The sequence below is a fragment of the Mesoplodon densirostris genome, chromosome 6 (assembly GCF_025265405.1).
Source record: "Mesoplodon densirostris isolate mMesDen1 chromosome 6, mMesDen1 primary haplotype, whole genome shotgun sequence".
Lineage (NCBI taxonomy): Eukaryota > Metazoa > Chordata > Mammalia > Artiodactyla > Ziphiidae > Mesoplodon > Mesoplodon densirostris.
The window spans coordinates 46,894,823-47,183,180 of NC_082666.1; the positions used below are offsets into that span (position 1 = coordinate 46,894,823).

General features: G+C 40.4%; 5 protein-coding genes across 5 annotated transcripts; 3 read left to right on the forward strand and 2 right to left on the reverse strand.

Moving 5' to 3' along the window:
• The first annotated feature begins 15,052 nt into the window (after window positions 1-15,052).
• NDUFB6 (NADH:ubiquinone oxidoreductase subunit B6) lies at window positions 15,053-26,533 on the forward strand. The gene is made up of 4 exons (XM_060101605.1): window positions 15,053-15,351; window positions 17,687-17,779; window positions 22,654-22,698; window positions 26,357-26,533. Exons 1-4 carry the CDS (start codon window positions 15,172-15,174, stop codon window positions 26,423-26,425), a joined length of 387 nt encoding a protein of 128 aa, XP_059957588.1. The 5' UTR covers window positions 15,053-15,171; the 3' UTR covers window positions 26,426-26,533.
• Window positions 26,534-26,981: 448 nt separating this feature from the next.
• Window positions 26,982-27,650, reverse strand: SMIM27 (small integral membrane protein 27). The gene is given in 3 exon segments (XM_060101956.1): window positions 26,982-27,107; window positions 27,109-27,188; window positions 27,498-27,650. Coding segments are annotated over 3 exon segments (159 nt in total). The 5' UTR covers window positions 27,543-27,650; the 3' UTR covers window positions 26,982-27,073.
• TOPORS (TOP1 binding arginine/serine rich protein, E3 ubiquitin ligase) lies at window positions 27,365-37,532 on the forward strand. The gene is made up of 3 exons (XM_060101955.1): window positions 27,365-27,543; window positions 29,041-29,235; window positions 34,261-37,532. Exons 1-3 carry the CDS (start codon window positions 27,541-27,543, stop codon window positions 37,195-37,197), a joined length of 3,135 nt encoding a protein of 1,044 aa, XP_059957938.1. The 5' UTR covers window positions 27,365-27,540; the 3' UTR covers window positions 37,198-37,532.
• A 21,618-nt stretch (window positions 37,533-59,150) lies between these two features.
• On the forward strand, window positions 59,151-90,914 carry RIGI (RNA sensor RIG-I). The gene is given in 20 exon segments (XM_060100481.1): window positions 59,151-59,232; window positions 60,852-60,996; window positions 62,036-62,158; window positions 63,641-63,742; window positions 64,509-64,662; window positions 65,240-65,498; window positions 67,799-67,907; window positions 67,910-67,957; window positions 69,621-69,693; window positions 69,695-69,723; window positions 71,858-71,953; window positions 71,956-72,011; window positions 72,949-73,084; window positions 73,830-73,978; window positions 76,526-76,616; window positions 79,208-79,375; window positions 81,097-81,248; window positions 88,786-88,927; window positions 89,944-90,011; window positions 90,493-90,914. Coding segments are annotated over 19 exon segments (2,418 nt in total). The 5' UTR covers window positions 59,151-59,232; window positions 60,852-60,872; the 3' UTR covers window positions 90,832-90,914.
• Window positions 90,915-97,175: 6,261 nt separating this feature from the next.
• ACO1 (aconitase 1) lies at window positions 97,176-156,879 on the reverse strand. Its single transcript, XM_060101886.1, has 21 exons — window positions 156,771-156,879; window positions 135,792-135,910; window positions 134,578-134,746; window positions 133,413-133,550; window positions 124,983-125,052; window positions 124,669-124,852; window positions 124,001-124,140; window positions 122,176-122,347; window positions 121,127-121,227; window positions 119,673-119,789; window positions 118,414-118,573; window positions 117,000-117,135; window positions 114,509-114,593; window positions 113,570-113,726; window positions 112,276-112,400; window positions 110,549-110,653; window positions 109,697-109,839; window positions 107,074-107,221; window positions 102,499-102,621; window positions 99,077-99,262; window positions 97,176-97,493 (listed from the first exon to the last, which is right to left on the reverse strand). The coding sequence occupies exons 2-21, from the start codon at window positions 135,886-135,888 to the stop codon at window positions 97,380-97,382; spliced, it is 2,670 nt and encodes an 889-aa protein (XP_059957869.1). The 5' UTR covers window positions 135,889-135,910; window positions 156,771-156,879; the 3' UTR covers window positions 97,176-97,379.
• Window positions 156,880-288,358: the final 131,479 nt, after the last annotated feature.

Consider the following 288,358-nt stretch of genomic DNA (forward strand, 5'->3'; position numbering starts at 1 on the left):
CCCAGCCTAGACATACTCCTTCTTCATTTAAATTTGCCAGATAAATAAATCGATGACAGTGGTTGTGGTGTTATTTGAAGTAGGCAGAATCTATCCGTGTGTGTGCGTGTGTGCGTGTGTATGTAACAAGGAAGTGAGGAGAACAACAATAACTCTTGCAGACTATGAACATGGCATCTTCATGCTCATGAAATGCATAAGTACAGAGCAGAGAACAAAGAAGCTATTCAAATATTCCCATCACTCATCTCATTACAGAAACCCATGAATACACCAAAGCAGGTGTGTGGTGACCAAAGATAACTTATGATCATCAAAGCAATAAAATGTTATTTCAAAAACTCGAGAGCTCGAGGAGAAGATCGTGGAAGAGTAAGACGCGGAGATCACCTTCCTCCCCACAGATACATCAGAAATACTTCTACACATGGAACTGCTCCTATAGAACACCCACTGAACGCTGGCAGAAGACCTCAGACCTCCCAAAAGGCAAGAAACTCCCCATGTACGTGGGTAGGGTAAAAGAAAAAAGAAAAAACAGAGACAAAAGAATAGGGACAAGACCTGCACCAGTGGGAGGGAGCTGTGAAGGAGGAAAGCTTTCCACACACTAGGAAGCCCCTTCGCGGGCGGAGACTGTGGGTGGCGGAGGCGGGAAGCTTCAGAGCCGCGGAGGAGAGCGCAGCAACAGGGGTGCGGAGGGCAAAGCGGAGAGATTCCCGCACAGAGGATCGGTGCTAACCAGCACTCACCAGCCCGAGAGGCCTGTCTGCTCACCCACAGGGGCGGGCGGGGCTGGGAGCTGAGGCTCCGGCTTCGTTCGGAGCACAGGGAGATCACTGGGGTTGGCTGCGTGAACATAGCCTGAAGGGGGCTAGTGTGCCACGGCTAGCCGGGAGGGAGTCTGGGAAAAGGTCTGGAGCTGCCGAAGAGGCAAGAGACTTTTTCTTCCCTCTTTGTTTCCTGGTGCGCGAGTAGAGGGGATTAAGAGCGCCGCTTAAAGGAGCTCCAGAGACGGGCGCGAGCCGCGTCTATCAGCGCGGACCGCAGAGAAGGGCATGAGACGCTAAGGCTGCTTCTGTTGCCACCAAGAAGCCGTTGTGCGAGCACAGGGCACTCTCCACACCTCCCCTCCTGGGAGCCTGTACAGCCCGCCACTGCCAGGGTCCCGTGATCCAGGGACAACTTCGCCAGGACAACGCACTGCGCGCCTCAGGCTGGTGCAACATCACGCTGGCCTCTGCCGCTGCAGGCTCACCCAGCATCCGTACCCCTACCTCCCCCCGGCCTGAGTGAGCCAGAGCCCCTGAATCAGCTGCTCCTTTAACCCCATCCTGTCTGAGCAAAGAACAGACGCCCTCCTGCGACCTACACGCAGAGGCGGGTCAAATCCAAAGCTGAACCCCGGGAGCTGTGCGAACAAAGAAGAGAAAGGGAAATCTCTCCCAGCAGCCTCAGAAGCAGCGGATTAAAGCTCCATAAACAACTTGATGTACCCTGCATCTGTGGAATACCTGAATAGACAACAAATCCTCCCAAATTGAGGAGGTGAACTTTGGGAGCAAGATATATTATTTTTTCCCCTTTTCCTCTTTTTGTGACTGTGTATGTGTATGCTTCTGTGTAAGATTTTGTCTTTATAGCTTTGCTTTCACCATTTGTCCTAGGATTCTGTCCGTACTTTTTTTTTTTTACTTAAAAATTTTTTTTTCATAATAATTAGTTTTTATTTTTTATTTTAATTATTTTATTTTATTTTATCTTATCTTCTTTCTTTCTTTCCTTCTTTCCTTCCTCCTTTCTTTCTTTCTTTCTTTCTTTCTATTTTTTCTCCCCTTTATTCTGAGCCATTTGGATGAAAGGCTCTTGGTGCTCCAGCCAGGCATCAGGGCTGTGCCACTGAGGTGGGAGAGCCAACATCAGGACACTGGTCCACAAGAGACCTCCCAGCTTCACGTAATATCAAATAGCAAAAATCTCCCAGAGATCTCCATCTCAACACCAAGACCCAGCTTCACTCAATGACCATCAAGCTACAATGCTGGACACCCTATGCCAAACAACTAGCAAGACAGGACCACAGCCCCATCCATTAGCACAGAGGCTGCCTCAAATCATAATAAGGCCACAGACATGCCAAAACACACCACCAGATGTGGACCTGCCCACCAGAAAGACAAGATCCAGCCTCATCTACCAGAACACAGGCACTAGTCCCCTCCACCAGTAAGCCTACACAACCCACTGAACCAACCTTAGCCATTGGGGACAGACACCAAAAACAACGGGAACTATGAACCTACAGCCTGTGAAAAGGAGACCCCAAACACAGTAAGATAAGCAAAATGAGAAGATAGAAAAACACATGGCAGATGAAGGAGCAAGGCAAAAACCCACCAGACCTAACAAATGAAGAGGAAATAGGCAGTCTACCTGAAAAAGAATTCAGAATAATTATGATCCAAAATCTTGGAAATAGAATGGAGAAAATACAAGAAACGTTTAACAAGGACCGAGAAGAACTAAACAGCAAACAAACAGAGATGAACAACACAATAAATGAAATTAAAAATTCTCTAGAAGGGATCAGTAGCAGAATAACTGAGGCAGAAGAACGGATAAGTGACCTGGAAGATAAAATAGTGGAAATAACTACTGCAGAGCAGAATAAAGAAAAAAGAATGAAAAGAACTGAGGACAGTCTCAGAGACCTCTGGGACAATATGAAATGCACCAACATTCGAATTATAGGGGTCCCAGAAGAAGAAGAGAAAAAGAAAGTAACTGAGAAAATATTTGAAGAGATTATAGTTGAAAACTTCCCTAATATGGGAAAGGAAATAGTTAATCAAGTCCAGGAAGCACGGAGAGTCCCATACAGGATAAATCCAAGGAGAAACACGCCAAGACACATATTAATGAAACTATCAAAAATTAAATACAAGGAAAACATATTAAAAGCAGCAAGGGAAAAACAACAAATAACACACAAGGGAATCCCCATAAGGTTAACAGCTGATCTTTCAGCAGAAACTCTGCACCCAGAAGGGAATGGCAGGACATATTTAAAGTGATTAAGGAGAAAAACCTACAACCAAGATTACTCTACCCAGCAAGGATCTCATTCAGATTTGATGGAGAAATTAAAACCTTTACAGACAAGCAAAAGCTGAGAGAGTTCAGCACCACCAAACCAGCTTTACAACAAATGCTAAAGGAACTTCTCTAGGCAAGAAACACAAGAGAAGGAAAAGACCTACAATAACAAACCCAAAACAATTAAGAAAATAGGAATAGGAACATACATATCAATAATTACCTTAAATGTAAATGGATTAAATGCTCCCACCAAAAGACACAGACTGGCTGAATGGATACAAAAACAAGACCTGCATATGTGCTGTCTACAAGAGACCCACTTCAGACCTAGGGACACATACAGACTGAAAATGAGGGGTTGGAAAAAGATATTCCATGCAAATGGAAATCAATAGAAAGCTGGAGTAGCTATACAAATATCAGACAAAATAGACTTTAAAATAAAGACTATTACAAGAGACAAAGAAGGACACTACATAATGATCAAGGGATCAATCCAAGAAAAAGATATAACAATTGTAAATATTTATGCACCCAACATAGGAGCACCTCCATACATAAGGCAAATACTAACAGCCATAAGAGGGGAAACTGACAGTAACACAATAATAGTAGAGAACTTTAACACCCCACTTTCAGCAATGGACAGATCATCCAAAATGAAAATAAATAAGGAAACACAAGCTTTAAATGGCATATTAGAAAAAATGGACTTAATTGATATTTATAGGACATTCCATCCAAAAACAACAGAATACACTTTCTTCTCAAGTGCTCATGGAACATTCTCCAGGATAGATCATATCTTGGGTCATAAATCAAGCCTTGGTAAATTTAAGAAAATTGAAATCATATCAAGTGTCTTTTCTGACCACAATGCTATGTGACTAGATATCAATTACAGGAAAAGATCTGTAAAAAATACAAACACATGGAGACTAAACAATACACTACTAAATAACCAAGAGATCACTGAAGAAATCAAGGAGGAAATCAAAAAATACCTAGAAACAAATGACAATGAAAACACGACGACCCAAAACCTATGGGATGCAGCAAAAGAAGTTCTAAGAGGGAAGTTTATAGCAATGTAATCCTACCTTAAGAAACAGGAAACATCTCAAATAAACAACGTAACCTTACACATAAAGCAATTAGAGAAAGAACAAAAAACCCCCAAAGTTAGCAGATGGAAAGAAATCATAAATATCAGATCAGAAATAAATGAAAAAGAAATGAAGGAAACAATAGCTAAGATCAATAAAACTAAAAGCTGGTTCTTTGAGAAGGTAAACAAAATTGATAAACCATTAGCCAGACTCATCAAGAAAAAAAGGGAGAAGACTCAAATCTATAGAATTAGAAATGAAAAAGGAGAAGTAACAACTGAGACTGCAGAAATACAAAAGATCATGAGAGATTACTCCAAGCAACTTTATGCCAAGAAAATGGACAACCTGGAAGAAATGGACAAATTCTTAGAAAACAACAGCTTTCTGAGACTGAACTGGGAAGAAATAGAAAATATGAACAGATCAATCACAAGCACTGAAATTGAAACTGTGATTAAAAATCTTCCAACAAACAAAAGCCCAGGACCAGATGGCTTCACAAGTGAATTCTATCAAACATTTAGAGAAGAGCTAACACCTATCCTTCTCAAACTCTTCCAAAATATAGCAGAGGGAGGAACACTCCCAAACTCATTCTACGAGGCCACCATCACCCTGATACCAAAACCAGACAAAGATGTCATAAAGAAAGAAAACTATAGGCCAATATCAGTGATGAACATAGATGCAAAAATCCTCAACAAAATACCAGCAAACAGAATCCAACAGCACATTAAAAGGATCATACACCATGATCAAGTGGGGTTTATTCCAGGAATGCAAGGATTCTTCAATATACGCAAATCAATCAACGTGATACACCATATTAACAAATTGAAGGAGAAAAACCGTATGATCATCTCAATAGATGCAGAGAAAGCTTTCGACAAAATTCAACACCTATTTATGATAAAAACCCTGCAGAAAGTAGGCATAGAGGGAACTTTCCTCAACATAATAAAGGCCATATATGACAAACCCACAGCCAACATCATCCTCAGTGGTGAAATCAGGAACAAGAAAAGGTTGCCCACTCTCACCAGTATTATTCAACATAGTTTTGGAAGTTTTAGCCACAGCAATCAGAGAAGAAAAGGAAATAAAAGGAATCCAAATCAGAAAAGAAGAAGTAAAGCTATCACTGTTTGCAGATGACATGATACTATACATAGAGAATACTAAAGATGCTACCAGAAAACTACTAGAGCTAATCAATGAATTTGGTAAAGTAGTAGGATACAAAATTAATGCATAGAAATCTCTGACATTCCTATACACTAATGATGAAAAATCTGAAAATGAAATTAAAACACTCCCATTTACCACTGCAACAACAACAACAAAAATATCTAGGAATAAACCTACCTAAGGAGACAAAAGACCTGTATGCAGAAAATTATAAGACACTGATGAAAGAAATTAAAGGTGATACAAAGAGATGGAGAGATATACCATGTTCTTGGATCGGAAGAATCAACATTATGAAAATGACTCTACTACCCAAAGCAATCTACAGATTCAAATGCAATCCCTATCAAACTACCACTGGCATTTTTCAGAGAACTAGAACAAAAAATGTAACAATTTGTATGGAAACACAAAAGACCCCGAATAGCCAAAGAAATCTTGAAAAGAAAAATGGAGCTGGAGGAATCAGGCTCCCTGACTGCAGACTATACTACAAAGCTACAATAATCAAGACAGTATGGTACTGGCACAAAAACAGAAATATAGATCAATGGAACAGGATAGAAAGCCCAGAGGTAAACCCACGCACGTATGGCCACCTTACCTTTGATAAAGGTGGCAAGAATATACAGTGGAGAAAAGACAGCCTCTTCAATAAGTGGTGCTGGGAAAACTGGACAGGTACATATAAAAGTATGAAATTAGAACACTCCCTAAGACCGTACACAATAATAAACTCAAAATGGATGAAAGACCTAAATGTAAAGCCAGACTCTATCAAAATCTTAGAGGAAAACATAGGCAGAACACTCTATGACATAAATCACAGCAAGATCCTTTTGGACCCACCTCCTAGAGAAATGGAAATAAAAACAAAAATAAACAAATGGGACCTAATGAAACTTCAAAGCTTTTGCACAGCAAAGGAAACCATAAACAAGACCAAAAGACAACCCTCAGAATGGGGGAAAATATTTGCAAATGAAGCAACTGACAAAGGATTAATCTCCAAAATTTACAAGCAGCTCATGCAGCTCAATAACAAAAAAACAAACAACTCAATCCAAAAATGGGCAGAAGACCTAAATAGACATTTCTCCACAGAAGATATACAGATTGCCAACAAACACATGAAGGAATGCTCAACATCATTAATCATTAGAAAAATGCAAATCAAAACTATAATGAGATATCATCTCATACCGGTCAGAATGGCCATCATAATAAAATCTAGAAACAATAAATGCTGGAGAGGGTGTGGAGAAAAGGGAACCGTCTTGCACTGTTGGTGCAAATGTAATTTGATACAGCCACTATGGAGAACAGTATGAAGGTTCCTTAAAAAACTAAAAATAGAATTACCATACAACCCAGCAATGCCACTACTGGGCATATACCCTGAGAAAACCATAATTCAAAAAGAGTCATGTACCAAAATGTTCATTGCAGCTCTATTTACATTAGCCAGGACATGGAAGCAACCTAAGTGTCCATCATCGGATGAATGGATAAAGAAGATGTGGCACATATATACAATGGAATATTACTCAGCCATAGAAAGAAATGAAATTGAGTTATTTGTAGTGAGGTGGATGGACCTAGAGTCTGTCGTACAGGGTGAAGTAAGTCAGAAAGAGAAAAATACCATATGCTAACACATATATATATGGAATCTAAGAGGAAAAAAAAGTCATGAAGAACCTAGGGGTAAGACGGGAATAAAGACACAGACCTACTAGAGAATGGACTTGAGGATATGGGGAGGGGGAAGGGTAAGCTTTGACAAAGTGAGAGAGTGGCATGGACATACATACACTACCAAATGTAAAATAGATAGCTAGTGGGAAGCAGCCGCATAGCACAGGGAGATCAGCTTGGTGGTTTGTGACCACCTAGAGGGGTGGGATAGGGAGACTGGGAGGGAGGGAGACACAGGAGGGAAGAGATGGGAACAGATGTATATGTATAACTGATTCACTTTGTTATAAAGCAGAAACTAACACACCATTGTAAAGCAATTATACTCCAATAAAGATGTTTTAAATAAAAAACTCGAACAGAAGACAGCTGCATTTTCATAATGATGAACGGTTTTAATGTTAATTAAAAATTTTAAACAATACTTTTGCTTTTTAATAATAAGAAGAATCTTATGTCAGATCTAGTAAGTAAAAAGTGAAGACAAAGTTTACCAATTATTATGTAAATTTGTGTTATAATCCATTGGGATGATTCACATTCCACCTCCCTCCCTTTCTCCAAAGCCATCTCTTTCATCCAAGAAACCCAACTAAAGTTATGGAGGAAAAAGACAAAATTAGTTGGGAAAAAAGAAAAAGAAAGGAAGAAAGAAAAGAAAAATTGTCCTGGCAGACCTCAGAAAATCTTGGGCTTAAACAATTTGCCCTGATATTCCGTAAGATATATCATTTATGAAATGTAATTTACTAGGTTGAAATTAAGGAATGATCTCTTATATAATAATACTAGATCTTACAAAAAGCTAGTTGTCACTCTAGTCCCCAAAAAGCACAACTGTTCTTATGACTACATGCTTACTCTGTTTTTTTCCTTAGTTTATTCCCTGTTGGTCATTATTAACTTTATAGTTTATATATATTAATAATATATTTTTATATATTTTATAATTTATATATGTTAATAATATACAGTTATTTATTATTTTTAAGAAATAAACCCGTGGGACTTCCCTGGTGGTCCAGTGATTGAGAGTCCACGCTTCCACTGCAGGGGACACGGGTTCCATCCCTGGTCGGGGAACTAAGAAAAAAAGCAGGGTGGGGGAGGGAAGAAATAAACCCGCATGATGTTACAACAGTGTTTTTCAATTTTTTTTTTCACATTTTTTTGGACCTGCTCCGTGGCTTGTGGGATCTTAGTTCCCCAACCAGGGATTGAACCCAGGCCCTCAGCAGAGAGGCCTAACCACTGGACCGCTAGGGAATTCCTGTTTTTCAAATTTGAGTAATGTAATAATACCTTTTAAAGGAGAGAAAACAAATTCTTGCATATTCCTAGAATAAAATAATTTTCATTATAACTTTACTTAAATATTCACAAACACAAATTACATATAACCTCACTGTCTATATTCTGCTTCAACTATGAAACAGAAATTAACTTACAAATTAAATGAGAACAAAAATATAACATGAATAAGATTCAAATAATGGATTTGTTTTAATAAAACAAAAACAATGATGTTGGGTTGAAAAATGGAAAGATGTGTTTTGGGGTTTTCTGCTTCATTGTATATTGCCTTGATTTTGAACATGCTGGAACACTGAGTTATTGAGTGTTGCTTTTTATTTTTCCTTTCAAACAATGATATTAATTTTAACCAATTTGTTGTTTTGTTGGGCTGATCTGCTTAATAGCACCCTTCAAATTGCAATAGTAACATAATATTCCAACAATAAGAAGGCATAATGAAAACTTTTTCATTTCGTCTATTTATTACCTTATTTACTGAATGAACTGTTGCTAGTCAATATATACAAAGATGGGATCTGTGAGGTGGCCCCATTTACTACCTCTCTACACATGGTTGACTGCGAAGCCTTTATTTACATAGTGTGTCATAATATCACATGGCCTCCACTTGGCAATTGTAAACACACATGCAAATTTAGGTATTTGGTTATAAGGTGGTTATTGAAACGATCTAGATAGAGTATGCTCACACTACGTTTTAAAAATTATCATTAAAATGAAAACAAAATTTGGAAACTCTTGTAGAGAACTGGAGGATACCTTCTTTGTTACAGACATAATGATTTTCATTAATCACTCTTTCTAGGGTGATTTCTGATTGGCATCACTTGCCACTGAAAGTGCAGGCATCCAAATAGAAGTACAAACTTGAGCAATGGACATTGTTGTGGACTACTAAATGCTTAAGATGTCAAACAACTTAGTCTGCTCTACCAGTCTCAGAAGGAAATTAAGACGCTGTAGTAATGCCAACCATGCTCCATAGATGGAAACTATAATGTTAAACTAAGGTTTCAGCTCAAAGCTTTATCTGTGGCACACTGTGTGTGATATTCTGCCTCTGTTAGTAATGAACTTCACCATGAAGTTGCTCATTATATTAGTTTCTGTACACCCCTAAAACATTGGTTTAAAAAAAAAAAAGCTTCAGAATAGGGATTTGTAGGAGAATGCCCCCTCTTAAGCAGCTTCACAGATTTTTCTGATCAACATAAGCAAGCATCCTTTTCCCCTTTGCTCTTTTGGAAATAATGATGCCTTGCATGGTAGGATGATACAGTGTTTTTCTTTAAAGCAGAAGTACAAGATGAAAGAATCTTACTGGGAGATAAAGGAATTTGTAGGGAAATTAAATATTTTTTCAACAGTAGCCTTAAGCAGTACTTAAAATGAAGACAGCACAAGGGTTTTTTAATTTTGACTGAAGGAAGGAAAGGGAACTTTGATGTGGAATGCTCATCTCAATTCCTGCTGGCAGACTCAGACTCGTGTGTGTGTGTGTGTGTGTGTGTGTGTGTGTGTGTGTGTGTGTGTGTGTGTGTGTGTGTGTGTGTGTGTTGGGAGGGAGGGGAGGTCCTGCACACAGTTCAGCCTTCTGTCCCACACCACCTGAAGTCCATGGCCTCAATCTCATGTCTGCCCCAACTAGTGCACTCTTGCAGGGGTCAAACTGAACTGGCTTATAAAAACACAGCTGGAAGTATACACCCTTATTAGGCAGATCCAAAGTTGAAGAGGTAAGTTTACTGACAGAAGACAACTTCTCGTTTTATCCCCTGGCCCCTTCTTTTCCCTGTCCACCACACCTTAGCTCTTTCCAAGTTTTATGCGCTGGTTAATTAGACCTTATATAAAACCCAATTTAATTGATTTTATGATTTTTCAGAAAGTTAGAGTGGCCTCTTGTGGGAATATCAAGTAGTTAATTCAGGTGCTGCCAACCGTCTGATTTAGTGAGTCCATTTCCCAGGTGTGCTGAGCTGGACATGCTCCCCAGTTGTGCTTTATTTTTCTTCAACTCATCTTGATGGATTTCACAGCCATAGGTAAATGGGAAGGGGTGGAAATATGGTAGGCAGTAGCCAGTGGTATAAGAATATATTTTCAAAAACAATGTTGATTTCATTTCTTTGTTTTCCTTTTTAAATGTGGTGATGGTGGGAAGTGGGGGAAAGTGTGGTAGGGCTCCAGAGCAAGTCAGCATGAAGGCCCCAGATTCAAGAAACTGCCAGGGGTCTTTAACTCTACTCACAAAGGAAACGCTTATTTGGGCTCTCAAATGCCTCACTGCGGACCTAAACACAGCCCTTCTGGGGATAATTAGCACTCAGGGACTTACACTTGTTTTTTGCTGTTGTTGTTTGTGGCTTTAATTCTCTCTTAAAAAACTTTTTTATTGGGGTACAGTTGATTTACAGTGTTGTGTTAGTTTCAGGTGTACAGCAAAGTGGATCTGTTATACATGTACATATATCCACTCTTTTTTAGATTCTTTTCCCATATAGGCCATTACAGTGTATTCAGTAGGGATCTCATCATGACAGAGTTGAGAGCCTAACCTAAGTCGGCTGCATAAAGGCATAAATCTTTAAAATTCTTTTATTTGGAAGAATTTCAAACATATACAAAATAGTATATGAGAGGAGAATAATCAACCCCTACTTACCTATCAGTAGGCTTCAAGAATTACCACTCATTACTAATCTTATTTCCGCCATACTTCTTTCCTCCCTCTTCCATTATTTAGAAATAAATCTCAGGCATCATATCCTCTCATTCATAAGTATTTTAGAAGGTATCTCTAACAGATAAGAACTCCCCTTTAAAAATATAACCACAATATCACCACCCATAAAAATGAACAGAAATTTCTTAATATCATAAAAGATTGAGGTAGTGTTCAAATTTCTCTCATTGTCTCCATTTAAAAAAAAATTTTTTAGAGCAGTTTTAGGTTTACAATAAAATTGAGAGAAATGTATAGAGATTCCCCACATATCCCCTGTTCTCACACATGCGTAGCCTTCCCCATTACCAACACCACTCACCAGAACAGTACTTTTTTTTAAAACAAGGATAAACCTACGTCGACACATCATAATCACCCAAAGTCACCCAGTGTTTACTCTTGGTGTTGTGAATTCAATGGGTTTGGACAAATGTATAATAACATATCCATCGTTATAATAGTATCATACAGAATATTTTCACTGCCCTAAGAATCCTCTGTGCTCTCACTGTTCATGTCCCCACCACCCCCTTGGCAACCACTAATCTTTTATTGTCTCCATAGTTTTGTTTTTTAGAGAATGTCATAGAGTTGGAATCATAGAGTTGTAGCCTTCTCAGCTTTGCTTCTTTCACTTAGCTGTATGAAATTAATAGTCCTCCGTGTATTTTCAAGGCTTGAGAGCTCAGTTCTTTTTGACACTGAATAATATGCCATTGTCTGGATGTACCACAGTTTATTTAACCACTCACCTACTGGAGGACATCTTCGTTGCTTTCAAGTTTGGCAATTATGAATAAAGTTACTGTAAATATTTGTGTGCAGGTTTTTGTGTTGACGTAAGTTTTCAACTCCTTTGGGTAAATACCAAAGCACAAAATTGTTGGCTTTTATGATAAGGGAATGTTTCATTTTGTAAGAAGCCTCCAAACAGTCTTCCAAAGTAGCTGTGCCATTTTGCATTCCCACCAGCAGTGAATGAGAGTTCCTGTTCCTTCACATCCCTCTCCCACAGCATTTGATGTTGTCAGTGTTCCAAATTTTGGCCATTCTAATAGGTGTGTAGTGGTATTTCATTGTTTTAATTTGCATTTCTCTGATGACGTATGACGTGGAGCATCTTTTCATATGCTTACTTGCCATCTGTATATCTCCTTTGGTGAGGTGTCTGTTAAGGTCTTCGGCCAATTTTTAAATTGGGTTGTTTGTTTTCTTATTAAGTTGTTTCTCTTAATCTATAGGTTCTCTCTCTTTCTCTTTCCCCTCCATATATTTTTGTTTAAGAAACTGAGTTGGCGTGTCTGAAGTTTCTACAGTCTAGATTTGTCTGAATGTATCATTTTGGTGTCATATAAGGAGTTTCTCTCTCCCCTATATTTCCTTTAAATGAGTGGTTAGATTGAGAAACTTGATCAGATTCAAGTTCAATTTTTTGTTTGGCAAGGCTACTTCACAGGCAGTGAGGCAGTCTTCCACCAGGAGGCGCAGTTGCTCTCTTTTTGGGATGTCAACTGCCTGATAATCAGGGGCATTGATTCATTAATAAACCAACGGTTGCAAAACAGTGATATTCTAACTGCATCCATTCTTCTTTTATTAGGTTTTTATGTTCCTTTGAATAAATTTCCCCTCATCAATTATTTTGTTACTTTAAGATGTTACTTTAAGATATAAAGAGGACTGAAAAATGCTTGATTTTTCCTGTACATATCAGTTTTCAAAATAATGAGTTGGTTCCCTAACACTATCAAGAAGTGACCAATAAGTTTTTAAAAAATCATGAACTTATGTATGTGAATGTATTTGATATTTTTCATTCCACTGAAGTCACTATACTTATTGACCAACGTAAGTCTATTGAAGTTCTCTCCTGAATCTTTTTGACATGACCCTACTAGTCTTTAAAAACTTCCCTGCTTCCTGCTAAGACAAGCTGTTCCAGGCTTATTTTATATTTCTTAACTAGAACCTGAAATTAGCTATTTCTCCAAGGTGATAGTTCTCACAGTGTGATCTGGGAGCCCCTGGGAGTCCCTGTGATCCTTTCATGGGGTTTGTGAGGTCAAAATTATTTTCATATTAATACTAAGGGCTATTTGCCCTTTTTAACTTTCATTCTCTCACAGATATATACAGAGTTTCCCAAAGGTTACATGATGTGCAATATTATGATTGAATGCAGAAGCAGTTCTAAGAATTCTGCTGTCATTTATTAAGCCAGACATTAAATAGATTTACAAAAATGTAAAACAATTGTACTCTTCTCACTAAGTAATTTTTGTTAATAGATACTTTGTTATTTTTAAATGTTTTAATTTCTAATTCAGTCAACATCAATAGATATAACCCACATAAATAAAAACTCTTTGGGGCCCTCAACAATTTTAAGAATTTAAAGAGATTTGGGGAGCAAAATGTTTTGAGAACTGCTGCTCCAAAGAGTCTTGGTTCCTTTTAATGGAAAATGGTATTTAGAGATCACAATCTAGGAGCTAAAGATGTTCATGGTTACTGGGTTGGCCATAGTTTTTAGGCCATTTCATAGGCAGAGTTAAGATAAAATTATATATTTATTTAAAGATAAAATACATCATGAGTTAATACTGTTTATTCCTGTCCAAATTTAGGACTACAGAGTTTTTACTTAAACTCATACAATTTACATTTGTATCTCCTTTCTCCCATAACAAAAATCCCGGCATAAATGTTTATTTTCAGTGTCAGATTAACAATAGCACCACTACCATCACTAGCAACAATATGATCACTTAAAACAGTTTGACTTCTTTCTTTTCTTTCTTTTTTTTTAGTTCTTTTTTCTTTGAGTTATATCTCTCTATGGATGTACAGTAATTTGATGGTTTAAAGTTACCTGAAATGGTGTGTGTTTTTGAAATTATGCCAACAAGCAGATCAGTTAGACCCATGTATTTTTTCTTTTGATTTTTAAAGGCTGCTTTTTATAAATTCAGAGAAGTTTAGGTTCTATCTCTGTCTCTTGTAGCCTACTGCCTTCCTCTCCCTACAAGTAACATTTTAAAAAGTCAGTAATTTTCCTTTCTGTTATTTTTAAACTTTAAGCAAATATATATATATATATATATAGTATTATTAGATATATTTAGTTTATGTATATATATATATATACTTTAGTATTATTACCACCCTCCCCTTTTTGGATGAAAGGTAGTATACTATACACTTCTTTCCACAGCTTTTTTCAATTAACAATATATGTATTCAGGAGCTCACTCCAGTTGTATATAGGGCTCTTCATTGCATTATTTTACCATAATTTATTCAAGTAGCCATTTACTGAGGAACTTTGCGGGCAATTTCCAATTTTTTATTACATATGGTGCTGCAGTGAATAGTCTTGCACATACTTTTACCACGATATCTTTAGGATAGAGTTTTAGAAGTGGGATTGCTGGCTCAAAGTGTGAATGTGTATAATTCTGCTAGATATTGAGATTATTTTTACTTCTGCAGTACAGATGAAGGAACAGACTGAGACAGCTGCTCAAGGTCACCTTACCAGTCACTGACAAGTCTGGGGTTTAAACTTAGATGTAACGGGTCTCCACAGACTCTGTAGGTCACGGGAAGAGGATTTGCAAAGTGGGAGAGGCAAATGAATTTTGCATTTGGACGTCACATTCATTGAATCACATATTCTCACGCTTCCAACTCCCAGCACACCAGTTCTTCCTTATCAGAACCTCTAGTCTCTGAGCTCTCATACTTTCTCTCATTCATCACTTCCCTCCTCATCCGGTAACTGAGGCGTCACTGCCGCCACTGGTAATCTGGGCCAGTAAACCCGTAAGGCGTGTGGAGGGCTTTGCGCATGCCCAGCCACTACGCGCAGATTGAAGCCGCTCGGAGGCAGGACCGGAGTGACGTCACAATGGCGCGCCGCTCCCTGGCGTCCTAGCAAGGTCGCTTTGCAGAGCGGGAGCGCGCGTAAGTGACAAGACCCTGGTTCGGGGGCGCGCCGTATCCTGCTGCCTTGGTATCAGCGGCGACATGTCAGGGTATACGTCCGACGAGAAACTGCGGCTGCAGCAGCTGCGAGAGCTGAGAAGGCGATGGCTGAAGGATCAGGAGCTGAGCCCCCGGGAACCGGTGCTGCCCCCGCGGAGGGTGTGGCCTATGGAGCAATTCTGGAATAAGTTTTTGCAGGACGGGGCCTCCTGGAAGAATGTGGTGAGTGACGGCCCTCCCCCACACCCACCCTGACTCCCGCCCCGTCGCGGTCCCCGGCCTGGCTGCTGGGACGCCTGCTCACTGTAGCCACATTAGGGACTGACTCGCTCTACCCCCGAAAGTTCCGGTAGTTCCCCAAGGGAGAATCAGATTCTACCGAGACTTAGGTTTAGCTGGGACGCTCTCTGGTCCCAGGAATCATAGGCTGGGAGTCAGGAGTCAGGAGTCCGGAGCTTGTATGGCTTCGGGATGGTCTTGCCCTTTGGCTGTCAAGTGTGATGAGAAGGAGGCGAATCTTCGCGTGGGTTTTACAGGACACTGCAGGCTTGGTTCTCTTTTGACTGTGGAGACCTTCCCTCAGAATGATGGCCAAGGATTCACTAGAGTTAAAATTCAATGATTTTAGTATTTGAAGACACTTGTCTGATTTTTGAGGTTGAGATTATAGAGACCAACTAACACTGCACTCGACTACCAGAAGGCACAATGAGCCTCTAGCTGGTAATACAGCTCTATGTAATGACCATAATAGAAGGGGTCCTATTGGTATGCTGAGTGAGTCATATTCAAGAGCCCCCTTTCTTAACCGCTACTACGTACGTTGAACACACGCTTTCATTTAAGAATGCCATTCCTGGACTTTGCAGAAAATCACTCACTCAAGTGCTGTCTTTATTTTCAGGGTCTCCTGACATTTTCTTGAGGTCGTTAATTAAATCACATCAATTATGAATGATGAATGCTGTATCTCAGAATTCCTTGCAACTTTGGCTAATAGTAATGGTAATAATATAAGTAACACTTCGGTGCTTACTTTGTGCCTGGCACTTTGCTGAGGGTTTTACATGTGTTACTTTATTTATTTTTTTTTACTTCCATAAGGTAGAAACCATTCCTAATCCTTGTTTTAAATGTGTGGAAACCGAGACCTGCAAGAATTCAGTGATTTACCTGTGGTCCCAGGGCTAGGAATTGAAGAAGTTCACTTTGAAATCCATGTGTATCTTATTGTGCTACAAAGTCTGGTGCAAATTTTTCTAAGAAAGTGGTATTAGATACTTATTTATGATGGTAAAATTCAACTCTAATTCAGCTCTTCTCTCTTCTCACCCTTTGTATCTCTGGCATTACTTAACTGATTTGGCAACCACTGGTTGAAAGTTGACATCCCACCCGTCAGCCAGTGATGTAAGGAAGTAAATAATCATTTGTTGGGCTTCCCTGGTGGCGCAGTGGTTGAGAGTCCGCCTGCCGATGCAGGGGACACAGGTTCGTGCCCCGGAGCGGCTGGGCCCGTGAGCCATGGCCGCTGAGCCTGTGCGTCCGGAGCCTGTGCTCCGCAACGGGAAAGACCACAACAGTAAGAGGCCCGCGTACCGCAAAAAAAAAAAAAATTATTATTATTATTAGTTGAAATCTCTCTTACCTTACTTTGAGTTCACTTTTTTTTTTTTTTTTTTTTTTTTTGCGGTACGCGGGCCTCTTACTGTTGTGGTCTTTCCCGTTGCGGAGCACAGGCTCAGCGGCCATGGCTCACGGGCCCAGCCGCTCCGGGGCACGTGGGATCTTCCCGGACCGGGGCACGAACCCGTGTCCCCTGCATCGGCAGGCGGACTCTCAACCACTGCGCCACCAGGGAAGCTTTTCTTTCGTAATCATATCTGTTACAACACTTAGAATCTAGATTGTCTTTTCCCTGACAGGATAGGTCTGTTTCAGTCAAATTGGCTGCCATGGAAAAGTTCCATTTTTAGCTGTCTTTTGCCTTTCTTTTTAAAAATACTGTGTCTGAAGGCACCTCAAAGTGAGCTTGGAACACCCTTATCCCAGTATGTAAAATATTCTTTTTCCAGCATTAAGGCACTCAAGGTTGTCTGCCCTACAGCTAGAATAATACAAGTGTTGTTGATTATGGGTATCTGAAATTGATAAATTAGGGAAATGACTTTACCTGAAAATTCTGTAGTTCTGATTACTCTGGTTAAATTGATTAGAATTATTTCATTATTTATGCCATGTTTTATCTTAAACAAACTTATAATAAGGGTATTTTTAGAAGTCTTTTTAAAGACATTTATAAATACAGTACTATAGTTTTGCAAAATGCTGCTTCTCTTAAGCCTCCTTTGCTTTGAACTCTGTAGGTGTCACCTAGCAGGCACTATGTTTAGTAAGAATATTCGGTGTATGAGGTTAGCTACAGACTACATGGAAATACGTAGCATTTAGAGATTTTACAATAATAGTGATATTTTTATATCACTGATGCTTTTTTTCCTGCTACAAATGTATAAAAAATAAGATATCTATTTTGTGTATGTTTTTTTCCCCCCAGATCTATAAGACGTACCGACACAGTATCTTTGCTTTTACTCATGTACTGATCCCTGCCTGGATTATTCATTATTATCTCAAATATCATGTGAATGTAAGTGTGCTTTAAGTATGTATTTTTCAGAATTTATTTTTAATATTGTACAAAATTATTTCCTATGTGGCTATGCCTTACCCGGCTCTACTTAGTGGAAATAATCTGCCACTTATAACTGATTTTGAATTACTTTGAATCCTTTTAGGTAAAAGGTTTAATGAAACTTAGGTAATGTATGGTTTTTCAAAAAGTTGATCTTTATATTAGTTGTTTACAACTTGAATTGCATTTCCTCATGAAACAATGTTTAAATGATCAGAAATGTAGTTGACCTAATAATACTGGTGCAAACTCGGAGTCCTGAGTTGGAAGGGAGAAAATAATTTCTGCTCCTTTTTTTTTGAGCACAGATCTGGTATAAGATAAAATTCACAATAGATAAAGGTTATCCTTGTCAACATTTCCTTTTCCTATGCTCTGTCTGGTTTTTCACAACTTACTTTCTTTAGAATTCAGCATGTCCAAAAGCTTGAATTTTTTTCACTGAAAGATCTTGCATTGAATTGAGTCTGTTGCCATATTTTAAAGGCTAGGGATACCCTGGTGTAGGGTGTTAAATCCCAGGCAGGCTGAGGAAGGAGTGCATTTTGGGGAGTGGCATGGAAGGGAGAGTGGTGGTAGTTGCCCAGCATGGAGTTTTGTAACCCAAAGAGTGAGGAGGGCATTCTTGTACCCAGTGAGGAGGCTTAGATCCTGAGTGGGTTGCTGAGTGGGTAAGGGGACAGGGGATTGGTGAGTGTACCTGTTTGGAGGGTAGCAGTGTCAGCAACCTGGTGTAGGGTATTGGAACCTGAGCGAGGGGAGGAAGACATCAGGAAGGAGTGTGGTTTGGGGCAATGATGGAGTTGGCAACCCAAAGTAAAGTGTCAGAATCTGAATGAGGTAAGGAGGTTATTTATACTGGAGTGTGGTGGTGGAGATGACAGGAGATTGGTTATATACAGGAAGGTTGATCAAATGAGAACATATGTTGATGATACTGGAACCCTGAATTCTCATTGTCAGAAAAGGGAGTTATGCATATGGAATACAGGGAGAAAACCTTGTACTGGAATGGAAGAATTGAAAGTGTTGGTGTGACTCATGATTTTTAGTATGTATTGATAAATACAGAAATAAATATAGCTGTAAATGCAGATTTACCTAGCTCTTTCCATTGATAGGGCCTGTGAGCATTGCTACCCCGTGGTATCAATAACTAGCACATCTAGCAGCTGGGCTTACTTTCTAAATACAGTTTTCCACTGAAAGGATCCAGAGCTCCTTGGAGAAATGGCTGATTCCAGGGCTGGGGCAGGGAAAGTACAAGATGAGCTTGTGCCAGAAAGTAAAGAAGTGTGTTCAAAGAATGATGGAGATGAATCAAAAGGACAGAGTCAGCTTGAAAAGACTCCCATTGGAACAAATTTGAGCAGCAAAATAAATGATAGTAATAGATGAGAGCCAGCTGGATAAATAAAATGCAAATCCATGAGTCCATGCTCATATAAATTAATTAATAGATGGATAGAAGAGAAAGCTTTTTTTTTTTGTACAGTAGAGTAAATAAGAAATGGACAAGAAAAGTCACCATTTGAGAATCATCATAGTAATATTTTATTCAGCCAGGGAACATCAAAAGTTGCTAAAATTAATCCCCAAATTCCTACCTTCAACATACTTATTTGCTACAAAGGGAAAAAGAGTAACTTTGTAATGGAGGAAACCTGGCAGACATCATCTTAATCAAGGAATCTAAATTACATTACCAATAATGGGACAGACTGAAATTGTGTACTACTTGATAGGATGCAATAAGAAGAAAACAATATGTTTTGCGATGTTCCTGCCAAAAATGTATAAGCTGAATCTAATTGATGGACTTTTCTGCATAATAATTGGCTTGTTACCTTCAAAAATGTCAAGATCATGAAAGTTAAAGAACCATGGAAGATTTGTTCCAGATTGAAGAAGACTAAAGGGACTTGTCAACTAAATGTGAACTTGATTCATGGGCACAATCTGCTTCGTCAAAAAAAAAAAAAAGAGATGGCATTGGCAGTCAGAACTTTAAACAGCCTACACGATGGATGGAGAACTGGTTATATAAGGGGCGATTTTTTGATAACTCCAAACAGTTATGGAGACAAGTGATAAAATTTGAATGGGTTCTTCAGACTAGATTGAAGGTATTAATATATCAATGTTAATTTCCTGATCCTGATGGCTGTATTGTGATTATTTTAAGAATATTGTCCTTATTTGTAGGAAGTACACACTAAAGTAATAAACCAGTCAGCAATTCACTATGAAGTGATTCAGTAAAAAAAAGTTTGGGACTGCCTAACAAATTGTAGCTAATCCAGTTGAGGTTTGCTTTCCTGTAGCCTGATGAAAGGAGAGTGAAACAAATAACTGGGGTTCTCAGAAAATTCACTCTTATGTCACTTGTTCTCTGTTGACTGTGTGGGTTCTTTAAATTTCTGACTGCTGACAACACCTTTGTTTTCTTCACTAAGATTACCTCTGTTGATCATCAACTATGGAATGCCTAGTATGTCTTCCTTTATTGCTGTGGAAAGAATATATAAGACGAAATTCCTGACCTCAAGGAGTTTATAATAAAGTTGGAAGATAGGTATGATTTGGGTAAAAGTATGGAGGAGAAAATCTGTTCCAGTTAGAAAAACAAGGAGTTAGTAGTTAGCATGGTCTTGTTTACCGAAGATAGGATTGCCTAGAACTGCGAGTCTCTTGGCTTAGTAGGGTGGAACAAATAAATGGAAGGTCCTGAAAGCTAGGCAGAGGAGGTTGAACTTTACGTGGTAGGCAGTGGGAAGCTTTCCTTTTTTTTAGCTTTCCATTTTTAAATAGGAGAGTGAGTTGATAAAGTGATATATTTAAACATAAAAAACATTGATATGTAGGGTGAATTGGAGGGAGGAAAGTATTGACATCAGGCAAATCAGCTGGAGGCTGTTGCAGTTTAGTAGATATTAGTTGATGAGAATCTGGTAGGGCAGAGATAACAGGAATGAAAAAGTAAAGTGAAGCCAGAAGATACTTTTTCAGGAAGAAATAACTCAAATTAAGTCGAGTTTTATTTTTAAGTATTTATAGGACTTATTAATGACCCTAAAAAGGAAAATCTTTTTAAACTTAAAAATCATACATCTAAATCAATTATGCATTTTAACTAGAATCCTAAAACTAATCTTTTAGAATCTCTAATAGCCTGATGATCTTAAACATTACAAATACTCTATATCAGAATATATGGATTGTCCCAGTGTTTTCAGAACTTACTAAATTTGACATTCATCTGTTTATACCCTGGGTTAATTTACCTTGTCATATCTGTATTTGACTAAATATTTCTAGGATTGAAAAAACACTTATCTCCTAAGAGAAGAAAATTTAACAAGCTGCAGTTACTGGGTTGACAATTCAAGACATTAATATGGCTGCTTATCTGAGGGATTCATACTTCCAGGTGATTTTTCCTGAGCCACAGATGGATGTAGTTAAAGGTTTTATGTCAGTAGATGTCCCAAAGTCTCTCTTTTACCTTATTCTTTGTCTTGGTTTGGTTAGGCCTGCATCCTCTACTGTTGCACCCAGTTTACTTCAGCTAATACCTTTATGCTTAATTGAATTTAACATTCTCTCTGAAGACATTTCAGTATCTTCTTGCCTCTGGCCACAGTTTTTAGAGACATTTGAATGTCCTCACATTGTATTCTGAGTTTCTCTCCTGCTTTTGGCTCCAATTTGCCTGAGCCTTACATCATGCCAATAATCTTTTAAATTTTTTGGTGTTATCTTGTACAGATGTGTATGCTTAATAAGTACATTTATTTAGCACCTCCTATGTGCAAGGCACTGTTCTTAACACAGGGATATAGCACTGAACAAGGCAGATTGAGTTCCTGTCTTCATGAAATGTTTAGGGAGACTGGCAATAAGTAGATAAGCAAAGAGGTATATAATGTTATAGGAGGTGATAAGTCTATAGAAGAAAAACTAAGGGTAAAAGACTAGAGAATGACAGGGGCTGCTATTTTTATTAAGCTTCTTTGAGGAAGTGCTATTTGAAAAACACAAATGAAATGAGGATCTGGACCAAGCAGGTATTTAGGAGAAGAGCACTTCACGTAGAGGAATCATTAAGCATAAGGGCTCTGAGGCACAAGCAGGCCTAACTGATTGTATTAATACAAAGGAGCCACTGCAGCTACAGTTCAGAGAGAGAGAGAGAGAGAGAATCAGAGAGGTAGCCAAGGGCCAGATCGTGTTCTTAGAGATCACAGCAAGGACTTTGGCTTTTTTTCTTTTTTTGTAAGAATTATGAAACTTTGAGCAGAGGAGTAACAGGAGTGATGCATCTTGAAAGAATCCCTCTACTCTGCCTGCAGTGTGGAGAATAGACTGTAGGGAGGGCATGAGCGGAAGCTGGGAGACTAGTAGGTGAAAAAATGATAAAGGCCTGGACAAGGGTAGTAGTACTAGAGGTGGTGAGAAGCAATTAGATTCAGGATAAAATCTCCTCCTGCTGAGGAGTCAGGGTTTTGGGCCTTCGTAACTAGGAGAGTGAAAGTGCCATTTACAGAGATAGGGAAGAGTTTGGCACTGAGGGACATTAAGTGTTGGACCTGATTAAGTTTGCAATGCCTGTTTGATCAAGTAGAGATCTTAAGTAAATAATCGGATGTATGAGTCTGGAGCTTAGTGAAAGTTTGGGGCTTAAGTTAAAAATTTGGGATATGAGGGGAAAAAAAAAGGCAAAAAAATTGGTGCCAGCGTTTCTACTGAAAAAAAAATCGGGATATGATCTATTTTATTTTAGAAGAAACTCTAAAACTATAATTAACAGAGCATTACTTTTATTGCAGACAAAACCGTATGCCATCGTTGAAAGGAAGCCCAGAATATTCCCAGTAAGTCTTAAAACATCTCTGGTTTTTCTTCTGTTTATTATATTTCTCTTTCCTTTCCCAAGTGATCATTAGACTAAAATTCTCCTTTCTTCTCACTGAAAGTTTAAGTGCCTGTTTTGTATATTCTTAAAAAAAAAATAGGAGGAAATAATGTGAGGTAGCAATTACAGTTGAACCTGGGATATGGGCACATTTCTTTTCACCCTGGCTGTAAAGCTTGTGTGACCTTTGTAGTCCTAAAGTGAATTGAAGGTACCAACAGTTTTTCACTGGTGCCATTTCACGTAGGGTTAAGGACTTAGGGCACTAGCCTGTGCAGATACCTGAGCATTGTAACAGCAACTGAATTCCTCTGTTATTATTTCCGAACTATCATTTCCTATGGCAGTTTGACCATAACCTCTCCATCTGTGAATTTATAATGTCAATGTGTGCTTTAAATTTTATGTTATGAATATGTAGGCTATTATCCTAATTTAAAATAAGTCTTCATCATTAAAAGATTACTTATTAGTCCGTTGGTATTTTACTAGCTGTTTGTGAGGTTATTGGTTAGCAGAGTCAAATACATGTTATGTTCTTGTTCCATTTCTAGTCACAGATAATGAACTACCATCAATCTCTAAGTCATATAATTTTAGAAAACAAAACTCGATGTGGATTCTTTCTTCTATCACATGACATGGTCACAATAATCCATTGACGACTGCAACAGAAGGGAATTTTAGGGAGAACTACCAAAATTGGCTAACTCTTCCAGTTGGAATTCTGCTTTAGGAAATAGTAGGGGATTTCTTCTATATTTCATTGTGTATAATTGATGTGTGTCAGGGCCTAGGTAGGCTCAATTATCTTGTTGGTTTCAACAAGTTAGGTAATTTATTTATTCTCCCATTTATACATTTGTTTATTGTTTATTTTGCCATTACTGTTCAAAGGAAAAGAAGGAGGACCCTCTTTAGAAGACCATATAGTGATTCCATAGTATCTCTCCTACTTCCATATTTTTTGCCACTGTGGTTCTTTCCTGTTTCTGTACCATTGAGAAGCTGCCCCTTTGAAGACCTGAAGAATGCTCATCTGTACATACCTTAGAATAGGATAGACAGTAACAAATAAACCCCCAAATCTCAGTGGCTTAACAAAAGTTTATTTTCTATTGACATCACAGACTAGCATAGGTCAGACAATTATAGTGAGGCCATTGGGACTATGAGGCTCCAAGATCATAGGGAAAGAGAGGGCTGGATGTCTCAGGGGATGATTTTAAAGTCTAAGCTTGGAAGTAGCTTACATCACTTCTTTTCATGTCCTGTCGGCCAGAACTCAGTCTCATGATCCCACATGTCTTCCTGCTTTTTTATGTTTCTCAGCCTCCCATACCTGGAGTCTCTGCCACAGTGTATCCTTCTAGTCAACAAATAGCTCTTTGCTTCCTTCTTCCCACACATGTAACACAAGTCCCTTTCCTAGGGAGAAACCCCAAGGTCCCATTACATCACTGCAACCTAAGATCTTCAGATGATGTATAGTAATATCCATCAGGATTATTCTTGGAGATTCTTCTCTTGGAGATTTGAGGATCAATGGCAAGTGAACTGTATCCCTTGCCTCCCAACCACGCCCATTATTCAGCGATGGAATTTGGACAGCATAGCAGTCACTTGGCTCTGAAACCCCAGTGGTCAAACACTGTAAAGCCTCCTAACCCCTGTGTGTGGGAAGTTACTTGAACAGGAACTGATTTTGCTTCTGGAAAGAACACCTTTGTTCATTGTTCTTCCTGGCCCCTGGCTCAGTCTAGGGGGATTCTTTCTTTTCCACCATCAACCTAGACCACATCTAAAATGAGTACTGGGAAGTATGCCCTCCTTAGGGTTGTACAGCCTTTAAAGTCTACCTCCTGCTCACAGAAGTTTGAGGGCCAGAGGTTGTTTTAATCAGAAGCAGTCATAGGCTTTTATTGTCTGTATGTTTGGTTTCTTTGACCATCTAGTTCTCACATTTGGCAGGCATGGAAAGGAAAATACTTGGTAGGAGTCTAATCTTTTTGCTTCTAGTCAGTCCCACATGCCAGTATCTGTGGTTTCTATACATAGTTATCAAGTTGTTTCATTTCTTTGTCCTTATTCTACTGCCTCTCTCAACTCAGTTGAGAGGCAGCTATGTGGAGGCCACCAGAAACACACTCTAGTTAAAGGCTACCTTTGTTTCAGTCTGATCTTTGCCACGGTGCTGGGTCTCTCTGTTTACTGAGTTTTATTGGGCTTCTGTTTCTCAGAATCTTTTCAGTGTTGTTACTATTTAGAGGTTCAGAAACAATCGATCTGATTTTCTAATATTGCAAGGTCCCGAAATTTTAGATTCTTATTTTTATTTCTCCTCTCAAATCAGCCACTTCTTACCTGAGCTTATGTTTCTTTTTTTTTTTTTTTTGCGGTATGCGGGCCTCTCACTGTTGTGGCCTCCCCCTTTGCGGAGCACAGGCTCCGGACGCGCAGGCTCCGGACGCGCAGGCTCAGCGGCCATGGCTCACGGGCCCAGCCGCTCCGCGGCATATGGGGTCCTCCCAGACCGGGGCACGAACCCGTATCCCCTGCATCGGCAGGCGGACTCTCAACCACTTGCGCCACCAGGGAGGCCCGAGCTTATGTTTCTTAAAATACATTACTAAGGCAGCCACTAGTAGTTAAACACATACTATAACGTTTTTTTCCAGGTACTTCTAGAACCTCAAGTTCATTAGACAGTCTGCTTCTAAGTTATTAGTGCCTTTTGTTTCCATCTTATAGCCTCCAATGCCAGTGTCCTTGTAGCCCCACTGCTAAGCCAGTGCCATGTGGTTCAATTTTTATTACAGCAGCATTAGTACCACTTCAAGTTATCAATTTCTATGTTAGGGTAATGCTAGCTGTGGTAACAAGTTTTCCCCCAAGTATATAATGGCTTAAACATAATACAAGTTTATACAGTCCTGAGCCGTACCAGGTCAGGGAATGGTAGGTGGTGATGGGGATAATTCTACTCTACTAAGTCAATTCATGGACTATCAGGCTGATGGAACCTGCTGTCTGAAACAGCTGAAATTAAAGCTAGGTACTTTGCCTAAAATTATACAGCTTGTCAGTGGAGGGTTCCAGGATTCACACTACTTGGTTCTGGCTTTAAAGTCCATGCCCATTCTGCCATACACACTGCATCTAGGTTTGGAGAGACACCTGAACCAGCTGCCCAAGGAAAGTTTGCATTCTGTTTCTAATATCCATTCTGAGCCAAATGGTAAACTGGTGACTGCCTAACACATTCAGTTGCTGGGAATACATTACCACCTTATATTGAAGTGAAGATGTTTACCTGCAGCTTTCTAGGGCTTCTATTTCTTGGGGCCAAGCAAATAAAGATTATCCTTTTATCACTTTGTAAAGACAACTTTCATGTCCTTTCTAGTCATTTTTGAGTGCAACTTCCCCTATTCTCTCCCTTATACCTTAAGATTTTGAATACTGGTTGCTCATCTTTAGACAGCTTCTATTTTGCCTGTGTCCCTTTTAAAGTGTGAATGCCAGAAGTGACCTCGATTTTCCAGATGAGGTCTGACCAAATGGAACTATCACCTCTGTAGACAAGATTTTTCACTAATGCATCTTTGTTTTTCTAGGGTGATACAATTCTGGAAACTGGAGAAGTAATCCCACCAATGAAAGAATTTCCTGATCAACATCACTGAAGATTACTTTTAAAATTTCAAAGGTGTTTGAGCCCAAGTTTGTTGCTACATTACCACTTATTGAATCTATTTTCTGGAAAAGTAACTTTAATAAAGTTTACTCAGATATGTGTTGTCTGTTTCTTCCCAAACTGTACGATTCTCTCTGTACAATTTGAGACTCTTTGACTTATCTAACAATAAGTAAAAACTGGACATGCTAAAAAAATGGTATGGGCAATCACCTACTTTTTCTGGCCATTTTTAATTTGGAAAACAGCATGTAGAAAATTCTTTAGTCATATGAGTTTTTTCTTAAACAGTACTTAATCTACTGTGATGTGAAGGTATACAATGTAATGAAATGTTGCAATAAACAAAAGAACAAGTTCCACACACTTTTAAAGAAGGCTTTCTGAAGCATTTCAAAAGAAGTATTTTAGAAACTCTAGATTAAAAAGCCTAGATGTAGGTTGCTTTGTTATGTGAGAACGTAAAAGACAAATCTCTAAGTATATGAAAAAGTAGCATATTAGTGTTTATTATAAAGAACGGTATACAAAAATGAATTTCGAAGCTTTTTATTAAAGATTTTACTTTAAATCGAGACACGTGTCAGATAAGCATGAGGTAAAGAATTGTATATGCATGGAATCAAATCCAGAGGAATTACAAATTTTCATTCATCCCGAAGATTTTGTATATTCCTTAGCTGTCGTCGTGCAGCTACAGTTGATGCATAGATGACGTATCCCCAGGAGAGCAATACGACCGCGAGGAGCAACTAAGAAATGCAAGAGGAGGAGTAAAAGCAAAAACAAGTGAGTGGCACTTCCTCCTCCCCCCATCAAGTTGGTGGGAATTTTAGTGACAAACTCGTATAAATGTGGTTCCGGAAGCGAGTACACCAAGCCGCTATTACGTAAGGAGCGGAAGAGCGTGTCCTCCCGGAAGAGGCGGAGTCGAGGTGAGGGAGTGAAAGGCTTAATTCAGCAATGGATTTTGGAGTTTCTGGGCGCTGAAGAAATAGCGGGCTTTCACCCGCGGGCCTCAGGAGTCGACCCCGTGGAGCCCCTCCAGGCCCGAGACCTACCGCTGAATAAATCCGGTCCAGGGTGCGGCGACTCATTGGCTTCATGGTAAGGAGACGGCGGTAGTCCGCGGGCACGGGCGGAAGCCGCAGGCCCTAGAGTAACCTCCGGGGCGGTGGCTGCCGGGCGGCGGCGGCGGCCATCTTTCAGCCGGGCGCGAGCGCCCGCCCACTCGCCTTCCGGCGCGTTTCCCCTCGGCTGGCCCGGCCTCTTCCGCCCGGAGCTGTGGGCGGTGTCACGTGACCCGGGGCCAAGCACGCGTTTCGGGAAGGCGGTTAGAGAAACGACAAAGTACGTTCGAAGTGCTTTTTGCCAGTTAGAAGGATAGGCTTGACTCGTCAGCCGGTCTGCCTTCAGTTCCAGAGCAGTATTAATACGAGATAAGGTAGCGTCGTGTGCATTTAAAAGTTTATTTGGAAAAATAATCCACGTTTTAAATACTACGCCGACCTCTCGCGCTCAAAGAATTAATGTTTCCTCCCGGTTCTGTTCCCACAACGTAGGTAGTTCGTGTATTCATCTTTGATGTAAACAAGAATACCACCCGCTTTTGTATAACTGACGAATCGTTGTGGGCATCCCTGTTAATTGAGCTTTTCTTCAAGAAATAAGTCTTTGAGAACGCAATGGCTTGTTGATGTCAGTGATACTCTTAAGAAAAAATAACGTGGCATGAATTACTCGGCAGAATGTAGCTGCCAATAAACAAGTGTTTATTGAACGTTTGTATGCTTAGGACGGTAGCACGAGCAAATATTAAACCGAAGGACAGAGTTTGGCACGCGGAGCCAAGTTCAGCCCTAGAATGTTCGGGACACTCACATTTGAGGCGAAGAATGGGGCAGAGCGCCGCTTTAGGCACCAGACGTTATATCTCTGTAGTCTCAGCTGTCGCCTAAACAGAGTTTTAATGCAGATTTCGGAGAGTGGGGAAGGGTAAAAACGTTATCTGTTTTGGGAAGATTTCGAGGCCCTATTCTCTTAGGTTGAATCCCTGTTTATCCCTATACTGGAGTTGATCTCTCTCTCTGAAAACTGTAGGCCTCTGATTTGGGTATTCCATGTGAATTCCGGTGTTGTTTCCTAACTCTGCAGCCGGAGGTAGTCCCTTAACCTTCGGGTAACTCAGTTCCTTTAACTATACACCAGATACAGTTTTAGTAACTTCTCACAGAGTTTGGTGAGGTTTAAATGAGACCAAGCTAGTTATCGTGTCTTCCGGGTAAATTAGAAGCGAACTTTAAACTAGTGCCCCCGTAATCCCCAGAGATTGGCAGCAACCAGAGTAACGGCATAATAGCGATTATGCCTCGGTGGGTCAGGTCGCTCTCAGTCCAGGAGCGGAGGGGGTTGGGAGAAGGGCCGGGCTCGGGCCGAGCGCGCTAAGCCCCGCCTTCAGTGCCGGCGTCCTCTACCGCGCATGCGTTACGCAGGCGGGTGCTGTGTTTTGACTTGCTGGGGGTCGCGGAGTGGGTTTCGCTTTCTGCCACCGCTTTCTGCCGCCGCCCCCAAGCAGCCATTGGTAATGAGCGCTTTTCGTCACAGGGGTCGCAGCAGCCGCCGGGGTCTCCGCTGTCTCGCGAGGAGGGTGAAGCGCCCCTGCCTACTCCCGCTCCTGAGGGCCGGCGGAGAAGTCGCCGGGTTCGCCTTCGCGGGTCCTGCCGTCACCGACCCAGCTTTCTGGGCCGTCGGGAGCTTGCCACGAGCTCCCCAGCCGGGCCTACGCCGGTATCCTCCGAGGTGAGTGAGATCGGGAACAATGGGGCGCCGGGGTCGGAAGGGCTGGGCGATCTGGAGCTCCCGCCTGCAGCTAGGCCCAGGGTCGAGGGAGCTGCGGTCCGGGCCTGAGGCGCCGTGGCTGCCCGGCAGGCCGGCGTCCCGGCGGCTCCCGCCGCGCACCTGTGGATCCGTGCCGGTGGGCGGGGGAGGGCTGCTTTCCGAGAAGCGCTCCCGAGGGCGCGAGCCCAGCCGTGTACTGGAAGGAGATTGGTCTCCGGGGGAAAAAGCCGACACAAAACACACAACGTTTGAGTCTGAGTCGTGGCATCGCCGCTGTCAGAGATGTGACCTTGGGCGGGCCCTTAACCTCTCTGAGTATGTCTGTAAAACGGGAGTAACGGTATTTTAGTTCGTTGTGATTATGTAAGACACGCGGTGCTTACCTTAGATCCTGGCAGGTGGCAGTTCTCAACCAAAGGACTGTCGCCGTGACTGTTGGAGTTTGTACACTGTTTACACCCTGTGAGCCTGTGACTTCTTCATCCATCAAGTCAGCGCCGCTTTCCTCACGGCCTGCTGATTGGTAGACTGGAAGGGGGCAGTACTGAGATGAGGCAAATAGTGATTTGAGAGGAAAAGTGAATAGAATTTTTGGTAGGTTATTGCTGCAACTGGAATTAAATTTCGTAGGGTCTGGTCAGTATTTAAGTTTTCTAGGGTCTGGTTAGTAGATCCTATAACTTCTGTTTGATTTCTTGGAATTGGTGATTAGATTGCAGTTCAGAGACGTACATGATTTCTTTAAGGTCACAAGAGCTTGGGCCCAGATTGTTTTTAATACTTGGTATATTTCTAGTACATCCACTTGTGAATCCTTTTTAGCCACTTTGCTTAGATATATTAAGTACAATATTGATATTAATATGAAAATCATTTAGTTGTTATAGAATGTCATCTTTCTGGGCATTTTATAATCAGTTATGGATGATGGAAATGATCAAAATTAACTTTATTTTCACATAACATAGGAAAACAGTATTAAGTTCTTACTGCCCACCACGCACTTTGCTACTGGTTTACGTGGAATATATCCCTTCACACAGCCACTTTTTCAGGTGGGTACTGTTACTCAGCCTGTTTTAGAATTGAGAAAATGTAAGATTTTGTGAAATTAAATAACTTCCTCAAGATCACGCCACTAGTAAGTAAGTGGTTTTGATTCTCAGCCCTGGCTCTACATTAGAATTAACATCACTCCGTCAATGTAATCAGCCAGTGATTAAATTGTATATACAGTGATAATTTAAGGAATGCCATAGAAGAAGTCTGGTTTTATTAAATATTTAATTATGCAGAGCATTCCTACTTTGTATCCCTGTGCAGTTTTTTAAATGTCCGGTTTGTGGTCTAATTTAGATTCTAGCCTCCCGACACTTTATCACCCTCCACCTGTCCACCCCCACCCCCATCCATTTTCCCTAGATATTTTTGCTCGTTGATTATCTGAAATTTCCCCCAACATGTGATATGGAGGGTTCTTATCCCTGTTAAAGCCAACACATTTGAAGATTTGGGGAAGGGAAGGTTTTGCTTAATCAATTTATTCTAAAGATGGCAAACTTTATTTAGAATTTGGAAGACAGTTAAGGAAAAGGGTTCAGAAGAACTGATTAACTTATCCCCTATGGGGAAATTAGTTTGAAGTCCTAATTCCTAGAGTGCTCGGATAGAGAAACTTTTTTTTTTTTTTTTGCGGTACGCGGGCCTCTCACTGTTGTGGCCTCTCCCGTTGCGGAGCACAGGCTCCGGACGCGCAGGCTCAGCGGCCATGGCTCACAGGACCCAGCCGCTCCGCGGCATATGGGATCTTCCCGGACCGGGGCACGAACCCGTGTCCCCTGCATCGGCAGGCGGACTCCCAACCACTGTGCCACCAGGGAAGCCCGGGATAGAGAAACTTTTATCACAGGCTTCTTCTAGAACCTGAAGCACTAAATCTATCATCAGGTCCACCTTTGCTACCTGACCCGGAACTGTCCCGCAGACCTACAAATCTTAAATCTGTCTGCTAGCCATCCCTGTTCTATGCCTTAATTTGTATTTTTGAAACAGTTTTGTTGAGATATAATTTATATTTAATCCATAAAGTTCACTTCTTTAAAATATAAAATACAGTGGTGTTTAGTGTATTTATGGAGTATATTTGTGCAACTCTAATTGAACATTTTCATCATCCTAGAAAGAAACCTCAACACTCCCCCCCACCCCGCAACCACCAGTCTGCTTTCTATCCATTTGCCTATTCTGTAAGTTTCCTATAAAATACATACAACATGTGATCTTTTGTGATTGGTATTTTTTCATTTAGCATAATGAAAAAACTCATCCATATTGTAGCATGTGTCAGTACTTTATTCCTTTTTATTGTCAAATATTCCATTGTATGGAGATTCCATATTCATCAGTTGATGAGCATTTGGATTATTTCCACTTCTAAGCTCTTAGGACAAACACTGCTATGACTCTTCACTTACAAGTTTTTGTGTGGGCATGTTTTTGTTTCTTTTGCATGGATAGGTGTGGAATTGCTGGGTCATGTGGTAATTCTACTTCATTTGAATTAGCAAATATTTTAATTTTAGTAGTTAGTGATGATTTTGAAAGAGTAAATCCTTTATATGATGATTTATATTCATTGACATTATTTGGTGTTTCCGATGAATACCATTCTTTGTACCGAAAGATATTCCTGTATAGAAATATAAAACAGGACTAATAATTTGATCTTTTTTACCTACTGTGGATGATGTTACTCATCATTCTTTAGACTGGTGCTGTCAATTTGGTTAACAGACTTATAAAACTAGGGAAGGGAGGACTAAAGTTCCATTTAAAAAATTATAATTAGTTGAGATTTTGTTTTATTTGCACTTCAAGTTATTACCAAATAATTTTTTAATGGAATGCATTCTGGGTTGTAATTTTTATGTGAACTGGAAATATTCAGTAAACACTAAAATTCTGTATTCCAAAGAAACAAATTAAGATTAAATGTATTAACTTGAATTTCACCAGTCTTTTTAAAATTCTAATTACCCCTTTCTTATATAGAAGGGCAAACTAAAGTCCAGAATTAATGTGGATTTCTCCAGTTGACAGAGTTAGTTTTAGGTGAAACCTGGTCTTCAATCCAGATCTGATAATCTCTCCAGTGCCCTGTTCACTCTTCACTCCTTCCCCTAATGCACATGCACAGTCTCTTATCCTAATGGTTTTTATTTTAAAGATTTTTTTCTCCTGAGTAGGAGAATTTAAAAATATTAGAAGTAGGGGGAAATGCTGAGAAATTTATGTAATATTAAGGTTCCAGACTTTAAATATATTAGCAAAAATGCAATTAGTATTAATGTATTTATAATTCTCTTCTATTTAAGAACAATGGTAATTTTTACATTTCCACTCTAGAAACAGGACTGGAAGTATTTGGAACCCCCTGAAGAAACTTGTTCAGTGTTAATTGGTTTCCTATTAAGTTATAGCTCTGAGAAAGCTAAGATGCCCTAGATGAGCAAGTTTAATTTGAAGTCTGTGGTGAAGTACTTATATTTTACAATAATATTGATAGGTTTTTATCGTGGGCTTTATTTGTTTTTGTTAGACCTAGGTATGGCCAATGAGTTTCTTGTTTAGAAAATTGCAATTCTATTATTTGACTAGATGCAGTTGACTCATGATGGGCCTTTCTGTGATGGTGGAGAAAGATCAGTAATAGGCCCAGGAAAACATAAAGGAAGAAACTAATATTTAACATCTATAAAATGTTTAGTATAGAAAGCAGCTAAAGAGGGATTTTTAAGATAACAAGGCCAAAATGTAATGCAACTAGATTTCAGCTCTGGAAAATTCATTTTGTAAGTTATGGGTCGATATAAACTGACAAATCTAAAGCAAACTAATCTTTAAGATTCTAGTGATTCTTGTGAGAAAAGGTAAGGAAGGAGACTGAAAACATGATTTCAAGGTACTTAGTGACTGACTGGATTAAATAAAAAGGCGAAGAAAAGCTTCTTAGGGATGCTGAAAGGAGTCAGTGATGAACTGAATATAATAGTGTAGTAAGAATAGTGTAGTATAACAGCAGTGTAGTAATAATAACAGCAACTAACATTTACTCAGCAGTTGCTATAAGCCAGGCACTGCCCATGAGTGCTTTTATATTTTGTTATTTAATCTTCACTAACAGATCCTTTTTTGTGTGTGAAAGAATCTTCCACTAAAAACCACAGAATTGGTTCAAATAGGTGAACTTTCTAGTATGCAAATTTTCTCCCTAAAGCTATTTTTAAAGATACATGTATAATACTTACTCAAACAAAACAATTGAGTAGTCCATAGTGTTTGGGGCATATGTATGCAAGATATAAAACCATGTGTAGAAATAACTCCAACTGAGAATTATGATATTTTTGGGTTTTGTTTTCTAGAGAAGGATGGCAGGGGCAGCGGGGAAGCACATAAATGGACATTTAAAAAAATCTGGAAAAACCATGAGAAAATGTTAGCTGCTAACTCTTGAGTGGAGGATACATGGGTACTTGGTATATTTTCTTTTGCACTTTTTTGTACATATCAAATTATTTTTTAAAAAAGAATAATAGAATATTATATAATATTTGAGAGCTTACTGTGGACCAGGCACTTTTTCTAAGGGCTTTTTTTTTTTTTTTTTAACATCTTCACAAATCCTGTGAGGCAGGTTCTAGTATCAGTGAGCTACAGATGAAATTGAAGCATAAGGACGATAACTAGTAACTAATCCATAGTCACACTGGTAATGTGGCAGCAGGATTCAAACCCAGGAAATCTGACTTTAGAGCTTGTGCTTTAAGTACTGTATTACTATGCTATACTGCCCCTTTATGTTACAAAGACAATAAACTACTTAACTATTTTTACCAAAGTATGTTTCACAGTCATTTGCATTTTTTTCAGATTTAGTCATTTCTTTTTTATCAGGTTACTGATGTATTTTTTTCCCTTTTACAGATAATGGCATCAGCCGCTAAGGAATTTAAAATGGACAACTTTTCACCTAAAGCTGGCACTAGCAAATTGCAACAGACAGTACCAGCTGATGCATCTCCTGATTCTAAGTGTCCTATATGCTTGGATAGGTTTGATAATGTGTCTTACTTAGATCGCTGTTTACATAAGTTCTGTTTTCGCTGTGTACAAGAGTGGTCAAAAAACAAAGCTGAATGTCCACTATGTAAACAGCCCTTTGATTCTATTTTCCATTCTGTGAGGGCAGAAGACGACTTCAAGGAGTATGTCCTAAGGCCTTCATACACTGGTTCTTTTGCTACCCCTGATGGTCAGCGATTCCGCTATCGTACAACTATGACAAGGGAACGAAGTGCTTCTATTTATTTACCTAATAGTACCATGAATAGAAGAACAACAACTCCACCAGATAGTGGAGTAATATTTGAAGGGTTAGGCATTTCAGCAAGACCTAGAGATGGTGAAATTCCTCCATTTATGAGACAGATTGCAATAAGGAGGCCAGCTACTGCAGATGAAAGATCTTTGCGGAAAATTCAAGAACAGGATATTATTAATTTTAGGCGAACTCTCTATCGTGCTGGTGCTCGAGTTAGAAATATTGAAGATGGTGGCCGCTATAGGGATATTTCAGCTGAATTTTTCCGTAGAAATCCGGCTTGCCTTCACAGGTTAGTCCCCTGGTTAAAACGTGAACTCACAGTTCTCTTTGGAGCTCATGGATCATTAGTGAATATTGTCCAGCATATCATCATGAGTAATGTTACTCGCTATGACTTGGAGAGTCAGGCATTTGTGTCTGATTTAAGGCCATTTTTACTTAATCGGACTGAGCATTTTATACACGAATTTATCAGTTTTGCCCGATCTCCATTTAACATGGCAGCCTTTGACCAGCATGCAAATTATGATTGTCCTGCGCCTTCATATGAAGAAGGTAGCCATTCTGATTCTTCGGTCATAACAATATCTCCCGATGAAGCAGAGACCCACGAGCTGGATGTTACTGTAGGTACTGTTAGTCAGGCACCATGGGATGATGAAACTCCAGGGCCATCTTATTCAAGCTCAGAGCAGGTACATGCTGCCATGTCTTCCCTTTTAAATACTTCTGACAGTTCAGATGAAGAACTTGTAACAAGAAGAGCCACATCTCAGATGCAGGGAGTACAAACCAATGATGACATAAATAATGACAGTGATTCTTCTTCAGATAATTGTGTCATTGTTGGGTTTGTTAAACCACTAGCTGAGAGGACCCCAGAACTTGTTGAACTGTCCTCTGATTCTGAGGACTTAGGTTCCTACGAGAAAATGGAGACTGTGAAGGCACAAGAACAAGAGCAGTCTTACAGTTCTGGTGATAGTGATGTTAGTAGATGTTCATCTCCACACTCTGTCCTTGGAAAGGATGAACAAATAAATAAAGGTCATTGTGATTCTGGTACAAGAATCAAATCAAAGAAGGAAGAGAAACAGTCTGTATCATTGTCCTCTCCCAGAGACCTGAGCTCATCCATCAGAGGAGACAGAGTATATTCCCCATATACCCGCAGACACAGAAGGAGGGGAAGATCCAGAAGTTCAGATTCATGTTCCCAGAGTAGGAGTGGGCATGATCAGAAGAATCGTAGGAAGCATCATGAGAAGAAAAGAATGAAAAGCAAACGATCCAGAAGCAGGGAGAATAGCAGACCTAGAGGTAGAAGAGACAAAAAGAGATCAAGAACTAGAGATAGCAGCTGGTCAAGAAGAAGCCAAACTCTATCTCTAAGTAGTGAAAGCACAAGCAGATCAAGATCTCGTAGCAGTGATCGTGGTAAAAGAAGATCACGGAGCAGAAATCGAGATCGTTACTATTTAAGAAATAATTATGGAAGCAGATACAAGTGGGAGTATACTTACTATAGTAGAAACAAGGACAGGGATGGCTACGAATCATCTTACAGGAGGAGGACTCTGTCCAGAGCTCATTATTCCAGACAATCTTCAAGTCCAGAATTTAGAATTCAGTCTTTTTCTGAAAGAACAAATGCTAGAAAAAAAAATAATCACAGTGAAAGGAAATATTACTACTATGAAAGGCATAGATCAAGGAGCCTATCTAGTACTAGATCAAAGACTGCATCTACAGGGCCTGACCGGGTGAGAAATGAAAAGCCTGGCGGGAAACGAAAATACAAAACACGGCATTTGGAGGGTTCTAACGATGTGGCTCAACCATCTCGGGAATTTGCTTCTAAAGTAAAGGAAGGTCATTACTCAAAATCTTCATCAAAATTGGATGGAAGCTACAAAAATGAGAGTGACAGCTTTTCAGATAGCCCATCATCAGACAGAGAGACAAAGCACAAGAGAAGAAGAAGGACCCGGAGCCTAAGTGTAGAGATAGTTTATGAAGGGAAAGCTACCGATACAACTAGACACCATAAAAAGAAAAAGAAAAAACATAAGAGGAAGCATAAGAAACACCATGGCGATAATGCTTCATGTTCCCCAGTTGTGATTACCATTGACAGTGACAGTGATAAGGATTCTGAAGTAAAGGAGGATACAGAATGTGACCTTAGTGGTCCTCAAGACCCTCTACGAAACGAATTTTTGTTTCCTTCCTTGGGACCATTTGAAACTAAAGATGTAGTTACAATAGAAGATGAATTTGGTGTCCTGGGCAAGGAGTGTGATATTACCACACTTAATAACAACTTGAATAATGCCAACAAAACTGTAGATAATATTTCACCCCAGGCAACTTCAATTGAACAGACTCTTGATGTAAGAGAAGAGAGCACCTTTGCCTCTGATTTGGAGAGCCAGCCCAGTAATGTCTCTTACCAAACTGAGTCATCAAGGCGATTGCCATCTCCACGGATATCATTAATGTCAGTGTCTCTTGGTAGAGACCATGATATGTCTTAAAACTGCCAAAGCGTCTCATTGAGAATTCCGGTGGTATAAAAAGTAAAAAAAAAAAAACAAAAAACAATGTCATCTACTGCAGCCTGTTTAAAGATGACACTTGGTGAAAACGCTTTTCCCCCTTAAAAATATTTTGTGATTTTTTTGTGTGTGTGTGTTAAAAATTTGTAAAAATCATTATTTGTTCAAAAAATATGTATGTCCCACCCTCTGAGATAATGCACTTTTAAGTGAAGAAAATGATACTGCTAGCAGTTTATTTAAAACTTGGGATCCTTTTTAAATAAAAAATATAAAATTTAGAAGTAATTTCATAAAGCCATACGGTATTGACATATTTTTAAAGTAGTCGATGAGTATTTTTGAATTTTTTGTTGAGAGTTATTCTGGAAATGTGCTATAAGCTAGGAGAATCCCTTTGGACAGTCTTTATTTTTCTTCTTAAAAATTTGTATGATTCAAAACCATTTCTTCAGGTTAAATTGAGGAATTTTATCTGCACAGTTTATCTTGACATCTGCCAAAAGAAAACTTTAAATATTTCCTTTATATACTTGTTTATCTGGACTGCCAGTAAAGCAAATGTGTATTCAACAAAAGAAAAAATAAAACAGTAACACTTTAAAACAATCCAAAAATTTTCCTTTGCAGTATTGATTGTTTTTTAAATCAAATTATTTTAGTGGAGCTAAACTGTTGTAAATAGTTAAGGATATCCTTGTGTTATAAATACTGAATTTCACAGTTTTAATGGGAACTACATTTAACCTCACAGTTTTAATGATTATTTTAGTTCTTTAATCTGATTATGAAGAGTATCTTAATTTGCTGTCTTCAGCAAAATGCAGTTATGTAGTGCGTAGTATGTAGCTTACTAAAAACAAAAAACCCCTTGCCTGACTTCTTTTATATTGGTAGTTCTTTTACACAAAGTGGCTGTGTTTGTTTATGTTTTATTCTGGTTTAGAGATGATAAAAACTGCTGTACCTCTATAGCCTGACGTAGGATTGCCAGTGAACAGCAGAGCATGGATGAGATCTAAATTTAGCCGTCACTTTGCTTTGCTCCCATGTTCATTCATTGTTGAACAGAAATTGGAATGTCTGCTGTGTGTCTGCAGGTTTTTAGGGATTCAGTGATAGAACAAAGCAGGTATGTTCCCTTTCCTCATGGGAGATATATATATATATATATATATATATATATATATACACACATATATATATATATATATAAACATTACAAACTAAGCTCTCTGGAGACAAAGTATAATTTCCTGTAAGAGCATACAGTGGGGGCCTAATCTCAGGTGGAAGTAGTGGTTGAACTGAAATCCAGAGAACAAGTAGATATTAACTAGGAGTAGAGTTGTCAGCAAAGGAGATGTGCAGAGATCCAAAGGCAGAAAGGGAGTCTGGCATATTCTAAGGACTAAAAGAAGCAGGCTTAGCTAAAGGACAGAGAGTGAGGGACCAAGCTTTGTAGGCCCCACTAAGAGTTTGTGTTTATCCTAAGGGCAGTAGGAAACTGGTTTGTAAAGTAATGAGAATCTAAAGTTGACACAATTTTAGTAAGCCCAGATGTTGAGAAACTGTGGGATGATTATAGCTGATCAAAGAATATACTTTGAAATTATGAAATGACTGTAGTTTTTCTTAAGTACTAAAAATGTAAGAATGCTGTTGTATTCCACATTCTGCTTTTGCATGATATTTTAGTGAACACCCATCTTAATACATGGCACCATCGCATCATCCTCTTAGGTGTTCAAGCCCCAAATTTCCAAGTCTTTGATTCTTCGTTCTCCTTCAGCCCTCTCATCCAGTCACTAAATCTTGGTCACTAGATATTTTTCTAATATTTCTAATGTGTCTGTACCATCATCCAGTCTAGGCAGCCATGATCTCTCACCTGTACTACCATAATGGGTCTGCCTGCATCCACTGTTTACCTCCATCCATTCTTGATGTAGCTTTCAAAAGACCTTTAAAAACATTTTTTTCCCCTTTCATTCTACTTAAAATCCTTCAGTAGCTTCCTATTATTCTTAGGATATTTATTAAAAGGAAACAAAAGTCCAACATAATATGGATTACAGATCTCTGCTTAATTAGACTCTAGTCCATCTTTAGCTTTTCTCTCACTTCATTTGTGCTCTGGCCACACTCGCCAGCTTCAGGTCTGTGGAGGTGCTGCTCCCTACTAATTCAGAGCCTTCATGCATAGCGTTTTCTTCTGCTGGGAACTGAATTCTCTGGCTAAACTAGGTTAATGTTAAAGTGTTCCCCTCCACTCCATGATTTCCTCTCAATTACTTCCTCTTAACAACCCTGGACTCCTTTAGGGTATGCATCACAAGTTGCAGTTGATTACTAATGTCTTCTCTCTCACCAGTCTGAAAGTTCTTTGGCAACTGTATGTGTTCTACTATATCCCTTCTCTATTTTCTTTCACATAGGATATGCTTAAAGCGCTTATTGGGTGGACGTATAGGTGCTAGAGATTTTTAAAATTGGCTAAGACCTGCTTTCTGCTTTCACAGAGCTATACTTTCTATAAACTTTCAACCTAACTCTGCATTCGTTTAGCCTATTCATCCAAGTTTGTTGTCCATGAGACATTTTATTTTACCTCAGGTTTTCAGTGTTTTTGCGACTTATTTCTGTAAAGTAAATGCAACTAGGCATTTGCACTTGCTCATTCATTGGGCGAGCACTTGCTCAATCTCATACTCGGATTCACAACAGGAAAACTTGTTATTATTACTTCTTTGTCTAAATAGTCAAATTTGGCCTTAGTTCTTAGGGGAGGCAACCCAAGGGAAGCCCTAACCCATCTAGTCTGTAGTAACAATAGGTGGTGTGTACAGAGGAGCAGAATTTATGCAAGGTCAGCTGATGGCCTGTACTTGCTGGGGATTATTTTTACATCATGGGGAATAATTGCAGTCCCCTCTACCGTAGGCTGTGGACACCTGAGCCAGTCGGTAGTGCATCTCTGGACTTGGAAAATTTTTTCATAAGGTGCTTTGGGGTACTGGAAACCACCAGCAGCCATTGTCCCCATGAATTGGGGCAGGGGATGAGAAATGGAAAGGGGTTCCTCCACACAAACCAGATTTCATCAGGATTCAGAGCATGGATCCATTTCTGTTGTTTGTTTGTTTTTAAATTTATTCATTTATTTATTTTTGGCCACACTGCACGTCATGTGGGATTTTAGTTCCCCGACAGGAATCAAACCCGGGCCAAGACAGTGGCAGCATGGAGCCCTAATCATTGGACCACCAGGGAATTCCTGAGCATGGATCCATTTGTAACATTAAGCTCATTAGACCTGTGTACTATCGAAATGGTGACATTTTAAATTACTATGATAATGTAGAGACCAGAAATTGTATAGACACGTCTGGTGATTGGTGCTTTTAGGAAAACCCACACGGACATGTAAATCATAATCATTATGTAACCTACTCTCAGATGGTTCAGAAGATGCGTATATAGTTGGAGAGGAGTAATGATAAGTTGTGGTACAATTTAAAAATTGGTGAACCAGGGTAAAACATACAGAAATCCTTTGTACTCCTTGTAATTTTCATGTAAGTTTGAAATAGTTTCTTTTTTTTTTTTTTTTTTTGCATTACGCGGGCCTCTCACTGTTGTGGCCTCTCCCGTTGCGGAGCACAGGCTCCGGACGCGCAGGCTCAGCGGCCATGCCTCACGGGCCCAGCCGCTCTGCGGCATGTGGGATCCTCCGGGACCGGGGCACGAACCCATGTCCCCCGCATCGGCAGGCGGACTAGCAACCACTGCGCCACCAGGGAAGCCCGCTATGGGTCATTCTTGTGCGCATTAACGTTTGAGAAGCACCGCCCGTGGATAGTTCTCATCAGCAAGCAAGCGAGCATGTTCTTGATTTCTTCCTCCAAGCTTGCCTCTCTTCCAGTGTCCCTGTTAATAGTTGGTACCACCATTCGTGCAGCGCCTCAGGTTAAACAAATGGGAGCTCTCCTTGACTCCTCTCTCGCATATCCTTCATCCAGTTCAACAGCAAATTGTGTGGGATTTTAAGGTTATATATCCAGCAACTTCACCACTTCCACTGCTTTGATCCTAGTCCGATATGCCATGTCTCGCACTGGGACTAGTGCTGTAGCTTCTTACCAGGTCACTGCTTCCCCCTTCCCACTTGCAGTTTGTTTTCTGTTCTCCCTCTCAAAGTCCTGCAGTGGTACTCCAGCATATTTAGGATCAAAACCGTTGTCCTTATCTTGATAAGTCTGTCAGGCTTTATGTGAACGGCCTTGGCCACCTCTGTCTTCCCTCTCCCCAACCCATTCCACCCCACAACCCTGCACACCTTTTCTTTTGTGGACCCAGTTCACTACTGCCTTCCTGCCTTGGCACCTTCTCTTGTTTTTTAGTGGAATGCTCTTCACCCAGTTGGCATGCCCTCACTTCGTTTGTGTCTTCCCTGATCAACTCATGTAGTATAAGTAGCCCCCGTTACTCTTTATTCCCTTATTCTGCTTTATTTCTCCTCATTGCCCTTACTACTACCTGGCATCTACCAAGACTTTCTTATCCAACTCCCACACTAGAATGTCACAAGCTCTAAACTTAACTTTTCCATTTTAGTCATGGTGCTACCATTTTCACAGTCATTCAAACCAGATACCTGGACTGTAGCCTTGATTCTTTTTCCTCTTCTTTCCTGCCGCCGTTCACACAATCCTATCACTAAAATATATCTCTTCTTCTACTCCCACTGCCACTGTCCTTATCTAAGCCCTCCTCGTCTCCTACTTGAGTCACCTCCCAACCGAACTACTCGTTTTGTGTAGGAGCCAGAGAGTTCTTTCAAAAAATGTGATGAGACTATGTTATTCTTTGCTTAAAACCCTGCAAGGTGTTCCCAGTGCACTTCATTCCTTGTATTACAAGGCCCCGTTTACCTCTTCAGCAGCACTGCCTACCATTTACCCCTTGTTCTTGAAGTTCCAGCTACAAGTGTCTTTCACTTTTTCTTTTCGACCTATTTCTGTTTCTGTCCCCCTGCATGGAATCCCCTGTCCCGGCTTTTTTTGAATAGTTGATTCCTTCTCATTCTTAAAGATTCAGCTGAAATGTGACCTACTCAGAAAAATATTCTCTTACCATTGTATTAAAATAGTTTTTTCCAGTGTCCATTATTTTCCATGTCATGACTCTGCTTGCTTTCTTTGTATTATTTCACATTTGGCAATTTCTTTATTGTTTACACTTTTACATCTTTATTGTCTGCTCCCTCCTCCAATCAGACTCTAAGCTTCTGAGGGAGACTGTTTTTCACATATCTCCAGATACCCAGTTCTTTTCACAATACCTGACATACAGTAGATACTCTGTAAATGCGTTGGATGAAGTAATGCCCAGGTGAGGTAGAGAGTCTGCTGAATCCTTTCTTCTCACCATTCTGTGACACTTCCCTTCTTCCCCGACCTTGGTCAGATTTTACGTACAGATCTATCACATGACTCTATCTCTGGGACTTCAGTTCTTTGAGATTCTACACTATAATTGTTGATGTTTAATAAATCCACTGTTATTCAAAGCTCTGTTGTTTCCTACTGGTAACATAAAAGGGAGCGTGTCTTTTTTTTTTTTTTTTAGGAATTTTGGATCTGATTTCTTTTTCTCAGTTAAAAGTCTAAACCCAACTAGTGGCAGAATAGCTTGTATAAGTGATAAAAATGGACGAAATAGGACAAGTACTTGAAGGCACTGAAAAAAAAATCAAAAGGCAGAAACTAGAGGGAATTAGACTACTGAAAGACAGGAACTGTACTGCATGAGAACTGCATTTATTTGGCTTTTCTTCTAAATGTTCCCCCACCAGTCCACATGGAGGTTTGCAGACAAGCAGAAAATCACAGGCATTGAATTAGAAGATGAACCCTGGGGCTGCCAAAGTGACGATACTGAAGGGGAAAATTCTGAAAGAAAGGAAACACAAAGGGGGACCCCTAGAATTTGTATATAACCTTCACTCAAATCCTTAGCTCTCCTTGCGATGTATACATGGAGGGGAGAATCCAAGGGGCCCAGGTAAGCAATAGCTGGAAGGCTGGAAAAGCTCAACGGATATCTCAGCTGGGAAGGGAAGGCAGAATTTGGAATCTGAGTCCCACCAACTTGGAAAGGCAGTGGAAACATGTAGGGCTTTTCACTTGAAACTGCTCAGGGCCCTGCCTTAGCAGAAAAGACTATACCCCTGAATAGGGGAGTCACCTTTCATTAAAGGCAAAACTTTAATAGATGTGTGAAACCCAGCACAATGTGTGAAACGAGGCCTCTGTAATTTCAAAATGAATAGCTGGTAAGTTAGCATGCTAGAACAAAAAGCAACACCCTCCAGAGAAAATAATAGAATCCAGAGATTCTACAGCATATCTGTAATGTCCAGTGTAAAATAAAAAATTACTAGACATGTGAAGGAATCCATAGGCAAGAGAAAAAAACAGTTACAAAAACATGCCGTGAGATAATCCACATGATGGAATTAGCAGGCAAAGACTTTAAAGACACTATTAGAAATATATACATGAACTTAAAGAGAAGATAGCTATAATGAACACAGTTTCTCAGCTGAGAAATTGAAAGTAGAAAAAAACAGTAGAACTCTTAGAACTTTTCAAAATAATACTTCAAATAAAAAATTCACTGGAAGCCTAAACAACGTATTGGAGGAGCCAGAGGGAAGTGACATCAGATGGAAAGAAACCAGTATCTACAAATGGGAATGAATAGCATCAGAAATGGTAAAAAAGCACAGGAAAATAGAAAAGACTCTCATTTTCTTATTTTATTTAAAAGACAACTGACTTTTTATAATAAAGCTTATAACATTTTATTATGTGGTTTATAATAAATAGAAGAGTAAAAGTTAGGACAATAGCACAAATGATGGGCTGGGGTGGATGGAATTACATGGTTGCAAGGATCTTTTACTTTATATTTACTTGATCTTATCATATTGATTATAAGTAGACTGATATAGGGGCTTCCCTGGTGGCGCAGGGGTTAAGGATCCGCCTGCCAATGCAGGGGACACAGGTTCGAGCCCTGGTCCGGGAAGATCCCACATGCCACGGAGCAACTAAGCCCGTGTGCCACAACTACTGAGCCTGCACTCTAGAGCCCGCGAGCCGCAACTACTGAAACCCGCACGCTTAGAGCCTGTGCTCTGCAACAAGAGAAGCCACTGCAATGAGAAGCCCGCACACCGCAACCAAGAGTAGCCCCCGCTCACCGCAACTAGAGAAAGCCCGTGCACAGCAATGAAGACCCAATGCAAAAATAAAATAAGTAAATAAATTTATTAAAAAAATTTTTTTAAAAGTAGACTGATATAAATTAAAGATGCATGTTGTAAACAACAGAGCAACCACTATGTGTACACATATATGGGTGGGGGGAGGAAGAGAAAGCTAAAAGAAAAAGAATTTATAGCTAAGAAAGATAAAAGTAAAATATATATATTTGATTAACCCAAAGGAGTAGAGCAGAGGAACAAAATCAGATGCAACAAACAGCAAAATTGCAGTTTTAAACCCATATAATAATTAAATGGAAATAATTTAATGCTTCAATTAAAAGGCAGAGATTGTCAGACTGGATAAAAAAGGAACACCTAACTATAAGCTATATACTAGAGGTGCACTTTAAATATTAACAGAGAGGTTGAAAGCAATAGGATGGAAAAAGATGTACCATGCAAACAGTAAGCATAAGAAAGGTGTTACGGGTTTTGTAATAACACATGATGTAGACTTTGATATAACAAGTATCAAAAAGACATTTCATAATGATAAAGACATAATTATCAGGAAAACAACAATCCTAAATGTGTATGCATCTAATAACAGCTACAAAATTTATGAAGGAAAGGGCTTCCCTGGTGGCACAGTGGTTGAGAGTCCGCCTGCCGATGCAGGGGACACGGGTTCGTGCCCCGGTCCAGGAAGATCCCACATGCCACGGAGCGGCTGGGCCCGTGAGCCATGGCCACTGAGCCTGTGCGTCCGGAGCCTGTGCTCCGCAACGGGAGAGGCCACAGCGGTGAGAGGCCCGCATATCGCAAAAAAAAAAAAAATTTATGAAGGAAAAACTGATAGAACAAAAGGGACACATGGACAAATCAATAATCATAGTTGGAGATTTTAACACCCCCTCTCACTACTTGATATAACAAGTAGACAAAATTAGTAAGGGTATAGAATACTAGAACCACACTAATAAACCAACCTGACGTAATTGAAATTTATCAGACATTATACTCAAAAACTGCAGAATACACATTCTTAAGTGTATCTAGAAGATACTTGATATATCAAGATAGTCATTATATGCTGGGCCATAAGGCAAGTTTCATTACATTTCAAAAGACTGAAATCTTACAACGTATGCTTTTGGATCACAACAGTTTAAAATCAAGTCAATAACATCAAGCTGTTTAGGAAATTCCCAATATTTGAAAAATAAACACACTTCTAATTATCTCATAGGTTAAAGAAGAAATCACAGGGATATTAGAAACTATTTTAGATGGAATGACATTGAAAATACAATGTATCAAAACTGATGGGATGTGAGAACTTAGATGAGAAAAGGGAAATTTATAACTTTAAATGCTTATATTAGGAAAGAAAGATGTATAAAATTAGTGATCTAAACTTCTACCTTAACAAGCTAGTAAAAGAAGAGCAAATTAAACCCAAAGGAAGTAGGAGAAAAGAATAATTTTAAAAAGGGTGCGACATCATGACCAGATGGGATTTATCCCAAGAGTTCTAGGTTGGTTTAATATTCAAAAATCAATCAATGAGGCTTCCCTCGTGGCTCAGTGGTTAAGAATCCACCTGCCAATGCAGGGGACATGGGTTTGAGCCCTGCTACGGGAAGAAACCACATGCTGCGTAGCAACTAAGCCTGTGCGTCACAACTACTGAGCCTGTGCTCTAGAGCCCACGTGCCACAACTACTGAAGCCCGCGTGCCTAGAGCCCATGCTCCGCAACAAGAGAGGCCACCACAATGAGAAGCCCACACACCACCATGAAGAGTAGCCCCTGCTCGCCACAACTAGAAAGAAAGCAGGCACATAGCAACAAAGACCCAACATATAGCAACAAAGACCCAACACAACCAAAATAAATAAATAAATAAATAAATAAATATCAATGTTTAGTATGTTAACAGAATATATGATCACCTCAATAGATACAGAAAAAAACATCTGAGAAATTCAACACCGATTCATGATAAAAACTCTGAGCAAACTAGGAATACAAGAAAACATTAATCTGATAAAGGGCATCTAAGAAAAAACAACAGCCAACTTGTTTACCAAGTGCAAGCTTGTACTGCTTACCAAACCACAGACCAATAAATCAAGAGATGAGGTGTTGGGGCAAGGAATAGCGACTTTATTCGGAAAGACAGTGGACTGTGAAGATGGTGGACTAGTGTACTAAAGAACCATCTTGCCTGAGTCAGAATTCAGGCTTCTTTTATACTAAAAGGGGAAGTGGGGCGTGGCTGGTTGCTGCAGACTTCTTGGTGCAGGAATCCTTTCTTCTTGCAGCTGTCAAGGTAGGTCTGGTTACATGTTCCTATAAACCTCCAACAAGACAAATGTTATTCTCTGTTCTGCAACTTTTAATCTCTATATGAATGGGAAAGTGTTGTACCTTTAAAGGTCAGAGCCTTGAGAATGGGCTATCCTGTGTATTTCAGGCTGGAGGCAATATTCTTTTGAGTTTGAGGAGCCCTTGGTGCAGAGCCAGCATGACTAAGCACAGGCAACAGAGCACAAAGGTTAGAGCTAAAGGAATAGATTCAATATGGAGTCAGGTTTGTTCTTCTCTGTTACAAACTTTGTAATTAAAGTGAAACATTGTTTCCCTGCTAAGACAGGTAATAAGGGTGTCAGTTCTCACCAGTTTTATTCAACTTTCTGTTGGAAGCCATAGGAGGTGCCATAAGGAAAGGAAGCAGAATGAAAGGCATAAGGATTGGAAAAGAAGAAGTAAAAAACATGTATTCAAAAATGACATGATTGTTTACCTAGAGATTTTTAAGAAATCTATAGAATAATCACTAGAACTAATAAGTGAATTAGTGAATTCTATATACTAGCAACAAACAATTTGAAAATGAAATTTTAAAAATTCAATTTACAGTAGCATCAAAGAACATAAAATAGTTAAGAATAAATTTAACAGATATGTAGAAGATCTGTACTCTTAAAACTATAAAATATTGCTGAGGGAAATTAAAGACCTAAATAAATGAAATTTTACGTCCATGGGTTCAAAGGCTTGACATTGTTAAAAATGTCACTTCTCAAGTTCATCTGTAGGTTCAACGTAATTCTGATCAAAATCCTAATATAGGGCTTCCCTGGTGGCGCAGTGGTTGAGAGTCCGCCTGCCGATGCAGGGGACACGGGTTTGTGCCCCGGTCCGGGAAGATCCCACGCGCCGCGGAGCGGCTGGGCCCGTGAGCCATGGCCGCTGAGCCTGCGCGTCCGGAGCCTGTGCTCCGCAGAGGAAGAGGCCACAACAGTGAGAGGCCTGAGTACTGCAAAAAAAAAAAAAAAAAAAAAAAAAATCCCAATATAGTCAAAATCCCAGAATAGTCAATATAATCTTTACAAAGAAGAATAAAGCAGTATCAGCAACTAGATAAGTGTATCAGAATAGAGTTAGAAATAGACCTGCACACATACAGTCAACGTTTTTTTTGACAAAGGTGCCAGAGGCCATTCAATGGGAGAAGGAAGAGTTTTCAACAAATGAAACAGTTTGTGCGGAACAATTGGAAGTGCAGGAATAAAATGAAACCTTGACCTCTGCTTCACACCACAACAAAATTAATTTGAGATGGTCATAACCTAAACGTAAAAGCTAAAAGCACAAAGACTCTTAAAGAAAAGACAGAATATATTTATGACCTTGGAGTAGGCAAAGATTTACTAAAGAGGACACAAAAGGCAGTAAACAAAAATTTTAAAAACCCTATAAATTAGATTGCACCAAAATAGATTTGTGCTGAAAAGACACCTTGAAGAAAATGAAATGATAAGTCACAGACTGGGAGAAGATATCTGGAGTATACATATATTTGACAATAATGCACCATTTCACACCTGGCAAAAAACCAAACCAAACCAAGCAAGCGAACAAAAAAACTGACCGACGCGTGTATTTCCTGGATGTGCATCACCTGGAGCTGTCTCACACTCCAGGAGGGAAGGGACCATGGGACGGCCATTTTGGAAGACAGGTGACAGTTCCCTGTAAAGTTAAGACACTTGGCCACAGGACCCACACAACCTGGAGAAGGTGGTTACACACGCATTCATTTTCCAAAACTCAGAATTGTACATTAAAATCTGTGCATTTTATTTTAACTAAATTTTACCTATGTAAAAGCAAAATAGAAAGTAAGATGAATAAAATGAACATCAGAAAGCAATTCGCAGGGGTCCTCTTGGGTCCCTCTGGATCAGCGTGCGCCCGCGGGTGGGCGGACCCGGCAGCCAGAGAGGAAACGAAACCGCGCAGGGAACCTGCGCGAGCGGAGACTGGACGGCCGCCGCCTCCCACCCCTGATTGCAGTTTCGATTTTTCCTTGGCAGTCCTGGTTTCCCTGCAGCTCCGCCTCTCGGCGCTGGGTGCTTTTCTTGGACAATCCCTCCCGGCTCGCGGGGCTTTCTTGGGAGCTGAGCGCAGGGAGCGGAGCGCAGGTGAGGCGAGGACCTCGCGGGGAGCGGAGCCGCTGGCAGGACCGCCGAGCAGCGGCAGAATCTGCACACCTTCCGGGACCATGTCAGGAACATCGTGGACTCTACCTACATCCTGAGCTACGTGACCCCCTGGTTTAGGGACGGTGAGTGGTTCCCAGCGGCGCTTGCCCCTTGGGGCAAGAAAACAGTTCAGGACTTATTTCCGCCTTGCTTTTCCCCGGTTTTTCAATCAATACATGTAGCTTGCTGGGAACACCGGGTTTGTGGCAAGATCTCCACAGCATTTTAGACTAGAGATTGTCAGAGTTTGAGGAGCACTTGGAGGCCCAGATGGGGAAACTGAGTCCCAGCGAGGTGAAATGACTTGCTTAGGGGGGCACATCTATTTAGATTTAAAGCTCGGGAAACAAGTCGCTGTCCATTTCATTTATTTCTACTAATACCTAGCGTCTCCTGTGTTTGTCTTTGGGCTGACATCAGAGATTCAGAATAAGATACAAGCCCTTCCTTAAAATACTTTAAAGTCCAAGGGTTTGGAGATGGAAGACGGTTGAGGACGAAGTACACAAATGATTGCAAAGTGCTGTCAGAACTCGAAGTTGAGACTTACTCTGCCGGATCTGGATCTTATTTGCACTACCAAATAACTGGAAACTTAAAAAATTTTTAATTTATATTTTATATTGGGGTATAGTTGATTTACAGTGTTGTATTAGTTTCAGGTGTACAGCAAAGTGATTCAGTTATACATATACATATATCCATTTTTTTTCAGATTCTTTTCCCATATAGGTTATTACAGAATATTGAGTAGAGTTCCCTGTGCTATACAGTAGGTGCTTGTTGATTATCTATTTTACATGTAGTAGTGTGTATACGTTAATCCCAGACTCCTAATTTATCCCTCTCCCCTAGGGTTCCCTGTTGGTAACCATAAGCTTCTTTTCGAAGTCTGTGAGTCTGTTTCTGTTTTGTCAATAAGTTCATTTGTAGCACTTTTTAAGATTCCACATATAAGTGATATCATATGGTATTTGTCTCTGTCTGATTTACTTCACTTAGTGTGATAATGTCTAGGTCCATCCATGTTGCTGCAAATGGCATTATTTCATTCTTTTTTATGGCTGAGTAATATTCCATTGTATATATGTACCACATCTTCTTTATCCATTCCTCCGTCAGTGGACATTTAGGTTTCTTCCATGTCTTGGCTATTGTAAATAGTGCTGCTATGAACACTGGGGTGCATGAATCTTTTTGAATTATGAGAGGAACAAGACTCCCTGGAGTGAATGGCTTTAGGCTTCAATTCAGGTGTTTCCATGTGGTTTATAAGTCCCTTGATGATGGATAATGGCCATTTTACAAATTTGTAATGAAGTGCTTTGTGGCAGAGGTGAGCAGAGGCTTGGGGAGAAGAGAAGGGAGGTGGTGCCTGGAAGGGTTGAGATGAGAGAAGGAATCTGCTGTAAGTGCCTACGTAGCTTTCCTGATGTGAGGTGGTTTTTGGAAATTGCATTAAAGCAGACAGGTAACTTGAGTGCTAATTGCTGTGCAAAGCCAAAGCACAAGTTGTGGAGTGAGGAGTGAAAGAATGCCACCAACACAAATAGACCCCTACTTTCTAGTTGTACTCAGAGAAAAGTAACAAGAGTAGCTTGGGCCCTTGGAGAATGGTAGCCATGCAAGACATCTGTCTCTTCTAGAAATCCTTGGGATGAGTGAAACCCTAACAGTGCTAGGAATCCCATTCTTTCATGCACTCATATATTGATTCAATTACCAGCAACTTAACCCCAGTTAAGGTGTGTGTTAGGCATTAGGCTAGCATTGGAGATAATTAACACATATTACTACACATATTATTTAATAGGAAGCATCCTGTTAGGAAATGAGGGTTCACTGGTGAGCTCGATAGAAATGGTTCCTGCCCTAAGGGATTAGAGTACACATGTGAAGGCAAGTAACAGAACAATGGTAATAAAGTGTGGTGAGTGGTTTGATGGAAAACCGTAGTGTGCTAAGGGAGCACATAAGTGGGATAGCTTTTAATATATATTAGTTTTAATTTATAGTTACAATACAATCACAATAAAAATACCAAAAGGTAAGTTAGAAAAGCAAGCTGAAGAACACTGTATAATATTTTCTTATTTTTGACTCTTAACGATACCATAGAGTTTTTATTTCAAGCCCTTCCCTGGAGGCAGCTGTTTTCATTTAGTTGGATTACATCTTTCCTGTTCATTTCTTTATATTTTATCACATAAACTCTGCTTTCTCCCCATCTCTTTTGGTTTTCTGTTAGATTGATAAAGTTCTCTATCCCCTATTTTTTTTCTTTTTTTTCTTGGCTGCTTTGGAAGCTCTGGATTCTATTGGTTAACCTTAACTGTGACAAATATATTTTATCATCAGGATTCAGTGAAGGAGCACAGACACTAAAGAGCATTATGGCTGGATAGAAGCTTTTTGACTCATTTTTTTTTTTTTTGCCCTCATTAGAAGGCAGTGGGAGCTTATCCATACTCTCCTTATGCCCATACATTTCCCATACACACACACACAAATACACCAATATGTTTAAATTACACTAGCAACATCCACTATCTCTTACTATAATCCTTCTCTCCACATGTTGGATATTGTGCATGAGTTGCCTCTTGCGAAAGGAGCACTGCAGCCATGTTTCTTCTGGAGAGCTTGCTTGGTTACTGGGGTACCTCAGGGCTTTGCTTATTCACAAGTTATCCAGGATGTTTCAATGTAGACCTGGGTGTGGGCTACAGATTTTTTGCAATATGCCTTTGGAGTCAAGACTAACCCTTATCCTGGAAGGGTGCTGGTGGGCAATATTCTAAGCATTTGTCCATTCCTTCAGTAACATATTCTGGACACATGCATGAGCCGGACACTTTGTTGATGATTAGAAGACAAAGATGCAGATAAAATGAGTACAACATGCTCATGGTCACGGTCTAAGGGAGAAGACAGGCCTACACATGATTACTATATACTATGCAGTGTCAGCACTCCAGTCAGAGGCATGTAAATTAACTGAGAAAGCACAGGGAAAGACCAAGAAATTGGTCTGCCTTGGGGAGCTGAGGATAGCGTCACAGAGTGGCCAGGATGGCAAAAGGAGTGAGAGATACTGCCTGCCAAAAATGCAAGTTTCCATGCATTGAACTCCCAGTGCTTTTGAGGAAAGTAACACTACCTAGTAGCAGCAGACATTGGGGCCAGGCAGCATCACAGTGGGCCCAACCATGTGCAGAGTAAAACTCAACTGCCTAGGATATGGCGAGGCAGTTTACCTGGGAAGGTCTCAGTTGTGACTAGACGAATCTGGACCTCCATGTGGACTATCCATAATGGCTCATAGGTAGCACGTCTAGCAGAAGAACAAACAGCAGCGAAGGCTGGGAACAAGAACCCAGCTGTAAGGACTAGGTTTAGGAAAAGGATTAACTATTGCAAAGGGTTGTGTGCCCAAGGATGCTGGGATAGGTGACAAGATAGGTTACTGTTATGGATTGAATTATCCCCCAAAAAAGATATATTGAGGTCCTAACCCCAGGCTTCAGAATGTGACCTTATTTGGAAATAGGATCTTTACAGAGGCAGTTAGTTAAGATGAGGTCATCCTGGAGTAGGTTGGGCTCCTGATCAAATATGACTGCTGTCCTCCTAAGAAGACAGCCATGTGAAACATAGAGGAACAAAGAGAATGGCATGTGAAGGCAGAGGCAGAGGCTGTAGTGATGCGGCTGCCAGGCAAACAGAGGGGAAGGTAATGTGAAGAAAGAGGCAAAGAGTGGAGTGATGTGGCCCCAAGCCAGGGAATGCCAGCAGCCACCAGAAGCTGGAAGAGGCAAGGAATGCCTTGTCCCTTACAGCCTTCAGGGAGAGTGTGGCCCTGCCAGCACCTTGGTTTCAGACTCTGGCCTCCAGAACTGTGAGAGAATAAGTTTCTATTGTTTTAAGCCACCCAGTTTGTGGTAATTTGTTACTGCAGACACAGGAAACTAATATAGATGGCTAAAATTAAAAAGGTAGTAAAAAGTGTTGGCAAGGATGTATAGAAATTGGAATCCTCATAAATTGCTGGTAGGACTGTAAAATGGTGCAGCTCCTTTGGATAACAGGTTGGCAATTCCTTACAGTGTTAAACATGGAGTTACCATAGGACCCAGCAATCTCATGCCTAGGTGTATACTCAAGAGAGATGAATACATATGTCCACACAAAAACTTGTACATGGATGTTCATAACATTACTATTCATAAAAGACAACATGTAGAAACAACCTAAATGCCTATTAACTGATGAATGGATAGACAAAATGTGGTGTATCCGTACAATGACATATTATTTAGCAAGGAAAAGGATTGAATGATAAATGATACACAATAGATGAACCTTGAAAACATTATGCTAAGTGAAGGACCACAAGGACCACATATTATATGATTCCATTCATATGAAATGTCCAAAACCGGCAAATCCATAGAGACCCAAGAAGATTAGTGGTTACCTGGGGCTAGGGGGAGGGGAAATGGGGATGACTGCTAATGGTACAAGATCTATTTTTACAGTGAGGAAAAGGCACTAAAATTAGATTTAAAATTCTAAAAACTATTGAATTTTACACTTTAAAAGGGTTTGTTTTAGTGTTGCAGAGAAGGAATGCATTCTTTCCTTTCTTCTTTCATTCATTCAGCATACCTTTGTTAAGTGTATATTAAGTACTAGGTCTTCTTCTAAACTCTGAAAATACAGAGGTTAACCAGCCAGACAACTGGCTTACTCCATTGGAATTTACATTCCATTGACAATGGGGAAAAAAATGGAAAATTATAAAATGTCAGGTCATGCAAAGGCAGAGGTTTGGTCACCAGCCCAGACGTGGAGTTAGTGTACAAAATCAGTATGACCACCAGCTGGTTGGTGGATAGTTTTCTGTTACCTGACCTCACTGTGTTTCTCTTTAGCTTCTTTTGCTTTCTCTTTTCTGCTATATTTCCTACTCTCTGTTGACCTGAAATGAATAGACTGACAGATATTTCTCCAGCAAAGATGGGTTTTTTCAGGGTCATCAGAGAATTGCAATCTGGGGTCTGCAACCGTGGCAGCCATGTGCAAGTCCCTGCAGGGCAAAGGGAGGAGAACCCTTTTTTTAAGAGAGGAAAAGGAGGCTGGGAGGACTGTAGTAAACAAAGAGTCCATGGCTTTTCATTGGCTGAGTCGTTGCCAGGAAAGAAGAGTCTGTCTTCTTCCTCTTGGCCTCTGCTATGTTCACAGGGCATGAGAGCGCCCCCTTCTGGTCTCCTGACTCTATTTAATTGAGATTTCTGTTTATTAATTTTTTTACACGTTTTAGCAAAAGCCTGGAAAAAGGACCATGAAAGTATCTCTGTTTATCCTAATTCTGCTTGCTGTGTCCTCTGTAATTGTTACTGATGGCATGAGTGGTCCTATCCTCACACTCTTTTAGTCCTGTAATTAATTTAGACTTTTGAACAAGAAGCTATCAAAATGTTAGAAGAAGCCTTTGTTCTTCACCTAACCCAGTGCTACCCTGACTTCTCCCTTGTTATGGGGAGACTCTTGCAAACATCTTTAAGAAACTCCTTTTCTTAAGGATTGCCCTCCAGCATGTTCCCAAACTTCCACAGCAAACTATTGAGAAGTTTCCAGAGAGGATGGGGGTGGGGGTTGGTCAAGAATGGGCGTGATTGGCCTGGGCAGAGACTTGCTGCCTTCCTGCAGTTGCTTTCGTTGCTGTGATTTGTTATACTCCCCAGTCCCATTTGAGAAGGTTGGTCTGACAGCCAGCCCTTCCAATGATTAATGGTTTTACTTCCAGTGATTCGTTTCTGCAGTTTGATGTCACTCTTGCTTCTGTTTGTAGATGAGGTGCAGCATATTCAGGCTGAGAAAAACAACAAGGGCCCAATGGAGGCTGCCTCACTTTTTCTCCAGTTCCTGTTGGAGCTCCAGGAGGAAAGCTGGTTCTGCGGCTTTTTGGATGCCCTTGACCAAACAGGTTAGTTCATTCTTTTTACTCACAAATCACAGTATATTACTCAACTGTTTCAAAATGCTGTAAAAGTGAAATACTATTAATTTATAAGTATCATAACATTTAGTTCATGTCTGTTAATCTAAGGCAATGTAAAGACTATTTTCAGGCAGATGCTATAATTGTCTACCTGAAATATCCAAAGGAACCTACAGAGAGATTATTATAACTAACGGGACAGTTTAGCAGGTTTATTGGATGTTAGATCAGTATACAAAAATTAGTGGGCTTCCCTGGTGGCACAGTGATTGAGAGCCCACCTGCCGATGCAGGGGATGTGGGTTCGAGCCCTGGTCAGGGAAGATCCCACGTGCCACGGAGCAGCTGGGCCCGTGCGCCACAGCTGCTGAGCCTGCACTCTGGAGCCTGTGAGCCACAACTACTGAGCCCACGTGCCACAACTACAGAGGCCCGCATGCCTAGAGCCCGTGCTCTGCAACAAGAGAAGCCACCACAATGAGAAGCCCGCGCACCACAACGAAGAGTAGCCCCCACTTGCTGCAACTAGAGAAAGCCTGCAAGCAGCAATGAAGACCCAGTGCAGCCAAAAATAAATAAATAAAATAAATAAATTCATTAAAAAAAATTAGCTGTATTTCCACCCACTGGAAAAAATTGAAAATGTTATCCAAAATGAAATACCGTTTATAACAGTAACAAAAGTTATATTTAGGAATAAACCTAGCAAAAGATGTATAGAGTCTGAATGGAGAAAATGATAAAAGTTTATTGAAAAATATTAAAGAAGTCCTAGGGAGTTCCCTGGTGGTCTAGCGGTTAGGTTCTGTTCTTTCACTGCCATGGCCTGGATTCAATCCCTGGCTGGGGAACTGAGATCCTGCAAGCCATGTGGCATGGCCCAAAAAAAAAAAAGAAGTCCTAGCTAAGTGGAGATATAACCTATGCAAGTGGAGAGGAAGACTTGATACCATAAAAGTATCAATGTAGTATACCCTACATTGATCTATATATTCAATACAATTCTAAATAAAAATCCCGCATGCTTTTTCATGAACTTGACAGGCTAATTCTAAAATGTGTGTGGAAGAATTATGACCCAAGAATAGTCAATACACCCCTAAAGAAGAAGAATTAAGTAGGTTGGGGTTTCCCTTCCTAGATATCAAGATTTATTAAAAGCCATAGGCATTGAGACAGTGTAATGCTGGTCCTGGCATTGAACAATTGACCAGTGAAATAGAATAGAGAGCCTTCAATCAGACTCATATATTTATAGAAACCTGATGTATTGAAGATCACTGGGAAAGGAGGATCACTCGGAAAGGAGAGGCTTTTTGATAAATTACAATGGGCCATTTTAAACAGGATAATGTTAAAAACCATGCAAACCCTAACTTTCGTATCCATGTGGGTACAAGTAAATTTGTATTCCTTACCTCATTCCATGCACGCACACCCACTCGCACACACAAAATAAATCAAAAGAATTAAAATAAAGACTTAATTCTTCTTAATGGCAAAATTTTAACAATTGTATTTATTTTCTTTTTAAATAAATAGGCATATGGTGAGATTTGCAAACACAGAAATTATGGTTAGATGGGACCATATAGTAAAAGGATCCAAGTTTCCATTCAGAGAATTATAAACAGCAAAATATTTGTGTGAATTGGGTAGAAATGACTAACCTAGACTTCTAACAGAATTTTTCATAGGCTGTACCAATATCATTCCCAGGCACTCAATCATTTTGATTATTGCAGTCAGGAGGAATGAGTGGATAGACAGATTTGGGCATTGTATAATAAGGGCTTACTGCATGCCAAGTCCTTTAAATGGATTATCTCATTTGATTCTCATAACTCTGGGATGTAGGTACTGTTTTCATTCCCATCTTACAGATAGGGAATTGAGGCTCACAGATTGTGAATTGTTTGTGCTTATAGCCTGTAAGGGCAGAGCTGGGATTTGAATTCAGATTCTGTGCTCATTTTACTACACCACAGTGACTCTCAGTGGTACCTATTAACCTCTGATTATAATAGCCAACATTTATTGTTAACTGTAAGAACAAAAGAATGGAAAAGTGGATATAATCCTTCTGCTTTATAAATAATAGTTACTATTTACTGAGTGCTAGACATGGTGATAGGGGCTTTACAAAATTTTTACAATTTTAAAAAAGAATACGGAAGAGCATTTTTATGACCTTGGGATATGGCAGGATTTATGAGATAAGACACTAAAGCATTAACTATAAAAGATTGATAAATTTGATGACATTAAAATTAAGAACATCTATTTATCAAAAAACACTATACAGAAAGTGAAAAAACAAGTGACAAACTGGTAGAGGGTATTTTCAAAATATATAATCACCAAAGTAGTATCCATAATATATTTAAAAGGCTTCAAAATCAATTAGAAAAAGAAAGAAAACATTTACAAGGCAAAAGATGTGAACTGACACTTCAAAGAATAGGGAGCATGAAAGGTTAATAGACATATGAAAAGAATCTCAGTCCAGTTAACAATTAGGAAATTGTAAATTGGGAACACGATGAGATAGCATTTTATAAGTGCTAGATAGCAAAATTTAAGAAGTCCAACGGTGTGAAGTTTTTTTTTTTTTACAACTTTATTGGAGTATAATTGCTTCACAATGGTGTATTAGTTTCTGCTTTATAACACAAAGCCCCGAGCTGATCTCCCTGTGCTATGCGGCTGCTTCCCACTAGCTGTGACAGAGCGAGAGAGAGGCATGGACATATATACACTACCAAATGTAAGGTAGATAGCTAGTGGTGTGGAGTTTTGAACAGGATCTTTAATAATGGGAAATCTTAAGGATCACAATAGGGAGTGTAAATGCTTCAACTGTTTTGAAAAACAACTGTCATCATCTTGTATGGTTCAACTCTCCTGTATCCTGTCCAGCAGTTTCACTCTTAAGTATTGATATATGCCCTAGAAAAACTCTTAACACATATATTCCAGAATACACATATAAGAATATGCATAGTATAATTGATTTGTAATGCCAAAAACAAGCAAGCAAACAAACAAAACTGGAAGCAACCCCAGTATCCTTCAAGAGGAGAATGGATAAATAAATTTTATGATATTCATTAGAGTCTATTATACTGCAATGAAAATGTACGAGCATAGCTACAGACGACAACACAGGTGAAACTTAGAAATGTAATATTAAACTTCTTAAAAAGTCAGAGAAAATTGCATTTAGTAGGATATAATTATAAAGTTTCAAACAAGCTTAAACTAAACGTGTATTGTATAGGGAACTGAACATAGGCCATGCAACTATTCAAAAAAAAATCAAGAGTGATAAATCAAATACAGGATGGTGGTATCTTTTCAGGAAGATAGAAGGGTGGGAGAGAGGAGGCATACACCCACAAAGGTACTGGAATATTCTAGTTCTTAAGTCTGGTAGTAGGTTCATCTGTGCTCATTTTGTGGTTATAGTCTTTATAGCCTAATGAAAAGCGTGTGGGCCTTATAGTCAGACAAGCCTGGATATTCTGCTAAGAGAATCTTAGGGCCAAGCATTCTTGGATTATTACAGTTGAAAATAATTTTTTCCCCTCAAATTTCCCATTATACTTACTATTCTTTTCTTGGAATAATGTAGGAGGTAAGCCCCTGAGGGGCAGGAATTAAAATTTCTATTTCTTTTTGCCCTTTTTACTACTTTGCACTGAGGAGATACTTAATAGCATGATGGTTTGACTCATTTGAAAGGCAAATCAGAGGTTGAGGTGAAGTCCATGGGGTACCTTGGAAGGAAGATTTCATACTAAGACCAAATGTAAGACTTCAAATTTATCCTTAGTACTTTATCCTAAGAGATGGTAAACGTTGTTAGAGGACCTGAAACGTGGGGTGCCTAAAAGGAATACTGAATTTTCTTTTTGAAAGATCATAAATAATGGAGGTGATTTACAGATATGCTTTCAGTTCTCTCACTGAATATTCAAACATGATTTCTATGATATTAATCTCAAAGTATTTTTTAGTTGGTGTTCTAAAAGCCCCATTTTCTTCCTACTTTTCAGGTTATTCTGGACTTTATGATGCCATTGAAAGCTGGGATTTCCAAAAAATTGAAAGGTTGGAGGAGTATAGATTACTTTTAAAACGTTTACAACCAGAATTTAAAACCACGATCAATCCAAAAGGTATCCTTCCTGAAATATCTGAACGTTTAATTAATCAGGAATGTGAAGAAATTATTCAGGTGTTTTAATTAATATTAAATATTGAATTTTGGGGAAAAATTTAAACATGGGGAATGTCTTCTATTTTCTATGCTATTTTAGACCTGAGCAAGAACACTGAAATCTACAAAAGTCCTCAAATCTAAGGCATAATTACCTAGAAGAGTACTTTTAATTGTGATCTGAGTAATTTTTGTGTCACAAGTTTTTTTCAGGTTTGCCCTATTTTCAGGTAAAGTTATTTTATTACTTTTGAGAATAATATGTTATGCAAACTTAAATACAACCAAACAGTTTAGCAAATAAAAAGAAAAAAGTGGGCTTCCCTGGTGGCACAGTGGTTAAGAATCCATCTGCCAATGCAGGGGACATGGGTTCGAGCCCTGGTCCGGGAAGATCCCACATGCCATGAAGCAACTAAGCCTGTGTGCCACAACTACTGAGCCTGCGCTCTAGAGCCCGCGAACCACAACTACTGAGCCCATGTGCCACAACTACTGAAGCCCACGCGCCTAGAGCCCATGCTCCACGACAAGAGAAGCCACCGCAATGAGAAGCCCGCGCATCTCAAGGAAGAGTAGCCCCCGCTCGCCGCAACTAGAGGAAAGCCCACGTGCTGCTGCACGAAGACCCAACACAGCCAATAAATAAATAAATAAATAAATAAATAAATAAAAGAAAAAAGGCTATGGACTCCAGTGGTTAAGTGTTCAGGCTCTGGACACAAATACATTTTGTTAATCCAAGCTCAACCACTTATTAGTGGTGTGATCTTAGGCAAGTTATTTAGTTTCTCTAAGCCTCTGTTTCTTCCTGTATACAATAGAAATAATAATAGTACCTTATTGGGCTTCCCTGGTGGCGCAGTGGTTGAGAGTCCACCTGCCGGTGCAGGGGACATGGGTTCGTGCCCTGGTCTGGGAAGATCCCACATGCCGCGGAGCGGCTGGGGCCGTAAGCCATGGCCGCTGAGCCTGCGCGTCCAGAGCCTGTGCTCCGCAACGGGAGAGGCCACAACAGTGAGAGGCCTGCGTACCGCAAAAAAAAAAAAAAAAAAAAATAGTACCTTATTAGTACGGTATTTTTATAGGAATTGAATGAGATAATATATGTAAAGTGCTTACATATCCCTGGCACGTAATAATAAGTGCTCAATAAATTTTAATTATTGTGATTAATAATAAAAGTCATGTAAGTCCCACTACCCAGAAAAAAGCATTTGTTAATATTTTGTCATATCCTTCCAAATATACCTATGCCAATATACCCATATTTTGAATGGGTGTCAGATAGGTTCATTGTCTTCCTAATATAGCTGATGATGGTACATCTAACATCTCAGAGGTGGTAAGAACACATGGCTTGACATGTTGATATCACATGTAGAGGACAAGGATGAAGGAAAGGGTATCTTAAAAGACTGAGTTGGATGGGGCAAGAACGGTCATGAAGGAGACCTAGTGAACCAAAGTACACAATGATTTTAAATTAGATAGTAGTTGAATTGGTATTTCTTCAGTAAAAACTCATAAAATGAAAACTTTTGAACTTGATCAATCAACTGCATTTGTCTTGCTTAGATTTGTTCCAACAAGGGGCTGATGGCAGGTGCAGAGAAAATGGTTGAATGCCTTCTCAGATCAGACAAGAACTGGCCCAAAACTTTGAAACTTGCATTGGAGAAAGAAGAGAGCAAGTTCAGTGAACTGTGGATGGTAGAGAAAGGTAGGATACTTGGAAGGGTAGGAGGGTCTGAAAACATGCCCTTCCTCATAGTTCTACTTAGGGCTTCCTTCAGTCCTGCCTATTTTTCTCTCATTGTCAGAGGCATTTTCCCCTGCAAATACTCATGGTTACATCTCTAGTGAGAGACCAGCATGAAATTGAGTTCTGGAAGGCAGGTGGTTTTTTAATCTACAGAATTAGTTAGGTTGTATATAACCCCTAACAAACCACTCTCATCCAGAATTAGCCCATCCCGCCCAAAGCATCTGGGTAAGGCAGAGTCTGAGCTCGCCGTCTGGGTTTAGATTATCAGAGAAATAGCTTGAAAATTCTAGAGTTAAAGGTTCAAACTCCAGGACTCACCCCCTTTTCAGAGTAGAATCATGATGGACATTGCCTGGTTCTCTTTCCTGGAAGCCATCTGGAACTGAACTAGAACAGGATTGGAAAAAAGTATCTGTTGTGATTAAGTATCTGAGCCATCATTTGGCTTCCTGAAGCTAATAACATCTTCTCAGAGCATTATTTTAAAGGCTGAGTTTGGTAAACCATCTGAGCATCTGGTCTTAGCCTTTTTGTAGGCTTCTTTAAGATCACAAATTGTTCCAGAAATTATCTGTCTAAATACACATCTGATTTCTTGGGTCGGGTCAGGAATGGAAGACGTGAGTGTCTGCTAAATCGTGCTTCTCTTTGGTTTGATTGTAAATCACGGGGGAGCTTGCTAAAATGCAGATTCTGATTCATTCGGGGCTCAAGAGTCTGCATTTCTAACAAGCGCCTAAAGAAGTTGCTGGTCCATGTTTCACACTTTGAATAATAAAGTTCTAAATGATACTGGAGTTCAAATTCCAAATTGAGATTTCAATTTGAAATCAAAAAGATTCCTTTGGCTGTTTTAAAAGGTGGAGGGAGTAGTTGTGAGAAATCTTAATGGAAGTTTATAATTTTAGTATTATGATCTCTTTGTAGGGCTTTCACCATCAAGATCGTAATCAGATAATGTAAAGATTCTAAGATGTGTTTTGGTCTCATAAAGGTGCAAAAGATGTCAAAATGAAAGATCTTGAGGATGATGAAATGAAAACTTTGGATGTACAGATTTTCTACAGGGAAGACCCAGAAAACCAGAATCTTAGTCAGAATTCATGCCCTTCTTCAGGTACTCAGCATCATTTGTTCTTTTCCATAATGATGCTCTTTAGGTATTTTGTGTGGGGTCATGTTTTGCAGTGCCAAAAGTCATAGCCTAATGAAAAGGTATTTAAGGAAAAGTAAGAAAGAAAAGAGAATTTATATTAAAATGGATACTTTCTCTGTAATTAGAAATGTCATTCTCTCCCTTCCATAGCTATTGCTAGCTTCTTCCTTTTTTTTCCTTCTTTTTTTGTCTTCTTTTATCACTAAGTATTTGCATGCATACATTGAAAATGCAAATAGAGTCCTCCCAGAAACTCAATGTCTATGAAATCCAAAATCAGCCCTGCTTTCTAAAGAAATACTTCTACTCTTTGTGAGTCACTTGCTCAGTTTCCTCTCAAGATCTCAGGGCTGCAGTGTATGTTGATGAAATGTGTGCCCTGCACAGACGTGTGGAGCTGAGAGGTTGACTGGGGCTGAGATCCAGCCTGTGTTGTTTGGCAAACAATACACTGAGGGGCCGTGTCCTCCAAAAGGGGCTCCTTTCTCTAATTCTCACATAAGTTAGCTACGGCCCTATAAGTCCCACTTTATGTTTCTTGAAGCATATTTTCATGAGGAGACCAGAAAGTTGCATAATAAGCCGTAGTAAAGAGTTATTTAGAAAAGGGCATCAGGGAAACAATTAGGATCAATAATGAATAGTGTTAGAAGAAAGATGTGATTTGGGGATAACAACATAAGGTGACAATTTATAGATTACTTCTGCAACCGAATGATACACATTTTTTTGTTATTCCAGAATAAAATCAATGAATGTAAATTGCTTTCATTTTTTCTGACATGTAAAGGTCCTTAGTGAACTCACTTAGCCTTTTAGAAATTCCCATTTTCTTTAAAATGGGTAGGTTGGACTCAATAGATGATTTCCAAGGTCTTTTCTAGCTCTTAATATTCTGTATGCTTATCTGTTAGTGAGAAAAGCCTCTGATTATTTTTTAAAACTTCTGATTCTATGAAGAGAGAATACCGTGTGAGAGCCTGCAGAATTACAAAGCATGGTTGTTCGTCAATAAGAGATTACTTTGGGAGTTCAGTATTCACAGTTAGGTGTTTTTCAAAGATCTTGGAGGGGTTTGTGGTTGTTTTGTCTCATACAGCATTTCCTTTAACTGGTGGCCATCTGTCTTGCCCTGAATTAGGCCATTCTTGCTTTACTTTCTCCTTATTAGGCTTCCATGATTGTTTCAGAAAGAAATCTTTGTGGGTTTTTTTTTTGTTTGTTTTTTTTTCCTTTTTGCCATTGGTACTTTGTCATTGGGGGAGAATTCTGTACTTCAAATCAGTGCAGAGCTGGAATGGTTAATTAGAGACAAGGATTCTAAACTTTCTTGAATGAGGCCTTTCTTTCTAGAGACAGAATTCTTGTCTGTTGGACAATACCTGTTGCCTTGATTCCTCAGAGCAGTCACTGTTTGGTAACTTAGTTTCTTTTGTTTTACAGAAGTGCCTCATACTTACAGCCCATTGAAGCCAAGAAATTACCAACTAGAGCTTGCTTTACCTGCTCAGAAAGGAAAAAACACAATAATATGTGCTCCTACTGGTAAGCCAATTGCCATTACCGATATAGTTTGTTTCTCTATTTGCTTCCTTTTTTCCCCTTTATTGAACACTGGGACACAATGGGCAAGTTTCAGTTTTTTGATTGTTCCATTTGTCTTTTGAGACAACCATTCTATTAATATAGTCTCAAGGTATTTAAGGAACATGAGGAAGGAAAGAAAAATGCCCTCTTTTATTTTTTTTTTTTAATTAATTAATTTATTTATTTGTTTTTGACTGTGTTGAGTCTTTGTTGCTGTGCGGGCTTTCTCTAGTTGAGGTGAGCAGGGGCTACTCTTCATTGAGGTGTGTGGGCTTCTCATTGTTGTGGCTTCTCTTGTTGCAGAGCACGGGCTCTAGGTGTGCGGGCTTCAGTAGTTGTGGCTCACGGGCTCTAGAGCTCAGGCTCAGTAGTTGTGACGCACGGGCTTAGTTGCTCCACGGCATGTGGGATCTTCCCAGACCAGGGCTCGAACCCATGTCCCCCTCATTGGCAGGTGGATTCTCAACCACTGTGCCACCAGGGAAGCCCCCCCAAAATGCCCTTTTTTAGCTTCCTGCAGGCCCTGACTGTCTGAATGCATATTAACTAGGACACAGCTTGGTTTTTCAGTCATAGTGTAAATTCTGCAGTCGTTAACCTGCCCACATCACCAATTTACTAGTCAGCTCAGTGGGTTTAGGGGAGCCTAAAATAATGTCCTTTCTACAGAAGTAGTTTAGTATACTATTAGTTACATGTTGTCTTTCTCTTTATATGTTAAAAGGTTGTGGAACAACTTTTGTTTCACTTCTTATATGTGAACATCAGCTTAAAAAATTTCCACAAGGACAAAAGGGGAAAGTTGGCTTTTTTGCTATTCAGCTCCCAGTGTATGCGCAGCAGAAATCTGTGTTCTCAAAGCATTTTGGAAGACTTGGGTATGTATAAGTTGGTCCAGCTTCTTTTTCTCTAGCTTCATGTAACTGATGTGTTTTCTGCTTTGTGTTGCTTTTGGAAAACCATGATTCAAAAATTTTATAGTAGATTAAGCTTTTATATAATCTAGATGTAGTTCCTTCAGGGATTCAAGTCTTTTTTGTTAGATAGACCTGAAATCCTAAATTCCTTTGATTAGCTCTTGTCAAATGAGTAAATGACTTAAGATAACTTTTATATTTAAATGGCACATTTAACTTTTTAATGATTTTATAATTTATTTAATATTACTCTTTTCCTTACTATTTTCTTTCTCAGTGGCTTACAAGAATTACAGTCAGCCCTCTGTATCCGCAGGTGCCACATGGAATATATTCTACTAGCAATTCTTCCTAGCTTACATTTATTGATCACTTACTATGTGTCAGGCTTTGTGCTGGCACTTAACTTTTCTCCAGATCTGTTCCTTTTGGACTTAGGGAGAATTTAATCCCTTGATGTTCTGACCTGCTATTTCATATCTTTGTGGTTCCTCATTCACATCATGGTTGGTAATAGGAAATTTCTGTCATTTTCCAGGTACAAAGTTGGAGGCATTTCTGGAGTAACATATGACAATGTCTCAGTGGAACAGACTGTTGAGAATAATGGCATCATCATTTTAACTCCACAGATGCTTGTGAACAGCCTTAAAAATGGGACTATTCCATCACTCTCCATCTTTACTTTGATGATATTTGATGAATGCCACAACACTAGTAAACATCATCCTTATAATATGATCATGTTTAATTATCTAGATCAGAAACTTGGAGGATCTTCAGACTCATTGCCCCAGGTATCTCTAAAGTCAGATGGATTTCTCAGAAGAGTTCTAACCTTCCTAAATCCTGTTTATTTACCCTTGTGGCCATATTGAGGATGTCCTTCTGAGATCCTGAGTGCACATTGTACAACTCATTCGTTAATTTTGATTGATGCATTCATTTATTCACTTAACAAATATGTATTAGGTGCCTCCATGTGTCATGCACTGTGCTAGGCACTAGGGTATAAATATAAAAAGACATAGTCCTTGCCCACAAACAGCTTAAGTTTTGTGGGGAGCAAAATATGTGAGAATTATGTTATAATTTATGGTGATGGCACATGATGGAGTGGTACAGAACAGAAATGACAGAGATCCTAAATGTGCTATGAAAGTAAAGCAAGACCTAACAGAGATCCTAAATGTGCTATGAAAGTAAGGCAAGACCTAACAGAAGTTAGGATAGGCAAAAACTAACAAGAGTTTACAAGGTAGATAGCTAGATGGTTTTCAGTAAAGGCTACTGTATGTCCAGAGGCAGAGAGTTATGGAAGAGCATGGGGTGCTCAAGAAGCTTGAAGTTCTTTTTTTTTCTTTGGCTGCACTGCACGGCTTGCGGGATCTTAGTTCCCTGACTGGGGATTGAACCTGGGCCACAGCAGTGAAAGTGCTGAGTCCTAACCACTGGACCGCCAGGGAATTCCCAAGAACATTGAGGTTCTTGATATTGCCTGAGTGCAGAGCGTGAAGTAGTGAATAGCAGCTGATGAGGCAGGATGGGAGAGAGGGAATGACTGACAGAACAAGATTCCAGAAGAGACCAGAGGGTATGGGATAGTCAGGCAAGTAGATGCATTAGTACGGGAGAGCAGATGAAACACCATTTTTGGTGTCATCAGAGAGGAGTGGCTGAGAAGAGTCAAGACAGAGAATAGATGGAGGCAGGAAGGGTAGGGAATCCCTGGCGTATAACCTCTCTTTTCTCTCGAATGTAGGAGAGAGAGATCGTTCACTGAGGATAATCAAGATGGGAATGGAGGAGGGAGCTCAGGGTGTACAGAGAGGATTTGAAATGGGAGACAGAACTGAGAGGAACACAGAAGAATCGCCTGGTCATACTGGGGCCAAATGAGGTTGGAAACCATGACTATGGTTTACTGATCTCACATTCGAGTTATGTTCTCTAACCTTAATAATAACCCGTTTAGGAAGCACAGGTTAAAAGAAATTCAGTATGGTGCCCACAGACAAAATTCAGTAGAAATCACATTTCTTACAGATTTTTCTTCTAGAACAAAATTGGTAGTTAACTAGATTCCTTGCTTGATTGAATGATTCAGTCATTCAATATTTGAGTGGCTATGAGAGGAAGGAATAAATACTTATTAGGAGACCATTAAACTGAATTCTTTACAAATGTTATCTTACTGAATTCACATAGCTACCGTTTTTTTAAAGTTGAAGTATAGTTGATTTACAATATTGTGTTAATTTCTGCTGTACGGCAAAGTGATTCAGTTATACATAGATGTACATCCTTTTTAATAATCTTTTCCATTATGGCTTATCACAGGATATTGAATATTGTTCCCTGTGCTATATAGTAGGACCTTGTTGTTTATCCATTCTATATATAATAGTTTGCATCTGCTAATCCCAAACTCCCAGTCCATCCCTTTCCCACCCCGCCTCCCCCTTGGCAACCACAAGTCGATTCTCTATGTCACACAGCTATCATTTTTTTTTAAGCTTTTTATATTTTGGCTGCACCACATAGCATGTGGAATCTTAGTTCCCCGACCAGGGATCGAACCCATGCCCCCTTCATTGGAAGCATGGAGTTGTAACCACTGGACCGCCAGGGAAGTCCCACGGCTACCATTTTAAATGGTTGTTGTTTCCCAACTTTACAGACAGCTGAAGATACTTGTCCAAGGACACACAGACAGTGTGACATGGCTGAGATTGGAATGCAAGCGTGTCTGATTTTAGTCCTTTTCCTTTTCAGTATGTTGTTCTACACATCATGGGGGAAACAAGGGTAAAGAAAAGTCCTGCCTTGAAAGGGTTTCCTCTCTTGGCTTCTATGCTGATTTGTGTTTAGCTTCTGAGTAGTGACTCCTGCATTTATTCAGTGCTTTGCCTAATGGGGACCTTTCCATTTTTGATGTCATGGAGAATGTCAGAAAAAAAAAAAGTTCTTGCTCTTTATCTGAAGTTAGTTTAAAAAACAGAACAAAACCTACTTTAGCAGGAAAGAGTTACGTGAAGGGTTGTGGAAACATCATGCTATTTCCCAGACATCTAACGGTTTGGAATGCTTCTCACAGGTCATTGGGCTGACTGCCTCGGTTGGCACTGGGGATGCCAGAAATACAGCTGAAGCCACAGAATATATCTGCAAATTGTGTGCTTCTCTCGACACATCAGTGGCAGCAACAGAGGCAACTTGGAGGAACTGGAGGAGATTGTTTATAAGCCCCAGAAGTGTAAGTGGGATCCAGTAACAAGCCCTTTGGGACTTTGTTACTCGCTGCTATTCTTAGTTCAGGGCCATTTAGATGAACCCTGAATTTTTACCCTTCCTCTGTTTAGTGGAAAATATTTAACCCCAAACTTGGGAAGTAATCACATTTCCAGCTTCTTTCCCCAACGAAGTTCAAGAGTGGCCTGTAGAAAGCAAACATTCTTACTCTTCATCCCTGCAAAACTCTTATAAACCTACTGGCAGTGAGAGAGGGGTGCTTAGAAAATCATGTAGATGGCTCAGTCCTTCCCTGCTTTCCGTGCCTGAGGCAGACACTGAGTTCCCATTCATCATTTGAAATGTATCTGGTAATTTTGGTTGAAGTGAAATTATCTGAACTCATCATATTTTCCCTCAAAAGATCAGAATATGATTTTATTAATAAGATCAACTAACAAATGTTTCTTGAATACGAATGCTATATTAACCCAGCAAGGGAGACAGGTACAGAAGATGCATATGAGTTCATCCCCTTGCTCTCTGAATAGCATATGACTGCATGAGTAAAAGGCAGAACATACATACCTGAACTAGTCAGGGAGCTGCTTGTAATGAGTGTAGAGAAGGTACCCGGTCTACACTTTTTTTTTTTTTTTTTTTTTTTTTTTTTTACAGTACGCGGGCCTCTCACTGTTGTGGCCTCTCCCGTCGTGGAGCACAGGCTCCGGACGCGCAGGCTCAGCGGCCATGGCTCACGGGCCCAGCTGCTCCGCGGCATGTGGGATCTTCCCGGACTGGGGTACGAACCCGTGTCCCCTGCATCGGCAGGCAGACTCTCAACCACTGCGCCACCAGGGAAGCCCTACACCTTTTAATATCACGTACAAATTTCTTTATAGTCCAGTCCCTGCTGCCCCCTGAGTTTCATCTCCTCTCACGTCCCATAAGCCCAACCAAGTCGCATTCCTTGGGCTCCTTAAACGGGTCGTGTGGTGTGTTCTGTCTCTAAGCTTTGTCCATCTGAGCATTTGCACATGACTGTGCTCACTCCTTCTTGCCTCTTTATCCCACGACACTGCCTCCCCGGGAAGAATGAGAGAGTCTTTCCCATGCTCCATGACACCTTGCACATACTGTGTCACAGCACTCTGTGTGGTCATTTGGCTGTGTATCTTTCTCTCCCCTAAGAAGGCAGACCTCTCTGGAGCACAGAGCCTGTTCTTCGCAGCTATCACCAGAACGCAGCATGTGGTAGATGATTAATAAGTTTCTGTGGATACAGTGCAAAAATGAATGTTAGGAACATTGTGAACACTCCTGGGGGTTGGGTGGGAAGGGAGAAGATCAAAGAACAGAGACAGGGTTTAAAATGTGGCATTTTCAGCAACAAGATGCATATCAGCCTTGTCAGAGCAGGGCCTATGTGTTGAGTAACAGGAAAGCCTGAGTAAGAAGTTGAATTAGACCCAGACAGTGAAAGAGATGTTAGAATCAGTGCATTAAACACTAGGGAGCCGCTGCAAGGTTTCTGAGTATTTGTTTTATCATTCAGATGACTTGCCTGCGAGCTTGGGCCTAGGGTTTTACAGAGGAAGTAACAAAGGCAGAGAAAGGTTTGGAGAGGCATGCTTTGAACTATGAAGTGTGCTTCCTGAAAAATACTCATTTGCCTTTGATGGCTCTAGTGTTCAGGAAAGTGGAATCACGGACCACTGACCGATTTAAACGCAACATATCTCAGTTGATGATAGAGACAGAGTCTGGTAAAGAGTATCTTTGAAGAACTTGGTACCATAACTCTCGGCGAGAATAACCTCGTTTTGTACTCTCTCCATATGGGAACAGCCATCTATTGTTCACTGGTGTCTTGCGCTCTCCTTAGTTCAGACAATGTCAAGACCATATCTAGAGGTTGACTTTCTTGATTATAGGTTATTCAGGAGCCTTCTTAGTCCTCCTTTATTTTCTTTTGCTTTTTTTGCCTCTTTTTAAATCCAAAGTAAATCCATCTGGACACGCACACCTGAAAAATACCGTATTTAAATCAATTCATTGCTTTCGTGGCCTTCCAAATTAGCTTTCCATCCTGACCTTCCTATTTATATGAATGAAACCACCATTCCCATGAAGGCTCAGATTCAAACCTAGGGGTGATCTTTGATTCTTTCTTCTTTTGAGGCTCTCATGAAGTCACTAAGTTCTGTTCTCCTTTTTAAACTTAATTAATTAGTTAATTAATTAATTAGTTCACCAGGTGTTGTGCCAGGTACTATGCTAGGTAATGGAAACACCAAGATTAAAGACAGTCTTGCCCTCAAGGAACTCACAGTCAAACAATGAGAATCAGATGCGAATAGTTGCCGTGCCGTAGGGCAGAGTTACACACTGGGCATCATGGGAGCATATGGGAGCTTAGGCGTGGACTGGGCTGCAGCGAAGACTTCCCGGGGGAGGTGATGCCTGAGACAGATCTTGAAATCAACCAAGTTAAGACGGAGAGGTAATCAAGTGAGGTCGAAAAGGCATCAGAGTGACTTCCCTGGTGGCGCAGTGGTTAAGAATCCGCCTGCCAATGCAGGGGACACGGGTTTGAGCCCTGGTCGGGGAAGATCCCACATGCTGCAGAGTAGCTAAGCCCGTGCGCCACAACTACAGAGCCCACGAGCCACAACTACTGAAGCCCGTGTACCTAGAGCCCTTGCTCCACAACAAGAGAAGCTACCACAATGAGAGGCCCGTGCACCCACAACGAAGAGAAGCCCCCGCTCGCCACAACTAGAGAAAGCCCTCACGCAGCAACGAAGACCCAATGCAGCCAAAAATAAATAACTAAAATAAATAAATTTATAACAAAAAGAAAAGAAAAGAAATGGCATCAGATGCAGAAGGAAGGAGAGAGTGCAGTGAATTTTAGGACCTGTAAGATTTCATGATAATTCTAACAAGTGATTAGTAGAAAGGAATGAGGCTAATGGGAGAGGCAAGGGCCAGTGAAGGGCCCAGTAGGCCAAGCTGAGTTTGAATTTTAGCCTAAAAGCAATGGGAAGCAACGGGTGATTTTAAACTGATTAGTCCTGAGATGAGGACACCAGTGAATGAAGAGAGCCAAACAGAGGTGGTGGAGATGGGGTGGTGAAAGGAGGAGGCTTGAGCAGACAGGAAGTGTTCAGCTTTAAGGGCTAGCTGGCTTTGGGTAGGAATGAGAGGGCGGGAGGGCCGGGGTGGCGTGGCACCTGTGTGTGCGCCAGCAGGTGGTACTGGTTCTAGCGCTAGGAGCAGCTTTGGCAGGCACAGGTGAGTTTAGAGTTTTGGAGATGTTGAATTCTTGATGTCTGCAAGGTAACTCCTGGTGTCTCGCCTTCTCTCACACTTAATTTGCTTTTCTCTTTCCTTTTCTTTCACAGCTTGATTTCAGACTTATTCTAACACCTCGTTTGTCCACCTCTGTTTCCCGTTGAACCCCCATTACCTGGCTCGTGTGCCTGAAATTACCAGTTTTATCTCGTCAGTGTCCTGCTGGCATCCTTGTTCTTCCAGGCCGAGCTCTAACCTGCCCATTTGCGCCCTGCTCGTGCAATCTGGTTCTGCTTCTCTTGCCAGGTTTCCCCCTGTATGCTAGCTCTGTGACTTGGCGTAATGATTTTGCTTCTCTGAGCTTCCATTTCCTAATCTGTAAAATGTAATATCTACCTCATGGGATTGTGAAATGAAGTGAAATTTTAAATGTAAGACATGTTGATTCTTGGTACATAGTAGGTATTCTGTAAATAAGCATATATGTACACAGACACTACTGAAAACTGTTTCAAGAGGAATATCTGTGTGCAGAGAGTAAGGAAGAAAATTAGAAAGCAAGGCATGCTTAGGACCTTAAATGACTGGCCAGATGGCACAATGAAAAACTTTTTTTTTTTTTTTTCAGAAAACTTATCTCAAATTCAAAATAGGAATTTTGGAACACAGAGATTTGAACAGTGGATTATCGTAGTTCAGAAAGCCTGCATGGTGTTTCAGATGCCAAAGATGAAGAGAGCAGGATTTGTAAAGCACTGTTTTTCTACACGTCACATTTTTGGGTATGTGGCTTCTCTGGAAAAGCATATTTCAGTCGTGTCACCTACTGAGAGCTGCACTGTGGCAGCTGAGAGAGCATCACTTAGGAACTTGCCAGGTGGTTCTTATGAAGCAAACTCCAAAAGTTATCCCATTCAGCGTCTTCTTTGCTCTCTGAAACCTAGCACTAGAGGCAACGGGACAGAAACAAAGGCCGAGGTAGTATGCTGTGCCTCAGCATTCCCGTAATTGGCATAATTGGAAAACACTGGGTGGTGATGCACATTATTGTAGATACGTGACCAGTGACAGCCATCTTTAAAGTTCGGTAGGTGGGTTGTGTTGCCATATCCTGAAGCAAGTGTCTTCCTGCTTTTGGTCAAGCCACATGCTGAGAAATCCAGAGTCTCTGGTTGTTAGCTGGCTAATCAAGAAGGTAAGCAACAACAACCATCATCACCTCTGCCTGTCGTGCTATTGAAATTATTTTAAAATGCACTCAGTCAGTATGAATTTGTAGAATTTTAATGAATTTAATTGACTATGGTGTAAGTGCTCAGCGCCATCATTCTGAACAGGTGCCATTACAATTCAGTGATGGCTTTGGGTGTATAAAAAGGTTAAGCTGAATGTCTGAATTACATTTTTGTGTGATTTAATCTTTGACATGCATTTTTCTTGGAATTTTCTTTCTCTTCTAAGGTAGAATTCTAGAATCCAAAGTGATCCTAATTAATTAATGAGTCTAGCTAATTGAGGGGTTTTTTTTATAGTGTAGTTCTAAGGTTTTATTATAGTACTGTTAGAGACCATTCATCTTAAAAAAAAACTAAGTTGGAATAGATTTGAGACAAGTTTATTATTAAAATTAATTCTGTGTTAATTACAGCAAATTGAACTTGAGTACAGCGAATGCATTAGACATTAGAAACATACTGAAACTGTTTTCACTTTCAACAGAGATACAATGATGCCCTCATTATCAATGAGCATGCTCGAATGAAAGATGCTCTGGATTACTTAAAAAACTTCTTCAGAAATGTCCAAGCAGCAGGATTTGATGAGATTGAGCAAGCTCTCACTCAGAGATTTGAAGGTGGGTGGCGTTTCCAGGAGAGGAAGCCAGTGGGGCCTGGAGACTCCAATGGCAGCCTACACATATTGTGTCACACTTAGCGACATGTGGTTACACTCAGGGACTTGTCCCGGGCTTAAGAAGGTATTATACATGTCAGGACTATGACGCTTCAGGGAAATCTGGCGCTTATGAAAAGAATCTGCTGCTTATACTATTTCTTGTGTTGAAGAAGGAAAAAATAATAGGATTTGCAAAGGATACATCCCATCGAAATAGTCAATTGATAGTAGCATTTTTTGGTTTAACTTTTAGTAATTTTATAAAGGTTTAAAAAAAATTTTTAAGTGTTTTAATGATATTAAGACTGTAATTATATATACATCTTTATAAAGAAGAAAACCAACATGGCTTATAATCCCACTGCCTTCATATTAAGAAAAATATAGGAAAATATTAAATGAAAAATCTCTCTTCTTCCTCTCTCAAATGCTTTTCCCAAAGGTAATTACTGTTAATGTTTTTTTGCCTACCAAAGTATTAACTATACATATGTGTGCTGCTAAACACTGAACAACCAGCTTTCTGGGGGAAAAATGTATGCATTTATCAGTATATTTAATATATGCATTAAATTGATGGTTATTTCTCATAAAATTCTGGTCAGTATTTGGGAGATAAACTGTTTGAACTATAGCTAAAGGTTACAGTGTGTTCTACATTGCTAGAATTTATAACCCTTTTGTAAAATGTTCTCATTTTGCAGAGAAGCTGTAGGAACTAGAATGTATTTCCATGGATCCCAGCAATGAGAACCCTAAACTCAAAGATCTCTGCTTCATCTTGCAAGAAGAGTACCACTTAAGCCCAGAGACCTGAATCATCCTCTTTGTGAAAACCAGAGCACTCGTGGATGTAAGCTTCTTCCTCTCTGTGGATAACAAATTGGCCCAGTACCATTTTATTGAAAAGATTGTCCTTTCCTCATTGCTTTGCAATCAAGCATCCATATATGTGTGGGTCTGTTTCTGGGCTCTTTATTCTATTTTGATTTTCTGTTTGTTTATCCTTACACTAATACCTCACTGTCTCAATCACTCTGATTTATAGTAAGTTTTAATACCCATAGAGAAAGCACTTCATACTTTTTAATTATTTTCATCAATTTAAAAAATTTTAGCTATTGTATGGGTACCTACTGGTACCTCACTAGGGTTTTAATTTGCATTTCACTAATGACTAATACGGTTGAGCATTTCTTCATACACTTATTAGCCATTTAGATATCTCCTTTGGTGAAGTATCTGTTCACATCTTTTGCCCATTTAAAAATAGAGTTTGATTTGGGTTAATTATCATATTATTGTTGAGTTTTTGAGAGTTCTTTTTTCTGACAAAAATGTCCTCTGTCAGAAATGTGATTTGCAAATATTTTCTTCTGATCTTTTAATTCTCTTAACAGTATCTCTTACAGATTGAAAGTTTTAACTTTTGACAGAGTCCAGTTTATCATTTTTTTCTTTTTGTGGATTGTGCTTTTGCTATTGTGTCTAAGAAACCTTTGCTTACCCAAGAGCACAAAGATTTTTTCTATGTTGTCTTCTAGAAGTTTTATAGATTTATATTTTATATTTAAGTCTACAGTCCATTTTGAGGTGTGGGTTGAGTTTTTTTTTTTCTTTTAGCATGTGGGCATCCAATTGTTTCAGCATATATGGTGAAAAGACTATCCTTTCTCCATTGAATTGCCTTTGTAACTTAAAAAAAATCAGTTGACTGTATTTACGTGGGTCTATTTCTAGATTCTCTATTCTGTTCCATTCATTTATACATCTATCCTTGCACCCATCCTACACTGTCTTGATTACTGTAACTTTATAGTAAGTCTTTAAATCAGGTAGTATGAGTCTTCCAACTTTTTAATTCTTTTCAAAATTGTTTTAGCTATCTTTCTTTACCTTTCCATTTTTATTTTAGAATCAGCTCATCCACATCTACAAGAAAGTCTGCTGGAATTTCATTTGGGATTGCATTGAATCTATAGATAAAACTGGGGAGAAATGACACTGTAACAATATTGAGTCTTCCAGTCCATGACCATAGTATATCTCTTCATTTATAGAGGGCTTCTGTATTAGTTATCTAGTGCTGATAACAGATTACCCCAAAACTTAGTAGCAGGAAACAACAGACATCTGTCATCTTTTAATATGTATGGGTCAGGAATCTGGAAACAACTGGGTATTTCTGTCTCAGGGTGTCTCATGAGGCTGCAGTCAGGGTGCTGGCCATGGCTGCAGTTATCTCAAGGCTTGACTCAGAGGACCAGCTTCCAACCTTACTGTGTGGCTTTTGGCAGAATATGTGCTTAGCTCACTCACGGGCACCTCTCCACAGGCTGGCCTCGCAACATGGCCTCTGGCTTCCTCTAGAGTGAGAGATCAAGAGAGGTTGAGGGAGAGCACCTAATATGGAGGTCACAGTCATTTTATAGCTTCAACTTGGAAGTGATTCCCCTCACGTCTGCCATATTTTATTCATTAGAAGCAAGTCGATAAGACACACTGCTATATTTAAAATAGATAACCAACAAGGGCCCTATATAGCACAGGGAACTCTGCTCAGTATTCTGTAATAACCTAAATGGGAAAAGAATTTGAAAAAGAATAGATACGTGTATATGTATAACCGAATCACTTTGCTGTATACCTGAAAGTGACAACATTGTTAATCAATGATACTCCAATATAAAATAAAAATTAAAAAAAAGAAGCAAGTCAGTAAGTTCAGTTCACACTTGAGGGGAGGGGATTAAACAGGATCTGAATACCAGCAGGTGGAAATCACTCAGGGCTACCTTAGAGGCCACCTGCCACATATTCTTTGGTTTCTTTTATCAGTGTTTTGTCATTTTCAGCATACAGATTCTGCACATATTTTGTTAGACTTACACCTAAGTATTAATGCTATTATAAATGGTACTTCTAATTGTTTGTTGCTGGTATATAGAAATACAACTGATGTCTGTATATGGATCTTGTGTCCTGAGATCTTGCTAAATTCACTTATTAGTTCTACATACCCACTATTCTGAACCTTGCCTTTTTCACTTAAAAAATATCTAAGAGATTAAACCATATCAGATTACAAAGATCTATACCATTATAGTTAATTATTGCATAGACTTCAATTACAAGAAGCTTTTCTCCCTCAGGTTTATTAGTCTGAAAGCTACTTAAGTATACTTGTCTGTATACTTTTTTTTAATTGAAGTATAGTTAATTTACAATGTTGTATTTATTTCTGCTGTACAACAGAGTGATTCATTTATACATATACATGCATTCTTTTTTATATTCTTTTCCATTACGATTTACTTTAAGTTTTTTGCGTATATTCAATATTGAATTAATACAGATAGTATACAAATAGTATCTGACTGATAATTGTTTGTATTTTCAGGCTTTAAAGATATGGATTGAAGAAAATCCTAAGCTCAGCTTTCTAAAGCCCGGCATATTGACTGGACATGGCAGAACAAATCAGAAAACAGGTATTTATATATAGTGGATTAGATATAGTATACTATATATATATAAGAACATATATAATATATTTGAACTCTTTCTTATTGCTTGTATTAGTCAGGGTTCAACCAGAGAAGCAAAACCAGTAGGAGATTATACATACATACATATATACATACATATATATATATTGAAACATATATATGTTGTACACAGACACACACACAGGGATTTATTACAAGGAATTGACATAGACACTTGGACTGGCAAAGCAAGTCTGAAGTCCATAGGGCAGGTGCAGGACCAGGTGGAACCCCACAGCCATGAGCTGTTTGGAGTCTCTGAGCTCAGGGATCACCTAAGCTCTCTTTTAAAGGGCTGACTTGATTAGGTCAGGCCCACCTAGGATGAAGTCCCTTTTGAGTAACAATGTCAACTGATTTAAGAACTTAAATTACATCTGCAAATTCCCTTCACAGAAGCACCTAGGTGAATATCTGGGGACTATGTTTGGCCTAACTAAGTGGACACATCAAAAAGCCATCACAGTGCTCAAATGCCAGAAATTTGTAGACTTTGCCTCCTTCTATAGGTCCTATAGACAAAACCAAAGTTTTTCTTTTAATATTGTTTGAGTATGTTACTCTCTTGCTCAAATTCTCAGCCAATAGATTAAGATTAACTGGAAACAGAAATGTTCTCTTTCTATTTTATTGTTATTCTTTAAACTATAGATACTTTATAAAATATTATATATTTTGTAATTTTTAAAAACGTCCTAGAGATAATCCTGAAATCTAGGTAGGGGGGTTAAAGGATGAAAGGCTGCCTCTGTTGTCACCCAGGAGGATTCTAGGTGGCCGGTCCTCATCCTGACATTCTCACAGCCGTGCTCCCCATGCCTCAGTGACCGGCAATGACAGGTCCTTACTGTAGCTCTTATTTAGTGTTATTTATAATAAGCAGTCCCCTTGCTGCCAGTCCTCGGTCGTCACCCTTGCGCTTTTCCCTTATGCAAAATTTAAACTTCATGAATCTAAAAAGTAAAGTCAGATTTTGAAAAGTTGGCTTACCAAATGAAGTCCAACACCACATTACTGTGGTTGGAATTCAGAGTTCTCTGCCATATGACTCCAGCATGAGTCTAATTTGATTTTCAAACTTCGTTATTCCTCCACACATAAGCACCCAGAAACTATTTTCATACTTGTTTGTTCGTCTGTCCCTCCATTCATCCGTCCGTCCGTCCATCCATCCACCCGCATTCGTTTAGAACTTACTCTGTTCCAGTCACTGTGCATCTGCCAAGCAGCGTTCCCCTCCTCCTAAGACTAGACCACCAGGGAGGGGTATCCCTCCTCCAGACCCCGCAGCACCCAGTTCCGCCCCCATTTCATTGCTCATCACATTGAATTGTAGTTTCCTATTTATATCCTTCTTCCACAAACTAGGAGCTCTTTGTAGATAAAAATGAACCTTTTCACCATTCCAGCCTTATCTGACAGACCATAACTGCTGAATGAATATTTGATGAACAAATGGATAAGTTCAGAAATTAGTGAAGTATGGTATCTGTCTTGGGCATGTTTATTGTTCAGTAGAAATGATGGTGGAAAGAAATTGTTTTGGCCTCAACAAAATATATCTCAAGATTTTGGCTTTCAGTATACTAGGGAAAAAATGGAACTTTTATAAATTCAGGACCTCCCTGGTGGAGCAGTGGTTAAGAATACGCCTGCCAGTGCAGGGGACACAGGTTCGAGCCCTGGTCCGGGAAGATCCCACGTGCCGCGGAGCAACTAAGCCTGTGCGCCACAACTACTGAAGCCTGCGTGCCTGGAGCCCATGCTTTGCAATAAGAGAAGCCCTCACAATGAGAAGACGTACACCACAATGAAGAGTAGCCCCTGCTCACCACAACTAGAGAAAGCCCGCACGCAGCAACGAAGACCCAATGCAGCCAAAAATAAAATATATATATATATATATATATATATATATAAATTCTATTAACTCTGAGGTGGAGACCACTGAAATTCTTTCCTTCTCAGTGTATCAGTGGCTGGGAGCTGCATACTGCTGGATCCTAGACTTAAATTCAAAGCCCGATTCTGCTGCTAGCTAGCTGTCAGTTTACCATACCTCCAAAACGTCAAGATCTTCACCTGTAACAAAGGGGAATCATAACGTTTGCCACATCAACCTAAAAGGGCCTTGTGAAATTCCAGTGAGTAAGTAGATGTGAAACGGTCTTGTTAGCTGAAAACTGCTGTGCGTGTGCAAATGTGCTAAAATTAGCTGTTAATATTTTTGCAGAAAAGTCAATATTTGTTTTGATATACCATGACCAAAGCCACATAGCTAGTAGTTGCCACAGCTGGGATTTTAGGTCAGGCAGACTTGTGGCAGAGTCCAAGTTGTTGGACCGCACCTTAAATATCCTCTCAAAAACAAGGACAAGGATAGGCCCTATTGCTAAGGGTTGTTGTAAGATAATGAATGTAAAGCACTTATCACAGTACCTGGCATGTCATAAGCATTCCATAATTAATAGCTATTTTTTCAAGGGTAAACTTCCCTCTTGGTGAGTTATACCTGCCTTCTGACTCTGACACAGGAATGACCCTCCCAGTACAGAGGTGTGTATTGGATGCATTCAGAACTGACGGAGATAAGATTCTGATTGCCGCCTCGGTTGCTGATGAAGGCATTGACATTGCTCAGTGCAATCTGGTCCTCCTATATGAGTATGTGGGCAATGTCACCAAAATGATCCAAACCAGAGGTAAGAAAAGCTTTCATACCATTACTAAAAGGCTGCCACTTTATCTGATTTGTGAATGTGTCTGTCATTCCAGCCTTTCTCCTTTACTGTGACCAGTGGCACAGTGGACCCTGGTATTATTGGCCCTAAAGGTGGCTTACTTGGTCAGGACTGGGTGGCTACAGTTTTGTCCACTAACATATACTTATTTTGGTTCTTGTTCACAATGAATACTGATTACTTGACCGACACTGGCTGACATATTTATGGAAGGATAATTCCAACTTTGATTGACGCTTTGGCAGTCACATGTGGACCTTTCCTGGTTGTGCTTAGGTGCTGGTGGGCTCCCTGTATTCCAGAAGAGACACTCCAAGGAGTTGTGTCCCACTTGAACTAGACAGTCTCCTAACTGGTCTCTCTTACTTTTTCTAATTTCCATAACAATGGCTGCCACATCTTTTTTCCAGAAAAACAGCTCTGAGCATGTCCCTTGCCTGTTTAGAAACTCCAGTGTTCCCCCAATTTTCTTGATGTTAAAGCATTTTCAAAATCCAGCACCCACTTATCTTTCCAACCTTATTCCCCATTCTTCCATTTTATTCATTAGCCACTTCAGCCTACCTGACTTGATCATTTCTTCCTTTTTGAAGGAATTGTGCATGTACTGCTTCTGCTGACCTTTGTTTTTCCTTTTCTCCTGCCTCCACATCACCTGTCCCTAATTCTCCCAGCCAGCAATAATCTCTAATTTGAATGCCCGTGACCCTTTTATCCATCTTTCTTTTTTTTAAAAAAAAATTATTTATTTATTTATTTAGCTGTGCCAGGTCTTAATTGTGGCATGCGGAATCTAGTTCCTTGACCAGGGATCGAACCCTGGCCACCTGCACTGGGAGCACGGAGTCTTAACCACTGGACCACCAGGGAAGTCCCTATCCATCTTTCTTTTTTTTATAAATTTATTTATTTATTTTTGGGCTGTGTTGGGTCTTCGTTGCTGTGTGTGGGCTTTCTCTAGTTGCGGTGAGCGGGGGCTACTCTTCCTTGTGGTGCGCGGGCTTCTCATTGTCGTGGTTTCTCTTGTTGCAGAGCATGGGCTCTAGGCATGCAGGCTTCAGTAGTCGTGGCACGTGGGCTCAATAGTTGTGGCTTGCGGGCTCTCAGACTCAGTAGTTGTGGCACATAGGCTTAGTTGCTCTGCGGCATGTGGGATCTTCCCGGGCCAGGGCTTGAACCCGTGTCCCTTGCATTAGCAGGCAGATTCTTAACCACTGTGCCACCAGGGAAGCCCTCCCTATCCATCTTATAGCAGTTATCATTTTCCACCTATATTCCGGTGGTTGTGAACATATCTTATTTTCCCATTTCCCCATCTGTTTATTATTCATCTTTGGGCCCCTCACCGTGTCATCCTGAGGGTTCATGCCAGATTGTCTTGAAGCAGTATTTCTTTTTTTTTTTTTTTTAAGCAGTATTTCTAATAATGGGCCTGTCCAGTCACACTGTACCATGGAGACCCCGAGGAAGCCTGCCTAAGGTGGGCTCCTTGTTTATCTGAATGTTTAATGTGCAGGTGCACACCTGAGTTTGACTTCACACCCTACCAGCTCAGCTTTTCTAGAAAGTGGGATTCAGTGAACCAAAGCTGAATTTTAGGAATACCCCTATTTCTCTCATATTCTCAGATTTATCAGAGTTTTAAGTCACAGACACCAAATAAAATATTTATTTTCTAATAGGCAGAGGAAGAGCAAGAGGGAGCAAGTGCTTCCTTTTGACTAGTAATGCCAATGTAATTGAAAAAGAAAAAATAAACATATACAAAGAAAAAATGATGAATGACTCCATTTTAAGCCTGCAGACGTGAGATGAAGCAGTATTTAAAGAAAAGGTAAGTCTTTGTATCTGTGTTACTCTTTCAGAATCTGACTATAAGTCACAAACAGTCCCTGTTTGTGAGCATGGCTGGTACCTGTTATTGTATTGCTCTGAGTGTTATTTTACTTTATTATTCCATTCCATTCCATTCCCCGCACTGTGCGGCTTGTGGGATCTTAGCTCCCTGACCAGGGATTGAACTGCGCCCTTGGCAGTGGAGTCCTAACCACTGGACTGCCAGGGAATTCCCTGAGTGTTATTTTATTTTACTTTTTAAAAATTTTTTTAACATATCTATTTATTTATTTATTTATTTAGGCTGCATTGGGTCTTCATTGCTGCGCATGGGCTTTCCCTAATTGCAGCAAGTGGGGACTACTCTTTGTTGCGGTGCACAGGCTTCTTGTTGCGGTGGCTTCTCTTGTTGTGGAGCATGGGCTCTAGGCACATGGGCTTAAGTAGTTGCAGCACACAGGCTTCAGTAGTTGTCGCGCATGGGTTTCAGTAGTTGTGGCACGTGGCCTCAGTAGTTGTGGCTTGTGGGCTCTAGAGCGCAGGCTCAGTAGTTGGAGCACATGGGCTTAGTTGCTCCGTGGCATGTGGGGTCTCCCCGGACCAGGGCTCGAACCCAAGTCCCCTGCATTGGCAGGCAGATTCTTAACTACTGCGCCACCAGGGAAGTCCCCAGAGTGTTATTTTAGAACCATAAGTTTATGCTTAAAATTTCACCCTGTAGTGAGCATCAGATTCATTCTGCTTTGAGTCTCAGTGAGTTAAAATATATTGTATTAGTGCTAATACCTGAAACTATGTTTTTAGATCTAAAAGGCAAACTGAGCTAGACTTGCCCTTAAGTTGACAGTTCATTATGAGCACTACACCCTAACATTGCAAGACACAGCTCTTCTTAGTCTTTTCCTCAAATCTCTCTCTCTAACATCCAGAGTCCTCAGGGAAAAGCTTCCAGTGCACTGTGCCTGGGTGGTGTGCCCAGTGTTGGAAGTATGTAGGTATGGATAATAGTGTGAACTTCGGAGTAGCACACTGATTCAGTCCAGCATCTTGGTAATGACCTTAGTTTGATTGTAATTTCCTTTATAACACAGAAAAATGGGGGGCAGATTGGGGAAACGCACACATACACACACATACACATACACCCATACTTTCTGCAGACCATTTGCAGAGATTTTATCTCAGACTCTCTGGAAGCATTGAACTCTGCAGGTCTGGGGCAGGAGCTTTAACATTAGAATCAGTGGTTCAAATCCCAGTTCTGCCACTTATAAAATGTGTGACTTCAGGTAGTTCCTCTTTGAAATCATCATTCTCCTTGTTTGTAAAGTTGGGAAAATAACAGTATTTAACTCACAGGGTAGTTTGGGGGATAAAGTGAGACGTATGCATTGCTTCCTACAGTGCGTGGTATAAAATAAGTGCTCAAAAATGGGAGTTGTTACTGGACGGAGGCATGAGGCCTACTTTAAAACTTCATGAGGATGAGTCTTACAATTTAGTAGACCGATTCCATAGGGTTTATAATTTTGAAAAGTCATAATTTGTATGCTCAAAAAAGTATTGAGAAGCAATGAATGATCTAAAGCAAACTAATACTTAGTTTAGGAAAAAATTACAGTGTTATGTCAGCATTGACTCATTTTAAAGAACATTTCTTCCTAAAGTTTGGAGAACAAGATATTTAAAAATACCTCTTCCACACTTTCACTGAACAGAATTGAAGGCCAATTCTTTAGTTCCTCTTAATTTCCCTCCTCAATTTTACTTAGGATAGGGTTTTTTCACTGAGCCACTTCTCCATTTTGTAGAATACAGGGACACTGCTAATAAAGGCTTTAAAACCATGTTAGCTTTGGCATAATTCTTTATCTCCCCCACTGAGTAACAAGGTGCTTACACTCACATGTGGCAGAAGCAATAGAGTAAAAGTCTTGAGGCAGACGGAGGCTGGAACAAACACACAGACATTCTTTTGTAGGCAGTACACCAGGCCATAGAGTGGGGTGAGGAGAAAATGGTTTAAATATCTGTTGAATTAGGCTATTTAATAGCATTTGGGATACCCCTAACACCCACAGATCAAAAACGGGCAGAGGTGGTAAAGAATCAGCAAGGGCCCAGCACAAGTGCGGCCATGAGTCATTGGCAGCTGGCAATGCCATGGCAGCTGGGAGCTCAGAGTCTTGGTGTCGTCCCTGTCTTATCCTGGTGACCAGCCTCCACTGCTCTGTTGAAAGAGGAAGACCTTGCTTTCAAAGGCTTAGGAGAAGTATAATAAGTTAGGGAAAACCTTATGCTTTTAAAACTAAAAGGAATTATGGTTCTTGGGGTAAGCCCCCTTTCTGTGGTGTTTTGTTAAGGGTTGGGCATTGGATCTGAGCACCTGGGCCCTTCATATCAAAGAAACTCTGCAGAAGAGAGGGAACCAGTTCAGAGGTCTTTAGGGTAATCCCTGGGTAGGGGGGAGGGAGACTGTACACTTTCTTCTCTGTATCCACAGCTGCATTGTCCATTGTCTACGTGTGGCTGACCTTCACCAGAGCACTGTGGCCCTTGGAGAATCTCTGGTTACTCTCCAGCCATCTGAACATGTAGAGAGCCCAGAATCATCCAAGAACTTATTTCTATGATGGAAGCTTCAGGATCTGGTAGTATTTCATTCTGGAGGAATAAGGTATAAAGGATATTTTTCACAGTTCTAGTTGCGGAGGGTCATTTGAAACCAAAATGAGGAAGCCTACTTTCCTTTCTTATGAGTAGAGAATAAGATATGGGTTGAAAGTTCAATTTGACGGAAGAACTTCCAACGTGATGTGTACCCATGACTGCACGCAATCGGGGTTTCATAGTTGCGCTCTTTCCACCTCAGTGCAGGGAGTTAGGCTGCTTCTCAACCACAGGTGGGCAATGGGGAAGCAGTATGCTCTAGACTTAATTTGTGACTTTGGTTGAACCTCTTTATCCAGTTACTGAGTTTTACTTAGTTTTCAGTATAGCAGTAATAGTTAATTTTAATTTATTAGGATTTATATTTATTGACTTTATTGACATTTAAAATATTTGAGATTATTAATATTTAATTGAAGTTTAGTATATAATTGAATATCATTAGATATAAGTGAATTTTTAAATTGGATGCCCAAAGGGCAAGTTTATATTTTTACCCTCTTTCCTATCAAATCCCCCCCTACCCTGAGCCTGCATTAAGCAGTGATCAGAACCATGTCTGAGAAAAAGAAATTAAAATTGCTCATAGGGAAATATATATCATGTAACCCAGGAATTTCACTTCTAGAAACTTACCCAAAGGAAATAACAGGATTAAATATACATAATGCAACAGTTTTACGGCAGTGAAAACTTGGATTGAAAATAGGAAGCATTAAGCATCCTTTATTCTTACAAAAACGATGAAGGTAATTTCAAGTGGGATGGGGTGGGGAGTTGGGGGAGAGAAAATCATATTTTGATTGTTTTCCTAACCTATATTCCAGGCCTAAATTTTTAAATATAAATCAAATTTTATTTGAATTTGAAGTGCTTTAGAGATCAATGGATTCTCTTTGGATGATCAGTAACCAATACAAGATATACGGGGGTGGGTCATTCCCATTCACAGTGACAACAATAACTGTGGCTCATACATGCAGAACATGGGCTCTCCACCAAGCCCTGCAAATGCTTGTTTATTTATATCAACGGGCCTCACAGAGTTCCATGTGGTAGAGCCTCTTATTATGTCATGCTCCAGGAGGGAAACTGAGGCATGGAAGTTTTCAGTGTCAGTAGACCACACAGCTGGTTACGGGTGGAGCTGGCAGGGCCCATCTGTTTAACTACTACATCTATTGGCCTAACCAGCAATGTTTGAAGTGTAAATAAGGACAACTAAAAAAATTTTACTTAGAGATAGAAGGTAGATTAAGACAAAAGAAATGCCATGCTCTTGAATGGAACCACTGAATATTTTAAAGATGTGCATTTGCCGAAAATTCTCTTATAGGTTTATCATAACCCATAATCAAAGTATAAATGATTTTTTAAATTTTATTTATTTATTTATTTTTGGCTGCATTGGGTTTTCATTGCTGCCCGCAGGCTTTCTCTAGTTGCGGCGAGTGGGAGCTACTCTTCATTGCGGTGCACGGGCTTCTCACTGCAGTGGCTTCTCTTGTTGCAGAGCATGGGTTCTAGGCGCGCGGGCTTCAGTAGTTGTGGCATGCAGGCTCAGTAGTTGTGGCTCGCAGGCTGTAGAGCGCAGGCTCAGTAGTTGTGGTACATGGGTTTAGTTGCTCCGCGGCATGTGGGATCTTCCTGGACCAGGGCTCAAACCCGTGTCCCCTGCATTGGCAGGCAGATTCTTAACCACTGCGCCACCAGGGAAGCCCTAAATGATATTTTAACTTGATAAAATGGTTCCTGAGTTTATACAGAAGAATAAATAAATGAAAATAGCTATGACATTTCTGAAAAAATAACTCATGAATGGGTATTACCCTACCCAATACTAAAGTACAAATCACCATCATTAACATTTTCATGGTTTTAGCAAAAGACTAGCCTAACAGATGAGGCTAACAAGAAGGAGCATTAAAACTATGCCAGGCAGCCCTGAGCAATTATTAACTCATCTTACCTCCCAACAGCCCACAAAGTAAATGCTATTATTATTCCCATTTTGTATAATAATTGAGGAAACTGAGGCACTTGCCCCAAATCACACAGCTGCTAAGTGGTAGGAACAGGATTTGCACCTAGGCTATCTGGTTCCACCTGGAACACTTGATAAAAGAGAGGCAGCACCACAAACCACTGGGACAGAGCAGATCCTTCTACAGCTGATACTGTGGAAATCACCATGTTCTTTCTTCCTTTATGATGTTTCAAGTTTTCTTCTTTTATCATATCCTTCTGTTTAGAGAACTTCCTTTTGCTCTTCTTTTAGGGAAGGTCTACTGGTGAACAAATTCTTTTAGTTTCCCTTCATCTGAGAATGTCTTGATTTCCTCTTTATTTTTGAAGGATATATTGCTGGACAGAGGCGTCTGCGTTGACAGGTTTTTCTTTCAGCATTTGAAAAGTACTGTGTCACCTTCTTCTGCTCTCCCATAGTGTCTGCTGAGAAATCTGGTGTCATCCAGATTGTTTTTCCCCTATAGGTAAGGTGTCAGTTTTTTTCTGGCTGCTTTCAAGATTCTTTCCTATGTCTTTAGTTTTCTGAAGTTTAATTATAATGTGTCTTGTTGTGGTTTCTTTGGGTTTATCCTATTTGGATTTGTCCAGAATCTTGTATCTGTAGGTTTATGTTACATTATGTTAAATTTGGGAAATGTTCCATCATTATTTCTTCCAGTACTTTTTAAGCTCTGCTCTTTCCCCTCTCCTTCCAGGACCCCAGTGTCATAAATGTTAGATATTTTTAAATGGTCCTAAAGGTCCCTGAGTCTCTGTTTATTTATTTATTTATTCATTTATTTCGGTCTATTTTCTTTCTGTTGTTTACATTGGGTCATTTCTATTGTTCTGTCTTCCAGTTCACTGATTCTTTCCTTTTTCCTCTGCATTCTGCTGTTGAGCCCATCCACTAATCTTTTTATTTTGGTTGTTGTATCTTTTAGTTCTAAAATTTCCATCTTGTTCTTCTTTATGTCTTCCGTTTCTTTGTTGAGCCTCTATATCTGTTCATGTTTCAAGAGTGTTTGGGATGACTCATTGAAGCATTTTTATTATTGCTACTTTAAAATCTTTGTCAGACAATTCTCACATCTCTGTCATCTCCATGTTGGCATCAATTGGTTGTCTTTTTTTTCATTCAGTTTGAGATCTTTCTGGTTTTTGGTGTGAAGAGTGATTTTTAATCAAAACCCAGAGATTTTCATACTATATGATGAGACTTGGGATCTTATTTAACCTTCTGTGTCAGCTGGCTTTCTGATATCATTCTGGCAGGGGAGATGGGGGACATTGTTTCATCACTGTCAGGTAAAGGTAGAAGTCTTGGTTTCCTACTCAGCCTCTGTTGATACCAGCAAGGGGAAGCTCCTTGTTACTGCTGTGTGGGGATGGGAGTTCTGGCCCCCCATGTGGTCTCCAGGGACACCACAGGTGAGGGGGGCTACCATTTGGCAGGACTGAAAATCCTGGCTTTCTCTGACACCAGCAGGTGGGAGTGTTGAGGTGCTTTGTAACAGCCCTGCAGAGTGGAAATCTAGGTTCCACACTTAGCCTCAGGGTTCAGGGTTTTTTTTTGTTGTTGTTATTGTTGTTGCTGTTTTTTCCTGTGGTGTTTGGTAGAACAGCTGTTGTCTGAAAGTTTTCTGTCTTGCTGGCTGCCCCTGTCCTGGTGGCTGCCCCTGTCCTGGTCTTTTGGCTAGAGAGATAGGGTTTTGTTGAGATTTCTTTGTCTGTCCCCATAGTCATTTCTGGTCGCCAGCTTCTTCAGCTCCATGTCTGGGATATAAGAGGCAAAACGAAAACTCAGGAAACTCACTACCATGTTGTTTCTAGGGTCCCAAGGTTCCTAGCTAGTCTGCCCTCCTCTCTTCACCCTACAGAACCTTATGTTTATTTTATATATAATGTCCAGGGTTCTTAGCTGTACTTAGCCAAGGCCTAAATTTTGAGATAGAATGTGGTCATCCTATACAGACATTTAATTTTACTGAAATTCAACAATACTCTCTGTGGTTGGAAAGGAAGAGAGAAAAAAGATTTTAGGCAGTGAGGGACTCTTCTGCCTACTGTTCCATTTAGTGGGTTTATGCCTTGAGAGTGGGTGTAATTATTCCTGAAACAGTTAATGCATATCATATGTCTGTTTGTGAAGGCTTTTTATTTTTTTATTTTTTAAAAGATTTAATTTAATTTTATTTTTGGCTGTGTTGGGTCTTCGCTGCTATGCATGGGCTTTCTCTAGTTGTGGTGAGCGGGGGCTACTCTTTGTTGCAGTGCACAGGCTTCTCATTGCGGTGGCTTCTCTTGTTGTGGAGCGTGGGCTCTAGGCGTGCGGGCTTCAGTAGTTGTAGCACACGGGCTTCAGTAGTTGTGGCACGCGGGCTCAGTAGTTGTGGTGCACGGGCTTAGTTGCTCCGCTGCATGTGGGATCTTCTCGGACCAGGAATCGAACCCGTGTCCCCTGCGTTGCAGGCAGATTATTATCCACTGTGCCGCCAGGGAAGTCCCTGTGAAGGATTTTTAAAGTTTTACCAACTACTAAAGTAGAAAGCATGGTTCACATCACTATTTTATGGACATCTTTAGTGCTTTTATGGGCATCTTTGATGAAGATATTAAAAGACTAATTGGAGACCACAATTAAACATTAACTAACAAAGAATTCTCCTATTAGGAGAATCAATAAAATTACCTATGAGATTTTTATGAACAAAGCCAGGTACTGTATGTTCATGGAAGTTGTATAGGAATGAATGATTATGTACATATATATGTATGTGTATATATATCCTAGTTATACTCAAATTACATATTTGAGGAGGTTCTTTTTTTTGTTTGTTTTGGTTTTTTGCATCTAGGTTTGCCAGATACAGATTCATGAAAAATTCATCAGGGATAATCAAGGAAAAGCAAAACCTGTGCTTGATAAGGAAAATAAAAAACTGCTCTGCAGAAAGTGCAAAACCTTTGCATGTTATACAGCTGATATGAGTGATGGAGGTAGGCAGTCTTTTTAACAAATAGCACTGGGTCATTTTTTAGCACTCATTAAAGCTTATTATCTATCAGTGAGATATTTATAGTAAGAATATTATTATTCTGTTGTTATCATGGCCATGGTCCATGTATTTTTAAAAGGCTAAAAAGTTTAAAAGAAACCCTTGATGTTCAGCAATAAAGAAATAGCTTAAAAATTGCTGCACAGCTACTTAATTATATATTATGTAGCCATTACAAAGAATGGTTATGCTAAATGCACCATGGTATCCTGGATTAGATCCTAGAACAGATGAAGAATATTATTAGAAAAAGTGGTAAAACCTGTAGTTCAGTGTAAATCTGAAATTACTCCAAAATAAAGTTTATTAAACAAAATGATTAGGAAGCTTATATAGTATAATGAAAAACTTCTTACAAACTAATGGTAAAGTGGGAAAATTAATGAGGATAGAAAGTAGTAAATATGCTATGATCATAGCAGTGCAAAATAATAGCAGCAATACCACCATCACCACCACCAAAAAATCACTTATGTTTGTACAAAAAAAGGCTAGAGGAAGTATACTAAAATGTATTAATATTTTGCAGTGAGACACCATGATTTTTTCTCTTTCTACTATTTTATGTTTTCTAAACTTTCTTTTGGGGATATGGATCACTTTTACAATGGAAGCAAAATCTCCTTATTTTAAAAACATGACATCTGCAGGTTAGCTTTCTAAAACTCTTAGATAAGGGTTAGAAAAATCTCCAAAGACAAAAACTGGATGTAACTATTGCTGCCAACTGGGGAGGGTGGAGGGCCTGGGCCGGGTCAGATGATGAGTTATTACTTTAGGGTTCTGTTTAGTCTTCAGAAAGCTGAGTCTCTTAATCAGTCCAACATTGGAGCAAGAAGCGTATTAGGGGTAATACTGGCAAGTTCCCATACCTTTCTGAGTCTTTTTCTTTAGCAGTAAAAGGAAGGTCCTTTCAACTCCAATTTGGGTGATCTTCTGTTGAAATGGCCCTTTTAGACTATGTTTTCCCGAGGGACTGGTATGTAGGGTCTGCGTTTGTTCTGTGCACTGTGGTGTTTGTTCAGGTTTATTCTAACGTTGACTGGGGGCGGGGCCAGTGGACACATTAGTCCCTGAGCCTCTTCAGATACACATTGACCCTTTGTTGTTGTTCTCTGTATCCTTTGGATTCTTCCTGTCAGGGCCTCTGGTGAACTCAGGCTTCACAGATCTTCAATAAATACCCCTTTGTCTCTGAATTAATAAGGAGTATCTATTTTGGGGAGCCGGGTTGCCTGGAAACTTCTTAGTCCTCCCCTTCATGAGGTGTCCCCTGTCCCCTCACTTGCACCTCCACCTCCACCTGTGTCACTGGGGTCAGGCTGCGTGGATTCTACTCTGGCCTTGAGGCAAATCCACATTTCCTTCTTACTCCATCTGTAAAAAAATTGGGATCCCGCCTTCTCGTCATCTCTGATTATTGTGGAGTTTTCTTTTTTTTAAATCACAATTATGTTCTGGTTCTAACGTTCTGTTTTGTATGCTATTCGATCCTTTCATCTGTAGGAATGCCATTTCACTATGGTTGGAGTCGCTTTCAGGGAGCATTTTGTGAGTAAGTTACACCCCAAACCAAAGAGCTTTGGGAGTTTTGAGAAGAGAGCAAAGATCTTCTGTGCCAGGGAGGACTGCAGCTATGACTGGGGAATCTATGTGAAGTATAAGGTATTTGAGATTATAGTTATAAAGACTGAAAGTTTTGTGGTGGAAGATGTTGCAACTGGAGCTCAGACACTGTATGCAAAGTGGAAGGACTTTCATTTTGAGAAGATCCCATTTGATGCTGCAGAAATGTCCACTTGAGCTCAGGACCTCAGTCTGCAGGGAATGGGTGACCTTGAGTGAAGAAGAAATTAGACCAGTGGGTGAATCACAAATCACTTGTACCACTGTCAAGATATTTTCCCTAAAGCTTGTACTGTACTGAGTATATATCACTTAACTTCTGTTGTTTTCAGCAGTTTGTACTGTATCACTTACATAAAACATCAGTGAATGAATCACAGCACTCAGTGAATCACTTTGTAGGTCAGTAGAGCTTGGGAAAAATGAAAAAGGCTTAACTTATTGCCCTTCTTCCCTTCAGAACCCACTGCCAGTGTGCACCACTAGCCACTCAGTACACATTGAGATAAATGAATGAGTGAATGGAATGTTGAAAGGTTTTCCATGCTTCCCTTTCTTTCCTTAACCTACTGTAAACTGGCTTTTGCCCTTAATAATCTACTGAAATTGTTTTTGTCAAGGTCACCAGCGACTCTGGTGGCCCAATCCACTGGGCACGTCTTAGTCCTTCCCTCTGTTTGACCTCTTTGCTGCTTTTGGCCCTGTTGAATACTCCTTTCTTGGAACTCCCTTTTGGCCACTAGCGCTTCTAACTCTACCCCAGTCTTTTCTATTGGCTCCTTTTTGCTGATCCTTTACACGTTGGTAATTCCAAAGGTTCAGTATATATACACATACATAGGCATAATAGTCACATACACTTGTGTTCTCTATGTGTGGCATCTGATCTTAAAATTCTACAGTGGACAATTTTTAGTAATGGGGGCATTTAAATAATACAGTACTCATTGAGAAGTTGATTTCTGTTCTTTTGGTTTACTGTACATCTTGACCGATTAATTTGTTTTCTTAACCTGTGCCATTGTTCCCTTCGAATGGTCATTTCAAGCCATTTTCCAGTAATAGTTGATGGTCAACATTTGGACTCTGTTCTCAGGTAGGTCCCTTGGATGATACTGAAGGGGCAGTTTAATTTGGCTGTCCTTTCTATTTCAAAACTTAGAATACATATCCAAATGGCATTCCTGTGTCATTTAACAAGGCTTGCTGATGCTCCAGAGCTTAGTTTGGGGTTTTCCAGACATGGAGACAACTATCTGAGTTTTACTGTCTCCATCCAGGCCAAGGTATTTTATGTTCCGCTCAGGATAGCCTCTATAGTAATTTAAGCATCTTCCTAAAACAGATTCAGATTAGTTGTTTGTAATTCACTAGGACCATCAATGGCTTAAACAAACCTCCAAACATCATAAAATGTTAATATGCTCAACATAAGGGGTCGCATAACTCTTTTCAGATAGCACCTATTTATATCTGAAGGCTTATTGGTGTCCAGGAGGCCACCCAGACCCCCAGATCAGTCCTGGACATCAGTGGGGTGACCTGCTGCAGCCACCTCTTCCTCGTTTTGATCTGACGAGAGTCAGAGAACTTGCCAGTTACATAACTTCTCCTAGGCTTAATTTTCTTCATCTATGAAACAAGGATAATACATACCTGTAAGGGTTAGTGGAGAGTTTTTAACTGAAATAACATATAAGTACTTGATATACAAAGTAGTTGTTTGATAATGGTTATTAATAGTATTCTTAGTAAGACAATAAAATGGGTTATTTAAGCCAACTTACTTGCTAATTTTTATTCATTTTCCATTTATATTTTATTAGAGTATTAACGTTCTGGTCACCAGTTTTAATATGGGCTTTGATCCCGCACCACCAAGCAATTCACCAACGGGGTGTCCTACCATTCAACTCAATTCTGCCACTATCTGCCTGGAGATGGCGTCAGATCCCTACAAGTTAAGGGCTCAGTCCTACAAAACTGCCCCGCCTCTTCCCTACTTCAGAAGCCAAATTGTTATTACCTGTGCCTCTGACCAATTGAACACAGATGAGAGGTTACAGCAACCTCCTCTGTGGGCTTAATTTGCTAGAGAGGCTCACAGAACTCAGAGAAACCTTTTACTTACTAGATCATCGGTTTATTATAAAAGGAAGTAACTCAGGAGCAGCCAGATGAAAGAGATGCATAGGGTAAGGTTTGGGGAAGGGGCTCAGAGTTTCTGTGTCTTCTCCTAATCTCTACGTGTTCACAAACCTGGAAGCTCTTTGAACCTTGTCCTTTGGGTTTAATGGAGGTTTTATTACGTAAGCATGATTGATTAAATCATTGGCCATTGGTCATTTATTCAACCTCCAGCCCCTCTCCCCTCCCCTGAGGTCAGGGGATGGGACTGAAAGGTCTAACCCTCTAATTACGTGGTTGGTTTTCCGGTAACCAGCCCCCATCCTTAGGGGTGGTCCAAAAGTCAGTCGTTAACATAACAAGAGACACCTTTGTTGCTCTTATCATGAAATTCCAAGGGTTTTAGTAGCTCTGTGCTAGAAACTAGGGACAAAGACCAAATATATATTTCTTATAAATCCCAATCTAACAAGTATCTCTTTGTATATGTGATTGCCCTTTTTGGATGCTGCTATTTAAGGACTCCAATAGGATGTATACAACATCTACTGGAAATCTATTTGAGAAAAGTTCTTGTAAGTATCTAAATAATTCAATTTGGATGAAGGTGAATAGTACAGCCAACAGAAGAATGCAGTCTAAAGCTGAAACAAGAAAAATAATTTCCTTGTTTGACTTTAGCCTGGAGTCAAGCCATTGCAGGCATAGAGCATGGAAGAGAGTAGGCATTTGGTTAATATTTATTGAATGAAAGAAACCAGTAGGTAGGGTTTTAAGAATTGCGCACTCTTAACTGATGTCCAAATGCTGGTCGTTGGATTTCTAGGTCAAAGGCTGCATTTCAGAACCAGCTGGGGAGTCTTTTTCATGGCACATGCCCAGCCCCCTTAGAACATCCTGCCAGGGTGTGTCTAGCCACGTGTTGTACGTTTTGAAGTTCCTCAGGTGGTTCTGATATAATCTGATAACAACCACTTGATCTTGTTAACTCTGTGGTCCCCACCAGTGCTCACCTTGTGATATTTTCACCTGAAATGAAAAGTCACTTTCAGTCAAATGCCTGATTGTGTCACAAGGCCAGTAAACTGATTTCCACCCTTAAAACTGACATTATTACTTGAATTTAAAAACAAGCCATCAGGTCAGTTTTTCCTCAAGTGCGTCTTGTGAAACCCAAGTGCTGTGAGATGCTCTGAAGAAAGCAGTTCTGTGGGCAGATAGGATTCTATATTGTCTGCTGCCCCCTCTCCCCTCAAATGAGCGATTTCCAGTACACACTGCCATTGTGTGTCCTATGTCAATTCTGTGGTAATAAGGCCCGTTTAACCCAGTGGTTCCCAGATACCCTGACCCTGGACACTTTTTATTCATGGGACGTTGTTAACATCCTGTAGAAGCACAGTAGCAGATACTCAGCCCTGATGCTGACTAGACAACCAGAACCAAATTGGAGTATTAATTTCAGGATCATACCAGTAACTCTGTTTTATTATATTATGTAATAAAACTATAAACGCCACTCAACAAATCTGTATTTAAAAAGTAGATCTCAGTTTTGGGGATGCAAATTATTAAACCTGTTAAAAATATCAGCTGTAATTATATAATCTTTGTGCACAATGATTAGGCTGTCTGGGTGAACAAAAACTACTTGGATGTTAAATTCTGTTTGTGGTCGTGACATTTAACAACTTCCAAAGAAGGCAGCCAGTGGAACCTTGGCTCCTGTTTTTCAGAAGCAGCTCTCCATTGCTCCTCATAACCTGCAGGGTGCGCCACGCTGTCCTAACTCAACCCTGAAAGGCCAACTGTGCCAAAAATAAGGTTCTTCATTTAGGTGACTAGCAAACTTCCAGTGTGTTTAGCCTAGGGAATACTGGGAGACAAATCTCTACGACCACAAATTATTAACTGTGACCCCAGAGCTGCCGGTGGCCATATCCCTCGGCACACAGCCTGCCCCAGAAAGAGGCCATCACAAATGAAGGGCGAGAGCGGAAACGATAGGGAAGGAACCTGTCTGAGTCATAGATCCAATCAAGCCTGCCGCCATGGCCACCCATGTTCTTCAAGTTCTTTGAGCCAATTTTTTTTTTTTTTTTTTTTTTTTTGCTTTAGGCTGTTTGAATTGTGCTAACACAACTAAGAGTCATGACTAATATATCCTTCCCCTAGATTATTCTCCACTTACACGAAGGCTGTACCATAGCCAGACACGTGTGCTTATTTGCTGCATTAAAAGTTGGTCAGTGAACTCACTGTGCACACCAAGGAGCGCTTGTTTCCCTAGGAGGGATCAGGCAGGGATGGATTTAGAAAACTAAGAACAAAGGAGATGGGAACCCCATAGAGAGGAAGGAGGGGCTGGGACTAGCATAGAGCAGCACACTTCTAATCTGGAGAGTAAGCAGCCCAGTGCCTTCTTGAGAAACCAGGTAAAAGGGGTTTATTTGTTCAGCCTTGTGGAGAGCAAGGATGGGACACTGGCTGAGACATTTTATTAATGAACAAGATAGTGTGTTTGGAGGTAGAGGATGGGAGTCCAGAAGTGATGGGACCCCATTCCAGAAGTCATAGCTGCAGGAATCTGTTTCCCCATAAGCACTGATTGTGGGGAACCAGGCTGCTCCCACGCTCCGCAATGGAGGGCTAAGGGGTAGACGTCTGTTTTCTCAGCCCTTCTTAGTGTTTTTACGCTAGGACTGATCTTAATTTGAGGGTCACAGGCTTTTCTTGTGCAACAGGGTTCTGTTTGTAATTTTTATTCATGAACAGAAGCTAGATCCCAGGATGTCAGAGGCAAGGACACTCAATAACCTGCCTTGTCCGTCATCTGGGAAGAGGTGGAGGCAGGATTTGATCCTAGGTGTTACGTTGACCAGCGCACAAACCCTGAGTGCTAAAGTTGAGACTTAAAATTCCTTACAAGAAGATTAATTTGTAAGCTGTTAAGGTGCCCTGTTATGGACTGAATGTTTGTTGTCCCCCCAAAATTCATATGTCGAAGCCCTCCCCGACACTGACTCTGGAGATGGAACCTCTAGGGAAGTAATTAAGGTTAAAAAAAGGTCACGAGAGTAGGGCCCTTGTAAGAAGAAGACACCAGAGAGCTCATTCATTCGTGCTTTCTCTCCGTGCGCACGCACTAAGGGAAGGCCATGTGAGGACACAGTAGGGAAGGCCATGTGAGGACACAGTGAGAAGGTAGCTGGCTGTAAGCCAGGAAGAGAGAGAGCTCTCACCAGAAAATGAATTTGCTGGAAACTCGATCTTGGACTTCTAGACGCCAGACTGTGAGAAAATAAATTTTTGATGTTTGAGCCACTCAGTCTATGATATTTCATGGCAGCTGGAGTAGCTTAAGACATGTGCCCTGAAATGACTTCAGTGATGAAAATGAGCATACCCTAGATGAAAATAAAAAAATTATGATCCATTCACCAGACTAAATTATTGCTACTGCTACCAGGCTATTGCTACCTTCTTGTCTGCTCCCAAATGAGGTTCAACACAGCCATTTAACCTGCATATTACTGACGTGGTTACAAAAAGAGAACCCGAAGGTCATCCAGGCTTCAGGGTCCTGCAGTCTGAGATGTGCTCTGCTCTACATATCCCCAAACAAGGGCCACACACACAGCAGAATTCAGTATCAAAGTCAAAAAGGTTTCCTTGAAAATAGATTTAATCGTATTCAAATTAAAAATGTTCTGCATCTCTCTCTCCAAAACCACATCTAAAGTTCTCTCGATACATGAAAAATTTTCTGGGGAAAATATTTGAATATAGTAAAAGAAACCTCCATATTTCTTCAGTGTTGACCTATCAAAAGGTACATAATCAAAAAGTTTCAACCTCTGAGCCATCCACCAGGTGTTTGGATCATTCACTCTGGAGGAAAAGGCGGGGCGAGGAGATCACAGTCACGGCTAGGATTTGAAGTGTGAAAAAGTTCTTCTCTGCCTTGTCAGTTAACATTGGGACGGTATGCAGAAGCAAAGGACTCTCAAGGGAAAGGTTTCATTGAGCAGAGGGTAACAGAGGAACCAAAAATCGGACAGGAGACATTTGTGTTCAGCTGAACAGTACAGGCTAAGAGTGAAAAATCAACATATTCTGTGATCAGTAACTGTAAAGGGCTCAGCTCTCCCTTCCTGGCACAACTGACAATCCCACCATTCTAAGCTTCCAAATTCTAGAAAAAGATAAAAAGATTAACAAAAATAGAGCATGTAGACACTGCTGATTTTGTGTGCAGAGCATCGGCACCGGAACCTTAGGGCGCCCTGGGCAGGAAGCGCCCCTGCGAGGAGGGGAGGGGAGGGGTAAAGGAGGGGAGGGGAGGGGAAGGGAGGGGAGGGGAGGGGAAGGGAGGGGAGGGGAGGGGAGGGGAAGGGAGGGGAGGGGAGGGGAGGGGAGGGGAGGGGAGGGGAAGGGGAGGGGAAGGGAGGGGAGGGGAGGGGAGGGGGAGGGGAGGGGAGGGGAGGGGGAGGGGAGGGGAAGGGGAGGGAAAGGGAAGGGAAGGGAAGGGAAGGGAAAGTCTGGGGTGGAGAGACTGCCATGCCAGGGCCTGCGGGCTGCAGGCACTGGGCTTCCTTCCCCGCTGCGGCCAGGATGCCCATCTCCGAGGAAACCAGGGCCTACTTGGCCATCTTGCGAATCATGTAGTTGAGGATGCCCCCGTTGTGGAAATAAGTGAGCTCCACGTCGGTATCAAACCTCATGACAGCCTGGAAGGTCTTGCCGGTATCCAGCTGGGAGGACGAAGAAGCAGAGAAGAATCGCTGAGGGAGGAGGCAAGCCAGCCCTTTCCAGAGGCATCCTGCCCGGCCTGCCCTCAAGCTGCCCCTCCAAGTGTGGTCCACACCCCGGCAGTGCCGGGAACAGGCGCACGCTGGCCCCAGCCCAGACGTGCTGAGCAGTAAGTTGCGTTTTATTTAACAAGATCCCCAGTGTACTGATCTACACGGTAAAGCAAGCACTGCAGAGAGTAAGTGATGGAAGTGAGAGACACCTGAGAAAGAAATAGCCTCTCAGGGCAGTAGCTAGTAGTGGCGTTTGGGATATTTTTTAAACTTCCTCCAGGGACTGCCCGAGGATGGAAGTGTCGGCAGTCAGCAGATGTTTCGTTAAGGTTGTCCCTTAGGCACTGGCCCAGCTGCTCACCCTGGGACATAGCTCAGCAGCTTAGTCTGCCTGGGCAGCTAGGTCACCCTGGGACCTTGGTGCTGGTTCTTAATCCTTACCTCATCTAGGGCACTTTTTTTCACCTTTGGGCTAATCAAAGTCGGCCGCCTGGGGCTGAGGCTCAGGGATGGGGGTGAGTGTCTGTTCACAGGTTTATAATAAAAAGGTGTTTTTTTTTTTTTTTTTCCGGCACGCGGGCCCCTCACTGCTGCGGCCTCTCCCGCCGTGGAGCACAGGCTCCAAACGCGCAGGCTCAGCGGCCATGGCTCACGGGCCCAGCCGCTTTGCGGCACGTGGGATCCTCCCAGACCGGGGCAGGACCCCGTGTCCGCAGGCGGACTCTCAACCACTGCGCCACCAGGGAAGCCCTAAAAAAGTGTTTGTTTGTTGTTTTTTTTTTGCGTTACGCGGGCCTCTCACTGCTGTGGCCTCTCCCGCCGCGGAGCACAGGCTCCAAACGCGCAGGCTCAGCGGCCATGGCTCACGGGCCCAGCCGCTTTGCGGCACGTGGGATCCTCCCAGACCGGGGCAGGACCCCGTGTCCGCAGGCGGACTCTCAACCACTGCGCCACCAGGGAAGCCCTAAAAAAGTGTTTGTTTGTTGTTTTTTTTTTGCGTTACGCGGGCCTCTCACTGCTGTGGCCTCTCCCGCCGCGGAGCACAGGCTCCAGACACGCAGGCTCAGCGGCCATGGCTCACGGGCCCAGCCGCTCCGCGTCATGTGGGATCCTCCCGGACCGGGGCATGAACCCGCGTCCCCTGTACCGGCAGGCGGACCCCCCAACCACTGCGCCACCAGGGAAGCCCTAAAAAGGTGTTTTTAAGGTAATGTGAAAATGCCCTATCGCTGAGCTTTCGTTACCGTTCTCTGGGCTGAGATTGGGAGGAACAGGAGGCCGTGGGGCTGGCGGGTTTGGGAGGAAGGATGGAACTGATAACTCTCTGAGTAAACAGAATAAATAATAAACCGACATAGTGTGGCATCACTGTGCTGGCAGGTCAGAAAGGTGCTAGTAGAACTCCTAAGTCCAAAGCACGTCTACTGAGGGATTTATTTTTCCTTCCAAATCCCACTGACTTCCTTCTAACAAGGTTTATGATGAACACAGGGCCTTTGAGCTGGGCCTGGCATGGAAAGGCGCCGACTTACCTTGACCTGGACTTTCATTCGTGGTTTGAGGGTTTCTGGAATGCTGATAGTGTATCGTTCCCGCCCTGTGAGTCCTAGGGTGTCTGCATTCTCCCTGGGGAGATACTCGAGGGGGATCACCCCCATCCCGACCAAGTTACTTCGGTGAATACGCTCGTAACTCTCAGCCAGGACAGCTCTGATTCCCTGATGAGCCAACAGAGTAGTTTGGACAGTTTTTCTTTAGTTACCTAGACACTTTACAAAGGCTTTGTAAGTCAAAACTCTTCTCACACCTAAATTCTTCATAAGTACCAATTAATCGTTTACATAAAATGTTGCCCCCTAGTTATAAATAACACAGTAGCCAGGCATAACTGATTGCCTACACTGTGTAGGCAGCATGTAGGCGCTGAAATGAACTTTCCTCCCACCCTCCCCCAACCCTCGATGTAGACGCTATTATTGTGCCCCTGTACCCTAGTAGTCAGTGGTTTACCCAATATCTGTCTAACCACACACTTAGCCACTGTGTGATACAATATTTCTCAGCAAACTTCCACTGTATCTGGAAACCTCAGCACAAAGAAACATAAAGAAAATTTATTTTTCCCCTTGAATTTTGCTATTATTGTAGGTGCATCAGCAGACACCGAAGATTTAATAAAAACACAACTTTCAGAACATACTACAGAGAAAGTAAATGATTATCTACTGTGTGCTGCTTTCATACTTCCTGTTTCAGGGATCAAATTACATTGAATATAATCTTGATATAAAGCTTCCTATAAAGTACATTTTACTGGTAATCTATAACTGGCAATGTACAGCAATGATCAATAAACCAGGATACTTGATTAACTAGAATATCCCATCCTTAAATATTAGTTAACTGTAATATAATAGTAAGATACCCCTAAAAGGTCTCAATAGCTAGGGTACACTTTTAAGATCCTCTGAATCAGGGTTACTCAGGAAGCTTGTTAAAAATGTAGATTCTTGAGTCACAGATGTAGAAAACAAACTTATGGTTACCAAGGGGGAAGGGAGGGCAATAAACTGGGAGATTGGGATTGACATATACACACTACTATATATAAAATAGATAACTAATAAGAACCTACTGTATAGCACGGGGAACTCTACTCAATACTCTGTAATGACCTATATGGGAACAGAATCTTAGAGTTATACATATGTATATGTATAACTGATTAATTTTGCTGTACAGCCGAAACTGACACAACATTGTAAATCTACTATATTCCAATAAAAATTAATTTTAAAAAAATGTAGATTCACGGGTACTACCCCAGGTCTACTGTATCAGAATCTCTAAGAGGGAGCATGGGTGGGAGAAGATAGTGATTCTCTTAAGGTAGGAGAACCATGGCTATAGAGCAGTGGTTCTCAAACTCTGCTGAATATTAGAATCACTGGGGAGACTTTTAAAATCCCGATGTCCTGGCCTTTCCCCTTACCAATTAAACCAGAATCTCTAGGAATGAGATCCAGGCACAGGTGTTTTTTTAAAATCCCAAGGTGTTTCCAAATTTAAAAGCAAATTTATAGAGGATAGGGCAGATTCTTTAGGACAGTAGATATTTTGTATGGATTTATGTATGTATGTACTGTATACTTATTTTGGGGGAAGTGGTAATCTTTGTAAACACAGGTCATTCACGTCTCAAGCTCTGTGTAAAGGGTCGTGCAGCACTGCAGATCACAGCTGTCTGTCCCTCTCTGCATGAGGACAGCCCGGGGTTGCCTAGTGGCCAAGCTGGGGAGCTACAGAATGAAGTGTGTATGGCTGTCTGGGCAGACAGAACTCGGAGCAGTTCTGTAGAGAAGTCTAGACGTGTATGGTCAGGCCCCTCAAGATGGCTGTTCTCTTGCTCTTTGTACATCCCCTCCTCGACCAGTCCCTGCTTCACCTCCGCCCTACTCACATGAATGTGCTTGCCCCCTGCCCCTTAGGCCAGAACGGCCCCACCTGCTAGTTTATTAAAGGGAAACATCTGCTCTAGTGGTGGTGGTTAACCTGAGGGGCTGTGAGGCACAGGCCCCAGCTGCTGGTTTCCCTGGTAACTGATGAGCCAACCTGACATCAATCCCCCCTATAAATGGTAGCCGCCTCCTCCCCAGGGGAGGGAAGATTGTTGCTGTGTCCTGTTTGCTGCACACGGTGGGGTGTTGCCCTAGGACCTTGCTTCAGATGTGTAAGAGCCCCCCTCTATAAAACCACTGATGTCTCTGTTGCTGTATCCGGGCTCCTTCTTTGGTCTCGTGGCTGGTGCAGCCCAGCGAGCCTCTAGAGAGCCGCTCAGTGCCAGGTCTCTTCTTATTCCCCAGATCTCACTGTCCCCACCTGACTGCTCCCTGCAGCGCCCAGCTCCCTTCCTAAAATCCTTTCTTCTGTAATTTCTTAGGTTCTTTTCAGCAGTTTCTAGAAAAGGCAGGCCTTTAACAAATTACCAACTAATAAGAACATCTCCCCCCACCCACTGCAAACTGATTGCCTAAAAAAAAAATAGGTGTGATGTTCAAAGACATTTTTCAGAAGCCTGGGCATCTGGAGGGCTGCCTGCCAGACAGCCATATATTTTTTTTTTTTTTACTATACTTGTGGATATCAACTTACTTAGCGTCTGCCAAGTGCATTGATTTGCTCGAGCCATCGTTATTTAAATTGATATCAGCTAAGCTATTCTACCCTATCCTGAGGATTAAAGTCAGTCACCAGGCGTGTGCCCTGCTTTCAGGGCAAGCAAATGCTCAAGAAGTAAAAGCTCCTGCGTGGCCCCTCCCACAGGGACACCTGACGCAGGTCAAGCCCTGAAATGGCTGAAGGTTCCAAAGAGCTGACTGTCTACATACAGAGAGGGCTTCTTTTTCTATTGAGCCTGTATGCAGACTTTTCACAGGCAGTGATAAGCAGCTGTAAAAAGTGCATTCCCCGAGCTTATCCAAAGCTCAGGCTCCTTACTTTTTCCCTTCTGTGAACCTGATGATACAGGGGCAGTAGCTTATTCCTCACATTCACCTGGGACAAGAGCCTTGAATAAACTTCAGGTGTTAACCTCTCAGAACGTTATGAAAACCATGAAACAAGACACATACTACACACTTCTGGATGGACAGACTTCAGGACCCTCCCCCCAACTGTTCTGTAGACACCCCCAAAGATCCACAGCTCCCAGGATAGCAATGTTTGATCTAAGGGAGGCCGGTGAACTCTAGATTACCCTTCACTCAGTGAAGTAAATCCCGATCTACCAAGAAGCAGGAGATGAGTAAACATTCCATGCTTTCCCGAGCTTGCTTTGCTCTTCTGCAACATCTTGGAAAGTAAAGCAAAGCATTTTATTTCTGGCCTCCCTCCCAGCTTCCCTTCCGGTTCAGAGGGGCAGCTGCCTGCTGGGATGTCTCTGCATCCTACTCACCAGTAGGAAAGGGCCCTTGGCCGCCCAGTCTCGGGAGCTGCCTGAGCCGTACTCTTTGCCGGCCAGAACTATCAGAGGAAGGCCCGCCTGCTGGTACCGCTCAGAGGCATCGAACACATCAAGCTGAGGAAGAGAAGAGGAAGGTTTTACAGACACAATAAAGGCACAGAATGTGGACACAGGGCAGTGAGTCCTGGTGGGACGTGCAGGGGCAGAAGTGTCTGTAGTCGGCCAAGCCAACGTAGAGTCAATGGAACACTCAACCAGTCAGTTGCCTGGTCTACAAATTTCCAGTTAACTCCATCTATGTACCTCTATCAAATTGAATTTTATACTCTTAAGTGAAATGCCTAATTGTCCTAGTTTTAGAAAAACATTCAAATCCTAGGGCATCAGGGGAAAAAAAGGAAATTAGATCAGTTTTTTTTTAAAAACTCTTCCATTGATTAAAATATTTTAAAGCTATCGCAGAGAATCCCACCTAAACCTGGGTTTTGACTGAGTACCAGAAACTCAGTGATGGTCAGTTGTGAAGGGTAGCCAAACAGAAAGAAGGTCACATGTTCGGAAATTACATAAAATGCAAACTCTTATTTGTCACCCTTCTACATGGAGGTCAAGGTAGAGACAGTAGAAACACTGATGGAAGCACCAATCAATAAAGGACAGGAAAGGATTAATGGATCTTTTAGTATATATGAGAAACATTTTACACAAATAGATTCATTTGTTTCTCACAGGAACTCTGAATATTCTGCTGAGCTGAGACTTCACAAAGAGATATCATTGCTGGTGAGTAATAAAACATTGTTTTCTCCTGGCTACTTAAGTCAGAAAATAAGATCTGTCCAAAAGGAGTATTTGATTTGAAAGGAGCTCTAGAAAGGTGTCTAATCAAATTCTCAAGTAGGCTTTCACAAATTGCTATTGCGGTGAAAGGATGGAGACTGTGGTTGATGTCACACGGCATCTCCTAAATCTGGGTAGGATTCTGTATGTCTTTAGCTGGATAGAGCTCATGAATATAGAAACTGTTTAAAAAAAACAAAAACAAAAAAACGACCTGATATTTTCAGAGATATCTATTAGTAGCTTTGTATATTAAGACTGTGGGAGTGTGGTTTTTTTTTTTTTTTGAAGTAGATTTGCTTGGCTCTGAGTGTTTTAGTAATTTTATTTTATTTATTTTTGCTGTGTTGGGTCTTCGTTTCTGTGTGAGGGCTTTCTCTAGTTGTGGCAAGCGGGGGCCACCCTTCATTGCAGTGCACGGGCCTCTCACTATCGCGGCCTCTCTTGTTGCGGAGCACAGGCTCCAGACGCGCAGGCTCAGTAGTTGTGGCTCACGGGCCTAGTTGCTCCGTGGCATTTGGGATCCTCCCAGACCAGGGCTCGAACCCGTGTCCCCTGCATTGGCAGGCAGATTCTCAACCACTGCGCCACCAGGGAAGCCCCAGAGTGTGTGTTTTTTAAAGTGCTTTCAAAACTACCGCAAAGCTGACAATCCCATGGCAAAGCAGGTCTTGGAACCCAAGATGAGTGGGACTAAGCAGGTCTAGAATTGCCAGCTCCTGGCTTTTCTCATACATGAGCCAAACTGAGAGTAGCAAGCAGCTTATAAAGCATCAGCTCCTGTACTCTCCCGCTCTTCTGAAGAAAACATAAAATTTAGTGGTTTCTTCTGTTATTGTGCCTCTGTATCCCTAAGTATTATATTTAATTGGCCAGTTCTTCATTTCTCCTTTTTTATTATTAATTTCCTACTTTGATGATTTAGTTCTTTTAACCACCACGCTCCTTCCCCTCCCCCACCCCCTCCTCTCCGCAGCCTTCTAATATCATTGTCATACGTTTTGATTATGTAAATGCCACTTATAGCTGAGCCACATAATATACTCTGATTTCCTTTTCTTGGCAATTAAAATTTTTTTTCCCACTGGAATAAAATTTTTGCATGTGTGTTCACCTATTTCTGTGTCCCTACCTGTTAATTAATCCCCAAATGCACTGCCTAAAGTATCAATACAAGTCTTCTCTAAAGACATTCAAATCTATCAGGCAATCTAATTTAAAAATCTTTTTCATGGGGTGTCACTCCTGGAACCCAACATTCCTGTGTGGACTGATGGCTCTCTGAGGACATGGTGCATTCCTATTCTTTCCCAAACATCCTGTCGATTCCCTGTATTTCTTTTTCCTGGATCCTACATCTTCCTCTTTTTTTGGTTTATTCCCTTGTTTTGGTGTAATACATTTACTAAGTAGCTTCTTGAGACTGGGACTCAAGAAGAGGGTATTTTTAAAGTTTTTGAATATCTGAATGTGTTATTACTTTAATCTCACTTGGCTGGAAGTATGAGGGACACAGATTTTAGGGTCCCAGTAACTTTCCTCAGTCTGTTTCCTGGGTTGCTGTGAGCACGTCTGATCCCCAGGACAATGCACATAAGCTGTTTTTCCCTCTCTGAAGTTTCTAGATCTCCTTACCTCTGCTGTTCGTGCCGCGCAGCTTGTGGGATCTTAGTTCCCCAACCAGGGATCGAACCCAGGCCCTCAAGCAGTGAAATCGCGGAGTCCTAACCACAGGACCGCCAGGGAATTCCCAACTTTATTGTCTTAATTTCATAATGATGTCACTTGGAGTGGGTCTTCTTTAATCATGTGGCTGGGCACTCAGTGGACCTTTGAATCTGGAATCTCAGATTTTGCAGTTGAGGAATTTTCTTGAGTTAATTCTCTAATAATTTCCTCTCAGATCTTGTCTGTTCTTTTTAGCATCTCTGTTCAGTCAGATGTTGGCCCTCCTCAGTTCAGTCTTTAATTTTCTTACATTTTCTAATTTCCCCTTTGTCTTTCTATATTCTGGAAGATATTCTCAACTAATCAACTTTTCCTGTGAAATTTTAGGGGCTTTTTTTTTTTAAGGAGCTCTTTCTTGTCTTCTGATTACTTTACAGCAACAGAAAATCATCTCTTATCACTCTGAGGAGGCAGTTGTTTTCCTTAGTTTTCTTCTACTCTTTGCATTATCTGTTGTCCTTTATATTCCTCTGTTCTTTGTCTGTCTTCCAAGTTCAAGGCCTGACTCAAATGTCTCTTCATCTCTCATTCTGTCTCCTTATTTAAGCTGAGGCACTAAGCAACCGACTAGGAGTTCTGTGCAATGGCAGGGCTGTAAATGAGGGAGATTCATTGTGACAGTCAGTATCCTGGAGGCCTCCAAAGTCTGTAACTTCAAGTCCTTCCCCTTCATCTCTTGGGGATTTTACCGTTTATTTGTATCTTTTTCACTTAATAGTTTATCTTCCCTGCTATTCACTGAACAAATATCTCTTGGGCCCTGACTTTGTGCTGGATCCTGGTGATCAGAGTATCTATGATGAATTTGCTTTACAAACATAGAACCAGTTACAAGTGAGGCAGTGTGTTTGGTGGTAAAGAGCGTTGACTTCAGACAGAGCCTCACTCCGTGGGTTTTAATCTCAGCTCCTCAGACTTGTGAACTTAGGGAGTTACATGAGCTCTCTAGGCTCCACTTGCCAACTTAAAACAAGGAGAATTATGGTACCGTCCTCAAAGGGTTGTTATGAGGATTGAACAAGTCAGTATATGCAAAGAGCTTAGAACAGCACCTGGGATGGAGTAAGTTCCACAGACGTATCTAGCCATTATCATTTTAAAATAATTTGTGAGGGTTATTTCTTAAGTAGCTTAACCAGTTTTCATGTGGTTTCACAGCATTCACTGGGAAGGGGAGTGACCCTGAGGACCTGCTGCTGTGCCAGATGCTATGCTAGGTGTTTTACGTGTCATTCCATTCAAGGTTAAGCCTCAGAGCCTTAAAAAGTAGACATTATTTCTACTTCTCAAGTAAGAAAAATGAGGCTCAGAGAGGGAGATAACTTGCTGAGGGCTCCACAGCTGATATGAGGTGGAGCTGGGACTTGAACCCAGGCTTGTCTGACTTAAAAGTGCAGGCTTCCCCACCTCTCATATGCCTGCCATCTGTGAACAGACAATTCTAGCTGTCATATGCCAACTCCAAATGGTTCCCATTAGGACCCAAGCAGGCCTGCACAATCCTCTACATTCCTTCTTCTCCTAGTGATACGGTAAATTAATTAAATGCTATTAAAGTTATATTGGGTTGGCCAAAAAGTTCATTCGGGTTTTCCATACAAGGCTACCGAAAACCCAAACGAACTTTTTGGCCAACCCAATAAAATAGTCCTTATTAATAAATATCCTCCACCTTAACCTGGAATTTCCCCTTCAAGTACTCTGAACTGACGAAATTTCACTCAGAGGTTTTTAAGCTCAACTCCTAGGAAACTAGACTTAGTTAAAGCATGAAGCAGAATCTCTAAGCAGGAAAAGGTTTCCCAGTTTAAAGGGCCTCTCCATCAAGGATGAACTCTATATACATGGACACCTGGCAAGAGAGACTGTACAAAGCAAGAGGTAGGATGAGCTGTGAAATAAAAATAAGACCAAAAGGAAAGTGATGGTGCAAACATCCAACCACCCAGAGCCTGAGAAATTCTGGCTTCTTAATGAAGTAGAAGACACAATACTCACAATTTCGCCAGTAGGCAGATGGATAGTCTGTGGTGCCTGCTTGTTCAAGAATTTGTTTAATAAGCGGATATTGGCAAATGTCCCCCGCGCCATGATGGCGTCATTACCTCGGCGGGAGCCGTAGGAGTTGAATTCTCGTGGAGTCAAGCTGATAATGAAAGCAGGAGAGGAGCTGGTTTAGTGAACTGAGAGAAGATTAAACTTGGCTTACCCCAAGAAAAGAGAAAACCCACAAACCTAGGTGTTTCTCTAAGTCTGCTAAGTATTGTTCTCCAGGGCAGAAAAGCTGTTCCCATAGCTTCAACTGAGGGCAGAGTGAGAGGTGGCAGGTGGGATTGTGAATCAGTATGCTCCCAGCAGCAACCTACAGTCTTATAAATCTGAGTAGAGCAATCGGGAGGGACTTTAATAAGAGTATTTATTTTACTGATTCAGTAGGGTAGCCTATAAAGCTTCACAAAAGGTAAAATACTAAAAATGGGTTAAAAAAACAAAGGAAGCAAAGGGAATACTCAGGGTAGGCCAGTCAGGCGGAGCCAAGAATGGGGACACATAAAATACATTCTATAAACTAGACAGAAGTAGGTTCAAATTTGTCCCCTAGTTACCAGGAGCTCAGTGAAATGAAAAGACACATAACTGGCGACATGACTTAGAATTTTCATAAGATCAAAATCAGGGCAGTGCCAAAGAGGCAGATAGGAATAGCTATCGGTGGTCCTAAAATCAAAGAAGAATCTTGTCTGTGGATCCCAATGAAAGGACACTTTGCAATGTGAGTAACAACATCTTAAAATGAACATGGTGACCAGTTCACTGGGCTGTTTCTTATAATGCTAGGAAGCGTGTGGTTAATGATTTATTAGTTAGATCTAATTTGAAGATTGAGAGTCTATGAATGGGCTTCAGGAGTAGGTGAGTGTGTCTATGAACCCCTGAAATTATGTCCAAAATGTGCATGTGCATTTTTATGGGAAGGTATATCTCCTTTCATTCAATTCTCTAGAGTATCAATAATCACCAATCTAAAAAGGTGTTGGTCACTGCTCATTTTTTAGTTTCTTCCTCCAGCCTCAATCTTGTGTTTCTCTAGTTTCTCTGTTTGTTCTTAGAAGCCTTTTCTCCCATTCATTCACTCAACAACATTTTATTGAGCACCAACTATGTGCCACCAGCCTGTCCTGGGTGAACAATGAACGAAACCAATTAAGATCTCTGCCTTTGCAGGGCTTACATTCTAGAAGCTGGAGACAAAGAAATTTTTTTAAAGAGCATCCTACGCAAGTGTTACTAGATTGTGGTTAATACCTTAGGAAAAAGAAAAGGTAGACCAGGGCAAGGAGAACAGGAGTATGGTGGGAGTGAACTCATGGAGGAAGACTTGAACTTGGCGAGAGAGTTAGCTAAGAGGGTATCTTGGGGAAGGGCATCCAAGAGGAAAAAACAGCCAGCTCAACCAAAGGCTCTCAGGCAGAAGGGTACTTGGCCATGCTTGGAACATTCAATGAACAAGGTGGTGGGCAATGTGTCCCGAGCAGTGTGGGTGAGTGGAAGAGCAGGGACTCACTGACTCATCTTGAATATCATCTGCCCTTTTCTACTTGCTGATGGACTTGGGTCTCCCACTCAAAGCAGAATCATATATCCCTTTAAAATCTCACAATATGTATCTGTGTATAGGCAGTTCCCATACATTTTTAAAAAGTAGTTACCCTGCGTTAAAGAAAAATCTTGACACAGACCACTGTGCATCACCTCCTCTAGATGTGGGCTATCTTCTTAAACTTACAACACTTACATTTCTGGGGAATATGAAATATTCTTGGTCTGAATGAATAGACTGTCCCATAGGGTGCACTAGGAAAAGGCAGAGATGAGTGAGCAGGACAGAAAGGGAAATTCAAGAAGAAAATGGGTTAGCCACCAGGCAAGTGAGATGAGGGGCAAGGCAGTTGTCCTCTCCCACTGGGGTAAAAAAAAGGTGTTGAATTTTTTCCTCAGATTGGCTCTGGGCCCCATCCCTGAAGAAGCAGATTCAGGAGGTGGGGATGGGAACCAGGAACTTTTATCTCCCCAGACGACTCTCATGGAAAGTCCCATTTGGGACCGACATTGATTGATAGTGGTATATTAAATAACAGTGGATAATACTGGTGTAATGCCTGTTAAAATCGGTATGTGACTGAAGGATTGCTGAATGGATGCGTAAACTGCAAATCCTTGAAGAGGATCTCTGTAAAGAATGTCTCTCAACCAGGAAATATCAATGCATTTCCGGTTCTAGCCCTGTTGAGTGCTTCAAGTGTAACCAGGCTCTGCCACAGGTGAAGAGCAGAGCCTTATACTTTAACAATCAGCCAAGCTGGGGGTAGGGATGACTGCTGAGTCTAATGAGTACACCTGCTCAAAAAGAAGGTCCTCATCCCTGCTGGGGTTCACGTGCTGATGGATTCTCCCAGGGAAGCTTCGAAGCAGCAAACAGAAAGAGCAATTGTTTTTCAAGCCCCAGGGTTCAGTGAAAAACCAAAGTGTGATTCCAAGGAGACCTCATGAAAAGAGAACTACTGGCCTCACTCTCTCCATTTCTGCCTTCAGGCCCTTCCCCCCCTTATTCATTACTTACCCTCTGTTAGTTAAGTAGCGAGCAGCAGGGCTATTTCTTGCAATATTTCCAGCCGGAGAGATGTGGTCCGTTGTTACTGAATCTCCCAAATTTAACAGCACGTAGGCATCCACTATAGATTTAGGGGGCTGAAGATCCAAAGTCTACCAAAGAGCACAGTAAGTCAGTGTTTGCCCAGGTTTTCTCCAACATGTCACCAGGGGAACCCCAATGGTAGCAGTCCATGGACCTGAACCAGATGACAGCCCTATACCAGCGCATAGAAAATTCTAGTTTTATTGGTTTTATCAGGGGTGTTTAGAAAAGTGAGGTGAATTTATGCAAAATATTCATATCTCACTCTTGAAGGGAGGTGAAGTATTGGCACTATCCCCTCAAAAGCAGCAGGGATGCTGCTGCAAACGACATTCTCTTTCTCCGCATCCAGAGAAGGCCTCAGATGCTGAGGACGGCAGGAGTCCTCCCCGTTGCACCCAGGGGAGTGCAGACTCCTTGATCATCAGTTTCAGAGAAGATTTCCCTTATTTTTATGGATATAAGTTTTAAATATGGCAGGTCCCAGGGGATGTTCTCCTGGACAGTCCCTCAGACTTTACTGAGTCTTTGTCCAGGTGGTACTTGATCACCAGGGATCTCTACAAAGCCACACAGAAGCCTTGGACAGAGAAACTGTAGGCCCACTCCAGCCAAATAACTCTGCTTCCCTAAACTCTCCCCAGTATTATCTGCTCGGGTTTGTAAAGGTGTTAATGAAATGGATAGTCAAAGCAGGGGTATTGGGTAGTCAAGTAGATTTTACAAGGCAAGAAACTTTTTGAAGAACTCATTTTGTTAAAAAATAAAAAGTCCTACCAGGTCTTCAAAGAATGGTGGTGACTTAATGTATGTAGATTTGGGATTCCAGTAATATAGCTTATCTGATGGGGCTGCTAAGGCATTCCAGCTCTCATTCACAGTCTTGGGGAAAAAAGAAAAAAGGAAGGGCAGATCTAATCACAGTCCATCCTAAGGAAAATTTAACATGCAAACACAAACATATATTCAAGCTAAGAGCACAGTGAAAACCGTTCTTACTCTAAATGGTCACACAACAGAGTTCCTCTATACTGAGACAACACCATGCTAAGTAATTTAAAAATACACGTGCTCTGTGATAGGCAGCCCCCACGGACCTGCCTTCTAGGATTCACACCCCTAAGTGATCCCCTCCTGCTGAGTAGGGGCTGGGCCTAGTGACTCACCTCCAGGATTAGGTTATAAAGAGACTCTGCCTTCTGTCACTTTCACCCTCTTACCCTCGCTTGCTTGCTTACTTGCTCGGATGGAGGCCAGCTACCATTCTATGAAGAGCAGGTGAAGAGACCCACTAGTAAGGCACTGGGGGCAGCCTCTAGCTGACAGTCAGTGAGGAGCTGAGGCCTTCACCCACAGCATGTGAGGTCCTTTATCCTGCCAACAACCACATGAGTGGTCTTAGAAATGGATCCTCCCCCAGTTGAGTCTTCAGATGAGACTGCAGCCCCAGATGACACCTTGACTGGGGCCTTGTGAAGGCACACACACCCTGTTAAGCCGCACCTCCATTTCTGACCCATGGAAACTGTGAGATAAAAAAATGCTTGCTGTTTTAACTCACTAAGTTTGGGGGTAATTTGTTGCAGAGCAATAGATAACTAATATATATACTTATAAATATAATTTATGAAATAATAATCCAGATTGTACCCCAGGGGAAATTATGTATGCTCTGAAGATTCTGGGAAGTAGACCTCCAGGTCATAAGGACATTAGCTAGTAAAAGACAGCTGCTATGCCTTCAAATTGGCTTGAATTAGCTCTACATGTCCATTGACTCAGACTTTGGAGAAATACATTTAACCCAATATCTACCAAACTCCCTTGTACCATTTCCCAATGAGCAGCTTGTGGGATTCACAGTGCACGAATATGACCCCCGTGTGACTCTGCTTCCCAGTCTGCCCTCTTGTTTCAAACCACCAGCCCTAGGCTGAAGCCCTTGGGTCAGCCTCTCACAGAGACTAGGGAAAGTGGTAACATCCAAGGGGCTCAGAAAATGACGCTGAGCCCCATACGTTTTCCCTGTATTTGTAAAATGCACAGCAAGTTTTTTTTTTATTTCAGTAGTTTGATAGGGTGGTGTTTCTTACTGAGTGGCTTTTATTTTTATTATTTTTTAAGCATGCAAATACATCTGAGAGGTGCATTCAACCATTTGATGCCTCAGTGACACACTACAGTGACATCAGGGGGTCCTCAACCATAGTTGATGCACGCCCCAGGCTGCCTGAGGAAGCGGGTAACTGTGGAGAGCTGGCCAGCAACTACACACAGCTGAGGCCTTTCTTCCTGAGGCTGCCGCTCACTTGTCCAACTCTGGGAACATCTGGGGAGTGTGGGGTCTGGAAAAATGTGAGTCTTAGGAGAAAAATGATGGATAACCACTTCCCCAGTCATCTGAAGAAATGTTACTTTGTATAGTTGACACCGCCACTGGCCTCAAGGGTGGCAGAGATGATGCACAAGAGCAGCTTTACCTCACAGGTGGGCTGGGACCTCACCTCTATTTTCTGATAGACCTCCTTAAACATCCCAGGGATGACATACTGACGCTCCACTGCCTGGATCTCGTCTCTGGTTGGCCAGATATCTCTCAGAAATACCTGTTGTCCCTTTGCATTTACCCCTGGGGAAAAAATTGTTTATTAGTGAGAAAAACTTCATCTCATACCCCATTTTCATCGCCACATACAGTCAGTCAAGTCTCATTCAGGGTAGTTACGTTCTGTAAAGCCTACGTGCACACTCAGAGAATACTCAGTCACTGTCCCCAGGTTAGGCTCCCAAGAGCCTCCATCCACCACACTGTCGTCAACTGATCAAGACATAACCCTGTGTTATGTGTGTTTCTGTTTCATGACACCTTACTTCATACATACTGTTGATGCATTCACACTGAACTCGCGAGCCTGTCCAACATGAGGCCCGTCACAGCCTTCTTGGGCTTAGGAACGCTACACAGCACTTTAGCACTACTCTTGGGGGTCATTTTAAACAGTGAAATCACCAACAAAAAGCACAAAAATGTTAAAAACATGGTGCTAAACAGAGCTCGAACAGGACACTTGTTTGCAGTATAAGACCTGCAATAAAAAGGCAGAATGTCGCCTTGTTCGACCTCAGCTGAGGGCAGGCACGGTGAGGGACTCAAGGTCTTCACACCTGCACCCCTCCCCACCCCCACCCCGTGCACATCTGTGAATGGCCATGGGAGAGTGATGAGCATTGATTTGGGGGTTAAAATCCATTTTAATGAGTAGTCAAATTTGCAAATATGGAATCCATATGTAATGAGGATCAACTGTATGTCTAAAGCTATGATCTCCTAAAAGTAAATTCCAGGGTACCATTTTCATATTATCTAATCTGCTTATTAGCATGGGTTGAGGAGGGTACAGCAAAGAGACGAGAGGAAAGGAAACACAGCATTCTGTCCCCAGAATTTCGAGAAGCTGCACTATGTGGATGTGTTCCTACAGAGGAGACATTAAAACAGTGCCTATCATTAGATTAAAGCAGGAGCTGGAAAGGAAGGGACTGGAGAAGAAGCCAGAATGGCAAGATCTGCATTACTTTGGGTATTTCTTTCCCTTTTGTTGTCCCTCCCCCTTTAGTAAATTCTTGTTTAACTATTTCAATTATGTCTTAGCTGTGTATTGGGGCATAAAGAAAAGACTCCTCCTCTGATCTCTGGAGGGTCTAGCCTTCATTCTTTATTAAGGAAAGCAATAACTTTCTCCCAGTAATGTTTTCAGATACATTGGAAAACCTGTAACCCCCCAAATAAGATCTTACCCAGTGGCTCTTTCTCAAAGTCGATCCTGATGGTCCCGGCAATTGCATATGCTATTACTAAAGGCGGAGAGGCTAAATAGTTGGCCCGGGTATTGGGGTGGACTCGCCCTTCAAAATTCCTGTTCCCAGACAGTACTCCAACAGCAACAAGGTCCCCCTGTGTGAGGCAAGGGGAAAAGCAGGTCGCAAAGAGAAGAGAATGCCTAGGCTCCATTTGTCAAAGTTTTCCCTTTAAGCGTCCCCTTCACCTGGTCCTCTCCCTGGGAAGAAGAGCACACAGGGTGACCCTGTGGGAGACACTCTGGGTCAAAAGCAGCTGAGAGACACATTCAGTGGTTTCTGCTCATGAGAAAATAGCAGGTTGGTCAGGAGGCAGCATCCTGGTTATTTTGCTGCTGGGGCCTGAAAACAGGTGGGGAAGACTGCAAGTTGAAAGCTAAAGGAAGCCACGTTGACTGACAGGGACTCTATAATAATGCAAAGCAAACCAAATAGTATTTCTCAACGCTATAGAATTTATGGGACAAAAATCAAGCCAATGCAATTTAGTTTACATTCATTTGTCTGACTTGGAACCAGTTTTCAGACAACAGGAACAAACGATTCTGGCGCCTTCTGCAGTCAAAACCACGTTTAGGGAGCACGCGTGTGCCAGGCGCTGCACTATGTCCTTCGTGTCCACTATCACCTTTATGCTCACAACCCTATGAAACAGGTGCTATCATTGTCTCCAGTTACAGTTGTGAAAACTGAGACACAAAGAGGTTAATTAACTTGCTCAAAGGTATACAGTTAGTAAGTTTCACTCAACTCCGAAGACCGTACTCTTAACCACATCCCATGCTCCCCTGGACCTTCTTAAAATTACCAGCCTTTTGGTCACACATCATATGAAACATGACAACAGCTCTGAAGACCCACAAGTTCCTCTGTAATCACCTGCGTGATGGCTTCTACCACAGCTTCAGGTAAGGGCCCACTGTTGCCAATGCAGGTCATGCAGCCATAGCCCACCACATCAAACCTAGATGCAAGAGAGAAGCACAGGATGGAGAATGACTCTCAGTGGGCTCACCTGCTGGTTACAGTTCCTGGAGGCCACTGACTTAAGTAAGTTTAGTACAGGGCTGTTTCTATAAAGCTTTCATTCTTGGGAACATTTTGATCTACTATTCATCCATTCTAAATCATTCAATTAAGAGTCCTTTTTATAATTTACTTTTTAAAAAAACTGAAGTATAGTTGATTCATAATATTATGTTAAGGTGTACAAGGTGATTGTCATATACAAACACACACACACACATATTTTTTCAGATTATTTTGCACTATAGGTTATTACAAGACATTGAATAGTGTTCCATATGTTATACAGTAAATCCTTGTTGTTTATCTTTTTTTTTTTTTTTGGCCACGCCACGCAGCACGCGGGATCTTAGTTCCCCAACCAGGGATCAAACCCGCACCCCCTGCAGTGGAAGCCTGAAGTCTTAACCACTGGACCACCAGGGAAGTCCCATATCTATTTTATATATAGTAGTGTGTATCTGCTAACCCCATACTCCTAATCCCACCTCTCCCCCCAATCCCTGCTTTCCCCTTTAGTAACCATAAGTCTGTTTTCTACGTCTGTGAGTCTGTTTCTGTTTTGTAAATAGATTCATTTGTATTATTTTTTTTAGAGTCCACATACAAGTGGTAATATATAATATTTGTCTTTCTCTGTCTGACTCACTTCACTTAGTACGATATTCTCTAGGTTTATCCATATTGCTGCAAATGGCAATATTTCATTCTTTTTTATGGCTGACTAGTATTCTATTGTGTATATATATCTTCTTCATCCATTCATCTGTTGATGGACACTTAGGTTGTTTCAGTGTCTCAGCTATTATAAGTAGTGCTGGTATGAACGTGGGGGTGCATGTATCTTTTCAAATTAGAGTTTCTGTCTTTTCTGGATATATTCCACTGACTGCTGGATCATATGGTAGCTCTATTTTTAGTTTTTTAAGGAAGCTCCATACTGTTTTCCATAGTGGTTACACCAATTTACATTCCCACCAACAGTGTAGGAGGGTTCCCTTTTCTCCACACCCTCTCCAGCATTTATTATTTGTAGACTTTTTGATGATGGCCATTCTGACTGGTGTGAGGTGATACCTCATTGTAGTTTTGATTTGCATTTCTCTAAAAGTTAGTGATGTTGAGCATCTTTTCCTGTGCCTGTTGGCCATCTGTATGTCTTCTTTGGAAAAATGTCTATTCAGGTCTTCTGCCCATCTTTTGATTGGGTTGTTGGTTTGTTTGTTTTTGATATTGAGATGTATGAGCTGTTTGTATATTTTGGAAATTAATCCCTTGTCGGTTGCATCATTTGCAAATATTTTCTCCCATTCTGTAACTTGTCTTTTCGTTTTGTTTAAGGTTTCCTTTGCTGTGCAAAAACTTTTAAGTTCGATTAGGTTCTATTTGTTTATTTTTGCTTTTATTTCTTTTGCCTTGGGATATTGCTATAATTTATGTCAGAGAATGTCTTGCCTATATTCTCTTCTAGGAGTTTTATGGTGTCATGTCTTACATTTAGATATTTAAACCATTTTGAATTTATTTTTGTATATGGTGTGAGACAGTATTCTAATTTTATTGATTTACATGAGGCTGTCCAGCTTTCCCAACATCACCTGCTAAAGAGACTGTCTTTTCTGCATTGCATATTCTCACCTTCTTTGTTGAAGATTAATGACCATAGCTGTATGGGTTGTTTTTGGTCTCTCTATTCTGTTCCATATAATTTACTTTTATAAGTAATTTACTTTTTAAATTTATAAGAAAATTATAAGGAGTCTATCTGAATGATCTGGAACTTTTAAAAGTTGAAATCAGATATGCCATTTGATGTCTTTATTCACTACTCTTATTATATAATCCCAAAGACTTCTGACTTTTATGAGGCACATGACAAAAACCTATGTCATCCAAATTAGGAATAGTGGATTAATTGGAGAAACTGTATTTGGCAACAAATAACTAATTGACTTCAAGGAGTCAGAACATTTTTAGGCATGGGTAATAATTATTTCATACCAAAGGGCAGATTCCGTTGCAGAACCAACAGTAGCCCATAGCACACCTTCATACAACCGAGAAAAGACGCCCCCTGCCCCAGGAGTGCAGCGCTACAGCAGAGCACAGGCTTGATATCAGCCCCTGCTCTCTTCACAGACACCCATGTCTGATGAACAACAGTACAACTGTACAGGAGGGCCCTGCTCTGTCGGAATGTGAGGGTTTGTCTGTTTACCATCTGACAGAAGACTACGCAATTAGACACCATCAGATAAGCTTACATCCATTACAAGGTGATTTAGCAAAATACCTGTGGAATACAGTAAAACAAAAGCAATGGTGTAAGAGATTTCTCCCTCACCCAAGCTGAGACAGGTAAGGCATGACTCCACTTTCTCGCAGGTAGTAGGTGACCACACCACTTCCAGGAGATAGGCTAGTTTTGATGTAAGGCTTCACGTTCAGGCCAGCATCCACAGCCTTCTTTGCTAACAAGCCTGTGAAATGGTAAACACAGACACGGTGTGTGGGGCTGCCCACTCTAGGTGCCACGGACATTTCAGGAAAGAGACTGACTTCAGTCTGCACTTCCTGCACTGCTTGACAGAGCCCCCTTCATGTTGATGCTTTCTGCTATTTTTGTTGCCTGACAGAAATCAAAAGCTCGCTGGCCCAAAGTCATTTACATGTATTCAGTAAACTCAAAATTAGCCATGGACATGAAGAAAAAGATAAAAAGAGCTGTGCCTTTTTTTTGTTTAAAGAGATAAACCTGAACCATTCATGATTATATTATAGAATGAGTTTTTAATTTTTGGAGGGAAAGCAATCTTTCTAATTATATTTTATTTAGATGAAAAATAATAGGAAGGGCCCCTTCTTAAAGTATATGAATTGTGTACTTGTTGGTGAGGAATACAGTCTGCCTAGAAGATAAAATCTAGTCCTCAGATATTTCTTGAAGTGGAAGATCAAGGGCTCTTGGGCCACTTGACTCTGGGCAAATACAGAGACTATTTATTACAGGGACACTGGGTGCTCTAACTTAGGACATATCAGGGAAGTAGGAAATAAATGAGGAGTCAGGGGTATAAAGAGACAAAAGGCTCCAGACAAGCTGGTGTCTTATCTTAAGGAAATTGGTTTGTCCAAAGCTTAGGTGGCAATAGATGAATTCCTGGACAAAGGTTTTCCTTATGCACTTGTCCAATTCATAAAGAAAGAACTGTTTGTGGACATAAGAGGAACTCTTAGGGATATTTTAAAATTTGGAAACTAAAAGGACACTAGAGTAATGAAACTCTGCATGTAAATATTAAATATTAAATAATTAAACAGAATTGCATATAATAGGTAGATAAGTTTTATTGACCTGTGCCCTGTGCCCTAATTCAGATGCACTTGACAATGCATCTAAGACAGACTAAATTCTACTGTACAAAAAGGCCTATCAGGGGTTTTATGGAGAAAACAGTCTGTGAAATGAAGAAAACAGTTTTTTTCTTCTAAAGTCTGACATAAGATTCTAGGCTTTACCAGAAATTCATCTTTCTTTCCTCTCTTCTCCTTATTTTCTGTGTTGGTTCTAAAGACTATACTACTTTAAATACCTTGCATTCAGCATTATTTATTGTGTAAACATTTCTGGGCCAATTAATCTCTGCATCTTGAAAGGATAAGGCTCAGGGAACTATATGTAGAACTCAGTTAAGCCCCTGGGTCATGTCTTGGGAAATTTTCACCCACACATCCACATGACCATCAAAGGCACTTACCTGCTCCTAACATCACAGATGGATTACTGGTGTTAGTGCAGCTAGTGATGGCAGCGATTACCACAGAACCGTGAGCAAGGGTGAACTCACTATTATTATAGATAAATGTCTTATGGTCATTATGATGGTCCAGAGCAACCTGGAATCCTTTAAATCCTTGCTATAGGAAGAAAAAAAGAAAAAAATATATATGGTCAAAAGTTCTCACTCTGGAAGAAGAAGAAATACTTTGGTAACTATAGTTTTAAAGGCCAATTCTTAACAAAACATAAACATCTCAGCTGGTAAACTCTGAAATGCTAGAGAAAAATTAAATTTACTCTTTTTAAGTCTTTATAAAAGGGAGTCATGATTTCTGAATCTGATTTTGCTTTGAAATTATTAACAATTATTCCCCACCTCAAATACCGAAACACTAAAACTACAAATTTAGCTTAGTCTAATTAGAGCTAATTAGTACAGATGTAATGGCTACACTGAGGGTGCTGATACTAACCTTTATGGAAATTTAGAAAAAGGTGCCATTTTGGCCAGATTCAACCAATCATAAGCAATAAGGCTAACACAGTGCAGCTGAACATTTGGTAAAATGCTGGCATCCGTGGATAAAATCCATCACAAATCTTATTCATTTGAAAAATGTTCATTGAAAATCTACTGTGTACAAGATGCTATGCTGGGCACTTTGTGGGATACAAAGGTGACTGTGCAAAAATCCTATCCTCAATCTACAGTCTAGTAAAGGAAATCAGACATGCAAATAGTATACAGTACCAACAATGAAATTTAAAGGCTATGAAACACCATCACAGGGTTTCCGACTGATGCCATGAAGGTTCAAATGAGGGACAGATGACATTGTGCTATGAGATCTGAGGCCACATTGTGGAAGAGCTGAGAGATTAGGGCATGCAGACGGGGAAGGGACACGCAGGCAGGGGATGGCATGAACAAAAGTACAGTGGCCAGAAAAGTTTGGGCAAGCCGAGTGAACACTGTGGTGAGTCATGTGAAAAGGAGGTATGCTTTTGAAAAGGAGGGTTGAGTTGTGTTTACAGGCAATCAAGTGCTCTAAGGAAGCTGCCTGGCTCTTAGCTAATGCAGAGGGAGGCATCGAGGACTATAGGATGGAGAGGAAATGCCCGCAGCACCAGGCTTCAGGAAGACTCATCATCAAGGGCGGTGAAGCCTGTGCACAAAGAAGCCAGTCATGGGGCAGGGTTGGGGAGGATTTCCACCCACCTCTCCCAGGTCCCTACCTTGGCTCCAAGGCAACTCTCAAAGTCCTTTTTCATGTCAGATACGGCAACTTTGTCCTGAGGCCTTTTGGGTCCACTGCAGCAAGGCACTACTGTTTTCAAATCTAACTCCACAACCTGTGTACCCAAAAGAAAAGGAACCGAGGAATTGACATTATACTCACAAAGAAAAAAACACAGCCATGCCGAGAATTTAAAACACCACAACAATAAAAATAAACTAAACTACCACATTCAAAACCAAGGAAGTCAATGTCCATTTTACACTGAAGGGATGAATTTCCAAAGTTCCAGATGAGCACTTCGGTAGCGTGGGACAGGGAGAAGCCTTGCCACCTCTCAGAAAGACCAGGGTGGGCATTGTGGCTGCCGCCAGGGTCTTTCACTCAGCCATCTTTGCAAAGCAGCTCATACATCCTTTTTATTGCTTAAATTAGTCAATGAGATGGATTTTCTACTGAAATGATAGATAAACCATTGTAATTTTTCTAAGATGACTGGGGGAATGCAGCTATTAACTCATCAATGCCAAGAAATGGGCCCTAGTCTAATTGAATATTTCCTTCCCTCAATGTAATATGAAACAAAACAAGGATCCCACATCTGGTTTACCCTCCAATCTTGGCTGCTGAGAAAAATGTGGATTCAGTTTGCACCCTAGAAAATGAATGAAGATAAGTACATCGATGGGTAAATCAGAACAAATCGATTCGCTTGCACCTCCATTTCTTTCCCCATCTGTAATAATGATGTGCTTATCAGCCTTTAAATAGCTCCAGTCCTTCTAAACTCCTTTTCCAAAGATCTTCCGCATAAGAGGAGTAAAGCAAAAAAGGGGAGCAGGGCTTTGCTGGTGGCGCAGTGGTTAAGAATCTGCCTGCCAATGCAGGGGACATGGGTTCAAGCCCTGGTCTGGGAAGATCCCACATGACACGGAGCAAATAAGCCTGTGAGCCACAACTACTGAGCCTGCGCTCTGGAGCCCATAAGCTGCAACTAATGAGCCCACGCGCCACAACTTCTGAAGCCCGCACACTCTAGGACCTGCGTGCTGCAACTACTGAAGCCCTCACGCCTAGAGCCCGTGCTCCGCAACAAGAGAAGCCACTGCAATGAGAAGCTCGCGCGCCGCAACTAGAGAAAGCCCGCGTGCAGCAACGAAGACCCAACGCAGCCAAAAAATGAATAAATAAAATAAATTTATTTTTTTAAAAAAGCGGGGTTGGGGGAGCATACTCAACCTAATGGCCGGGAAGAATGGGACAAGTTACGTTATTTTATGTCTACAATTCCTTATCTTTTTGATTTTTCAGGCTTTTAACACCCTGTTCTTCTGCGATAACTTGGCAGTGACTAATTTCCTACAAATACACCCCCCAAGGAAAAACATTCACAAATAAAACCACAGGCTTGAGAAAGAGGAAACACATGTTCAGTGAAAGGCACTCTCATACCTGGGCAAAGTCTGGGTCTTGAGAGGGGTCACTGAAATCCCGAAACATTCCTACAGCCTGAAGATACTTTTTAATATGCTTTACTTTTTCTTCATCACGACCTAATGGGCATTTTAAGAAGTAACAAGTAACAGATGTTAATATTTCCTGATTAAACTAATGCCTCTACCAGAAACTATACAAGTAATGGGCATTTCACTTAAACACACACCAAGAGCTCTGCTGATATTGCAGCTTTCAGGCTAACCATCTGACTCTCTAGCCGATGCTGCTGTTTACTAGGGGCCATTAACTGATCTGCTGTTCTATCGAAGTGACCATTTTCTGTAGAAGATTCTTACTTATAAGCGCTCCTCTCTCTTTGGTTATGGGTCTTAATTAAGAGGATCCTAAGCCTCAGCGAATTGTCAAAGCATACCTCCGACGCATCTGCCTTCAACTGGCCACAGGCCCTCAGCATTCCACATTATTCTTGTTATAGTAGTAATCCCCGCAGTCTCCCACCACAGATCACCAGCTGTGTGCCCAGCACCATGCGCTAAACATTTTAAAATATTATTTCATCCTCTAATCCTTTATCACGACCTTATGAGACAAGTACTGTTATTATCCTCATTCATGGATGGGGAAATAGTGGCTCAAGAAGATTAAATCACTTTCCCATGGAGCACAGGCCGTAAATGGCAGAACCAGGATCCGAAGCTGAGTTTAGATTTGAGTTCAGAGTCCTAACTCGTGATGCTATATCACCAGGAATATGACCCTGAAAGATCTGCTGTTTCATTCTGATCAAGACCCTGGTTGCAGGAGATAATACGCACGGTTTGCCCAGTGGACACAGAGTTCTCCCAGTTCTCTGACAGTTAAATGAGACTGTTTGAGAGCTTGATTCTTGGATCCACAACAGATCAGCATTCTTTGTTTTTTGCCTCTTCATTTTAACTGAATTGTAAATTTAATTGAGGGACAGAGGCAGAAGGTAGTGCTCCAATTCTCCGCGTTCTATGAACTTTAGAAACGGCCTTCTGTTTTCAGGGTTCTGCACTTACCTGTCTGCACCAGGTACTTGATACTGACTTCATCAACCGGGAAAAAGGCAGCAGTGGCTCCATACTCTGGACACATGTTGGCAATTGTAGCTCGGTCGGCAATGGACAACTGGGCTACCCCTGGCCCGAAGAACTCGACAAATTTGCCCACTACCCCAACCTGGCGGAGGTGCTGAGCAACAGAACAATAGCAGAGTTTGAGACTTGATAACTTGTATTTAAAATGCAGAACTATCCCCTTGCAATTCTCATAAAGTAGCCTTGTGAGTAAACACAAAAAATGAATTAGCCCAACATATGTTTGATTACTTTTAAAAATAAAACTTAAAAAGTAAAGCCAACTAAATACAACATGGTATCTTGGAGTAGATCCTCGAACAGAAAAGGGATTGCTGAAAAAACTGGTGAAGTTTCTAGTTTAGTTAAAAATGTCATACAGATGTTAACTACTTCTGTTTCTGATAAATAAACCATGGTTATGTAAGATGTTAACATCTGGGGGAGCTGGGAGAAAGGTAACAGGAACTCTGTATTACCTTTACATCAACTCCCCTGTAAATCTAAAATTATGTTGAAACATTTCTTAAAAAAGGAAGAAAAAGTAATATAAAAACACAAATAATAAGAAAGGTTTTGCCAAATGAGAAAACTTCTTTCTAAAAATTAAATAAATTCTTTCAACTTGAATAAATTATGATTTGCACTTGTTGAATAAGCAAATGGCTTGTTTTCAAGGGTATAATGAACAAATATCCTGAACACAGCTATAAGTCAAATGTAACCAAAAGATCCAGGCAGTCTGACTCTCACACCTTTTCCATACAAGCCATCAGCCAGGGCTGGAGCCTCAGTGACTGGCTTGGCCCTGCATGAAATCAGCTGTATGAAGTGTGGACAACCACATGGACAGGCTCTTTTGGTTATGTGGAATTCTGCCAAATTTTGTGGGCACAGCCTATATTATTCCACACTTGAACGATGCGGACATCTCCGATGAGCTGTAGTGTTCAAATAAATCCGATTCCGATGTCCATGACTATTAAATCAAAAGTATAGTCTCCATCCCACATACCCCAAGCCTCCAAACTATACAACCAGAAAAAATTGTGTGATAATAAAAAAAAAATTACTTTTCTAATAGTCTTTCAAAATGAAACTGCCTTCTTTTTGCAAAGCAAGCAAATCACCAAAAAGGATTATTTCTGACAAGGGCAAATGAAAAACAAAACTAACATTTTCCAGCTTGGAGAAACATCTGTTACAATAATGTAACTTATAATACAGAGAATGGAATTTTAAATAGTCAAAAATTATTCATAGAGTTTGTTATTTTCATATAAAGAAGAAACGTGGAAAAAATGTAGAAGTATAAACATATGCATGGAAATGATTTCTTATAACCTCAAGATAGTGATTATCTCTAGAAATGAAGAGGGTGGCTTTAGCCATAAATATTACATTTCACTTCTTAAAAAATATACATACAGAGAGAGCTCTGAAGCAAATACAGCAAAATGTTACCATCTGTTAAGTCTACATGGTGGGCATATAAATGTCATTTTAACTTCTGTATATTTAAACTATTTCACAGTTTCAAAAAAAATTTTTAAAGAAAAAGATCCATGCAGCAACAGAAGAGTAAAATGAACATAATGATCTGAAACCTAACTGCAGAGTTCTCTCCTTATGTCATCTCTTTTAAAGTCATAAACGTACCGTTTCCTAGCATTTCTAGAGCACATGGAAACCAAGAGAGACTCCATCATGGACTTTCTTCCTATTTGTCACTGCGACTCAGACCACAGAAGAGGCAGCACATTGTTACCTTGGTGATGGTGAGCACGATGTCAGTGGATGTTACCAGGGGGTGGGGATTTCCCATCAGCCTGTAGCCAATCACCTGGGGAAGCACCATGCTGATTGGCTGGCCCAGCATGACAGCTTCTGCTTCGATACCACCCACACCTGCGTGGAAAGGCGTGACAGTAATGCTTTCCTTAGTCCTCACGATATCCCTCAGGCATAGTTCAGTGTCATTAATAAGTAGTCAACCCACTTATAGTGTTTTACTAGTATAGAGTTATATTTCCATAAAGAACAGTTATCTTTTCTCTATTTCCCTCTATAGAATTTTTAACAAATGTTTCTCAAAGTGTGGTCCCTCAAACACCTGTGTCAAAATCCCCTTGATTCCACACTAAAAAGGAGAGTGGGCTTCAGGAGTCACTGTTTTTAACAAACACCCCAGCTGATTTTCGCTTATTCCAATTCCAGCTGCTTATTCCAATTCATTCTTCCAAACATTATACTGAGTGCCTAAAAGGCATGAGACACTTTTCAGGGTACTGGAAATTACTGGAAAACAGACAAAAAAACCTCTCTGATATTTGTGGTCACTCAAATTCATGCTGCTGGGATATAAGGGTATAGAAGTAAATCAAGGTATTTACATAGAACAGCATAAGTGGAATAGGAACCCAGAAGAACACTCACCCCAACCGAGAACGCCCAAACCATCAATCATGGTAGTGTGCGAATCCGTGCCCACAAGACTGTCTGGGTAATAATATCCATCCTGATCAAATACCACTCTTGCCAAATACTCCAGATTCACCTGGTGGATGATTCCTGAGCCAGGAGGAATAATACGCATGTTGCGAAAGGCCTGAGAGCCCCACTAGGATTGAAAAATGGGGAGAACACTATGAATGCCATATACATCTTTATGCAGCTCACCTCCTTGGCATCTCTTCCTCATACCCCACACACATAAAGAATCAACCAATGGAGCCAAACTCTGCCCATACCTTTAAAAATTCAAATCGTTCTCTATTTCTTTCAAATTCCAAGTCTTGATTCTTCTGTAAACTGTCTGCCCTGTCAAAGAGAAAAACTAAATGTATAAATTTTAAGGCGTAAAATGTTACTGGTCAAATTTATAGGTGATAATAAAGAAAATGGCAGTTTCATCTGCAGGCTTGCTGGGTGGTATTATGCATTCGTTAACATGGGAAAGAGGTAATTAAAGAAAGTAAAAAGAATAATTATTTTTTGGTTCAGGTGATTTTTATAATGCCTTTAAACATGGTGGGTAGAAAACATTAAGTGAATTTAAGTTAAAACTATTCTAATCATAAAGTCTGACTCTTAGGAACAGACTCAAGACATTTATGATGACAATAGCAGCTTAGATATTTAAAGAAGCTTTCTTTCTGTACTCCTTTCTTACCTATGACCTTGTTACAACACCTCTCTCAGCTGAGCCATATCTGGGCTGGCATTTTCATCTGTTTTATGTTGGGAGGTAGGGAACCAGTGATGCCAGGAGGCACAGGAATTTATAGAATCACAATCTCCTATCTTGCAAAAGGAGGTTTATGAGGAGGATGGTGCCGCTCAAGAACATCTGTAAAGCCCAGATTATATACCGAGGTTTGCTCCAAGTCATTCAGTTCATCAGGACTGACATGGACAATTCAGGGCATCAGGAAGCTTTTCCAGAATTTTTATAATCAAACTACATTGTTTTGAGTCAAGGTAGAGTAAGTCATAGTGACAACTCGGCATGGTTAGCACGCAGGAAGCGCTTACAAACTGTCATGGGTTTGAGTGAACATAGGAAAGGATAGTGAAATTAATAGCTAAGACCCAAGTCAGACTTCACTAATTGATAGTTAACACTTATTGACATTACTAGGAACTAGGCACTAAAGTGCTTTACATTTATTTTCTAATTTAGTCTTCAAAATAGCCCTTTGAGCTAGGAGCAACTAATATCCACATTTTTCAAAAGAGTAAACAGACACAGAGAGGGTAAGAAACTTGTTCAAGACCTCACAGCTAGTAAATGATGGAATTGGTATTGAAACCCAGGCAGTCTGACTCAAGAATGATGCCCTAAGTCCCTATGCTGCCTCCCTGTAGTCGTACTTGCAGAAGCTGTAGCAGCAATGGTGGTAGTGGTAATAGCAACAAGTACCATAATAATAATAACAGCAGGAGCCAAAGTGCAAGACTGCATGACGCGTCATAGGCTCTCAGTGCTTTACACACATGAACTCATTCAAACATCATAACAACCCCTCACGTAGGTACTACTGCAATGTATGGAAGAGGAAGCTGAGGCACAGAAAGATTAGTTAACTTCTCCAAGGTCAGATGCTTGTAAATTACAGAGTGGTCACCTGAACCCAGGTCTGACCGGTCCTGGAGCCTCTACCTTAACCACTATACCCACTTTCTTCTGTCACTTATTAATGATCTACACAGCCTACCTGGTGCCACATGCTGGGCATACAAAGGTGCAGAAGGGGCATGTGTGCTGCCCAGCTGGAGCTCAGAGCCTAGTGAGAGACACAGAGCAGCAACCAGGCAACCATGAGAGTGTGATTATCAATGTCATGATACGGGAAGTACAGGGTGCCATGGGAGCACCCAGAAAGGGCCATGAACTCAGACCAGGGAGCCAGGGATGCCTTCCAGAAGGCAATGACATCGACGTAGTCTGGAGGGTGAGGGGGAGTCTGCCAGATGAACATGGGTAGGCAGGCACTCCTTGAGAAGAAAAAGACTGGAGGCACTTATTATTTACTCTACAAATACACATTCAGTTACCATGCGGATTTTTTTCTTTTCCTCTTGATGTGAATATTCTTCCAGATAAGTGTCAGTTGCTTTGATGGAATCAATTTCTGAGCATATGTTACAGCAGGGGTTGGTCCACAAACTATGGTTCATGAGTCAAATCTGGCCCAATACTGTATATGTTTGGCGGTCAAGCAACGAATAATTTTTATATTTTTAAATGTTGGAAAAAAAATAAATGGAGACAGTATGTGGCCAGCAAAACCTAAAGTATTTACTGTTGGCCCTTTATAGTAAAAGTTTGCTGATCTCTGACATGAAGAATGAATGTCTGTGAATGTGTGTACGTGTTGGAGAAAAGTAAAAGAAATGGAGAAGGAGAGATCCTAGTGTAGTGGAACAAGGCAGTTGTTCTGATCCCTGTCCTGACCCCTGCTCAGCAGCCCCTGTGGACCCTCTGCATCAGATGCAGCTATTCTTGAAGGTACTCATCTCCACCTTCACACTAGTACACTAAGGGCTCCATCCTTCCAGTCCCCACCTGTCTCTTCAGGTCAAGATCCATAGTCCCAATGTATCCTGGGCCCCTGCCTCAGGAACACCTCGGGCACCACAAACACAGCAGGTCAAACCCTAATGTGTAACCTTCTTTCCTACATTTCTTCCTCATCCCTATCTGTCCATCTCTCATCTAATGACCTCCTCTTCTCTCACTTAGTACCTACAGCTATCAGAGTATTAATTCAGAGACAGCTTCCTCTCTAGTTTCTCTGTCAGTCTAGTCAACCTATCTTTTGTACTGTCACCAGAATCAGTTTTCCAAAATACAGGTCACAACCCATCTTGAATCTGTCAGTGGATCCCATTTTCTAAATAAAGTACAAATCCCTTGCCTTAAAAAACAAGGTCCTGGGGCTTCCCTGGTGGCACAGTGGTTGAGAGTCTGCCTGCCGATGCAGAGGACACGGGTTCGTGCCCCAGTCTGGGAAGATCCCACATGCTGCGGAGCGGCTGGGCCCGTGAGCCATGGCCGCTGAGCCTGCGCGTCTGGAGCCTGTGCTCCGCAACGGGAGAGGCCACAACAGTGAGAGGCCCGCATACCGCAAAAAACAAAAACAAAAACAAAAACCAAGGTCCTTCAGTCTGACCTCAGACTTCCTTTATGAGCCCTCTCCTATTCTCCAGTCCAAACTTTCAGTTTCAGCTGCACTGTGGCCCTCATACTCTCTCAAAGCCCACTTTCCTCATGCCTTTGCATGCTCTGTTCTCTCTGTGTAGAATGCCTTTCCAGCTCTTCACTCTTTGGTAAACATGCCTGGGGACCCAGATTAAGTGACACTCCTGGAAGAGCTCCCCTGACTCTCCAAGTTAGTGATTTGGTTCCTACACTTACTAACTGCATTCAAGCTGTGCATTCTCTAATCTCTCTACTTTTCTAGACTAACGTGCTTCTTGAATAAATACTGGCACACGACAGGTCTGTTAAATGGATTTAATTTTACCAAAAAAAGGGAAGGCATCTTGGAACATTATTCTTAATCATGTATGGCCCTGCCCCATCTCTTCTGCTGAGCTCTGAGCACATGTGGACTCCCAGTCATTATGCCTTGTCCTCTTGTCTCCAGAAAGATTTCAGAGTTTCTCACAACAGAAGCAAGGTTGGAAGAGGACCGTTTACCCCAGAGAATGCTGGGACCATCAGTTCGATATACATGACATAGTCACAGGACAAGCAGAAGCCAGAAATGCTTAGGCTGCTTTAAGATATGTTAAATTCTAGGTAAAAAAAAGTTAAAATTAAAAAAAATTAAAAAAAACAACCCTATTTACTCACTAAAACAAAAAATCTTTCATGCTAACCTTGGCTCTTTAACTTAGTTCTAGTTATTCAAATGAATAAACAGACCTAGAATTCAGATTTTTCCACCACTCAGAACTTTCCTAGATTTACCCAATCTGGTGAGCTTTCAGTAAGATCTCTGAATGTGAATGGCCTCACACACTAAAGAGGAAATTTCTCCTTATTTATGTAAGTTGAAATCAGATTTGGATGTAGTTCAAAGTTTCTGAGTATTACATTTAATGGTACTCCAGAAATTCAGACAGTATTTAGAGAAGATAGTTTTGACACTCATGAAATCTGGTCAGAAATTGCTATGATATTCTTGTTGGGATTTTAAAAAAGGTTATTTCTGAGATAACTTTGTAAAACATTACGATAATGCATTAGTTAGATCCTCGATTCCTAAAGATGGTGTGAAGCCAGTTGCTATTATTCACAGCAGGGAAAGAGCTTAGAAATACTTAACTGAGAAAATTCACCATCCCACCACTCCTTACTTCATTCTGGAAATAGCTGGAAATAAGCCCACAACACACAGTTCCACAAAAGCTGAGACATCACACTTAATTCCTTACAAAAATGAGGAAAGAGACTGGGAGGTCAAATTGCAAAACCAAACTCAAGAAATAAAAACAAAACACTAGCAATGAAAATACTTCTTGGGCTTCTCTGGTGGTGCCGTGGTTAAGAATCCACCTGCCCATGCAGGGGATACGGGTTCGAGCCCTGGTCTGGGGAGATCCCACGTGCCACGGAGCAACTAAGCCCATGCGCCACAACTACTGAGCTTGCACTCTAGAGCCCGCGAGCCACAACTACTGAGCCCATGTGCCACAACTACTGAAGTCTACGCGCCTAGAGCCTGTGCTCCGCAACAAGAGAAGCCACCGCCGCAATGAGAAGCCTGCATACCGCAACGAGGAGTAGCCCCCACTCGCCGCAACTAGAGAAAGCTGTGCACAGCAACGAAGACCCAATACAGCCCTAAATAAATAAATAAATAAATTTATTTTAAAAAAAGAAAATACTTCTCATAGAAGTGTTTCTCTTTAATTAAAAAAAAAGTGTTTGCTAAATTTGGATATCATTTTGGATCAAAGTTCACCCCTAGACGTTGCTATTTTCATCATAATGTTTTTAGTATTACAGTATAAATGAAAAAGGTCCATAAAAAATTGAAACCAGAGTTGATGGATGTCAAGGTTTAAGGAGGAAACCAAGTCACAATGAACTTGGTGCTGACTCAGATTCTTTACCTGCTTAATTGTCAGGAGTTCTTTTGAGTTTTGAGTCAAATAACTTTAGACATTAAAACAATTACAATTCTGTCTCCACCAGTACTTTCACCTTCCAGGCCAGGGAAATGAAGGTAAATCCATCAACACCAATGAGTCTTCAAGAAAAGGCTGCCCATGATTTTGTGAGGCTACTTTTTTTTTTTGGGGGGGGGGGCGGTACGCGGGCCTCTCACCGCTGTGGCCTCTCCGGAGCACAGGCTCTGGACGCGCAGGCTCAGTGGACATGGCTCACGGGCCCAGCCACTCTGCGGCATGTGGGATCTTCCCAGATCGGGGCACGAACCCGTGTCCCCTGCATCGGCAGGCGGACTCTCAACCACTGCACCACCAGGGAAGCCCTGTGAGGCTACTTTTAATAATTTCTGAAGTGGGACTTTAGGAAACATACTTACTCTCCAATAGGATAATAGTTTGTGTCTTTTTAACTCTTCCCTTTGAAATCAAAACATTAAATTGAGCTCATGTGATTTAAGGAAAAAAAAAAAAAAGACATGTTGCCCAAGGATGGGTTTAGAATCCAAAGAAAAGGAAAGAGCTATCAAGTATCCAGTCTGTTTGTTCCAAGAACCATCAATTCAGGGGACAAAGCAGTTTTCTCTCTATTCCTGAATTTCTCTGGTTTGGATATTGGAAATACTAATTTGAGAATGACCAGTTTCTACATTCTCTTGAGGCTGTATGGAACCCACTTAAATCCCCAAGGAAGCAAATAACTGTATAAAAACAATAGCTTTTTATTGTAAAAATAAAGAATAGTTACAGTTGCTTAGCAGTTTGGCACTTCTCTTTCCAATTTGTTAATCTTTGCCTAGAGTTTCATTGAGCTGAGATCACTCTATACATGCAATTTTTATCTAGCTCATTGAGCCAAGACATGAGCATGTTTCAAATGTTATTAAGGATTAAAATATAACTGTAAAGGTTACTTAATAATTCACTTTAAGGATGTACCATAATTTAATAAATCACTCTCCTTTGTTGGACACCTAGAATGCTTTTAAGTTTTCACTATTATAAATAATACTTTAATAAGCACTATTTAGTCATTAAGCTTTTGCTGAATTTCAGATATCTATAAAGTGTATGTTTAGAAGTGGAAATTCCAAGACAAAGGATATGGCACATTGCTTTCATCATTTCTAATTTGTAGTGCTATCAGCAGTGTATAAAAGTGTCTCCCTCATGACACATTTATAATTAATAACATTTATTTTCTAAACTATGTTGATAAGAGAAAATGGTATCTCAAGGATTTAATTTACCTTTTTATTACTTGTAAAGTTGAAATGGCTTTATATACTATTTACCATTTGTATTTCCTTTTATTCTGAAATGTCCACTTTCCTTTGCCCATTTATTTGCTGGGTTTTACTATTTTTTAATAGATTATACATATTCTTTATATATTAGGAATATTAACTCTATTGAAAATATTTTTCAAGTTATCTCCTGGTAACTTTGAAGTCATTAAATCTATAGATTTTTTTCCCTTTGTTTCATTCATTGCTTCTAAATTTAGAAAGGTTTTTCTCATCAAGACATTTGACACTATATAATTAAATTTTCTTCAAAATCTTTGATGATTTAATTTTTTAAATATTAATGCTTTAAATCATATGAACTGTTCTCTCTACCAAATAAGTAATTTTCCCAGCATTGTATGCAGAACAGATATTTCTTTCTAACTAAAGTTCTATCTAAAGTTGGAAATAATTTTATTTAGTTATACTTCTAGGTTAAGATATCAGCCTTCTAGTAGTACCTGGTTGCCCTCCTTGTATCCAAATCCTCGTTGTGTAATCTTGCAGTTCCTGGAGTGTACTCCTTCACCCCTGACTTTGGGCTAAATTGTGCAGCTTGCTTTGATTAATGTGATTGTGAATAGAAGTGATCCTATGTTAGTCCTCATCTAGGCCTCAAGAGATGCTGCAGGTTCCCACTTGCCTTCTTGAGCCTCTGTGATCACCACATAGCTGCTTTCTCCTTTAGCCTGGGCCCCCAAAGAAGCACACACATAGAATGGAGCTGTCCCAGCTGCCCTACCGATGTGCAGTGCAGTGTAAGCAGTCAACCCAGCCAAGGCTGGGTGAGGCACAGCTGCCCAACTGCACTCAGCTGAGATCAGCTGAGCTCCCACCCAACTTGTAGATGTGTAAGAAATAAATTCTTATTGTCTTCTGCTACTGAGATTTTATTGGTAGGATTGGTAGGTTGTTGGTAGGATTTTAGCAGGAAGAGAGAAGTGGATATCCTGAACAGTAGAAGGAAAAAAGGAAAAGAAAGGGATAGAGTTTATGGACACCCACGTGGAGAGGCAGAGATGGCCAGATATGAAATAGTTACTTGGAATCAAAAAGGAATAAGACTCCAGTGGTTGGAAAAAAAAAAAAAAAAGCCAAACTCTTTTAAAGTCAAACACATACTTGTATTGATAAGCTCTCATGGCAGAATTTGTATGTGTTTTTCACCCAGACTTCAAGCTTAAACACAGGCTGTTCCCACCCAAGAAGTAAATAGAAAAAAAAAAAAAAAAAAAGACTGAATCCCCCCTGCCCGGACCCTGAAAAAAAAAAAAGAACTTCAGGGGAAAATATTTATTAAGTTTGAGTTTTCCTGAATGTACTTTTTAAAGATTTTTCTTCTTTTTTTAAAATTTTTAAATTTTTTAATAGATCTTTATTGGAGTATAATTGCTTCACAGTACTGTGTTAGTTTCTGTTGTACAACAAAGCAAATCAGCCATATGCATACACATGTCCCCACATCCCCTCCCTCTTGAGCCTCCCACCCATCCTCCCTAGCCCACCCCTCTAGGTCATCGCAAAGCACCGAGCTGATCTCCCTGTGCTATGCTGCTGCTTCCCACCAGCCAACTATTTCACATTTGGTAGTGTATATATGCGGATGCTACTCTCACTTCGCCCCAGCTTCACCCTCCCACCCCGTGTCCTCAAGTCCATTTTCTATGTCTACCTCTTTATTCCTGCCCTGCAGCTAGGTTCATCAGTACCTTTTTTTGGTTTTTTTTTAGATTCCATATATATGCGTTAGCATACAGTATTTGTTTTTCTCTTTCTGACTTCACTCTGTATGAGAGACTCTAGGTGCATCCACCTCACTACCAATAACTCAATTTTGTTTCTTTTTATGGCTGAGTAATATTCCATTGTATATATGTGCCACATCTTCTTTATCCATTCATCTGTCAATGGACATTTAGGTTGGTTCCATGTCCTGGCTATTGTAAATAGTGTTGCAATGAACATTGTGGTACATGACTCTTTTTGAAATATGGTTTTCTCAGGGTATATGCTCAGTAGTGGGATTGCTGGGTCATATGATAGTTCTATTTTTAGTTTTTTAAGGAAACTCTATACTGTTGTCTATAGTGGTTGTATCAATTTACATTCCCACCAACAGTGCAGGAGGGTTCCCTTTTACACACAAAAAAGACTTACACTCTGAGATTTTGCACAAAGCAGAAAACCCAAGTATTCATCCTAGTCTCTCACCTTCTGTTGAAATCAACCTGGATGGAATGATCAATGACAAGGTCAGCGGGACAGACAGGGTTTATTTTCTCTGGATTTCCTCCTAACTTTTTCACAGCATCACGCATGGCAGCAAAGTCAACCACAGCTGGCACACCCCTAAGAAAAGGGAGATTAAGCAGAAAACAAATCTGTTAAACAAGTGCCATGGGATATTTCAGCTTTTGCCTCTGCTGATAATATTGGCAACGGGGTTGTTTCATCAGTGGTGCTAACAATGGATGTGTTAGAAAAGTGAAAGTGTCTAAACACATTCCCTTCAGCAGAAATCACATCAGTAATAAGTGCCACGACTGAGTGGTATCTCTACATGCAATTTTATCCCTGCATTGAAGTTCACAGCCAATATGGTCTAAACAGAGAAACTGTGGGAAAGCTGGCAATTAAAAACTCTGGAACTTTTTCTGCCATCATTGTTCCCTATTCATATGGTGGGCTGACAAAGACCTGGACAAGATATATGGATCACACCCTTCAACTTCAGACCAAATTTAAAGGAATGGATGTAATTCAGAAAAGTAGGCTGTGAGTCAAATTTATACTAAGTGAATGCTTCCTTTTTATTAGAGAATAAAATTTGGGTGATCTTCCTCTAAAAAAAATGAAATTTGCTCTCGAGAAGGAATAAAATAACACCATTTCAAAATGAAGCCATGATGGGGAGCAATTCCTGGGAATAGCAGGATGTGAACAGAGGCTTAACAGCAACACATCAGGCCTTGTGAACTATGTATCTCCCCTCAGGTGATACATATCAACATTCCAAGGACAGCTGTTTGAAACCTGGCTCCTTGGGTGATAGGACATAGGGGTGAAGAGATTCCGAGATAGCTCCACTCCATGCTGTTTCTTTCAACTTTTGCTAGTACACTTAGGACTAGGATCTTGAAGACCAAAGACAAAGATATTTGCCACTGGAAAAGGTGGAGTGAGTATCCATCCTGATTTGCCTGAGATTATCTTTTCCCGTCTGGGATGACTGCCCCCTTTTGCTTTCAACTGTCTCTGAATGTTGAGTGAAAAATTATACAGTCACTGTGGTTTTTTATTTTTGCTTTTAAGAAGCTTTCTTTAAAGGCTGACAAGGGATGCAGAGAAAAACAGAGTGAAGTGACATGAGGCTCACGTGAAGTCCTGCAGGATGACGCGGGCAGGCTTAAACGGCACTTCTATGTTCTTATGCTGCATGACATTCCAATTTAGGATATTTTCAACATCATTTTTCTTCACCAAAAATTGATCACAGTTCCGAATGGCTGCCTCCAGGAGAACTCTGATAGAAAATGGTAGTCGTCCTAGGAGTAAAGGAGAAAGTATAACAAGACAAAACCCATGAGACATCTTATTATAACAGCTCTCTAAAGCCAAACTCCATACAGACTTGATACAAGGCATCACACTATTCTTCCAGCAGGGAAAGAGTAAATTTAAACTGATCTCAACAGTTTAAAATATAAGACTATTGAATGGATTTAGGAGACATTCAGTACTAGAAAATACCAACAGCCTAGGCAAAAAGAAAATATTACAGTTAAATCTTTCATAATAAATGGTTGCCTAGCCTTGGAATCTAGTAACAGAATTTCCCTTAAGTCATCATGAAAGACATCAGTCTAGATAATTTACTGTATTACTGTTAGCAAGTAACACACATACACACAGTAGTATTTCTTATGAAACCTAGTGTTTAAGAAATGAGAAAATAACCCCTTTACAATTATTATAATAAGACTAAAGAATAGTCAGATACATCTTTCAAAGGAAATAAACCCCTAAACACCATGTAGTATGGTCATTGGTAACTGTGTTTTCTAGAATAAAACAATGGTAATTCATAAGAAAAGTTATTTTGTTTATAAAAGAAATGGTCCATCCGGACACATGAGAATTATTTACCAGTATTATCCAGAAAAGGCAAGACTATAAAGGTAGAGAAGCACAGGAGTTGGAATAAAAAAGCCTTGTGTTTTCATCCTCTTCTGCTACCTACATAGTTGTTATTTAATCATATCATTTACTCTCTCTGGGCCTCAGCTTCCTCAGGACTTCTTATGTTTTTAAACATAACATGATAGGGTTGTTATTCAGATTAAACAATATATATGTACAAACACTCTGTATACTAAATGTTACATATATATATAATCATTATTATCTACTTGAAAACGAGCAATGTAAAGAAAGGTGTGTATTTGTGTGGTTAACCCAAGACCATTCAGCCACCTCTGCTACTCCCTCTTCCAACTCTCCTAAAGCCTAATTTATTAAGTAGCTTACTTATTATGCAAATGATATTCCAATTACTATCAGAGCACTTATATCATAGAGCCATGTACCTACCATATCTTGAATCCTCCAATTTATTCAAATTGAAGAATTTCTTTCCTGGTTGTGCAGGATCCAAAGGCTCAGTGAGGTGTGCAAATGGGTTGCTCATGATTCCTGATGGCCACGTGTCCCTGAAAAGGACAGAGAACGTTTAATTTCTACTCTCAAGGCTGGACTTTATTTATTCAATGAGTGTTTGCCCTCTTTAACAATTATGATACACATTCACTTTAAGAAATCACTTATTATCTTCTCAGAGTAGGGGAAAGGTGGGACATAAATGAATAGAAAAATGATACCCTTAGCAAAGAAAGTGGGCTCTGTGAAGCTATTTGTGAAAGCTAGGATTCACCTCTCAAGAGTGCATACAGTTCCAAACTTCTTTTGCCTTATCTGTATACAACTTTCCAAAATTCTTGCACTGGTAAGTCATGAGGAAGAAGGGAAATGAAGGATGTGTTGCATGGTAAATCTCGAATATATGAACAGACCTCTGAGCTGGACTCGTGTTTTGCTTGATAGGAGGTTAAGAGGTCCGGAGCAGGTGACATTGTGCAATCGTATAAAACTCGAACTCTGGAAGAGCAGACTTGAAAGCAGCTGTTTTCTGTTGTAACTGTCTCTGCAGCGTTTTAAATAAACCTGTTAGTTGGAAGTCTTCCCCACTCACTTTTGAGTTGGTAGCAAGAGTGAGTTCATATCAGGTAATCTTTAAGGTACACTGTGGTGGCATAAAGGCCCAAACTCCCCAGATATGTTTGGAGAGGACCCTCTACCCCAGCTCTGGGCAGAATTTCTCCTTATCTTTTTTATAAATTATAAGTGGTGAACAAGAAAGGACACTGTTCCTGGCCTCCACCACACAGATAAACAGCGATTTCAAATAACTTAACTATATAACTTAGAGCAAAACACTCCGGGGTGGAAGTCAGAAGACTTGCTTTCTAGTCCTACCCCTTGGGCAAAAATCCTTTAATCGATCCATTCTCCAACAGTCTTAATTTTAAGATAATAATAGTAACATTCCCCTATCTAATCCAAGGTTTTTATGAATAAATATTCATAAAACCTATTTTGGGGGTGACTGATATGGAATGATCAACATATTACTATAAAATGAAAACAGGGCCTCCCTGGTGGCGCAAGTGGTTGGGAGTCCGCCTGCCGATGCAGGGGATACGGGTTCGTGCCCCGGTCTGGGAGGATCCCATATGCCGCGGAGCGGCTGGGCCCGTGAGCCATGGCCGCTGAGCCTGCGCGTCCGGAGCCTGCGCGTCCGGAGCCTGTGCTCCGCAACGGGGGAGGCCACAACAGTGAGAGGCCCGCATACCGCAAAAAAAAAAAAAAAAAAATGAAAACAAAGTACAGTATCTTACTCAACTTATGATTGGGTAACACCCTGATAAACCCATTGTAAACTGAAAATATCGTAAGTTGAAATGTATTTAATATACTAAGCTACTGAACATCACAGCTTAGCCTAGCCTACCTCAAATATTCTCAGAACACTTACGTTAGCTTACATTTGGGCAAGATCATCTAACAAAGAGCCTATTTTATAACAAAGGGCTGAATATCTCATGTAATTTATTGAATACTGTACTGAAAATGAAAAACAGGGTAGTTGTCTGGGTACAGAATGGTTGTAAGGATGTCAGTTGTTCATCCTCCTGATCGTGTGGCTGACTGGGACTCATCACAAGAGAGTATTGTACCGCGTATCACCAGCCCGGGAAAAGATCAAAATTCAAAATTCAAAGTGTGTTTCTACTGAATGCCTATCGCTTTTGTACCAAAGTGGTCAAAAAATTGTAAGTCAAACCATTGTGAGTCGAGGACCGTTTGTACAGAAAACAACTGTTTGTGGGGAAAAAGTGACAAGTGGGCCTTGTCTCCATAGACAGGCCCATGTCTTCGTTGAGACACAAAAGAGACTGGTTCCTTTAAGAGGTACAGAGGCCTCGAAGTCAGGATTGGGAGAAAGACTCAGCTTCATTGTATATCCTTTGGTATTATTTGCATTTTTAACTGTACAAATATAACTGTTGGAAAACTAGTTAAAAACTTAAAAGAGATAGATGATGAGCACACCCACTGTGTCTAAAGTCCAGTGCCAGGCAGTTCTGGGGAGAGGCAGCTGAGTGAGAAGCAACCCCTGCCTTCCTGGAGTTACGAGTGCAGAGACAATGGGATGAGCCGGGCAGCGGCAACAGGCGTGAGAGAATGAGAAGGAAGAGTGCAGGTGGTCTGCCGAGTGCCTTTTTTACTAGGAATCGCCCCTTTCCCCTAGTCCCACGTGGTTTTTGCAGGAGCTGCCATTTGGTGGGGGAGAGGGAAGGCCAACTGACTTCTCTAGGAATTCCGGAACTGAAACTAAAGAAAGCCTAGCACGGGATGCTGGGGCGTGCCCTAGATCATCTGCAGTAGAATTACCTGGGGCTCTTTCTTGTTAAAAATAGGCTGAGCTACTGAATCAGAAGGGACTGGGGGAGGCACCAGGAATTCGACAATCTCCCAGGTGTCTCTAGCACGTGTCCAGTTTGAGCATCATTGCTGGACACTGTGGAGGGCCAGGTGAAGAAGGTACACTTGATTCAGAAAGCAGGGAGTTACCATGGAAAGTATATGTTTGAGAGGGGGAGTGAATCGCAACCAAAATACCACACGGTTCAGGAAGGGGGCCTGAACAAGTGAAGCAGGCAGTGCAGGGGCCTGGCAGCCTGGGCAACGTTTGCCCGGCTAAGGGAGCGGCAGCCACTTGGCTCCAGCCGCGGGCTGCATGCTGGAATATGCCAGCCCAGTGTGGACAGAGCCAAGTTTTCAAGCGAGGCTAGCAATCTGGATTTCTACACGAACATTCTTGATTTATAAATGTCAGTCAGTAACTAGATTTTTCTAAACTGCTGAGTGGGCCTGCAGCACAATGGCCAAACCAAACACGCCTGAGGGCACTACCTGACCTGTGTTCTAACTTAGCCTGGCAGATGTTTTGGAGGAATGGGAGGTAACTACAGAGAGAAAACTCAGGCAGGAAACTCTGGAAGTGGTGGGAACCCCTCGCTGAACTGGGCACGGTGGGCTGTTCATATCTTTCAAAAGCCTTAAGTCACTGAATCATCCCTAAAGGGGCTCAGTTTGCCAAAATTCTAGGGTTAAACCAGTTGCCAAATTGTACCCATATTTGCCATGATGCAGTGAGGACACAGGACACAACGTGTCAGTTTGCTTCCCCGCACCTTATAAATGCCCTGGCAGAACTTTGGAAGCCTTACACGATTCCTGCTGTTCCTACCACCCTACAAAGCCAGCTGGTATTTCAGGATGGATATAGTGACCAGTATGGCTCTTGTAGAAAATGTGTCGTATAACGCACTCTCCATCTGCCTCCTTTTTTCCTTAGAGACTAGATAATTGTGTAGTTTCACTATATAAATGAAGGAAATTTCACTTGCAGAAGTTAGGAGAGAGAAGAGCCAGTGACTAATTACTAAGCATCAGCACGTGCCAAGTGCTTCATACCATCTTCTATAACTCTGGCAACATCTCTGTAAATTCCAGCCTATCATTACTCCCATTTTACAGCTGAGAAAACTGTAGCTCAGAGAGATGGAAAAACTCGCCTCAGGGCATACATCCAGTAAGAGGCAGAGCGAGGTTTTGAACTCTGGCTTTTTCCACCAGCCCCTTGGGGCTGCCTCTCCAGGTGTGGCAACTCCTGGTTTGAAGATGGCGCTGGCTGGAGGTCACCAACCAACCCCCAGAGCTGAGAAAAGCCAGGAGACGCATGGGCCTGAGAAATCCTCCTACAAGAGGCAGTTCTGAATACTAGAGTTACCTTTCCTTCTTTCTGGGGGTCACCCAGCACAGTGGCCTGAGCCAGGCATTGATTGTCACATGTCCCTTGCCACTCTGAGCCACAGGTCAGTGGAAAGCAGCAGCAGCTGTGTTTTTGCAACCCCAAACTGGTTTTGCTTGGAAGTTGGGAAATGGACCTTCCCCCCACCACCACCCCCTTATAAGCCTGGAGGGTTCTGGAAATCAGAGCCACTCCACAGTTTCACTCATTCTATCACTCTTGTTTCAAAAGACCTTATAGGAGTTCCCAGTGCTTTAGTAATCCCAAGAGGGAGCCAAAACAACCACATGCCAAGGAGAGTATGAGGGGAAAGATCTTTGGTTTGGGAACAATCCAGATCCAAAGTAGAATCTAGGCATTGTGAATGTACCTAGGTCTGCCTTACCCTGGCCAGAATCCTAGCCCATCCCCAAACCTTGAATATTACCCCAAATTATCCCAAGATCTGTGATTTTGCTAGAAACGCCACCAACTGGCCAGGGAATCCTGTCTACTTCCACAACCACAGAAAGCACAGACCCCACTGTTTCAATTCCTTTCTTATCTGCATTGTTCCTGCCTTTTTTTCTGTTTTGTCTAATCCCCATTCAATACTAATAAAAGAGAGGAATGAGCAAACAGAGAGGATCTGCAGGGAGAGGGTGGAGTGTCATCCTAGATTTTTTCTCTTCTGGAAGAGGGAAGAATTAGTATGCATGGAAATATGTTCGGGTTGCTGCCTCTTGTGTTCCACAGAATAAGGTGGTACTGCATGGAGGCAAAGGAAAAAAAAAAGAGAAAAAAAAAAAAAGGAAAGAGGGGGAAATGATATCTTTTAAGCAGTGAGTTTACAGCTCATTCAGAACTTGCCCTTCCTGAACACTTGTGTTGAGAAGGCTAGGACTGCTGATATCTGCCTGGCCTCTGAATCAAGTGGGACCCGTGGACAGTTCTCAAAGAAAAGGAATCCAAAAACAGACACTTGCACCATCTCTGAAACCCTTCACTACATCTGTTCACATTCGGAAAGAAAAGATAATTATTTGGTAGCGAAACGGTGTCTCTCAAAGCTAACCCATCCTGAAATACCAGCTGGGTGACTTGGCATGATCCTTACAGATTTTGTGCATCGAAGAGTAGGGGTGGGGAAGGGAGTGCTGGACACCAGATTTTTAAAGTAAATTACTAAAAATAGTAAATAGTAGGCACAGGCAGGCTGATCTGAGACACTTAACACGTGAACTATGCTCCCAGTAAAAAAGGTTGAGGGAGTTCAGTGCTGGGGATCCTCTCCAGCCACAGACAGTGTTGCTGCCAACTGACCTTTGGCCTCAATTTAGGACACTGGCATGTGACTGGAGAGGCACCTTCACTTGTACATGTGTGGCTTGGCATTGATCCATCACCACAGGCTAGGGACACTTTGATCTTAGATGCTAAGGAGGTAATGTGATACATCAGAGAATGGTGAGCCTACCTTAAAGAACCTTACCTAGGACTACATCAGGGGACCAACATTCCCCTGATGAGGAAATAGAAGCCCCAAAAAGAAGTTGATGGCCTGGGGTCACAGGATTATAAGTGGTAGAACCAGGAGAAAATATAGCTGATTTTCCCTCCAGTAAAAAAGCAAATTTCTGGCAGGGAAAACAAACAAACAAAAACACCTTAAAATCCTTCGTAAGTAGAGTTGAAAAAAGTACTACTTAGGCGTATCACAGTCTTCTGGAACTTTTGTGAGTTCTATAATCATTCACTGAACCTTCTGTGGTTCAAAATTCCAGAGAACTGACTGACAGCTAAACTTTGGGAAAACAACTTGTGGTTAAGTTTTTAACTATCTGCTCTTGATGACTAGTTTATTCCAAGAGAGGCAGAGGAATGACAGATCAATTCTGTTGATGTAAATATCAGACCCACATACCATTCATATGCAAATGAACACAAAAAAGAAGCATACAGAGTAAAGTTAAGATATATAGATTGCCAACAGGCACATGAAAAGATGTTCAACATCGCTAATCGTCCGAGAAATGCAAACCACAATGTCAGTGGTTTTGCAAATCAAAACCACAGTCTCACACCTGTCAGAATGGCTACCATGAAGACCACAAAAAACCAATGTTGGCGAGGATGCGGAGAAAAGGGAACCCTCGTACGCTATTGGTGGGAATGTCAATTGATGCAACAACTGTGGAAAAGAGTATGGAGGTTCTCAGAAAACTATAAACAGAACTACCACACGATCCAGCAACTCCACTGCTGTGTATATATCCGAAGAAAAGGAAAACACTTATCTGAAGAGATACATGCATCCCATGTTCAAAGCAGCATTCTTTACAGTAGCCAAGATATGGAAGCAACCTAAGTGTCCATCAACAGATGAATGGATAAAGAAGATGTGGTACATTAATACAATGAAATAGCGCTCAGCTATAAGAAAGAATGAAATTTTGCCCTTTGTAACAACTGGACTTGGGGGGTATTATGCTTGGTGAAATAAATCAGACAGAGAAAGGTTATCACTTACCTGTGGAATCTAAAGAGTAAAACAAATGAATGAATATAACAAAACAGAAACAGCACAGAACAGACACTTAGATCAATGGGACAGACTATAGAGCCCAGAAATAAACTCACATACTTATGGTCAATCAATCTACAACAAAGGAGGCAAGAATATGCAATGGAGAAAAGACAGTCTCTTCAAAAAGTGGCGCTGGGAAAACTGGACAGCTACATGTAAAAGAATGACATTAGAACATTTTATAACACCACATACAAAAATAAACTCAAAATGGATTAAAGACCTAAATGTAAGACCAGAAACCATAAAACTCCTAGAAGAAAACGTAGATGGAACACTCTTTGACATAAGTCATAGCAATATTTTTTGGACCTGTCTCCTAAAGCAAAGGGAACAAAAGCAAAAATAAACAAATGGGACCTAATTAATCTTAAAAGCTTTTGCACAGCAAAGGAAAACATGAACAAAACAAAATGACAACCTATAGAATGGAAGAAAATATTTTCAAATGATATGACCAATAAGGGGTTAGTTCATATCCAAAATATATAAACAGTTCATACAATTCAATACCAAAAAAACAAACAACTCAATTAAAATGAGACCTGTTATAACCTATGTGGAATCTAAAAAATAAAACAAATTAGTGAGTATAAAAAAAGACTCACAGATATAGAGTACAAATTAGTGGTTACCAGTGGGGAGAGGGAAGGGAGGAGGGCAAGACAGGGGTAGAGGTCTTTGAGGTATAAACTACTATGTATAAAATAAACAAGCTACAAGGATATATTGTACAGCACAGGGAATATAGCCAATATTTTATAATAACTATAAATGGAGTATAATCTTTAGAAATTGTGAATCACTGTATTCTACACCTGAAACTTTAATATAATGTTATAAATCAACTACACTTCAATTTAAAAAAATACTTAGAAAAAAGATCAGAAAAATACATTAAAACAAAAATTTAAAAACAAAATTTTTATGTATGTATTTATTTATTTAGGCTGCGCTGGGTCTTAGTTGGGGCACCTGGGATCTCCGTTGTGGCATGTGTGATCTTGAGTTGCAGCATGTGTGATCTTTAGTTGTGGCACGTGAACTCTTAGTTGCAGCATGTATGAGGGATCTAGTTCCCTGACTAGGGATCAAACCCGGGCCCCTTGCACTGGGACCATGGAGTCTTAGCCACTGGACCACCAGGGAGGTCCCTACAGAAAATTTTAAAAATAGATGCTCATTGTGGAAACACTATTAATCAGCTATAAAAAATGAGGTAATCCTACCATTTGTGACACCATGGACTTTGAAGACATTATGCTAAGTGAAATGAGTCAGAAAAAGACAAATACTGTATGATCATATCGCACTAATGTATAGAAGTAGAACCTAATTTTTTTTTTTTTTTTTTTTTTTCTTTTTGCGGTATGCGGGCCTCTCACTGTCGTGGCCTCTCCCGTTGCGGAGCACAGGCTCCGGATGCGCAGGCCCAGCGGCCATGGCTCACGGGCCCAGCCGCTCCGCGGCATATGGGATCCTCCCAGATCGGGGCACGAACCCGTATCCCCTGCATCGGCAGGCGGACTCTCAACCACTGCGCCACCAGGGAGGCCCTAGAAGTAGAACCTAATTTAAAAAAAAAACACACAACTCACAAAAAAAGAAAAAAAAGAAAAAATGCAAGTGAACAAAAAGAAGAAAATGAAAGTCATCTGTAATACCATGGTTTGGAGTTTCATTTAACATGACTTTTAAATGTACTTGGATTTTTAAAAAATGATTAGACCTCACATTGTTTTGTAAGTTGCTTTTTTTTCCACTCAGCAGTAGACCACAAACATCTTTATAGGGCCATCATGTGATATTTTATATCACTTTTAACTACACCATAAAAATCTATCATTCAGATATATAATTTATTTAAATCTCTTATTATTAAAATACATAGGTTGTTTCCAAGTACTAACATTCAAATATTGCTTGCAACTTTTGTATACATTTCTTCGAATAGGTCCTTAATCCATTTCCTTAAAATAAACTCGTAGCTTTCAGTTCCTAGAAGTAGGACAGCTGGGTGAAAGGATTTGATATCTCCATTGGGTTGCACATCACCAGGTTGCCAGGGAAGGGCTGTACCAATTTTATGACGCTTCTCTGAAGCAGTGAGTAAATGAAGGTGCCTAAACCAGGCAACATAATTGGTCTTTACCTTTTGCCAAATTGAGAGATTAAAAAGCTAACCTTGGGCATTTCTCTAAGTGCTAGTGAAGGTGAATACCTTTCCATCCCTCTGTTAGAATCTGAATTTCTTCTTTTGTAAACTCCCTGTCTGCCAGAAAGGGCAAACCGAGGGTCACTAAGATGGCCTCTGGTGACCAAATGTTCTCATCTCCTAGGGGACTTCACTGCACTATTCCTGTGGATGAGACTCAGCTCTGTAGTCCTGGAGAGGCAAGGACTGCCTGTGGCCTCTACCTGATCTTGAGACTTGCAGTCTGTAAGATTCCCCTTTACCTGAAGGGAGCCCTAAAATCTAACGCACAGTTTGACCCCATGCTCAGGTGCACTGTGAACCTAGTTGGTTATAGCAAAGTAAGTGACCAATTAGCTTACCTCACAGGCAAAATCCCCACTGGGGTCAGTGAGCTTTGCTACCTGTAACCCAGACCATTTCCAAGCCCAGGCAGCAGTCTTGCAAATGGGTTTTGTGAGGGAGCCTGAGTACAGCATATGGATAGTACAATGCTAAACCACTGCTCTTGCTAGAGGATCGCCTGGGAGTATACCCCAGCTGACAGTCATGATGCCTGTTTGGTACAGCCAGATTTGTAGAGATGTTTGGAATAGTCGACTGATTTTAGCTAAATGCCAACGATCAGATAACAACGATCAGATAAAATAAGAGTCACGTTTTCGGGTCTTTTTCCAGCCTTTGGAGTATATAAATCTAAGATTTAGCTGCTTATGCTGTCGGAGTTGAATCCTCTTAGGTTGTCTTATGATAGGGAAAGAGGCATGCATATGAATGGGCCCTACCACCAACCACAGGATTTCCACGCATCAGTGGGAAAGAGCAGAGGACAGGCGTAACCCTGGGCAGCAGAATTCCCCTCAGTAATGGGATGGGGAGAATAAAGTTAGGGGGGTGGGGTGGAGATTGTGTGTAATCAGTTTCCTGGAGAGTTTGGACAGTCTGAAAGAGCCTTCAGGTGATTAGTTGAGAATCACTGCTCTGTGGTCTAAAGTATGGACAACACGCCCTCATAATTGTTTATTTAGGATATCTAAAGACACACAAGAGTAGAGTTTTTAAATCTATGCTAACAACAGAAAGAGGTTTCTTCTGTATTCATGTGGTTTACCCACCTCTCTTCCTCTCTTCTCACATTTTCCTAAATATACCCTCCCTGAATTTTCATGGCTTCCAACTCCAAAGTTAAAGCAGTATCACTGCATCTTTTAGGGTTTACTTCAGTTCACTAAAAAGATTAGCTGTGCTTCATTTTTTTCTGTTTAAAGAGAAATTAATTGGTCCCACCCCCAAACTGTTGTGTATCTAAACATCATGCTACTTATAAACAACTTTTTGTCAAAAGTGAGATTCTAAGGATGTCTATAAACAAGATTGAGGTCAGAACCATTCAGGCCCTCAAACCACCATGGCCTGTCAACTCGGTTCTTTTATGAAGCGGAGAGCTAGAAATATTAGTTCTTTGCTTTATTTGATGCAGACGCATCTGGAAAAATGGAAGAGCTGAATAGCTCTGAATTTTCCCAGAGACCAAGTCACTTCTTTGATCTTCTTAGCTGTTCATAAAAGTATTGGAAAAAAAATACACACACACCAAAAACAACACAAAAAATCTCTTAAATGTGATACTTGTAACCAAAAGAATTTTCAGGTTGTAAGTGCAATTGTCTATTTGGGGAGAGAATGAAAAAGAAAAAAAAAAAAAAAAGGAAAAAGAGTAGTACTGTTGTAGGAAAATTGGGGCATGAGAGAATGGTCATGTCCCAGGCCTAGAGTCCTTGGGATGGCTGGGCAAGTGAGTGAGCCATAGTAAAGTGAAAGTGGGTTTATTTACAGAGGTACACACTCCATAGAGAAGCAGCCCCAGGCGATGGGGTCCTCTTGGAAAGTGAGAGCAGCTCCTGAAATGTGGGGCTGGTTAGTTTCTATGTGCTGGGCAACTCCATAGCTAACGAGTGGAATATTCTATCTTGGAGAGGGGACGGGGATTTCCAGGAATTGGGGCACCACCCACTTTTTGGCCTTTCATGGTTGGCCTCAGAACTGTCATGGTGCCTGTCGGTGTGTTGTTTAGCATATGCTAATATATTACAATGAGTGTATAATGAGGCTCAAGGTCTACGGGAAGTTAAGTCTTCTGCCATCTTGGACCTAGTTGGTTTTAATGAGTTTTTGTCGTATCCTCAGGATATGTCATTCTTTTAAAGGTTGTGCCTTGCACCTGTCCCTCCTGTCTCAGTGCAGAAGGAGCGTCTTAGAGAAAGAATGACTTTATAACAGTATAACCAAATCCATCAACACATTTTTCTTGGGCACTAATTAATGCAAAGTGCACTTTACACCACAAAAGTCAACAAGGCTCTGCTTTCAAAAAGCTTTGCCATCACACAGTAACTTGTCACTTTTTGCTAAAATTTTCAGCTATCAGTCTGTTTTCACTAACTCTTTTGTCTCATCCTGGACCACTGACCAGAATGCTCCACATATATTCCTAGAGTTCTAAAAAGAGCTATAACAGTTTTTAAATGATTCAGTTTCATTCTGAATAAGCCACATAACCTTTCTGTGCCTCAGTTTCCCAGTCTGTAACATAAGGTTACTTGATCTAAAAAGTCCCTTCTGGGTGAAAAAATTCTGTTTCATTCATTCATTTGTTCAACACATATTTATGTTAACTGCATGTGCCGGGAACTGTTTTAGGCACGAGGGATGCACCCGGGAACAAAATTGACAAAGCCCCCTCATGGTGCTTCCATTTCAGTGGAGGGAGATGGACTAAACAATAAACAAACATAGAAGCAGAACGTAAGACTGGGACCAGTTCTGTGGATAAAGCAGGACAGGGCACTAAGGAGTGTCGGCCATGAAGGGTATCAGGAGATCAAAGAAGGCCTCACTGATATGGAGCCACTTGAGAACAAGCTTGAAGGAAGTGAGGGGGCAAGCTTAGTGCAATCTTGAGGAGGGGTCAGATTATGTGCAAAGGTCCTGAGGTGGGTCTGAGGGAAGGCAAGGAGGCCAGAGCAGAGTGAGCGAGGGCAGAAAAGGAAAAGATTGAGGTGGGGAGTAGCAGAGTCAGCTATTGTAGGAACTCTGACTAAGGACAAACTACAAAGTACTCTCCTAACTTTACACTTGGTTTAAACTGTACATTTCCAACATCAGGATTTAGGTTTCGTAAGATATTAACTCATAATATGAAAACGTTAGGTTGTCATTTAAAAAGTAGCTACTTCCTGAAATCTAACCCTTCTGTTTCTCTGAACTTCATTAAGTAACACTGGAAATTTTCAGGATGTATCATATAAATGATCATGACTCACTCAGCAGATGTGCACAGCCACTGCCAAAGGTAATGGTCAGGATTTGGGGGACCAGAGCCATGACCACGGCACTGTCTGATCAAGCAGCCCCTGCCCCAGCACTGTGCTGTGCTCAGTGGCCAAGACAGCACAACATCATATGAAATTCCCAAAAGAGAAAACTTGCCTGACACATCCTTTAAGCTCATTTTAAATTAACTGCAGTAGCACAAACTCCAAAGAACAGAAATAGTTACCTTTATTTTCTGGTATCACTATGGGCTAATGTAAACAGTTTCACAAAAAGTCTTGGTGAACTTCAGATTTATTATTCCGGAGATGCACTGAGAAAGGAAAGTCATTGTGGGGTCATGAAACATTTGTCCAGAAAGTAAAGAAGCAGGGCAGGACCCCCTCAGAACCAGGTGTCCTGGCCAGTCCTCAGTTCCTGACCTCATCATCTCCTCTTTTTTTTTTTTGCGGTGCGCGGGCCTCTCACTGTTGTGGCCTCTCCCGTCGCGGACGTGCAGGCTCAGCGGCCATGGCTCACGGGCCCAGCCACTCCACGGCATGTGGGATCTTCCCGGACCGGGGCACGAACCCGCGTCCCCTGCATCGGCAGGCGGACTCTTAACCACTGCGCCACCAGGGAAGCCCCATCCTCTCCTCTTTAAGGCCAGTCCTCAGCCCCTTCTCAGACTGTGGGTCCCCTACCCTGCAGCAACCCACCATTGCCATCAGGGCTTCAAAAATGATGCCTGCAGAGACCCGAAGTCCTACTGCATCTAAGTCCTGAGAGAAGGGGGTGCGAGGGGGCAGCAACTGTAGTTGTTACTAGCGTTACAGAGCAGTCCTGGTCCATAGCCATCCTTTAAGAGTGGCGTGATTTCCTCAAGCTCCAAACTCATGTCGTAGATCCTTGGTCACAAACTTTTCTAACTCAAATTTTAGGAATTAGAAAGAGTGTCACCACGAAAGGCTGGGTGTCAGGCTGCCAGAGGTCTCACAGGGCAGCGTTTCTCTCCATGAATTCACCATGTTTCTGAGGTCATCTACCCCAGCCCACTTCAGCACTGCTCAGACTAGTGAATGATGATTCGTGCTAATAAAGTTCCCAGAAGCTTGAGGTATAAGCTTACGTTTCTTGGTTTTCCAGAAGAAAGGCAGCTGCCGGGAGGACCTGAAGCTCCTGTTTTCTGACCAGCACGTTCTTTCCCCACAGTGGTATAGCCATGTGGTTAGGAGCTGGGAAGCTGCAGCCAGACTGCAGACGTGCTGAGAGGGAACTCAACCCTGATGGAGGGAACGTCCATCTGGCCTTAAGCCCAGCTCTTAAGCAATGATGCTCTAGTCCCATCTCAGCAGCCCACAGAGTGGCGTGGCATCTACATGCAATGGCCATTTCACTGGGTCAAAGATGTGACAAGTAATAGAGCAGCATTCGACCATGACACATCTATTACCTGGGCCTCGCTGGCTTGTCTGAGAAAAGGGACTGACCCAGATTCGTTCATACATTTGACATTGATAGACACTGATTTGACATTGATGGGATAAAGAGATGAGTCCCCTTGCTCTTCAGTCACACACAGACTGGTCAGGAGTTGATGAGACTATCAAGCAGTCCATGCTACAGCAGCAGTGGATGGAGAGCGATAAAGAAGCACCTAGGGGTGCTGGAATTCCTTGGCAGTCCAGTGGTTAGGGCGCCGAGCTTCCACTGCAGGGGGCACGGGTTCGATCCCTGGTTGGGGAACTAAGAGCCTGCACGTTGCACAGTGCAGCCAAAAAAAAAAAAAAAAAAAAGGCATCTAGGGATAGCACCTAATCCAGCATAGGAGGGGGTCAGGAAGACCTCCAGGGACCGGCAAGCCATGCACAAACCTTCCAGAACTACACTGAGGGAGGGAGTCAGGGAAAAAATATTCCGGGCAGAGAAAACAGCACATGTAAAGGTGCGGAAGGGCTTCCCTGGTGGCGCAGTGGTTGGGAGTCCGCCTGCCGATGCAGGGGACGCGGGTTCATGCCCCGGTCCGGGAAGGTCCCATATGCCGCGGAGCGGCTGGGCCCGTGAGCCATGGCCGCTGAGCCTGCGCGTCCGGAGCCTGTGCTCCGCAACGGGAGAGGCCACAGCAGTGAGAGGCCCGAGTACCACCAAAAAAAAAAAAAAAAAAAAAAGGTGCGGAAGTGTGATCCTGTGGGAGCTGTAAAGCAGTTCCATGTGGACGAAGGACAGGGTTCACAACGGGCAGGGTAAGAGGAGAAGGAAAGGGAGGGGTGGGGTCCACATCATGAGGGACCTCGCAGAAAGGCTCGGATTTATCCTGAAGACAAGGAGGCACATTAAAAGATTCTAAGCTGGAATCTTCAAGACCTGATTTGATTTTCAGAGATCACTCTGGTAGTGGTAAGAGCTGACTCGGGGGAAGGATGCTAGATTGGTGTCAGGGAGGCAGGTTATGGTGCTATTACAGTCATCAAGTCGGAAGAAGGGGGCAGGGGCAATAGATCCCAGGGAGAGTTAAGAAACGAGAATGGACTGAGGGTGGGTGAGGAAGAAAGAGAGATCTGGGATAGCTCCTGTGTTCCTCATTTGGGCAAACTGGCAGAGCCAATGACCACAATGGGAACCGGGATGTCGGTTTTAGACATGGGGAATTTGGGATGAAGAGGAACAGCAGGCAGCAGCATATATGCGCCAGGAGCTCAGGAGGTCTGGGCTGAGAGAAGTTTGGACAGGCATTCTGCCATGAGTGCTATATCACTCCATAGGCAGTGCAGCCTGCTGATAGGTGCTGAGTGCCCATGGAATGCTAGATACCTTATCCAAATTGTCTAATATGGTCCCTCAGCAACTGTGAGATAGGGACTACCATCCCATTATACAGACGAGAAGACTGAGGATCAGAGAGGGTAACTTGCCAATGCCCTGTGGCTAGTAAGTGGCCAGATTGGGAGTGAAACCCAGGGCCCCTGATGTCAGGGCCAACTTCCTCACAGCCTGCTTCTTCCAAGTAGGCATAGCATTTTATAGCCACTCCTCATCCAAAAACCCACATTAACCAAATGGATTAAAAAAGTTAAATCGCACTTTAAAACAATCTTCAAACTCTAAGGTACATATGCGAGGACTAGATAGTCAACCTCTAATTTCCCTTAAAATATCCTTGATTTTGTCAAAATTTGTATGACAGATAACTTTTAAAGTATGGGTTGATTTCAAAAACCCATCACCAGGCATCACCAACCCTTAAAATGTAACTGATTCCTTATCTAAGCAAATAAGGCTTTTATGAAACACAGCAATTCTTAAGACCAGTCTGGAGGCTGGTCTTTATCCCACCACTATTATAGAACTGTCCTGCGCGTATCTGCATAGCTCTTGCGTGTAACCGACTGTCCACAATGATTCGTTGACTTCTCCGCTTCTCAACCAAAAATTCAAACCTGGTAATCCTGTAGGAGGACACTTTCCTCGACCAACATGTCTTCTTCATGAACTAGGCCACAATGTATACAATTTGCTTTGTAATTTTACAGTAATGGTCATGAAAGGATGACGAGGTTAAGGAATAGTTAATTGTTCCATTCACATCAGTCTGAGCAACAGCTCAGGCAATTCACACTGTTCAAAGATGGGCTTCCCCAGAGTTCTCCTTAAGTCACGAAAAGAGAATGAGAGAGAACCCCAGCAACACGCACGCACAGCAACCTTGCCAATTCATCAGAAAGTGGATTAACTTCTACAACAAAGACTAAAGCAGAACCTGAGGAATCTGGGAAGTGATTGGTTCAGAGAGTGTGATATCACTTTGGTAGTTCTACGCAGTGGGATATACATACTTACTTCGAGAACCTGGTCTGGCTCCCAAATATATGTAGTGCTCAGAGAGAGAGTTTCCCGTCTTTGCATGTTCCCAACATCCAATCCCAAAGCCCTTTGGTTTCCAATCTACACTTAAAATCAGACTCTGCCACTTTCTGCCATAGACAAGATTCACTCTATCTGCCTAAGCCTCAGTTTACTTCTTTGCAGGTTTAAGGCAACAATAGCTGCCCTGCACCGCCCTGCCCAGCTCACAAGGGCCACTGTGATAATTAAAGGAGGCAGTAGATGAAGAGATGGTGTACACTGGGAACAACTCTATACCTGTGAGCTGCCGTAATTCATGAGATTGATACCAACTTACTTCATGGGGCGTGTGGACCCTAAACATAGCCAGTTTCTTCTACTGAAGATTTAAACCTACATCTTAAAACATAATAGATATTCTGAATGTTGTCAGTCACTCTTCCCTACCAAGGGAAAAAAAGCATTCTAGAATAAGAGAAGACCTAAACAAAACGCTCCAGATATATGTGAAAAAAATGACAACAGACCATAAAGACCATTTTCTTCAAAAAAAAAAAAAAAAAAAAAAAAAAGATGTCTTCTTTATACTGGCTCAAATTGAAGATTCTTTTTGTTGCAGTACTTTAACATCTTTAAAAATCTTGCAGGTGAGATAAAATGTTCATGGTCCTAGGCAATATCTGAAATTTTTCCTTTGAACATAATGCACTTCTTTTGTAATCAAAATTTTTCTCCAATGAACTTAATCAATTTAAATTAATTTAGCATCTGTTTCTTGAGCATCTTCTTTGCATTAAGCATTTTTAAGTAGCATAGGAGAAAGGGAGATAAGGAAAATCTTGTTTTACATGAAGATTATGATCTAAGGAGACTGAGATAAGCTCGCAAAGAACTATAATATGCTAAGGGTCATAAGAGAGGTCAGAGGAAAGTGACAGCTATAACTTGGGGAGTTGAGAAAGGCTTAACAGAGGAGAATTGGAAGAAGGAAAGAGGGAAGACTGATTTAGCCTAGAAGGCAGAGAGGAGAGGAAATGCAGAAGCAGAGAAGGGGGACCACACAGCAAGTGTTCGAAGTCCGCCCGGGGGTTCGGTTGTGCTGACATTAGGACAGAAGAGTTTTAAGATTTTGTTACAGCAGTTAGTACATGCTTGTTACTAAAAGACACAACAAAGATACTTTGTTAGTTTATACAGTTGAAAATGAAGATGCTAACTCCTGGAAGAGGGAAAAAAAGAAGTGAGTTTAAGGAAAGGTCTAGATGAAACAAGATTGGTCAAATGCTAATGTTCATAATTGTTGAAGCGGGGGCTTTATACTCTCCACTTCTTTGGATGTCTGCAATTTTCCATTAAAAATGGCTAAAAAAGAAATCAAGGCCATTCAGTCTGGGGAGATGGTCAGCTGATGGCTTCTTAGGTGATGGTGCTGATCTGATAAGAACATTCTAACCTCTAGGTCAGTTGGAGGGAAGGGGCAGGGCTGAGGCTGGAGCTGACTCCACAGGCGGAAGTAGACACTTCACAACATAACTAAGGGCTGTTTTCAGTTCCCCATGCCTCTCGCTTCATACTTCTTTCTCCATTTCCCACTGGGAGGAAGGGAGTAGCAGGGGTCTGCTACTGGCCAAGTTGGTGGTAAGTCAGTCTAAGAAAAACGAAGCCAACTATGTTGCCCTCAATGTACAAATAACTGTAGGGGTTATTTTTGGTCAAGTCAAAATTTTCTTTTAATCTATTTATATTTGGCTGCGTTGGGTCTTCGTTGCTGCGCGTGGGCTTTCTCTAGTTGCGGCGAGGGGGGTCTACTCTTCGTTGTGGTGCGCGGGCTTCTCGTTGTGGAGCACAGGCTCTAGGTGCGCAGGCTTCAGTAGTTGTGGCGCGGGAGCTCAGTAGTTGTGGCTCACGGGCTCTAGAGCACAGGCTCGGTAGTTGTGGCGCCCAGGTTTAGTTGCTCTGCGGAATGTGGGATCTTCCCGGACTAGGGCTCGAACCCGTGTCCCGTGCATTGGCAGGCGGATTCTTAACCACTGCGCCACCAGGGAAGTCCGGTCAAGTCAATTTTAATACTTGTCTAGTACTTGCTAGAAAATATTAATAAGCAAAGTGAAGAGAATTAAAAACCCACTGTACCCCACCACCAAGAGAAAAGCCACCCAGCGTTTGGCACATGCTTTGCCTCTGTCCACGCGTGTGCACATTTGTACATACACGCACATGCTTTCTCTCCTCGTCACAGTAGTATCACAGAGAAACAGTCTTGGGTAACATGTTTTTCAATTTTAAAACTACTTCATGACATTTCATGAAACAGCGTTTTACAACATCAGTTTAAGGGCTGCACAATAGTCCATTAGAAAACAGTCTGATCTGAGTGGATGGACCTAGAGACTGTCATACAGAGTAAAGTAAGTCAGAAAGAGAAAAACAAATATCGTATATTAACACATATGTGGAACCTAGAAAAATGGTACAGATGAACCAGTTTGCAGGGCAGAAATAGAGACACAGATGTAGAGAACAAACGTATGGACACCAAGGGGGAAAAGCAGTGGCGGGGGGAGGTGGTGTGATGAATTGGGCGATTGGGATTGACATGTATATACTGATGTGTATGAAATGGATGACTAATAAGAACCTGCTGTATAAAAAAATAAATAAAATAAAATTCAAAAATTTAAAAAAAGTCTGATCTGGTGCTTCTAACCTTGGACAGGGGCTTACGTCAAACAAATATTGTTCAGTAAAATGCTTTGATCTGAGAGGGCTCTCTCAATATTATTTTGAGTTAATATATACTAGTATCATATATACTAGTTTAGAAATAGGATGCAGTAATTTGTTTTATCAGGAGAGAGGGAGTGATGGTAACATTCTAACAGAAATAATCCTATCTTCCTTAAAAAAGTATAGGTTGTTGGGAGTTTAGTTTTTTGTTTTGTTTTCAGGTTGTAAAAGCAATACATGAATGCTGCAAGGCAGGCAGACATATGTTACCACAAAGAGTAACAAAGATAAGTTCCCTGCCTTCCTTCTGACTCCACTGTCCAGAACTGGCTACTGTTGATAGTTTGGTATGTCTGTCTTCCAAACATTTATAAGGCTAAATGTGTATGTAATTTCTATCTGGAATTTGTGCTGACAGAACAAGGAGCCACGGAAGTAATCCAGTGAGTGATCCCACCTACCACACAGCAGCATGCAGGACACTGGGCTCTGGCAGAGGCTGAGGAAGGGCCACTCACAGGGACACCCCTCTGAAAGTGGAAAGTGAAAGAGCACCAAGGCTGGGTGCTCTTATTCACCAGTCGTATTCCAATAAACTCAAGGCTGCTCAACCACAAACAGAAATGATCATGGAGGACAGGAAGGCAACAACACGCCTCCCTATTCTTTTGCAAATCACTTCTCAAACACTTGCAAACTCTCGCACAAACCCCTCCACACTTGGCATGGGGTCCCCATGGGCACGCCTCTGAATGCGTGGGTCCTGTGTGCCACATCACTGCTACAGTCTGGACTCATGCACAGGTCACCTCTGCAGGGACAGAAATAACCAAAGGCATCTGAGAGCCTTGCCAGTTTTCAGGAGGCCAGCAGGGCTCATCATGCCTTATGTGGGGACCTAGTTCTTGGTTTCCAGAGTGACGTCAAGCTTGGTTGCAACTACCAGAGGTTAACCATCCATGCATGGTGTGGTGTGTGTTCCCATTCAGAGGAAGGATCACAAACAAGAAGCAGGCCCAATGATTTCAGCCTCTGAATCATTTCCTACACCAGTGGCTCTCAAAGTGTGGTGCAGGGGACTCTAGGGATCCACAAAGTCAAAACCACTTTCGTAACAATGCCAAGATGCTATTTGACATTTTCACTCTCACATTTTCCAGAGTACACAGTGGAGTTTTCCAGAGGCTATATGACATGTAATACTGCAACAGACTGAATGCAGAAGCAGATATAAGAATCTAGCTGAGGGCTTCCCTGGTGGCGCAGTGGTTGAGAGTCCGCCTGCCGATGCAGGGGACACGGGTTCGTGCCCCGGTCCGGGAGGATCCCACATGCCGCGGAGCGGCTGGGCCCGTGAGCCATGGCCGCTGAGCCTGTGCGTCCGGAGCCTGCGCTCTGCAGGGGGAGAGGCCACAACAGTGAGAGGCCCGCGTAACGCAAAAAAAAAAAAAAAGAATCTAGCTGATGAAAAAGCAAATGAAAAACAAAAAAAGAATCTAGCTGCTGTCTATTAAACCTGACATTAAAGAGATTTGCAAAAATATAATTAATACAATGCCACTCTTCTCAGTAACTTTCTGTTTTGAAAAGGATGGTTATTTTCATAAAAATATGTTCTGTATAATAGGTCCACTATTATGTCTAAATGCATTACTAAATATAGTAAAATATTCTCAGTTTTAGTTATATTTGGCAAATATTGAAATATATAACCCACATAAAAGTTCCTTAGTATACTAATTTTTAAGAGTGTAAAGGGGTTTTTGAGCACCGCCCCCAGAAAAGTTTGAGAACTGCTATCCTAGAGGCTGTCCCCGACTCCCTATCCCCATCCCCGCAAGACACACACACACACCCCGCTGTAAGGAGGGTTAGGTATGTGGCAGGAAGGAAGATGTGCCATTCTGGTGTGCTGGCTGAATTAGGAAAGGCAGCCCGTGCTCCTTCCTGGATCTCTGAATCTATTAGGATGGGCTCTATCCCCACCCCTTCCACCGAGGGTCTCTTCCCCCACACTCCGTTTTCCCCTTACCACTTGTGTTTTCCCCGATCTGTCAGAACCTCTGAGGATTTCCCTATCCTGCCACCCCCAGCTCGGCGAGGACTCCCCGGTGAGGCCTGCACACCCTCCCTGAGGTTAGGACTCCCCAGTTCAGTCGGCCGGAACAGTCTCAGTGTGGACTCTGGGCGGCCCGCACAGCCCAGACAAAGAAGGCCTAGGAGAGCCATTTCCAGTCCCCGAGACCTGTCCTCGGCTCAGCACAGGCTGGGGACAGGGCGAAGGGGTCAGTCCCCAGGAACTAGTCCCCGATTTTCCCCTCGGCCTTCCCCGGATCCCCGCCCCGGGCCGCCCGGCGCGCCGCAGTCCGGGCAGTCCAGGCTCAGGGAAGGTGCCTGGGGCGCCGCGGACTCGCGCCCACCCTGCCGGGGCCAGGGCGGCCGGCGCTCCCGCCCGGGGCCGGACGTCGGTCGGGCCGCGACGTACTCACTCACCGCAAACTGCACTGCAGGCTCCGACCGGCGGCCGGGGACCAGGCTGCGGGGCACGATCCCTTGCGCTGCTCGATTCCAGCTGCCGAGCTCCTCCCCTTGTCGCCCCGGGGCCACCGACCGAGGGGCGGAGCCGGGGTGGGGCGGGGTCTGCGCCCGCCCCCCGAGGGAGGGAGGGTTGCTAGGGGCCAGCGGCAGGCTCCTCCCCTGCGGGCCCAGGCCTGGGACTCGCTCACTCTGGGCCGTGGAGTGTGACTGTCCAGCTCGCTAGGAGGGGAGCCTAAGGGGCGAGGGGAAAATGCCGCTTTTTAAAATGATTTGGCCGTCAAGCTGGAGGCTTCCCTATCTGGCACCCCGGTACGTGTGGTCACCTCCTCTCTCTCCCTTTTGCCCTCACCCCATCGCCACCTTAATGCCTTGCAAAGCGTGCCGAGTGCTGGCGGGACTTCAACGTTTCCGTGGCTAGGAGTGTAAAGTTTCAATGTTTAATCAACTTATTTATTTTTAACGTGTAACAACTCTTCCTAATGCACGCTTTTCACCCTGTCAGAAGTCAGAGAAATGGCTCAGCAGACACTGAGAGGGCCTTCTTCACCACACCTACTTTCCATAGGTTGGTTGGAGTTGCTCCCGCTCAGGTAAATGTGGGTGATGAGATCTTTCTAGATGAAAGGTGAGGTTTTCCTGCCCAACTTATATAGAGAGTTATTGTCGTTTTCTATCTTATCTGAATAAACAGCTTATAAGATGACTAACTAATAGCTGATACTGATACTGACCTCTACTAGTTACCACGCTCCTACTCTTTGCAGGCTTCGATGATGGGGTCTTTACATATGTTATTTAGTTCAGTTCCTCCAGTTGCCCCATGAAGTGAGGAATATGACCCCGTTTTACAGACATCCATAGCTGGGATTCAGTCCTCAGCTCTATCTGACTCCTAAGCCCACACTTTATCATGTTGCACTGCAGGGTACAGCTATTCCCTGGTTATATTTAATTTTGAAAGAGAACATATTTACTATATTTCATATTACTATAGTAAATATTATGTATTTACTATATGGGAGAAGACTTTCTTCCCACCCACTTCCTAAGGTCCTTGCATTCACATTCATTGAGCAAACTTTCCTTGAGTGGCCACCATATACCCTGAAAGGGTATATGAGGCTCACCACAAACCCCGAAAAATAATACTGGGGTCGCCTTGGAAGTTAGAGTGTAGGGAAAGCTGAGCAGTAGGGAGAAAAGCCATCCAGCTTTTTTTGGTTCTTACTGAGGCAGCCCTTCAAAAAGCAAAGTTTCTTAATGTTCAGTGATAACATACATATAATATGAGAACTGGTAATCCTTGACAGGAAATAATTAAATCAGAACTATAAAAAGAATTGAGATTTATTAGTAAACACTCTGGCCCAAACCATGAAGGAAATAGTTCCCACATCACTCTGCTCTTTTGCCCTGGGGAACGTCACCAGTGATGTGCGGATTGCAAATCCAGTGACCTCTCTTCTGTTCTTGCCCTTGCTGACTGCTCTGTTGTATTTGACACTGGTGACAGGTCTTTCCTTGAAATGTTAACCTCCTTTGGCTTCAGAGCCTTCTGCTCTCATGATTCACTTCTTCTTAATTTGGTCCCTCTTTCCTAGGCTCTTTCACTGCACCCTTTCTCCTCTCACTTCACATGTGACTCCATACACTGATGAATTCTTCTTCATTTAATTTCTCTCTATGCAGACTTCCAGCTGAAGTCCCCTCTGCCTCTGTCATTGACCTTAATCCCCTTCAGATCTCCACACTCTTTGTCAGCAGCCATTTGTTGGGCATCACCACCTGAGTATCCCCAAGGCACTTGCCATTCTTCACATCTAAAGTGGCAGTTCAGTGTCTTCTCTAGACATCTGCCTGTCCCCTCCAACCCATCTAGTTTCTTCCTCATCCTGAATCCCACATCCTGAGTTTGGATTTCATGGTGTGTTGAGAAAGCATTTAAGGGGGTTAGAAGCATATCACTATGCTCATACAAGTTTTGCCTAATAAATATTTCGGTCATGATACAAAAGATTCTGCAAGTGGCCCAGAGGAATGTGTAGACTTTAAGGGCCTTCTGAGAGGAAGCCCTCCAGGTGTGGTAACTGCTCAGGCACCATGAATCTGCTCCACGGGCCAGTGGCAGAAGGGCCTTCAGTGAGGTAACAGCACTGTTCTATCAGCCTTACCTGCCAGAAGCTTATGCTACTATAAAGAGAATCATGAGGACTTCTCTTGTGGCGCAGTGGTTAAGAATCCGCCTGCCAATCCAGGGGACATGGGTTCGAGCCCTGGCCCGGGGAGATCCCACATGCTGCGGAGCAACTAAGCCCATGCGCCACAACTACTGAGCCTGTGAGCCACAACTACTGAGGCTGCGTGCTGCAACTGCTGAAGCCCGCACGCCTAGAGCCCATGCCCCACAACAAGAGGAGCCACCGCAATGAGAAGCCTGCGCACTGCAATGAAGAGTAGCCCCTACTCGCTGCAACTAGAGAAAGCCCGCTCACAGCATCAAAGACCCAACGCAGCCAAAAATAAATAAAAAATAAATAAATAAAATAATTTTAAAAAAAAGAGAGAAAGAATCATGAGGTTTTCGTCAGAGACCTGTTAAGCTCTGAGGAATGCCTCATTATACTCCACATTGACTTCAGTTGCTTGTATAAACTGGACCCCACTAACGTGGCATCATGCTTTGCTGTTCATAATGCATTTTCACACATATTATCTAATAGAAAGGAAGTGGTGTAAGAGAAAGGCAGTCTAGGGACTTCCCTGGAGGTCCAGTGGTTAAGACTCTGCTATTCCACTGCAGGGGGCATGGGTTCGATCCCTGGTCAGGGGAACTAAGATCCCACATGCCATGCGTGGCCGAAAAGGAAAAAAAAAAGAGAGAGAGAGAGAGAAAGGCAGTCTAGCATGGCAGTTCTCAAACCTCGAGGTTCATTGAAAAAACACATTCCTATACTGCACTCTTAGACAGACTGAGTGTGAGGGTCTGACCACCCTTTGAGTAACACCAGTGGTGGTTCCCAAACTGGGTGTTAGAATTTATTAACAATACAGCCTCCTGGGCCTCCCTGGTGGCGCGGTGGTTGAGAGTCCGCCTGCCGATGCAGGGGATACGGGTTCGTGCCCCGGTCTGGGAGGATCCCATGTGCCGCGGAGCGGCTGGGCCCGTGAGCCATGGCCGCTGGGCCTGCGCATCCGGAGCCTGCGCATCCGGAGCCTGTGCTCCGCAACGGGAGAGGCCACAACAGTGAGAGGCCCGCATACCGCAAAAAGAAAAAAAAAAAAAAAAAAAATACAGCCTCCTGGGCTGCCCTGGTGGCGCAGTGGTTGAGAGTCTGCCTGCCAATGCAGGGGACACAGGTTCATGCCCCGGTCTGGGAAGATCCCACATGCTGCGGAGCGGCTGGGCCCGTGAGCCATGGCCACTGAGCCTGCGTGTCCGGAGCCTGTGCTCCGCAACGGGAGAGGCCCGCGTACAGAAAAAAAAAAAAAAAAAAAAATACAGCCTCCTGTGCCCCGACCTCCTAGAACTAGTTCAGGAGAAGGATCTGTGCTCAGAGTTTGAGCGCTCTAAATACTACAGGTGATTCTGCTCTCGCATGTTCAGCACATTGCCCCCAGGGAGCTGCAAGCTGGAAATGTATCCTCCCTGAAGGTGGGATAGTATCCGTTTGCTCATCACCCCTAACACAGAGCCTGGCGCATAGAAGGTGCTCAGTATAAGTTTGCTGAATAATTACTGCCTTCTACTCTGTGCTCTCCATTGGAGTTCAGTGTTCTCTAGCATAGTAGAACCATTCAGTATTCTCTAGCATAGTAGAGGGGAGATATCTGTATGGCAATGAATGAAGTATAAAGTGGTCCCTTCTGAAATTCCTGTTTGATATGACTCAAGAATGCCTGAGTTCATCACTGAACGTATTTCTTCCTCATACCAGCGGAAGTTTGAGGTAAATGTTTTCTGCTCTTCTACAAAAAAATGCTACATTCATAAAAAGGAAAGGCAGTTCTTAGGCTTATCTTGGCCCCCCACAGATATCCAACTGCCATCCCCTTCCATGCCTCTCATAGTCTTAATTTTTGTGCTTTCTTACTGCCTAAATGCCTGAATTCCTGAGCTGCCTTCCCAGGGAACCAGGGTCCTCTAGCCATCGGCTTTACAATTAAGCACCATTCCCCTCAACAAAGCTAACAATAAAAACCAAATGTGATTAAATGTCCCATTGAATCTTTATGAGAACACTTTGTATCTGGTGGCATGTTACCATTTCACAGATGAAACTGAGATTCAGAATGATTATGTAATTTGCTTCAGGTCACATAACTTGTAAATGGTGATGCTGGGATTTCAACAAAGCCTGGTCTTAATTCGAGAGCTTGTGCTTGAAACCCTGTGCAAGCAAATATAATTTTATTTAAATGAAATCATTGGATACCGTGAGATTATAACTTATTAATTCTTTGCAGAAAGGAAGAGGAGCTTAAATGTTCTAGGAGGGAACTTTGGTCTGTTCCCATATGGTCTAGAATTCATTATTCACAAATTTTCAGGGCTGCTTCTCCTTTACGGTAGTATGGAGATGCCTGCTGCTGCCCTGTGATTTAGGTGCACACAGGTAAAGAAACTCCCATCCTGGGGATGGAGGTGTTGGAAATCAGGAGCAGTAATTTTACTGTTCTGAGGCTGCTTCTACTGACTTATTTAATACTTTTTTCCAGAAAATGATTTGGTAATGAGTCTTTCACTGCTGAACAACTACTTGATACTTATGTTGTACATGCTTGTATTGTAAATGCTCATGAAGTCCAGAAGGGATTCTTTCACTCAGGCACTGTGGCGTGTAGAGAGGTAATCTCTATCCTCTTCCCGGCGGCCTCCCAAAAGAATATAAAATCTGAGAAGAAATGGAAATCACAGCTTTAAAGACTTCAGTGGTGGCAGCTCAGAGAGGCAATTTCCCGGTACAGCATCGCCACCTGCCTGATGCAGGCACTAAGTACACCCCTTTTAAAAAGGCGGGTGGCTATTAATGTGTTGCCAAGCTGAACGCCTGATCCATGCATAGAGGGCTTAGGACTCTGCAGCCTGCTGTCCCCATTTTTGGGTGGGTCAATTCAGACTTGACAACTAATAAGGAAAAGGTCCAGTCTACTTACTTGTCAAATGGAGATTGTATATTTAAGGACACAGTGACCTGGCCCCAACAGCATCTCAGTGTATATGAAAAAGGGGCAGCTATTGTTTTGGAGAAACTTTCTTCTCCATTACGTATACAACCTGAAATAAATCCATTGGTTTAATGGGGCCCTTGATTCACAGAGGTTCTCCTTAAAGCCTAACCCTTGTTCACTGATGGTTTGGCTAAGTTGGATCCTGTCAGTGTCCACCGGGCTGCTTCAGCTGTTCAAGTGCTGCTCAATATATGCCATCTTGAAAACTGGTGTGGTTGTCCACATAGTGGGCAGAACTCAAGGCCATTCTCATAACTCTGGCCAATACTCCTTTTGATGAAAGATTTTTTTTTATTGGTTCTTGGGATATTGCCAATGAGTTAGCTGCCTGGTCTGCTATCTGGTCTGCCAATTGGAATACTATAGACTCATAGATTAAACAACCCTGGCACCTCTGATGGGAACACTTTAGACCCAAAATGTGTAAGGGTGGGGGCAATTAATAATCTCTTTGTCCCCTAGATCCACCATTGCCACTTGTGTCAAATAGCAGCTGCAGCTGACATTCTGTGGACATGGCTGATTCTTAATTCTTCTGCTGTGCCCAATGCCATCAATAGCAGCTCTCAACATGGACCCCCTTTAAGCAGGTACAAACACACGGGCTGGCAAAACCTTGTTTCATTCTGACTGTTACAAATTCACATGCTTTTCTGATGCTTGAGAGGTTTTAGGTTATGCCAGCTACAACCACTCAGTGACACTGCTCGTGTGACTTAACCAATGTTAAGCCTGATCCAAATCAAGTTTAATGAAAAACCTGATCAGAATTACCTGTGCCTGTTTGGGTTTGCATATGACTGGAAATGGGCCATAGAATATCTCTCCATTGGGGATGGATTTTTTTTTGTTTTGTTTTGGGTTTTTTTTTTTTTTTTTGGCTTATCTGTTGCCTTCTGTAATTATTGGCAATGACACCAAAGATCAGCAGGTCCGTGTAAACTCTGTTTCATGGCTTGTAATGGATAATGGACTGGCCTTACACTAGACTACATCCTGACTGTCTGAAATAATATCCTCTGGTCTCCCCGGGACAGTTTTCTGACTCCAGGACCCCCACAGGCATATTTAAGGTCAATACTGCAGGCTAACTTTGTCTGGCTTGTTTGGAGTCCTATTGATAGTAACCTTAATCAAATGCTGTATGAGGCCATTTGAACAGATTTACTTCTAGCCTCTGTTGGTTAAATTAATCAGAGTGGTCAACAGAGTGGCATGTGTTTGTGAATTTTGCCAGAAGCCAAGACGCGGAGGGACAACAGGTAGATTGATGGGGAAGGCAAACTTTCATGGGCCCTGAGCAGCCCTGCACATTTTTGCTGGGTATGCCAAGTATGCAAGGTCCTGACTACTCTTTACCCAGGCCGTTCCTTAGGGTGGTGATTACAGAGAGCAGCTTTGAGCACTGAAATTATATAAAGTCAGGCATTTGCTTCAAAATTACTAGGTGGGGGGAAGAATTGAATGAGGGTATAGATGAAACAATATTGTCTAAGAATTTATGATTGTTGAGTCGGGGTCATGGGTACATGTGGGTTCAAAGTGCAGACTCTGTTATCACCATAAAAGCAGTGAATTCCCAAACTCAGTGCTCCTCTTCTGCAGCACAAACCCATTGTATGTATTACATCCTTCTGGACCCTCCACATCTCTCCCATGGGACCCGAGGCAAGGACCTGATGCTCATGCTGCTCGCTGTGCCTTGAGTAATAACATTTTCCTTTGACTTAGGAGTCTCCTGTCTCCTGCCAATATTCATAAAACAGTAACAGGCTATTATTAGCTTGTAAGTAGGGTAAAATCCCAAACCCTGATAGGTATCTGTGTTTTTTTGGGAGGGTGAAGGATGCTCTGGTGTTTGCTTGAAATGACCAGGCACAAATTTAGTTGTGTAATTTTGTTTTTACATTGAGGGGAGAAAATTCAGTTTATTAAACTTGTCTTGCAACTGTGCCAAATTCTGCAAAGCTGGAAATTTAGAACTTTTTAATTTCATCACTTTTTCAGCTTTATTTAAAAGATTTAAAATAATGAAAAATCTCAGCCATTTACAAAAGTAGAGATATTAGTATTATGAGCATCCATATAGACATCACTCAGTTCAACAATTTTCAGCTCATAGCCATTCTTCTTCTATATCTGCTTCCCATCCTTGATAATTTTGAAGCATGTTTATAAAATCATATAATTTCATTTGTAATATATTTTATTTTAAAATCATTAACTGGAATTTGCTTTGTTTTAAAGTATCTCTGTTCTTTGAATTTCTCAAGAGCTATTTTGTGAACATAGGGTATATTGCTCCACTAATAATAATTATAAGAAAAGCATCACAATTCTCCTTCTCCCTGACACCTGAAATATTTTGGAGGTAACCAAAGCTGTACATAGTGGTAAATGTATCGCTTAAGCTTTTTAGTTATTTTAATAAATCTACATAAATACACGTGAAGTTGACATTATTGTATCACCAAAAGTTGACTCTAGAAGAAATGAAAAACTTGGTAGTACAATAATCACTCAAGTAATAGGAAAAGTTATCAAAGAGATACATTCAAAAATGTTCTTAAGTGAGATGATTTTGCCTTTTAAATGGACTTTTTTTTTTTTTTTGCGGTATGCGGGCCTCTCACTGCTGCGGCCTCTCCCGTTGCGGAGCACAGGCTCCGGACGCGCAGGTGCAGAGGCCGTGGCTCACGGCCCAGCCGCTCCACGGCATGTGGGATCCTCCCGGACCGGGGCATGAACCTGCGTCCCCTGCATCGGCAGGCGGACTCCCAACCACTGCGCCACCTGGGAAGCCCTGGACTTTTTATTATGGAAAATATAAACGTATAAAAAAAGCATAAAAAACTTTATAATGAACCCCCATGTACCTGTAAACAAAAAGAACAAAGAGTGTCACCCTGATACAAACGGTCAAATGGAAACCCACTGCAGTCTCCCACGCCTTAGCACGCCCAGTCTTAGTACGCCTAGTCTTAGCACTCCTGAGGGGAATTCAGGATGGAGAAAAATGGGAAAATGGCATTCTGTGTTTTGGGTATGGGGCCACTAGATAGTTAAGATGCATATCTAAGGGAGAATTTCAACGACCCCAGATTCTTGCATCTTCCCATTCATAGAAAAACACTAAAGTCATTAGCTTGAGATATCTTTTTTTGTAATTAGCAGTAACCTTTCGCCAAGATGTATGCTTGGACTACGTGTATTTTCCAGCCAAAAAATTCATATATAAACTAGCTCCTCCCCTACCTCTTCAGAGCAGTTCCTCAGAGCTACCTGAGAGGCTGTCTTCTGGGCTATTGTCCTCAGTAAGGTCTCCAAATAAAACTGAAACTTACTACTTTTACATCGTATGTTTTTTTTCAGTCAACATACCCATGACCCAGACTCTATAATTATAAATTCTTGGACAATTTTGTTTCTTCTATATCCTCACTCAATTCTTCCTCATACCTGACAGTTTTTTTTTTTTTTTGATTTTGATTTTATTTTTTATTTTTGGCTGCGTTGGGTCTTTGCTGCTCCACACAGGCTTTCTCTAGTTGCAGCGAGAGGGGCTACTCTTTGTTCCTGTGCGCGGGCTTCTCATTGCGGTGGCTTCTCATTGCGAAACATGGTCTCTAGGCACGCGGGCTTCAGTAGTTGTGGTGCGTGGGCTCAGTAGTTGTGGCTCGTGGGCTCTAGAGCACAGGCTCAGTAGTTGTGATGCATGGACCTAGTTGCACCGCGACATGTGGGATCTTCCTGGACCAGGGCTCGAATCCGTGTCCCCTGCATTGGCAGGCAGATTCTTAACCACTGCGCCACCAGGCAAGCCCAACCTGACAGTTTTGAAGTAAATACCTGTCTTTATACAATTTCATGTATTATATATTTTGTTTTAAAAATGTAACTATAGTATCATCACATAACAAAGTTAAAAATAATTCCAAAAATCATAAAATATCCCATGTTCAAATTTCCCTGTCTTATAAAGTTTTTGAAACAATTTGTTTGTTTAAATCAGGCCCATTATCTTTTCTCTGTTAATTTACAGATTTACACTCTATTTTTTTCTTGTAGTTTACTTGTTGAAGAAATAATTGTGTTCTACCACCTGGATTTTGCTAATTGCATCTCCACGATGTCATTAATATGTTCTTCTGTCCCCTGCAAATAGATACATGTATCTTGAAGCTTGATTAGATTATGGTTCCCATGTTTTGCACAAGAATACTTCAAAGATGATATTGTGTACTTTTATCAGGAGGTATATAATACAGTAAGTCCAGTACATACGAACCTTCAAGTTGTGAAATTTCAAGTTGCAAAATTTCAAAGATGCATTCCATCAAAGTCAGGCGTGAGTGAAACTGCAGCTTGCCCTCCGTCTCCTTTTGCTGATGATCCTTCAGCTCTACCATCTCCCACCTCCTGTCCCTCCTCCAGTCAGGAACTCTTCTTGCCTGTTCACTCGATGCCAGCTCCTGTATGCCAGCTGTTGTACTGTACCACTATACTTTTCAAGGTACTGTACTGTAAGATTAAAAATGTTTTCTCTAGTTTTTGTGTTTATTTTTTATGTATTATTTGTGTGAAAAGTATTATAAACCTATTACAGTACAGTACTATATAGCCGATTGTGTTAGTTGGGTACCTAGGCTAACTTTGTTGGACTTAGGAACAAATTGGACTTACGAACTTGCTCTCGGAACAGAAATTGTTCGTATGTAGGGGACTTACTGTATCTGACTGTCTCTCTTTTTTAGTGAATGTGAGCAGGCATTGATGATCAATGTTTAGACTCATTAATCATTAGGGGTTGCAAATGAAGATATTCTAATAGAATCTCTTCAAGTTGACTCCTGAGTCCTTTTGACAGAACCCAGTCATCCTTGATACTGTTCTTTTTTTTTTTTAAACATATTATTTAAAAATTTTTTAAAATTTATTTTTGGCTGTGTTGGGTCTTTGTTGCTATGCGTGGGCTTTCTCTAGTTGCAGCGAATGGGGCCTACTCTTTGTTGCGGTGCGCAGGCTTCTCATTGTGGTGGCTCCTCTTGTTGCGGAGCATGGGCTCTAGGCACGCGGGCTTCAGTAGTTGTGACACATGGGCTCAGTAGTTGCAGCACGTGGGCCGTAGAGCGCTCAGGCTTCAGTAGTTGTGGCGCGCGAGCTCAGTAGCTCCACAGTGTGTGGAATCTTTCCTCACCAGGGATCGAACCCGTGCCCCCTGCATTGGCAGGTGGATTCTTAACCACTGCACCACCAGGGAAGTCCCTTGATACTGTTCTTGCTTTCTGGTATAACAAGAGCTTCCTTACTTGCTTTGTGCATTTTCTGCTCCTGACCTAGAATCTGCCATTTCTCAAAGGAGCCCTGGTTCCTCTTAGTCGGAAATGGTATTTAGAGTCATAACCTGGGCACTAGGGGTCCTCATTGCTGTTGGATTGGTCTTTGTAGAAACACTGCCTTTTCAGTGGATATAGTTTTTGTTTATTTGTTTATATAATACATCATTTAAAAAATTAAATATTATTTATGATTATTTAAATGATTTTTATGGTTGCAAAGTTGTGATATTGTGATTTGTAGTAAGAAATATATGTTTGGTCTTTGTCCCTGATCCTGGCACAGAGCTCCTAAAACCCTTGAGATTTCCTGAGTGATAAGAGCATAAAGGTGTCTTTTGTTATGTTAATGATGTTGCTTTCGGAAAGCACCTAAGGATGGGACCTGTTTGCCAGAGGAGCTAACCTGTGATTAGGTCTGGAACTTTTAGTTCAACCCCCTGGCCTCTAGGGAGGGGAGAGGGGCTAGAGGTTGAATCAGTCATAGCCAATGATTTAATCAACCCAGTGTATGTAATGAAGGCTCCATAAACCCCAAAAGGACAGGGTTTGGAGGTTCCAGGCTGGTGGAGATTTGGGAAGACTGGTGTGCCTGGAGAGGGCATAGAAGCTCCATGCCCTTTCCCCATACTTTGCCCTGTGTGTCTATTCCATCTGGCTGTTCCTGAGTTATATCCTTTTATAATAAATTGATGGATCTCGTAAGTAAAATGTTCCTCTGAGTTCTGTGAGTCATTCTAGCAAGTTAATTGAATTTGAAGGTCATTGGAGCCTCCAATCTACTGTTGGTTGGTCAGAAGCACAGGTGATAACCTGGGCTTGTGATTGGTGTCTAAAGTTGGGGGTGTCAGGGGGACAGTCTTATAGGATGGAGCCCTTAACCTGTGGGATCTGATGCCATCTCCAGGTACTGTCAGTGTTCAGTTGATTTGTAGGACACCTAGCTGGTGCTGAAGAATTTCTTGTTGGTGTGGGGACCCCCACTCCACATACACACCTACGTGGTGGAATTGTTCACCAGAACCTGTTAAAGTCAAATCTGTAAAACAAGGTAAATGTAGAGAAGTCTAGCTTCTGTCCCAATCTTCTTCAACCTATTCTTTCCTACCTCCAATGGGTATCTTGTTTTTTTGGTTTATCCTTCAACTTAATTTAATAAAAGTAAATATGTGACTGTGTTCTTATTCTTTCCTTTCTTAGACAAACAGCAGCATCCTGCACACATTTTCTCCCTCTTGCCTTTTTTTTTTTTTTTTTTTTTTTTTTTGCCTAACCACGTATCATGGAGATCACTCCATGGCTGTATATAGTGCCTTTTCCCATTTCTTTTTATGACTTTATAATATGCTATTATGTGCATGTACCATTGGTAGACATTTTTGTCTCCAATCTTTGCTATTATGAGTAGCGTTTCAAAGAAAGACCATATATCTTTCTGCATAGAGTACTAGCAGTGGTATTGATGGGTCACAGTGTAAATCCATGTCATTTTTGCTAGATATTGCCCACTTCTTTTCTGTATTAGTTAGGTTCTACAATAGACTGAATGTTTGTGTCCTTCCAAAATTTATATGTTGAAATCCTGACTCCCCTAATGTGATGGTATTTGAAAGTGGACCCTTTGGGAAATGATTAGATCATGAGGGTGAAGCCCTTGTGAATGGGGTTAGTGCCCTTAGAAAAAGAGTCTAGAGAGCTAGCTAGGTCTCTTTCTGCCATGTGAACATACAATGTTAGCAGTTGTAACTTCTTCTGCAACTCAGAAGAGGACTCTCACCAGGACCCGACCAGGCCAGCACCTTCATCTTGGACTTTACCTTTCAGAACCATGAGAAATAAATGTTTGCTGTTTTAGCCACCCAGTCTATGGTAACTTGTAATAGTAGCCCAAACTGACTAAGACAAGGTCACATTTGGAAACAGAGACCACACCAGTTATGTGAACCAAAAGAATTTAATATAAAGGCTTGTTCATTAGGCATAATGTTATTAATAGCTGACGGTAAAAGGAGAGCTTTAAGGCATCAAAAGGCAGCAACTGTAAGCAGCTACTCCCAACCCTCAGCTGAGGAAACTTAGAGGAGAGGTCCTATGGAGCTGTAACTCGGAACTCCGAGGCGATGGTACTGCTGGACTGGTGGGAGGTTCTGAGTCTGATACAGGGAGCCTTATGGGACTGGGACCCAGACCTTGTAGGAGGAGGGGGCCAGCTGATTCTGATGTCTCTGTGGGAGACAGGGGTTTGCAAGTATGGGGAAAACTGACAACTGAATTTGGCTGCTGCTATGCAAGGGTACCTGCTGCTGCAGAGTGGAGGCACTGCAGGGCCGGCTCCTGGGAATGGCAAACAAACAGGAAGCCCCCAGGAAGCAGACAGGAAGAAGCAAGTCCCTTTGTCTTCCTGTAGCCTCTCAGGCTCCCACTGTCACATCCTAACTTAGAGCCACCTGACCAAGCAGAAAGGTGGTTGGAGAGTCCTGGCCTCAGGATCAAAAAGCAGAGTACAAAAGGTTAGATTTGGAGCTGAGAGGCAGCAATTTCATAATCTCCACAGGTGTGGTAGAACTGTTAAGCATTTCAGTTACCCAGTGCCTTTTCACCACAGCCTTAGCAAAGAAATATTTCGTCAGACTTGCAGATTTTTGCCATCAGATGGTTCTTTTAAACAACACGTAATTATCTGCCTTATAAACTGTTCTGAAGTAGAGAAAAAGATGGAAGATATAATAGTTCTTACTGCTTTTATGTTTATCATGTATAATGGCTTTAACAATGCTTGTAAAACACTACACAACTATACAGAAACACAGCTGACACAGACTAATGGACAACTCTATGACCAAGGATAAAATGATTGTGCAAGATGGCCTAAACCATCTGTTGGCAAAAGCGAACAGTGGGATCTTCTGTATTTCTATCCCTTGGAAATTTTAGTTTATCCTGCTCAGATTTAAGCCTAGAACAGCTTTTGTTAAAAATTAAGGCTTTTCGTTAAAAAACGTTTTTACTCCTTGCTTATTTTAAGATTACCTACATTAAAGGGACCATTTAGAAAATACCCCCGTAGTTTGTTTTCATTTCATGTATATTTTGACATTCATACATATTTTTATGAAGGCCAATTTCTCATCTACAATTTTTATACCTGTACTGATAAAATAATTGTTTCTTGACTTCTCCCTAGCTAGGCATCCCAGTCTTTTAAGTATATTGAGCATCAAAATAGGCCTCCTGCTGGGGAAAATCACTCAGAGATACATCCTCTTACATTCTAGACACATTCTTCATTAAGTTTTGAAATCTTTGATTGAAATCTGTAAAGGTTAAGTCATCATATAAATAGCAGCGCTATTAACAATCACAAAATTAATGAGAATAATAATGAGCTCAAGCATGTAAAATGCCAGAGTTAGCATAAACATTGTAATGCCTCTGTGTGTGACATTTTTGTTTTGCCATAGGGAAAAGTTCTGAGAGCTTGTTCCCTAAGTGGTGCCAATACGTTATTACTGCAAATAAACTGCTCATTATCTAAGTTGTTTTTGCAACTTTTCGAGAAAGCAAAATGCGGTATTCATGAAGGAGACATTTATGGCTGTGCAGTGAAATAAAAAAGTGGTTTTAAATAGAGGTGAAATTAAGAACAGTTCTGTACATCACTTTCATTATCATTGTAAAAGTAAAACACGTACACTGCAGAAAACTTTGAAAACATACCCACATGCACATGCACACACACACACACACACACACACATACACACTCCATTAAAAACTGCCCATAATCCTACCACCCATGAATGACTTATCACTGGCAGTATGTTTAGTTCTATTGGTCTCTGTCTTATCTCGATAGTGGGGAACACACAACAGGTAGTTTTGTATGTTGCATTTTTGTCAAAACATAACATCAAAAACTTTTCTCAGGCCATTGAAAGTTAATTGAAACCATGATTTTTGTATTGCTGCATAATATTACATCACACAAATAGATTGTATTTCATTGGGTTGGCCAAAAAGTTAGTTCGTGTTTTTCCATTAAGATGTTACAGCAAACCCCGGATGAACTTTTTGGCCAACCCAATATTTAACCATTGACCATTCTACATTTTTAGCTATGTAAAAATTTCCTTATTTTTCCATTATAAAGCTGAACACTTTTATGCGTAAAATTCTGACCACATTGATAATTATTTCCTTTGCACAAATTCCTAGAAGAAGAGGGTCTTCCCTGGCGGTCCACTGGTTAAGACACCATGCTTTCTACTTCAGGGAGCACAGGTTCGATTCCTTGTCAGGGAACTAAGATCCTGCATGTCGCACAGCATGGCCAAAAAATAGGAAAAAAAATTCCTAGAAGAAGAATTGCTGGGTCAAGGGGTTTGTACATTCTTAAAACTTTAAAATTATGTTTATAAATTATCCTCCAGAAAACTTGTAATAGTTTAAATTTCCACCTTCTGAGGCAGAATAACTGTCTTTTGAGATCCTTCATAATGCTGGATATTAATTTTTTTAATTTGATTGGAGAAATTGATAATTTGTATTTGTTAAAAATTTCTATTTCTTGAATATTAATTTATAAATAAAATTATAAGATCAAAATATTCCTGATTTAGCTTTGATCAAAATTATAGTTGAAACCAGAGGCCACACATTTCAGTAGCAGGAATCTTGAGAAGAAAAATAATTGTTGACAAGGATGGTTTGAAGAAGTAAAGCACTGAGATAGTCATTTTATGCTATTAAGGAGACGAGGGCAAAAGCTGAAAACTTGATGTTTTTAAAGTGTAGTATTAACCAGAACCACACTGTTTTGGTTACTATAGCTTTATAATATAGTTTGAAACCAGGATGTATAATACTTTCAGCATTGTTATTTTCAAGATTGCTTTGGCTATTTGGAACCTTTTGTGGTTCCATATGATTTTTTTTTTTTTTTTTTTTTTTGCGGTACGCGTGCCTCTCACTGTTGTGGCCTCTCCCGTTGCGGAGCACAGGCTCCGGACGCGCAGGCTCAGTGGCCATGGCTCACGGGCCTAGCCTCTCTGCGGCATGTGGGATTTTTCTGGACCGGGGCACGAACCTGTGTCCCCCGCATGGGCAGGCGGACTCTCAACCACTGCGCCACCAGGGAAGCCCTCCATATGAATTTTAGGATTGCTTTTTCCATTTCTGTGAAAAATGCCATTGGAATTTTGGTAGGGGTTGCATTGAATCTCTAGATTGCTTTTAGTAGTATGGACATTTTAACAATGTTAATTCTTCCAGTTCATAAACATGGGATATCTTTCCATTTATTTGTGTCTTCTTCAGTTTCTTTCATTAATGTCATATAGTTTTATTGGTTAACCGAGTAGATCTTAAGTGTTTCACCACACACAAAAAAGGGCAACAATGTGAGGTGTTGGATGTGCTCATTAGCTTGCTTGTGGTAATAATTTCTCAATATACATATATCAAATTATCACATTGTATACCTTAAATATATACAATTTTTATTTGTTAATTACACCTCAGTACAGCTGGAAAAAAATGGTTTAGCCCTTTGGGAAAAAGAAGTATAAATATCAATTAGGTTGGAGAATAAAGTTCTAGTCAAATTTTATATATATATATATGTATAAATATATTTTTGTCATTATGAATTTGGATCTGGCTAGTTCATCAGCAAGATGTTCTCCAGTGACACACTGATCTTTAACTTTGAGACTATTTTAAAAAGCTATTTTGGAGTAGAAAATTTTATTTATTTAACACAGGTTATAGACATTTTTTTTTTTTTTTTTTTGCGGTACGCAGGCCTGTGTTGTGGCCTCTCCCATTGCGGAGCACAGGCTCTGGACACACAGGCTCAGCGGCCATGGCTCACGGGCCTAGCTGCTCCGCGGCATGTGGGATCTTCCCAGACTGAGGCACGAACCCGTGTACCCTGCATCGGCAGGCGGACTCTCAACCACTGCGCCACCAGGGAAGCCCAGGTTATAGACATTTATATTTGGATTTCATACTATTTCACTAACTGATTATGGCTTTATTGACCTTGTTGTAATTAAACAAAAATATAAAAGATTCTTTTGGAAATACATGGGCTATATGGTAGAAATATATGGTATTTGAAGCAGAAACATTTAAAAACCAAACACAATTAAAAAATTACAATAGCAAGTATTGATGAGGATATGGAGAAACTGGAACCTTCATACATTACTGGTGAGAATGTAAAATAGTGCAGCTACTTTGAAAACAGTTTGGACATTTTTCAAAGGTTAGACACACTTACCATATGTCCCAGCAATTCTGCTTCTAGGTATAAACCCAAGAGATATGAAAACATATGTCCATATAAAAATTTATACATGAATGTTTATGGAAGCATTATTTCTGATGGCCAAAAGTAGAAACAACCCAAACGTCTGTCAACTAAAGAATGTCTAAACAAAAAGTGGTATATTCATATAATGGAATATTATTTGGCAATAAAAAGGAATGAAGTATTGATACATGCTACACCACGGATGAATGTTAAAAACATCATGCTAAATGAAAGAAGTCAGTCATAGAAGACCACATATTGTATGATTCCATTTGTATGAGATGTCCAGAACAGGCAAATCCTCAACAAAATATTAGCCAATCAAGTTTACCAACTAACTAAATAGGATAGTATATCATGAGAAAGAGATTTATCTCAGGAAAGCAGGAGTGGTTCAACATTCAAAAATTAACCACTGTAATTCACTGTATCAACAGACTAAGATAAACTATAACTACCTCAATAGATGGAGAAAAATCATCTGACAAAATTCAGCATCCATTCATAATAAAAACTTCAGCAAACTAGGAATAGAAGGGAACTTCCTCAACCTGATAAAGGGCATCTATGAAAAACTTACAGCTAATGTCATACTTAATGACAAAAGACTGACTGCTTTCTCTGTAAGATCAGAAACAAGGCAAGGATGTCTACTGTTATCACTTCTATTGGATTTTGTTCCATATACAAGCCAGTGAAATAAGCCAGGAAAAAGGAAAAAAGGTATACAATCTGGGAAGAAAGAGCTGTATTCTATTCATATGTGACATGAATAACTATGAGGAAAATCCCAAAGAATTTACAAAAAGATTACTAAAACTAATATTAAGTTTAGCAGGATTTTAGGGTACAAGGTCAATATATAAAATTGAATTGTATTTTTATAAATTAGCAATAAACAGTTGGAAATTAAAATTAAAGACCAGTACTATTTATAATAATATGAAAATTATACAATACTTAGGTATAAATCTCAAAAAATATGTGAGGAATCTGTATGTGGAACTACAAAACACTGATGAATGAAATCAAAGAAAAACTAAGTAAATGGAGAGCCATACAGTGTTCATGGATTTCAAGCCTTAATATTGTTGGGATATCAGTTCTTTCCAAGTTCAACTGTAGATTCAATGCAATACCAATCAAATCCAGCAGGATTTTTTTGGTAGAAGTTGATAAGCTAATTCTAAAATTTCCTATGATGGAAAGGCAAATGACATAGAATATCCATAACAATTCTGAAAAAGAAGAATCAAGCTGAAGCATTCACTGTACCTGATTTCAAGATTTATTGTAAAACTATTTTAATTAAGATAGTGTAGTATTGGCAAAAGAATAGACACATAGTTCAATGCAGGAGAATAGAGAGTCTGAAAATAGATATGCATACACATATATATCTTTTTCAAAGAAAATTGATTATCAACAAAGATGCAAATGTAAGTCAATGGAAAAAAAGGCAGGAACAATTATATATCCATATATAAGAAAATCAGTTTCAAAACATACCTCATGTTATATTCAAGAATTACTCAAAATAGAGCATATTCTTTTTTTTTTTTTTTTACCAAAATGTTATCTTTACAGTTTATAGAATACACACACACACGTTTAACTAGTTCTCTCCACATGGTGGAATTTAAGGTGACTTTCAAATCTCTATTTGTTTTTATTTTAATTTTTGAATTTTATTTATTTTTTTTATACAGCAGGTTCTTATTAGTCATCAGTTTTATACACATCAGTGTATACATGTCAATCCCAATCGCCCAATTCAGCACACCACCATCCCCACCCCCGCATGGATTTCCTCCCTTGGTGTCCATATGTTTGTTCTCTACATCTGCCCTGCAAACCGGTTCATCTGTACCATTTTCTTAGGTTCCACATACATGCATTAATACACGATATTTGTTTTTCTCTTTCTGACTTACTTCACTCTGTATGACCGTCTCTAGATCCATCCACGTCTCAACAAATGACTCAATTTCGTTCCTTTTTATGGCTGAGTAATATTCCCTTCTATATATGTACCACATCTTCTTTATCCATTTGTCTGTCAATGGGCATTTAGGTTGCTTCCATGACCTGGCTATTGTAAATAGTGCTGCAGTGAACATTGGGGTGCATGTGTCTTTTTGAATTATGGTTTTCTCTGGGTATATGCCCAGTAGTGGGATTGCTGAATCATATGGTAATTCTATTTTTAGTTTTCTAAGGAAACTCCATACTGTTCTCCATAGTGGCTGTATCAGTCTACATTCCCACTAACACTGCAAGAGGGTTCCCTTTTCTCCACACTCTCTCTAGCATTTGTTGTTTGTAGATTTTCTGATGATGCCCATTCTAACTGGTGTGAGGTGATACCTCATTGGAGTTTTGATTTGCATTTTTCTAATAATTAGTGATGTTGAGCAGCTTTTCATGTGCTTCTTGGCCATCTGTATGTCTTCTTTGGAGAAATGTCTATTTAGGTCTTCTGCCCATTTTTTGATTGGGTTGTTTGTTTCTTTAATATTGAGCTGCATGAGCTGTTTATATATTTTGGAGATTAATCCTTTGTCCGTTGATTCGTTTGCAAATATTTTCTCCCATTCTGAGGGTTGTCTTTTTTTCTTGTTTATGGTTTCCTTTGCTGTGCAAAAGCTTTGAAGTTTCATTAGGTCCCATTTGTTTATTTTTGTTTTTATTTCCATTACTCTAGGATGTGGATCAAAAAAGATCTTGCTGTGATTTATGTCAAAGAGTGTTCTCCCTGTGTTTTCCTCTAAGAGTTTTATAGTGCCTGGTCTTACGTTTAGGTCTCGAATCAATTTTGAGTTTATCTTTGTGTGTGGTGTTAGGGAGTGTTCTAATTTCATTCATTTACATGTAGCTGTCCAGTTTTCCCAGCACCACTTATTGAAGAGACTGTCTTTTCTCCATTGTATATCCTTGCCTCTGTTGTCATAGATTAGTTGACCATAGGTGTGTGGGTTTATCTCTGAGCTTTCTATCCTGTTCCATTGATCTATGTTTCTGTTTCTGTGCCAGTACCATATTGTCTTGATTACTGTAGCTTTGTAGTATAGTCTGAAGTCAGGGAATATGATTCCTCCAGCTCCATTTTTGTTCCCTCAAGACTGCTTTGGCTATTCAGGGTCTTTTGTGTCTCCATACAAATTTTAAGATTTTTTGTTCTAGTTCTTTAAAAAATGCCATTGGTAATTTGATAAGGATTGCATTGAATCTGTAGATTGCTTTGGGTAGTATAGTCATTTTCAAAATATTGATTCTTCCAATCCAAGAACATGGTATATCTCTCCATCTGTTGGTATCATCTTTAATTTCTTTGATCAGTGTCTTATAGTTTACTGCATACAGGTATTTTGTCTCCCTAGGTAAGTTTATTCCTAGGTATTTTATTCTTTTTGTTGCAATGGTAAATGGGAGTGTTTCCTTAATTTCTCTTTCAGATTTTTCATCATTAGTGTATAGGAATGCAAGAGATTTCTGTGCATTAATTTTTTATCCTGCAACTTTACCAAATTCGTTGATTAGCTCTAGTAGTTTTCTGGTGGAATCTTTAGGATTCTCTATGTATAGTATCATGTCATCTGCAAACAGTGACAGTTTTACTTCTTCTTTTCCAATTTGTATTCCTTTTATTTCTTTTTCTTCTCTGATTGCCATGGCTAGGACTTCCAAAACTATGTTGACTAATAGTAGCATGAGTGGACATCCTTGTCTCGTTCCTGATCTTAGAGGAAATGCTTTCAGTTTTTCACCGTTGAGAATGATGTTTGCCGTGGGTTTGTTGTATATGGCCTTTATTATGTTGAGGTAGGTTCCCTCTATGCCCACTTTCTGGAAAGTTTTTATCATAAATGGGTGTTGAATTTTCTCAAAAGTTTCTGCATCTATTGAGATGATCATCTGGTTTTTATTCTTCAATTTGTTAATATGGTGTATCACACTGATTCATTTTTGTATATTGAAGAATCCTTGCATCCCTAGGATAAATCCCACTTGATCATGGTGTATGATCCTTTTAATGTGTTGTTGGATTCTGTTTGCTAGTATTTTGTTGAGGATTTTTGCATCTATATTCATCAGTGATATTGGTCTGTAATTTACTTTTTTTGTAGTATCTTTGATCTTTGTCTGGTTTTGGAATCAGGGTGATGGTGGCCTCATAGAATGAGTTTGGGAATGTTCTTTCCTCTGCAGTTTTTTGGAAGTGTTTGAGAAGGATAGGTGTTAGCTCTTCTCTAAATGTTTGATAGAATTCACCTGTGAAGCCATCTGGTCCTGCACTTTTGTTTGTTGGAAGATTTTTAATCCCAGTTTCAGTTTCATTACTTGTGATTGGTCTGTTCATATTTTCTGTTTCTTCATGGTTCAGTCTTGGAAGGTTATACCTTTCTAAGAATTTGTCCTTTTCTTCCAGGTTGTCCATTTTATTGGCATAGAGTTGGTTGTAGTAGTCTGTTAGGATGCTTTGTATTTCTGCAGTGTCTGTTGTAACTTCTCCTTTTTTATTTCTAATTTTATTGATTTGAGTCCTCTTCCTCTTTTTCTTGATGAGTCTGGCTAATGGTTTATCAGTTTTGTTGATCTTCTCAAGGAACCAGCTATTAGTTTTATTGATCTTTCCTATTGTTTTCTTTGTTTCTATTTCATTTATTTCTGCTCTGATCTTTATGGTTTCTTTCCTTCTGCTAACTTTGTGTTTTGTTCGTTCTTATTTCTCTAGTTCCTTTAGGTGTAAGGTTAGATTGTTTATTTGAGATTTTTCTTGTTTCTTGAGGTAGGTTTGTATAGTTATAACTTCCCTCTTAGAACTGCTTTTGCTGCATCTCATAAGTTTTGGATCATCGTGTTTTCATTGTCATTTGTCTCTAGGTATTTTTTGATTTCCCCTTTGACTTCTTCAGTGATCTCTTGGTTATTTAGCAACGTATTGTTTAGCCTCCATGTGTTTGTGTTTTTTACGTTTTCTTCCCTGTAATTCATTTCTAATCTCATAGTGTTGTGGTCAGAAAAGATGCTTGATATGATTTCAATTTTCTTAAATTTACTGAGGCTTGATTTGTGACCCAAGATGTGATCTCTCCTGCAGCATGTTCCGTGTGCACTTGAGAAGAAAGTGTAATCTGCTGTTTTGGATGGAATGTCCTATAAATATCACTTAAATCTCTCTGGTCTGTTGTGTCATTTAAAGCTTCTGTTTCCTTATTTATTTTCATTTTGGATGATCTGTCCATTGGTGTAAGTGAGGTGTTAATGTCCCCCACTATTGTTGTGTCACTGTTGATTTCCTCTTTTGTAGCTGTTAGCAGTTGCCTTATGTATTGAGGTGTTCCTCTGTTGAGTGCATATATATTTATAATTGTTATATCTTCTTCTTGGATTGATCCCTTGATCATTATGTAGTGTCCTTCCTTGTCTCTTGTAACATTCTTTATTTTAAAGTCTATTTTATCTGATATGAGTATAGCTACTCCAGCTTTCTTTTGATTTCCATTTGCATGGAATATCTTTTTCCACCCCCCTCACTTTCAGTCTGTATGTGTCCCTAGGTCTGAAGTGGGTCTCTTGTAGACAGCATATATATGGATCTTGGTTTTGTATCCATTCAGCAAGCCTGTGTCTTTTGGTTGGAGCACTTAATCCATTCACCTTGAAGGTAATTATCGATATGTATGTTCCTATGACCATTTTCTTAATTATTTTGGGTTTGTTTTTGTAGGTCCTTTTCTTCTCTTGTGTTTCCCACTTAGAGAAGTTCCTTTAGCATTTGTTGTAGAACTGGTTTGGTGTTGCTGAATTCTCTTAGCTTTTGCTTGTCTGTAAAGCTTTTGATTTCTTCTTCGAATCTGAATGAGATCCTTGCCAGGTAGAGTAATCTTGGTTGTAGGTTCTTCCCTTTCATCACTTTAAGTATATCATGCCACTCCCTTCTGGCTTGTAGAGCTTCTGCTGAGAAATCAGCTGTTAACCTTATGGGGGTTCCCTTGTATGTTATTTGTCATTTTTCCCTTGTTGCTTTCATTAATTTTTCTTGGTCTTTAATTTTTGCCAGTTTGATTACTATGTGTCTTGGTGTGTTTCTCCTTGAGTTTATCCTGTATGGGACTCGCTGCACTTCCTGGACTTGGGTGGCTATTTCCTTTCCCATGTTAGGGAAGTTTTCGAGTATAATCTCTTCAAATATTTTCTCTGGTCCTTTCTCTCTCTCTTCTCCTTCTGGGACCCCTATAATGCGAATGTTGTTGCGTTTAATGTTGTCCCAGAGGTCTCTTAGGCTGTCTTCATTTCTTTTCTTTCTTTTTTTTTATTATGTTCCACAGCAGTGAATTCCACCATTCTGTCTTCCAGGTCACTTATCCGTTCTTCTGCCTCAGTTATTCTTCTATTGATTCCTTCTAGTGTAGTTTTCATTTCAGTTATTGTATTGTTCATCTCTGTTTGTTCTTTAATTCGTCTACATCTTTGTTAAACATTTCTTGCATCTTCTCGATCTTTGCCTCCATTCTTTTTCCGAGATTCTGGATCATCTTCACTATCATTATTCTGAATTCTTTTTCTGGAAGGTTGCCTGTCTCCACTTCATTTAGTTGTTTTTCTGAGGTTTTATCTTGTTCCTTCATCTGGTACATAGCCTCTGTCTTTCCATCTTGTCTGTCTTTCTGTGAATGTGGTTTTTGTTCCACAGGCTGCAGGACTGTAGTTCTTCTTGCTTCTGCTGTCTGCCCTTGAGCATATTCTTAAATCTAAAATCTAAAACTATAAAAGTTCTAGACGAGGGCTTCCAGGTGGTGCAGTGGTTAAGAATCCGCCTGCCAATGCAGGAGACACGGGTTCAAGCCCTGGTCTGGGAAGATCCCACATGCCGCAGAGCAACTAAGCCTGTGCGCCACAACTAAGCCTGCACTCTAGAGCCTGTTAGCCACAACTACTGAGCTCCCGTGCCGCAACTACTGAAGGCCGCATGCCTAGAGCCAGTGCTCCCAACAAGAGAAACCACTGAATGAGAAGCCTGTACACCGCAATGAAGAGTAGCCCCCACTCACTGCAACTGGAGGAAGCCTGCATGCAGCAACGAAGACCCAACACAGCCAAAAATAAAAAATAGAAATAAATAAATATAAATTTTAAAAAATGTCATTGCCATACCTAAGATCATCTAGACTTTCTCCTACATTATCTTCTAGTTTTCTAGTTCTGATTTTGCATTTAGGTCTGTGTTCCATTTTGAGTTAAGTTTTCTGAAGGGTGTAAAGTCTGTGTTTCCATTTTTTTTTTTTTTTTTGCATGTGGATGTCTAGCTGTTTCAGCACCATTTGTTGAAAAGACTGTCTTTGCTCCATTGTATTGCCTTTGCTCCTTTGTCAGAGATCAGTTGACTATATTTATATGCGTCTATTTCTGGGCTCTCTATTCTGTTCCATTGATCTATTTGACTATTCTTTCACTAATATCACGGTCTTGATTACTGTAGTTTCATAGTAAGTCTTGAAGTCAGGCATTCAGGTAGTCTGTCCTTTAATATTGAGTTGGCTATTTTGAGTCTTTTACCTTTCTATATAAACTTTAAAATCAGCTTGTTGATATCCATAAAATAACTTGCTGAGATTTTGATTGGGATTGTGTTGATTCTATAGATCAATTTGGGAAGAATTGACATCTTGACAATATTGAATCTTACTATTCATGAACATGAAATATCTCTCCATTTTATTCAGTTTTTCTTTGATTTCTCTCATCATTGTACATATTTTGTTAAATTTATACCTAGACATTTCATTTTTAGGGGGTGTTAGTATCAGTGGTAATGTGTTTTTAATTTCAGATTCCACGTGTTCATTGCTGGTATGTAGGAAAGTGATTGACTTTCATATTTTATTTTTGTATCCTGAAACCTTGCTATAATATCTTATTAGTTTCAGGAGTTTTTTTGTTGATTCTTTTGAATTTTTGGCATAGGCATTCCTATCATCTGTAAACAAAGTTTTACTTCCTCCTTCACAATCTGTATACCTTTTATTTACTTCTCTTGTCATATTGAATTAGTTAAAGCTTCCAGTTAGGAATTTGGGAGTAACATATACACACTACATATATATAAAATAGACAAACAACAAGGACCTACTGTATAGCACAGGGAAGTATAATCGGTATTTTGTAATAACCTATATGGGAAAAGAATTTGAAAAACAGCATATATATATATATATATATATATATATATATCTGAGTCAGTTTGCGGTACACCTGAAACTAACACAGCATTGTAAATCATCTATTCTTCAATTAAAAAAAAACTTCCAATAAGATGTTAAAAGCAGTGGTGAGAGGGGACATTCTTACCTGTTCCTAATCATAGGGGGAAGGCTTTGAGTTTTTTGTTATTAAGTTTGATGTTAACAATAGGTTTTTCTGTAGATGTTCTTTATCAAATTGAGGAAGTTCCCCTCTATTCCTAATTTGCTGAGAGGTTTTTTTTTTTTTTATCATAAATCGGTGTTGGATTTTGTGAAATGCTTTGTCTCCATCTATTGATATGATCATGTGATTTTTATTCTTTAGCCTTCTTTAGCCTTCTTTAGCTGATGTGATGGATCATATTAAATGATTTTCAAATGTTGAACCAGTTTTGTGCATACCTGGGATAAATCCCTTTTGGTTGTGGTATACTACATTCAAAATTTTTTTTTAATTTTTAAAAAATTTTTTACTTATAAAAATGTATTTATTTTTTAAATATTTATTTATTTATTTGGCTGCATCAGGTCTTAGTTGCAGCATGCAGGATCTTCGTTGCAGCATGTGGGATCTTTCGTTGCAGCACACAGGCTTCTCTCTAGTTGTGGCATGCAGGCTTAGTAGTTGCGGTGCGCCGGATCTTAGTTGTGGCTTGTGGGCTTCTTAGTTGAGGCATGTGGACTCTTAGTTGCAGCATGCATGACCTAGTTCCCCAATCAGGGATCAAACCCAGGCCCCCTGCATTGGGAGCATGGAGTCTTGCCCACTGGACCAACAGGGAAGTCCCTACCACATTTTTTTAATACATTGTCAGGTTTGATTTGCTAATATTTTGTCAAGGATTTTTTCATCTATGTTCATCAGAGATATTGATCTGTGGTTTTCTCGAATGTCTTTGTCTAGTTTTGGTGTTAGGGTAATGCTGTCTTCATAGAATGAGTTCGGATGTATTTCCTCTGCTTTTATCTTCTGAAAGAGACTGTGGACAACTGGTAATATTTCTTCCTTAAATGTTTAGTAAAATTCACCAGTGAACCCATCTGAGCTTAATGCTTTCTGTTTTGGAGGGTTATTTTATTTTATTTTTTTTAATGTTTGCTTTTTTTATTAATTAATTAATTTATTTTTGCTGTGTTGGTTCTTCGTTTCTGTGCGAGGGCTTTCTCCAATTGTGGCAAGTGGGGGCCGCTCTTCATCACGGTGCATGGGCCTCTCACTATCGCGGCCTCTTTTGTTGCGCAGTACAGGCTCCAGAAGCGCAGGCTCAGTAGTTGTGGCTCACGGGCCCAGTTGCTCCACGGCATGTGGGATCCTCCCAGACCAGGGCTCGAACCCGTGTCCCCTGCATTAGCAGGCAGACTCTCAACCACTGCACCACCAGGGAAGCCCCTGGAGGGTTATTAATTACTGATTTACTTTCCTTAATAGCTATAGGCCTCTTCAGATTTTCCTCTTCTTTTTGTGTGAGTTTTGGCATATTGTGTCATTCAAGGAATTGGTTGATGTCATCTAGGTTATCAAATTTGTGGGCATAGAGGTTCATAGTATTCCTTTATTATCATTTCAATGTCCATGAGATCTATAGTCATGTTCCCTCTTCCATTTCTAATATCAGTAATTTGTGTCTTCTCTCTTTTTTGCTTAGTTACCCTGGCTAGAGGCTTATCAATTTTACTGATTTTTTTTTCAAAGAGCTAACTTTGCTTTTTGTTGATTTTCTCTATTGATTTCCTATTTTCAATTTCACTGATTTCTGTTCTAATTCTAATTTTTTCTTCTGTTCACATTTGCTTCTTTCTGTCTGAAACTTCATAGTTTTCATTAAGGCTCTTATTTCTTGCTGTTTATGAACCTCCCTGATTTTAGGTCCTCTTAAAGTTGTTTCTTCAGGTCAGAGATTCAATTTGTGAAGGATTGAGAGGTCAAGGGACTTGTGGGAAAAATCTAACAAAGCCTTTTCTTCTTCCTACAACAACTGCAACTGTTACTAAAATCTGCCATTTATTGAGTATTTACTAAGTGCTAGGTATTTAAAAAGATATCTTATTTAATCTTCAAAACAGTCCTACAAGGTAATTAGTATTATTTTCATGTATACATGAGGAAAGAAGGTTCCAGAGGTAAAATAACTTACTCAAGGCTGCACACTTTGTATAAGTGGAAGAATTGGATTTTAAACTCAGATCTGTAGAATAATAATATAAGAGCTGTACATATAAATAAATTCACTGCAGATATATAGTCATATAGATGTTGCAACATCACAGGGGTTTTGAAAACACCTTATGCTTTAAAAAATTTTAAGGGAAAACTTTTGTTTACGAGAAAGTGGCATTGCTTTGTCAGATGAAGGGAATGACTTATTCAAAGGCAGAGATTTGTTGGTGGGTGAAATGGTAAGACTGGTTCTGTCTCAATTTTTAGTATTAGTTTATGATACACGCTTACAAAATTGATTGGCCCTTTTGGATGCCCATGTGTTTTGTCACTTATAAGGTGTAACAAATGAGGATTGAAATGTTGTCATGTCCAGATTTCACTCAGCTTTTAAATGTGATTTAAAAATAATTGTCGGGCTTCCCTTGTGGCTCAGTGGTTAAGAATCCCCCTGCCAATGCAGGGGACATGGATTCGAGCTCTGGTCTGGGAAGATCCCACATGGTGCAGAGCAACTAAGCCCACAAGCCACAACTACTGAAGCCCACGAGCCACAACTACTGAAGCCCGTGTGCCTAGAGCCCGTGCTCCACAACAAGAGAAGCCACTGCAATGAGAAGCCTGCGCACCGCAACGAAGAGTACTTCCTGCTTGCCACAACTAGGGAAATCCCGCACACAGCAACGAAGACCCAAACCAGCCAAAAATAATAAATAACTGAAACAAATAAATTTATTTTAAAAAATAAATATAAAAATAATTGTCACATCCTATGTTGTTTTAGACTAAGTCTATGCATAATACTTCTTCATCTTATTTTGGAAAATTTGGCTTGACTTCCTTTAGGAGGTGGGGATTGTGATCCAGCAAGCCTCTCAGCCCAGCGTTAGTGCCATGAATTTAATTTCTATAGCTTTATTAGCTCCTAAAAGCAAAAAGCTTAAAGCAGGGGAGATGTATTTAATTACTGACAGTGGAGACTTCTTGAGATTCTTAGTGAGGGAAAACTTTCCGTAACATAACAAGGGAACATCTGATTTCAAGGTATTATTTGCAATATTAAATTGTGCCAATAGATGGAGAAGTTGTTCCATACAAAACAGAATGCTTGGTTTCTCCATGAAGACTAAAGAAATCCAGGTTTCTGGCAAGTGGAAAAAGGATTTCCTTAATAAAAATGTGAAACAGGAAAAGTGGGTTACTTATAAATATTAATAATAAATAACTTTATCAGGGGACAGGAATTTCACTAATTTCAATTATATCTACATGAAACCCTTAGTACCTGCACTGTTTTTACAATTTGGCTGTAGCACTTTTAGATCTGTACATATGAATATGTGTATGTCTATGTTTATTTTGTATAAAATGCTCTCGTACATAAAGGATTTTTAGCAGTGTACAAAATTTTATAGGATAAAAAAGATAAAACATAACTAGGACTTCCTTGGTGATGCAGTGGATAAGCATCTGCCTGCCAATGCAGGGGACACAGGTTTGAGCCCTGGTCCGGGAAGATCCCACATGCTGCGGAGCAGTTAAGCCCGTACGCCATAACTACTGAGCCTGTGCGCTAGAGCCCACGAGCCACAACTACTGAGGCCGCATGCTCAACTACTGAAGCCCGCACACCTAGAGCCCGTGCTCCACAACAAGAGAAGCCACTGCAGTGAGAAGCCTGAGCACCGCAACGAAGAGTAGCCCCTGCTCGCTGCAACTAGAGGAAGCCCGCACGCAGCAACGAAGACCCAACGCAGCCAAAAATAAAATAAATAAATAAATTTAAAAAAAGAAAAATCATAACTAAATGTTAAACTGGAGCAAGAAAGAATGGAATGTAGTTAGGGTAATAGCATGTCTTGACTTGATTCACAAACCTGACCTGGAGCTTCCTAGCAGCTAATGCTAGTCGGAAAACAGGATCGGTTGCATAATCTAGTGTCTATAACATAAAAACGTGCCAAGTGCTAGGAGAGCTATAATAATTCTTAGGTATAATGTATTAAGATCAGGAATTATGTCACTTGGGGATTCATGAAGAGGATACTATGTAATGTAATAGATACTATTCTTACCTTATGCACAGTGATACTCTTCACATGTGTCAGCTGGTGGGTAGCAACAGAGTGCTGTTCTGTTAAAGGAGTTGGAGGTGGAGGACGGACGGTAAGCACCATGTACCCCCAAGCATTCCTTGTTGTGTAGCTTTCTGATTTAGTTTAACTGCAGGATACAATTTCGAATCCACGAATCCTTCATAAATATTATTTCTCTAGCTGAGGGGTTTGATAAGGCTGGAGGGTTGCTATGAAGACTAAATAACATGTTGCATGCAGAACACTTAGCTCTGAGTCTGGAGGGAGGGAGGCCTCGCTAAAAGCTATCCACTACCAGCCTGGATCATGCACAACCCTCAGCCAAAGGGCACACAGTACTTGCTGTGGCTGACTCGTGTGGTTACCTGTGTGGCCTGTTAAACGCAGCGGTGTAGTTTTCAAAAGTCGTTTGAACTGGGATAGCTTTGGCATCCCTTTCCAGAAGGATTCCCTCCAGCCTCATATTCACTCATTCATCCCGGTTCCAAACCTCTTGTACGAGGCTCCTGGGTCCTATTCATGTTTCTAGACTCTCTCTTGACACCTTCTCTAGCTCGATCCTTCTCTTGCTCTGTTTGTGATGTTCCAAAGACATTGCTGCTCTAGATCCTGAAACCCACACCAGACTCCCACTGTCCCAACCCTTCTAAAATATTGCTGCCCAGATCAGGTTTCTCTTTTTCTAGGAAGGAAGACTAGACCACAGCCTTTAGGTTTTATGGCTTCATTCTCGGTCAATTTACCATAATTTGTGTGAGTCTGTGACATATTTATAAAATTCTCAGAGCAGCTTCTGGGGCTAGAAGCTGATTTGAGAAAAGTCCTTCAGCTCCATCCAGTCACCCCTTGGTTTATTCACATCCAGACCCTCTGCCTTCAAACATGGAATCATTGCAGCCTTAGGTTGGAAGTGACCAGAGGTCATTTAGTCCCTCTGCCCAATCACGCAAATGTCCCCCTACATCTAGTCTCCCTCAGTTCTCCATTGTATTGATTGCAAATTCTACTCAATAGAATGTTGCAATGATTTTGCATTCTATAGCTGGAGGATATGCTAAGGGTTTATTTTTGCTTACATTTCTGCATAGTTTGGGAGAATGTGCCCTGAATTCTGTTTTGTTTCCATTAACCTTTTTCTGAGCAATTACTGACCCTGAGTACTGGAATCCACAAATGGATTCTTTTAACAACTATCCCGTCAGGATGCAACCTCTGTGTGTTATGTGGCTTTTAGTCCACAAATGCTTCCTTTTAATGCATTGATTACCTTAAGAAGTATTTATTTGAGTGACTTTCCCTACATTAGGATTTCAGGAATATTTCTATCTCCGCTGTTTTAGGAAACCTCCAGTCAGAAAAATTTACAGTTCACTATTGTTATAGCTGGCAACAGCTAGTTAAAACCTTGCCTCTCACTCTTACCTGCTGGAGATCATCCCAAATCAACGATTCTTTGAATCTCTCCACAGACTTTGTCTGAATCCTGTGCACTCAGTCTTTTTTAAAAAATTAATTTATTTAATTTATTTATTTTTGGCTGCCTTGGGTCTTCGTTGCTGCGCGCGGGGTTTCTCCAGTTGCAGTGAGTGAGGGCTGCTCTTTGTTGTGGTGCACGGGCTTCTTATTGCGGTGGCTTCTCTTGTTGCGGAGCATAGGCTCTAGGCGCGTGGGCTTCAGTAGTTGTGGCTCGCGGGCTCAGTAGTTGTGGCTCATGGGCTCTAGAGCACAGTCTCAGTAGTTGTGACGCACGGGCTTAGTTGCTCTGCAGCATGTAGGATCTTCCCAGACCAGGGCTTGAACCCATGTGCCCTGCATTGGCAGGCGGATTCTTAACCACTGTGCCACCAGGGAAGCCCTGTGCACTCAGTCTTAAGTAAGATATTTGTATCCTGACATATTTTTGTATGTTTCCATCATCCTTGAGAAAATCACACAAACTCTTTCTCAGCTCAGTGCAAAGCAGAAGTGCACCACTGTTATTTAGCCTCAAGTAAGAGGCTGTGTTGAGGGAAAGCAGCCACATGGTTTTGATCTTACAGTATCCAAATAGGAGCCTCTTTACTCTTCAGTGCAACACTGATGTTTGTGAAATAGGTCCCCAGTGTTGCCGTTGGAAGACAGGTCAGGATTGAATATACTTCTAGAAGGAAGATCCACAGCATGCAGTCTTGGATTGTTTATTATTTTCAGATGGTGCTGCCAACAACTTGGGACCCTACAGCAGCAAGCCTGTGGGGACTAGTCCCAGAGAGGCTGTCCAGCCCTCTGGGGAGATGTTTGGTGGTCAGGTCTCAGCAGATAAGTAGGTATTTGTCCTCCTGATAGTGATATCTTTAATTTTCTTCTCTATTTTCTATTATGGTAAAATTTAAAAACGCGCACAAAAAGACCCGTTATAAACAGCGCTTGGTTCCTATCAGTAAGTACATTTTGAAAGCCTTGGAATCTTGGGTGTATATTTGTGTGTGTGTGTATGTGTGAGAGTGTGTGTGAGTGCATGTGAAAACTGGGGGGGGGGGGTGGGCGGTGCAGGCAGGGCACAGAGGAGAGACAGGAGGCGCTGGAGACACTGCGGTGGTAAAGGAGTAGAATTAAGTTGAAAAACAAGTGCTCCCTACAGTCTTGCTGGAGAGCCAGCCCGGAAGCAAAATGAATTGCATTTCAGACGCCCCACTTCTCCCACCTCACCCTAAACTGCTTGCAATGTTCTGACTCCTAAACCTGAGTTATTGGTGACAAGTGAAATTAGGCAGCCTGGTTTCTAGGTAGCAGGTTGGATTGCAGTGAAATGTCTCCAGAACACCTCAGCCTTTGTCAGAAGGCTAAGCAGAGCTGCCTCCAGATGTTCGCTGGAGGGTGCATTGTAATCTCTCTGCACTTATTACCTGTATTTGCATTTGTGAGCTATAACCGTTGTGAAGCCAAATGCCGACTGAGAGGCTCTAGGAAAGACCCTTGAGCATGTACAACATCACGCTGGTTTTGGTTGTATGAGGAACTAGTGGTAGCTGGAGATCACTGAGGAAGGGTGCAGACGAATGGAAAGTCGGGAATGTGTGCTTGTATGTGGCCGCAGCTAGTGGGTTCTTCTGGATGGGATGACTTCCTACCATCTCTTTATTATACGGAATGGGGATTTGTCAACTTTGGTGCTACTGGCTCCTTTATATGCCAGGAGCAGCCTTGAATGAGCATGCTAGATCACGGGCAATAGGAAGGGGACCTTCTCTACCAGAAAATGAAGCGGAGAGCTCATAAGTTGGTGGAGGAGGCCGGGGTGAGGTGAGGGAGAGGTGCAGTGAACAAAGGGAACAAGAGAAGGAAGGAGAACAAATCTTGTCTTGCAAAGACATAAACAGTAATGGAAATAGTGTGAAAGAGAAGAGAAATGGAAGAAAAATAATTCGAAACAGGAGATAAAAAGCAGGAGAGAACAAGATTCAACCCCTTGTTTAATAAGAGGTGGTACAAACAAGAGAAAATATGGTGCATGTGATTTCTGGTCCTGGCAAGCCTGAAGTAGAAGCTGTGAACTATGATTTCAAAATGGTACAGAGGGAACACTGCACAGAAAATGGGGCTCTGTGTCTTCATATTAGTATTAAAACTGAGTCCTGGTCCAACATGGGGAGAAACAGGGCAGGAAAGCATTGGTGTGGTCGTTGGGAACCCAAGGCACACCTGCTCTGCCCTGGCAGAGGTGGTCCTGGAAGACCTGCCTGGTGACCTGTTCTCTCAGGGCTTGTCTAGCTGGTGTGTAGAGAGATGAGGAGGTGCCTGAAGCTGTCTTCTTGCTCTTGGTATGAGGATGGTGTAAGGGGACGAGGAGGAACAGAGAAGAGACATCACAGCTTTATCTCTACATCTCTGTTTTCTCATTTATAAAAGGGTAAAATGTGAGAGTGTCTAACTCAGAGAGTCCTTGTGAAGAGTAAGGGAATGCTAAATTAATTAACCAAGGAGGCCGTTAGACCGTCCTGCACCTATGTAAGCAAACCAAAATCTAAGCCTGTAAGTGCCTCAAAACGCTAAGGGCAACCAATCACAAACAGCCAACTAAGCTTTAAACTGTAGCCAATCAACAGTTTTCTTAATTTGCTTCGCACTTTCTCTATATAAGACTTTCCCCAAGCTCCTGTCAGTGGAGTGCTCCTAACCACTTTCAGGTTTAGCGCTGCTGGATTTGAATAGATTTTTGCTCAACTCTTAAAACGTTTACTATGCCTCAGTTTAACTTTTAATAAGAGATAATACAGCAAGGTTTCTGGCTCAATAATTGTTAGCTATTTTTAGTACCCATACATGTGGTCTTTAAAAAATGTACAAAATATTTATATAGCAGTTTTATAAGTAAAAATAATAGTTACAAAATAGTACTCACAACAAACATACGCACACAAGCATGGAAGGGAGCAATTGTACTCAAATCTTAACAGTGCTTACTTTTGGAAAGTGGATTATTGCTAATTTATCTTTCTTCTCATGCTTGTTGGTATTTCTACAGTGAGTATTAATTACTTTGTAATAAGAAACATTATTCTTTAAACAGCTGTAAGACTCAATCCCAACAAGGTCCATTATCAGTCCTTTTTCTCACACCTCCTCAAATATGGATTCAAGAAGCTGTAACATCAGCTCTTATTCTCACCCCTCCCTAATCTGGATTCATTTTAATTGGGAGCTTTAAGTTTACCCCCCTGGTGCCTTCTGGGTTAGAGGGAGAAGTGTGTTTGCATTCTGGTAAGAGCTGGGAGAAGCTACTTTGTACTGTGTTTCTTAACTGTGCTTTAAGAAAAGCACTTGAAATTTATAACAGAAGACCTTATTTGCTCACAACTGTACTGGATAAGGAGCCAGATTTGCAGGCAGGCTTGGATCAGGCATGACTTCCCAAGATCTGCAATGAGAAGGCTAATTATTTGGAGAGCTGTCTCTTTGCACATGCTTTATTAATTTGTGAGCATTGCCATAAAAAAATTGGCTGTTAGCTGAGGCAAGCTTCTGAGGGTGGCTCAGTGGAGAAGCTGCTCTAGATGGAAAGTGCCACTCTCCAACTGGGTGTGCATATGAACCACTTGGGGATAGCTGGGAGTGCCTGAAAGCAAGCATTCTTCAGTGGAGTAGTGCTTTCCCTGGGCTCTGTTTGGAAATGGAAGATGTCCTGTCATGTTTCCATTGCCCCTCTGCTAGAATCCAATGAATAGCATCGTGTGATATAGTAGAATCTGGTGATTCTAGGTGGTGATAATGGCTTTGGGGAGCAGGGAGGAGGGTGGTGATGTGGCATCCAATTAGGTTGCCACAGTCCAATTGCCACAGCAAAGAAAGAGTTAAGTTAGATGTCTGTGCCTATGAATTACTCTCCACCTCAACTTAAGCACTGCTTCATATTTTGATCTGCTTTGGCATGTTTTGATTTTGGACAAGGATCAGCCTTGTCCATGGTTCCAGAGGCTGTGTATGTAATAGAGGCATCACATGCAGTAACAGCCTTGTAGAAAAAGCAATCTGTACAGATACAGATCAAACAGGAGCATTTCCATTGGAAAGTGCAGCATGGCTTGTTTTTTACATCCCATTCGTAATGTGGCTGCTCAGGGTCATGTTCAGTGGTGTCCAGGTGTGTATGACACTCAGTGATGCTGATGGGTGTTGGACCCAGCCTCCCCTGGTAGCCTAGTTCTTAGGTGGAGAGGCTGTATGGGGAAGCTTCCTGAGCAGGGGGTCCGGGACTGGGGATACAGAACCGTGAACACTGGCCCCCCAGGTTGTTCAATCCTTGGGCATGATTCTGATCGTTTGTCAGAAACTGACAGTGCATGACAACTGAAAGTTGAAGTGCAGGGATTATTCACTCCCTTTATTCCTCGTTCTTCTTCTGGCTATTGCCAGCTCTCAAGGCTCCCAGAAGCCAGAAGCGGGAGGAGCGGAAATTTAGGGCATGGTTTTTCCTCTTTCTTTCTTTTTTTTTTTTTTTTTTGTGGTACATGGGCCTCTCACTGCTGTGGCCTCTCCCGTTGCGGAGCACAGGCTCTGGACGCGCAGGCTTAGCAGCTATGGCTCACGGGCCCAGCCGCTCCGTGTCACGTGGGATCTTCCCGGACCAGGGCACGAACCCGTGTCCCCTGCATCGGCAGGCGGACTCTCAACCACTGCGCCACCAGGGAAGCCCTTTCCTCTTTCTTTATTAGCAGTTCTATTAAAAGGTATTGTGGTGGTGAGGGAACTAATGGTAGGAATAAACAAATGTTGGATAATTTGGGGTTTCAAATGCTTTCTCTGCTTCCATTTCCTCCATGACTCATTGCTAGTACAAGTGAACTCCTTTCCATAATGAGGGTGGGGCCTTTAGCCTTTTTTTATTTTTAAGTATTTATTTATTTAGGCTGCGCCAGTTCTTAGTTGCAGCATGCAGACTTCTTAGTTGTGGCATGTGAACTCTTAGTTGCGGCATTCATGTGGGATCTAGTTCCCTGACCAGGGATCAAATCTGGGCCCCCTGCATTGGGAGTGCGGAGTCTTACCCACTGGACCACCAGGGAAGTCCCAGAGCCTTTGGCCTTGAATTACATATTTGGTGGGGAAAATTTGCATTAATCTATTTTCATGTCCAGTTAGATTGATGAACAGTTTGGCTACTCAATGTTATTCCACTTTGAGTTTTGTTGAGGCTCTTGAAATGTGCTCTGTGTTGATTGATTGATAAATCCATATAAAATATTTGCTGCAGGCCTACTGTGCACCAGACCCTGAGCAGAGATACAGGGTGACCTGGCCAAGTATAGTTCTTTCTTCATGGAATTTAATCTAATTAAAGGGACAGAAAATTAAGCAAATAATTAGGAGACAGTGTATTAAGTGCTCTGATAACGTAAGTCCTATGTGTCTTGAAGCATGTAGCAGCGACCTTAGAAGGAGCAAAGAAGTTGTTCTAGAGGAACAGACTTCTAGGTTGAGACCTGAAGATGAAAGGACTTAAGAAAGAGAAGGGGTGGGGAGAGGCCAGTGTTGTAAGCAGAGTCTGAGCACCACTTCATAATCCCTTTCTGCTGGGTGTATACCTATTTAGAAAGAAAAGTCTTAAGTGAGAAAGAACTTCTTTGATAATAATCAGATGATTATTAACATATCTCTTATCAGGTCAGGCTTTATTTATCTCCTTCTTATGGCCATACCCGTTTGAGTTGGTGTCGTGGCTACTTATGTACATCACCAAAGGATCTCTGCAGGCTCTGGAAGGCCTTCGTTTTCCTTGTATCACTCAGGTAGAGGTTTTGTAAGTGAGCTTGTTGAATGTTGAATCAAAGAATAAACTGATAAAGTGTATCATAAAAAGAAAAAAAAAGAATAAACCGATTCAGGGCACATTGGAAATCCAATCTATGTCTCAAAGCCAGTAGGGAAAGCAATTGACCCTTTGGCGTTATCTGGATTGGCCAGTGGCCTAGGTGTATCTGACCTTCCTGAAGGTTCTGGTTCTTGGCCACTCTCCTCTGATTTGCTATCCTTCTTTCTGTGAGGCTGACTGGGCTTAGCCTAGGATGGGCACGTTGGCCTATTCCCTCAAATATCTCACTTTAGCTACATTCAACTTGTTATGATTGCAGGCCTGTGCATACATTGCTCATTCAACAAATATTTTAGTTCCACATATTTCAACACAACTGAGAGCTTCCTATGCCCTGGGCTCTGTAGTATGTGCTGACAATAAAAGAATGAATAAGATAAGACCTTTACCCTAAGTTACTGGCAAGTATTATATGCCAAGTTTCAACTGAGCTAGAGATGGTGAGGGTGGGGTGGAGTGGATGGATGGGAAGTCCCAGCATCAAGATTTTAGGCAGCAGTTCTCCATGACATCGAAAGGGAATATGATTCAGGAGCTTCTAAGATAATTTCCATAGGAAATAGGACCTGGTCCCTTAGGAGATTATAAACTTTTCCTCAACTTTCTTTCTTTCTACTGGGTATGAAGCTATTTATATTCTTTCAGCCTGAGTTCTCTTTGGGTCTTGGACTGGATGGGGCTGAGGTCATTTGGGAGAGTCACACCCACCAGACTGTAGACTGGTTCTCTTGGTGGCTTGAAATAATTGATGTGCTTCTGTGATATTGTCTCTCAGTTCCTGGCACAGAGCTCCTAAAACTCTTATTTCCTGAATGACAGAGATGATAGGAGCATCTTTTGTTATAATGTTTGGCCTTAGTCCATAGTTCCTGACACAAGAGCTTCTAAGCTCTTGTAAGTAATCTCTGGGGTGATAAGGTGTCTTTTTGTATGCTGATGAGATTACTAGTGGCTGGGGGCACCTAGGTAGCTTCAGGATGGGGGCTGGTTGCCAGAAAGACTAGCTCATGATTAGAGGGTTGGACCTTTCATCCTCATCCCTTGACCTCTGAGAAGGGCTGGAGGTTGAATTGATCATCAATGGCCAATGTTTAATCATGCTTACTTAATGAACCCTCTATAAAAACTCCTAAAAGACAGAGATTGGAGAGCTTCTGGGTCAGAGATTGGAGGGTGGCACACCTGGAGAGGGCATGGAAGCTCTGTGCTCCCCACCCTATACTTTGCCCCATGCATCTCCTTCATTTGACTGTTTCCCAGTTGTATATTTTAGAATAAATCAGTGACAGTAAGTAAACTTTTCCTGAGTTTTGTGAGCCATCCTAGCAAATCATCAAACCTGAGGAGAGGGTCATGGGAACCTGGGTTTATAGGTGGTCAGTCAAAAGTATGGGAGGCCCAGGACTTGTGACTGGCGTCTCAGTCTTGTGGGACTGAGCTCTTAACCTGGGGGTTCTGTGCTGACTCTGGATAGTTAGAGTCAGAACTGAATTGTGGACACCCGGTTGGTTCTGGAGAGGTAGAAAATTGGTTGGTGTGGGAAAAACCCCCTACATATTAGGTGTCAGAAGTTTTGTGAGTAAGAACAGTTTAGAATCTCCAAAAAGAACACCCACATTATGCTGTGATATTATTTTCAAGTAAATATGTTTTTAAAAAATATCATTCACTTGGAGTCTATCACTTTGGAATTTGTGATTTTTTTTTGAAACAATTTAGGCTAGTTTTTATTTTCACATTTTCTATAGAAAAAGTGGCTTGGATACAAGATAATACTGAAAATATACAAAAGATAAATGAAATAAACTGTCTCTAGCAACTCTAGAAGCACACAAATTTGACATACTAATTAAAAATAATACTTACCTTTTCATGAAGACAGTTCTCCTAAATAGAAGTAATGCTATTAGATATACTGTTAAAACATTTTGGGGCCAACTTTTTGCTAAGGGAGACTTGCGGTAACTAGTGCTGATTTCCAAGCTACAAATCACCTATGTGTTTTATACAAAGAGACAAATTAACAATGACATAAATCTAATGGGTTGTTTATTTCTAGGAGTAGTGAAAGCTAGGAAACCATGGCAACCAGTGTAGTCAGAGATGATGTGAAAAGGACATAGACTCTTGGCAAAAATGAATTGGAAAAAAAAAAAGTGTGAAAAGTCCTGAAACACTCACTAACAGTTCTAGGCAACTTAACGATTCTTTTTTCATTCTGATGGAGGAGTTACATCCCAGCAGGAGTGGAAGTTATAATTAAAGGTTATTTGTTGCTTCCTCTACAACTCCTATTTTATAATTCTAAGCTCAGTGGCAGAGGCTCAGTTAAAAGCTCATGGGCATGTTTTATAGTGAAGGTAGTGATAATGGTAGCATATTAACAACTCACAAAGAACTCAATATGTGCCGTGTACCTTAAGCTCTCAGATTCTCTCCTCATTAAAGTCATCTGTTAGGATCCACGTGAGCTCCAGAAGGCCATGAGAAAAATTAGTGTCAGTTCACTTACTGGTAATAAACTTAGCTGCCAAATCTGGGTTTATGGATGGTGAAATTGTTGATTTGCCATTAATGTATATTCTCAGCCCTATTATAAATCAGTTGATGCTTAATCAACCAGAGCAAACAGCATCTATTTGTTCAACAAATAATGGTGCAAACTTTCTGATTCAAAACTGGATGGTAATGGGACAAGTCCAAACATCACAAAGTTTGCCCTTTTTACTGAGGTTCAGCCACTTTTCTTGAATAAATACTCCTTGGATCATTGTATGCCTTTAGTTAATTTATAAGGTTCTGAAAAAGTTAATTTTGACTTTTTTTGGTCAGTATTCTGGTTGCTTTTAGGGAGGAATGGAGTTTCAAAGGTTCTTTACCTAATCGAACTCAGGTTTGCTCGCCCAACGTGCACATCAAAGCCAATCTACTGACACGGGGGTGTGGTGAAGGAAAGTACAGCATTTATTTGCAGGGCACCAAGCAAGGAGAATGGACAGCTAATGTTCAAAAGACTCAAACTCCTTCATGGATTTTAGGCAAGGGCTTTAAAAGGCAACATTAGGGGTGGGGTCCTTGGGTGCATGATCAGCTCATGAACACTCTTCTGATTGGTTGGTGGTGAGGTAACAGGGTGACGTTTTGGGAATTTTAATCATCAGTCTCTGAATCCCACCAGTCTGGGGTCTATGTGTTTGTGACCAGCAAGTAGTAAACATCCTCTGCTGTGTTTTAGTTTCTACAAAATGACTTAAAGGTATGCATCAGATTGTTGCCTATATCCCTTGAGGAGGAACTAGGAGTTCTGTGACTCTTTTATTGCTGAACTATTGTTCAAAATATTAATACTTTTCTAGCTTGACTGCTTTTCCTTTGTTTCTGCATTTTCTCACCTCTCTAATCATTAACTATTTTAGTCTGCTCTTTGGAACTCGAGGAGGGCCTAGGAGACTAAAGGTTTTTTTTTACAAACAAGAAGCAGGGGACATGGAGAGGCTTGTACCCAGGAAGGCCCTGCAAAGTCCTGTTTGATTTCAATTCTTTTTTTTTTTTTTTTTGGCTTCACTGCACGGCATGTGGAACTTCCCTGAGCAGGGATTGAACCCGTGCCCCCTGCAGTGGAAGCGTGAAGTCTTAACCACTGGACCAGGGAAGTCCTCGGTATCAATTCTTACTCCACCATTCTGGAAGTGCTTCTTTCCAGTCCCTTCATTTTTACTTTGTACATTTATCAGCATTAAAAGTCAATGAGGGGCTTCCCTGGTGGCACAGTGGTTGAGAGTCCGCCTGCCGATGCAGGGGACACGGGTTCGTGCCCCGGTCCGGGGGGATCCCACATGCCACAGAGCAGCTGGGTCCGTGAGCCATGGCTGCTGAGCCTGCGCGTCTGGAGCCTGTGCTCTGCAACGGGAGAGGCCACAGCAGTGAGAGGCCCGCGTACCACACACACACACAAAAAAAGTCAATGAGATTAAATGGGCACCTGTGTACCCACACAACTCTGCACACATGCGACAGTGATCCTGGGTGGGTGCCTGGCATGAGTGGCCTACAGCAGTGAGTGTCTGAGCATCTGCTATTTCAACTGGAACTTTTCTTAACCTGGAGAGGAGCAAACAGTTAAAATGTGGAAGGAGAGTAAAGGGAACACCACTAGCCAACATTGTGCTCATGTGCATAGAGTTTCTGTATAAGTATTGCATGTGGTAGCTTAAATTTATGACATTTCCAAAAACTCCGTTGCTACAGCTCACTTTTGTTTCATTTCACAGTACAGAAATATATCAGACAAGTGAAGTTCTTTTCCAGACTTTCATCTTTAATGTAAATTTGGATGCTTATGCTTAGTGATAGACTTGCTTCCTCAAGTTTTCCCCCAGTGGCTGAGGCTCCACCAATGATCTTTTCCCCATTCTTCTCTCCTTCAAGAACAGAGTTGAGAGGAGCGAATTTACACAGTATCATATGAGCTGGGAAATACTTGCATAGACAACTGGGTTTTTCATTTATTAACTTCAAAGGATCAAATGAGGGGGTCTAGACCAAAGGATCAAATGAGGGGGTCTAGACCAAAGGATAGTAGTTGTATAAGAAGGCTAATGTGAGTTCAAAATAGGGAGTTATTTCTGACAACAAAAGCTCTAAAGCTAGCTTGATCCTCTGTTTTCCACATCTTCTCTGTTTTCCTCATTTTTCCTGGTGGAGTTTTTCCTTCCGTAGCATTTGACAGGTCTCTGCCTTCCATCACCATCTCATTTCATTATTGGTATGTGTTTCATTATTGGCATTTGTTTACATGTCTGTTTAGTCCAGTGGTTCTCAACCAGGGGAAATTTTGTCCCCCAAGGGACATTTGGCAATGTTTGGAAACACTTGTGGTTGACACAGATGGGGTGGGGGATGCTACTGGCATCCAGTGAGTAAAGGCTATGGATATTTCCAAATCCTACAATGCACAGGACAGCTCTCAACAACAAAGAACTATCCTTCCCCAAAGGTCAATAATGCTGAGTTTGAGAAATCCTGCTCTAGTCCATGAGATTTGAGGGTAGGGAGCTTGTAGTTAGGTATATGAGACATAATAAATGGTAAACAGAAGAGTTGGTTAAAGAACAGAGTCTGTTCGTTTCTTATCATTTTTTTGCAGTTGCAACCAGTGGTTTGAGGGCTTGAAATTATGCATTTGAATTTTTTTCTTTTCTTGGTTAGTAACTGGATGGGAAATCCAGAAAGATCAAACAATCCATTTATTCCTATGAATAAACATCAAAAATACATGAAAAACACCAATCTGAGGGGCACTGGGGGCAAGCCAGAAAATGAAATCCATGTAACATTTCTTTAGAAAGGCATCATTCAGTCTTACCTTAGCTGGTGGGGCTGGCAGTCCTCACTCATCAGAATAGGCACGGTCTTTTATCTGAGTTTGTTTTACTCTTCAGTGTGGCTTTTGGATGTGGACTTGATTTACTGCTCTTTGTTATGGACAGTTTCAAGATAGCACAATACAGAGAGACACAGAGAGCCAGGCAGCCAATACACAGATGGCAGAGGGATGGGAAGGAAGCTGTAAATGGAAGAGAAACTTTCTGCATCCCATTGATTCCCGTGTGAAAAGAAACCATGCTCTTGCTGTTTTGAGAGAAAAGATAAAGAGTGTGGAGGAAGCGACAGCTTGATTCCCTGGCTCCCTAGGCCTCGCTATGTAGTAGACGTCTCTGTAAAAGCAAACTGCAGCAGCTGGGCTGCATCTTCCAGATACCACTTTTGCAGAGAAAGTGAACACAGGCCTGATAATACACACCTACATCTTCCATCTATCAGTGTCCTGTTGGATATGTGTGTACACAAAGCAAAAGCACAAAACCAGAAATGTTTGTTGAAGGGACTTGTGCATAAAGGAATGAATGCATAAATGATTTAGGAAGAGATGTGGGCTTTTATAACAATTTAAATAGTTACTATATATTGAGTGTTTAGTCTTTGCCTGGACCTTTGCTAAATACTGTTTTCATTTAATCCTCATATCATTCCTGTGAGTGAAGAATGTTTATCTTCCTTTCACAGATGGAAAAACTGAGGTTCAGAGAGGTCAACTAGCCTGCCTAAGGTTTCAGACCTTGTGTGGTAGAGTTAGGATTTGAGCCCAGGCGCATGCTGTACTGCCTCAGGGGAAGGGCTTCAGTTCCTGTGAAACCTGAGAAAACAAGGCGGTGGAGGAGGTGAAATTGAGTCGCGGGCTGCTTCAGCAGGCAACCTGGGTCCACTCTTTCCAGCAGAAACCCCAGAAGGTGTTCTTTTTGCTGGTTTTTAATGAAGATGCAAAAGGATCAGATGGCAATGACAGAATCCATCCTCTGTGATAAGAACTGTAGCCTCTTTACTATACAGATATGGTTTGTGAATCTTCAGGCCACAGACTGTGGATGGGGTCCCCATTGCTACTACCATCCATGCATCACAGACTAGACCTTCCTAGCTAATGAGGAAACCCAGCCCCTGTAAAAACTCTCCAAGATTCTCTGCAAGATTCTCTGAGAGGATAGGTCCTTATGCATATGGCAGGCAGCTTTCTTGCAGCACCCCACGTTTCCCTCCTCTGTCTTTGATCTGACCATTGTCAAGTACTATCAATGTGGTGCAGTCCTGAAGAGTATAGACTGTGGAGTCAGGCTCCCACCATTCATGTGCTACCCCTGCCACTAACTCACTGAGAACTTGGACAGTTTGCTTACATCTACTTTCCTCTTCTATAAAATGACAATAATGATTATGCCTGCATCACAGAGTTGTAAGGGTTAAGTGAAATAATTCATTCAAAGTGCTTAGCATGGTATCTTGTAAATAGCCCTCTTTCAAGCTTAGCTATTTTATTTTTTTTATTTTTACTACTTTTTTTGTTGGAATATAATTGCTTTACAATGTTGTGTTAGTTTCTGCTGTACAATGAAGTGAATCAGCTATGTATATAGCTATATCGCCTCCCTCTTGGACCTCACCTCCCACCTCCCCATCCCACCCCTCTAGGTTGTCACAGAGCACTGAGCTGAGCTCCCTGTGCTATACAGCAGTTTCCCACTAGCTATCTATTTTATACATGGTAGTGTATTTATGTCAAACCTAATCTCCCAGTTTGTCCCACCCTCCCCTTCCCTGCTATGTCCACATGTCCATTCTCTATGTCTACATCTCTATTCCTGCCCTACAAATAGGTTCACCTGTATCATTTTTTTAGATTCCACATATATGCATTAATGTACGATATTTGTTTTTCTCTTTCTGGCTTACTTCACTCTGTATGACAGACTGTAGGTCCACCCACATCTCTACAAATGACCCAGTTTCGTTCTTTTTTATGGCCGAGTAATATTCCATTGTATATATGTACCACATCTTTTTTATCCATTCATCTATTGTTGGACATTTAGGTTGTTTCCATGTCCTGGCTATTGTAAATAGTGCTGCAATGAACAATTGGGGTACATGTGTCCTTAAAAAACTAAAAATAGAACTACGATATGACCCAGCAATCCCAATACTGGGCATATACCCTGAGAAAACCATAATTCAAAAGGACACATGTACCCCAATGTTCATGGAAGCTTAGCTATTTTAAACTCCACCATATCTTCCAGACATGATAAGAAACAGCAGCATTTGGAAACTGCCTGGGCAGAACACTCTTTAGAGAACTTCCTGTTGGGGACACAGGAAGTTTCTGGATTTGGAGAGAAGTGGGGGAAGGTGGTGACTTCCAGCAAAATGGTCTGGCTTCCTCTCACCTTCTCTTCAACTTCCCCTAGGCATTTTGGAGAATTTTATGGGCCTAAAACTGTGGGTTAAATTTTTTATTAAATATTTCATGACAATGTATGCCTGCATGTCTAAACATGTAATTTGTGTTATATACCTGGAATTTTCTGTTAAACTTTTTACTATATGTTTTCAGGGAGAGGCCCTTTTCTATGACATTAATCAAAAAAAAGTTAGGTACTCAAAAATTTTAAGCACAAGTTAAAAATGTAAATTCCGGGTCTTTATCCCCAGAGATTCTAATTTCGATCTGGCAAGGCATAAATAATTTTTAACAAGTGTTTCAGGTATGTTAGAGGCAGGTGGTCCAGCAAGTGCTAGAACAATAACTAAGGTAAAGTTTGAGGAATTAATTATTTGCGAGAGGTTATCAAAATGTGCATAATGGATAATCTGTATGGTTCCTATGTTGCTCTTTGGAGGAATTTTTCACAGTTTCTTTGGTGAAAGTGAGACCTGGCACTGCTGAGGTGGAGGGAATTACTCTTCACACTCCCCAAGTCTTTTTGGGTCTCTCATTAGATGCTTCATTGCACTGTAAAGCTGCACCCTTCCTACAACTTGAGCTGCAGAGTAATCGGAGTTTTGGGTTGTTTCTGTCCACCACTCCTATGGATGGGGAGCAGTGGGATTGAACGAAACCTGCATTTTCACCCCCCTGGGGAAAATCCTAAACTCCAAAGACAGATGTAATAGAAGCAATATTTAACTCTGCTTACAATTATCTATCTCTGCCTCAAACAGAATCGACGAGTGCTCTTATTTGCCAATAAGAGAATGCACTCTATTCAGTCAAAACACAAAAGGGATTTATTAAAGAATATAAGGAAGTTCGCAGAAACTCCAGGTGGGCTTGGAGGCCATGCAGTCAGGAACGGTGCTCCAACACACCTCAGGTCTGCTCCAGGGATGACCCTTCTGCCATTACTGTGGGGACAGACATAGCAACCCACACTGCAGGTGCCAGGACGGGACACTAGAACCGCTGTGTCTTCTACACTCCAAAACAGGACGCTTCCTCTGCCACACTGCAAAAGGATAGATTCCTTATGGAGCCTGCTTCCTAGTGTTTCTCTCTTCTCTCTTCAAAGCTTACGTTTCATGCAGGTGTATCTGATTATGGAATCTGAGTCACATGCCTGTCCAGTGAGAGGTTGAAGCTGGCTTAAGCTAGCTTTGAGAGGTGACGGTTAAGTTTCAGGAATTTTATAGGCCAGTTTTTAAACTATTGGCAACTTGAAGTAGGCCGTAGTAGGAGGATTTTTACCATGGAAATTGGCAAGTGATACAAAGCAGTGAAATTGAGAAGCATTTGCCATCACGTCATTGCAAAGGATGCTGTGCAGTTTGATCTCACAGTTCCTTTGGGAAGGTGGACCTCATAGTGGCTGAAATTCTCCAGACGAGAATGCTGCTTAAAATGTGCTGTACAGCCACTAAAGTAGTGAACTATTGGTTCCAAGGTTTCCTCCAAAAAGGAAACGCCAAGGGTTTTACTCCCTTGTCAAAGTATCTTTTGGTGTCTGATAATGTAGAGTGAGATAGAATTGCAAATGTGCTTCAGGTTATAGCCAGAATTTTCAGGTTCATCTCCTCCATTGTGCACCCTGCCAAGCAACTCTGTTTCCTTGAAATTGCTCAGAGTGCTTATTAAGGGACAAAAGGGAACCATGTGGCCTTTTGAAACGTTACTGCGAGGCCCTGGGCCACGGCCATTCTTAGTATGATAGTCTTCTAGTTTTGGGTCTCCAGGAATTATTTCTAAGAGGGACATAAAGAGAATAGACTCCACAGATAAAATGATGATGGAAATGGCCACACAGCAATTATGAGAGAAGTAGCAGAGGGCACCTCTGTCCCCAAAATATGGAGGGACTTAATCGGCAGACTGAGAAGTGGGAAATCCTATTGATGAAGAATCTCTCCATTGGGAATAAAGGAAATTGGGCTGACAAGGGTGTGGAAGGAGAACTATAGTCATCCCTCGGTAACTGCAGGGGGTTGGTTCCAGGCCCCACCTCAGATAGCAAAATCCGAGGATGCTCAAGTCCCTTATGTAAAATGATGTGTAAACAGTTTGCATATAACCTATGTAATCCTTCTGTATTCTTTAAATCATTTCTAGATTATTTATAACACCTAATATTGATACAATGTACATGATATGCAAATAATTGCTGATGTGTGACAAATTCAAGTTTTGGTTTTTGGAGCTTTCTGGAGTTTTTTCCCCCTAAATATATTTTTTTGTGTGTGTGGTACGTGGGCCTCTCACTGTTGTGGCCTCTCCCGTTGTGGAGCACAGGCTCTAGACGTACAGGCTCAGTGGCCATGGCTCACGGGCCCAGCCGCTCCACGGCATGTGGGACCCTCTCAGACCGGGGCACAAACCCGTGTCCCCTGCATCGGCAGGCGGACTCTCAACCACTGTGCCACCAGGGAAGCCCCCCTAAATATTTTTGACCCGTGGTTGGTTGAATCCTCAGATGCAGAACCTGCGGATATGGAGGGCCAACTGTACCTCTAGAGGCATTAGTAAAGGATGAGAAAGTGTAGATCCCATGCCCTTTTCCCTCCCACCTTCTGATCTTCTCCAGGCACCAGGAAGAGTCCTGGAACTTCAGGGAACACAGGAGAAACAGTTCTAGCCCTGCCCAGGACAGAGAGCTCATCTTGACAGGCCAGACTTGCAGCAGGTCTGCTCCCAGTTAAGATCTTCCCAAACACAAGCACTGCGGGATCATTAGCCCTGCTGCACACACAGAGAGCAGTGGCCAGGCTGTGGTGATGCCCAGCTTGGGGTGCATAAGTGTCTGTGGAGCCCAGGAGTGGAGATGCAGCTCTAGGTTCCAAGCACAGTGTTTGAAGGAGACTTTCTGTGAAGGACACAAAGACTTCTTTCCTCCACAAAGGACCCTTCCTCAGTGACAGCACTGACAACTGCTGTGAGGGGTGCAGGGAAGGACAGACCACCTGACCCAGCTGGTGCTGGAAGGTGACCTCGGGTACTAGTGGGGAGGCCCTGGTGGGTAACAGTCACTTCACCCACTGCCTATTAAAATAAAATAAAAATGTCACTGATTATAAAAGTAATATGTGTTTTTGTGGAAAATTTTTAAAATATTGAGAGGTGTAAAGAAAAAAGTTTTCAATTAATATTACCATGCCAACCACTTTAATATTTTTGACTTTCCCTTTTAGTCTTTTTTTCCTATGTATTTATATTTTATATGTTGTTAAGCTCATACTGTATGTTCCGTAGGCTAGATTTTTTCTTAACCTTATGTCATAAGTATTTCTCTGTATTATTATATTTTTCATAGTCATCATTTTAAATTATTGCATGATACTTTATACATATATCTATCTATCTATCTTTATATCTATTCCATTATAAATAAGACTAGGATAAGCATCGTTCTTTGTGTACATTTCTGATTATTTCCTTAAGTTAGATTTCTAGAATAGAAATAAAATTGACAAGGTTTTTTTTTTTTTTTTTTTTTTTTTTTTGCGGTACGTGGGCCTCTCACTGTTGTGGCCTCTCCTGTTGTGGAGCACAGGCTCCGGACGTGCAGGCTCAGTGGCCATGGATCACGGGCCCAGCCGCTCCACGGCATGTGGGATCCTCCCGGACCGGGGCACGAACCCGTGTCCCCTGCATCGGCAGGCGGACTCTCAACCACTACGCCACCAGGGAAGCCCTTTGATAAGTATTTTAAAGTCTTTGATAAGGCTTTCTAAACTAACTTCCTGAGTTACCATCTAGTTTAATGTGTTGAGTACAGCCTAATATTGTGGTTAAGCATGGGCTCAAGTCAGAAAGAAGTAGATTTGAGTTCTCACCCTGCCACTTCCCAGCTATCTCATCTTGGGCCTCTAACCCTCATTCCTTGTTCTGTGATGTGGGCATAGCAATGCCTGCCTTATAGGGTTGTTGTGTGGCTTAAATAAAAGAATGCATGTAAAACCCTTAGCCCAGGATCTGGCCCATCTTAAGTGTACTGGACACTTCCCAGACCAAACATGCTCGTGGTCTTGCCTCTGATACTGACACTCGGTAACCATTTCTACCCAGGCCCCGCTCACCTGGTGCAGGTGCAAACTGATAGCTCCTCACTTCCTGCCTAGGGCTTCTCTGACACCTGGAGTGGGCACTCTTGTGTATACAGCGCAGAAGTGTGCGAGACTGAACGTCCTGCAGGCCAGCCCTTGACCACTGGGGGAACCCTGGCCCCTCTCTTCCCTGTTGGATGGTTCTGAGAAATGTTTCATAAAGCTTCTCAGGCGGTGCTGTGGGATCTAGTGAGTGGTGGCCCCCGGGGCGGTGGTCAGTTTGGTCCCACAGCCTGGGATTGGCTGTCCCTGCTCCCAAGCCCCTCCCCTCTTCCATACTCCAGCTTCCTCTGGTCCCGTTCCCAAATACACCACCAGCAGGTGAACCTTTGTCTCAGGCTCTGCTTCTGGGGAAACCCTGGCTAAGACAGTTAGTAATGTAAATGTTATCTTTTAATATTGCAAAATAGTATAATTTTATATTTCTCTCATGTAGCATATTCTACAGGAAATTCAGTCACCTACCAAATATTTCTGAGACTTCCTAGAAATCCTCAGGTGCCCCAGCTTTTGTTATTTCTGCAACTCCTCTTGTTTTCTCCACATCACTACTCTGTACTACTCTGGGCTTCTTGGGTTGGCTTCTGCCCAAACTATGAACACACAGACTTCCACCAAACCCCACCAGGTACCCTTAACCCAGGGCTTTGTCTCTGACTTCACTAAATAAGATATTTCCCTTTTTCTTAGAAAAGAGAATTAACAAACTATGGCTGTTAAGGAAATGATACTAAAATCTATGTGTCCTTTCCCAGAAGATACATAATGCATATTTTAATAAGGGATTAGAACAAATAACAGTTTCTAGAGTCAAAGGAGACAGTTGATTTATTTTCCTCCTTTGAGAGGATAGCTCAGGAGACCAGGCTTTTGTTCTCATTTTCACATAAGTAACCTCAGATCCATCCTCAACATTCCTATAACTCCCCTGGGCTTTTGTTCTAACTTCATCATTTCCTGAGAGGCTGACTGGAACTGTGTTATAACTACCCTTTCCCTCTATACTTTCACCAGAGTTGCCCTCTGAAAACACAAATACTATAATGGCACTCTGTGGCTTAAAACCTGTGAATGGGTCCTTACTGTCCAGATTGTAAATGGTCCTTTCATGGAGCCCAGTGTCCTTATGATCCAGTGTCTGCCTATTTCCCAGTATATCTGCTCCTTACCCTGCACTTTTGCCTCAAGTTCTCAGCATCAGCGTCAGTTGTGAACTTGTTAGAGATACAGATTCATGGGCCCACTTCAGACTTATTCAGTCAGAAACTCTGGGGTTAGGCTTGGCAGTCTGTGCTTTAATAAACTCTCCAGGTGACTCTACACATGCTGAAGTTTGAGAACCACCCACCTAAGCAAAGCAGGATTGGCCTTGACCTCCTAAGGTATCTGGAAATTCCTACCCTCCTTCAAGAGTCAATTTATCATCACCTCTTCCATGAGGCCTTCTCTGCCTTCACCTGACAGCATCTGCCACTCCCTCCTCGGTGCCAACATGACACTTCCATTGTGAAGTGTAACGCTGCTTTGCAGTTATTGCAGTTTACTTGTCCATTTCTCTGACTAGACTCTGAGATGCTTGTGAGAGTAGGAACTCTCTGAAAGCTTGCTTTAACTTTGATCCTCCGCCTGTCTGTCTGTCTCTACACACACACACACACACACACACACACACACGCACACACACACACAATCACTTTTATAAAGAAGCAGATCACAGGATAGAATAGAAAGCCACTCTTCAAAGTTCCTTGGCCATTTCCACCAACTGGGATCTTTTTTGTCTGCCTCTCCCTGAACCCCACCATGAGGTGGTATGGCCAATTTTGCCCCAGATATCAAAGGCACAGATCCACCCTTAGCTCTTGAGAAAAGGGGGCCTGTTGTCAGAAAATTGCAACTACAGATAAGTAATTCCCTGTTTGCTCTATGACACTGACTCTCTTTTTTAAATAGATGAATTGAAGCTGTAGTTGATTATGTTTTCTCTTCAATATGAGGGCTACAAAGACTCTTTACTTAGTAAAACTTAAGTCACTTAAAGAAACCTTTGAGTTGCCTGTTTAGGGACACTAGTCTATATATAGTCTAGGAGCAGACCCTTGACTCTCTTCTATCTGACTGTTCTCTAAGAGTCAGTCTTGGATTAGAGACAGTTCTGCTGTGGACTCAGAAAAGGGGGGTCCAGGAGAGCCAGGGCAGATGGAGGGGCGAAGGCCCTGCCTTTACCCTCCTCTTGTAATGTCTCTGTAGCTATAAGAGGTTGGGTAGTGGCTTCCAGTGTTGGCAAGCTGGAGGGAGGTTTGCTGTGTCTGTCTGGAGGGACAGCTAAGTCTCAGACATGTGGCAAATGCAAAGACTTCCCAGTTGGCTAATGGGCCAGGTCTTACTCTATTTCCTTTATCTAGATATACCCAGTGGCTAGGACAGTGCCCAGTATACAGCAAATTTGAAATAAATCGGGGCTGAACTTTTACAATTATGAATGCCAGGGCTTGTGGGTACTACACTACATAAATTCATTTACCTTTTCCCCTGCAGTTTGGATTGGATCCTAGACTTTCTTGAAAAGTCTTAATTTATAAAGAAGAGAAGCAAGCAGGCTGCAGCTTCATTACAGTTTTTCTCCAGGCCAGAAGCTTTCCTATAAATGATTTGATGAAGTAGCAGATGGCAAAGTTACAACCTTTGTAGCTCTAAGACTTAATAGAAACCATGATCAACTACAGTAATGGACTGTCTTGTAACCCAAATTTATGCTTTTTTGGTGCTCTGATGGGCTTGTCACTTATTCAGCCTCTTTGTTAATTTTGACAAAAATCCCTATAATTATACATTTTGAACAATAAATCTTTGGCCAATATCCTTTAGATATAATTTGTGTAACTGAATGCCCTCTTTTGAGTATCACTTTAAGAACTGAAAAGGAGGAAAGAGATAACTGACAAATCCAGGGCATTTCTGAATAAGCATGAATTGGATTGTAATAGGCTGCAATGAGAGAGCGAGAATATTTTGGGACACCTGACATTCAGCAGAGCTCACCTGGGTCCTGGCAGTCAGGAATTCTGGGACACAGGCTCTTTCCAGTAAAACTCTGAATTTATGCCTGTAATAGGCCGATTAAGGATTGATATGATTATCATCATATCAGTGGAGTGATGTGATTATGACCTCAGCTTCTTCAGAATGAACTTATAGATCCCAAGAGCCACCTATTCCATTTCTGTGGGATGCTGGCAGATGTGGGCCCTGCACATGTATGGCAAGTGAATGAATGCCCTCTGGTGGAAGGTACCCAAGATTAATAGAAAAGCCCGCCTTTTGTCAGGTGTTATAATCAGGAATAGGAAAGTTTCCTCTGTAATGCAGTTTTTGCTTCTACTTCCAGGATGCTACAATTATAGGCTGGGACAGAGGATGGGGACATGAATAATGGAGGTGACCAGCATTAGCACAATACTCCATTCATCACTGCTGAAGGGCAAAGTGTAACCCTCAAAACAATCCTGGAGAGAGGGAAAGGGAGGGCAGTGCAGGTTCCTCGGGACTGTGATTTACCAACGCACGAGAGGATGTGAGAGCCTCCGTGTTAGAAGGGGCCACATTTTTTGAACTTGAACATCTATTTATAATGTGACCATTTTGTGGAGCTGATTCATTACACAATTGACATGTGGATATTTCCCAGGCAGGCATTTGATTTAAAATATATGCGCTCCCTGTTCGAAGGCCATCTATACCCCCAACATTAAGTAGAAACCAGGCTCAGACTCATCACAGCAAACTGGTTTCTCCTTTATTACATGTACTCTGTACCCTTCTTCCATGGTGATGAGATTACATTATATCATTGATTTGAGGTTTGTAGAGAAAGGCTGTGAATCTGATTTTTATTGTGTCCCAATCAATACAGAATATTCTGAAGAAGAATAGAGGGTTAGAGACCTCTGGTTCAGGTCAGAATAAATGCAAAAAGTACTTTTGCAAGGGTAAAGACGATTCAATTTAAACTACTTCCCTAACCAGAAGCAGGGAGCTGGAATAGTACCCAGTCTCCCAGAAGAGGCTGCTATGATTTTTGTGCCCTAATCAGACTTCCTTGGGCTCAGGTGGTCCTAGGGAGCAGTGGAAGTATAAGGCAGGAAAATCAAGGAAGTCATGTCACAGAGTCTGGATCAACACTGCAGGGCAGGGGATGGGACCAGGGGGGTGGACAGAAAGAAGAGCTGTGACTAGGGGTCTACCAGATGGCCGAGGGCAGATCCCAAGTCCATGGGTGAGAGAATCAGGTCCAGGCACCACCACCTTGAAATCTGAAGCTTCTGCTTACTTGCTGTCCCTGCCACATTGGACCTGGGCTGTTCATGGGGCATCAGGTATTCCTGCTGGGAGGGGATAGGAAGGCAAAATCAGAGGAAGAAGGCAGGGGCTGACCTCTTTTGAAGTTTTTCCTGAAAGGCTCTGTCATGGAATAATGACCTAGAAATCAGAAGGAAGGATTACTCTGACCAACTGGCCACGGATTAAAGAAGTGTATGACAGTACGGGCAGCAGGGGGTGGGAAAGGATGGGAAACTGCAGAGAGTGAATTCTCCACCCCATCGAGTGATCGTACTATAAGACATGTCCTCAGATAGGCGAGCTTTGTCCACTGGCTGTCACTGTGTCTCAGGTGAGCTGGCACAGCTGAGACCCAGCTCTGTCCCAATTCCTGGGCTCTCCAGTTCCTCAGAGGCACGCTAGCCTGACTCATGTCCCTGGCTGTCTTCTGTGTCCAACTCAGGAGATTGTAGAAGACAGTTACCAAACAGGTAATTTGGGGGGATTTATTTGTTTAACAGACTTAATGACTGCCAGTTTACTTTTCTTACTTTGGCTTCCTTGAGCTGAGAGGATTAAAGTGGTGAGGAAGCTCAGAATGGCAGGACTCTGAAGGTAAATTAGGCATAGAGAAAGCCTCATTTTCTATTTCCGAAAAGTACTCTTTCCTTTCCGTTGTCTGCTGAGACCTGGAAGCTACTCTTTGCAGTGGGAATGGAACCTTTTGTTTCTGTTGGTTTCTGTGCTGTGTGACTCAGCCCTGGTTGATGCTGAAATGTGACATAAAGTCACAATAGGCTGAGTCACATAGGCTGTTTCTTAGACTTCCCCTGATAGTACCTTGTTTGGAGAGAATTATATATAACTGAAAGGGAAACGTATTCCCTCCGGCCAGAAACTTGGCTTAGAAATGCTCATCTGGGGAAGTTCTTTTTTGTTTGCCATTTAAATAAATCCACTGATATAAATCAATATTTGTGAGTATTAGGGAAGACCAAGTAAACAAGCAAAGCCCTACATATTTATTGCAAACAGAACCACTGTTGAGATTTCCTAGGGGAATTGAGGAGTAGGGAGGGGGGTCACCATTTCCTGCACAGAGAAAATGAACTGTTTCATTAGTTTCGATACAGATGCATTTTTCTTCAAAAATAGTGGTTAGTGAAATCTTGTTGAATATGTAGCTCTTACTAGGTATACGAAGCATCAAGGATATTAGGTACAAATCACAGCGTTAGGATTAGGTCTCACCTCATCCCCACCATCTGGATAGAACTCCCTAAAAGGAGAAAAGCAGCTCCTGACCTTCGGGAACTGGCAGGACACTTACAACTAGGCCAAGTGGACATAAACAATCTCAGAACAGCGACTTCAGACAAGGGCGTTCGGTGACTGTGCTGAAGTGAGAGAAAAAACAAATGAGAAAACTTGATAATTTTGTCTAGGTGCAGACAAAAACAAACCACAGATACCAAACGTCCCTCTCTCTTGGCTAGTACGAGTGACTATCACAGCTCTGGCCTCACTACATACCTTGTAGATAAGATTTATTAAGAATCTAGGCTAGAATTGCCCTTCTCTCCTGATGGCATCTGATCTATAGCAAAGTCCCGCTTCCTTCACCCCTCCCCCAGATCACCTAACCCATGCCCAGCTTCTAGAATTAATCCGTTCACACAGTTTCTCGCTGAGCTGCCCCACAGTTCCCCATGGTGTGGTCCTCCCTCACCGCAATGAGCACTAAACCCAACTAGTTAACTATAGGTGTGTTCCTGGTGATCTTTGGCTGGAGGACATTGATTCTATTCACTGATTTCTCAACAGCCAATCCTTCCATCCCTTCCTTCCTGGAAACAGAACTATGATGTCTAGCTAGTAACACCCTCTTGTTCTCCAGGAAGATCAGCCTCACTCCCAACACAGGATGCCTCATGATTGGTGTTTGCAAATGTTAGGTCTAAGGATGGGCATGGGAACCAAATCTAGTCAATGTGACCTGAGGGGAAATGGATTTATTGTGCTATCTTTTATCAGAAACATGTATTAAAAATTTTTAGTGACATTTATTATATTCTTTCTAATTTTACAAGCAATACATGTTCGTGGCAGACAACTAGAAATACATAAAAGCATAAAGTAAAAATTAAGTCATCCATAATCCCCACTCACCAGAGGTAACCATCATTAGCATTTTGAAGTATTTCCTCCCAGGAATACATATTTTTTTAATTGAAATATAATTGACCTACATCACTATGTTAGTTCCAGTTGCACAACATAATGATTCGATATTTCTATATACTACAAAATGATCACTGATATGTCTAGTTAACATATGTCCCCATACAAGGATATTACAATATCAGGAATTCCCTGGCGATCCAGTGGTTAGGACTTCACGCTTTCACTGCCGAGGGCCCAGGTTCAATCCCTGGTTGGGGAAATACGACCCTGCAAGCCGCCCGATATGGCCAAAAAAAAAAAGAGATTACAATATCATTGACAATGTTCCCACCCTGTACATTTCATCCCTGTGACTCATTTATTTTTTAAGTGGAAGTTTGTACCTCTTAATCTCCCTCCCATATTTCACTCATCCCCCAACCCCCTCCCCTCTGGTAACCGCCTGTTTGTTCTCTGTATCTATGAGTATGTTTCTGTTTTGTTATGTTTGTTCATTTGTTTTGTTTTTTAGATTGCACATCTAAGTGAAATCATATGGTATTTGTCTTTGTCTGACTTCTTTCACTTAGCATAATCCATGTTGTAACAACATTCCTTTTATGGCTGCAGATTTCATTCCTTTTATGGCTGTAGAAATACCATTATTTTTAATGAATATATAACATTTAATTGTTGAAAGTCCTTATTTTTTTGGAAATCTAAAATATTTCATTTATAGCAGAGGGTAAAAGTTGAGAAACTTAGTATGCTTTTACTTTCTTCCTCTCATAGCATTAGTTACATCCTAAGATATTAAAACATAATATAGTATTTTAGACCGACAGTATTGCTACTTAATTTTTTATGTCCTATTGCCTTTTTTCAAGGATAGTTTTTGATGTATGTACTGTTTTATTGAATATATTCAAATAATATAACTTCCTCCTTCCCTTCCTCCCTTACTTCTTCCTTCTCTCTTTTCTCTATTTCTCTCCTCTTTCTTGTTACATGGCTTACCAACATTTTTTTTTCCCTTTCACATGAACAGTAAATCTGGGTCACAATATTTTTTCCTTGAAACTTTGTCTGTGCTGCTTCTTTGTCTTCTGAACTACTGTTTTGGGAAAGAAAAAAAAAAGATTTTTTTTTTCTTTGAATGTACACCTTAAGAATAATTTTAATATTAGAAATACGTAAAAACTCTTTGAAAATCTATCAGTTTGCTTCTTGAATAAACTGTAGAGTCAGTTGAACTATTGATTAAACTTCCAAAAAAAGACGGCAAAAATGTGTTATTTCAAATGCTGCATAATTAAAAGTCTAATCCTTGCTAACACTTGGCAGTATTTATAATTTTAGCCATTCTGATGGGTACACAGTCATATCTTGTTGTGATTTTAATTTGCGTTTTCCTGGTGACTAATGATATTGAACATCTTTTCATGCTCATTGGCCATTCCTTTAACTTCTCTTTTAAAATGTCTTAACTGCTTTGTCTATTTTTTGTTGGTTTGTTTTACTTCTTCTTATTGATTTAAAAGTTATTTTTATATTTGGGCTTCCCTGGTGGTGCAGTAGTTGAGAGTTCGCCTGCTGATGCAGGGGACACGGGTTCGTGCCCCGGTCCGGGAAGATCCCACATGCCGTGGAGCGGCTGGGCCCATGAACCATGGCCACTGAGCCTGCGCGTCTGGAGCCTGTGCTCCGCAACGGGAGAGGCCACAACAGTGAGAGGCCCGTGTACCGCAAAAAAAAAAAAAAAAAGTTATTTTTATATTTAGATACAATCTTTTAGCAGATATTTGTTTCACTTTAAGAAATTGAATTGGAAATTATAGCCAAATATATGGGTGTGATTTAATGAAAAGGGATTTATGTAACTCCAAACTGTGATATACATAAAAACGTTGGCAGGTGAATAAGCAGTTACATGTTTTAACCTGAAATGTTTAGTATACGTGAATTCATTTCCTACTGCTGCTGTGACAAATTACCAAAACACAGTGGCTTAAAACAGCACAAATTTATTATCTTACAAGGTCTGTAGTTCAAAAGTCCAAGGGTCTTACTGGGCTAAAATCAAAGTGTCAGTAGGGGCACTTTCCTTTTGGAGGCTCTCGGAGAGACTCCATTTCCTTGCCTTTTCCATCTTTTAGAGGACTCCTACACTCCTTGGCTTGTGGCTGCATTCCACCATCTTCAAAGACAAGAGGCTGAATCCTTCTCATGCTGTCATCTTTCTGGTTGTTCCTCTTTTGCCTTTCTCTTCCAATTGTGAGGACCCTCGTGATTGCACTGGGCCCTCCAGGGTAATCAGGGATAATCTTCCTATGTTAAGATCATCTGACTAACAACCTTAATTCCATCTGCAATCTTAATATCTCTTTACCAATATAACATAGCATATTCACGAGTTCTGGGAATTAGGATGTGGATATCTTTTGGAGGCCATTGTTTTGCTTAGCATAATTTATATATTACTAATTCTTAAGATTTCTCCATATTCTTTTTTTTTTTATTAACATATGAACTTCTGGTCCCAGTTGTATCAGGTAAGAGGACTTGTATAGTATCTAAGGGAATCTGACAATGCAACAGAGATGAATCTGACAGCTATCTTTGAGGGAAGATAAATACCCCATGTAGGTTAGCACCCTGGGATGGAGCATCTTGGAAAGGGACAGGGCCCCGGAGCCCAGGTTCTCCAGTTTTGCTGGGCACACTTTTTTTTTTTTAAGATTCTTTTTTTTTGATGTGGACCATTTTTAACATCTTATTGAATTTGTTACAATATTGCTTCTGTTTTATGTTTTGGTTTTTTGGCATGAGGCATGTGGGATCTTAGCTCCCCGACCAGGGACTGAACCCACACCCCCTGCATTGGAAGGTGAAGTCTTTACCACTGGACCACCAGGGAAGTCCCTCGCTGGGCACACTTTTTGATCCCTCCCACTCAAGGGAACTAGAATACTAAAATATGGGAGGCAGGAGGAACACTTAATTAAAAATGATACAAACTTATCCTATTTAGAAGGTTTATTGGAGGATGGTATTAAAGTAGATCAAGCAGAACACAAGGAATCATGGCAGGAACGAGGTAGGGAGAACACTGGTCACTTTTACTCAACTTTGGTGGAAAAGACATTCCACATCTGGCATCAAGCATCACGCTCCCTGAGTGGAGGATTCAGGGAGGTGCTCAGGAGGAGCACAATTCAGGAACACGGGGAGACAATTACAAACTCTCTGAGAACGGCCGAGTGACATAGGGCAGGAAGTAGTTCTGCTGGTGGAGGCTGAGCCAGAGAATTTCTTACCAGATCTCACAGTCTTAACTGGATGTTCAGGTTGATGTGGCCTGGGCGTGGTGGTTTACAGTATAGTTGGGGGTTATACTGGTGTGTGATATATGAATGATATAAAGGTCAAAATATAATCAATGCATCAAGTCCACTACTGTACAGCACAGGGAACTCTACTCAATATTCTGTAATAACCTATATGGGAAAAGAACCTGAAAAAGAATGGATATATGTACATGTGTAACTGAATCACTTTGCTGAACACCCGAAACTAACACAACATTGTAAATCAACTGTACTCCAATATAAAATTAAAATTAAATTAAAAAAACTTTTTTCAAACTAAAAAAAAAAACCTCACAGAAACAAACAAACAAAGCATCAAGTCCATGACTATACACTTCTGATCACTCACTAAGGCCGCCATACTACAAGTCTTATAAATGGACATAAGTGCACTGTACATGAATCATACAGGCATGTATAGCTCCAATTGAGAACAAAGCAGTACCTGTCTTAACGGTAGCCAGTCGTCTCCTTCTCTGCAGTTTGTTGTTAAAAGGCTTTTATCTCTTTATTCCAAACGTACCTCCTATGGAATGGAGGAATAGTCTCCAGGAGTTCCTGGCTCCTGCTTCAGAAGGATTGAGCCTCCTGATCAGACTGCAGGTTGCCGTAGAGTGTCCACATTCTCCCAGGGCCTAGGAGGCTGAGTGGCATGACCTTGCCTTTCTCACTTTTGAGCAGTTTACCTCCTGAGTATCTGAATGTCTCCTGGGCAGCAGAGAGGTCCCAGGTCAGCCCCAGAGGCCGGAAGAGACCAAGAGAAGAAAGTGACTGCATTTATCTGAGGAGGAGTGATCCACACTAGAAGCAGCAAGTCCACTGTTATAGCTACAAACAGGTTAGTTATATAAAAAGAAAATTATGTAGGATATTATCAATATTGTAAAAATTAAAATAAACAGAATAAATGAAAAATAAGGCTCTTTTTCTGAAGACTAACTGGAAAACAATACTTCTAAGAATTTAATTTCTTAGCTACTGCTCTCTGTCTCTCTCTGTGTGTCTCTCTCCTTTCTTCCTTCATTTTCTCTACTCTCTTGATTGGCTGCTATTATGAGAAAATGCAGGCTGCAGAGAATCCTCTCAAACCCTGAAGAAATTATTGTAGTGTTCGGTTGGTAATACTGAGCTGTTTACCTGTTTTTCACGTTAAAGTCTATTGTCTAGGATCATTGAACCAGAGCAAATAGAGTAGACACATGTTAAAGTGTTCATGTGAAAAGCAGCAAAAGCTATCAAACACAATTTCTGATTGCCAGAGAGGCTGTATGTTCTGAGGTTTCATTCTGTCGCTTGGAATCAGTGCTGCAGTCTCTGCTCTGATAGCCCCCAGAGCCTCACAGGCAGCCTCCTCCTTTGTGGTTATGAGTCCAGAGGCACATGGGAGGTGTGTGCACTATATTCTCTTGTCCATTGCTCAGATTTATTTTTTTCAGGTGCCACGCAAAACTTCCTTCTTTCATCAGTCAAAACAAAACAACAAGAACAAAAAACACTTGTAAACTGATTCAGGCAAGTTACTTCCTTTTGGCCTCCAATTATTTCACCAGACATTTGGATCTCAGTGTGGGCCCATTTGTTATTAATAAAACATTCATCATGCTTACATGCATATGGATTTCTTATCACTTTGGTTTAGTGTTGAAACAAAAGGCTGCCCTTTAATTAGAGGCTTCTAATGAAATATTAAAGCTGTTGTTAGTGACTCTTCACTTAATCACTTTTCATGTGGGCAAGGTTTGGTTTGTGGTTTGGTAAATGTCAAGGGTACTAGTTATGGTGATTTTGGATGACTCTCAATGGTTCTCTGAATGTGAGCAGGGCCCATCTGGCCATTTGAAGATTTCAGCATATGAATAGGCATTTCATATTCAGTAACCACTTGCTAGATTCAAACTGTAACTAGCATTCATACCACTCGAAGGCCCTGGTTTTCTATTAGTTCTTTGTAGTTGGCAGTAAATCTCAGAGCAGATGTTTTTCCTTTGGCCTTGATGCATGTAAGGTAGAGGGAGCAGGGTAAATCTAGCTTTCTGTGTGAATCTTCACCATCTTTAGTCCAGAAGAAAAAGACCAGGTACTTTTGGAAAGCAGTGTAGAATCCCCACAGGATAAAGTTCATTTAAGTAAGTGAAAAATGAATATGTAAGCTATTACATCAAGACTACAGTAAAAAAGGATGATGTAATTCTCAGCAGAGGAAAGTTGATGTTTTGGAAACTTTTGTCTTTGTTTCAGTTTGAGTTACCAGAAGGTTCATTGGCATGCACATATAGGATTGTATCACTCACATGCCATTATTCTCTGAATCTGGTATCCCTTGATGCCAAAACCACATAGAGCGCTTTTAAGGTAAAGTCTAAAAAATATAGATCCTAGCTGACCTGTAACTAACAGTGAAGTGTTACTTCATTTGAGAGTCTCTCAATGCTATGACACAAGGCTCACCTTATGCTCTGCAGTTATTTGTGTTAAGTCTCTCATTTAGAAATTGACAATCTGCATGAATATGTATTTTATTTATCTATTCCAATAGTTCTATGAGGGAGAGAGGGCAGGTGTTACTGTTCGTCTATGGTAAATTAGGGGTCTATCATGACCTGTGAAGGCTCTGAGATTTTACACTACATTTAAGCTGATGAGCTAGCCTGTTATGTTCTCTGGATGCTGGTAGCAGACATAAAACTCCTACGTCAGAGACAAAGGCAGCACAGCAAACAGCATGAGAATGCTGTTTCTCCATGTCCTCCAGATCCCACGGGATGACATAGACGGACCTAGATGGATGCACGTGCAGGGGATTGTGTCATAGGAGAGGAATTTACTGTTTTTTTTAGTGAGTGCTAAGCAAACCTGCTCTTTGTTTGGGTGGAGACATTACCTTATCCTTCAAAGTTGCTTGCTGCAAAAACAATTCAGAGAAATAGCCCAGATAAAGAGTCCCCAGGGCCTTACATTCTTGGCACACCCAGAAAGAATGTGCAAGGGTATTCACAGCCCGGATTGCCTCTCTCAACGGAGTCAAGGTTGAGCTAATGCTCAAAAGCCAGGTTTTCTGATGCTAGATTCAGTACTTTTTTGTTAATGTCAATTAATGTCCCTAATGTTTATACTTATACCAAAATGAATGCTAAATACCAATACCAATAACTTATAGAGCATTAGCCCTACACCTGAGACTGTGGGTGCTAATTTATAAACATTATCACTAAATCTTTTTACATCCCTGGAGAGTAGGTACCATGTTCTCCTTTAAAAATTAAAAAAGAGGCCCAATTAACTACATTTCCTATGTTCACACAGCTAGAAAATGGTAGACTCCAAAGCTCATACTGTTTTCAGAGGCCCAGATTGCCTCTTTTGTGGATATAAATTTAGCGGCACCAGCAACTCTCTATATCCAACTATTTCATTCACAGCCTTGCCAATCCTTGGAACCCTCACCATTAGAGATTTGGTCTTCTTTTTAAGAATCTGTTTCTTGTTAAAAATCCAAATTCCTTGGAAGGAGTAACAATGTCCCATCAGTCACTGTATACTTGAGAATGAACAAGTTGAAAAGGTTCTTTCATGTTTGTAAGTGCTGATGAAGTAGAGGGCGAACAGACGTGAAGATATAGGTGTTGTTTTGGGAAGGAAAGGCTACCACAAGGAGAGAGGTCAAGGACAGAAAGAAAGTTGGGCTAAAAATAGGAGCACTATCCACCACAGCATCTGGGCAGTGTGCTTCATGCTTCAGCCATACTATTTAATGGCTGGATATTAAACATGAAGAACACACCAGGACTTGAAAATCAGCATACAGCTGATTCTGTTTCAAATCTCTACTTTACAGAAGCAGTTCTGTAGCCCCAAGGGTGTAGGCTTTGGAGCCAGAGGGTCTGAGTTTAATCCTAACTCACCTGATTCTCAAGGGTGTGATCTTGTATATTTTCCTAAGCATGGTACCCCAGTTTCTTCATTTATGAAATTTGGATAATAATAGGGTTGTTGGGCTTCCCTGGTGGCGCAGTGGTTGAGAGTCCGCCTGCCGATGCAGAGAACACGGGTTCGTGCCCCGGTCCGGGAAGATCCCACATGCCGCGGAGCGGCTGGGCCCATGAGCCGTGGCCGCTGGGCCTGCGCGTCCGGAGCCTGTGCTCCGCAACGGGAGAGGCCACAGCAGTGAGAGGCCCGCATAGAGCAAGAAAAATAATAATAATAATAATAGGGTTGTTATGAAGATTAAATAACTTACTAGAGCTAAAGCACTTAGAAGAAAACTTAATATTTAGTAAGCACCTGATAAATATAAACTACTATTATTATATGTTCTTATTTAGGCCACCTAAAGTCTTTTTTGGAATGAGAGATAATATATAAAACAAGAATATTTTAAAGACATAAGCTCCTTTAATTTTATTAGAAGGTAATGTTAATAGTGTCTTCTTCTTTATGATTTTTGACTTACATGAAATTCCAGAAATAACTGAGAAATACTTGATTAAGTTCAATGCCATTTACATAAAAATAATTATTTGTTGAATAAATTACAGCTAATTTAAGAAAAAAATCAACTGCAATTTTTTTGCTTACAAAAGCATTGCTTTGTTGATTTGACATTTGGAAATTCCTATTTTGTATCAGTACTGTGCTGGTTTCTAGGCAGAGCACCCCTGTGAAGACAATGTAGACCTTCTACAAGGAGGCTAGTCTAGTGGAAAATACTGAGATGAACAGATTAGTATTTTTAAAGCAAGAAAATTGTAAGAGATAAAAACATAAAGAAGGAAAGATAAATCACACATAATTTCACCTCCCAGAAATAACTCACTCTTTACAATTTTGATTTTTTTCAGCCTTTTCTTATGTATAAATTTTTTAACATGTATACTATATATATGATGTGTATCCTGCTTTTTTCTTAACATTATATTGTATTCATTTACTCATCATTAAATAATTTTAGGAAACATGATTTTAACGGCTGGTGTTACCTCACATGCACATATCACAATTCATTTCAACATCACTCTCCTTGTTGTAAATTTAGGCTTCTAGTTTTTCACTAGACTATAGCTAAAACATGAGAAATATCTTCTGTATAAGTCTTTGTGTGAATCTCTGATGTTTTCTGCAGCATAATAACTCATTAAACAAGTGCAAATAATACATAAGTATTAAGAAGGGAAATTACTACTTAAAAATTATGAGGGCTTCCCTGGTGGCCCAGTGGTTGAGAATCTGCCTGCTAATACAGGGGACATGGGTTTGAGCCCTGGTCTGGGAGGATCCCACATGCCGTGAAGCAGCTAAGTCCGTGAACCACAACTACTGAGCCTGCGCGTCTGGAGCCTGTGCTCCGCAACAAGAGAGGCCGCGATAGTGAGAGGCCCGCGCACCGCGATGAAGACTGGCCCCCGCTTGCCACAACTAGAGAAAGCCCTCGCACAGAAGACCCAACACAGCAAAAATAAATAAATTAATTAATAAACTCCTACCCCCAACATCTTCTTTTTTTTTTTTTTTTTTTTTTTTTTTTTTTTTTTTTTTTTTTTTTTTAGGTATTTCTTTTATTTTATTTTCAAATCTTTCTTTCCTCATCCTCCAACTAAGCAAAAATATTAACATTCTTAAACATGTTTTCAAACAGGCAATCAGAAGCAGAAATCATTTGCAGCAAGTAATACTTTTGAAGAGAAATGAGTTTTCATTCTGACTGAACCACATTAACCTGTTGGAAAATTTACCTATTGAATGACCATAAGTTTTTTCTGACTTCATATCTAAAACAAATCTTGTTGAGCTAAATTAATCTTTATTGCCTTGGAAACCATTGCTCCTTTTTCAGCAAGTCTTCCATAACTGACCCTGTCTTATTTCTTTCACTATTCTAGGCCAGTGGTCTATAAACTAATGCTTGCTGTCCTGTTTTACAAATAAAGATTTATCAGAACACAGTCACGGCCATCCATTTGTGTATTATCTATGGCTACTTCTGTGCTGAAACCACAGCTGAATAATTGCAACAGAGACCACTCAGCTCGCAAAGGTTAAAATATTTACTATTTTGTCCTTTACAGCAAAAGTTTGCTTTAGGCTAGTCACATACAAAGTGTTCAAATCTTCTATTTCTTAGCTTTTTGCTCTATAATCATCTTATTCACTCGTTTCATCTGTACATCATTTCCTCAAGTATGATTAGTAAAGTCCTTGAGGGTTAGAATTGTCTCTCTATTTTATTTTATTTTTTTAATTTATTTTATTTTATTTTTATTTATTTATTTTTGGTCGCATTGGGTCTTTGTTGCTGCACGCAGGCTTTCTCTAGTTGCGGTGAGCAGGGTCTTCTCTTTGTTGTGGTGCACGGGTTTTCTCACCGCGGTGGCTTCTCTTTTTTTTTTTTTTTTTTTATACTTTAAACCTTTTTATTAGAGATTATTTCATTACAGCTTCAGATGTGCTGAAAACATCATTCTTTGCTGAGATTAATGCCTTTACTACGCTGTTCGTAAATCTTTCCAGCCACCTTTTTCCTGTTGACTTTGTTACTCCATTCACTCATTATATATTGTTACTGACCAGTTTTACTTTAAGGTCAAGCTAGACAGAGCTTGGAAATAGAAAATACTTCTTTTGTCATATGACCTCACTTTAAACAGATACACACACTATTAAAGGGTGGTATACTGATGTATGGGGTGAGCGATTTGCTTACAGTAAGATTTTTTTTTTTTTTTTTTTTTTTACAAATTTAATCAGTTATACATATACATATGTTCCCATATCCCCTCCCTTTTGCGTCTCCCTCCCACCCTCCCTATCCCACCCCTCCAGGCGGTCACAAAGAACCGAGCTGATCTCCCTGTGCTATGCGGCTGCTTCCCACTAGCTATCTACCTTACATTTGGTAGTGTATAGAGAAAGCCCTCGCACAGAAGACCCAACACAGCAAAAATAAATAAATAAATTAATTAATTAATAAACTCCTACCCCCAACATCTTCTTAAAAAAAAAATTATGAAATAGATGTTGCCAAGTTCCTTGTAGTAAGTTTGTATCAATTTGCACTATCAGCAGTATAAGCAAAGGTAAATTATGCTGCATTCTCAGTAATACTGGCTTCATTTTATTTTTGCCAATTTATAAGTAAAAATGATATATCATAGTTTTAATTTTTATTTCTTTGGCCACTAGGTGAATATTTTTTGTCCATTTGTGTTTTTATTTTAGTTATTTGAATAAAATCGAGGTTTTCACTCCTTTTTTGGCCCGTCAAATGTCCTTTTATTCTGAATTGCATGTTAATGTTCTTTGTCAAGTTTTTCTTTGCGATATTCACTTTTAATTGAAATTTATGTAGTAAATGTTTGGAAAAGTTTCTCCCCATTTAATTTTTTTCTATCTGCAGAGAGAAGAAAAGAACAAACTTAGAGAGAAGCAGATTGACAGACTGCAGGCCCTGAGAGAGATAAAAAGACTGTCTTTAAGGCAGCGGTAATTCTTATCCCCATTATACAGATGAATAATGGGGATAGAGAATTTGTAAGTATCAGAGGCAGCCAGTAAATCTGTGGATTGTAAATCTCTCATACCCACAATAACTATGTGGGTAGGAATTGTAGAGGAATGGGTCTGACATGATTAAATTTATCTTTATCACTGTATTGTATTATTTTACTGGTTATAATTAACAAGTATTTATTAATTTTTCTTTTTGAAAGAATATCAATTAAAGGAAGTGTAGTGGATGTAGTAAATGCTTCAGTGCATGTCTGTATCTTTGTTTTTTTTTAACACTTTATTTTATTTTATTATTTTTTAATATTTATTTATTTATTTGACTGCACTGGGTCTTAGTTGCGGCACACAATATCTTTGTTGAGGCATGCGGGCTCTTTGTTGCGGCATGTGGGATCTAGTTCCCCAACCAGAGATTGAACCCGGATCCCCTGCATCGGGAGTGAGGAGTCTTAACCACTGGACCACCAGTGAAGTCCTGTCTGTATCTTTGTTTACTTGAAAAAACATGTATTCTGCTGTAGATGTGTGGAGTGTTTCATAAATGTCAATTAGATCCTGTTAGTTGATGGTGCTATTACATCCCTCAATGTCCTTATTGATTGTGTTTAGTAGTTCTATCAATTGTTGAGAGAAGAGTTCTAAAAGTCTCCACTTGTAATCGTGGATTTGTCCATTTCTCCTTTTAGTTCTATCAGTTCTTGTTTCACTTATTTTGCAGCTCTGTTTTTTAGTGCATACATGTTTAGAATTGCTGTATTTCTTTGCTGGATTGACCCTTTTAGCATTATGTAATGTTCCTCTTTGTCCCTGGTAATTTTCTTTGTTTGAAAGCCTACTTTTTTTCTGATATTAATATAAGCACTATTGCTTTCTTCTCATTAATGCTTGATATATCTTTTCCCATCATTTTATGTTCAATGAGTTATAATTAAAGTGAGTTTTTTTAAGACAGCACAGGAGTTTAGTCATTTTTGTTTTTATCTGTTCTGTCAATCTTTGTCTTTTAATTCTATATTTAGACTATTTACATTTAATGTAATTTTTGATATGTTTGTGCTTAAAATTGTCATTTAATAATTTGTTTTCTGTTTTTCATTTCTCTATTTTCTTTGCCCTGCTTTTCTGTGAGTTACTTGAACAAATTTTAGAATTTTTGACTTTGATTCCATTTTGATTCAGGTATAGTGTTTTTGAGTGCATCTTTTTGTATAGATTCTTTTAGTGATTGCAGTTATGCATACATAAATTATCAGTCTACTGGTGTCAACATTTTTGTAGTTCAAGTGAAGTATAGAAAATTTACCTCCATTTTGGTCTCTTTAATCTCCATTCATATAACATAACATAATATAATATGATATTATATAATATTTTATAATATTATCTTAAAAAATAAGAAAAAGACTCTGAAAGGTGGAGTGGAAAAGGCACACTATTTAGGGATCTTGGATTCAAGGAATGAGACAGTGATGAGTTCCCTGAGATTCCTTTTTGCCTCCCATACATTCCAGTTTGGGTGTTGGAGAAGGCTGCACCCAGGAAAGATCAATTACCACAGATTAAAAGCCCACAGAAAAGCCTGTTCTCTCTTGGTGGGAAAAAAGCAATTTAGCAAGACAGAAAACTTTGACAATAACCACCTATTCCAACCAAACATGATGGAAAAACACAGGTGCTCTGCTACCCCAGTCAGCAAAGACTGAGTAGGGAGCCTAAATTTCCACTCTCATTTAATAATAATAAGACTTTATATTAAATTTTATCTGTATCAAATTTATATTATAATATGATTTTTATCCTAAATGTGTTGAAGTTCATTTCATGGCTCAGAGTATAATCTATCTTGGTGACTGTTTCATGTGCACTTGAAAATAAATTTTGCTGTTAGGTGGAGTGTTCTATACGTTATTCAGGTTTAGTTGGTTGATAGTGTTGTTTAGTTCTATAATATTTAATGATTTTATGTTTACTTGTTTTATCAGTTACTGAGGGGAGTATTGAAGTTTTCAACTGTAACTGTGGATTTGTTAATTTCTTTCAGTTCCATCAGTTTTTGGCTCATATATTTGAAGATCTGTTGTTAGATGCATACTTTATTGGAGGATTGACTTTCTTATCATTATGTAGTGTCCCCTTTTATCCCCAGTATTACTTTTCTTTCTGAAGCTTACTTCGTCTAATATTAATATACTTACTCCAGCTTTCATTTGTATAATGTTTGCATGGTATATCTTTCTTCATCCTTTTCCTTTTTATCTATATATGTCTTTGAACTTGAAGTAGATTTGTTATTGATAGCACATATTTGAATCTTGCTTTTTAAAATCCAATTTGAAATTTGTTTTGAAAATTAAATTCACATTTAATGTGATTATTTGTATGATTGGATTAAAACTTACTTTTTTTCTAGCTATTTTCCATTTCTTCTCTCTGTTCTTTGCTCCCCTTCCCCTTTTCTGCCTAGAGCATTTTCAGTGTTTCTATTTTACCTCCTCTATTAACTTATTATTTATACCTCTTTAAAAATTTGTTTTAGTTGTTCAACTAGGACTTATCATATACATATTTAAGTAATAAATCTTCAAATGATATTATACTACTTCATATGTACTGTACAGACCTTCAACTGTATATTCTTAATTCCTCCTTCCCATCCTTTGTGCTACTGTCATACTTTTTACTTTTTCATAAGCTATAAACATAGAATGCATTACTATTACTTTTGTTTTAGAATAATTGAAAATAAGAAAATGTTAATTTAATTTTATCTTCATTTATTCCATTTAATTTATTCTTGTTTCTTTCTGGTAGATCTAATTTTCAATCTGATATATTATTTCTGCCTGAAGAAATTTAACATTTTTTGTAGAGTAGGTATATTGGCAATAAATTTCCTTAGTTTTTGTCTGAAGGTATTTGTTTTTCCTTCATTTTTTTTTAAATTTAATTTTATTTTTGGCTGCATTGGGTCTTTATTGCAGCACGTGGGCTTTCTCTAGTTGTGGTGAGTGAGGGCTACTCTTTGCTGTGGTGCGCTGGCTTCTCATTGCTTCTCTTGTTGCGGAGCATGGGCTCAAGGTGTGTGGGCTTCAGTAGTTGCAGCACACGGGCTCAGTAGTTGCGGCACGTGGGCCCTAGAGCGCATGGGCCTCAGTAGTTGTGGCTTGCGGGCTCCAGAGTGCAGGCTCAGCAGTTGTGACACACAGGCTTAGTTACTCTGCGGCGTGTGGGATCTTCCAGGACCAGGGCTCAAACCTGTGTCCCCTGCATTGGCAGGTGGATTCTTAACCACTGTGCCACGAGGGAAGTCCCTGTTTTTCCTTCATTTTTGAAAGATATTTTTGCTGGATAAAGAATTCTGGGTTGAGAGCAGTTGCACTCCTGGGTATATATCTGAAAAAACAAAAACACTAATTTGAAATGATATGTTCACTCCAATGTTCATAGCAGAGCTATTTACAATTGTCAATGTATGGAAACAACCTAAGTGTTCATCAATATGTGAATGGATAAAGAAAACGTGGAATGTATATTCTCAATGGAGTACTACTCAGCCATAAAAACGAATGAAGTTTTGCCATTTGCAGTAACATGGATGGACTTGGAAGGCATTATGCTAAGTGAAATAAGTCAGACAGACATATACTGTATATCACTTATATGTGGAATCTAAAAAATACAACAAACTAGTGAATATAACAAAATGAAGCAGACTCAACAGACAGAGAGAACAAACTAGTGGTTACCAGTGAGGAGAGGGAAGGGGGAGGGGCAATATAGGGGGAGGAGAGAAAAATGGTTATTATGGGATTATATGAAATCATGTGTGTGAAACTTTTGAAAATTGTAAAGCATTATAGAATTTAAAGACTTTTTCATTCAATTAAAAAAAAGTGAATCCATATCAAAAGGGGGAGGCTTATTACTATGAAGAATATTTGCTGAATCAATAAATGAATTCAATATTTAAAAAAAAGAATTCTGGGTTGACAGTTTTTCTTTCAATATTTAAACGGTGTTGTCTTCTAGTTTGGATGTTTCTGATAGAAGTTTGTTGTAATTCTTGTCTTCATTCCTCTGTATATAATGCTTCTTTTGAAGAATTTCTCATTGTCTTTGTTCTTAACACTTTGAATATGATAGGTCTATATGTTTTTTAAATGTGTCATGCTTGCTCTTCTCTGGACTTCTTGGATTTACTGCTTCATAACTATCATTAATTTGGAAAACTCTCATCCTTTATTTCTTCAAGTATGTTCTTCTGTCCCTTTTTTCTTTCTTGTCCTCTGGCATTTTGTTCAACAGCTCTTGGATGTTCGATTAAAATTTTTTTTCATTCCTTTTTTTCTTGTTGGATTTCAGTTTGAGTAATTGCTATTGACTTTTCTTCAAGTCCATTTGTTCTTTCAAGTGTCAAGTCTATTGATGAGCAGTTGAAGGCATTCTTTTGTTTTTTTTTTTGCAGTACGTGGGCCTCTCACTGTTGTGGCCTCTCCTGTTGCGGAGCACAGGCCCCGGACGTGCAGGCTCAGCGGCCATGGCTCACGGGCCCAGCCGCTCCGTGGCATGTGGGATCTTCCCGGACTGGGGCATGAACCCGTGTCCCCTGCATCAGCAGGCAGACTCTCAACCACTGCGCCACCAGGGAAGCCCCTGAAGACATTCTTTATCTGTTACTGTCTTATTTATTTCTAGCTTCTCTCTGATGAAATTACCCCTCTGATCTTAGATGTCTTCTACCTTTTAAATTAGAACTTTTAACCTATTAATCAAAATTATTTTAGGGCTTCCCTGGTGGTGCAGTGGTTGAGAGTCCGCCTGCTGATGCAGGGGACACGGGTTCGTGCCCCAGTCTGGGAGGATCCCACATGCTGCGGAGCGGCTGGGCCCGTGAGCCATGGCCGTGGAGCCTGAGTGTCCAGAGCCTGTGCTCCACAACAGGAGAGGCCACAGCAGTGAGTGGCCCATGTACCACACACACACACAAAAAATTATTTTAAATTCTCTGCCACATAGTTCCAATATCTGGGGCAGAAGGTAGATTTTGCATAGGGTTTTAAGTTGCACTCAGAGTTGCTTATCACTATGTAAGTTTGTAGAGAAACATCACAGACCAGCAAGTTGGACAGCTTGTTGGTAGTAAAATTGAAATAATAAAACAGAGGAAACATTCTGGCACTCTCTTTGTTAGAATTTTATTCTCACTAGAACACTTAAATGTGGTAAACCTAATTCCATAGCTCTAAATTCATAATCTCTTCATCACAAGAGCTTTATCCCTCCTCTAGCGCTTAAACAAATGTTCTGAACATTAATTCAAGTATAATTTTTAAAAGAGTATATTATAGGTTCTTTTTGACCTAATTTGTTAAGAATGTTTCTTTTTTTCTGTCATAATCTTCCCTCACTAATTTCTACAGGCAATATGTCTTTAGAAAATGCTCCAAAGGCTACAACACATGGCCAGACATCTAACATCAAGAGTTTTTCAAAATGCAGTGGTGTTTTTAGTTTTTGAAACAGTCAGCTGCAAAAATCATGTGGGTGGCTTTGAAGCATAAACATACACACAAATAATGTGATAGTTCTTTCCAAAAAGACTTGGAATATTTTGCTTATCTTGATATTGGGGAGTATGTTCTTCCTTTTTTTGACATGTGAATAGTATAAGCTTTATTTCACAAGCTTTTCACCCATCTACCCACCCATTTATCCACTCAGCCATTCATTTATTCAACAAACATCTTCTGAATGTCTATCTGCCAAATACTTCATGAATAATACAAAGATGCTTCTTGCAGGGAGTTTATCATTTACTGGAGGAGATAAGATGTAATGATAAGGGAGAATGATACACAATAAAGTGTGATGTCACTGTTCCCTAGAAGAAGAGTCTATGTGGAACACCCATTTGCCCTTTCAACTGCTAACTAATTTCCTGCCCACATTCTCTCCTGTGCTCAGTTGCACAACTCAAACTCAATAAGAATGAGACTGTTGGTGTTCCTTTCATGTTCTCTGGGGTTAAAAGTCTCTCCCTGATGTACATGCACAATCCCAATAATATTTATGAGAGTTACTAGTGCCAGCAGGAGGCTCTGCCGCTGAAACTGTTGGAAGACATTTGAACAGCTTTTCAGTGAAGATTAATGGTTTCAGAAAAGAAAAAAAAAATCTTGGTCTGTTAGCTGGAAGTTAACTCGAAGGGATATAACAAAAGAAAGCCAGCGAGGATACTTCACAAGCGAGATGTGTTTGAGGAGTTTATGTTGGAACTGAAGCTTTGATGAATTACTTGTATAATGCTACTGACAGGAAGATGTCAAAGTTGGTGGATAACAACAGAGAAAATAATGAGTTACTATTCCAGAATGCCAAAGCACACCAACAATGCATTTCTCCAAGAGAATAGTAAGCAAATGCATTTCTTTGGGTTAAATTCATTTGCCAAGACAGACTTAGAAAGAAAGCAGGCCAAGGTGGAACTGCTGCTGTAAAGAAGATGCAGATTATACTTCCAATAATGACCCAGGCTTTCAAACTTCCAGTGAGCACAGGATCCTGCAATTAAACGGTTGCACTTTCTCTGTCTTGGTCTTCCCCATCTCTCTGGGTTGAGAATCTAGATGGAAAAACACAGTGAAGAATGAAGTACATAGAACCTTGGTTCAGGAATTTTAATTATTTCCCAAACACATATTGTGTTTTGATCGTTCCTCAAAAACACTACTGAGACAAATTTCATTATTTGGTTTGCTTTGGAATATTACCTCTTCTTATTGTAACTGAAATGCTTACGCCTTCTTTGACATAAGGTTCTTATAAGGCCTTCTGTAAACTTTGATTCAACAATTCGAGGCTATCTGCAAGATCCCTCATTCCCTCACTCATTTTAGTGGTCTGGAATTGCAGACATTCTGCCACATTCCACATTATATAGAAAGCTGCAGGGAAGAACCAGGCAGGGTGTCATCATCTTTATGAGTAAAACAGAGTTCTCTATTACTTGCCCTGCTATCAAATCAATATAGTCTACCCGCTACCACTATAACCATCACCCGAGACAGAATCTGTAGCCAAATGTCCTCATCCTTCTAGAACAAGCTGTCCTACTGTCCTGGAGGGAAGGCAGTGTCAATATGGGTCTGAGCAGATAGTTAAATTGCCCCTCAGAGATGGTCTGGTATCTGTGGTTTTGACACATCTTTTTTCTTTTTCTCCTTAATTCATCAGAGTAAAAAATTATTCCTGAAGAACACATTTTAATATATACATGTAATACATTTACACTATATAAAAAATATATTTCTACAGGCTATAAGTCTGTGTTTTCACTTGCATTTTGTGAACTTTAATGAGGTTAATACTCTTAAGAACAGGAATAAGGAATATTAGGTAGGCTTCGAATATCATATACTATTGGAAACTAACTGCATGTGAGGAGAGAATTATATTTTTTGAGGTTTGGATTTGGGCAAAGCAAGGTCAGAATGATTTATTTCCCTGGATATTTCAACATGAAGTTGCTGTGACATATAAGAAGACTAGAAATTGTTTTGTAAGCATAATATGTAAATAACCATAACAGCAATAACAGTCATTGTTTTGTACTATCACAAATAATATTGTACTATATGTTAAGATTTTTTTAACATGCATTATTTCATTTAATTTTCACAACTCTTAAGATTAAGTGTTATTTTGTTAATACACATTTTATAGGCTTAAAAAAAAGTTAAGTGATTTGCCAAAGTCACACAGTGTTGAAACTTAAAGCAAAGACATATCATCGTAGAGCCTCATTAAATATCCCTTAACATCTACATTTTGCGATTTGTTGCTTGGTCAATGGCCCAGGGAAGGATTATTCACACACAAGTACTTCCAGATGCTGGGAGGAATTGCAGAGGGTGCCAGGCATGCATTGCTTTGGGTTCAGTGGGTTCTTTTTCTTTGCTCAGAAGGTCATTTATACCCTGAGGTTCATATATCTACAACTGAGGGCATATTAACAGAACAGCTAAAATCTTGACAGTAAAATTGATGGTAAAAGCAGATCAAAGGATTATAATGGGGTAAATTAACTGCAAAATGTGAGAACAAGAAAGCTTAATTTTGCATTTTGGCAGTGTTTTAAATTCCTTTTTATTCAATTTAGTTTCGCTTTGTTTTCTTTGAACATTTTTGGCTACGTTTACTGCTCTATACTGAGAGGCTTGCTGATTATAGCTTCACGCCTTTCCTCAATTTACACTAAAATATTGTAGTTAAATTCCTGAGGTGCATTGAAATTTTGGATATTAATATGCCTACATTATTTCCAAGTTAAGTTTGTTTTTCCTGGTTTTAGAAGGCCTACAAAAATGGTAGTACCATTTACTGAAAAATGTTCAGCAAGTCCTCCTAACTCTGTTTAAAGGTTGCTTCTGAAAAGCAGAAAGTCCTTCACTGGGTCATATTTGAATCCACGCACTCATCACAAGTTTTGGATCCAGCCCAGGGTTGTTAAGATTCTTTTCCTTTTTTTAAAAAAAAAAATTTAATTAATTAATTTTTAATTTTTGACTGCCTTGGGTCTTAGTTGCGGCTTGCGGTCTCTTTGTTACGGTGCTTGGGTTTCTCTCTAGTTGTGGCGCTTAGGCTTCTCTCTAGTTGTGGTGTGTGGGTTTTTTCTCTCTCTAGTTGTGGCACACAGGCTCCAGGGTACATGGGCTCTGTAGTTGTGGTGTGCGGGCTCCAGAGCACGTGGGCTCTGTACTTTGCAGCAGGCGGGCTCTCTAGTTGAGGCACGCAGGCTTAGCTGCCCCGTGGCATGTTCCTGACCAGGGATCGAACCTGCGTCCCCTGCGTTGGAAGGCGGATTCTTTACCACTGAACCACAGGGGAGTCCCAAGGTTCTTTTCCTTGACTGGCACAAAGTGTTGATTAAAGTTCTGTTTGGCTTCTACTCAGTGGTTGGCCAGCTTTCAGCAGCAGTATTCCTAGTCTATCTGTATGACGACATTTAAAATATCATGTACTAGAGATGATACATATAATATCTAGAAGGTATTTTTAAGGAAGAAGGTCTTCCCACGTGAGCTATGCAACTACTTGCTGTAGCTCAGGGTTTTTTCCTCCTCAAGCAATTCCCTCACCTTTTCTTAGCCAGAGCTCATTTTACTTACTTATTTTAACATAATACATTATATTTATTAGCTATTTTATTTATTAGTTCTTTCACTCATTTGTGATTTTGTTTCTTCCAGTAGTCCTCATTTCTTGAAGCCATAGCCAGGATCTGGCCCAAAGGAGGTATATAATAAATATCAGCTGAATAATAGAAGTATTTTTTTCTAACTTTATTGAGGGATAATTGACAAAATATAATATATTTAAAGTGTACAATGTAATGATTTTACACACACATATGTGCAATACTTTGTGGAATGATTACCAAGATCAAGATAATTAATACATCCATCACCTCACATAGTTAACTTTTTTTGTGTGTGTTGTGAGAACACTGAAGATCTACTCAAGCAACTTTCAAGTATATGATTTTGTATTATTAACTGCAGTCACCAAAGTTTGTACTTCTTGACCTATATCTCCCCATTTCTCTCTCCCCCCAGCCACTGGCAGTCACCATTCTATTCCCCGTTTCTATGAAATTAACTTTTATTTTCTTTTAGGTTCCACACAGAAGTGATACCGTACGTTATCTGTCTTTCTCTCTGGCCTACATTACTTATCAGAATGCCCTTCAGTTTCATCCACATTGTTGCAAGTGGCATAATTTCCTTTTTTTTCTGTGGTTGAATAATATTCCATTGTATGTGTATGTATATGTGTATATATATGTATATATATTTATATAATTTTTTGTTATATTCACTAGTTTTTTTTTTAGATTCTACATATAAGTGATAATATTTAGTATTTGTCTTTCTCTGTCTCACTTATTTCACTAAGCATAATATCCTCCAGGTCCATCCATGTTGCTGCAAGGCATTATTTCATTCTTTTTATGGCTGAGTAATATTCCATTGTATATGTGTACCACATCTTCTTTATCCATTCATCTATCGATGGACACTTAGGTTGCTTCCATGTCTTGGCTATGGTAAATAATGCTGCTATGAACACTGGGGTGCATGTATCTTTTCAAATTAGTGCTTTTGTTTTCTTCCAATATTTGCCCAGGAGTGGAATTGCTTGATTATATGGTAGTTCTAGTTTTAGTTTTCTGAGGACCCTCCATACTGTTTTCCAAAGTGGCTGCACCAATTTTTTTCCTACCAAAAGTGTACCAGGGTTCTGTTTTCTCCACATCCTCGCCAACATTTGTTGTTTGTGGTCTTTTTTTTTTAAGTTTCTTTTTATTTATTTATATGTATATATATTTTTGGCTGCATTGGGTCTTCGTTGACTACATGCGAGTTTCCTCTAGTTGAGGAGAGTGGGAGCTACTTTTTGTCGTGGTGTGCGGACTTCTCATTGTGGTGGCTTCTCTTGTTGCGAAGCATGGGCTCTAGGCACAAGGGCTTCAGTAGTTGCAGCACGCAGGCTTAGTAGTTGCAGCATGCGGGCCCTCGAGTGTGCAGGGTTCAGTAGTTGCAGTGCGTGGGCTCAGTAGTTCTGGCTCGCAGGCTCTAGAGCACAGGCTCAATAGTTGTAACACACAGGCTTTGTTGCTCTGCAGCACCTGGGATCTTCCCTGACAAGGGACCAAACCCCTGTCCCCTGCATTGGCAGGTGGATTCTTAACCACTGTGCTACCAGGGAAGTCCCTGTTTGTGGTCTTTTTGATGATAACCATTCTGACAGGTTTGAGGTGATAGCTCATTGTGGTTTTTTTTTTGTTGTTGTTTTTTTTTTTTTTTGCGGTATGCGGGCCTCTCACTGTTGTGGCCTCTCCCGTTGCGGAGCACAGGCTCCGGACGCGCAGGCCCAGCGGCCATGGCTCACGGGCCCAGCCGCTCCGCGGCATATGGGATCCTCCCAGACCGGGGCACGAACCCGTATCCCCTGCATCGGCAGGCGGACTCTCAACCACTGCGCCACCAGGGAGGCCCTCATTGTGGTTTTGATTTGCATTTTTATGATGACTAGCAATGTTGAGCATCTTTTCCTGTGCCCATTGGCCATCTATATGTCTTCTTTGGAAAATGTCTATTCGGGTCTTCTACCTAGTTTTTAATCAGGTCGTTGATACTGAGTTGTAATGAGCTGTTTATATATATTGGATATTAACCCTTATAAGTCATATCATTTGCAAATATTTTCTCCCATTCAGTAGGTTGCCTTTTTGTTTTGTTGATGGTTTCCTTTGCTGTGAAGAAAGTCCCATTTGTTTATTTTTGCTTTTGTTTCTTTTGCCTTAGGAGATAGATCCAAAAAAATATTGCTGTGATTTATGTCAAAGAGTATACTGCCTATGTTTTCATATAGGAGTTTTATGGTTTCTGTTCCTTAATCCATTTTGAACTTATTTTTGTATATTGTGTGAGAAATCATTCTAAGTTCATTCTTTTACATGTAGCTGTCCAGTTTTCCCAGCACCACTGATTGAAGAGACTTTGTCTTCTCCATTGTATATTCTTGCACTCCTTTGTCTTAGATTAATTGATGATGAGTGATTGGGTTTATATCTGAGCTCTCTATTCTGTTCCATTGACATATGTGTCTGGTTTTGTGCCAGTACCATACTGTTTTGATTAGTGTAGCTTTGTAGCATAGTCAGGGAGCATGATTCTTCCACCTCCTTTCTTCTTTCTCAAGATTGTTTTGACTATTCAGGGTCTATTGTGTTTCCATACAAATTTTAAAATTATTTGTTCTAGTTCTGTGAAAAATGTCATGGGTATTTTGATAGGGGTTACATTGGATCTGTAGATTGCCTTGGGTGGTATGGTCATTTTAACAATATTAATTCTTCCAATCCATGAACACAGTATATCTTTCCGTCTGTTTGTGTCATCTTTAATCTCCTTCATCAGTGTCTTCTAGTTTTCCGAGTACAGGTCTTTTACCTTCTTAAATTTATTCCCGGGTATTTTTTTTTTTTGACCTGGTGTTAAATGGGATTGTTTCCTTAATTTCTCTTTCTGATATTTTGTTTTCAGTGTATAGAAATGCAACAGATTTCTGTATATTAATTTTGTATCCTGCAACTTTACTGAATTCATTAGTGAGCTCTAGTAGTTTTTTGGTGGAGTCTCTAGGATTTTCTATGTATAGTATCATGTCATCTGCAAATAGTGATAGTTTTACTTCTTCCTTTCCAATCTGGATTTCTTTTATTTCTTTTTCTTGTCTGATTGCTGGGGCTAGGATTTCCAATACTATGTTGAATAAAAGTGGTGAGGTGAGCATCCTTGTCTTATGCCTTATCTTACAGGGAATGCTTTCAGCTTTTCACCAATGATTATGATGTTAGCTGTGGGCTTATCGTATATGGCCTTTATCATGTTGAGGTGTGTTCTTTCTGTACCTACTTTGTTGAGAGTTTTTTTTTTATCATAAATGGGTGTTGAATTTTGTCAAAATCCTTTTCTGCATCCATTGAGATGATTATATGGTTTTTATTCTTCATTTTGTTAATGTGGTGTATCATATTGATTGATTTGTGGTTAGTGAAACATTCTTACATCCCTGGGATAAATCCCACTTGATCATGGTGTATGATCCTTTTAATGTATTGTTGGGTTTGGTTTGCTAATATTTTGTTTTGGATTTTTGCATTTATGTTCATCAGTGATACTGATTTGTAATTTTCTTTTTTCTGTGTGAATCTTCGTCTGGTTTTGGTATCAGGGTGATAATGACCTTTTAGAATGGGTTTGAAGCATTTCTTCCTCTGCAAGTTTTGGAGTAGTTTCAGGGGATAGGTGTTAACTCTCCTCTAAAGAATGTTTGGTAAAATTCACCTGTGAAGCCATCTGATCCTGGACTTTTGCTTGTTGGGAGATTTTTGGTTGCTGATTCAATTTTATTACTGGTAATTGTTCTGTTAATATTTTCTATTTCTTTCTGGTTTAGTCTTAGGAGATTGTACATTTATAGAAATTGGACCATTTCTTGTAGATTGTCCATTTTATTGACATATAGCTGTTCATAATAGTCTCTTAAGATCCTTTGTATTTCTGTGGTGTTGGTTGCAACTTCTCCTTATTCATTTCTGATTTTATTGATTTGAGCCCTCTCTTTTTTTCTTGATGAGTCTGGCTAAGGGCTGATCCATTTTGTTTATCTATTCAAAGAACCAACTCTTAGTTTCATTGATCTTTTCTCTTTTTTTTTTTTTTTTAGTCTCGATTTCATTTATTTCTGCTCTGATCTTTATGATTTCTTTTCTTCTACTAACTTTGGTGGTTGTTTTTTTGTTGTTGTTGTTCTTTTTCTAGTTCCTTTAGGTGTGAAATTAGGTTGTTTATTTGAGATTTTTCTTGTTTCCTGAGGTAAGCTTGTATTGCTATAAACTTCCCTCTTAAAAATGCTTTTGCTGAGTGCCGTAGATTTTGGATCATAGTGTTTTTGTTTTCATTTGTCTGTAGGTATTTTTTTGATTTCTTCTTTGATTTCTTTAGTGATCCATTGGTTGTTTAATAGCATATTGTTTAGCCTCCATGTGTTTGTGGGTCTTTTTGCAGTTTTTTTCTTGTAGTTGATTTCTAGTCTCATAGTTTTGTGGTCAAAAAAGATGCTTGATACGATTTCAATTTACTTAAAGTTACTGGGGCTTTTTTTATGTCCTAACATGTGATCTATCCTGAAGAATATTGCAGGTGCACTTGAAAAGAATGTGTATTCTGCTGCTTTTGGATAGATGTATATGTATATATATATATATATATATATATATATATATATATATATATATATATATATATATATATAATTGTTGAATAATATTTCTGTGTTTCTCTGTGTGTGTATATGTGATATATATTTATCACATTTTCTTTATCCATTCATCCACTGAAGGACATTTAGGTTATTTCCATATCTTGCCTGTTGTGAATAATGCTGCAATAAACATGGGAGTGCAGATATCTCTTCAAGATATGGCATTTATTGATAGAAATATTTTTATAAATCCAATGTTGGCAAGAATATGAGAAAACGAATGCTCTTATATTCTTCTGGTGGGAGTGTATATAGGCATGAACTTTATGGAGGGAAACTGACAGTGTGTGACAAAGTCCTTAACAGGTTACTCAAAAATTGTAGGGATTTATCCCAGGAAAATCATCAGATATTTGATCAAACATTTGTGGATTTTTGACAAAGACATTCATCACATTATTTATAATAGTTAAAAATTAAAAGCAACTAAAACATCTGATATAGAACAACATGCAATTATTAAAAGTGATATTTTTGAAGATATTTAATAGAATATTAATGGTTTAGTAAAATGAAAACTATATAATTGGATAATTTTGAATTTGTGAAAAAAATCACATATACACACATGTATTATTTGAAGAATGTTGAGAACAAATACAGTGAAATGTTTAGAGAGTTCATCTCTGGGTGGAAATAGTATGTGTGATTTTAATGCTTTGTTTTTTTAATATGTTCACTATTCCCTCCAAAATTATTTGCAATGAGTATATAATTTTTCCTGATTAGTTAAATGTGTTATATTTAAAAAATAGCTTTGTAAGAATAGTAATCTAATATTACTTTGTAGAAAATATTTCTTCCAGTCCCATTGAACTTTGAATAATGGTATGTATAATTTAGAAAGCCAAGATGGGATTTTAAAATTGCTTTGAACTATTTGTTGGCCACTGAACAGTAGAACATCAAACAGAACAAACATGTCTCTAAAAGCATAGTAAAGTCCATGCATCTTCCTTGTTGTCTCTTTCAGCAGTGTAAGATAATTATATTTATGATTATAAGCAATTGTTTCATTAAAATATCAGACAGCCCTATATTCTTGAATAAATCAAAATCTTCAACATGAAGAAAGGTTGGTTTAATCAAGTTATGCATCATATAGACATTGATCCCGCAGGGGCTGAACATCTATCTATACCAGGTTCTGGTAGTTTTCATGAAAAGTAGGTCTGTTTGCAGCAATATGTGATTCATTTAAGGAAATGTGGTATTTTTAGACATGCCCTCATGGACTATGTGAATGACATTTTTGGTGCTGTTGGTGCATAACCTGTTGGAGCAGCCCTGAATGCTTAGGAATTTCATTGTCAGACCTGAAATGGACAATAAAGTTAAGCTCATGAGGACAGGTTTTTAAAAAAATAAATTTATAAATTTATTTATTTATTTATGGCTGCGTTGGGTCTTCATTGCTGCACGTGGGCTTTCTCTAGTTGTGGCGAGCGGGGGCTACTCTTCATTGTGGTGCACAGGCTTCTCATTGTGGTGGCTTCTCTTGTTGTGGAGCAAGGGCTCTGGGCACATGGGCTCTAGAGTGAAGGCTCAGTAGTTGTGGAGCAGGGGCTTAGTTGCTCCGTGGCATGTGGGATCTCCCTGGATCAGGGCTTGAACCCACGTTGCCTGCACTGGCAGGTGGATCCTTAACCACTGCACCACCAGGGAAGTCCATGAGGACAGGTTTAAAAAAAAAAAAAAAAAAGAGGGAATTCCCTAGGGGTCCAGTGGTTAGGAGTTCATGCTTCCAATGCCAGGGGAACTGATTCCACAAGCCATGTGGCACGGCCAAAAAAAAAAAAAAAAAAAAGACAAACAAAAAACCCCCACATAACTGAAAATGGCTACAAATGAGTTAGAAATATCTTTAGATTATCAATGAAAGAAGACATCACTTAAATTTTGGTTATGATACTGAAGGATAGAGAGATGTATAATTGTATGAATAAATGTATACTGTTAAAAGTTAGCATTTTTTTCATTTACATTAAATTCACTGTTTCTACATTAAGATATAATTGATTGCATTTTAGGATGAAAAACATGGTAATTGCTGGCATTTAATCATTAAAATACAATTTCTTCATTTTGCAAGGGAGTAAACAGAGCTTCAGAAATGTTGATTAATTTGTTGGAGGTCTCACAGCTCCTAAGCCAAGGTACTAATTCATCTTGGTCTGTGAGCTATGGGCTTACCCTATAAATACTACAATGCTTTGAGGGCACTTGACTCTTTCAAGGGCACAGAATTAGCTTTTTTTTTTTTTTTTTTTTTAGATGCGACATGTGGGATCTTTTAGTTGCCGCATGTGGCATCTAGTTCCCTGACCAGGGATTGAACCCGGGCCCCCTGCATTGGGATCGTGAGTCTTTACCACTGGTCCACCAGGGAAGTCCCCATAATTGGCTCTTCAACCTACCCAAAGAGTCCTGTTTCTCCAAGGATGCGCTCAAGGCAGAGGTCACCCAGGGCAAGTCCCTGGGTGGGGAAAGCAGTGATAATAACCTCAATTCTGCCACCTGTGGCTGTGAGAAATTTTCCAGGGAAAAGTTGGGTCAGACTTTCTGGTTTGGTTGAGTCAACAGAGTTAACCCTAATAGGTGCAAAGCGTAGCTCTCGTCAGTTCCATGTTTGGAGCCTGGCCTCCCAGTGAGGGCCTTTCCACCCATGAAGGCAGAGCTTGCCAGATCATTGAGGCTTTAGCGGGGAAGGAAATTATCTAGTGTTTTTGAGTTAACTGTGTTCCTTGGGTCAGTGGTGCTGAACTACTTGGACTTAGATTTCGTGTATTAGAGACACAGAGTTTTCCTGGCAACACTTGAAAAACATATTAAGACTTTGCCACTTCTCTGTTCATGTGTTCACCAGTAAGACACACTGTAGTCCTGTGGCCTAAGAAGGGTAACTGTGTACACGATATTTCTCATAATAATCCCCCCTTTGCTCACTTCCTGCTGTTTTTCTGCCAGCCTAACTTGCCGGGGATTCTCTGCTAGCTTTCTTTATTTTTTAAATTTTATTTTATATTGGAGCATAGTTGATTAACAATGTTGTGTTAGTTTCAGGTGTACAGCAAAGTGATTCAGTTATATATAGACATGTATTTATTCTTTTTCAAATTCTTTTTCCCATTTAAGTTAGGTTATTAAAGAATATTGAGCAGCATTCCCTGTGCTATAAAGTAGGTCCTTGTTGGTTATCTGTTATTTTTGTTTGTTTGGTTTGTTTTTTACTCAAACAGAAAGTCACAAAAATTATAATCATCCTCATCAGTTCGCTCAGTCCCATGTAATTAATTTTTTTATCTTGATCTTTTTTTTAGCACTTTTATGATTTCATCAGTTTTCCATCAGAGTTGTGAAAATGCTTATTCATTCAGTTCAGCAGTATAGTCAGTTACCAGAAACCTGTACTTGTCAGAGTCTTTTCCATGAATTCCTTGAAGATGAAACCCTTTTATAGGAACATATTTGCAAAAGCATCAGAGTACACCCAGAAGTGTCTGTAAATGACAAAAGACTTAAAAATGACCATGGTTAAAGATTTGATGAAAGTTCATAATAATGCAATTGACAAGGAAATTTCATTATTTCTGAGATATACATTTTAAAGTAATAACTAGAATTATGACTTATAACATTATACCAGAACATATAAGATTTTTATAAATTTCATGTAATGTCTGAAACATTTATATTAACATATTTCCATACAAATAACCCAAAGAAAGTTTACTATTAGTTGTTTTGTTTGTTTGTTTGTTTTTTTATACTGCAAGTTCTTATTAGTCATCAATTTTATACACATCATTGTATACATGTCAATCCCAATTGCCCAATTCAGCACACCACCATCCCCACCCCACCGCGGTTTTCCCCCCTTGGTGTGCATATGTCTGTTCTCTACATCTGTGTCTCAACTTCTGCCCTGCAAACTGGCTCGTCTGTACCATTCTTCTAGGTTCCACATGCATGCGTTAATATACGATATTTGTTTTTCTCTTTCTGACTTACTTCACTCTGTATGACAGTCTCTAGATCCGTCCACATATCAACAAATGACTCAATTTCGTTCCCTTTTATGGCTGAGTAATATCCCATTTATATATGTACCACATCTTCTTTATCCATTTGTCTGTCGATGGGCATTTAGTTTGCTTCCATGACCTGGCTATTGTAAATAGTGCTGCAGTGAACATTGGGATGCATGTGTCTTTTTGAATTATGGTTTTCTCTCGGTATATGCCCAGTAGTGGGATTGCTGGATCATATGGTAATTCTATTTTTAGTTTTTTAAGGAACCTCCATACTGTTCTCCATAGTGGCTGCACCAGTTTGCATTCCCACCAACAGGGCAAGAAAATTCCCTTTTCTCCACACCCTCTCCAGCATTTGTTGTTTGTAGATTTTCTGATGATGCCCATTCTAACTGGTGTGAAGTGATACCTCATTGTAGTTTTGATTTGAATTTCTCTAACAATTAGTGACATTGAGCAGCTTTTCATGTGCTTCTTGGCCATCTGTATGTCTTCTTTGGAGAAATGTCTATTTAATTCTTCTGCCCATTTTTTGATTGGGTTGTTTGTTTCTTTAATATTGAGCTGCATGAGCTGTTTATATATTTTGGAGATTAATCCTTTGTCCATTGATTCATTTGCAAATATTTTCTCCCATTCTGAGGGTTGCCTTTTCGTCTTCTTTATAGTTTCCTTTGCTGTGCAAAAGCTTTGAAGTTTCATTAGGTCCCATTTCTTTATTTTTGTTGTTATTTCCATTACTCTAGGAGGTGGATCAAAAAAGATCTTGCTGTGATTTATGTCAAAGAGTGTTCTTCCTATGTTTTCCTCTAAGAGTTTTATAGTGTCTGGTGTTACATTTAGGTCTCAAATCCATTTTGAGTTTATTTTTGTGTATGGTGTTAGGGAGTGTTCTAATTTCATTCACTTACATGTAGCTGTCCAGTTTTCCCAGCACCACTTATTGAAGAGACTGTCTTTTCTCCATTGTATATCCTTGCCTCCTTTGTCATAGATAAGTTGACCATAGGTGTGTGGGTTTATCTCTGGGCTTTCTATCTTGTTCCATTGGTCTATGTTTCTGTTTTGGGGCCAGTACCATATTGTCTTGATTACTGTAGCTTTGTAGTATAGTCTGAAGTCAGGGAATATGATTCCTCCAGCTCCGTTTTTGTTCCCTCAAGACTGCTTTGGCTACTCAGGGTCTTTTGTGTCTCCATACAAATTTTAAGATGATTTGTTCTAGTTCTTTAAAAAATGCCATTGGTAATTTGATAGGGATTACATTGAATCTGTAGATTGCTTTGGGTAATATAGTCACTTTCACAATATTGATTCTTCCAATCCGAGAACATGGCATATCTCTCCATCTGTTGGTATCATCTTTAATTTCTTTGATCAGTGTCTTATAGTTTTCTGCATACAGGTATTTTGTCTCCCTAGGTAGGTTTATTCCTAGGTATTTTATTCTTTTTGTTGCAATGGTAAATGGGAGTGTTTCCTTAATTTCTCTTTCAGATTTTTCATCATTAGTGTATAGGAATGCAAGAGATTACTGTGCGTCAGTTTTGTATCCTGCAACTTTACCAAATTCATTGATTAGTTCTAGCAGTTTTCTGGTGGCACTTTTAGGATTCTCCATGTATAGTATCATGTCATCTGCAAACAGTGACAGTTTTACTTCTTCTTTTCCAATTTGTATTTGTTTTATTTCTTTTTCTTCTCTGATTGCTGTGGCTAGAACTTCCAAAACTATGTTGTATAATAGTGGTGAGTGGAAATCCTTGTCTTGTTCCTGATCTTAGAGGAAATGCTTTCAGTTTTTCACCATTGACAGTGATGTTTGCTGTGGGTTAGTCATATATGGCCTTTATTACGTTGAGGTAGGTTCCCTCTATTCCCACTTTCTAGAGAGTTTTTATCATAAATGGGTGTTGAGTTTTCTCAAAAGCTTTTTCTGCATCTATTGAGATGATCATCTGGTTTTTATTCTTCAATTTGTTAATATGGCGTATCACATTGATTGCTTTGTGTATATTGAAGAATCCTTGCATCCCTGGGATAAACCACACTTGATCGTGGTGTATGATCCTTTTAATGTGTTGTTGGATTCTGTTTGCTAGTATTTTGTTGAGGATTATTGCATCTATATTCATCAGTGATATTGGTCTGTAATTTTCTTTTTTTGTAGTATCTTTGTCTGGTTTTGGTATCAGGCTGATGGTGGCTTCATAGAATGAGTTCGGGAGTGTTCCTTCCTCTGCAATTTTTTGGAAGAGTTTGAGAAGATGGGTGTTAGCTCTTTTCCAAATGTTTGACAGAATTCACTTGTGAAGCCATCTGGTCCTAGACTTTGTTTGTTGGAAGATTTTTAATCCAGGTTTCAGTTTCACTACTTGTGATTGGTCTGTTCATATTTTCTATTTCTTCCTGGTTCAGTCTTGGAAGGTTATACCTTTCTAAGAATTTGTCCATTTCTTCCAGGTTGTCCATTTTATTGGCATAGAGTTGGTTGTAGTAGTCTGTTAGGATGCTTTGTATTTCTGCAGTGTCTGTTGTAACTTCTCCTTTTTCATTTCTAATTTTATTGATTTGAGTGCTCTCCCTCCTTTTCTTGATGAGTCTGGCTAATGGTTTATCAATTTTGTTGATCTTCTCAAGGAACCAGCTTTTAGTTTTATTGATCTTTCCTATTGTTTTCTTTGTTTCTATTTCATTTATTTCTGCTCTGATCTTTATGGTTTCTTTCCTTCTGCTAACTTTGGGTTTTACTTGTTCTTCTTTCTCTAGTTCCTTTAGGTGTAAGGTTAGATTGTTTACTTGAGATTTTTCTTGTTTCTTGAGGTAGGCTTGTATAGCTATAAAGTTCCCTCTTAGAACTGCTTTTGCTGGATCCCATAGGTTTTGGATCGTCGTGTTTTCATTGTCATTTGTCTCTAGGTATTTTTTGATTTCCTGTTTGATTTCTTCAGTGATCTCTTGGTTATTTAGTAACGTATTATTTAGCCTCCATGTGTTTGTTTTTTACATTTTTTTTCCCTGTAATGCATTTCTAATCTCATAGCATTGTGGTCAGAAAACATGCTTGATACAATTTCAATTTTCTTAAATTTACTGAGGCTTGATTTGTGACCCAAGATGTGATCTATCCTGGAGAATGTTCCATGTGCACTTGAAAAGAAAGTGTAATCTGCTGTTTTTGGATGGAATGTCCTATAAATATCAATTAAATCTATCTGGTCTATTGTGTCATTTAAAGCTTCTGTTTCCTTATTTATTTTCATTTTGGATGATCTGTCCATTGGTGTAAGTGAGGTGTTAACGTCCCCCAGTATTATTGTGTTACTGTTGAGTTCCTCTTTTATAGCTGTTAGCAGTTGCCTTATGTATTGAGGTGCTCCTCTGTTGAGTGCATATATATTTATAATTGTTATATCTTCTTCTTGGATTGAACCCTTGATCATTATGTAGTGTCCTTCCTTGTCTCTTGTAACATTCTTTATTTTAAAGTCTATTTTATCTGATATGAGTATAGCTACTCCAGCTTTCTTTTGATTTCCATTTTCTCTGCTAGCTTTCTGCACTTCTGCCTTCCAGTGCCAGGTGCTGTGTGTGTACAGGGCTCTGCTCCTCCTGCGTGGGAGGCCAGGGTGCTTCTCTGCTAAGGCTACCTGAAGAGGTCCAGGGACATTCAGATAAAGAAGCAAGCCAGCCAGGGTCCTCCATGCAGCATAGCTGAGCACTCTGGTTAGAGCATGGGTCTGCGTGATCTCACTTAAGAATTAAAGATCCAGTGAAAAGAGGTATTGGTACTCCTTCCTCTTTCTTCTCACCAAATAGATGGATTAGTAGGACAGGAAACATGCTAGTGGAAAATTACCACTTTGGGTGACATCAAGAGTGCTTTCCCTTAGATGAGCTTGGTGCTTTGTGACCACCTAGAGGGGTGGGATAGGTTGGGTAGGAGGGAGGGAGATGCAAGAGGGAAGAGATATGGGGACATATGTATATGTATAACTGATTCACTTTGTTATAAAACAGAAACTAACACACCATTGTAAAGCAATTATACTCTAATAAAGATGTTAAAAAAAAGTGTTTTCCCTTAATTTGTGAAATCCATGTTTCCAGAAATAAGCCATGTTTTTTGGTCAGTAATGCTTAGAAATAGCTGAATGAATCAAATCTGCAGTGTTTCTTCTTTATTAAAAAGCTTACCTTGGCAATGACCAGTTTGAGAATGATCACAATGGTGCAAAGGAAAATTAACCCCTGTTTTACCTTGAAAGAGCTCCAACGTATAGGTCCTACCATATTATGTGGTTCCCATTGCTTAGAGACATCAAACATTAATGATTCATTTGTGGATTATTTCCTGGTTGTTAGGAAACTATCTTGGAGGCATTTTAAAAAATAATATATTCAGGGGAAAAATTTGGCTGTTGTACGCTATCTACTAATAAAAAAAGGATGATAGATTAAACAAGAGTTACTTTCCCAGGGTAACCATTAAATATGTACGTAGGACACAGCAAATAAGCACAATAAGAATGAGTTTTGACAAGTTAACGGCACAATTTATCTTTAAAGCGCTGTATAAAAACAAGCTAATTAATCCTCTCACCCTCTGTATGATGAAGTGAAAAAATTGTTACCCTTCCTTTTTTGTTGTTCATCAACCTAGTTTTATTTGAATAATTTTTAGTTTGAATGTGTTTTTGTTCCTACTTGATGTCTTCCTCAGTGATAGATTTAGTGCTGCCCTCCTGGGAGACCCATCTGATGATGTGACACTCCCAAAGAAAAGATTAAGTCAAACAGAACTGGCTAGCCTCTTGCTTGAGAGCTCATTTATAACTTTCTGAAGTTGTAAATGAATTGGAGCTTCACAGAGGCCCGTGGCTCCAGACAAGTAGACAAATTCCTATCATACATTTCTCACTGGGGGGAAAGGTAAAAGTTAGATTTTACCTACAAGTGACTGCCATGATTGCACTAAACCATTGAGCATCATCCTGCTGACAGCCTGCCTTATATTTACAGAAACTGACATTGTGGCCAGTTTCTCAACTTACCAACTTTATCAACATTTTGTCCCAGTATTATTGAGATATAACTGACATATAACATTGTATTAGTTTAAGATATACAACATGATGGTTTGATATATGTGTACATTATAAATGTGTAAGGGTTAGTTAACATCCATCACCTCACATTTCTTCTTGTGATGAGAACTTTTAAGATTTACTGTCTTAACAGATTTTAAATGTGCAGTATTGTTAACAGTAGTCACCATGCTGTACATTACATCTCCAGGACTCTTTTATAACTGGAGGTTTGTACCTTTTGACTACCTTCATTCATATCTACCCCCTCTCCAACCCCTGGCCTTTGCTATGATTCATTTTTTTTTTTTAGATTCAGCATGTAGCTGAGATCGTATAGTGTTTGTCTTTGTCTGACTTATTTCACTTAATATAATGACCTCAAGGTCCATCCATGTTGTTGCAAGTAGCAGAATTTCCTTCTTTGTAACAGCTGCATAATATTCCAGTGTGTGTGTGTGTGTGTGTTTGTATCACATTTTCTTTATCCATTCATCTGTCAGTGGACACTTTGTTCACGTCTTGGCTACTGTAAATAATGCTGCAATGAACATTGGAGTGCAGAAGTGGCATTGCTGGATCATATATATGGTGGTCCTATTTTTAATTTTCATTTTTGGTAACTTTTCATTTTGATATAATTTTAAATATACCTGGAAAAGTTGCAATGATATTATAAAGAATTCCTCTAGATTCTCTACTTCGATTGTGCCAATTGTTTCGATTTTACCCCATTTGCTTTATCATATTCTCCTCTCTCTCTCTGTCTCTCCTTTTTTTTCTGAATGTGAAAAATGGAAAAATATAACATGATTTTCTCAGAATTCTGAGTATGTAAGTGCTCAATATTTAAAAGATTGGTATATACCTAAAATAATATTATTGGGTTTTTTCTTCCTTTATTTTTTAAAATTAATTTTTATTGGAGTATATTTGATTTACAGTGTGTGTTAGTTTCTGCTGTACAGCAAAGTGAATCAGTTATACATATACATACATCCACTCTTTTTTAGATTCTGTTCCCATGTAGGTCATTACAGAATACTGAGTAGAGTTCCCTGTTCTATACAGTAGGTTCTTATTAGTTATCTATTTTATATATAGTAGTGTGTATATGTCAATGAAATCACTATCTCAAAGAGATATCTGCACTCCCATGTTCATTGCAGCATTATTTACAATAGCCAAGACATGTGAACAACCAAAGTGTCCACTGACAGATGAATGGATAAAGAAAATGTGATACACATTTATATATATGTCAATCCTAATCTCCCAATTTATCCCTCCCCCCTTTCCCCCTTGGTAACCATAATATTGGTTTGTTTGAAAGACAAGACAGTAACAGCAGTAATATTTAATAGAGCCAAATAACTCAAGAATAAAAAACATATTTTGCATTTGAAGTAAATCTCTTACATTTAGAGCTAGCTCTGCCACACAGGTATTCAAGTATTCAGTGAATAAATGATTATAAATTATTTAAAAGCATAAATATTCCCAAACTGTTTATATTTCTTCTTCTTAATACACTTTATTTCTGCAACAAGGAGATGGATGGGAATAACCTTTATTCTGTAATTTAGAACATGAGTGTTTAACCTTTCAAACTTGCTTAATAATACAAACCACAGGCAAGAAGTTATCTTTACATTAGTGAATTAAAACATTGTGTTTTTATTAACTTTTGCTTAAACTTAATACTGCAAAAAGTCATCACATTCACAACTGTGGTAAGTCTTTCTTTTCTTTTTCTTTATTTTTGGCCGCACTGTGCAGCACTTGGGATCTTAGTTCCCCCACCAGGGATAAAACCTATGTCCCCTGCAGTGGAAGCACAGAGTCCTAACCACTGGACCGCCAGGGAATTCCCACCTGTGGTAAGTCTTAAGTTAATTTCTGCCAGTTTGGATTTGGAATCAGGGAATGCACTTATCTTTAAGAAAGAAGAATATCATGACATAAAAAGTTTAAAATCTTAAAAGAAATCTGAAAGTATCTGAATCAGAAGAATTCCTTTGTCATTACTTCATAATTTTTGGTAAGAAAATGGGATGGGGTTACTTGTGTCAATGTCTTTTTTGAGAGGAATCTGTTATCAGTTGGATTGTAGAAATACTTTTTTTGGGTCAAGGCACCTGTTTGGCATTCCACTTTCCTTCCAAGTAGAGACAATTAATTTTTATTAACAAAATTTTATTGTCAACATAATTTATCTATACTGTCCTAAGAAATTAAAGTATCATTAGATGAATATTCTAATTACGTCCATATGGTCAGATTCTAGATGACACTGTGTTATTTGTGGTGGAGACACCTGTGGTGATTATTTTTATATGTCAACTTGACTGGGCCATGGGGTGCCCAGACATTTGGCCAAACACTATTCTGAGTGTGTTTATGAGGATGCTTCTGGAGACACTAACATCTGAACTGGTAGACTGAGTAAAGCAGATTGGCTTCCCTAATGTTGGGGGACCTCATCCAATCGAAGACCTGCATAGAACAAAAAAGCTGAATAAGAGGAAAATTTACTTCCTGATTATTCAGCTGGGACACTGGTCTTCTCCTACCCTTAAGTGGAATTTACACCATCAGCTCTTCTGGTTCTCAGGCCTTCAAACTTGGACTGGAACTACACCTTTTGTTCTTTGGGTCTCCATCTTGCTGACTGCAGAACTTGGGACTTGTCAGCCTCCATAATTGTGTGAGCCAATTCCTATCATAAACCTCTCTCTCACTTTCTATCTGGTATCTAGAACCAATAGCCTATTGATTTGTGTTCTCTGCAGAACCCAGACTAGCAAAACATCCTTTAGGGTACCTGCCCATTTCACAGTCACTCCTCTTCCTTGGTATCTGCCTTCCAACCTGCATTGATTGGTTTTATAGCCATTTTATCCTATTTAACTCTGTCTTCCAGTCACAGTTGAGAAGTCCAGAGGTGGACATCTGGCTCCAAGTGGACCTTTCAGATTATTTATCTCAATAATTTGAAATTGGACCTGAGAAAGAGGGAGAAAGCATAGTTTCCTACTTGGCCAGCAAGTAACATTTAGACTTGGGAGCTGGGGGTGACTGTTTTGTCATGTGGGTGAGAAGGAGAGAAAGCTAGTCTGAAAAGAGAATAGAAATTGCCACTGGTGGAAAACAAAGAAGGGGCTCCTGACCCACTTCTCATTCCTGTTTCCATCACTTCCTCAAGCCTGGATGCTTCTTGCCTTTGGTTTCTTGTAATACCCCCGTTTCATACCCCTTCCTCTCCACCATGTATTTTACTTTTTACTTATGTTGGCTGACGTTGGTGTCTGTACTTGCATCAGTAGCCTAACTAATACATTGGCCAGACTCATTTTTACTTATATTTGTTTGTTAACTAGAGTCAATGAGAAAATCAAAAAAAATAGGGTGGAAACCTGTTAAGGTGTAGCTCACTGAGGAGCAGCCACAAAACAGTCAGTTCTAGTTGGAAGCCAACATTTTCATGAAATATCCTAAAGTGAAGCATCAATTTCTGTATTAAGAAAATACTGCACAAGCTAGTAGTATAAGTATAACTTAACTTATTTTTGAAATGTTGATTTGATACTGTCAGAAGAGACTACACTTGTACTGCAAGAATGAGTTTTTTTCTGCAAATTATTTGACATTGTGAATTCAGGGTTAAGGTTTTGTTTCTTCTTTGTTAGAGTGTTGATCATTAATTGTGAATATGTATGTGAGATCCTTCTAAAGTATTATGAGAACATTGCAAAATTCATTGTGAGAAGTACCTGCAGTACTCGCCTTGGAGTTAAATAAGATACATGCTCCATACCTGGCACATAGTAAGGTCTCCATAAATGTTAACTGTTATTTTCAGATTTAGAAGAAAACAGTTTAAGTGTTCATTTATTTATTTATCTTTTCAGTCCCACGTGATTCTTCCCACAGACGATTTAGGCAGTATTTTTTTTGCTCTGCACCTATCTGCATGGAAAAGTACCATAATGGACATGAAGTAAAACATGGGGGCTTCTTGTCAACATCTAAACCAAGGCATTCCTGCTGCAGAATCTCCAGAGCAGGGCTGTTGAAGGTGAACACGTAACATAATTCCGTTTAATAGCAAAATGAGAGGAGGATTTTGCTGTACAGCTCCAACAACGACCTAGAACAACAGGGCCCTCAAGTGCTGCACTTAGTCCTTGTCAGCTCCTCCTTCTGCCTGTTCATTATTGATGGTTATGATGAAGCTGCCAAAGAGAGGAAGGAAGGGAAAAGGCGGGCAGAATTCTTATTAAGGTATTCCTATTTCTGTCAAATCACTACTTGGTTATGTAGAGCAACACATTTATCTGGAGGCCTTTTTTAAAAATGTGAACATTGCCTTATAATGAATACTAAATAAAACCCTTAGGTTCCAGATTAATTTTTAATGAGCAGCAGTTGTGTTCTGCATGTAATAATATTCAAATTAATACATAATTAAAGTAGAGTTGTACAGAATAGTTCACGTGAGAATTGAGTAGCGGAGAACAAAATTGAACATCTCCAAAGGTGGCCCACAGCTCTGTCTCCAGATTTTTCAGGCACGAAGAGAAATCAGTGTTTCCTTGAGGCAAATTCACACTTCCCAGAAGCATTAGAGATTGTTGAGAACTTTGACCAGGGCTAAAACCTTCCATGTTAGTTCATAGGAGGTGGTACTGGACACTAATTAGGACAAAATTGGCATATGTCACAGCCTTGCCCAGAGCTCTGTCACCTTCACAATGACTTTTCTTCTATAATTTCACTGGCTAATGATTTTCACCTTTCTTAAGGCAGGTTGTTGGGTCAAACCTTGTCACTTGGAAAATGTAAGTAAGCAGGGCTGCCAATCAGCGTAGCTTTAAATATAACTTGAACTTACTATATTGAAGATATTATAATGGAAAAATGGACATCTCCAAAATGACAGGGCAATACACTGGGAGTCCAATTACTTGCCCTGCAGCTCCACTGCAGTTGCTTTAATGAAAGTCCAAGTGGTTGTTTTGGTGAGGGCACCTTTCTGTGGGGAGAGAGCAGCTATAGATTTCACCTGGAAGGTGCCTTAGTGAATAGCTGTTGCTTTTTTTTAAACTCAGCATCAATCTCTCCTTCCTCTTCCATATGCTCCCCAATTTCCTTGGGGGTACCACGTCTCTAATACTCTCAGTTCATGTACATCAGATGAGGTTGACCTCATCCTTGGCTCCAAGAGTGGGCTTGTGACTCAGAGGGTCACATCCACCTGGCCGCTGTGATTGGTTTAGGAATGAGCACGTGACTCAAATTGGAACAGAGGCACTAAAACTTGGTTCTAGAATTTTAGGAAACTGCTGGGAGAGAAGCCTTCTCTTTTTTTTGTGTGGACTTGGAACTGAGAAGAGGTAGACCTGGAACTGGGAACTGTGCTAAGGCACAGGCCTTCCAGAGAAAGAAGCCAACATACAGGAAAACAGTTACTGAAAAGGGATGGGCAGCTTTCTATAGCATTGTTCAAATACATAGACTCAGCTGTGCCTGGAATTGCTCTACATCGGACTTTTCACTTATATGAACTGATAAATTCCCTTTTTTGCTTACTCTTGTTTGAGTTTGATTTTCTGCTATTGCAACTCAGAAAGTATTGACGAATATGAGACTCTTAGAAGTCTGTGCCTTTTCTCTAGTGTTATCTTAATAGAATTCAGGACACCTCCCCCTGCCAAGTTTGTGTGGTTGTTGCTGGTATTTGGGTGTTGGAATCTCCCTAGGCTCCTACCTTGAAGGGTAACCCATAAGGCCCAGGAAAGTGAGGAGGAGAGAGAACTAGGAGGAGGAAAAGCTGGAGAAGTTAATGATCCAGCTGTCCCATTTTTCTACAGAGCCCACTTAGAGAAGATTTCCTCCAGGGAAAAGCCTCTCAAACTTTAAGGGGGTATATAAATTACCTGAGGATCTTGTTAAAAAGGCAGACTATGATTCACTAATTCTAGGGTGGGGTATGTGATTCTTCATTTCTAACAAGCTTCTAGGATGCTACTGGTCCAAGGATCACAGTGAGTTGCAAGGCCCTGGCATGGTCTCTGTCTTCACACTTAATCTCTGCATCAATCTAGAGTCTAGACTGAGTCCCCAGACTGATGGTGGAATTCTTCAGGGAGTTCTACATGAGAGATTTTCCAATACTCTTTTACTCTCCTCTTGGCAAAGCTGTTGAGCTAGACAGGGTTTTGCCTAGGGTTCATGGGTTATGCTATGGATGAAATGTCTAGAAATACTTCCAGTTTCTTGATGACAAATCACTTATTTTGTTCTGAAATAATTTACATAACTTATTTATCTAGCTCTAAAATAAAAGCTCCTCCTTGGATTTTTGCTGTTAAAGTTTTCCCAGAAGACAGAACACTTATTACAGATGGTCAAAAGCTAGTTTTGCCCACACCAAACTGAGACATACAGTATCTTTGCCTCCCCACCCAGGGCTCCATATAGATTTTCCAAACCAACCACTAACCGGTCCTGGAGGAACCCAAAACCAATATTACAGTTTTAGAGAAATAGGTCAAAGGTCCCTTTATATAATAAACACATCAATTTTGAGCCCACAAGTTGTTTTTACCTTTCTCCCTAAAATGACAGGATAAGTAAGATGATAGGAAGAATTCCATGTCAGTACTGAAAGGGAGGAAAGAGTGGAATGGAGGATTTGAATACTTTCTGGAACATATAAAGCAGATGGAAGAGAAATAAGGTAAAGGATCCTTCCCTTCCACACAAAGGAGGAGCCACTGCAGAAGTGGCCAGATCATTCTAGTCTCAAGCTCAGAAGTGACTATGGGAGTTGGGCCAGTTTGTTGTGGGCATAGGGTTGCAAGCAAGAATGTAGGCTGTTTTTGTCCATCTACAGAGATATTTTCATAGAAAATTGGTAGCAAATACTATGTTAAACTAGAAGTCTAGTGCAAGTGAAAGCTTTACAAAATATGAGAGATGTTGGTATATATTTTAATGTAACTGGGATTAGGAAAAAATCTGAAGAACCATTGGAGAGGGAGGGAAGGACAGTGAGGTAGACAATTTAGGTAAACTTGGAGTGATGAAGTGGGTTTTGTGTGTCTGTGTGGTGTGTGTGTATTTAAAATCAGTGACAATTTCTCAGAAAGAAGGTTAAAAGGAGACAATGCCATAAAAATTAGACTTCGGGAATCTGCCTCTTCTTAGAGTTATTAGAATAAGATATAAGCTTGATTAGTATTCCTACTGGGCCTTTTTGCTTAACTTCCAGCAAGGGATTTTATTTACCTGAAATATGATTCCAATATGATGATCGTAAGAAGACATTTCTCTTCACTTATGAAAAAGGGCTCATCAAAAACTCATTAAAATACCTTTTAAGCTCTCCTTTAAGGTCATTTTTAGTATTCGTTGCACTGTTAGTTAGAAAACTGTAATTTCCTTTATTCTTACTAGAAATAGAAACCCTCTCCAGTAGCATCTTTGACTCTGGTATTTTGCTGACTGCCTTGTTTCCCTGAATTTAACTCTAACAGAATAAATGGCTCTATTTTTGCTTTGCTATATTTTCTTTAGCTATTAATTTTGCAGCCTTGATCGCTGATAAATCCAAAGCTTTCATTTATTAATTTTTTGAGATGCTCTTCACATTCTCCAGAGTCAGAGAAGATGCCAATTAAATTTGTTACTGCAGAAGTGAGATCACAGAAAACAACTTTATATGTTCACAGTACTAACTTCCATCATGTTGAAACCCAGTTTCTTACAATTACAAAATATCTTATATGTAAATTCAGTATATACTTACTGTTGCATCCTTGCAGACATTCAGCAAATATCATTCAGTTATGGCCTCCAAGAAAACGCATAGAGGAAAAATGTAAACTTTATGTTGCGTGTGTGAGAGAGATTTCCTGAAGAAGACACAGGAAACCTAGTTTCTAGTCCCAATTATGGGCCTTGTTTCCACAGCAAGTCAGGGACAAACACTAAGACAGGCTTTACAAAACCTGGCCATGCCTCAGAATTACCTGGGAGTTCTTTAAAAATACAACTTCCTGGACCCAGCTCAGAATCTACTGAATTAGCCTCTCTAGTGTTGGGACCCAGGTATCTCTATGTGTGTAAATCTCCCCAGGGATTCTGATACTGTTACTCCTCTGAACATTGACAATCAGGATCTTATCCAGGGAGTATACAGAAATACTAAAGTATTATTTAATCTAGGCAAAGGTGCCGGTCTAACCAGGACCAATCCCTTGAGACTAAGGTGGATGGAGGTGGAACACTTTCTCACCTATGGACAAAGGATGTGAATTCTGTAGGCAGAGGCTGAGGATTCTATCTGGGAAAGTGATTAAATTAATTTTTTTTTTTTTTTTTTTTCTTTTTGCGGTATGCGGGCCTCTCACTGTTGTGGCCTCTCCCGTTGCGGAGCACAGGCTCCGGATGCGCAGGCCCAGCGGCCATGGCTCACGGGCCCAGCCGCTCCGCGGCATATGGGATCCTCCCAGACTGGATTAAATTAATTTTTAACTAGAATAAAAAGTGCAAAACAGGGTTTCCGCAGCCAGTGGGAGGGGGTGGGGGATGACCCAGCTAGTGGGGAGGGGACGCACGTGGCTGGGGGAAAAATAAAGTCCAAAACTGGTAATAGAGAAGCAATGAAGGGCGGGAACAGTGCTGCCATGCTGCATAACCCCAGGAACCATTCACAATGCAGTTGTATTAGCTATCCATCACTGTGTAACAAATCACCCCAAACTCAGCAGCTTAAAGCAACAAATATGTGTTATGTCACAGTTTCTGTGGGTCAGACATATGAATCTCTCATGTAGTTGCATTCAAGCTGTTGGTTGGGGCTGGAGTCATCCTAAGCCTTGACGGGGAGGATCTGCTTCTAAGCTCATTTATGGTGCCTGTTGGCAGGCTTCAGAAAGTCTTCTTCCAAGCTCACTCACATGGTTGCTAGAAGGTCTTGGTTCTGTGCCATTTGGTGTGGCAGCTTGCTTCCTCAGAGTCACTAATGATAGAGAGAGAGGAGAGAAGAGAGGAGGGTGGAGAACAGAGGAGAGGAGAGGAGAGGAGAGGAGAGGAGAGAGGAGGAGAAGAGAGAGAGAACCCTTCAGATCGAAGCTGCAGTCTTTTTATAACCCATTCTCAGAAGTGACATCCTATCATTTCTGTGTGTTCTATTATCAAAAGTGCATCACTAAGTCCCATCCACACTCAAGAGCAAGGGAATTAAGTACTTTTAGGGGAGGAGTGTGATGAATTTGTAAACCTGTCTTTAAAACCTCCACATCAGTCTATGTTTCCTCCTCTCCCAGTTGTGCAGTGCACAGCGTACACAGCTGCATATGACAGTCCTGGCTGAAAATGGAAAGATCAAGGACCAGGTGTAGAAGATGAGAAAAACCTGAGTTACCTGGAGAAATTCTGAATAAAGAGCAGGGAAGCATGTGAAACAGTGGAACACAGTGGCTAAGGGCTTCAAGTCAAGCACACCTGGTGTGATTCTCAGCGCTTCCACTTTCTAACTTTTGCCTGTAATTCCCCTGCTCCCCTCATTTTATTGAGATACAACTGATAATAATTTGACATCTTAAGTTTCAGGCTTTTTAAAAGAAATTGTATAAAGGCGGAATGAATGGGCAGTAAATTTGCCAACCCCGTAAGGTTGCTTCTCATATTAAAATCTTCCGTGAGCTCTTTTAGTTCCATGGCTACAGCATATCTCAGATCTCCCCACTTTTCTCCGTACCCCCTGCCACCTCCCTGGGCCATGCCTCCACCATCTCTGATCTGGATGGCAGTAATGACCTCCTCACTAGTTTCCCCAATTCCACTCTTGCTTATTTACCTGAGGTTCATTCCCCACACAGCAACCAGTGTCATCTTTAAAAAGTACAAATCAGATCATGCCATACCTCTGCTTAAAACAATCAGTGCTTTCATGTGGCTTTAAAACAGGATCAAAATTCCTCACCATGGACCACAAAGCCCTGCATCATCTGACTCCCACCTACCTTTCTAGACTCACCTTGGACCACCCTATCTCTGGCATCTTTTCTGCTCATCTAGCAAGCAGGCTATTTCCCACCTCAGGGCCTTTGCACTTATTCTCCCTGCCTGGGACATCTTCCTTCAAGTCTTTACATTGCCATCTCCTTCGTGTTCTTCTGGCTTTAGCTTGGACATCATCACCCCAGAGAGTCTTCCCTGGTCATGCTCTCTAAAGTAGACTTCCCCTCTCTGGGCATTTTTATCCCTTCATGTCATTATTTTCCTTCCTAGTACTATCATCATCTGTAATCATCTCGTTATTATTTGTTTTCTTATTTATTGCTGTCTCCACTCACCTGGAAAGCAAGCTCCATGAGGATAGTGCCCTGTCTCTTTGGTTTACTTGTTGTTGTATCCTTAGGGGTTAACCCCATTCCTGGATTATAGTACACTCTCGATAAATAGCTATTGAATGAATGAATAAATGAGAAAACATGTTAAATGCTTAGCACAGTGCCTGGCACATAATAACTGCTGATATAGGTTAGATAATTACATTTTAGATATATTAACATCTATTTCACAGGGCTGGTGAAGTGATTAGTTGGGATAATATATGAAAGGCACCAACTGTAGCCACCGTTTACTGAATGCCTAGTGTTGCATTCATGTAATGGGGATAGAGAAGGATTGACATTTGGCTACTCAACATGTATTTGTTTGGGATCCCGTAGATTTTTTTTTTTTTTTTTTTTTTTGGCTGCATTGGGTCTTTATTGCTGCGCACAGGCTTTCTCTAGTTGTAGTGAGCGGGGGCCGCTCTTTGTTGCGGTGCTTGGGCTTCTCATTGCAGTGGCTTCTCTTGTTGCAGAGCATGGGCTTTAGGGATGCAGGCTTCAGTAGTTGCAGCACGCAGGCTCAGTAGTTGTGGCATGCAGGCTCAGTAGTTGTGGTGCATGGGCTTAGTGATTCTACTACATGTGGGATCTTCCTAGACCAGGGATCGAACCCGTGTCCCCTGCATTGGCAGGTGGATTCTTAACCACTGTGCCACCAGGGAAGTCCTGCCCATAGATATTTAACTGAATTTTCAAACATTCACGCTAATATTATTCAGATTTAAAAATCCCAACCTACGAAGTATTGTGCTTCATGTTGGGAAGTGTGAGACAAATGAGCATATTGTTCTGGGCACAGTTTGTTCCATGAAGCAAGTTACTAAATAGACCTTATTGTTGGAAGAGTTATTAACTCAAGTATTCCATTAGCTTGCCCTTCCTACACTTGACAAAATCAATCTTGTTTGTGCTAGAATATTTGTTCTCCTGTAACAGGGATATGGCTGAAAAAAATTTTAGGTAATATCAGAAAAACTATGAGCTGAAAAAAAGATTCCTCAAATATAAGGGCTGCTATTGGCAGGAAATTCACTCTGGGTGCGAGATCTCCCACTGTAGCAGCCCAGAGCCGCATCTCACTGTGCCTCCCGTGGCAAAGAGCCTGGCACATGGACGATGCTCATAAATGTTTGTTAAAATAAAGGAAAAGTGAATTAAAGTCTAGGCTCACACCTTCTGCACAATCTAAGGGGAGGGAATATGGGATTGAAGGCTTTGAGTACGTATTGGCTTAAGTCACGATCCTGTTGTTTACTAGCTGTGTAACCTAAGACAAATTATTTAATCCCCCCGAGGTTGGATTCTGAAACCATAACAAGGAAAAATGCTGTTAATTCTGTAGGACTTGTGTGGTAACAACTGGGAGATAACGTAGCTAGCTGAATGCAGTTGATTGTTTTTATTTCCCACCCTCGCAGCTGGCCTCAGAAAATTAGCCTGCTTTTCCGACTTTTCTAATCTTTTCAGCCTTTCTACAGCTAAAGGAGATCTACAAGCAATAGACTGGTCCATAATCTCTACATACTCTGTTTCCTAGAAGACAAATCCAGGGGCTTTTGATTGTATGCATTTTAATATTATTCAAAATGTGAAACTCAAATAGGAGATGGATCATACAATAAACACAATCACTGATAAATACTTTGTAACTCGCTTCTGAAAAACTAACTAGAATCCCTGTTAGACTCCTAACCCTATGCCCTTGTTCTTGGGGAAGGGCTCATCAAACCTGCTATCCTTCCAACTTCTTCCTTCTAGAAGGGACCTCCTTCAAGCAGTTATGAAGAGACCAAGTAGATTAGCAGGTGCTTCTTTCTTGTTTCATGTGAACAATTTGTATCTCTGAGGATCTTTAGCCTGAGTGATTTCCATTTTAACTGAGTCTCTGCCTCACCCAGGAGTAGTCATCTCAAACATCCCTCACACTGGATAATGATGTGGTCTGCAAGGGTTGTCTTTGAATAAAAAAGAGACCTTTAATAGGTTTTCAGACTACCCCAATAATTCCTAGCGTATTCCCCTATACTTGAAAGAAAACTTGTAAGTTTTGCTTTAAATCTCAATTCTGAAACTAGGTTGTAATTGGATTCACTCAATTCATCAATTCACAAACATTTGAGTCCTTCCAAGTGCTAGGATCTCGGGATTAAAGAGATGGAAAGACATGTTCTCAATCTCAAAGAGCTTCCACTAGAATGGGAGAGACAAGCACATATATGACAATTCTGTGTCAGAGGCAGAGGAGAAGGCACAGTTAGAAAGGAGAGAGGAGTTGTTTCTTCCTACATTGGGAGGCACTAGGAGCTGAGCGTTAAAGAGTTGTTGTGTTAATTATCTACCCCCTAAATTTGTGGCTTCAAACAAAATCTATCATAGTTTCTGTGGGTCAGGAGCCTGAGCATGATGTGTCTGCATGGTTCTTGCTCAGAGTTTTCCACGAGGCTGCAGTCAACGTGTCAGCCGGGGCCTCAGTCATCCTGAGTGTTTGGCTGGGGAAAGATCTGCTCCCAAGCTCCCTCAGGCTGTTGGACCGTGGGCCTCATCAAGGCAGACTTGAGATGGTGGAAGAGGAGAAGCACATTCAAGGAAGAGGAACTCACGTGAGCTAAGCCATGAATGCATGAGTGAGGCCTGACCGGAGAATTTCAACATTTGACTGGAGTTCAGGGTGCAGGGGTAGGATGGAGAGTGATGATGGTGATGGTAGTGGTTGAAAGTAAGGCTAGAAAGATGGAGAAAGGGCTATGAAGGGCTTCATGTAGAGAAATGGAGAAAATTGTGCTTTATCCCAAGGTGCTGGGGAACCATTAAGAATTTTTAAGGAGAGTCATGATTACATATTTACTGTCAAAAGATCACTCTTTTGGCAGTGTTGATATAGGGGTTATTTATCCCACTCACAACTGATCCCATTAGACTCTTATAATCTATATGCATGCCAGCTTCTCTGGTCTGCAGAAGCAAGGCAGTTGCAGGCTGTACGACAAGCCATCAATAACTTGTCACTAGGTTATAGGGCCCGTGTGTGGTGCTGGTGGTGAAATGGCAGAAGGATGGGTGGCTGATCTCTTTTTCTTGCCCAGGAAAACTGAGAAAACTTAGATTAGGAGCAGTTGCATGTTCATCCTTTAGTAGGATAAAATGTAATTAGCTTCTACAGATTGCTCACTTTAGCCCCTCTGACTGAGAACCATCGCACTGTCCCTATCTTGAAGTTTATTGTTTGGAAGTTGGAAGGTTTTGAAAAGCCATTAGCAAAGTACTAAAAGATACGAAATATGGGCATACTCTGGCGGCCTTTTAGAGATTTAGAGGTTTTTGAAATATAACACAATAAAGCAATCATGCCTCAGTTTCTTGTTTGCAAAGCAAGAGTCTTGAACATGGTGGGCTGAGGCCCCGGAGAGTTTCACATTCTGAGCTTTTCTGTAAGAGGCATAATTACTGAGAAATCTGCTTGTTTATTTTATTTCCAGAGATTAATCTTAGGACAGGCTATATTCTTCACATTTCAGCCTGACATGAATTTTTTGATGTTTTTGGGTCATATCATTGTGGAAAAGGCTTTTCTTCTTGTATTGTTGCAAAATGTGTAGAAAAGCAGTTGCTAAGATAACATTGGAACTTGTAAATGCATTTACTTCCCTCTGTACTGCTGACAGGCTGAACTTTTTTCCTTTTCTAGGAGAGACATTGCCATTTCCAACAGGGAGTATATAATGCATGAACAGAGGAAGAGCCTCGAGTAATAAAGTAGAAGTAGACGGCCTGTCGCCCCGCTGTCAGTCAGCTGGGAAGTAGTAAGAGGCCGTGCCTGTGCTGAGTTTGCTCAGTCATCTCTGCCCCACTCAGCTGCTGGTGGTGCAGAGCGGTAGCCAGTCCAAACGTGGAGGCCTGTGTGGTTAAAGGGACTCTATTTCCCACTACCCACAGAGGTCTCTTGAACTTGTCATCACATGAACATGGCAAAAAAAAATTGTGGGGAATGATTAACCCTGATTCTGCAATGAGAACTACATATAATTTATCATACATATTTACGCATAAAAGGAAAATGTGGGATTTTGAGATGCTGTAGATCCTCCTCAATAAGAAGGTGATGAGGTCATCTAACTGGTTTAGAAGGTGTATTTAGGGGGCTTCATATATATATATATATATATATATATATATATATATACATATACATATATATATATATATATATATTTTTTTTCTGTACGCGGGCCTCTCACTGTTGTGGCCTCTCCCGCTGTGGAGCACAGGCTCCGGATGCGCAGGCTCAGCGGCCATGGCTCATGGGCCCAGCCGCTCCACAGCATGCGGGATCCTCCCGGACCGGGGCACAAACCCGTGTCCCCTGCATCGGCAGGCGGACTCCCAACCACTGCGCCACCAGGGAAGCCCTGGCAGTGGAATTTTTAAAGTAGATGTATTGAACTCGATATATATAACTGTACATATCTAAAGTATACTATTTGAATATTTGACATATGTATACACCTGTGAAACCATCACCACAAGCAAGAAAATGAGCATATCCACCATCCCTAAAAATGTCTTTATACTTCTTTGTAATCTGTCTCTTCTGATCCTCCATACTATTTCCAGCCTTTCCAACCATTGATTCCCTTTCTGTCACTATAAATTAGTTTGCATTTTCTAGAATTTTCTATAAGTGGAATCATACAATATGTACTTTATGTTGGTTTGCTTCTTTCGCTCAGCATATTTATTTTGAAATTCATCAACGTTGTTGCACGTAGCAAAGGTTTATTCTTTTTTTATTGCCGAGTAGTATTCCCGGCTACTCTTTGTTGTGGTGCACAGGCTTCTCATTGCCGTGGCTTCTCTTTGTTGCAGAGCATGGGCTCTAGGCATGAGGGCTTCAGTAGTTGTGCCACACAGGCTCAGTAGTTGTGGCTTGCAGGCTCTAGAGCTCAGGCTCAGTAGTTGTGGCGCTTGGACTTAGTTGCTTTGCGGCATGTGGGATCTTCCTGGACCAGGAATCGAACCTGTGTCCTCTGCATTGGCAGGCAGATTCTTAACCACTGTGCCATGAGGGAAGTCCCTGCATGTATCTTTTCAAATTAGTATTTTTATTTTCTTTGGATATATGCTCAGGAATGAGGTGTGAGGCGAAATTAGAACATTTTCTCACACTGCATACAAAAGTAAACTCAAAATGGATTAAAGACCTAAATGTAAGAGCAGAAACCAAAAAACTTTTAGAAGAAAATATAGGCAGAACCCTCTTTGACATAAATCATAGCAATATTTTTTTGGATCTGTCTCCTCAGGCAAAGGGAAACAAAAGCAAAAATAAACTAATGGGACCTAATTAAACTTAAAAGCTTTGCACAGCAAAGGAAACCATCGACAAAATGAAAATACAGCCTACTGAATGGGAGAAAATATTTGCAATGACAGATAGGGGGTTAACGTCCAAAATATATAAACAGCTCATATAGCTCAAAACCAAAAAAACCCACAACCCAATTAAAAGATGGGCAGAAGACCTGAATAGACATTTTCCAAAAAAGACATACAGATTGCCAACAGGCACATACAAAGATGCTCAACATTGCTAACTATCAGGGAAATGCAAATGAAGAGCAGAGATTTTAGATATGAAGTCCAATTTATCAATTTGTTCTTTTATGTATAAGGATTTTGGTGTTGTAGCTAAGAAATCTTTGCTGAAACCAAGGTATTAGTGATTTTTTTCCCATACCTTTTTCTAGAAGTTTTATAGTTTTTAAGATTTACTTTTAGATCTATGATCCATTTCAAGTTAATTTTTTTATATGCTATGAAATATAGCTCCAAGTTCATTTTTTTTTTTTTGCATAGGGATAGCCAATTGTTTCTGTACCATTTGTTGAAAAGTTCATCCTTTGTCACATATGTGATTTCGAATTTTTCTTTCCATATGTGGCTTGTCTTTTTTTTCTCTTAGTGTTATCTTTTGCAGTACAATAGTTACTAATTTTGATGCAGTCACATTTGCCTATTTTCTCTTTTATGGTTTGAAATTTTGGAGTTGTGTTTTAAAAAATTGTTGCTGCTCAAAAATTTCTTGGCTAGGATTGAATTTCCATCTTTTAGTTATCTGTCCACAGTGTGATAGTCAAATATGCAAATATGGATGGAATATTCTTAGTGTATAGAATATACAAACATTATGAAGAAAATATGTATTACTTCAGAAAGTTAAGAAGGGTCAAGGCAGATGTTAGTGGCAAATTCGGGACAGAAGGAAGTTTGAAACTTTCTTGGGAAAAAAAGAAGAAAAAATTGCCATGGATTTTTTTTTTTTTTTTTTTTTGAGAACAGAAGAACAATATTGGAGATGGAATAAAGTTTGGCATCAGGTGCTAAGCAGGTGGTGTGTATACTTGGACTTAAAGTGAAAGATCAACCATAAATTATTAGTGATCATCACCTTGTTGTATGAACAGTTACTGGGAATCATTTTGGATACAGAAAATAAAACACTCATATTCCTTTTTCTACATCTGCCCAGCAAATACCCAGTTTGGGACCCATGGGACAACTTGCCTTTCTTCCTCTAACATGCAGAGGACTATCCTTCAGTAGCTTTTCCTGTTCCAAATCATCACTACTTTCCTTAGGCTCTCTGGCCAACTCACACATCTCCTTGGTTCCAACAGCTGCCTCACCTTGTACGTCATTGAAGCTATCAAATGTGCTGCTGTCCCCTGCACCTAAACGCATATCTATATCCACAGCTATCCCTCCATCTTTTCCTCCAGTCCAGAAAAAATGAGAGATTCCTCCTCTCGTTGCAGGTCACTCCCCACCTCCCTTTGCCCTTGACACCCCTTCCCCTAATTCCAAGATGAACTTCCTTTGTCATTCCCTCTGTTTCTCGTATCCTCATTGCTGCCTTTCCACTGGGCTATTCTTGCAGTGAACAAATATGTTCATTGTTCTCTTATCCTAAAAGTATTTCTCCATCGGACCCTGGATTTCCCTTCATGTTTTTTGCTTCCTATATTATTCATGTTTTTTGAAAGAGTAATATTGCTATCACTACTTCTATTCCAGCTTCCTCTTCCATCCACTGCATCCTGGCCTCTGCCGCCACCACTGTATTGAGACTCTCTCCCTAAGGTCCAAAGACTCCTTAATTGCCATATCTAATGGGCATATTTTCAAGACTATTTTGCTGGACCTTTCAGTTGCATTTACTTCTTTTTTGAAACTCTTACACCCTTGGGTACTGTGAAATTTTACTCTTTTGGTTCCTCTTCTGCTCCTCAGACTATTTCTTTGTCTGCTCAATGAATTTTTTTTAAAAATGTAAGTGACTCATCTAAATGATAAATGCATGCACACTGGAACTATTTTTGTTTCTTTGTCAAGCTTTTTAGATTGGGTACTCAAATGAAAATTGTACTGTTAACTTCTGTTTTTTATTTTAGTAAGTCATATGTTCTAACTGTATTCAATTAACTTTTTACTTAAGATTAGCCTGGCAGAGAAAGTATCCTTTTGGGTCTGTTTACCTGTTCTCTTTACAAGAATATGGATGGTCATTAAATCTGTGTACTGAAACAGCTGAATTCTGAGTATTCAACTCATAGGACTGAAATATATAGTGCTGTGCTTTAAAATTATGCAAACCTTAGAAAGCTGTAAATGAGAATTGAATTTGGAGCCTAGAGGTAGAAAATGTGATTAAAGAGAATATGAGAGCTTCTGAGATTTTTTTTCCTGGGCAGGAGTAAAAAATAACAGAGAAGTCTTATTTCCTTTTTTCTCTACCACATAAAAAGGCAACACAAAGGCTTAGAAATACAGAGTTGCTTTTGGCATTTAAATAGATTTTTGCCATATAGTACAGTAATCCTTGTTTAAGTCAGCAAAGGAGTGTGGAGGCACAAAGTTAAGGTTAAATTCTTTATACGTGTGATTTTACTGCTATGTTTGATAGAACAGAGAGAAAACATTAAGTATGAACATGTTTTTTCCATCAATATTATTTTCTTACTGGATAGAATGAGCCTCTTAAAAGTCAAGTCTAATTTAAGCCACTTTTGGTCATTTAAAAAAATGTCCATGGTCATTTCATTTATTCAAAAATTTTAAATGTATAAATATTCTTTAAAAAGAGACATCTAAATGGCTTAAAAAGAGGTCTGTGAAGGTTTATGCAGGATAAAGCAATCGTGTTTATATTTATTCTTTATTTTATCACAAGAGATTTTGTTTCCTTTCACCCATTTACATGAAATATGGCTGGTTGATGCCCCATAAACAGCGCTAGCCCTCTGCAACTGAGGAGAGTGGCAGCATGCCTGACTAATGGCCAGTTAAAGTCTCTGATGCACAGGGATCAAATTAAATAAGGCTCTGTGTTGTCAAGATTTAGAATCTACTGATGAACCAACATTTATTCATCTGCTTTTTATTTAGCTTTGAAGGCTTGCAGGTCAGCTGCCTCTGATCTCTCTGGCTGCCTTCCAGGGAGGCTGAAGGGACCGGTGCAATTACAATGCCACTAGGTGGCAGTCTTTGACGGGTAAACCCCCTGTCTCAGGTGTAAGGGCCAGTTGCTATCTATTTCTCTCTCTCTCCCCTCTTCTTTTCTCTTTCTCTCCCTCTTTCTTTCTTTCATGCTATTTTTTAACCTCTTATTCCCATGAAACATTTTATTTATGTCTTTATGAACATATTTATTATTTACTTACTTTCCATCTCTGGAATAGTAGGAGGGTTTCTGAATGCTATAGCAACAGGAGACCATTCCTTTACACTTAATAAATGTATATAAAAAGTGACTGAATTTAAAAATCAAACCCTAGGCTCCCACCAAAAAGAAAATTACATACAATTACCAAAGACCAATGTAAGTATAATCCATCTTGCACTCTCTAGGGAAAAAGTGATTGGAAAAACTGATTGTGTGAGCTTCACTCACTGGTCAAGAAGGAGGTGTTTCCTGTTTGCTGGAGCAGGCAGTTCATGCTGAGATCTGAAAATCTCCCCCTGGCCATTTTGGTTTTAACCTCGGAGGAATCTGCCGTTTTAGGCTTTGCTGACAGTTTTATCTATGGAGCATGAGGATGAAAGAGGCCTGCTCTGCCCTTCCAGAACTGGTTTGTCTCTGCACAACTAAGGGCAGGGGCGAGAGTTGCACTAATCAATAAACACGGTTTTATTAAACCTGGAGGCCGGATGCAGGTGGGACAGAGTTGACTGGGCTCGACGTATTGTTTTACTCAATCATAACTGCACTTTAAGTTATAGATGAGTCATGAGTACCAGTAACTCGCCAACACCATGTAACGTGCGATGAACAGAGAAAAGCTTCAGACCCAAGTCTATTTCACTGCCAGGACCCAACGGCCTAGGCTACCTCCAGTTAAATTGCACCCTGATTCCTTTTCTTTCCTCCCATTGATCCTGTTCTCCACATTTTCCATCTCATTTCCTGATTCTTAAATTCAGTTTCCCATCCCCTAGATCTTTACCAGATTCCCATTTCACCACTGACATGATTCTGGGTATTATCAATCTCTATGTTGTTTTAATTTTCATGACTTTGGTTGTTAGTGAGGTGAGCACTTAAAAAAGAAACACACAGGGGCTTCCCTGATGGCGCAGTGGTTGAGAGTCCGCCTGCTGATGCGGGGGACGCGGGTTCGTGCCCTGGTCCGCGAGGATCCCACGTGTCGCAGAGCGGCTGGGCCCGTGGGCCATGGCCGCTGAGCCTGCGCGTCCAGAGCCTGTGCTCCGCAGCGGGAGAGGCCACAGCAGTGAGGGGCCCGCGTACCGCAAAAAAAAAAAAAAAAAAAGAAACACACATTACTTCTTTTGTGAGTAGCTTGTTCATGTACTCTATTTTTTTCCCCATTGGGAAGTCATCTTTTCTTTGTTAGTTTCTGTAATTTTTTTTTAATGTATTAAGTACATTACCTCTTTGTCACGTAGGTTTCAAGTATTTTTAAAAATAATTTTCGTTTTTCTTTTTTAGTTTGTTTATGGAAACTATTTTTCCATGTAGAAGATTTAAATCTTTATAAATTTGAATCTGTTATTTCTGCTATGCTTCTTGGCTTTGTTGTCTGACTTCCACAAACTTCTTCACCTCAAGATTGTAAAATATATTTTTGTATATTTTTTCCTTTCTTTTTCAGAACCACTTTATTGAGTTATAACTGACATACAAAAAGCTGCACATATTTAATATATAAAATGTAATGAGTTTGGAGATAAGTATTTACATGTGAAACTATCACCATAATCTCTGTCTTAAACATATCCAATCCCTCCGAGAGTTTTCTCTTGCCCTCTTTATTATTATTTTTATTACTTTTTTTGTGATAAGATTACAACATAAGATCTATCCTATTAGCAAATTTTTAAGTATATAGTACAGTATTATTTACTCTAGGTGCTATGCAGTACATCTCTAGGACTTATTCATCTTGTATAACTGAAACTTTGTATCCTTTGCTAGGGATTTTTTCCTCATTGTTGACTTTAAAATCTTTAATCCAATTATTATTATTTTTTGGTATGGGGTAAGGAGGAAATCTAAATTCATTCCATTTTGAGACTAATACGTCTTTTGAGATCATAAACATAAATGCAGTAAGTACCAGGCACATAGCAAACTGGCTCTGAGAGGTAGGTACCATTTTTATTCCCATTTTTCAGCAGAAGAAACTGAAGCACAAAAAGTCACAGAAAGGTTATGTTATTTACCCAAGTCTAAGCAATAGTATTTGGCTTTAGGAATCATGAAAGTTAGTCTCTTTCAGTTAATTTGACTTGAGAGGAAGGCCAAAGATTTAAAAAGTTCAGTCTAAGAGATTTAAGTAAGATAACATTTTTTTTCATAATTATATTTTTATATTTATTTTCCCTTTTAAACATTTAAAAAATAGGATAAAATAATGTACTTTCAGACTGAATTATACAAAAATAAGGGTATTAAAGGCTAAATATAAAGTCTAAAGAATATAATGTATAAATATAAATTTACAAATATAACTCTGTATGTGTCTTCAGACTCACTCAATACATCTGAAAATGCTTCACGTGTTTCCATACAGCATCCAGCTGTGATAGCTTTTGAAGCTCCACCTGTCCATGCCTTTCCTCCAAGGGTAGGACGTGGATACCTACTGCTGACTCTCTTGCTCCTGCTCCTTCTGTGATAAATAGCCTAGGTTTCCTAGTGTTTGGGATGCTGTGTGTTGCTTTGGAACCTGCCCAAGCTCGCTCTCTTAAACTAATCTCACATGTTTCAGGCTCATTAACTCTGTACTCTAACAAGTTAAGTTCATTTAAGTTACATTTGTTAATTTACTCTGCTAGGGAATTGCTTGCACTGTGTGTATGACTTTGCCCAGGTGGCCTGGAAGAATGATCATTATTTATTTATTTAGTATTTTTTTTTAATTTTATTTTTTTAATTTATTTTTTATATAGCAGGTTGTTATTAGTTATCTATTTTATACATATTAGTGTATACACGTCAATCCCAATCCCCCAATTCATCCCATCATCACCTCCCCCCCACAACGTTCCCTGCTTCGTGTCCATACGCTTGTTGTCTACATCTGTGTCTCTATTTCTGCCTTGCAAACTGGTTTATCTGTACCATTTTTCTGGATTCCAAATATATGCATTAATATACGATATTTGTTTTTCTTTTTCTGACTTACTTGACTCTGTATGACAGTCTCTAGATCCATCCATGTCTCTACAAATGACCCAGTTTAGTTCCTTTTTATGGTTGAGTAATATTCCATTGTATATATGTACCACATCTTCTTTATCCATTCGTCTGTTGGTGGGCATTTAGGTTGCTTCCATGACCTGGCTATTGTAAACAATGCTGCAATGAACATTGGGGTGCATGTGTCTTTTTTTTTTTTCTTTTTTTTTGCGGTACGCGGGCCTCTCACTGCTGTGGCCTCTCCCGTTGCGGAGCACAGGCTCCGGACGCGCAGGCCCAGCGACCATGGCTCACAGGCCCAGCCACTCCATGGCATGTGGGATCTTCCCGTACCGGGGCACAAACCCGTGTCCCCTGCATCGGCAGGCGGACTCTCAACCACTGCGCCACCAGGGAAGCCCGCGTGTGTCTTTTTGAATTATGGTTTTCTCAGGGTATATGCCCAGTAGTGGGATTGCTGGGTCACATGGTAGTTCTATTTTTAGTTTTTTAAGGAACCTCCATACTGTTCTCCATAGTGGCTGTATCAATTTACATTCCCACCAACAGTGCAAGAGGGTTCCCTTTTCTCCACGCCCTCTCCAGCATTTGTTGTTTGTACATTTTCCGACGATGCCCATTCTAACTGGTGTGAGGTGATACCTCATTGTAGTTTTGATTTGCATTTCTCTAATAATTAGTGATGTTGAGCAGCTTTTCATGTGCTTCTTGTCCATCTGTATGTCTTCTTTGGAGAAATGTCTCTTTAGGTCTTCTGCCCATTTTTTGATTGGGTTGTTTGTTTTTTTAATATTGAGCTGCATGAGCTGTTTATATATTTTAAAGATTAATACTTTGTTAATTTGTTTGCAATTATTTTCTCGCATTCTGAAGGTTGTCTTTTTCTCTTGTTTGTAGTTTCCTTTGCTGTGCAAAAGCTTTTAAGTTTCACTAGAGATGGATCAAAAAAGATCTTTCTGTGATTTATGTCAAAGAGTGTTCTTCCTATGTTTTCCTCTAAGAGTTTTATAGCTTCTGGTCTTACATTTAGGTCTTTAATGCATTTTGAGTTTATTTTTGGGTATGGTGTTAGGGAGTGTTCTAATTTCATTACTTACATGTACCTGTCCAGTTTTCCCAACACCACTTATTGAAGAGACTGTCTTTTCTCCATTGAATATCCTTGTCTCCTTTGTCATAGATAAGTTGACCATAGGTGTGTGGGTTTATCTCTGGAATTCTTATCCTGTTCCATTGATCTATATTTCTGTTTTTGTGCCAGTACCATATTGTCTGGATTACTGTAGATTTGTAGTATAGTCTGAAATCAGGGAGTCTGATTCCTCCAGCTCTTTGTTTTTCTCTCAAGACTGCTTTGGCTATATGGGGTCTTTTGTGTCTCCATACAAATTTTAAGATTTTTTGTTCTAGTTCTGTGAAAAATGCCATGGTAATTTGATATGGATTGCATTGAATCAGTAGATTGCTTTGGGTAGTATATTCATGTTCACAATATTGATTCTTCCAATCCAAGAACATGGTATATCTCTCCATCTGTTGGTATCATCTTTAATTTCTTTGATCAGTGTCTTATAGTTTTCTGCATACAGGTATTTTGTCTCCCTAGGTAGGTTTATTCCTAGGTATTTTATTCTTTTTGTTGCAATGGTGAATGGAATTGTCCTTAATTTCTCTTTCTGATCTTTTGTTTTTAGTGTATAGGAATGCAAGAGAGTACTGTGCATTAATTTTGTATCCTGCAACTTTACCAAATTCGTTGATTAGCTCTAGTAGTTTTCTGGTGGAATCTTTAGGATTCTCTATGTATAGTATCATGTCATCTGCAAACAGTGACAGTTTTACTTCTTCTTCTCCAATTTGTATTACTTTTATTTCCTTTTCTTCTCTGATTGCCATGGCTAGGGCTTCCAAAACTATGTTGAATAACAGTGGCGAGAGTGGAAATCCTTGTCTTGTTCCTGATCTTAGAGGAAATGCTTTCAGTTTTTCACCATTGAGAATGATGTTTGCTGTGGGTTTGTCATATATGGCCTTTATTATGTTGAGGTAGGTTCCCTCTATGCCCACTTTCTGGAGAGTTTTTTATCATAAATGGGTGTTGAATTTTGTCAAAAGCTTTTTCTGCATCTATTGAGATGATCAAATGGTTTTTATTCTTCAATTGGTTAATATGGTGTATCACATTGATTGTTTTGCATATATTGAAGAATCCTTGCATGTCTGGGATAAACCACACTTGATCATGGTGTATGATCCTTTTAATATGTTGTTGGATCATGGTGTATGATCCTTTTAATGTGTTGTTGGATTCTGTTTGCTGGTATTTTGTTGAGGAGTTTTGCATGTATATTCATCAGTGATGTTGTTCTGTAATTTTCCTTTTTTGTAGTATCTCCCTCTGGTTTTGGTATCATGGTGATGGTGGCCTCCTAGAATGAGTTTGGGAGTGTTCCTTCCTCTGCAATTTTTTGGAAGAGTTTGAGAAGGATAGATGTTAGCTCTTCTCTAAATGTTTGACAGAATTCACCTGTGAAACAATCTGGTCCTGGGCTTTTGTTTGTTGAAATTCTGCTGCCAGTGTCCTTGTCTCCACAATTTCATTACTTGTGATTGGCCTGTTCATATTTTCTATTTCTTCCTCATTCAGTCTTGGAAGGTTATACCTTTCTAAGAATTTGTCCATTTCTTCCAGGTTGTCCATTTTATTGGCATAGAGTTGGTTGTCGTAGTCTCTTAGGATGCATTGTATTTCTGCGGTGTCTGTTTTAACTTCTCCTTTTTCATTTCTAATTTTATTGATTTGAGTCCTCTCCCCCTTTTTCTTGATGGGTCTGTCTAATGGTTTATCAGTTTTGTTTATCTTCTCAAAGAACCAGCTTTTAGTTTTATTGATCTTTGCTATTGTTTTCTTTGTCTCTATTTCATTTACTTCTGCTCTGATCTTTATGATTTCTTTCCTTTTACTAACTTTGGGTTTTGTTGGTTCTTTTTTCTCTAGTTCCTTTAGGTGTAAGTTTAGATTGTTTATTTGAGATTTTTCTTGTTTCTTGAGGTAGAATTGTATTGCTATAAACTTCCCTCTTAGAACTCTTTTGCTGCATCCCATAGGTTTTGGATCGTCATGCTTTCTTTGTGATTTGTCTCTAGGTATTTTTTGATTTCATCTTGATTTCTTCAGTGATCTCTTGGTTATTTAGTGACGTATTATTTAGCCTCCATGTGTTTGTGTTTTTCATGTTTTTTTCCCCATAGTTGACTCTAATCTCATAGCGTTGTGGTTGGAAAAGCTGCTTGATATGATTTCAGTTTTCTTAAATGTACTGAGGCTTGATTTTTGACCCAAGATGTGATCTATCCTGGAGAATGTTCTGTGTGCACTTGAGAAGAAAGTGTAATCTGCTGTTTTTGGATGGACTGTCCTATAAATATCAGTTAAATCAATCTGGTCTGTTGTGTTATTTAAAGCTTGTGTTTCCTTATTAATTTTCTGTCTGGATGATCTGTCCATTGGTGTAAGTGAGGTGTTAAGGTCCCCCACTATTATTGTGTTACTGTCGATTTCCTCTTTGATAGCTGTTAGCACTTGCCTTATGTATTGAGGTGCTCCTATGTTGGGTGCATATATATTTACAATTGTTTTATCTTCTTCTTAGATTGATCCCTTGATCATTATGTAGTGTCCTTCCTTGTCTCTTGTAACATTCTTTATTTTAAAGTCTATTTTATCTGATATGAGTATTGCTACTGCAGCTTTCTTTTGATTTCCATTTGCATGGAATATCTTTTTCCATTCCCACACTTTCAGTCTTTATGTGTCCCTAGGTCTGAAGTGGGTCTCTTGTGGACAGCATATATATGGATCTTGTTTTTGTGTCCATTCAGCAAGCCTGTGTCTTTTGGTTGGAGCATTTAATCCATTCACGTTTAAGGTAATTATCGATATGTATGTTCCTATGATCATTTTCTTAACTGTTATGGATTTGTTATTGTAGGTCCTTTTCTTCTCTTGTGTTTCCCACTTAGAGAAATTCCTTTAGCATTTGTTGTAGAGCTGGTTTGGTGGTGCTGAATTCTCTTAGCTTTTCCTTGTCCGTATAGCTTTTGATTTCTCCATCGAATGTGAATGAGATCCTTGCTGGGTAGAGTAATCTTGGTTGTAAGTTTTTCCCTTTCATCACTTTAAATATATCATGCCACTCCCTTCTGGCTTGTAGAGTTTTTGCTGAGAAATGAACCGTCAACCTTATGGGAGTTCCCTTGTATGTTATTTGTCATTTTCCCTTGTTGTTTTCAATAAGTTTTCTTTGTCTTTAATTTTTGTCAATTTGATTACTATGTGTCTTGGTGTGTTTCTCCTTGGGTTTATCCTGCCTGGGACTCTCTGTACTTCCTGGACTTGGGTGGCTATTTTCTTTCCCATGTTAGGGATGTTTTCAAGTATAATCTCTTCAAATATTTTCTCGTATCCTTTCTCTCTCTCTTCTCCTTCTGGCAAATATTTTCTCTTGTCCTTTGTCTCTCTCTTCTCCTTGTGGGACCCCTATAATGCGAATGTTGTTGTGTTTAATGTTGTCCCAGAAGTCTCTTAGGCTGTCTTCATTTCTTTTCATTCTTTTTTTAAAATTCTGTTCCACAGCAGTGAATTCCACCATTCTGTCTTCCAGGTTACTTATCCGTTCTTCTGCCTCAGTTATTCTGCTATTGATTCCCTCTAACGTATTCTCCATTTCAGTGATTTATTATTCATCTCTGTTTTTGTTCTTTAATTCTTCTAGGTCTTTGTTAAACATTTCTTGCATCTTCTCGATCTTTACCTCCTTTCTTTTTCCAAGGTTCTGGATCATCTTCACTATCATTATTCTCAATTATTTTTCTAGAAAGTTGCCTATCTCCACTTCATTTAGTTGTTTTTCTGGGGTTTTATCTTGTTTCTTTAGCTGGTACATAGTCCTCAGCCTTTTCATTTTGTCTATCTTTCTGTGAATGTGGTTTTCGTTCCACAGGCTGCCAGACTGTAGTTCTTCTTGCTTCTGCTGTCTGTCCTCTGGTGGGTGAGGCTATCTAAGAGGCTTGTGCAAGCTTCCTGATGGGAGGGACTGGTGGTGGGTAGAGCTGGGTGTTGCTCTGGTGGGCAGAGCTCAGTAAAACTTTAACCCGCTTATCTGCTGATGGGTGGGGCTGGGTTCCCTCACTGTTGGTTGTTTAGCCTGAGGCAGCACAGCACTGGAGTCTTCCTGGATCTTTGGTGGGGCTAATGGCAGACTCTGGGAGGGCTCATGCCAAGGAGTACTTCCCAGAACTTCTGCTGCCAGTGTCCTTGTCTGAAGGTGAGCCACAGCCTCCCCCACACCTCTGCAGGAGACCCTCCAACAATAGCAGGTAGGTCTGGTTCAGTCTCCAGTGGGGTCACTGCTCCTTCCCCTGGGTCCCACCATGCACACTACTTTGTGTGTGCCCTCCAAGAGTGGAGTCTCTCTTTCCCCCAGTCCTGTCAAAGTCTTGCAATCAAATCCCACTAGCCTTCAAAGTCTGATTCTCTAGGAATTCCTCCTCCTGTTGCTAGACCCCCCAGATTGGGAAGCCTGATGTGGGGCTCAGAACCTTCACTCCAGTGGGTGGACTTCTGTGGTATAAGTGTTCTCCAGTTTGTGAGTGACCCACCCAGCAGTTATGGGATTTGATTTTATTGTGATTGTGCTCCTCCTACCATCTCATTGTGGCTTCTCCTTTGTCTTTGGATGTGGGGTATCTTTTTTGGTGAGTTCCAGTGTCTTCCTGTTGATGATTGTTCAGCAGTTAGTTCATGACAATTATTTATTATCTGAGAGTCATTTCACCAAGGGAAAAGATTTGACTTCATCAATTTTACCCATAAAACCAGATTTCATCTTTCTATACTTGACTTACTGCATCTGAAAGCAACTTTTGAATAAAATAAAACCATCAAATCAGTAGAGAAAACCATTGCACTCAGGGGACCTGATGTTAAGATATGGATATTAAGCATATAAATTATGAAGTAACTGTTTTGAATAAAAGCAGTAGTCAAGTCAACATCTCTTGTGATTCATCAACATCTCTTGTGATTCAAACAGAATCATCTTTCAAGTTTTGCAGGATGCAAACTGGCAGCACTTTAAGAATCAGATATTTAACAAAAAAAGAAGCCAAAATGCATATAAAGTAAAAGAATATTTCATGATCACTTCAAGAATGAATGTCTTTGTTGGAGTGAGTTCTGAAAGTGGTCTGGTTTTTATTTGAAGACCTTACCTAAATTCCATTTTAAAATCTGGTCTCATATTGAATTTGAGTTCTAATCCAGTGGGTAATATTGGGCATGGCCTGAGACGATACAAACTCTGTTTTGAGCTGTAGAATCTGGTAGTTGTTAGCTTTCTCTGTGCTTGCATCTCTTGCTGTCTCTCTCAACACACACACACACACACACACACACACACACATACACACACCAGAACAGGAGCCACAGGATGAGATAACAGAACCCATTTCTGAGGTAACCATCTTAGACGTCCTGCAGACGAAATCAAACATTCTTTAGTTTTCAACAATACCCAAGTCTGAATAGTAGTTTTTGAGGAAGAGAAATTAATATAGTAGATAAAGACATTCAGCTGAAACTCAGAACCTTGCCCAGTTGTAGCCAAGCACTGGCCAGTCTCTGTGAGGACTTTAGAAGCCTGGGCATATCAAAGAGCCAACATCTCTGTCTACAAGCATGGGAAATGGAACAGTATGAACTCAGGGATTCATGGACTCAGAGAGAGTTACAGATTCAGGAAGGGGAAAAATCAGGAGGATCGGAACCAGATCATGATAGAGCTATTTTCATTATCTATATTAACTAAGCATTTTCCCCATTTTTTGAGTGAGGAGGAAGTAGATGTTAACACCAAAACCATACTGCATATTACATGTAATTAACTGTGCTGAAATTAACTTTGGTAAATTGTCAAGTTCAATCCATTGTGTGGGGTTAACACACCACTTAACACTTAACACCTTATACTTTCTTTCAATACTATAAAATTCTTAGTAGAATAATTTCTTCATATACTGTTGAAGGAAAGTGGCAGAACTTGGTGGAATCTCTGCTGATAATTTTATGCAAGATTCTAGAGGGCAGAACAGGCTAGCATCCTCCAGAGGATGGTGTCTACTTAAGACCTATGGCTTGGGTTAATTTAGAAGGAGAAAGAATTGTATGGTATTACAGGCAGTGAGGAGACTTTAGGTCTCATATCTAACCAGACCTTCAAATATTAAGGAAGTTGAGGTCAGGACAGTAAATGGCTTGTCCAAGGCCACCAAAGCAACATAGCAGGGCCAGGACTGGTGTGTAGATCTCCAGACCCTACCCCTTCTTCACCTTCTGCTTCTTGATTTCACCAAAATTGCTTGTTCTAGAAAGGGAGAAAATCTTTCTTAATCTGTTTCTGAAATAAAATTTTCTCTGCCATTTACAACACTCCAGAGAATAGGAACATAACAAAATCATTGTTTTGTGTTAATACCTCCATTTCCAGCCATCTCAGCAATCAATCAGAACTTTTATCTTCTTGCCTGAAGAGACAAGGACATTTAATTCACAACAATTTCCTTTTTCCTTCCTCTCAGTGACTCTATTAAATAAAACATGATGGATTACACTCTATATTTGCATGTCAGCTAAAACGGGGGCAGAGCTCTGCTAGAACAGAGAGGATCTGCCCTTGCCTAAACCTGACAGAGGTGAAATGGAGGAAAGCGCTGGGAAATGCTCAAATTCTGCCCAGGTGAGCATTTTTCACTCAAGAAAAGGGGCCCAATTAACAGCCAGAATGAGAACTGGAAGCTATATTAAAAATTAATAAATAAATTCTAATCAGCAAAGATCATAGTCCTACCTAATTAAGGCTAGTTTCTAAAATAACACTTGAGTCTTAGAGAACTGAGCTGGGGCATAATCTGGCCAAGTATTCCTGTTACTATACTGGTCCTTTCAGTTAATTCCCTCCTTCCCATAACAATAAGAACAGAGATTTTTTGAATCTGTTCATTTATGGAGACTGTTCATCTTTCCTATTCTTCAGCATGCCCTGGAATGCTTGTCTGGTATGTCTTTTAGAGCAACCCAATGTATCTTGCAATCTTTTGCCTATGGAGCTATTGACTGTAGTGTTGACAGGACTATAAAGGCATTGCCCAGTCCAGCCAGCTGGTTTTGTGCAGACAGAGGATGACATTTCTACTTCTATATTCTTTCCTACAGGGAGTTTATGGTTTGTTTGAAAACAAGGTTAAATAATGAGGTGTTGACTTGAATGCAGGTCTCCTGCCTCTTAGTGACAAAGCTGTATTCATTCATTTATTTATTCATTTAAGATATCTTATTCTGCTGGGAATGTAAAGATAAACAAGATGTAGTATCTTCCCTCAAGAAATTTACAGACTGGGGAGGGATTATAGATAAATTAACTCTAATAATACAGTGTGATAAGCACCATTATGGAATGAATATGAGATTCCGTGGGAGCACATAGGAGAGGTTCATAATACAATTTGAGGGATTTAGGGAAATTGTTAATTTTACTTAATCCTCCTGTAACGCAGTTTAAGAAAAATGTTCTAGAAAAAGTAAAGTCTAAATTGCAACCTGAAGGATGGAGTGGAGTTAGCTTAGTGATGCAGTGGGGGAACCAGGAAGAGAGAATAATCTGAGGTGAGAAAGCCTGGCTCGTTCATAGAAAAATGTGCCATTTATGTACAGGATGACTATATATTGACATTGATGAGAGAACAAGCTAAGAAATTTTTTAGGCTTCATAAGCTATCTTAAAGATTTTGAACTTGCTATTTATTGTAATGGGAAAATGTTGGATGATTACCAGAACATGAATGACAAAAATACTTTTAGGCTACAGAACAATTACTCAGGGTAGGGTATAGATGATAGATTAGACAAAAGAGAACAGACACTACCCCTACCACAGCCTGGATTCTCTGTCTATAAAGTCTATTGTCACAATTGATCAGAAGGAACCTTATTTAGTAAATGAGCAAATATTGGAATTTCTATTGACTTGGTAACCAAATTTCATAGTCTTTCCAGGTTCCAAAAGTAGGATTCCCCAGTGTTACCTTCCCCAGGGGAGCAAGGTTGTGCCAGTCAGCATGGCCTGCTTATTACATCTAGACCTGTAGATGTTTCACTTCTTGTGTCAGGGAATCTGCAGCTCTTCCTAAGTCTTCAGTTCCCCCATATTCTGGCTTGTGATTATAGTTCTGGTAGCAATACTCACAGCTGTTTTTCCTCTTTTGACATTCCCTATTATTTGTCTCTTACTCATGGTCCTTGATTTTAATTTATTATCCAGTTAAAGGAGGAGACAGTATGCAATCCCGGCCTCCAATGACTTTACAAAGATTGGTCATCATTTTCCAAAGGTGCATGACTCTGTACCATGGGTTCCACCAATCTACCTTAAGACGTGTTATGCTAATGAGGTATGCTATATGGGAAGTAAATAATCTCCATTCATTTCTCTGAGTAACAAAGGGAAAATAGGAAACGATCATATTGCATGCTTCACTAGCTCCTTACTGCCCATGACAGGCCCACCATCTTGCCATTTTGTAAAGACCAATACTGCTCTCAGGAATAATCCTCATGCAAATCACATCAGGGGACTGTTTGTTTGGCCCTATTCACTTTATTTCTTTTTTTTTTGCAAAATTTATTTATTTATTTATTTATTTATTTATGGCTGTGTTGGGTCTTTGTTGCTGTGCATGGGCTTTCTCTAGTTGCAGCGAGCAGGGCCTACTCTTCGTTGCAGTGCACGGGCTTCTCACTGTGGTGGCTTCTCTTTTTGCAGAGCACGGGCTTTAGGTGCATGGGCTCAGTAGTTTTGGCTTGTGGGCTCCAGAGCACAGACTCAGTAGTTGTGGTACACAGGCTTAGTTGCTCCATGGCATGTGGGATCTTCCCAGACCAGTGCTTGAACCCATGTCCCCTGCCTTGACAGGCAGATTCCCAACCACTGCTCCACCAGGGAAGCCCTGTCTATTTATTTTATATTATTTTCCATGGTTTATCACAGGATATTGAATATAGTCCCCTGTGCTATACATTAGGACCTTGTTGTTTATCCATTCTAAATGTGATAGTTCACATTTACCAACCCCAAACTCTGAGTCCATCCATCTCCGTCCCCACTGCCCCACCTTGGCAACCACAAGTCTGATCTCTATGTTTATGAGTCTGTTTCTGTTTTGTAGATAGGTTCATTTGTGCCATGTTTTAGATTCCACATACAAGTGATATCATACGGTATTTGTCTTTCTCTTTCTGACTTACTTCACTTAGTGTGATCATCTCTAGTTGCATCCATGTTGCTGCAAATGTTGGCCCCATTCACTTTTGATCCTAATGTGAGTTTGAATTTAGAGGCCAACATAGATCACTTCTAAAGTCAAAAGATAATGGCTTATACATATTCTGGGAGGAGCTTAGAGAGTAACCTGACAAGGCGGGGGGGTCATAGGAAGGCTGAGGAAGGTTTTTGGAACTGCCAGGACCTCCTTTTCCCATGACTCCTCTTCTTTCATTTCAGGCAATTTTCTGTATTGAACAGAAAGTGTTAACTCCTGCCTTCCAACATAGGTGTTCACACTGACCCTAGAGTTGATCAGATCTCAAAGCTCGGATCCCCCTCCATGTCACTCACTAAGGTATTGTCTTACAAAAACATTGATCTGGCATTTATTGACCTAGATACCAGAAACAACTCCAGAACATGCCCTGTTGTCTCCAAGGAAAACTTTTAGGCAAAGCCATCCTAGGATTCCACACCTCTTTCCCCAAAACCTATAATATTTGTTTGGCTAACATTTCCTGAATTGAATTAAACTTTCAAAGAAGTGAATGGCTCAAAATCTCCACATGCAGTTTGCACCTTGCAGACAGTGTCCCAATGCTGATGGTGTGGTGTTGTGGGGTGGGTGGGGAGGAGGCCTACCATTTGGGACCCAGAGGTGACACCAGGCCTATGTGACGGGCCTATCAAGGTGAAGCTGATGGATGGATTTGCTCAAGGGAGGAGGTTATTTTAATAAGTATTATCTGAGTTAGCTCAGAATAACCGGCTGCCTGTCTCCACAGGGAGTATCATTTGACATAAATGAAGACAAGGACAATGACTGAGTCTGAAAGAGAGTTAATTGAAAAGGAGTAGCCTGCTCTGATCTGCAGATTGAGCTCCTTAGGAGGATTTAGGGAAGCCAGAGTGAGTCAAACGATTTTACATGCAGGAATTTCCCTGGGAGACACCATAACTTGATTGACCTCAAATCAGGAAAAGGCCAACATCACAGCAGCTCAAAGGGTGTTAGTTTCCTGAGGATGCATCTCTTAATTGCAGTGTTCATTAAAATGGTGCTTTTTTTTTTTTCCTTTTAGAGTTAGACAAGCTTTTAAAATATATCAAAGGAAAGGAGAATGAAAGAATGGGGTGTTAATCCAATAAAGATGTTAAAAAAAAAGAATCATGTAGAACTAGTGGTAGCAGAATGAAAGAATGGGGTGTTAATCCAATAAAGATGTTTAAAAAAAAAAAGAATCATGATAGAACTAGTGGTAGCAGACCAATAACAATTTTCATGCATCAAACTACTAAAGAATTATTGTCCACATTGTTTAGTTGGCTATGTGTTTCTGAGACAATGAATGTATCTTGTCTAAGAAAGAAAAAAGAAAAAAGAATGGGGTGTTAAGTATTTGACCCTTTTTCATCTAACCAAATGTCTTAGCCTTTGGATTGAAAGATAAAGAAGTTCGGTTGAGGACCCATTTCTCTATTAATTCCTCTGGGAATCAAGAATTAATAAGCATCTGTCTGAAAAGAGCCAGTATTGATTTTTCTCTTGACGACTATGAGCTACATACCACATATTCTCTACTATGTAATTCAGATCTCTGCTCAAATGTTATCTCTTCAGACAAGCTGTGTAGCGCCACCACTCTATCTACGTTAGAACCCCTATCATTCTCTATCAATAATTACCCTGATGCATTTTTCTTTATGGTATTTAGTATGATATTATATTACATACTTACTTGTTTTTCTTTCTAACCTGGGTGATTGTGACCTTCATGAAGGCAGGGACTTCAATTTACTGTTGTATCTTCAGTACCTAGAATAGTGCTTGGCACTGTTAAAAATGAATGACCAAGTACCCTGGGCAGGAATTATCATGTTTATTTCTGGTGTGCTATATTTAGTTCTTTTCTTTGTTTGGAAAGCTATTTTACTGCAGATTTTAAAGTTCTTTTATGATGAAACAATAAAAAACAAAGAGATAAAAGTACCATTAGCAATAAACAACAGAAAAGTTAGTCATAGTAGGGAAAGAAACACCAAAAATTAACAGCTGAAGAAATAAAGTGTCACAGAAATGAGTCTCCTAAATATAAATATACTGCAAAAAAAGTGAAGTGAACTATGTAAGAGCTGTAGCATAAATGGGTATATATGATTCTGTTAGGATGATCAACTCTGATGAACTGTGTAACTAGTCATGCATTTTTTTTTTTTTTTTTTTTTTTTTGTGGTACGCGGGCCTCTCACTGTTGTGGCCTCTCCTGTTGCGGAGCACAGGCTCCGGACGTGCAGGCTCAGCGGCCATGGCTCACAGGCCCAGCCACTCCGCGGCACGTGGGATCTTCCCGGACCGGGGCACGAAACCGTGTCCCCTGCATCGGCGGGTGGACTCTCAACCAGTGCGCCACCAGGGAAGACCCATGCATTTTTTTTTTTTTTTTTTTTTTTTTTTTTTTTTTTTGCGGTATGCGGGCCTCTCACTGTTGTGGCCTCCCCCGTTGCGGAGCACAGGCTCCGGACGCGCAGGCTCCGGACGCGCAGGCTCAGCGGCCATGGCTCACGGGCCCAGCCGCTCCGCGGCATATGGGATCCTCCCAGACCGGGGCACGAACCCGTATCCCCTGCATCGGCAGGCGGACTCTCAACCACTTGCGCCACCAGGGAGGCCCCCCATGCATTTTTTTAATTGAAATTTTTATTGAGAAAATTATAGATTCACATGCATTTGTATGAATTAATAAAGAAAGATCCTGGGAGCCCTAATGCCAGCAGAGCTGGTCAAGTGCCACCTATCTTTAAGGGCAGAGAGCCACACTGTTGATTTTAAGAAATGAAAAGGGGACAGTTCCAATGCAAGATGGCATCATAGGAGGCTCCTGAATTCACCTCCTCCCATGGACATGAAATCTACAGCTACATGTGGAGCAATTCCTTCTAAAAGAAATCCAGACATTAGCTGAACAACTCCTACACACTGTGAATGAGAAAATACCCACATCAAAAAGGGTAGGAAAGGCTGAGATACACTCTTACTATAAACCTCACCCCTGACACAGTGACCTACACTTGGGTGGGAGCTTACAACTCCCAGTTTCTCCCTGAGGAGTGAAGGGCTTGGACCCAACATTGAATACCCCAGCTTTTAAGACTGCCACCTGTGAGACAGGTCCCCCAGCTCAGAAAGCCAATGGGACTTGGCATCTCAGAGATAAGACTAGCAAACTAAGAAACAGTATGTATGTGATTACATTTAATTTAACATACGAAATAATCCTAGTTAAATATTTTTCTTTGAGATACCTCAGGGGCCCTCTAAAGCATCCCAAACTTAGCTGGAAGTCAAAAGAAATTTAACATTTGATATTTGGGAAGTTTGTCAGAAAGTTTTTAAACACTTGGTCAAATAAGATCATAGGTCACTGTGAGACAATACTTATTCCTTAACCAAAGTTAAAAGAGATTTCAAAAGCAAATACACTTAAAGGCAAAGAAACTCATATATCTGCTATTAAAAGCAGCATTTCAAGAAAACTTTGGAGGGAGAGACCAAATCCAGTCTTGCCCCAGACCTCTCCCAACAAAATCCATTTACCCAACTAAATTTAATCTAATCTTAGAAAATCTTGATCATGTACAACTCTTTTTTCCAGTATTTTTGAAACCGAGCAGGACCCTGTGGGGCTCCTGGGCATGGAAGCCTTTTTTTGTCCCCTGGTTCTTGTAAGCAAGACTCCAGCCTCCACGACCTTCCCTGGATTCCTGAGGGCAGATTCGAAAAGTTGCTAATCAAGGGAGGAGCAGCCAAGAAACCACCTGAGGCAAGATTAAAGGGACCAAGAAACAGTTTTTAAAAAGGAGTTGCTGTGACTATCTCCTCCCCCCCCCCCCAACTCCCTCCAGCTCAGCACAGATGGAGCCTATGGAAAAAGCCTGGAAAAGCCTATGTTTGCCTTTCCCTCAAAGAGGCCTCTTCATACTTCACAAGCTGCTGCCTGAGGGTCAGGCTGCTAATGGAGCACACCTGTGGGGGCTGGCTGACCTCCTCCCTGGAGCTCTCTCTCTGGCTCCCTCCAGGATGCCGGTGTCTCTGCCATATTCGCTGGAATATTTCCATAGAGATGTCAAATTACCCTTCAGAAAGGTCTGGAAATTATTTAATTCTGTCTTTAGCAATGAATGAGAATGGAGGTTTCTCCTCATCTTTGCCAATATTGGCTGTTATCTTTTACATCTATGATCATTGGCCATTTTCTTTTTAATATAGTGGTGGGTTTTTGTCTATTTGTTTTGGACCCATGGCTCTCAAGTCTGGCAGCATGTGGATCTCCTGGTGAGCTTCTAAATAATGCTTGCGTCTCAGCCCCAGCTGACTGAATTACTCACTCCCCAGGCAATTCTAACGTTCAGCCATGGTTGACAGGCACTGTTTGGGGCTAGGATGGTAACTGATATAGGAACAAACTGCTGAGATACAGATTTGGTTCAGGAGCTCATAGTACAGCATGACCTCAAGTCAGAACAACCACCCAAATAGGCAGATCAGCTGAAAAATATTACTTAATGAGCTCTACAGAAAATCAAGGCTCACTCTATTTCCAGTGACATTATATCAAAGCAATGTTTGTCAGAGAGATGGTGAGTTTGGACAACACAGCCTGGGCATGAAGTCCTGAGTCCCTGCTTAGAGTCACAAGTTTAATGAGCACCTGAGTTATCAAGAATAGAGGCATGGCTTCTTGGCAGACTAGGCATATTGTGCGTGTGTGTGTGTGTGCGTGTGTGAATGTGTGTGATGAAGCTTTTTATTTTGAGATAATTGTAGATTCCCATGCAGTTGTAAGAAATAGTATAGAGAGATCTCATATACCCTTTACCCCAAACTATAGGATGATATCGTAACCAGGATATGGGCACTGACACAGTCAAGATGCAGAACATTCCCATCATCACAAGGAATCCCCCATGTTTCTCTTTTTTAGCCACACCCAATTCCCTTCTAAGGCAACTCTTTCCTTAACTCCTGGCCGATAAATGGAACCATCCAGTATGCAACCTTTGATAATTCTTTTCCACTCAGCACAATTCTCTTGTGATTCATTTAGTATTTTGTATTTATCAATAGTTTATTCCTTTTTATTTCTGAGTAGTAGTCTGTGGTATGGATATACCACAGTTTAACCATTCACCCACTGAAGAACATCTGGGTTTACAGTTTTTGCAAAGAAAGCTTCGATAAACATTCATGTGTATGTTTTTTTGTGTGAGCATATCTTCATTTCTCTGGGCTAGGAGTGCTCTAGCTGGGTAATTTGAAAATTTAGGTTTTTTTGCAAAACTGCCACACTGTTTTCCAGAGTGGCTGCACCATTTTACATTGGCACCAGCAATGTATGAATAACTTTCTCTACATCCTCACCTGCATTTGATGTTGTCACTGTTTGTTTGTTTGTTTGTTTTTTTTAGCTATTCTGATAGATACATAGTGATAACTCATCATGGTTTTAATTTCATTTCCCTAGTGGCTATTGATGTTGAACATCTTTTCATGTGCTCATCTGCAGTCTGTGTATCTTCTTTAGTGAAATGTCTGTTTATGCCTTTTGCCCATTTTCTGAGATTGGACTGTTGATTTTTTTACTTTTGAGATTTGAAAATTCATTATATACTTGTCTTTTGTCAGACATGTGGTTTGCAAATATTTTCTCCCAGTCTGTAGCTTGTCTTTTCGTTCTCTTAACAGGGTCTTTTGTAGAGCAAAAGTTTAAAAATGTTGACGAAGTTCAACTTATCAAGTTTTCCTTTCATGGATCATGCTTTTGGTGTCAAGTCTAAGAACTCTTTACCTAGACCTGTATTCCAAAAATTTTTTTCCTGTTTTCCTTTTTCTAAAAGTTTTATAGTTTTACAGTTTACATTTAAGTCTGTGATCCATTTTGGTTTAATTTTATATGTTTCTTTTTCTTGTTTTTGCTGATAGATGCTCAATTGCTTGAGCACCATTTATTGGAAAGGCAATCTTTCCTCCATGGAATTGTTTTTGTACCTTTGTCAAAAGTCAGTTGGGCATATTTGTATCACTCTAGTTCTGGGCCCTCTGTTTTGTCCTATTGATCTGTAATTTTTTTTAAGGTTAACAATCATTTAATATATTAATATTTTCACTTATAAACATATAATTTGCATATATAGGGAAAAATAGGTTCTGAGGACACAACAGAATACTAGAGACAGGCAAGCAATCAGAAAAAAAGATCAACCCTAGGGGAAACAAGTGGAACTGCATCCCATGCTGGTGTCCACATAAACTTGGGAAGGAGAAAGAAAGATCACACAGTATCACAAGTAATGTAGAAAATAAATGGGGGTCATTCTGTCTCAATGGCAGGAACTTCTCCCATGATCCAGATCTTGCATCCCAGTCTGGCTCGTTTCATGAATGATGATCTGAAACACAACAACCAGCCTTGATTACCATAGCTAAATAATAAATGTTGAAATTGGGTAGACTGATTCTTCATGCTTTATTTTTTGTTTTCAAAATTGTTTTACTCTTCTAGTTCCTTTGCCTTTCTATATAAATTTTAGAGTAATTTTGTCTATGTCTACAGAAGATATTGCTGGGATTTCGATAGGATTTTGTTAAACCTATATATTAATTTAGGGAGAACTGACATCTTTACTGTGTTTAGTCTTCCAGTCCATGAATACAGTATGTCTCTCCATTTATTTAGATTTTTCTTCCTTCCTTCCTTCCTCCCTCCCTTTCTCCCTCCCTCCCTCCCTCCCTCCCTTCCTTCCTTCCTTCCTCAGTGTTACATAGTTTTCAGCATGCATATCCTGCACATTTTGTTAGATTTACACATAACTATTTCATTTTTTGAGCAATTGGAAATGATATTGTATGTTTATTTTGATGTCTACACACTCATTGCTAATATATAAAAATATAATTGATTTTTGTATGTTTTCTTGTATTTTGTGACCTTGTTGAACTCTCATTTATTTGTTCTATAATTTTTTTTTTTTTGCAGATTCCTTGGCATTTTCTCTGTAGACAATAATGTCATCTGCAAACATTTTTATTTCTTCCTTTCTGATCCACATGGCTTTTGCTTCTTTTTTTTGCCTTCTTGCACTGGCTAGAACTTCCAGCACTATGTTGGATAAGGGTGGTAAGAGTAGACATCCTTGAATTGTTCTCAATCTTAGGAAAAAAGCATTCTGTCATTTACCATTAAGTACAATGTTAGCTACAGGGTTTTTTTGTAGATACTCTTCATCAAGTTGAGGAAGTTCTCCCCATTGCTGTTTTTCTGAACTTTTAAAAATTATAAATGGGTGTTGAATTTTGTCAATTGCTTTTTCTGCATCATTGATATGGTCATGTGATATTTTTCTTCTTTAGTGTATTAAAATATGGCAGATTACATTGATTGAGTTTTAAAACTCATGGGTTGGGGTGGTAATGGGGGTGGTAGTGGTCTCCTTATCAGGCAGCTGGGACGAAAGTTCCAGCTCCCTGCTTGGCCTTCTCTAACAACACCTTGCTGGGGTTTTGTAGCCTCCCAAATGTGGAAGTATAAATTCTCCACTCAGTCTTTTCTGGGCTGGTGGTGATTGGAGGTTGGGCCACAGTTTTGTTTTGTTTTTCCGGTGTTTGGCTGCAACAGAGCAGTTATTACCTAAAACTCTTCTTAGGCTGCCCCTGATCTGGTCCTTTGGCTAAGAGCGAACAAGTTTATTTTTGTGTTTTTGACTTTACCTGTTGATGTTTCTGGGTTGCCAGCTTCTTCAGCTTGGGATATTTGAGGCAAAAAGAAAATCCAGAGAACTCACCACCATGTTCCCCTGGTTCTGTTGACCCTAATTGGTCTTTCTTCTCTCTTCCTTTCAGAGTCTTCTTCTGTTTGTTGTATATATAATGTCCAGGGTTTTTAGTTGTACTTAGCAGGAGGAATAGGGAAAAGTGTGTCTACTCCATCTTCTCAGAAGTGGAAGCAAGTATTTTTATTTTATTTATTTATTATATTTTTTATTTTTTTGTATTCATCCATTTATTTTGGCTGCGTCGGGTCTTAGTTGTGGCACACGAACTCTTAGTTGCGGCACGCATGTGGAATCTAGTTCCTGGACCAGGGATCTAACCTGGGTCCCCTGCTTGGGAGCACGGAGTCTCACCCACTGGACCACCAGGGAAGTCCCAGAAGCAAGTATTTTTAGATGCTGCTGCACTGAATGCATTAGATCAAACTAGTCAGGATAAGACATTTGTTTACATACGGCAACTCTCCTTCCTCATTGTTCTGCACGATTGAAGTATTATTTGGCTACTTTAGCAAGTGAAATCTTGATTAACTGTTTTTCATTACTGAAAATGTTGAGTATTTTGTTTTACATGTTTCATATAAGCCAAATATCCGTCTCTAGAATTAGCTCTCTCTCTTTTTTTTTTTTTTTTCGGTATGCGGGCCTTTCACTGTTGTGGCCTCTCCCGTTGCGGAGCACAGGCTTCAGACGCACAGGCTCAGCGGCCATGGCGCATGGGCCCAGCCGCTCCGTGGCATGTGGGATCTTCCTGGACCGGAGCACGAACCCGTGTCCCCTGCATCGGCAGGTGGACTCTCAACCACTGTGCCACCAGGGAAGCCCTAGAATTATCTCTTATTACCCATTATTTTGTTACTTGTCGACAAGGCCCCAAATTGGGACTCTTGTGTGGAAGGAATGAAAGTTTTAGGGGAAGCATAACTCTTTTTGTGGGATGTCCTTGGGGATGGTCTTAGGGAAACAGTAGGGAAAAGATTGGGAAGGGGGAAGGAGACAGACGTTGTGTAGAGTCTATATGTTAGGTGCCTTACGCAGGTTTTCTCATTTAATCTTACAGCTGTATTATTACCATCTCTGGTTTTCAGCTGGGACCATGGCTTAGAGAGGTTAAGATGATTTAAGTAGATGTGTCAGGATTGTTATTTAAGCCTGTATACTGACAACAACTTTAGTTGTTCTCCCAACCTGCCTTCACCAGGTCATGAGATCATCACCCATTTATATTGAAGTTTTGCCCTAAGTTCATGTCCTATTTATTTTGAAGAATACATTGCAGATAAGACAGTGGAGATAAGATCTATGATTACATTGGCCTGCTGGCTTTAGTAACTGTCACGTGTACTTTATAAATGATACCCAGCCAATGGAATACGACAATTCTCTTTCCTAGTATTTCAGCCTAGGCAATTGGATTCATGAAAAAAACTTCTGAAGAGGAGTATGGAATAAGATTTTTTGGGAGAAAGAAAATAATTATCAAAGGATGACAACAAAAGAATACAGGATAGAGAACTATATGTCTCAATAAAGCCTCACTAACAGTTCAGCAGAAGAAACCTTTTAAACATTAAAAGTGAGAGAGTATTTTGACCCAGTCAAGTGTCACCCAAAAATAATTGTGGCAAATAATGTAAATTGGTTAATAGAATTTTGGTTCAAAATAGAAGTATCAATATAAAATACAAAAATTATATGATGTGGGACTCAGTAATATAGGCTAAAATACTGTAGTTTCATGAATTATTTTCTGAGGTGTGACAGTGATATTGTGGATACATAGGAGAATGTCCTTTTATTTAGGAGATGATTGCCAAAGTATTTCGATGTCAAATGTCATGATGTTTGCAACTGACCTTCAAATTGTTCAGCAAAAAAAGCCACTTGTGTGAGCCATGGCAGCTGAGCCTGCGCGTCCGGAGCCTGTGCTCCACGACGGGAGAGGCCACAACAGTGAGAGGCCCGCGTACCGCAAAAAAAAAAAAAAAAAAAGCCACTTGGAATATTTTATTCCCATGTTTACTTTACTTTGTTGCCACCTTCTCCATTGGGCATAGTGCCTAGGGCCCAAAATATTCTTAAGGGTCCAAAAAAATGTTTTTTAAATGTTCTTTTAAAATCAAAAGACAAAAAATGAATTTCTAGGTCAAATATTTTAACATATAGTATTAAAATTTCACCTTTATTCCAA

Excerpts from the sequence above, each read along its gene's own strand:
- NDUFB6 (XM_060101605.1), top strand. The coding sequence starts at position 15,172 with ATGTCAGGGTATACGTCCGACGAGAAACTGCGGCTGCAGCAGCTGCGA. Across the intron at positions 15,352-17,686 it reads GGGCCTCCTGGAAGAATGTG|ATCTATAAGACGTACCGACA; the intron begins GTGAGTGACGGC and ends TTTTCCCCCCAG. Across the intron at positions 22,699-26,356 it reads GGAAGCCCAGAATATTCCCA|GGTGATACAATTCTGGAAAC; the intron begins GTAAGTCTTAAA and ends TTGTTTTTCTAG.
- ACO1 (XM_060101886.1), bottom strand. The coding sequence starts at position 135,888 with ATGAGCAACCCATTTGCACACCTCACTGAGCCTTTGGATCCTGCACAA. Across the intron at positions 113,727-114,508 it reads TGGTAGAAGCCATCACGCAG|GGGGACCTTGTTGCTGTTGG; the intron begins GTGATTACAGAG and ends TGCCTCACACAG. Across the intron at positions 110,654-112,275 it reads AGGTCTATCAGAAAATAGAG|ACTGTGAATGAGAGCTGGAA; the intron begins GTGAGGTCCCAG and ends TTTTTCCCCAAG.
- TOPORS (XM_060101955.1), top strand. Across the intron at positions 29,236-34,260 it reads CTACGCCGGTATCCTCCGAG|ATAATGGCATCAGCCGCTAA; the intron begins GTGAGTGAGATC and ends TCCCTTTTACAG.